Source organism: Eleutherodactylus coqui, chromosome 3 (genome assembly GCF_035609145.1).
Source record: "Eleutherodactylus coqui strain aEleCoq1 chromosome 3, aEleCoq1.hap1, whole genome shotgun sequence".
Taxonomy (NCBI): Eukaryota; Metazoa; Chordata; class Amphibia; order Anura; family Eleutherodactylidae; genus Eleutherodactylus; species Eleutherodactylus coqui.
Window position 1 is genome coordinate 106045313 of NC_089839.1, and position 288358 is coordinate 106333670.

A 288358-nucleotide genomic window follows, 5' to 3' on the forward strand; every position below is an offset into this window, starting at 1 on the left:
CTGGAGGGACATTATGGGCTTGGCATTTTTAGATCTTGTTACACCTGGGAAGGATCTTAAGGAGGCATATTCCCAGTGGTATAAACCCTCCCATCACATCTCCTGGATCAGTAACTTGAAACACTAGCCACTGCCCATCCTAACACACAAGGAAATGCATAACATGCAGAACAGGGCTATTCATACCACATTTTAATGTCTGACCATCTGTCCAGACGTTCAGAACAAATCACTGTTCACCCAAATACACTTGGTTTCTCAAACAGCATGATGGAGCACACAGCAGGGTGTTCGGAAACAAGCTTCCCCTTGTTAGAGTTACTGATAAACCTAGCCAGCTCAATTATCTACCACTTGTGACATTTTTTTTGTTCCTGGAACCTCATACAATTAAAAGTCCCAGCACTACCACCTAACCCCTCCCCTTTTCCTTGTACTACCTCTGGTCGCACCTAAGAAATGGGTGAAGCATCTATCAAGGGGGCAGTGACAAGGGCGGGTAGTCCTGCCTTTCTATACAGAATTCTACTGGGCAGTAACACAGTTCCTGCCCTGTTTTTTTCTGTTTTTCTCTTCTCTTTGTCTGGGGAATTTTCTCTTTCATTGGGTGTGGCCAAATTCCACTATTCTTAACCATTTTTATGCGACCCTGCTTTGCATATCTTAATACATAGCTTTTGATTTCTTACAGCGATTATACAACAGTGTGAATTTGGAAGTTATCAATATATGCATCTGCATGTAGAATTACTTTTTTAAATCAAAACTGCTGTTTAGTGGCCAAGTTGGTAATAGCTTCAGCCAATCTATTTCACACAAATATTTTAACCTTTTGTTGTCCAATTTCACATTACTAACTTTACAATACAGTTTACTGAAGTTTTCTTAGCATGCATTCAAGTGGTAATTTTGAGATCGCACTGCCCATACTTGGTTGGTACTATTTTCCCTATGCACTGAAAACAATTGTTGAGTTTGCAGTTTTTTTCCGCTGGACTGTTAACCACGGTATTTTTAACCACAACGCATCCTCCTTTCCAAAACCCAGGATAGACCATTTACCTGCAATTGTCTCAAACTAATCGCCAACATCTACTCAACAGGGCAAATCCTCTCACAATCGCAAAACATATTACTTCACAACTTCAAAATATATCTTAGAACTCGGGTTCTTAGCTTTTCAGCTGATTTCAAAACTTCCTAATATACCATTCAGTTCCATAGTCCCTTATGGGTTCTTTTTTTTCAATTGCCTTGAGAGTTCAGACAATCCAGTCTCCCCAAGCATTCTAAAGATCCCAGCAGATATCAGTTGGAAGGTTCCCCGTTTTGGTTCGGTCGGTGCCAGACTGACAGCCTTTACCAGCAAGGAATAGCAGATGCAAAAATGCAATCCATCAGAAATCCTGGAAAATGAGCCCCCATTTCATGTACGATCCAACTTCTGATGTATACCCAGGGCACATAGGAAATGAACAAAGATTTATTTTGTGTTGATACAATCTTTGAGCCTGAGGGAAACGTGTGTTCACAAATCTCAGACTACTTTATTACATCACACACAGAGCTTTATATACTGAGTAGGCAGGCTTATTAAAAGCTATCACTTATTAGTTCATCTAATCTTTTAACTGAGAAGAAAGCAGCAAGTATATTTTATTTTCACTTATGTAAATTATGTACAGACAGCTAGAGGAAGTCAAACAGAGTGAGACTGAGGGAGGTTAGGGGGTGAATTCCAGTACAGGCTCCTGGTATCTGGTTACACAGTATATCTCAGTTATATTACAGCTAGACGCCCTAGGCACTGGCTAATATGGCCCTGGTATGGTATGTAAAATCCACAGCCTTAAATAGGGCAATACATTGCTTATAGACCTAACAACTATACCTGGTTATGTAATAATGGATACAGAAGTGTACAGCTCCATGCAAGCTCTGATAACTGTAGCATGGGATCTGTATACCTGTGTGATTTTTCATGCGCCCAGGACAGATTTTTTTCATGTTGTGGAAGTAAATAATGAAGGTTTCCATTCAGCAAGCAGAGGTCTTAAGTATGCAAGGAAATTGCATGCTTCTTATGTTTCATTATACTGCACAATTAACGGGCAAATTTTATTAAAATGCTACCAAGTTGTATACAAAAGCACAAATGCTGTTAGTCCCATGGGTTTACCACACAAGCGATGCAAATAATAAATATCCAGGGAAGATTAATAGGCCTCCTACTGAAGGACTGAACATTCCATTACTCAAGAGCGACTCCGGAGTATTTTTTTTTTTTACAGTCAGAGCAATTATTGTAATTTCCCTTGTGAGTGCATAGACCATTGCAGCCAAGCACTGGGCAGACATCTGATAATTGATGTTTCTTTGCTTCCAAGTGTACTTCGTCCTTTGCAAGGTACTTTTTAGATTACTGTGGCAGGTGGACTTTGCATAAAAACTATGCCAATTTCTTATTACATTGCATGGACTGCAGGGTCAAATGGAGAACCATTTGAAAGCTCAGATCTGCGTAGAGTTGGGTGAAAGATGTAGGCAAGAAACCGCATTCGTAAAACAATTTGTTTTAGGACAGTTGACAGCAAATTTTGCAATGTAAGCCTCCTGAGACTTTGGGTGTATTGGTAAAAGAATGCACCAAAGCTATTTTTTTTTGCAAAGATGAAGTATAGTATATATGTGCAAAAAGCTTAGTCTATCAGTACCTTACACCTTGCAGGGAGGTCAAACTCATTTTCACTGAGGGCCACATGAGCCTTATGGTTGCCTTCAAAGGGCTGACTGTAATTGTAAGACTGTATAGTAACAGTGACCCCCATAGAGGCCCCAGTAGTAATAGGTTTCCCCAAAGTGACCACAGTAGTAATAGTGGCCCCAGTAGTAATAAATGTCCCCCATAGTAGTCCCAGTAGTATTGGCAACTCTCATATTGGCCTCTGGTCGGGCAGCATCCCTACAGGCATTATGGTAAGTCAACCTGCAGGCCCGCTCCAGCGACAGCAGCAGCTGCTGAGTCTTTGACTGCTGACCTCTCCTCTCGCAATCTGCATTGCATACAGGATGGCGCACGCATAAACTGAGAGTGGAGAGGTCAGAGGTCACAGATTCTGCACTGCCATCACCTGACTGCTGCTGCAGGCTGGGTGTGTTGAATGCCTGTTAGGTTGCTGCACGGACGGCGGGCCATATGAAATGAAGTGACGGGCCAGATTCGACCCACGAGCCATGTGTTTGACATGTATGATCTAGAGGTATAACTTGAAGCTCCTGGGCCCCACATACTTACGCCCACATACTTACCATGTCCCATTTATAATACTGGTGTCCTAATTTTTCATCAAAGAGGGGCCTTGGGTTCCCCTCAGACACCTGAACCTGTGTGTAACTGCTGCTTTTTGCACCACATATAGCTACACCCTTGCCTACATTAGTCCATGTGGAAGGTAATAAAAAGACAGCATTGCATGGAATCAGAAAAACATATTCACAGTATTCACTAGGTCAATATTTTAGACTGCAAAAGAAAATGTCCATAGAAGACTCAGGGTCTAGACTTTAAGGCCTTGTGAGACATGTAATTATGTAGATACAAAGTGGCCTGAAATCATATAATGTTCCTGCTGTACATCAGCACATGAAAACTTTAAATTGACCCTCGCGGTAGTGGAGTAATATTACCTGGCACTCTTTGTGCCTTTGTGCCATTGTCTACCGGTTCCTGTGGTCTCCCCCTTCTGTCTTTAAAGATGCCCCGCTCCAGCCCCATGAATGGCAGATGTGGAAGTGATTGTTTATTAGTATTAGGCACCTGATCTACCTCTTCCATATGGCATAGGCAATTCTGCATGCTGCCGTGAGTGGTTGTTTGCACCTGCTCTCGTAACTCTGGGTCAGTTGGCCTTTTTTAGTAATTTTTGACAACTTCAATAGAAACCTAATCCTGCATCAACAACCATGCCAAAAACTGCATTGCAACATTTTATGTTTTTAAAAACTTTCTTTAACCAATCAATCATTTTCTGATCATAGATTTGTTACGATAATAATCAGTAATCATCTATACAGAATGCTGCCAAAGGGGAATATGCAGTAACTAAAATGAAGGCAAGCTGAACACTGTAATATTCTATTTTAATAGGAGAAGGATATGATTATTACTTATGTTGTGAAATGGGAACATTTAGACCATTGCTATAGCTAAAAATTGAAATTTGAGCAATATGACCTTCACTCTCCTACGTACTTAGACTAGGAGATGCAGAAGTATTCTGCTTTGTAGAGTTGGTTCTGCTTGGTCAGTGCCTTAGGAAAAGAACACTCATATTTCACTTAAGAGGTGATGCAGTGAGATGGTGCAGTAATGCAGTAAATCTGTGAAGGCAAGGGTGGAGAAAAGGATAAAACTATACAATTAAATGCAGCGGGAGTAGTTTGCATAGAAAAAATAAAATCTCTTCTTTCTCAGACGTGATAGCTCTGCTATCGCACATCATTTTATACTCAATGTCTTGATGATAGTTTTTGTTATGTGGCCTCAGTTACAAAATAGCTATAAAAGTAAAGAGCTGGAATAATGTGTTACCATCAAGCGATATTGAGATGAGCCTGAAATGAGCAGAAAAGTGACATTATCTACAAGTGTGATGAACTGCAATAAAGATCTATTTTCCAACTATGAATTAATTGCGCATTAAAAATATACTCAACCTCATTTTTCTTAAATGATATTACCCAACCAGATCAAAAGGATCATGTGTGTAAAAAGAGCAGTTTTCATGTGTAACTCTTGACCCTTTATGTATTGACCCACTGAGGAGTGTGCAGTAATTATGATGGACATGATAACTTAAGGAATACTTTACTCCATAGGAGGCACAAAGTATAATGGTTATAGTGTCCATATACGGTACAATGCTCTGTGCTTGCAGCATAATAAAACAGTCTCTCAATGAGAACTGAACTTTCAATAATTATGGAGGGTAGTTATCGAGTTTTACAGTCGTACCGTTGGGATTCAGGGCAGAGAAGAGGGTTATTATCAGTCTTCCTGGCGGTCTATAACATAGAAGAGGTTAAAGGCCCAATTCATGGTGCTCTAGGGTAGTGATTGAGTCAATGTCAGCATTGCTGATGATAAATAAGGACAAAGATTGGGTTTATTCTCAGCATCCTTTGTCATCTAGGGCAGATGATTTTAGCACACTATACTGTATGTGATGGTCAAGGACACAGGCAGCTGCAGTCAATCATAGACCTCAGTGTTCAGTCAAAATAGCAAGTATTTATGATTTAGGGATTTAAATTGATGAGGGAATGCATGTAGCAATCTTAAACCATTTCCAATCCAATTTCTATCCTGGTTTTCCTAGGGGGCTTACTCTTTTTCTGCTGTTATACAACAGTGCTATATGCTGGCTAAGCCATTCCTCCATGAGGTAACACGTTGGATAGGCTCCGACAGCAGAGAGGCTGGCAATATACAGTAAGAGAACCCCGATGGACATCTTCTGACTTCGGAGCAGTACAGCTTTAAATCATAATGTCTTCAGAGGTCAGACAGTGGATTGGAAAGGGTTAAAGCGCCCCAAAATATACAAAGTGTGCCTTTCAACAGTTTGCTATGGTGCCTAGTGTAAGGAGCTTTCCCTAACAGGTGAATGAGTTGCCAATGTGATGGGCAGAGATGCAACAATTGTGTGACAATTTGTGCTAGGCATGCCAAGAAGGACTTTCAGGATTGGCAACTCCCCAGTTGATAAAAGGGAATTTTAGGGGTTGTTGAGGTGTAAAAAAACATGGCTGATTTCTTCCAAACATAACACCACCCTTGTCTGTGAGTATAACGTGCAGAGTGCAGGTGCATACCCTGCTGATGCGCTAGCTGAGAACTGGGTGTGATAGCATGCAGAAGGGGATAGCAGGCACAATGACTATGTAATAGTTGCAATGATCTGCAAGGCACCCAAAGACTACAGGAAGAGAGAGCGAAGCAGCTGCTGGAGGACCATCATCTGCACAGACAAAAGAAAGATCCAAAGGACTATAAGGGAACTGATGGAGCATCCAAATAGTTACAGGACAGCTGAAATCGGGAGTAATCCTGCATCGGGACTGTAAGTGAGGGTGGCCTCATTAAAGACTGGTTCCAGGACTGATGCTATTTCATTGGGACTAAGCATCCGGCTGTGTATTAGGGTGCGTTCACACGAGCGCATAAACGGTGCGTTTTTGCGACCAAACATATATACGTGACCATCTGAGGCAATGGTTTTGAATGTATTCGTTCACATGGGCGATTTTACGGCGCGCAAAAACGGCAACGCGCGTAAAAACGAACATACGCGACCGAAATACGTGCCGGCGAATATTCGATGGCCGAAAAGACCGTTTGAAAAGTAGGAACAAACGAAAATACGCTTTCTAGCTCTGGTCGTGATAGGCGAAAAACGTTCTTTCCGGCGATTATACGCTGTGCTCGTGCGAACGTAAATACGCCTACGCTCGTGTGAACGCACCCTTAGGACTGTGATTGCTAGCCAGAACTAGCCTGAGACCACAGGACATTTGCATTAAAGAATTCTGATAAAAATATGTCCTATGGAATCTGCCTGTTGAAAAACATGTTTCCTGATCTTTGGACTGAGAGTGTTATGCTCTAGTTTGTTATTCATTTTGCTGCTTATTACTGGTTGTGTAGTAATGTGTCCTTTTACATTAAGTGTGAATCACAGCTATTTTTCTTTTACACAAACAATCACTGTTGCTAGACTAAAGGCCCTTTTACATGGGACGGCAGTCTTTCAAATGACTGCAGGAGCGCTGACGTCACCACTAAGGATGTCAGCGCTCGTGCAGGGCATTTAAACTGAAAAACTTGCCGGCGGCTCGCAGGCTTCTCGTCCGCTTCTCGATGAGTCCTTCACCTTCTATGTGAAGAGCTGAGCGGGGAGGGTTTACACAGGATGAGAAGCCAGCAAGCCAACAATGTTTTTTAAGCTGACTGAAAAGCCAGCTCAAGGCCGCTTCCACACGGCGACTTTATCAACTTTGTAGCCCATGTTTCCCTATGGAGCGTTCCTTTCTGTTGCATCGCATCACACAAAAACGTGGTTTTCATGCGGTGAGATGCAACATTTACAGTAGGAAATTCTAAACTAAGCCCTATCTGCATAAAAAAAAATAATAATAATACATCACCTAAGAGGCGCTGTCATCTCCGGCGCGGGTCTCCTCTTCACCACCGGCACTCGTCTTTCATCAGTGAATGAATGAATGGCTGTGATTGGTTTATTGAGCGCTGACTTGATCCCTGGTGCTCGAGAACCAATCACTGCCAGCCCTTCCTGGAGTCAGGGATTTTGAACCTCCAATCAAGGAAGGGCTGGCAGAAGACGAAAGACGAGTGCCGAAGGTGAAGAGGAGTCCCGCGCTGAAGATGACAGCACCTCTTAGGTCATGTTTTTGTTTTTTTTACTGACATTAGGGCTTATTTTTGGGGCAGGGCTTATATTTTAAGCCCTCCCCACCCGAAAATCCTTGCATGTGGTGCTACAAAGTAATGCACTACAAAATCGTGATATCGCCGTGAGAAAACACAACAATATCGCACATAGGGTGAGTTAAACCACTTGTTACGTTTGTGCAGGGTTTATTCATCTGGCCTGCACAAACGTTACCAACAAGTCAAAACATGACGTGATAATTGTCCTTAATGGGCAATCACAGTCATGCATTTGTTAATGGGTATGACAAAGAAATGTATATTGCTTGTGCACAGATGATGATGACGACGACACTGTTTTAGGGCTTATTCAGACTGGCATAAGGTTTTCACACCTGACCAATATACACTGCGAGAGAGAGAGAGAGAGAGAGAGAGAGAAAGAGAGAGAGAGAGAGAGAGAGAGACCCCCAATGCGCGCTTCTACACACTGTAAGCAGTCCACCCGGACCACTGGTAAGAGGGGTGCGCACCCAAATGTGAAGTTAGCGTCAGTTAGGGATAGTTTTGGGACTATTGTTCTTTCAGTGTCCGTTCTGTGGAGGTGGACATAGCAAACGTGGAATATATTGTGAAGTCTAACTTGAATTGTTCCAACTATAGTGTGTATTTTGCTTGTCATTATTCCTGTTCTTTTACCATTAACTTGCCTTTATTAACCTGTAGTAAATACATTTTTCTTAACTTGACCACCCAGTGTGCATCCTTTCTGGTTGCGGAGCCCAAACCACCTGCCTTGCTCTCGGTTCACACACTTTTGTAACATTTTACACTTTTTACGCTATTTGCTCTCAATGAAGGAAGAGTGATTGCTGCCTTGGACGGGTCCCTGGTTCCCTAGACACCAGAGTAGATAAATAGAGGGCGGTTCTTGCCCTGTTGGTAGAGCACAGCGGTAGAGAAAGTGAAGGGAAAAGTGAGTGTACATGAACTAAGGTCAAGCCTTAGCAGGGAAGCTGTGGAGTTCAGAGAGGAAATAACAGAGGGCTACTGGAGCATGCAGGGGCGTAACTATAGAGGATGCAGGGGATGCGGTTGCACCCGGGCCCAGAAGCCTTAGGGCTCATGTCCACGGGCAAAAGAAGAATTAAAATCCGCAGCGGATTTTAACTCTTCTCCTGCCCGCGGATCCGCACCCCATAGGGATGCATTGACCACCCGCGGGGTAGATAAATACCCGCGGATGGTCAATAAAAGGGATTTTAAAAAAAATGGAGCATGAAAAAATCTGGACCATGCTCCATTTTCATGCGGGTCTCCCGCGGGGACGGCTCCCGCGGGCTTCTATTGAAGCCTATGGAAGCCGTCCGGATCCGCGGGAGACAAAATTCGGAATTTACTCACACGCTCCGTTTCTTCTCTTCGCCTCGGCGCCATCTTCTCTCCGTCGCGGCCGTATCTTTTTTCTTCGGGACGGCGCATGCGCGGGGCACGTCACGGACGTCATCATGCGCATCCGCCGAGCCGAAGAAAGTAGATCCGGCCGCGACGCAGAGAAGATGACGCCGCGGCGAAGAGAAGAAACGGAGCGGATGGGAGGTGAGTTTATTCTCATTTATTCTTATTTTCAGCCCTCATGTCCGCGGGGCAGGAGGGACCCGCTGCAGATTCTTCATGGAGAATCCGTAGCGGGCCTGATTTTCCCCGTGGACATGAGGCCTTAGGGGGCCCATAAGGCTTCTCTTGTCCAGTACTATGAGTAAAGCATTATAGTTGGGGGCCCTGTTACAAGTTTTGCATCGGGGCCCGGGAGCTTCAAGTTACGCCTCTGAGAGCATGTGTATGCTGAAGGGAGACTCTGCCTGTATGGTGCAGAAAAGTTGACTTATTTCTCGAGGAGGAGAGAGACCAGTGGAATTTCACAGGCTGTGCAGACATCTAATTCCCCAGAGCACTGAGAGAACCTGTGCCTTTGTTCAAATAAAGTTCCACATGTTGCAGGCATCATGGAGATCCGGGATTTATTTGAACTGTCAGAGAACTTGCACACCAGTCCTTTTGCACCACCCCCCTCCATCTGTACCTGTACTCGTACCCATACTTAAACCATGCTGCACAGGGGCATAATTTGAAGTTTCTGGGCCGCAATGCAAAATCTGTAACAGGGCCCCCAAATACAATGCTTTATTCATAGCACTGGGCTCCCTATATAGAGAAGAGAGGTCTTATGGGCCTCCTAATGCTGCTGGGCCTGGGTACAACTGCATCCCCTATAGTTACAACCCAGGTCCCAAGTACAAGAAGGACGAGCAAGGTAGGCCCCTGTCCCTGAGCCACAACATGGCCCCACTACACTTACCACCCACTGATCCTAAACCTACGTGCCTCACCCTTTACACATTTATCACCTAACACAAACCAAACACAGTAATGGGAGTACCCCACAACTTGTACCTACAGAGCCATCGTCTATCCCTAAATTACAAATGACAACACGAGACACAGTTACAGGACAGACAGGAGACCACTGCTAGACCAAATAAGGTGACCTCACACCAAGGAATGGAAGGGATTTATTCAGGTATCTGCACACCTACAGACAGAGGGAATTAGGACATAATTCCGACCAGATTAAGCTGTCAGACATCACTCATCTGACAGTGTGTATGTGTGTGGGATGGGGGGCGGTCAGATGAAACATGACTCAAATAGACTGCGCTTTGAACTGCATATATGTTCTAATAACCAGGCAAACTCCACAGCATCCAAGTAGACAGAGTTCAGGACAGCATGCAGACATCAGCAGAATAACTGGTGCCCATGACGGGGCGTGGCAGGTTTATATACACTTATGTTAATACTGATTGGTTGATCAGGGGAAACGCCTCCCTATTAACCAATCAGTCCATGCACTTCAGGATATATTAAAGCAGAGAGAAGGAAACCCTGAGGTATTCCCAACGGACAACACTTAAGAGCACTTTTACATTGACAAGAAAGAGGCAGACCTGTTGCGGATAGTTCACTGCAACACCGCTTTGAATGTATAGATCGGCCACTTTATCCCATCTGTCTAACTGTAGTGCTCCTCATTATAGCCAAAACTGAATATGATTTTACATAAAGCCTGGATCGTCTATGATCTGAAATTAGATTTTATACATACACTCTTTAAAAACACATTGTTTAGAATTTCCTTAGTCTGTTTCAATGAAGCAATCAGACACAAGGTCATAGTCTCAGCAATGGATGCCAGACATTGGCCATGGAGGACACAACACTACAGATGTGACCTGGATGCTGATAGCGCTAATTGGTGGCTACTTCCAGTTTCATACTGACCGTGGAGTACAGGAACAGATGTTGTCTGTGGGAAATAGCTATAAAGTCAGATGACCTTTCCTTTGGTAATCCATATAGCAGTTTTGATGGTTCAGTGAGGAAAAGTATAAATCAATGCTGACTCCTAATTAAATCTTTGCATTAACAATCCATGGCTCACAACGTGACCATCCGGCTCTTAAAAGCCTCTAATAAGGGTACATTTACAAGGGCGATTGCAATATCAGTCTAAGACACTTGCACCGATATCGCAGTTTCAAATCCGTGGGCTTTTATGTGAGTGATTTTTGCGAGAAACTCAAATCAAACTTGCATCACAGCACTTGCAATTTTCATGCGCGTGAAAATCTCCCATTATTCCTTGTGGAAGAAAAGTCACCTTGCTTCTACATGTAAGGATGATATGTTTTATTTTCCTCTTCACACATGGAAAAATGGGTGTTTCTTAAACAGAATCATTGAAGCACTGCAAGAGAAAAGTCGCATATGTAAAGGCATGCATTAAAAATGATGTCTAATTTCTTTGAATCTCACCTGGTGTAAAAAGTGACTTGTTCAGTGTATGTCTGAAGGTGTGCAGACACCTGGTGTGAACAGTGACTTGTTCAGTGTATGTCTGTAGGTGTGCAGACACCTGGTGTGAACAGTGACTTGTTCAGTGTATGTCTGTAGGTGTGCAGGCACCTGGTGTGAACGGTGACTTGTTCAGTGTCTGTCTGTAGGTGTGCAGGCACCTGGTGTGAACGGTGACTTGTTCAGTGTCTGTCTGTAGGTGTGCAGGCACCTGGTGTGAACGGTGACTTGTTCAGTGTCTGTCTGTAGGTGTGCAGGCACCTGGTGTGAACGGTGACTTGTTCAGTGTCTGTCTGTAGGTGTGCAGGCACCTGGTGTGAACGGTGACTTGTTCAGTGTCTGTCTGTAGGTGTGCAGGCACCTGGTTTGAACGGTGACTTGTTCAGTGTCTGTCTGTAGGATGGGAAGGCACCTGGTGTGAACGGTGACTTGTTCAGTGTCTGTCTGTAGGTGTGCAGGCACCTGGTGTGAACAAGAGATGAAAAGACCTGGAAAGAAAACAAAAATTATGAAGAAAAAAAAAATTCTATTTTTTTCCAGAACAATAGAAAAAAAAGTGTGTATGATATGTTCTTTTCCAATGATGAATAATATATCTATGACACTATATGACATGAAAAATGGCTTTGGAAAAAAATGGAAAAAACATTTTTTCCCCCAATTGTTCAGGTTTTTTTTCAGGCCTACCCATCTCTATTTGTTCAGTGTCTGTAGGTGTGCAGGCACCCTGTGTGAACAATGACTTGTTCAGTGTCTGTAAGTGTGCAGATACTAGTTGTGCATTATATCCTATGTTGGTGTTCCTGCCTATTTCTATCTAGGGCAAGACAGGTGGTCCCTAAGTTCCACTGTGGGGCGTCCTTATTGGGACAATCACCTCACTTGCAGGCAGGATTCCCTTTCCTGAATTTACTTTTTTTAAACATTTTCTTTTTATTGATTTTCCAAACATAACAGAGAAATTGCGAGTCTGGCCGCGCAGGGCCTATAATGGTACGCGAGCATGTTATGCAAATAAAGTGTCAAGTTTCTATACCTCTAGTAAGCGTATTATTACTCGTGAAGTATTAACTGTTGGGGGATGGGGGGATATAGGGGGTGGGGGTAGGGAGGAGGGGTTAAGGTAGGGAAAGGGGGGGGGGAGTGGGGGATACAAGAAGTAACAAAATAAACTTGGCGAGCACAATGTCTATCTGCTTAATGAGTGGAGCGAGGGGAGAGCACCTTACAGCATATGGAAATATCCATCTGTCATGTCTTGTTAAACGTTTAATTCGTTTCCGCTTCATGGAATCCGATCCATGGCGTCCAGAGGGCTGTAAACTCATCTCTTGTTCCAGTCTCCCAGGCTATCATTTCTTCTAAGCGAAATATTTGCGCTACTCTCTCTAGCCATTGGGATATCTGTGGGGTTTGTTTTTCCCTCCAATAAAGAGGGATGAGTAACTTGGCCGCTGCTAAAAGGGTAGTGGGTAGGCTTTTATTAGAGGGTCTGAATTTGTCATTGGGCAGCCAAAGCAGGACCTCTTCTGGTTTGAAGGAATATGACGTGTGGCAAATTTTATTAATATGGTCTGTAACCAGCTTCCAGAAGGGTCTAATTTCCTGGCAGTCCCACCATATGTGTAGTGCGTTTCTCTTCTCTTTTTCACATCTCCAACATTTATCCGACGTCTCAGGGTTTGTTTTAGATGTAGTGACCGGAGTTCTGTACCATCTGGCTAAAATTTTATGAGTTTTCCTGTATTCGCACGCAACTAGAGAAGCCGTGTGAGTTCTTCAATACCTGACGGGTCTCTTCCCTAGTTAGGTTCAGTCTCAGTTCCCTTTCCCATTCTCTGAGAAACCAAGGTTTCTCAGTTGATGTTTGTAGAAGGCCTTTATATAGTTGTGTGATCAGTTTCTTTGGGCGTGAGGGTAGCGAGGTGTATGTCTCGAACCATATTAGGTCTCTGAGTCTGCCGTAACTGGATCTCTGTAGTTTCAGCAAGGATTGATAGAGTCCTGCCCTTCCCAGGAAGTCCAGGTCAAGGTGGGCGAATTTCGCATCGAATTGAGCCTGGCTTGTGAGTTTGGGGCCATCGAGTAGGTCATGTATCGTGAGACCTTTAAGTTTGTCCCAGAATCCCTCTATTTTTTGTGTGTTGTTAGCCAGGATAACTGGGATTAAGGCTGCAGGGGTCATCGGGGGTAGTGTTCCTTTTTCTGCCATCTCCAGCCTTATTGACTGGAGGGTTTTAATTGTGCTTTTTGTAATGGGGTTTAAAGGGTGGCATTTAATTAGCAGAGGCCCGTCTGACCAGAGCAAGGTTTGGTTGACCGCACCTAGTATGCCTCTCTCAGCTTCCATGGTAGGAGAAGTCGTCTCCAAATCTATTAGGGAGATCCACCTGGCAATGTGAATCGCTTTGTGGTATGCTTTTAAGTTCGGTAGTCCCGATTCCTCCTTGGGGGCGTATTTGGACTAGGTAGGAGAATGCCAGGCGCGATTTGTGTTTATCCCAGATAAATTCTCTGAACAGTCTGTGTAATTGTGTGAAGAAAAAATTAGGGATACCTATGGGTACTGCATTTAGTACGTAGAATATTGATGGTAGTATGTATGTGGATATTAAGTTCTTCCTCCCCAGCCATGAAATTAATAGTGAGTTAAATTGTTTGAGCTGGGATTTAATTTTTGGAATCAAGGGAATGTAGTTAGCATTGAATAGGAGGCTAGGGATGGTGGTTAGTGATATGCCGAGGTATTTAATGTTCGAGGTTGGCCACCAGAATTCGAATTTCTTTTTTTAGGTAATTTATGTTGTGGAGAGGCGTGGAAATATTGAGGGCTTCTGATTTGTCATAGTTGATTTTGAAGTTGGACAGCCTGCCGAAGAGGTCAAAGGTCTCTAAGAGCGCGGGGAGCGCCTTTCTCGGGTTTGTCGTGAATACTAATAGATCGTCTGCGAAGGCCGCGGTGGTAATAATAATAATAATAAACTTTATTTGTATAGCGCCAACATATTCCGCAGCGCTTATGGAATCTCCTAGTCTAATGCCATTGATGTCTGGATTTTGTCAAATTTTTTGGAGTAGCGTTTCCATCACTAGAACGAATAGTTTGGGGGAGCGCGGGCAACCTTGTCTAGTGCCGTTTTATATAGTGAAGGGTTTTGATAGTGTGCCGTTGATCTGTATTCTCGCCGAGGGGTCAGAGTATAATGTGAGAATGGCTCTAATAAGGGTTGGAGGGAAAACAAATTTTGCAAGGGCATGTTCCATGAAATCCCAACTGACCCTGTCGAAGGCCTTCTCGGCGTCAGTGGATATCAGCATCAACGGAATGATGTTTATTTTGGCGTGGTGTAGGGCATGTATTGCTCGTGTGGTATTATGTTTCCCTTCCCTTCCTGTAACAAATCCCACTTGATTGGGGTCGATCAGTTTGGGTAGGTAGGGGGCTATTCTCTGGGCGATCAATTTCGCCCAAAGTTTTATGTCCATGTTTAGTAGAGAGATAGGGCGGTAGTTACTGCATAGGGGCGCATCTTTGGCTTCCTTGGGAATTAATGTGATATATGCCTCGAGGGATTGCTTGGGAAGAGATGCACCAGTGAGGAGGGAGTTACAGAGTTTAGTAAGGTAGGGAACAAGTGTTTTTGCGAACTTTTTGTAATACATAATTGGGATCCCATCTGGGCCTGGGCTTTTCCCATTGGGAATAGAGGTTAAAACTCTGGTGACCTCCTCCTCTGTGATTAGTAGCAGAATTGATGCGGCCTCGTCTTTGGATAGGCTCGGGAGTTTCAAGTGGTTTAGAAATGTTATGGTGGTGTAAGGAGTTGTGTTCGGGTCTGTCGGAAGGTTGTATAGTTTAGTGTAGTATGTTTCAAATTCTTTGGTCACTTCTTCATTAGAAGTCACTGCATTTCCTGAAGGGGTTTTTCTTTGCGAAATAAAGGCTTTTTCTTTCTGTTTTTTAATGAGCCTCATCATCGTTTTTGAGCCTCTGTCTCCGTGAATATATATTTTGTATTTGGATGTAAAAAGTGTTTTTGCTATTTTTATGTTTAGGACTTGTTTGAGTTTATCTCTTACGTCCCTTTGCTTTTTTAAGATGTCGTTGCTGGGTTTATCTTTATGTTGGGTTTCCAATTCAGTTATTTGGGATAGGAGTTTGTTGGTTTCCTCGTTTTTTTGCCGTTTGACTTTGGTCCCTAATGATATTAATTCTCCTCTAATGAAGGCTTTATGGGCCTCCCACAGTATGGGGGTAGATATCTCTTGTGAGTCATTAATTTTGAAATATTTCTCTAGTTTTTCTGTCAAGAGGGTACAATGTTCCCCACTGTTTATAATTCCAGTCGCTCCTCGGCAGGTTGTTCATTTTTTACTGTAGTAGAGATAGGGGCGTGGTCGGAGATAGTAATTGGACCTATGTCCGCTGCGCTAACTGCATGAATATGTTTGCCCGAGATCAGGATATAATCTATTCTATGGTATGTGGAGTGTATATGGGAGAAGTACGAGTACTCTCTCACTCCTGGATTTAGAATTCTCCAGGTGTCTTGTAAGTTTAGATCTGATAAAAGGCATCTCAATCTGCGCAGCTGTTTCCTAGGGAATGACTCAGAGCTCGAGGTAGTGTCTAGTGAGTGGTTTAGCGCCAGATTGAGGTCTCCGCCGATCACACACAGACCCACCACGAATTCGTTGAATTTGGTAAGGACATGTGTTAGCCATGGGATTTGGTTTTAGTTTGGTGCGTATAGGTTGGCGAAGGATATTTTGCTCTGTGCTACTGTGCCTTTAAAAAGATGTATCTACCTTGTGTGTCCAATTCTGTTTGCTCGAGGATAAAGGGTACATTTTTATCTATGGCAATTGATACCCCCTGGAAGCCGAGGAATGTGTGCTATGAAACCATTGGTTAAATTTGAACGTGGGGAGGTTGGGGATTCGATTATGGCGGAAGTGGGTTTCTTGAAGAAACACCACTTCTGTTTTTTTCAGTAATGCAAAGGATTGGGCTCTTTTTTGTGGGGTATTCCAGCCTCTTACGCCATGTTTCAGTTCCATGGGATTCTCTAATTTTTGCCGGGTCGCTCTCTCCCTTTCCAATTTGTTATATGTGCTCTTGCCTAATAAACATACATTAAAACATTTAAGAACAATTAACACCATGTAAAGTGGCAAAGCAAGGAAACTTGAATTGTACGGGGGGGTGAGGGGGCCATGCCTATAAAGGTCCTGCGCCCGTTCCTCGGTCGGGCCCAGGAGTGGGACAAAGTCCACATGGTTCCCCTCCCTCTCCGTATTGGTGGGGGGTGGTTGGGCACTCACTCTTGTAGGTGGGGACAACCACCGAGACCCCCATAATCGATATTGTTATAATTATTGCTGGAGCCACCGGAGTGGTCCCAATTCAGTATTTGAGTAAATTAGTAACGGACCAATCTAGAACCTGGTCCCTAGTAATAAGGGATCTGATAAACTAGTTCAATAACAGTGACAGCATCAACAACATCGAAGACAGTAACAGTTATATAAGAGAGGTGACCATATCGTGGGGTGGTATCGGGGTTAGACCCCGTTACCTGATCTTCTGGCCCCCGGGTGAGGTTTCTGTGGTCTCTCAATCTTGTCTTCGGTGAGCGCTACCTATCAAAGTGTCCCGTCAGCGATGAATAAAGGCAGTGACCATTGCAACAAGAAAAAGAGGTGACTATATTATAAGTTAGTATCGAACCTGGTATAAACTCAAGTCCCATGGGTGTGAGGTCCCCTAACCAGGTGTAAAGGCTGTTGCCTAAGCAGTGACCATTCGGTGTCCCTTTTGTAAGTCTCTGGGGGTGGGGAGCTTATATCTTGGAATGTGGGTGGAACAACAGTGGGAGGGGGGGGGGACTCCACAACCTGGTGTTGCTGAATGCGTACTTAAGCTCGAACTCAATCCCCAGGTGTGGGGTGTCACTGAAGCCGGTTCAATGGTGGAGACAGTAGTAGCAATAGGGTTGGTGGTCCCACTATGGTTCGGCACCTAACTGAATGTGGGTTCAAGTCCCGGCTGTGTGGGAGCGCCAAAGCACACAAGGTGACCCTTGCCTAGGTGGCAACAATCCTGTGTCTCTTTAACGAGTCCCTGTGAATATGGTGGTTTTAGGCTGGAGATGAGGGATAAACTGCAGTGGGGTGGGACCTCGTTACCTGGTCTTTAAGTCCTGGAGAGAGGTTTCCGTGGTCCCTCGGTCATCTTCTTGATGTCTGTCACCTGTCGAGGCGTCCCGCCAGTGGAGTCTGGAGTTTTATTTACCAACATCCTCGGAGGGAGGGCCAGAACAGGGGTGAAAGGAGGCAGAGTCACTCAGAGCGGCCTTCTACTTAGTAAGGAGGGAGCTGATTTCTATGCTTCTACCAATGGCCTTTTCTTGTGTCTCAGCGTTTTCGGGGTTCGTCCCAGTGTCCAGCTTTCAGGTTTTTTCAGCGGAGGTAGCTGGTGTTGGATCTGGACGGGTAGCCACGATGGTATATCTAAGGGGTCATCTCGAGTTTCTCCCATGCTTTCCCAAGATCTTCTGGGGTTCTAATAATTATCTGTAGGCCGTCTTTATATGTGGAAAGGCTGAATGGGAAGAGCCATCTCACCGGTAGCTTTTTCATGCGCAGAGCCTCGGTCAGTGGCTTCAGTAGTCGTCTTTTTGCCAGGGTGCTAGGTGAAATGTCTTGGAATAGAAGAATAGTGTTGCTCTCATAGATCACTTCTTTCATTTCTCTGGCATGTAGTAGGATAGCGGCAGTGTCTGTGTACCTTAGCAATCCGCATATTACGTCCCTGGGTGGTTCTGATGGCAAGGGTCTGGGCCGCAGGGCTCTGTGGATGCGTTCAATAACTATTTTGTCTGCTCTTTCTACCCTTAGTAGGGACTGGAAGATCTGTGTGGCCACTGAGTTTAACGCCTCAGTAGCGATGGATTCCGGTAAGCCTCAGAAGCGTATGTTCTTTCATCGGCTTCTGTTCTCCTGATCTTCTATTAAGCGCATAGCTTAATTCAGGTGATCTTGTTCTGCCCTCATGTTTGCCTGTAGGGTTAGGTTGTGTTGTATCAATTCCTGCTGCGTGCTCTCCAAGTCCTCCACTCTATGCCCAATTTGTTTTACTTCTGATTTAATGTCCGCTAGTTCCTTCATAACTGGTGAGATGGAGTGTGCTAGTAGCTTCTTGAGGAAGGCACGAGATATCTGACCTCTATCGGTATCCTCGTTGCGTTCTGAGGTGACTGAGGTGCTATCTATGTCAGAGTTCTCTGAGATTTGTTCGGTGAAGCTTTCTTGGTGCGCTCTCTGTTTTTGCGCTGCTGGTGAGCTATGTTTCGTCTTTAGGTATTTGTCCATTTCTGCCTGATTTTTGCTGGGTCTTGGTGTATCTACGTGCTCCCTGTTCTTGTCCTTTCCAATTTTCACCATTTTTCTATTGGATGCTTATGGTGTTCTGCCCCTGTGTTGTTATCTCTAAATAGTGCGATTTATCGTTGTCTCATCTGGTCCGTTGTTCTGTAGAAAGAGGGAACGGGGGTCTTGGTGCTTCCCGTTACATTTTATTTGATTAAATTTCCATCACAAGCTTCCCGCTCCTAGATTTCTTGTTGGATCATTACCATGTGTTTGGGCTTTTTTTTTTAGCTGGTGTGGTGCTGAGCTCTTTTCTGCCGGTTTTGGCAGCAGTTATTAGTTTGGATCTCCTCTTCAGGGGGTTCCGAAAAAATTAGAGCCAGGCTCTCTGTTTAATTCCCTTGCAGGCAATTTGGTGTGTGGATGAGGAGAGGGGGGGGGGGGGGGGGTTATGCCTCTCTGTGTTGCTCTGTTAGCCTTGGGGTTTGCGTGCTTGTAGTGGGCCCCCTGGGCTGATGTGGGGGTTTCCCCCTGTGCACAGGGAGATCTCAGTCTCCCAGCAGGGCTCTGTTGCTCTGTAAGCGCAGGCCCACCCCTCTCTGATGGCTCTCACCTCTCTCCTCCGACGCTTCTGCCTCCTCTCTTTGTCCTCCGTCTCCTGCAGATGAGCTCCGGTCACCGCTGTCTCCCGCCTGGGGATAGCTACAGGCTGGTGAGTAATCGAGCAGCCAGGTTCCACCGCGATCAGGCCGCCGCCGCTACTTCTGGTTGGCCGGGGCCGGCACTTTAGCCTGGGGATCCACCTGGTGGGGTAGGCCGTGGCGGTGTAGGTGCCGCTAGGAGGCTCGGACTGGTCTCTTTTTAAAGCTCTCCTTTCCGCAGTGCCAGCGGTGCTGTTTTTAGTCCCAGGTGGGGCCTCTAATTAGCGGGATCACTCTCTAAAGCGCTGCACACTCAGGAGCCTCTGAAAAGGGGCCCGCTCCTGCTGCTGGCTAGGCCACGCCCCCCATCCTGAATTTACTTATCTTGTTAGTGTAGATACTCTCAAGAAAATGAAGACCCTTGACATGGGCTTTTGAGCTTACGTACTTTGGCCAAAATTCTAACTAATACCTTGTACTTATTTGTAATGCCATTTAACGTTTGTCTTAGTACTATTTGTAAGTATTTGGCCCCCTAGTGTCGGTGTAGGGTCTATGTCTCTGTTTTCACTTTGTTGTTGGCATGTTCGGGTTATGTTTGGTGTGAACGGTGTCTGAATCGTGTGTGAATATCCTTTCATTCCTTTACCTACAGCTTTAAGTAGATTGCGTTCTTGGAGGCAAGTTGAAGAAGACCTGCGCGAATGTAACAGTCCTCTTAGGCCAGCGAGGAGTGGGTTCAAATTATGGAGGAGGTGCCAAGCTTTCTATTATACTATTTTTGTGTGTGTTCAACTTCTGGTTTTGGATACATAGAGGGTGTTCCGTTGATACCTCGCACATGTCAGTCAATCAATACGTTAAAATTATGGCAAATGATAGATTGTAATTAGCACTAGAAGCTCAAACCATTTTGGACTTCATTTATCAAGTAGGTCTAATAGTAAAGGCAACCAATCACAGCGCAGCTTTTATTTTACCAGAGCAGTATTAAAAAAAGGAGAAACTGTGCTGTGATTGGTTGATACGGGCAATAATTACCATTAGAACGGTTTGATAAATGAGGCCCTAAATAACTTGAGTCTTTCTAGTGTTACTTACAATCCATCTTAACTTTATCATATTGATTGATTGACACGTGAGCGGCCTGAACAAAACACACTTTATGTTGATGCAACATACTGATGAGAATATTGCTGTGTGAAAGGGGCCTTACCAACCAACGATGGCTTCTTCCTATGGCCCACTGATCGGGAAGGCTGTTCAGTCAGTGCAATAGGACCCAGGGATGGTTTTATTAGGGCATCTATTAGATATCATCATATAAAGAGACTTGTCTGTATGTGTATACTAAAGTAATGCCGTTTTCTAAGGGTGCGTTTACATATAGCGGAAATTTTAGCAGCATTTCCGCATCTAAAACAGAGTCAAAATCTGTACCGATGGTGCAGATTTTAGCTAGAAATCAACTGCTTATCCGCAGCTGATTTCAGAAGATATTGCGCTCACCTCACTTCCAAAGTCTTTGCATTAGCAGCACAGGCTTTTAACCTGTCAGCCTGTAGTGACCATGGCGCCGCTGGTCAGGTGAAGGCACTTTTGCATCACCTGACCAGTAGCGCTGCACTTAGGCTGCGCTGATAGCGAGAAGACTTCGCAGGTAAGAGGGGAGCGTGGTATCTCCTGAAATCAGATATGGGTACGCGGCTGAATTCCAATCAAAATCCTCATCAATGGTGTGAATTTTTTCTATGGTTTCAATGCGGAAATGCTGCGGAATATTCCGCTTCAGAAATTCTGCAGCATTTCCGCTACATGTCAACGTACCCTGTAGCAGTATTTTCTATGGCTTTTGTATTCTATCTTAGTTTACATTGTTACCTGTGATATATTTCTCACAGTTTGTATAACTGGAGATGTTAGAGAATGTTTCTGCAGATGTTCTATAGTTATTGACACTTTTTAAAAGATTTTTGAAGACCATTTCAGGTCAACATAAAAATGTTGCAGGATCGTACAAGTGTAAACTACATTTTAAATAATGAGTTGTTTATGCCATTGACTCCTGCGCACGACCAGATGACTGACAGTTTATGTACAAATTGTTTTTCTGCTATCTCAATTTTGTCCACTAGAGGGTGTAAACCAGTCTTAGCTGCTTGATTTTATTTGTAAGGGCTCACAAATACGCAAGTGAAAATAACTCATTAATATAAACAGGTTAGTTTAAAAGCGCGTATTTTGAGTTCGCAATTTCATCACACCCAAAAAAATACACAGCATGTTCTATCCTCCAGTGCATTTGCGCAGGGAAATAGAACATATGAACCTAACTAGGCTAATTAGCCACTTTAATGTACGGGCTATGACTGCTGGATTTTTTGCATGTGCAAATGCATTCAATTTGCACACAGAAATATTACCTTAAAAGGTTGTATGTGCAAATACACAACACCCAATGCCCAAAAATGCGGAGCAAATGAACGCCAAAATGTGCTCACTCCCGTGTTAAGGCGGCTATTAGGGCAGACTCCCACGGACGTATTTGCGTAGACAAAAATTGCACGTGCACTATGCAGAGAATAGAACCTATTGTTTTCAATGCGTGCATTTTCACTTTCGTGTGAATACAAAAAAATAATGCAACATACTCTATTTTGGTGTGCATACTCAATTTGCACTATAAGCCCCTGATACCTGTGTAATTGCGCAATATGCTGCGCAATTTCACAGCATATTGAAAACGCCTGGCACTAATTTGGCAGCGCCAAAAGCATAGTACAGTGCGGGATAGCATGAATTTTTGCACGTGAACATTGCGCTATCGTGTGCTTTTTGTACTTATGCTTGTATGAGGCCAGCCTAGGCCTTTTTCACATGACCGTATATACACAGCTATTGTAGCCGTGACCATCTAAAGCATTAGATTCCAATGTATTCATTCAGATGAACGATTTTTGGGTGCATAAAACAATTGCGCTGGCAATAGTAGTACATCAATGACCGAAAACGGAGAGCGATTTTATAGAATGCGTGAAAAGATAGGTTTTGCCCTATCTTTTGGCAATATACGCTGGAAGCTCCCATAGAGTTTAGCTGCATCCACAACTGGGAAAAGAAGACAGCTGGCTCTATTTAAACATTAGCAGTCATTCTGAGGATTTCCATACTGCAATATATTTTTTCGATGATACACCGCAGCCGCCGTGTAAATAGATGAGAAAACACTAATTAAGATCAGGACTTGATCTCGACAATCCTTATTCCATGCAAATCGCACAAATCTAGTGCGAATATGAACCCTATTCTTTTGAATGAGGTCATATACACAAGCGATGTCTTATCTTTTCATGTTCCTCAGAACTCATCACCTATTGATTTCAATGGGACTTTTAATCCATTGCATGGCTCTCGCATGCCGAGCGATGTGCATGCAATGGGGATACATGTCATGTCTTTTATGTGGATGCACTGTGCAGTGTCTTGTCTACTGTTACATATATTGGACAGCTGCAGCATGCAAGAGGTTAAAGGGGTTGTCTCGCGGCAGCAAGTGGGGTTATACACTTCTGTATGGCCATATTAATGCACTTTGTAATGTACATTGTGCATTAAATATGAGCCATACAGAAGTTATTCACTTACCTGCTCTGTTGCTAGCATCCCCGTCGCCATGGATCCGTCTAATTCTGATGTCTTCTTGCTTTTTTAGACGCGCTTGCGCTGTGCGGTCTTTTTCCTGGTGAATGGGGCCGCTCGTGCCGGAGAGCTGGTCCTCATAGCTCCGCCCCGTCACATGTGCCGATTCCAGCCAATCAGGAGGCTGGAATCGGCAATGGACCGCACAGAGCCCACGGTGCACCATGGGAGAAGACCCGCGGTGCATCGTGGGTGAAGATCCCGGCGGCCATCTTGGTAAAGGAAGAAGAAGGAAGAAAGAAGACGTCGCAGAGCGGGGATTCGGGTAAGTAATAAATTTATTTTTTTTAACACATCCTTTGGGGTTGTCCTGCGCCGAACGGGGGGGCCTATGGGAAAGAAAAAAACCCGTTTTGGCGCGAGACAACCCCTTTAATGTCTGAAAGTGGCTGGAATATGTCTGGGAAAGTAACAAGTTTGTCTAGTCACTTGGTGTCGGATGACTATAAGGCTGGGGTCACATGAGACAGAATTTCAGCAGAATTCTCGTGGAATGGCCGTACTAAAAACCATGAGAATTCCGCTGGAAAAGCACTGCTTCAAAACCTGCAGGTTTTGCGGCAGTTTCGCCATCGTCATTCCGCTGTGGCTTTCTCTCCTGATAGAGAAGAGAGAGGCCGCTGCGGAAAAGAGAAAATAATTGACATGCTGCAGAACTGAATTCCGCGCTGCATGTCAGTTTTCATTGGCTGCAGCGTGTGGACGAGATTTTTGCAAAAATCTTGTCCATTTTGCTGGTTAATCCTGATATTAGGAGCCGTGGGTGGAATTGCCATGCGGACTTTCTGCACGGAAATTCTGCGGCAATTTTGCCCCGTATCAACCCAGCCTAAGTATGAGAGGTTGAGAGTTAGGTGGGGTTCTATCATCTTTAACGGTTGAGAAAGGAGTGAGAGTGCTGGCCACTTGGGGGTACCTTCAACCCTCATGTGGTGAAGAGATGGAAGCTGAGGAAAGGTATTCTGAGGCCTACCATACCAGAATCCACCTCTGAGGAATGAAAGCTGAAGAAAGGAAAGGAGTCCGCCGTGCAAATGTAAATCTTAAATTCAAGTGAGTGTCTGCAGTGTGTTGTGTCCCCCTCCAGGGTTATTCTGCATCCTGGAGTGTGCGTGTCCGGAGCTGAGCATCACAGATAACGAGACTGTAGGCCCGATATCATCCTGTGTCCTCCTCCCTAATCGTCCACTACAGCTGTCTTTCCTGCACGAGCTAGTCAAGTTGTTTGCTACCGAATCAGAAGTAAAGTTCACCAGTCATTGCCCGTTCCCAGTGATTGATGTTCTCAAATTTAATCATGTGTGGGCTTTCTTTATTTCTACTGCCGAAGAATCATCGGTGAGAAGGAACGGTGGCATCACACGTGACAACTTCAAGTCCACTACACTTATACAGGTAACTGCTGTCCTAGCGTTGCCTGGAAGAGACCTAGCGGTGTCTCAGCCGAAGTTGCATGCATCTCTCCAGGGAGGAGTCTGGTAGAACCACCGTGACAAGTGCCATCTCTACCTCGCCAGCTCCTCAGCGTGGGCCTCGTGTCTCGGTCGCTGCACGTACTTAGAGGAAGATCCTGTATGTGTTCTAACTACCCAGTAGCAAAAGGGATGTTGCAATCAGACCTGGGGTCCCCTCTCTCCAAGAGCCCCAAAGCAATCACATGGACCTCCTCTATTGTACGTATGCCTTTGCCTCCAGCATTTTCCAGGACATTCTGTCTGGCGTTTTGTGTCACATCTGTGCCTGACGATCCCAACTGGATTTCCAACTGGGCATTTGGAACCACTTCATGAGGTGCGTTTTGGACATTGTTAGTTTTATAAATAAATAAACAAGCATATTAGCATAACTGTAAAGCCGACTTCACACCAGCATAAGCGAATTTGCACGTGCATGAGCGCCTTGTAATTGCAGAGTTAACTATGCTTTTTTGCACGTAGATTGGCACATATTTTGCTGTCTTTTCCGCACACAATGCATATGCATTTGCACACACCAAAATAATAGCACCAATCCTCACAGCTAGTGAAATGACTGATTAGTCTAATAACTTCTGGGTTCCTTCACCACTCATTGATTTCAATGGGTTCCCTCATATGGAGTGTTTTTGCGTGCACATATTTTTTCAGTCACATGAAAAAATATGCGACATGCACGGAACTGTGCGATTTTGCAACGAGGTTAACACCGGAAACTAACATGGCGCAGCGGTGTTGCGTGCTGATGTAAACAGCAAAGAAATGTACAGTAAGGAGCGTGGATCCACTCGCGAGAGGACATGATAGCACTCAATTCAGAGCGCAATTACATCATGCGGTCACGTGCAATATATGTCACGCTCATGTGAAGGAGCCCTCAAGATGTGTTCTTTTTTTCTTGCACAATTACGCAGTGCTTCACGTATCTCCTAGCGCATTGCACTCACATCTGCATGTCCTAATTGACTTCTAGGTGGACTTTTGTTGCGCAAATGCACAGAAAGCTAAAGTTCGCTGAGTTTTCTTTTTTTGTATGGCTGAAATGCACAGGAAAAATACATGCATGTGAATGAACGGCGTATTACATGTGCAAATTTTGGGCGACTCCACACGAGCGTACGTGCATATAGGCTCACCACAGCGAAGCGATTTGTGCTTTAATGAGGTTTGAAGAGAAACATAAACAGCGTGCTGACGTGCGGTATTACTGTAATTTTTGCGTGCACAGGGCCAGTTCACATGAGTGAATGACACTCCTTTTAACATGAAATTTAATGGTTAAACTTAATAAACTCCAGCTGTCTTCTTTTCCTGCATTTTGCGCAGTGTCACACCCTTCCCTCACGTACTTTCAAGCCTCCCATAGACTTCTATGGCAGTTTTGCTGCGCAAAACACAGGAAAAATAGAACAGGACCTATTTTTTTTGCACGTGCATTTGATGAGAACGCACCCATTAAAATCTTTGGGTTCTACTAAATCTATATTTTCACATTTGCATTGACTCAGCCTGCTGTAAATATAAGACAAGACGAGAATATACTTTAACATACGTGACTATCATCTGGTGGAAACGGCTTCCGCTGACTCATCGTCACACATCACATATGGGGGGATTAACTATACAACACATATAAATTAGTAACATTAGTTTAGTGCTGCGAGCGCTTCCATGTGTTCAGCCGGCTCCTCTCATTCTGTCCTTGATGGGATTAAACTGTTCTATGGCGCTGGCTTATGTTTCCATCTTCCCATCTGTCGTTAGCATGCCATGCTTCAGTTGTCTTGGGTTCAGCACCTGCTGTAGTGCGGACATTAGCAGTCAGCAGAGGACAGTCAGTAGGTAGGAGAGGCATCACCTTAGTAAATAGCTACGACAGCACTACAATCATATATTAGCTGGGATTCCACATTAGAAGAAATATGTTCACAAGCCCCCTAAAGGATTTATAACGATGCTTTAGAAGATAATACAGTACAATAAAAAGCATTATGTGGTTTCAGAAAGAGTAACGAAAGTTAAATATTTAACCCGTTAAAGACCGCAGTACACCTTTTTAATAACCTCACCAATGGGCTTAAGACCTGTTTTACATGGGTGACTCAATATTGCTGCAAGAAAATCGCAGCGATATTGTATCGGTGTTCCATGCGATAGGGCTGCGTTTTCTCGCTGCGATATCGCGATTTTGTGTCACTACAAAGTCGCAGGTGGTTAGAGATGAGTGAACGTACTCGTCCGAGCTTGATACTCGTTCGAGTATTAGCGTGTTCGAGATGCTCGTTACTCGTAACGAGTACCACGCGATGTTCGGGTTACTTTCACTTTCCTCTCTGAGACGTTAGCACGCTTTTCTGGCCAATTGAAAGACAGGGAAGGCATTACAACTTCCCCCTGCGACGTTCAAGCCCTATACCACCCCCCTGCAGTGAGTGGCTGGGGAGATCAGGTGTCACCCGAGTATAAAAATCGGCCCCTCCCGCGGCTCGCCTCAGATGCGTTGTGAGATAGCTGAGGGACAGTGGTATCGTGTTGGAGCTGCTGTAGGGAGAGTGTTAGGAGTTAGTGTAGGCTTCAAGAACCCCAACGGTCCTTCTTAGGGCCACATCTAACAGTGTGCAGTAGTGTGGAGGCTGCTTTTAGCAGTGTTGCACTTTTTTTTTTTTTTTGGTATATCGGCCGTGCAGAGCATTGCGCCCTGCAGTAATAGTCCAGGGACAGAAGTGTGAAGGCAGGGAGAGCGTTAGGAGTTAGTGTAGGCTTCAAGAACCCCAACGGTCCTTCTTAGGGCCACATCTAACCGTGTGCAGTAGTGTGGAGGCTGCTTTTAGCAGTGTTGCACATTTTTTTTTTTTGGTATATCGGCCGTGCAGAGCATTGCGCCCTGCAGTAATACTCCAGGGAGAGAATTGTGTAGGCAGGGCCAGAAGACATATATTATAGATTGAATATACGCAGTGGTCCTTTGGAAAAAAATCTTGAAAAAAAATCTATTTGGCCTGCCTGTCACTGTGCTCAGTGTTCTGGGTCCGTGTGTGCTGGGGACAGTAGTTCTCCAAATAAATACGCAGCCAGTTAAGTGTTACAGCAGGCTTGCGCCAAATTATTTCCTGGCTCTGAAATCACCGGTCTGTTGCAGTTAATAACAGTGCAACACTGCGGTTCCGTCACACAGTCCAGGGACAGAATTGTGTAGGCAGGGACAGAAGACATATATTATAGATTGAATATACGCAGTGGTCCTTTTGAAAAAAATCTTGAAAAAAAATCTATTTGGCCTGCCTGTCACTGTGCTCAGTGTTCTGGGTCTGTGTCTGCTGGGGGTAGTAGTTCTCCAAATAAATACGCAGCCAGCTAAGTGTTACAGCAGGCTTGCGCCAAATTATTTCCTGGCTCTGAAATCACCGGTCTGTTGCAGTTAATAACAGTGCAACACTGCAGTTCCGTGACACACACATCAGGGACAGAAGACATATATTATAGATTGAATATACGCAGTGGTCCTTTGGAAAAAAATCTTGAAAAAAATCTATTTGGCCTGCCTGTCACTGTGCTCAGTGTTCTGGGTCCGTGTGTGCTGGGGGTAGTAGTTCTCCAAATAAATACGCAGCCAGCTAAGTGTTACAGCAGGCTTGCGCCAAATTATTTCCTGGGGTTCCGTAAACGAAGTCAGCCTCTAATCACAGGCCAATAAGCGGCACATTTAATTACAGCGTTCTGTTTCTGCACTACTGCTAATACACCATGCTGAGGGGTAGGGGTAGGCCTATAGGACATGGACGCGGGCGAGGACGCGGAGGCCCAAGTCAGGGTGTGGGCACAGGCCGAGCCACTGCGGTGGCCAGGGGTAGAGGCAGGGCCAGACCGAATAATCCACCAACTGGTTCCCAAAGCGCCCCCTCGCGCCATGCCACCCTGCAGAGGTCAAGGTGCTCTACGGTGTGGCAATTCTTCACAGAGACGCCTGACGACCGACGAACAGTGGTGTGCAACCTTTGTCGCGCCAAGATCAGCTGGGGAGGCACCACCACCAGCATGCGCAGGCATATGATGGCCAAGCACCCCACAAGGTGGGACGATGCCCGTTCAGTGCCTCCGGTTTGCACCACTGCCTCTCCCCCTGTGCCCCAACCTGCCACTGAGATCCAACCCCCCTCTGAGGACACAGGCAGTACCGTCTCCTGGCCTGCACCCACACCCTCACCTCCGCTGTCCTCGGCCCCATCCAGCAATGTCTCTCAGCGTAGCGTCCAGACGTCGCAGTTTCAGCGCAAGCGCAAGTACGACGCCACGCACCCGCACGCTCATGCGTTAAACGTGCACATTGCAAAATTGATCAGCCTAGAGATGCTGCCGTATAGGCTTGTGGAAACGGAGGCTTTCAAAAGCATGATGGCGGCGGCGGCCCCGCGCTACTCGGTTCCCAGTCGCCACTACTTTTCCCGATGTGCTGTCCCAGCCCTGCACGACCACGTCTCTCGCAACATTGTACGCGCCCTCACCAACGCGGTTACTGCCAAGGTCCACTTAACAACAGACACGTGGACAAGCACAGGCGGGCAGGGCCACTATATCTCCCTGACGGCACATTGGGTGAATTTAGTGGAGGCTGGGACAGAGTCAGAGCCTGGGACCGCTCATGTCCTACCCACCCCCCGAATTGCGTGCCCCAGCTCGGTGGTGGTATCTGCGGGGGTGTATGCTTCCTCCACTAAACCCTCCTCCTCCTCCTCCTACGCAACCTCTGTCTCGCAATCAAGATGTGTCAGCAGCAGCACGTCGCCAGCAGTCGGTGTCACGCGGCGTGGCAGCACAGCGGTGGGCAAGCGTCAGCAGGCCGTGCTGAAACTACTCAGCTTAGGAGAGAAGAGCCACATGGCCCACGAACTGCTGCAGGGTCTGACAGAGCAGACCGACCGCTGGCTTGCGCCGCTGAGCCTCCAACCGGGCATGGTTGTGTGTGACAACGGCCGTAACCTGGTGGCGGCTCTGCAGCTCGGCAGCCTCACGCACGTGCCATGCCTGGCCCATGTCTTTAATTTGGTGGTTCAGCGCTTTCTGAAAAGCTACCCCCACTTGTCATACCTGCTCGGAAAGGTGGGCCAGCTCTGCGCACATTTCCGCAAATCCCACACGCACGCTGCCACCCTGCGGACCCTGCAACATCGGTTTAATCTGCCAGTGCACCGACTGCTGTGCGACGTGCCCACACAGTGGAACTCTACGCTCCACATGTTGGCCAGACTCTATGAGCAGCGTAGAGCTATAGTGGAATACCAACTCCAAATTGCGCGGCGCAGTGGGAGTCAGCCTCCTCAATTATTTACAGAAGAGTGGGCCTGGTTGGCAGCCATCTGCCAGGTCCTTGCAAAATTTGAGGAGTCTACCCAGATGGTGAGCGGGGATGCTGCAATCATTAGCGTCACCATTCCTCTGCTATGCCTCTTGAGAAGTTGCCTGCAAAGCATAAAGGCAGACGCTTTGGAATCAGAAACGGAGGCGGGGGAAGACAGTATGTCGCTGGATAGTCAGAGCAACCTCATGTCTATATCTCAGCGCGTTGAGGAGGAGGGGGAGGAGCATGAGGAGGAGGGGGAAGAGACAGCTTGGCCCACTGCTGAGGGGACAGATGCTGCTTGCCTGTCATCCTTTCAGCGTGTATGGCCAGAGGAGGAGGAGGAGGAGGAGGGGGAGGAGCATGAGGAGGAGGGGGAAGAGACAGCTTGGCCCACTGCTGAGGGTACAGATGCAGCTTGCCTGTCATCCTTTCAGCGTGTATGGCCTGAGGAGGAGGAGGAGGAGGAGGATCCTGAAAGTGATCTTCCGAGTGAGGACAGCCATGTGTTGCATACAGGTACCCTGGCACACATGGCTGACTTCATGTTAGGATGCCTTTCTTGTGACCCTCGCGTTACACGCATTCTGGCCACTACGGATTACTGGGTGTACACACTGCTCAATCCACGGTATAAGGAGAGCCTTTGCACTCTCATTCCCGAAGAGGAAAGGGGTTCAAGAATGATGCTATACCACAGGGCGCTGGTGGACAAACTGATGGTAAACTTCCCATCCGACAGCGCTAGTGGCCGAAGGCGCATTTCCGCGGCCCAGGTAGCAGGGGAGGCGCAGAGATCAGGCAGCATGTACAGCGCAGGCAGGGGAACACTCTCTAAGGCCTTTGACAGCTTTATGGCTCCCCAGCAAGACTGTGTCACCGGTCCCCAGTCAAGGCTGAGTTGGCGGGAGCACTGTAAAAGGATGGTGAGGGAGTACGTAGCCGATTGCAGCACCGTCCTCAGTGACGCCTCTGCCCCCTACAACTACTGGGTGTTGAAGCTGGATACGTGGCCTGAACTCGCGCTGTATGCCCTGGAGGTGCTTGCTTGTCCTGCGGCTAGCGTCTTGTCAGAGAGTGTGTTTAGTGTGGCTGGGGGAATCATCACGGATAAGCGTATCCACCTGTCAACCGACAGTGCTGACAGGCTTACACTCATCAAGATGAACAAAGCCTGGATTTCCCCAGACTTCTCTTCTCCACCAGCGGACAGCAGCGATACCTAAGCAATACGTAGGCTGCACCCGCGGATGGAAGCATCGTTCTCTATCACCATCCAAAACGGGGACCTTTTCGCTTCATCTATCTGTGTATAATATTCCTCCTCCTCCTCCTGCTCCTCCTCCTGAAACCTCACATAATCACGCCGAACGGGCAATTTTTCTTAGGCCCACAAGGCTCAGTCATATAATTTTTCTAAACAATTTTTATACGTTTCAATGCTCATTAAAGCGTTGAAACTTTCACCTGAACCAATTTTTATTTTAACTGGGCTGCCTCCAGGCCTAGTTACAAATTAAGCCACATTAACCAAAGCGATTAATGGGTTTCACCTGCCCTCTTGGTTGGGCATGGGCAATTTTTCAGGGGTACATTAGTACTGTTGATACAGCAATTTTTGTGGGCCCTCGCCTACAGTGTAATCAAATTAATTTTTAGCCCACCTGCATTAAAGCTGACATTACCTCAGCTGTGCTGGGCACTGCAATGGGATATATTTATGTACCGCCAGTGGGTTCCAGGGAGCCACCCATGCTGTCAGTCCACACGGAGTTGTAACTGCATGTGTCCACTTCTAAAGAACCCCAGTCTGACTGGGGCATGCAGTGTGGGCCGAAGCCCACCTGCATTAAGCACGACATTACTACCTCAGCTGTGTTGGGCAATGCAATGGGATATTTTTATGTACCGCCGGTGGCTTCCTGGCACCCATCCATGCTGTGGGTCCACAGGGAGTTGTAAATGCATCTGTTTCCACTTCTAAAGAACCCCAGTATGACTGGGGCATGCAGTGTGGGCCGAAGCCCACCTGCATTAAGCACGACAGTACTACCTCAGCTGTGTTGGGCAATGCAATGGGATATTTTTATGTACCGCCGGTGGGTTCCAGGGAGCCACCCATGCTGTCGGTCCACACGGAGTTGTAACTGCATGTGTCCACTTCTAAAGAACCCCAGTCAGACTGGGGCATGCAGTGTGGGCCGAAGCCCACCTGCATTAAGCACGACAGTACTACCTCAGCTGTGTTGGGCAATGCAATGGGATATTTTTATGTACCGCCAGTGGCTTCCTGGCACCCACCCATGCTGTGGGTCCACAGGGAGTTGTAAATGCATCTGTTTCCACTTCTAAAGAACCCCAGTCTGACTGGGGCATGCAGTGTGGGCCGAAGCCCACCTGCATTAAGCACGACATTACTACCTCAGCTGTGTTGGGCAATGCAATGGGATATTTTTATGTACCACCGGTGGCTTCCTGGCACCCACCCATGCTGTGGGTCCACAGGGAGTTGTAAATGCATCTGTTTCCACTTCTAAAGAACCCCAGTCTGACTGGGGCATGCAGTGTGGGCCGAAGCCCACCTGCATTAAACATGACAATACTACCTCAGCTGTGATGGGCAATGCAATGGGATATTTGTATGTACCGCCGGTGGGTTCCAGGGAGCCACCCATGCTGTGAGTGCACACAGAATTCCCATTGCGGAGTTGTACCTGCCTGTGACTATATATAAAAAAACGCGGTCTGACTGGGGCATGCAGACACCTTGACAGAATGAATAGTGTGTGGCACATAGGTTCCCCATTGCTATGCCCACGTGTGCAGCTCCAGATGGAGGTGGCACAGGATTGGATTTCTCATTGCTTCTGTACAGCATTGTGGGCTATCGCCCCGCCACTTTTAAAGAGGGTTGCTGCCTAGCCGTGCCAACCCTCTGCAGTGTGTGCGTGCTTTTCCTGTGGCAGACACACTTATAAATAGACATGAGGGTGGCGTGGCATGAGGGCAGCTGAAGGCTGGGCAGGGACAGTTTGTGCGCTGTGGACACTGCGTCGTGCGGGGGGGGTTGGTCAGCATGTAACCCAGGAGAAGTGGCAGCGGAGTGTCATGCAGGCAGTGATTGTGCTTTGTTGGAGGTAGTGTGGTACTTAGCTAAGGTATGCATTGCTAATGAGGGCTTTTCAGATGTAAAAGTTGTTGGGGGGGGGGCGCACTCTTGCCGCTATTGTGGCTTAATAGTGGGACCTGGGAACTTGAGATGCAGCCCAACATGTAGCCCCTCGCCTGCCCTATCCGTTGCTGTGTCGTTCCCATCACTTTCTTGAATTGCCACGATTTTCACAAATGAAAACCTTAGCGAGCATCGGCGATATACAAAAATGCTCGGGTCGCCCATTGACTTTAATCGGGTTCGTTACTCGAAACGAACCCTCGAGCATCGCGGAAAATTCGTCTCGAGTAACGAGCAGCCGAGCATTTTGGTGCTCGCTCATCTCTACAGGTGGTGCTTCAAAGTCATGCGACCTTTTAGTTCCACGTGCAAGGTTTTTTTTTTTGGGGGGGGGGGCTTGAAATATATGCTCTACTCCCAAAAATAAGCCCTAGCTGCCTAAAAAAAAACTGAATACATCACCTCTCAGCCGCTGTCAGCTACGGCGCATCTCCCCTGAAGCTCTCTGGCAGGCTTGCTTCAAGTCTTCTGCCAGCGCTTCCTGGATTGGACGTTCAAATTCTCTACCTCCAAGAAGCGCTGGCTGTGATTGGTTCAGCCAATCAGAGCCAGCGCTCGATGAACCAAGTCATAGCCATTCAATGCAACATAGGAGATGACAGCCCCTAAGAGGTGATGTATTCTTTTTTGTTTTTTTTCTGCAGCTGGGGTTTAGCTTAAGGCTTTTACAGTAGGATTTCTGATGCAAAAGAGAGGAAGGCTCCATAGGGTTACATGGGCTACAAAACATCATACGTCGCGGGTATCTCTAGCAACCTGCGATTTATTATTTTTTTTGTCTTGCAATGCAGCATGCTACAAAACATCGCTAATGTGAAGGAACCCATAGGAAAGCATGGGCTTCACATACATGCGATTTGTAGCACTGTTGCATTGCGAGAAAATCGCTCAATTTTGTTGCCCGTGTGAAACAGGCCTTACACCTGCACATACATCTTTTTAAGGCGGTGGTTTAACTGACTACTGACAGCCAGGGTCCTGCTCTAACAGCCAGAAACACCAAATCTGGGCAGTTTAACCCCTTACATGTCACAATCAAAACAATTGTAGCATGTAAGCAGATGAAAGGTTGAGGGGGATCCTTCTGTCACCCACTGGCACCCTGCAATGCTATCGCAAAGTATCAATGGGTTTTCATGGCAGCTTGAAGCCTGACAAATGCCTCCACGTCTACTGTGTAACTTAGCTTATTAGGCCCCGCCTCCTTTAGCGTCTAATAGGCTGCTGTCAGTGTACTGCTGTAGTGCAGTGTACTATTTTAACGATCAAAAAATCACATCTTCAGGTCCCTTCAGAACTAAAACATAGTGTAAAAATCATTCAATAAAGTTTAACTTAAAGGAAAACTTTTAAAAATCCAGTTTAAAAAAAGCATTTTCCCCAAAAAGAAACATTTTAAATGAATAGAATATCAAAAAAATATTTTAAAAAAGCAACACATAATGAAAATATTTTGTTATTTATCACACATTGTGAACTCCGTAAAAATTGTTTAAAAAAGTAATGCCGGAAATTGTAATGTGTCCTGCATATTATGTGCGTATTTTTTACATGTGTCAAATATGCACTACACATCAGTTACACATGTACACACACAGGGGTTAAGGAGCATACCCATCCTGGGTTCATGCTACCTGTTGGTTTGGACAGCATGAAAATGGTGACAAATTGTAAAGGCTACATTTGCGCAGTCCCAGTTTCACTTTGTCAGAAGTAAATGTATTCACTTCCATTGTAAGGGAAAAAATATCTGTCGAAGAGAATTGTATAAAACGGAGTCCGGATATGTTAAACAGTGTACAGATTGTAAACAGTTCCTCTTTGCAGTATGCACAAAAAAAAAAAGACGAAAATAAACACATTCCAAAATGTAATACATATTAACTTTTTTACCTACAATGGCACACATTTGCTTACAGATGTTTTTAACCCTTCTATAACTTACAAGTCAGGATTTTATTTAGGGGGATCAGGAGCCGATCCTGCTCCATACATGGCAGGTGTCAGCTGACCCCCACCCGCAACAGCCACGATCAGCATTCATCACAGCTGTTAACACTGTAAATGCCTCAGTGTTCGGAGGTCCTAAACGACCCCATGCGATGAAATTACGAGATGCCGTTCGATTGCCATAACAGCTTGGGGCCTTCTGAAGGCCTGCAAAGTTAAAGGGGTTGTCCCGCGCCGAAACGGGTTCGGCGCGAGACAACCCCGATGCAGGGACTTAAAAAAAAAAACTGCACAGCGCTTACCTGAATCCCCGCGCTCCGGTGACTTCTATACTTACCGGTTGAAGATGGCCGCCGGGATCCTCTCCCTCCGTGGACCGCAGCTCTTCTGTGCGGTCCATTGCCGATTCCAGCCTCCTGATTGGCTGGAATCGGCACGTGACGGGGCGGAGCTACACGGAGCCCCATTGAGAAGATAAGAAGACCCGGACTGCGCAAGCGCGTTTAATTTGGCCATTAGGGCGAAAATTAGACGGCAACCATGGAGACGAGGACGCCAGCAACGGAGCAGGTAAGTGAAAAACTTTTTATAACTTCTGTATGGCTCATAATTAATGCACAATGTACATTACAAAGTGCATTATTATGGCCATACAGAAGTGTATAGACCCACTTGCTGCCGCGGGACAACCCCTTTAACATCAGTGATTGCCTGTCTTGATGAAACAGAACAGTGTGAACAGACCCCATTGCAACGGTGATGAAACTAAACAGCATAGCAGTCCAGTGAGAGTCAGCGTTCGCGCTATTTCTTCATAGCTTCAAGCTGAGTGAAACTACTGGAGGAAAGTACCAGCTGACTGGACCCGCGTCCCATTCTATCCTCCAATGTCTGGTTGTCAGCAATGTAGTGGTGACACTAAGCGAGGCAGCTCTGCTCCCTACGTGGTTCTTCCAATGGACATTGTAACCTCAAGCAACACTGCACCACCTATGTCCCAGACACAGATAGTCACTCCTGTCATAGCTACTGATGAGGATCTCTTGGCTCATGTCACACAGATATAATAGAGGAGATCACAGCTCATCCTCTTAACTGTAAACTTATGGCATGCAACTTATTTAGAAGACTAGAGGAGCCAATAATAATAAACAATATAGCTGTGATGATCACGGAAAAATTTGTAAATGAAACCAAATTCTTTTAGCATTAAGATGGTGGCTGATAAGGGGGCTACATTGCAGGAAAGGGACTGCAATACACAAAGGAGACTTTCAGAGTGTGACAAGCAATCAGGTGAGGGGGAAGAGATGGAAAAATGTGTTTTCATCGGAGTGGCCCTTCGAAGTACAGGTCATTTGGTGTGGTGGTCCTATGGCCCCCCTGGCTTAGGGTCCTGGTCACAAGTGCGATCCTTGCAACACCTATAACTATGCCATTGGTGCCCCCTTAGCATCCCACAGTCACAGTGCCCTTCTTTGTGCCCCTCATAAAGTAACAATTTCCCCTTAATGCTTCTAATAAAGTATGCATTATGGAGTAATTCTATTATAATATGATAATATGAAATGGCTATCATGCCCAACTATAAATTAAGGTTGTTGTAGAACAGACCATAATTCCTGGCCGTGTGAGTAACGTGCAGCACATATTACAAATATCATCATTTCTCGTCACACTCGAATTAGCCAATAAATTGAAATTAAACACCCATCTAATTCGATCCACCCATGCTTGCCTCCAGGACTTCTCTAGAACAGCACCAGTCCTCTAGAATACACTACCCCAAAACATCGGGACAATCCCCGACACGTGGAACTTCCGACGCACCTTAAAGATGCACCTCTTCAGGGAGGAATACAAAATCTCCTGTTCCAATCCCCCACCCCCCACAACATACCCCCTGCCCCTCCCTTTGGCTCCCCACCCTTTCCACTTCGACTCACATATACATCTTCTGCCCCTGTACCTCCCTATCACCCCCCCAATTCTATTTCCTAATAATTAAATACCACATGTAATTTTCGTACTGTTTTGTGCTCCCCCATGCCTCATCTCCTGCCCCTGTATCTCCTCAACCACCACGACCCTGTTTCTCTACAAATATTTGTATACCACATGTAATTGTTGTATTGTCTGTGTTCCCCATGCTTGGAAAGCGTTGCAGAATAAGTTGACGCTATACAAATAAAGATTATTAAAGATTATTATTATTATTATTATTATTATTATTATTAAAGGGTGGAGACGGCCGCTTTACTTTACATTTACTGGTAATTGCACTTCCTCACGTCCATAATAGCATTATCATGAGCAATAGGGAAGTGAAGTGAATGTTGGCTGGCTATTAAGGGGTGGAAAAGGCCAAATTTTCTTTTTTATAGCAAATAACACTGTCAGTCTGTATGAGTAATGTTGTCTCTCAGCTTCCTTCTAATTCCATATAGGAGGTATAGGGGCGATGTGTGCTGGGTTTGTATGCAGCGGGCTCAGTAGCCAAGCCCGCTCTATACACAGCAGGTGTTGACATTATAATGAAACACTATAGTATTACAGCATATTGTAAAAGCAATTCAAAAGAAAAGTAAAAACAAGTGAAAGTTTTTTTTTAATTGAAAAAAGTTATTATTAAAAGTTAAAAATAACCTTTTTCCATAATTTAAATAAAAAATCAAACCAATAAAACATATTTGGTATCGCTGTATCAATAAAAATCTGATTGAATAAAAGAAGCATTATTTATACCAGAAGATGAACGTTACATTAGACTTTTTTGGCGCCTCCTTCTCCCAGGACAAATTTAATAAAAGTCAATTTAAAAAGTGATATATACCCCAAAACAGTGTGATTGGAAACCACAAGTCGCACAGCTGCTTTGACTGAAAAACCTGTTGGGAAACAGAAATTACCGTATGATGTTAATGTTATTATAGCAGCATTGTAGACAAAGGGCTGTGAGGCCGTATGATGGGCTAAGAGAAGGGATGTTAGCTTGATTTAGCTTTCTAATGTTACTAGACTCATTAGGTATCTTCCATAAAGTCTTTCTTGAGGACCTTAAATATCACATAAGAGACAACACTGGATCTGCATCCGAGAGGTCAGTAGCATTTATATGAGCCTGGTCAATAATACAGTATGTAATACATAACAAGAAGCTTCATCCCATTCTCTATGCATTCAATCATATCAACATTGCTTTGATCAGAATTAAAGCAAATTTGTCATCAATCATAAACTAAGTTGTGGTATTTATAGTTTAGGTAACGAGGAGTCTGGGGAGCTGACTCTTATAATCACCTGGTTTCCTGTGCATGCTGACTTCGACGGGGGACACTATGGGGATATCCCTTGGGGGTTTTCTCCAGAGCAGGATGAGAGAGCGGGGGCTATGGGTTAATCCCCCATAGCATGGGGCTATGGGGGATTAACCCATAGCAAGGAGAGACAGAGCAGACTATGAGGTAATCCCCCATAGGACTTCATTCTCTCTCCCTGCTATGGGGAAATCCCGAAGACCTGTAGGGCTTTATCTCTCTCTCCTCCTGGAGCAGCTGCGCATTCATGTGATTTTTAGAGCAATATCGGCACAACTTTTTTCACGCACCTAAACTGTGCTAATACCACGCTCATGTGCAAGAGACCTAATAAAGAGAGAAAGTGGAAGTGTTACTTCCACTATTCAACCCAGATGATCACGTGATCGCCAGGCGTTCCCTACCAGGGCAGAGCTGCAGGGTCTTAATAGAACCAAATAAACTGTCAGTGAATCCTGTCGCTATAGGGAAATGTTTTCCCATGTAACTGTAACTTCTATGGATGTGACTCCTATGGATGCCCCAGTTACAGTGGAAAAGTGTGAAATAAAAAAAAAAGACTTTGTGAATAACCCTCAGAGGTCTTATATGACTTTATGGAGGACATAGATGTTAAAAAATTGTTACAAAAATAGTTTAAAAAAATTACAGAATAGAATAATATATAAAAAAGAAATTGACCGACTGCCGATGGCAACCAAAACCGTCACCATTTGCGCCCTGTAATCTGAGGCTATACAAATTATTTAGCAAAATGTCTGATACAAAATGTGGAATCCATTTGCATACTTTATTTTAGCGCAACTATACTAATTTTAAAAATAAACAACTATAAACTTTAAAAATCTATTCTTTTTTTAGCTTTTTACCCCTGATAAAACTAAAAATGGGAAAACAAAACTGTAAAAAAAGGCATAAAAAAATAGTCCTATATGTCATGAAAAAAAAACTCAGCAAGAATAATTTTCATAGCTGAAGAAAAAAAATAGGATGGTAAAATCTCGAAAAAGTGTCTGGTCCATTAAAACCTCGTCCTTAAAAGGGTTGTCCCACGAAAGCAAGTGGGTCTATACACTTCTGTATGGCCATATTAATGCACTTTGTAATGTACATTGTGCATTAATTATGAGCCATACAGAAGTTATCAAAAGTTATTCACTTACCTGTTCCGTTGCTGGCGTCCTCGTCTCCATGGTTGCCGTCTAATTTTCGCCGTCTAATGGCCAAATTAGACGCGCTTGCGCAGTCCGGGTCTTCTTCTCTTCTCAATGGGGCTCCGTGTAGCTCCGTGTAGCTCCGCCCCATCACGTGCCGATTCCAGCCAATCAGGAGGCTGGAATCGGCAATGGACCGCACAGAAGCCCTGCGGTCCACCGAGGGAGAAGATCCCGGCGGCCATCTTCAGCAGGTCAGTAAGAAGTCACCGGAGCGCGGGGATTCAGGTAAGCGCTGTCCGGTGTTCTTTTTTAACCCCTGCATCGGGGTTGTCTCGCGCCGAACGGGGGGGGGGGGTTGAAAAAAAAAAAAACAACGTTTCGGCGCGGGACAACCCCTTTAAGGGGTTAAAAAAAAACCAATAGCGTCCATAGCCTTTTAAGTAATTATATTATTTGCACTCTGGCTGGGAATAACTAAGGGCTTATTCAGACTGGCGTATATTGGTTGGGTTTTCACACCTCGGCCAATATACACTGTTCTCTCTGCAAGGGGAGGAGGCAGGATCGGGCGGGAGCTAGTGCACTGAAGTCCCGCCCCCTCTCCACCCCTCGTCACTGTTTGCAATGGGAGGGCAGGACGGAGGCAGAGCGAAGTTCCGCCGCCCCTCTCATTGCAAACAGTGGCGAGGGGCGGAGAGGGGACGGGAGCTCGATGCACTAGTCCCTGGCCCATCCCACCTCCTTCCCTTGCAGAGAAGGGCAGCGTATATTGGTTAGGCGTGAAAACCCGCCCGATGTACGCCTGTCTGAAAAAGCCCTAAGAGCAAGGAAACGAGGAAAGGAGTAGGAAAGTCACCTCTTCAGACTTGGCAAACCTGTCTTCTGAGTCCATAACCTTAGTTTATGAGGCTCACAGGACATGATCGTTTCCCTTTAAGAGGTAACCATAAATTATGCAGAACAGAGATGAAATTATGATTCTAATTAGCAGCCGCTTACCGAGAAACCGGTGTCTTCTATTGATCCATCCTTAGAAAGCTTTTTTCATGCAGACTTGCAGCAAAGGACTTTTCAATGACTGGTTTATTGATTGTATTCCTGCAAATCTAATATGTTTTACCATTTAAACAATATCATTAATAAGTAATACTCTTGGCTGCAGAAGAGAGACTTAATCAATGGTGAGAATTACAGATGTGATACTTGGGGAACGGATGCAGTAAATATTCCTCAGTAAATTGACTTAGAGACCTATGAATATAGCTACAGTCCAATGATTTAGTGATACATTATAGGTATTAAATACAGCAGTGGGAAATGTCAAGACATAGCAAGAGCATACAAGCAACGCCAACTAGTGCATGACCTGCATATACTGTAGTACCGTAGCTATACTGCACTTCCACATCACATATTCATGTTTGTTTGGCCAGTTGGGCAAGACCTTCACTACGGCATGACTGTCGAGCGCCTAATACCCACCAGTCGTCTCATTGAATTATTCCTACACAGCAATGATCACCGCTTAGTGAATGAAAGCGGAGCGGACCGGGGATCCTTCAGTTTCCCATCTCCATTCACAGTAAACAGGCAGTTGTTTATAGAACTGCCTATTTAAATTAAACGTTGCAGACTAGAGGTGAGCCAGCATACTCGCTAAGGTAAACTACTCGATCGAGTTGTGCCTTTTGCGAGTACCTGCCCACTCGTTTTTAACTCCTTAATGGCGTGGCCCCTTTTTCTTTTTCCATTTTCGTTTTTTCCTCCCCCCTTCAAAAAAAGCGTAACTCCTTTATTTATCCATCGACGTCGCTGTATGAGGGCTTGTTTTTTGCGGGACGAGTTGCATTTTTCAATGGTGCTATTTAAAGTACCATATAATGTACTGAAAAACTTTTTAAAAATTCAAAGTGGAGTAAAAGGAAAAAAAAAATGACACTTCGCCATCTTTTAGTGCATATTGTTTCTACGGCGCACAAACGGCAACAAAAGCGACATGATAACTTTATTCTATGGGTCAGTACGATTGCTACGATACCAAACTTGTATACGTTTTTTTCTTACTGTACTACTCTTTTTTTTTTTTTCAAAGACATTTAATTTTTTTCAATTATTTTCTGTGGTCATTTTGTGCGCGCAATAACTTTTCTATTTTTCTGTCGACATAAATGAGCAAGGGCTCATTTTTTGCGGGATGCCCTGTAGTTTCCGATAGTACCAATTTGGAATACATATGACTTTTTGATCGCTTTTTATTGCGTTTTTTTCTGGGGGACAGGGTGACTAAAAAGTGCATTTCTGGCGTTCTTTATTTTTTTTTTGGACAACGTTTACCGTGTGGGGAAAATAATGCGCTACTTTGATAGATCCGACTTTTACGGACGAGACGATACCAAATACATATTTTTATTTTACGATTTATATTTTTTAATAGATATGGCAAAAGGGGGGTGATTTAAGCTTTTATAACTTTTTTTTTTTTTTACAATTAAAATAACTTTATTGATTTTTTAAGTTTTTTTTACTTTACTTTGAAGTCCCTCTGGGGGACTTTAACATGCGATGCTTTGATCGCTCCTGCAGTATGACGTAATGCTATAGCATTATGTCTTACTGCAATTAAACAGGCAGTCTATCCAGCCACCCCACGGCCCCCGGATGCCATGCCACCTGCACGGCTCCCCCAATCTCACCGCGGGGGATTTAAATGCCGCTGTCAGAATTGACAGCGGCAATTAAATGGTTAATAGCCGCGATCGGCCGAACGGCTATTAACCATAAACAGCTGAGGCCCCCACTGTATGAAGAGAGGTCGCCCAGCAACCTCTCTTCATACATACCCCGCCGTACCTATACGTCATGGAGCGGGAAGGGGTTAAAGATTCAGGTGCCGGCGGGGGGCAGCGATGAGTTGCGGAGTGAGCGGGGATATACATTTACTGTATATAGTGATATAGACCATACTGGTGTAACCTGTGTATCTCCTATATATAATTATGTATGTACAGCTGATATAACTTATACATCCTGTATATAGTGATATGGACCATGCTGGTGTAACCTGGTCCAGTTTATATCAACATGCTCCATATCATTATATACCGGATGTATAGTTTATACCAGCTGTACATGTATAATTATATACAGGAGACCTCCAGATTATACCAGCATGGGACATACCACTAAATTGTTTTGTATTGTTTGAATCCACGTGCGGTCTTTAATAGTGCACGCAGTTATGGATGTGATTTTAATTGTGGTTCAGAAATGCAACAAAATGAACACTGTCTTAGGACGGCTGCACACAACCGGGTCAGATTCTGCATGCAGGAGCCCGCAGCGGAATCCTACCCTGTGCCCCGCTGGCATCTGTGCGTACCTGTAATTTCTTTCTTTTTTTCTGTACTGCGGATGGTCCACAAGGCGAGCCGTCAGACCCGCGCAGTACAGTTTGTTTTTTTTTAATCACTGACTTTCCAGTGCCGTCGCTAGGAGATGACGCGGGTGCCTGTGACTTTTCCGCAATGTCAGGGCGACGGCTTGCATTAAGTTCAATGGAAGCCGTCCGTGCAGAATCTGCACTAAAATACAGCATGCCGTGATTTGTCCTCCGTGAGTGGAAAACCGCAATTGATTTCTGCTCGTGTAAAGGGAAATGCTATGGGCGCTACTTGCTGCGGAATCCATAGGCCGATGCCCACTCCATATTCCGCAATGCAAATCCAGCGGTGTACAGCTGGACCTAGGCTAATTTCACACGAGTGAGTCTGATATTGGGCCGTGAAACTATGCCCCCTATCACACTCGCCAACCTGTGCTGTGCACACGGATGTGAGGGGTTGTTGTGTTAAAACCAGCTCACATCACATCATCATATTCTCGTGCGATGCAGAGAAACAACAAAAAAAAATCGCTCCTGTGTATGATCGTATTCAAAAGAATGGGGTTCATATTCATGTGCGATTTGTGCGTCTTGCAACACACAAATCTCGCGCAATTTTTGCGGCCATGTGAAAACAGCCTAAGACATTACCAACAGGTTTTTACGTAGTCAAGGAAAGGAGTCGGATCAGAAGGCTTACGCCAAGGGGCTAGATCATGTTTTTAAATTAGCACGGTTTAGGTATAGGTACGGGTACAGATGGAGGGGGAGCCCAGCTGAACTTTTGCACCCTGGCCCCTTAGCCTTTAGGTACGCCCCTGATGCCGACCAAGGGAATTCTGGGCTACTGCGTATTTTTTCACTAATATGCCGCACCCAGCCATGTGAATAGACAAGAAAACGTTCATTTTAGCTGAAGGTAGGTATATGAAGGCATGGGAAAAAAATGAAAAATTGGGAAAAAACTTTTTTTTTCAAAGCTATTTTTTATGCTATATAGTTTGAATACCATATTATTTATCATTGAAAAGGAAAATTATTCAATGCATTTTTTCTTTCAAAACTTGTTTTTTCCCATTTTTTTTCAGGCCTTTCCATCCCTACCCAAGGGGTATAGTAGCCTCATCAATCAGGTATGCCTAATTATTTTTCGATGTATGGGAGAAGAGTACAATGAGAAACAAGGTATGTTTCCAAGCTATTTTGTTTTATTGTTGCAATCCAAGAGGTTAAATAGTGCGACCTCCCTCACAAAGTCAACAATTTAAAGTCCACAGCATGTCTGATACTTTTCTCTAAGGTCTCTTTCACAGCCCCAAAATCCCTTGGCCTCTAGAACGATCAAGGGAATCCCCGTGTGGATGAAGGGAATTCCTATGGTGAGGGATTCCCTCCATGCCCGCGGTGGAGGACTCCTTCCATGCCCATGTAGATGTTAAACTCCTCCCCCTCCCTTTACCGTCCAGCTTGCATAGACTCACATAGGAGACTATGGTGTTGCCAGCACTCTACCATCAAAAAATAGGACTTCAAAAAAAAATTGACACACGATTTTTTTTAGGCACGTCAAAAAAATCGTTTGTCTTAAACAACCCATAGGAAACCATAGGTTCTATAATAGACGCTATTTTTTTGACGTGCCTACTCTGCATCAACTCCTGTGTGAAAGAGCCCTTAGTAAAACATTACAAAGGTTAATTATGACAAAGCTGCCTGCTTGGCATCTAGGACCCTGTTAATCAAACTACAATATGTCTTTTGTACACGTAGTTCTTACTATGCACACGGCACAAACTGCATCAAATATAATTCAATGCTTTTACGCTATAAATTACTGCATTGGATTGGTATATGCATTTACATTGTATATCCAGCAAACAGCTTTTAAGTCTAATTATGCAATAATTGATTAACTAGCAGAAACATCACTTGGCCTTGTGGTTGCTTTACTGTGATTTAACTAAACTTGTATGCATCAGCTATTGATATGCCGCTGGATTAAGCAAAAAATACATCACACAACATATGCCGCAGCTGAGAAATGCAGATATCACATTTTTCTTTCTTTCAAAGTGCTGATTTAGTGCATCATATACAAGTACTGTTCTACTAAATATTAGAGGAAATGTAGCTTTCTAACCCAATGCTGTGAAAGTTCTAGAATATCGTTGGCAGCATTGTCTTATTCCATGCATTCATGTATACGCTTACAATTTATGCCTCCAAATATAGAACAGTAGAGAAAGCAACTATAAAAGTCTATGTAGGTGTTAATATATGTGCTCTATTTTCTGTATCTAGAGCATAGCAGGCCTCGGTATGGAGCTTTGCAGAAAGTTCACTTTCCCATACTTGTAGTCCGCTCCTTATATGCTAAAGTGTTTAGTATCAGATCATATAAAAAGACATTGTCTAATAAGAATATATGCAGAAAATATCTAGACCACTTACATTTCGCTCCTGGGAATGTGCAGAGATTACTACTGCTTATCTAGTGTAAAAACAGAGCTGTGGTTCATACATACAGTACATGTGGGGCGAGCAAAGATAAGATTAGGCTCCTGTCAGGTGCTGCTTTACATTCCCACACTTAAGGGGGATTCACCCGGATGTGTGCAAAATTTGCGTGCACAATATTCAAAGAATAGCACCCATTGATTGCAATGGTTTCATTCTCACCTCCTGTTTTTGCGTGTGCATTTTGCCTGCGCAAAAAAGACATAGCATGCTCTACTTCTGTGTGCATTTCCACACCAAAGGTCCCCATTGAAGTGCGTGGGGAGCACAAATGTGCAGATAATGTGCAACAGGATGCACAATACACTACACAATTCCACGAGAAAGAGGACACATCTGGAAATTATTATGCTAAATAGCCATTTAAATCGGGGTATACAAAAAGCACACGCACAAAAAAGTGAATTGTGAAACAAGCTACAACTATGGGCAAGGTTAAACTTGACACTGATGACTTTCTGCAACAAGATATCTTATCTTAAGCTATTTAAATACTATAGTCCCCTTATCTAAAGACCCATTCACACTCGATGAGTGTCGGACAAACGATGCCCGACACTCGTCCCTGTATCCCCGCACTCCTGCACGGGAGCTAGCACAGCTGTCTCGCACACGGAGTGGCCAGCTGGGTGGAGGGGGGGCAGTGCAGGGTATTTCTCTTCTCTCGCTCCCCCGCCCCTCTCCATTCACATAACGCAGCCGCATAAAAGATGAGCGATGAAGATCATCGCTCATAGTGCAGTTTAAACAGCTGCTGTTCAGTAGTGTTCGTAAATATGTGTTATGTGAATGGAGAGGGGCATGGGAGCAAGAGGAGTGCGGGGATACAGGGACGAGTGCCGGGCATCGTTTGCCTGGCACTCGTCCAGTGTAAATGGGCCTTTAACATAGTTAGGGCCTTTTCACAGGGGCCAATAAATTATTCAGATTTCTGCCTCCAGCGGGAATCTGAATGATTATCACTCAGTGTAAATGCAGCCCCAACTGAAGGACAAACCAGAATGTGTTTCCTACTCGTTCATCGTTCAGTTTTTGCATACAGAAAACTAAACACCGAATTGGCCGTGTAAGCAGACAGTGATTCACTTATGAACAACTGACTGCTTACTGTGAATGGAGGCTGATGGGCCTCTCCCCATCCCGCTCCGACTGCATTCACTAGGGATGATCGTTCCAGTGTAAAAGCACAGGAGTGATTATCACTGGAACTACCTGTTGGGCATCAGTGTCCGACAGATGATCCTGTAAAAGGGCCCTTACAGAATAACAAAGAATTTTAGACTGAAATAAGTCTATGTTCATCCAGTTCATACTATTACCCCCTTTCAATGTTGGTCTATAGCAGGCAAAAAAAACAAAACAATGAGGTATAAGTCAATTTTCCTCATTTTAGGAAAAAATTCCTTCTCAACTCTAATCTGGCAATCACCCACCCTTCTGAAGTAATCAGTGATATAACATGTAAGATTGTAACACTCAAGAAAGACATCCAGGCCCCACTTGTCCTGTTATATCTAATTCTCCATCACCACATCCTCAGGCAGAGAGACCCTAGTCTTCCTGTTCTTACAGTAAAGAACCCCCTTCTATGTCGGTGTAGAAACCTTCTTTCCTCTAGATGTAGAGGATGCCCCAATAGGGTACTAGAGTCTCCATGCCCACCTGTATCACATCTTGTATCCAAGCTAGAGGAGGTACAACATGGTACTAGAGCCTCCATGCCCGTCCATATCACATCTTGTATCCAAGCTAGAGGCGGTGCAACATGGCACTAGAGCCTCCATGCCTGCCCGTATCACATCTAGTATCCAAGCTAGAGGCGGTACAACAGCATTCTAGTTACTACCTACAAGGGGTCAGTTTTCTGCAGTAAATTCTTCTTTTACTCTGATATTGTAATCACTTACTTATATTAACGTTACAATCACACAGAGAAAGTTTCATTTGATTCCAACAACTCCTTCTAGGGGATAGACTGGCTTTTGACACTGAGTGTATATCATGTCTTTTATCTTTGATACTACAGGGTCATCTTCTAATCTACTATAGTTGCTTACCATCCATATCCATGGCAGTACGAGGGGGTGCTGATGAGTCTTTCGCTTTGTGTTCTTTTTTTGTTTCTATGGTAACGAATGTTACATCACATGAAAGCCTTATGTGTCTGATATATGTTTTCAAAATTTTGTGTTTGTAGCTTATGGCAATAGTGATCTAGGCAGTCGGGAAAACAAAATGGCGGAGTCTAAGGCGATATTCACAGCAATTGAGAGCAGAGGAGTGATAAAATTCCTGTTTCTGGAAGGAAAGTCCGCAAAGGATATTCATGGTGATATGTCGCAGACATTGAGGGATCAATGCCCTTCATATTCTACAATTAAGAACTGGGTTGCCAAATATAAAACGAGCCACTTCAGCACCAATGATGAGGAACGTCCTGGACGACCGAGAGAGGTTGTTGTTCTGGAGATCGTTGATGCTGTGCACAACCTCATACTGGAGAATCGGCGAATTTCAGCTAAAGGAATAGCAGACATTAGGGGGATTTCTCGAGAATGTGTTTGTGTTATTATCCATGAACATTCGAACATGAAGAAGCCATCTGCAAAGTGGGTCCCCAAATGTTTGACAACAGATCAGAAAAGCATGTGAGTGAAAACTTCCCGGTCCATTTATTAGCGTTTCCGGACTGATAAGAACTTCCTGGATCGACTGGTCACTATGGATGAGACCTGGATTTATTTGTATGACCCTGAAACCAAGGAGCAGTCAAAAGAGTAGCGGCACAGTGGTTCTCCTCACCCAAAGAAGTTCAAGGTGCACAAATCAGCCACTAAGGTGATGGTGTCTGTGTTCTGGGATAAGGAGGGCGTGCTGCTAGTGGACTACTTTGAAAATGGTTCCACCATCAATGCAAGGTATTACATTGAACTTTTGGACCAATTGAAGGCAGCTCTGAAGGCCAAAAGGCGCGGCAAGCTGTCCAAAGGAATCTTGTTCCTGCAAGACAAGCCTCCGCTCACACTGCACAAGCGACCAAGGCAAAACTGGTGGAGCTAGGCTTCCAACTGGTTGACCACCCACCTTATTCACCAGATCTAGCTCCCTCCGACTCTCATCTGTTTCCAAACCTGAAGAAACACCTCAAGGGGACCAAATTTCACACCATTTCTGATGCCATGGCTGCTATGGATGACTGGTTTGAGGCACAACAGAAATCCTTCTTTTTGCAAGGCTTACAGAACTTGGAATACCGATGTAAGAAGAGTGTTGATATCAGTGGAGAGTATGTGGAATAAATGTAAAGTTTCATCTTCCTATCGCTTTCTTTCTGGGTAAAGCCAAAGACTTATCAGCAGCCCCTCGTATATGGCAGAACAATGTAGTAGATATGTTTACTGATTAAGAGCGTACTCATATATTCATGTCAACTCTTAATACGATCTTACTGTGATATGTCCCATAACTATAGACGTATTTAGCCTTCTTTCTCCCATTCTGCCTAGCAGCAGTTACTATAAATTTCACAGATAATTTAGTGTATTTCGTGTATTATAGCTAATCCGTATTTTATCTACATAGCACAAGGAGCTTTGCAGCAGTTCAGTGGCAGGAATTCTTAGCAGAACCAAATAATAATGTCTCTTCACTATTCAGTAGTATTTGAGACTGTGTATAGAGATTGTAATTATTTCCAAGAAAATCCATATGCTTATTCCCTTCTTCAGAAGAGAAATAGGTCACCATTGTTTTACTTCTTATCTGCACAAGCAGGTGCAGTGCAATATGAGGCAAAGTGCTGCTATAAGTAACAGCAGGGTGCAGCTCTTTAAATAAAAGAACATTTATTGGATCAAATATCCAAGGATATGCATGGTGTAAAATACAGTTCTTCTATTAGAATTTTACTGGAGCACAGCATTTCCAAATTGCCTTCCAGTATAAATCACTGCACAATAATCAGATTAGATGTGATTATGAAACTGGCTAGTTAGGAAGTAGCAATGAGAAACAAGTATGTAACTTTCACAGCTCCCATAACTCCATTCTTATTGGATGTATATATTAAGAGGTTGGAGATACTACGTGGAAAAAGAGAAAACAGACACATTGTTACAGTAAAAAACATGAGGGTAACATATGGGATAAATACGCCTTTTTCGGCAGTACGGAGAAGTTGATGATGTTGTACAGTATTTTCACTTCCTTGAAAAAACTAACATTGGTTACTTAATGTCGGCATGTTAAGAAATCGCAACTACCTGAAGCATTGGATTACAATGTATCCATGCAGATGAGCGATTTTTAGGTGCATAAAATCATCGTGCTGGAAAAAAATAGGACATTGGCGACCGAAAACGGCAACAGATTTTTTACGTTCCGGCGAAGATAGGTCTTGCCCAATCTTTTTGCTGAGATACGCTGGAAGCTCCTATAGACGCCTCTGGGAACCAGAAAAAAGGGAGAAGGAGGGAGTTTAGCTGCGTCCAGCACTCGGAAAGGATTACAGCTGCCTCTATTTTTCCATTAGAAGTCATTCCGAGGGTTTATGCCGACCGAGGGATTTCTGGGCCGCAGCGTATATTTTTGCTAATATACCGCAGCCGCCTGTGTGAAAGGATAAATCGCCTAATTTCAAAGGACTCCAAAAACTATATGTATTAAAAAGGTTTTTGCTCACCCACTGCCTAGGTGTTTCCTCCTTTGGAAAGATTATGCATCAGCTTGGGATCTCTTTCAAACTGCTTCAACCGCTCCCTCCAGTTGCGCTACATAAAAGTGTAGACGTCTAACTGTTTTTATGTAGCATTTCATTTAATAAAGGCTTGTGGACACTATCCTTGTGAAGGCAGCATTTTTCTGCATCTACTTGACTCTAAAAACTACTCTTAGAAAGGGCATATAAGTTGTGACGGATTCCCGTAAAGTGTTTTTATTTTCTTCAGATTAATCATTAATGGCATTTCCACATAAAAAAGCTACAAATGTCCGATAGGTGGTGGTCCCACTTTGACTCTGCTGCGTTTTATAATCCCAGAAATGTAAAGAGAAAGAAGTATGCACACTCTTAGACACCTGTATATGCAATCTCCACGTGGATACTGTGGCTAGTAGCCCCTCACCTGGTGGAATGGGGCTGAGGGTAATTTAATTCCTCCCAAAATGTGAGGGTTTCAAAAGTGGGATTTATATATGCTTTGAATATGTCTTGCATATCTATGGGAAAAATCTCTTAAGCAATCAGCACTATTGTGTATAATATTATAGACCAAAGGAGTTTTTTGAAACTTTAATATTGCATAGGTAATAATTAGCTTTATTTATATAGGGCATACATATTGCACAGCACTTTACATCGGTAAATGTTATGGGTTCTGTCTAGAGATGAGCGAGCACGCTCGGTTAAGGCAGTTACTCGAGCGAGCATCGCTCTTCTCGAGTAACTGCATACTCGTCCAAGCAAATGCGGGGGTGGGGAGTGGTGGTGAGCGGGGGTGAGTCGGTGGGAGCGAGAGAGAGATCTCCCCCCCCTCCCCCTGCTCCTCTACGTTTCCCCCCCCCTCATTTGCTCGGACGAGTATGCAGGTACTGGAGAAGAACGATGCTCGCTCGAGTAACTGCCTTAACCGAGTGTGCTCGCTCTTCTCTAATTCTGTCCTCTTTGGGGCTCTCAATTTTTAAAATTCACCTGTTTGCATGTTTTTTGAATGTAGGAGGGAGCTGGAGTATCTGGAGGAAACACGTGCTGTTACACAGGAGTGAGTATCCCTGGCTCGCTCACAGAGCAGCCAGCAGGGAGAAATGCCATTCCTTTTCGGCTGCTGTATCAGCACCCCTCACAGCAGATCACACTTCTTGGTCTCTTACTGTGATGCAGTTACCAAGGATTTAAAGCTACATAAAATCCTGAATAATGATCGTTCAGTGTAAACAACAGCTGTTCAGCACTGCACAGCCGCTAACTACAGTGAATGGAAAGGAGCAGGGGGAGAGCGGGTAGAGAACTCTCCTCCAGCCGCCCCACTGGCCGCTCTGTGAGCAATCCACTGATACTCGCTCCTATGTAACAGCACGGGAGCGAGTACATGCGGGGACGAGTGTCAGGCATAATTTGCCTGACACTCGTCCGGTGTAAATAGGCCTTTACTTGCGCCTAATAATCTGTATTTTCCCTCATTAGTTTATGTAAACTCAGTAGCAGCTGGGTGTGTTTTTTCATGAGAGATTATTTGGCCAGATGATTCCATTGCCTTTCTCCCTTGCATACACAATGACTTCATTGTCCTTTCCTGTCATGAGTAAACACTGCGCTCATAGTATATGCAAAGCAACAAGTCTCTGAAAAGACTGAGAGAACTGCATTTAAATGGGACTAATTCTCAGCGGCTTAACAATTGTTTTTATGACAGCTAAAAACCGGGGCTGGAAGACAATTGAACGAGTTAATTTGGTACTGGTGTTTATGTGGTGTTCACACGGAAAATCTTATGAAGTCGTGGTTACTTTAGAGATACAGAGGAAAAAAATATGTTCGCCATTTTGCATGGTTCTTTGCGTTCCCCTGGAAACACCATGTGGAGGTAACCATGCGACGTTTCCTTTATATAAAATGAGTCGACATCAGGAAGTGAGAGAATTAGATTACGTACGTAAAATTTGGACGCTAATTTTTGTGTGCTTAGAATTGAATTATCGCGTTGGGACCCATTAACTATTCCTATTTATGACATAATCAATGCTCATGCCAGATTTCAAATTTCTATGACATCAGGAAGTGAGAATTAGATTCCGTACATAAAATTTGGACGCTAATTCTTTTGCGCTTAGATTTGAATAATCGAGTTGGGGCCCATTAACTTTTCCTATTTATGACATAATCAATGCTCGTGCCAAATTTCAAGTTTCTATGACATCGGGCAGTGAGAGAATTAAATTCCATACGTAAATTTGGACGCTAATTCTTTTGTGCTTAGAATTGAATAATTGAGTTGGGACCCATAAACCCTTCCTATATAAGACATAATCAATGCTCGTGCCAAATTTCAAGTTTCTATGACATTGGAAAGTGAGAGAATTAGATTGCGTACGTAAAATTTGGACGCTAATTCTTTTGTGCTTAGAATCGAATATTCGAGTTGGGACCCATTAACTTTTCCTATTTATGACAAAATGTTCAGCTTCCTGCTAACAGCACAATAATCCGCTCTCAGCGTCCTTCCTACTATAGCCATTGTTAGGCCTCTCTCCGCGACATGTGAGCAATGTCCCTTTTAGAAATAATAGCTGCAGCGTTCCTATATAGATTTGTGTAACAGGCCTGTTACACTGGCTCAGTCCCTATGAGTGCGCACGCCCACTATCTCTATGGATGTTGACCTCACTCATGGTTCATAGAGTACAAGAGGGAGAAAGCATTGTCCAGATATTCCCTAGTCGGATCTTTGTTTACACAGTCCACTATCACAGGGCCTGCCAGCTCCAGCAATTGTATGCCCGTCTGCAGGCTGTTTCACCTTCAATGCTCTTTGACACCACAAAGTTCCTCTCTCGCAAATTCGGACTTCCTCAATCGTTTGGGACAGTTTACCGAGCACTCTGCTTTTCGTCAGAAATCAGACTCAACACAGAAATGCCATTAGTTTTCGGATGTTGTATCGGCACCCCCCACAACAGATCACACGCCCTGGTCTCTTACTGTGATGCAGTTACCAAGTCTCTTATATCTTGAAGTGCTGCTAATGACTTTTTAGGATCTGTGGAGGGGGGGGGGGTTACACCTATCAACTATCTCCTACACCAAGGGGCTGACTCTTGGCTAGTGACATCATAGATTCTGTATCAACCCTTTGTGCGTAGCCCTTTACACTTTCACCTCTCCTGACATGTCTGTTATTGTAGATCCTTGCATTATTTAACCCCTTAGTGACCAAGCCTGTTTGCGCCTTAATGACCAGGCCAAATTTTGGAAATCTGACAAGTGTAACTTTAACATAGAATAACTCTGTAAGGGCTTTGCATATCCAAGTGATTCTGACTTTTTTTTGCCACATATTGTACTTCATTTAGGTGGTAAAAATAGACCTATAGAATTTGCGTATATTTATTGAAGGCACCAAAATTGGGGAAATTTGGAAGAAACTTAATTTTGTTTCAAATTTTCCATTGCAATATGTCAAATATGTGCAAACATACTGTACAAATTTTTGATGAGCTATATATTTCTATTTGTTTACTTTATTCTGGAAGCACATTTTTTAACCATTTAGTAGACATACAAATTTAACATTAATTATTAACATTTTGAAGAGGATTTTGTTTTTCTACACCAAGCCAGATTGCAAAAACTTATAGGTGTCAGAGTGATAGATACCCCCACAAATGACCCCATTTTAAAAAATGCACATCTTAATGTATTCACTAAGGGGTGTCATGAGCATTTTGACCCCACAGTGGATAACGCATGACCAGGGGTCAGATACTGTGGCCCCTCATGACAACTCCATTCTCTCGACTACCTCCTGTAGCCGATAGCAGGGAGCTGTCAGCCGCACAGACCCTGGGGCCTTACTCCACAGTGGGGCCGTCCATTGATGGCCATGTGGAATAAGGTCCAGCTGATGAGGCTGTCAAAAGGTGTATCTGTGGTTGTTAAGGGGTTAAGATAACAATTCTAAGATAATGTTACTTAGAACCCTGTGTTGTGACCTTTCTCTGTTATTCCTCCTGGAATTGTACAAATAAGGTCTGGCCTGCATACAGACATTTTGTAATGTAGCTAAGTGACTTTAACTGTAGATCTAACAGCTAGCATACAAAGTCATAAATTGAGTTGCATACAATCTTATGGACTGCAGCTGTCAATTTATAGTTATCACCAATCAGCAGTGCTACAGAAAGTCTCCATGCAGCCCAAATGGGTGTTATCCTTCTCATTTTCAAAGTCTGTTACTGTCAGTGGTGATTGGACGGTGTCAGATGATGTAGGGACGCACCCTGCTGGTAGTGGTAATGGTAACACCCAGCTGTCAATTTATTCATGCATTTACAGTAGGTATAACAGAGGAAGGACACAAATTGCAGAGTTCTAAGAAAAGATGCTCCAGAATTGTTGTTTCAAGGGTAATATATTTAGTAACATAGTAACAAAAGATTTTAGGCTAAAAAGAAGACATGTCAATCTATTTCAGCCTATGATGCGCAATGTTGATCCAAAGGAAGGTAAAAAAAATCCCAATGAGGTAAAAGTAAATTTTCATAATTTTACGGGGAAAAATTCTTTCTGCCTCCAATCTGGCAATCAGAATAATCCCCGGATCAACAATTTATGTAGTAATCAGTGACTATAACATAATATTCTAACGCTAAAGAAAGGCATCCAGGTTCCTCTTAAACTCTTCTATCAAGTTCGTCATCACCACGTCCTCAGGCAGAGAGTTCCATAGTCTTACTGCTCTTACAGTAAAGAACCCCCTTCTATGTCAGTGTAGAAACCTTCTACCTCTACACGTAGAGGGCGCCCCCTTGTTACAGTCCTGGGTATAAATAGATGATGGGAGAGATCTCTGTACTGATCCCTGATATATCCATACATTGTTATTAGAGTGCCCCCTTGTTACAGTCCTGGGTATAAATAAATAATCAAAGAGATCTCTGTATTGACCTCTGATATATTTATACATGGTTATTAGGTCACCCCTCAGATGTCATTTTTTAAACTAAATAGCCCCAATTTTGATAACCTCTCTGGGTATTGTGGTCCGCCCGTTCCATTTATTACTTTAGTTGCCGCTTTTGTACCCACTCAAGCTCTGATATGTCCTTCTTGAGTAGCGGTGCCCCAAACTGCTCACAAAATTCCATGTGTGGTCTGACCAGTGACTTGTAAAGAGGAAGAACAATGTTCTCGTCATGTGCCCCTATAGCTCTTCTGATTCACCACATGCTTTTATTTGCCTTGGCAGCAGCTGCCTGACACTGGTTGCTTCAGTTAAGTTTATAGTTAACTAAAACCCCCAAGTCCTTTTCTATGTCAGTATTACCCAGTGGTTTCCCATTTAGTGTGTAATGGTGACATGTATTTTCTCTGCTCATGTGCAGAACATTACATTTATCAAAGTTAAACCTCATTTGTCACTTTTCTGCCCCAACTTATCCAGACCCATTTGTTACTGCATTCTGTCCTCTCTTGTGTTAATTTTTTAATTAAAAGTATTTTTTTATTAAACTTTTCCACTTTTTTACATATCCTTGTAACATTTTAATATACAACTGGTTTCCCCCCCTCCCCTCCCCTCCCCCCCCCCCTTTAGATCTCTCTCTCAACTTTCAGTCCTTTAAATGTATTGTCTTTGTGCGTTCACAGTCCTTCAACATAAACGATAGTATCAGTTCCTACAGTGTACATGTATTCTTTAATCTCCATGTTGCTTGTCTTCTTTCTGTCTTCTTTTTGGTTCAGGGATAGTTGTTTTTGCTGCTTCCAAGGGGTAGCCATCTACCTTCTATCCATTGTCTGGTCTCTCTCTCTCTAATCCCTCCTGTCCCGTCCTACTGCATTAGACCTCTCCACTTTATTTTACAGCATAACAAACTTGTACTTAGCTCTGCATTGCTTAATAAACTTTATATGTACCAAATACGTGTTTCTTTATGATTTTTTAAATTTACACATCAAGTCCCCGGTTTACAGGTGCCTCCCCACACGGCTCACCATCCCACTCCCCGTGTGTCTGGTCCACCATCATTTGTTTGGCTCTGGGCATGTATCCATCTTAGCCATATATCCTGGTATTTTTGGCTGGTCTTGCGTTTAGTGTATATGCTCCTCTCCCACGGTAAAATTTGGTTGACCTTGTTTTTGAATTCTCCCAGCGTGAGTGGTTCTTCATCCGTCCACCGCTGTGCTATTGTTTTTCTAGCTATGTACAATAATCTGGATACCGCCAGTTTTTCATGGTTGTCTAACGGTAGGTCTTGTGTGTATCACAGAATGCACACGTATGGTGTAAAGTCCATACGTATGCCAAATGCTGCATTTATTGCGTTTCTTATTTTCACCCAATATCTATGCAATTTCGGACCCCTCCATAGCATGTGGATTAGGTCCGCCGTGTGGGTTTTGCACCTTGCACATATCGGAGAGGTTCTTTTTCCTATATTATACAAGAAGGCCGGGGTGCGGTACACTCTGTGTATTAGGAATGTTTGCGAGACTCTGTGTGACTCGCTCAGAGATAGTTTAGGTGTCATTTGTAGGATTTCCTCCCAGTGCAACTCCTCAATGGGCCCTATATCTGCTTCCCATTTTGCTTTTGTTAGTATCGGGTTGCGTGTGTTAACCGTGTCCTGTATGTGGGAGTATATTACAGATATTTTCCCCGCTGTGGTGGTGGCCATCCCTATTATGTCCGCTACTATATTCGTTGTCACTGTTATTTCTTCCGAGTTCTTTTCCGCTTGTATGGCGTGTCTGAGCTGCAGATATTTATAGAAGTCACTATTGGGGATGTCGTAGTTCTGTTTTAGTTGCTCAAGGGTTTTCAGCTCTCCCCCCTCCATTATCTGGACCATTCTCCTAACTCCCCTGTCCTTCCACCCTTGGAATCCTTGTAGTTTTTTGATTTCTGGTAGGTATGGGTTATTCCATATGGGGGTATATTGTGTGCAGCTTTTTATATCGAGCATATTTCTGGTCTTCCACCATATTTTGTGTATCAATAATAACGTGCGGGTGTTTTGACCGTTTTTTTTAAACGCTGCGCGTTCCAGAGTTTCGAACACATGCGACCCGGTGAAAATTTTTTTAAGGATTCTGAAACTGTCGTCTTGTGTCTCCTCTGTCTCCCATCCCCTGAGGTGTTGCAGCTGGGAGGCCATGAAGTATGAGAACGGGTTGGGCAGGGCTAGTCCGCCTTTTTCCTTTGGGTTGTATAGTAATTCCAGTTTTATCCTAGGTGCCTTCCCTCCCCATATGAGTTCTCTAAACAGTCTCTTGACCTTGTGGAAGAATTTTTGTGTTATCCAGTGTGGGGAGTTGTGTATTAAGTATAGCAGCTGTGGCATCCATATCATTTTTATGAGATTCACTCTTCCTATGATTGTCATGGGTAGTTTGCGCCATATGTGAAGTTTTTGTTTCCATTTTTCCATAAGCGGTTCTAGGTTTATTTTCCCGTACTCACTAACCTTTTTCGTAATTTTAACTCCCAGGTATTTGATTGTTGGGGTACATTTCAGGGCTACTTCTCTATTAGCGATTTGCATTTCTAAGATGTCTATTGGTAATAATTCGGATTTGGTCCAATTGATGGTGAGTCCCGAAAATGCTCCGAATTCTTTTATTACGTGCATCGTGGTTTTCAGAGATTTTTCCCCATCTCCCAGGAACAATAGCATGTCATCCGCGTACAATGCGATTTTTTTCCTCCATGTTTCCTCTGCGGAATCCCACTATCCCCTGGTATGATCGGATTTTACACGCCAGGGGCTCTATTGCTAGCGCAAACAGGAGTGGCGATAATGGGCATCCCTGCCTTGTTCCTCTATGTAGTGGGAATGCCTCCGAGGATCCCCCATTGATGGACACGTCCGCCTCCACTCTAGCATATAAAAGTTTTACCTGTCTCACAAATGCTGGGCCGCATCCCATTTTTTCTAATACCTTCCACAGGTATTGCCACTCAACGCTATCAAACGCCCTGGCCGCGTCTAATGAGCATATGATTCTACCTCCGGTGTTGTCTACGGGTATTTGTAAGTTTAAGAGTACCCTGCGAACTCTCTTGTGTTAATTACTTCACATCGTTACTTTACTGAAACAGACGTGTAGGGAATGATGACAGATGCTCTTAAGGCTGCTTTCACATGGGCTTCAAAATTGCGCGATCTTGTAGCAATGAGACAGTGCTACAAAACGCATGTATGAGAAGCCCATCGCAGCATGCTCTATACATATTTTTTTTGTAGCCAATGTTTCCCTATGGAGCCGTCCTTTGTGTTGCATCGTGTTGCATGAAAACGCAGTTTCCGCAACTTTGTACAGATACAAAATCGCGATAATGCAGCGATATCGCACATAACATAGATGCGATATTGCTGTGATTCTCTCACGGCAATAACGTGTCGCGAAAGCGGCCTTGTTGTGTGAAAGCGGCCTTAAATGTTATTTATTTCAAATCATTGTTAGTCAGTGTATATACAGTAGTTTACATATCCACAAGGTACTATATCATAACTTAGTACTGATTACACCTCTGAACAGGTGACACACAGGTGTATAACCACTCTGCTATTAAGGATCTGAAGCACATAAAACATGCAAGAAAATTTCACAAACGTGAACCTAGGATTTCCCTGAGAAGATGCACGTTAAGCTTTGATGTGTTCAAAATGACACATATAATTCCTGTCATTGTGAGAATAACGTCCGCATGATCAGTCAGCCGCGGGCAGAGGACACGTTCTTGAGGCACGGAAAATGTCTGTAGCACGAAAACTGGTAGTAATTCATATTCTCACTATGGTTCGTACATTCAGAACTGAACAGATGTAGGGAGGTGCAGTCCATTGTGCGCCTCAGTGCAACGTGTATGGGTATATGCGCTAATATACTTGCTGCTGCAGAGCATATTAGCTCATGAACCAGGGTTTTTGGGGGGGGGGGGGGGGGTGGACTAGTCAAACTCTGCACTTGTGCGCATGGGTTTGAAGAAAAAAAAGTGCGAAGAAAGGTCCTGCCCTATCTTTCTCGCATGTACTATTAATGTACGAGAATAATGAAAAGTGGTTTTCTCACTGCCTAAAATAGCTTTACTACCATTTTGATCATCCTGGTTGCTGTTTAACAGGACATGTGACTGCTGCTGCCAATCACAGACTATAGAAGGTCACTGCTGTGGCTAGTGATTGGCTGCAACAGTCACATGTCCTGGTCAGCAGCAACCAGAAAGGACAGATTGGTTGTGCAGCAATTTTAAATCATGGGAAAAGCCCTTTAGGAAAATGTGCACCATTCTAAAAACAGCACATATATTCTACATGATACTCAAAAAACCCTTATCCTGCTGCTTAACATTGACCCCACATTTAATATATTGTAAATAAGTCACTTATTAATAGCTTTGTTGTCCTAGATACATAAAGATTCCCATCCCACCTGTCACAAACGAATGCAAGCCAGACCGAGAACTGTATTCTGTCCATAGGGAAATACATTCTGAACATGTATTCTCCTAACTCACGGAAAGTGCTTTGCACATGGATAATATGTGCGCTGAAAACACCCAAGACATTTGCAAATGGGCCGCACTTTCCTAGGCACTCTCTAGATTAATAACACAGTTGATGACAGATGCTGCTTTTAAATTTGCTATGCGATGGCACATTTTGTATAATGAAAAGTTATAGCAACTTTGGAATATGCAGGGAGTTTAAATTTTAGGGTATTTTCATTATCTTTGCTTGTTGTCAGAGGAAGGAAACATTTTTTATTGACATTTAGAGACTGTTCGGACAGCTGATGGGCTTGCTGCAATCCATCAACACAGGCGATTCTATACAGCAGCACTAACCTCTCTCCTGTCCTAGAGCGCAGGCTGATTGATAGTAATTAAAGTGACAGGCTGTAATAAAACAACAAAAGCTCTTATACAGTTAAGTCCGGGTACACATCACCGTATGCTCTTCGCGTATTACCCATGCAGTTTTTGCACGCATAGTATGCAGTAGCAATCTCCCACACAATTTGTGTCACTCACACAAGCCGCATGAAATACACGCACAAAAAAATGGCGTCTATCTTGCTGCATATTATGCGCACATACATGCCAAGATAGTGTATAGGGATTTGCGGCATGACAAAGTGCAAATTGTTATTGAGTACTTGCTGTGTGGCACACCAAAAGTACGGTCGTGTAAGCCCAGCCTAATTCGTTGGCATGGAACTGAACTTATATTACTTTAGCGCAATATTAAATCTAGGGGTAGGCTCAGAGAGCAAAGGGTCTCTGTACAAAGAATTTGTCTGCCCACACATACAAAAATACAGCTGTTTCTTTTTATGTCAATGACGATGTTTCAACCTACATATGAAAATGATGATCATTATCACCTGTTCAGTATAATTGGTTATTCGTACATCTAAAATCCTATGAAAACCCTGACTTTGTGTGAGGCCTCTTTCACATGAGCGTTTTATCACAGCTATTTTGCCGCGTTAAAACGCTGCCCGAAAATTGCCATCCTGATGCATTGGAATCCAATGCATCCGTTCAGATGGGTGATTTTCTGTATTGTAAAATTGGCCAGCCGGAAAAGGTAGCGCATATGGTGCGCATTCCAAACGGCCACTTTTACACGCGGTCTGAAAAGATAGGACTTGTCCTATCTTTATGACGCAATAGGCAGACTATTCCCATAGACTGCTATGAGAGCCATCAGAAAAGGTAAGAGGGAGGGAGGTGGGAGGGAGTTTAGCAGCGTCTTGTGTTGCTTAAGTCCTCCCCCTTACCATATTGGCAGCTCCCATAGGCTGGGGAAGAAGGGGAGGGAAATTAGGATGGCAAGTGCTGCTAAAGACTCTACCCTTCCCTTTGCTGGCACCTCCCATAGGCTTCTATGGGAGCTTCTATGGCCGCAAGCAGTTGACAAAGGGAGGGGGAGTGAGGTGGAGAGGCTTTAGCAGCGCTAAGGTCTCTCCCCTTTGGCTCATGAAATTCCAGGCTGCGGCAAAATTCGCAACGCCCTGTAAAAGAGCCCTAAGTGTACGCAGAAGAATTAATGCAAAGGGCAGTTTCACCAAATATTGATGTGATTTAGATTTCTCTTTTGTCCAGTCACTTTGTATTTTGTTAAATGATAAAAATAAACTATTAACACTCCTATTTTTGAAAGCATTCTTACTTTGTAGCATTTTTCCACACCTGCATAAAGTTTTACACAGTATTGTATTCTGAAAAAGATCAAAGCACGGGAGTCGGTGGTGAAGAGAAAAGCTGTGAAAACAAATTGCTGCACTCTGCTATTGTCAAAAAATACCTAGGGGTTCTATTTCTGAGCATTCTTTTGTTCTTTGCAAAGTAAAACGGATGCATTTATATTGACTATGGACTTCTGATTTTGTCACTGTATAATTCATGGATTTGTATTTTTACAGAACTACAGGTGTAAAGATGAGCAAACCGTTCCACAATTTTTGAGTTTTTGAAATCTGGTTGGTCAAGAGATGAATGAAAGTTTTATGTTGTACTATAGCTGTCAGACAATCATAAGCAATATGAGTCAAACAGATAACTCAATTCAGGCCCTGTGCTGATGGAGCATTTAAAGGGACTTTGCCACCTAATTTTTGCCCTATAAGATAAGATTAGGATCTTAAAGTAGGTGACCCCACTGGGCCCAGAGATGTGTTATACTTACCTTTCCCCGTCATTCCCCCAGTCTTAGCGCTGGAAACCGTCGCTTAGTGCATTGAGTGGTGCTGCTATATAATCCGCCCATTATAAAATAAGAAAGGGCAGACTACTCAGCAGCGCCGCTCAATGCATTGAGTGGTGTCTTTCAGCACTGACAACGAGGGGACAACAGGGGAGAAAAGTATAACACTTACATCCTCAGCGGGCCACCTACTTTTAGCCCATAAACTTAGCAAATAGAGCTAAAAGTAGGTGACGGATGCCATTTAATACAGTATCGTTACACACTCACAGTTTAGGAAATGCACCCAGCGCTATACGATTGACTCACGCATGCTAGCGGTTTCTCTTTGTGTTCAGCATAGAGGCTTGGGTAGGTTAGACCTAGGACACACACAAAATCATCTCCACCTCTTCCATCTTCCCTGCACACAGACTAAAAGTTTCAGTGTGCAGACAGTTTCCTGAAGACAGACAAACTCTCTCACTGCACCTTGCAAACAAGGTCACATGACATACAAAAGATACATTTCCAGACATAACCCAGAGAGTAACCCATTCAGTACTGCAGCTATGCAATACAGATCATATTCACTCACATAGAAGACAATGACAATACACAAGCACAAGACAAACATATACCATTCAGAAACATCTAGAAACTTCTGTACATTGACTTCGGTACACTACAATAACATGCCATATCCACCTATGGAACCCCCATCTATCTGGAGAATGGGGTTCAGTTTTTGGTAATTTCCAGCTGCTATATACTTGACTGAGTTGAATGAGGTATCTACCCTTGTGTGTGACCCTTTCCATTGAATTGTATTACAGTTATAGAAAGAACAGAAAGTCAACGGCATCTATCGGCAACAAATGCCTAAGGTAAAAACTCCCCATTCACTTTTTAGGCTCTCCTGCTAAAAACAATCATACACAAAAAAACAATAAGTTATAAAGCTAATGAGAAACGTTTTGCTTGTCTCTACTGGTGAGCACGTTCTCAAATGTGAGCCAATACGTACAGATTTTCCCCATACCATAGGCGTACCGGCAGGTGGTGCCGGGGTCGCAAACGGCATCCTGGCCTTTGCGCTTGAGGGGGCCCAGAGGCCGCCCTTCAGCATATACAGCTACACTTTCACTTCGCACTATCGGCGGCCGTGTGCTAAGTTAGTGCGGTCCGGCCGACAGCATGAGCCAGAGAGGAGAGTAGGAGAAGGGAGGGGCGAGGACTTGGAGAGACGACAGAGGAAGAGGAGACTCACGGCACACGGACACAACACAGCAGGCATCGAGTGGAGCAGGGATGATGTCATCTCCCTGCTGCTTCCCTCCTGCTGACACTGTCTACAGCTGCTCTCCTCACCAGAGAAGTAGTCCAGGCACCAGGGTATGTATCTGTCTATCTGCCTGTCTGCCTGTCTGCATGTCTTTCTATGTGTCTGTCTATCTATCTTGCCTAGTCTCATATCTATCTAATCTATCTATCTCATATCCATCTATCTCATATCCATCTATCTATCCCATATCTATCTCTCTATCTATCTCGTATCTATCTATCTATCTATCTATCTATCTCATATCCATCCATCTCATATCTATCTATCTCATATCATCTATCTCGTATCTATCTCATATCTATCCATCGATCTCATATCTATCTAGCTATCTATGTATCTCACATCTATCTATCTAGCTATCTCATATTCATCTATCTCGTATCTAGCTATCTCGTATCTAGCTATCTCGTATCTAGCTATCTCATATCCATCTAGCTATCTCATATCTATCTATCTCATATCCATCTATCTCGTATCTAGCTATCTCATATCCATCTATCTATCTCATATCTATCTATCTAGCTATCTCATATCTATCTATCTATCTATCTCATATCTATCTATCTATGTATCTCACATCTATCTAGCTAGCTATCTCATATCCATCTATCTATCTCATATCCATCTATCTCATATTATCTATCTAGCTATCTATCTCATATCCATCTATCTCGTATCCATCTATCTCGTATCCATCTATCTCGTATCTAGCTATCTCGTATCTAGCTATCTCGTATCTAGCTATCTCGCTATCTCATATCCATCTATCTATCTCATATCTATCTATCTATCTCATATCCATCTATCTCGTATCTAGCTATCTCATATCCATCTATCTATCTCATATCTATCTATCTAGCTATCTCATATCTATCTATCTATCTATGTATCTCACATCTATCTAGCTAGCTATCTCATATCCATCTAGCTATCTCATATCCATCTATCTATCTCATATCCATCTATCTCATATTATCTATCTAGCTATCTATCTCATATCCATCTATCTCGTATCTATCTCATATCTATCTAGCTATCTATGTATCGCACATCTATCTATCTATCTAGCTATCTCATATCCATCTATCTCGTATCTAGCTATCTCGTATCTAGCTATCTAGCTATCCACCTATCTCATATCTAGCTATCCACCTAGCTATCTATCTAGCTATCCACCTAGCTATCTATCTAGCTATCCACCTATCTCGTATCTATCTATCTCGTATCTAGCTATCTATCTCATATCTATCTATCTATCTATCTATCTCATATCTAGCTATCTATCTCATATCTAGCTATCTATCTCATATCTAGCTATCCACCTATCTCATATCTAGCTATCCACCTATCTCATATCTAGCTATCCACCTAGCTATCTATCTAGCTATCCACCTATCTCATATCTATCTATCTCGTATCTATCTATCTCATATCTATCTATCTCATATCTATCTATCTATCTCATATCTATCTATCTATCTATCTCATATCTATCTATCTATCTCATATCTATCTATCTCATATCTATCTCATATCTATCTATCTCATATCTATCTATCTATCTCATATCTATATATCTATCTATCTATCTCATATCTATCTATCCACCTATCTCATATCTATCTATCCACCTATCTCATATCTATCTATCCACCTATCTCATATCTATCTATCCACCTATCTCATATCTAGCTATCCACCTAGCTATCCACCTAGCTATCTATCTAGCTATCCACCTAGCTATCCACCTAGCTATCCACCTAGCTATCCACCTAGCTATCCACCTAGCTATCCACCTAGCTATCCACCTAGCTATCCACCTAGCTATCCATCTAGCTATCCATCTAGCTATCCATCTAGCTATCCATCTAGCTATCCATCTAGCTATCCATCTAGCTATCCATCTAGCTATCCATCTAGCTATCCATCTAGCTATCCATCTAGCTATCCATCTAGCTATCCATCTAGCTATCCATCTAGCTATCCATCTAGCTATCCATCTAGCTATCCATCTAGCTATCCATCTAGCTATCCATCTAGCTATCCATCTAGCTATCCATCTAGCTATCCATCTAGCTATCCATCTAGCTATCCATCTAGCTATCCATCTAGCTATCCATCTAGCTATCCATCTAGCTATCCATCTAGCTATCCATCTAGCTATCCATCTAGCTATCCATCTAGCTATCCATCTAGCTATCCATCTAGCTATCCATCTAGCTATCTATCTAGCTATCTATCTAGCTATCTATCTAGCTATCTATCTAGCTATCTATCTAGCTATCTATCTAGCTATCCACCTAGCTGTCTATCTAGCTATCTATCTCTGAATCTCTCTCATATATATGTATGTATCTATCCATCTATCTCTCTCTCTCTCTCTCTCTCTCTCTCTCTCTCTCTTAGGCCTCATGCCTACTTGAACGCACGGATTTCACTGCTGAATCCCGCAGTGAAATCCGTACAGGCCCGCGGACATGGAGAGGGAAAATACACTATACTCACTTCTCTGGGCGCTGCGGGGCTCCCCTCTATGCAGGCTGGATCTCCTTTCTTCTGGTCGGCGGACGTGCTCGGCACGCCGGCAGCGTGCCACGTGCATGCGTACCAATATTTTTAAAAATCTCCTGTTCTCCCACGTATCCGCGGCACAGCACAAAAACAGCTGCAGCTGTGCCGCGGATACGAACAGCTTCCATAGGCTTCAATGGAAGCCGCGGGAGCCGTCCGTGTGGCAGATCCGCAGGAAAATAGAGCATGCTGAGATTTCTTCTTGTACGTGTGACCTTTGTACGTGTGACCTGCAAACCGGGAAGGAATCCCATCTGCATGCTTTTAGCTGTCCTACCGATGCCAATGCATTCCTATGGGCAGCAAGATGCACGGATCTCCCGTGCGGGGGCCACGTGTGGATTTTATAAATAAAATCCGCACGTGGACATTGGCCCTCAGGCATAGGTACAGGGCGAGGTGGAAAAAAGGCCCGGGGGGGGGGCCAAAATGAACCTTTGCACCCGGGCCCCTGAGCCTTTAGGTACATCCGTGCCCCATACCCTTTCTATAGAATCCAATTTCCACTGTGTGAAACAATGACGGCTGAAATATGGATCCACATTTTATCCTCCATTGTCGTAAAGAGTTTTGTAACAGGAGGTTCAATGATTGAGGAGCTGATGAAATTTTACCATTTCTCTTTTGGAGTTGTGACATTGCAAGAATAAAAAAGTTGATAAAATTCAGCTCTGCTACATCTGCATCACTGAGTAAATAAATGGTTATAGAAGTGTTTGTTCAGTCATCAGCACAAAATAGCGTACCAAGTCTGGGAAGTGAGAACCATGCATGATCAGTGGAGGGATCCTGACCAATAAACCAACGCAGCCAATACAAAGAGTAGTCCTAGAGCATCATATAGGTGCAAAAATGTTCACATCACATAGGATGCATCTTTATTAGATCCACAAAGAACAATGTTTCGACCGACCAGTGGATCTAATAAAGATGCATCCTATGTGATGCCAACATTTTTGCACTTATATGCTGCTCTAGGACTTCTCTTCATATTGAGTAAATGAATGGAGCATATATATTTTGCTTTAATAAGCATTACTTTGGAGCAAGCTTCATGCATACATCTTGATTTGCATTAACAAGTAGAGCTGTGTACAACATATGGCTAATTATTAATAATTGATATTCTAATAGATCATTTAATGATTACACTAAAAGACATGTTTTTTTATTAAATAATACATTTTTTGGAGCACTCAATAAAAATTGATGGGAGGTGCCACTTGAACAGCTGCTACCAAGCACTTGACCTAATTTTATACTAAAAAGACGAGATATGTGCGTTTATTGACACCCAAAGATTCATACTGGTCAGATCCTTCCTCTTAAGGGTGCCCACCCACTAGCGTTTTTTTACTGCGAAATTCGCAGCGTTTTTTTTTTTCTGCAGGGGTCTTTGGGCTATGGGACATGCAAAGCTAAAATCGCGATCGCGGTAAATCGCGATTTTGCGCGATCGCGATTTTTACATTACAAGTCCCATAGACCCCCTGCAGAAAAAAAAAACCTGCGAATTTCGCAGTGAAAAAAAACGCCAGTGGGTGGGCGCCCTAAGTCCCATTTTTTAATCAGACAGCACCAATATGTCTACATATAAGGCTTCTTTCACACGAGCGCATATCGGCCGGCTCCTATTTCCCCTCCCTCCTCATGGCAAGCTTACCTGTCTTCCTCCCCTTTCGTTCTGTGCAATGGGAGGGGGTGGGACAGGGGCGAGGCCAAGCCCCTATCCGCCCCGCCTCCTCCCATTGATGGCTATGGACAAGGGGCAGGGTGAGGGCGGGCACTTAACTCCGCCTCCATCCTGCTCCTCGTCCATCGCATCAATGGGAGGAGGCGGGGCAGACCAGTGTTTAGCTCCACCTCTGTCCCGCCCCCTCCCATTGCACAGAACGAAAGGGGAGGAAAACAGGTAAGCCTGCATGAGTGGGGGGGGAGAACAGAGGGAGGGAGTTTAGCAGCCACGCTGCTAAACTCCCTCCCACCTACGGCCGCTGCCATGGGCTCCAGCCCGTGCAGCGGCTGGACATATTCCGGCCAAAACATAGTTCCAGAACTATGTTTTGGCTGCGACGTAAAACACCCCGGCGCTATATTGGCTTTGCCGGGCATTTTTACGTCTCATTAATACGCCCATGTGATCTGATGCATTGGAATCCATTACATCAGATCACAGCGCATATCAGCCGGCCGTGAAAAAGCCAATAGTATATACGTGACCATCTGAGGCGTTGGTTTAGAATGTATTCGTTCACACGGGCGATTTTATGGGGCGTAAAAACGGCAACCCAAAAAAACCCGGAACATACGCGACCGAAATACGCGCCAACGCATATTCGATGGCCGAAAAGATAGTTTGCAAAGTAGGAACAAACAATAATACGCTTTCTAGTCATGATCGCCGAAAAACGTTCTTACCGGCGATTATACGCTGTGCACGTGCGAACGTAAATAGGCCTACGCTCGTGTGAATGCACCCTAAAGGTTAAAGCCCTCAATGATTGACTCACTCACTCGCCACTAATTTTCTAATTTCCTGGTGCCGTACAAACGTGAAATTTGGCACGAGCATTATTTAGGTCCAAAATAGGAAAAGTAAAGGGGTCACAACTTATTTAATGCTAATTGCAAAAGTAAGAGCACCCCTATGTTATGTACCTAATCTAATTCTCTAACTTCCCGGTGTCATACAAACTTGAAATTTGGCATGCTCATTCCTTAGGATTGAATAATCACGTTGTGACACCCTTTATTTATGTGCCCAAAATTGGGACATGTTGCATTGTTTCTCTTAGAGCGAAAAATTGCACATGTAAAATACACCCATTAAACACAATGGGTTCTTTTCCTCTGCAATTTCAGTGAATTTCACAACCCACAGAAATCATGCCGGAAAATCTCCCATGTAAATGCACCATCAAACAATATGGATTTTGCAGTGGATTTTGGTTTGGATTTTACATGAATTTCAGCTTTTGTTTTGCAAAAGGTGAAATGTGCTTTGAAATCAGCGGCAAACAATTAAAATGCTGCACATTTAAAATCTGCAGTGTATGTTTATTCCACTGCAAATTCCACATGGATATTTCAACACCAAGTGGATGTGATTTGTTGAAATGTCATCTACATGGCTTCTACTCCAAATGCTGCATGTTTTTCTGCAGAAAATCTGCAGCATCTATGCTATATGTGATCATACGCTAATAGAAAAGTGTCTGCTGAGTTTAGAGCCCAGTCCTTGTTTTGAATTACAAATGCTGATGCAGAACACTACTGGCGTGAGAAAATGGCCTTATGCAACAAAATGCCAAGATTTTTCTTTCAATGCACAAAAAAAGAAATGTACAGCCGCACTCAAAATAAAAACCCCACAGGGGGAGGTAAAAACAAAATGCCGGCCACTCCATTCCATATTTGGCCTTTTTCGGGCCAAAACGTAGCCTACTCTCTTTTATGGAATAATCATGGAACAATAAAGATCATATAGATTTTATTATACCCCTGCATGCTGCCACTTTTTCATTATTTTTGAGGACTTTTCTTTCAATGCAGTCACAAAATTGTCTACATTTCCAATATCAAGCGAGATGTGAGCTGACATATTCTCCAATTATCCTGACTGAGTTTCTGATTCAGTGGTCATATATTATCACTGATTAATTCTGAAAGCAGATGTACGTGTTCTCATATATGCTGAGAGAAATAACCAAGTCATCCTCTTGTTATTCTCATGCTCAAAGCTGTATTTTATATAGAAATGATGTGAAAATGTGTTGAAATCCAAATATTGTCTTTTTAATCTAGACCTGGAAATGATAGAAATAACATTTTACAGGATGAAATATCCCATAGACTGGATTTAAGTGAATGATGTGACATGGGTTGTATAAATGAAAGGAAGTTGTTTTCAATCCAGATTTTCCAATTACAAGGGTATTTACGGGTATATTGTGAAAAATATATCAATAAAACATATCAGACATGGTAAATGATCATAGACTACACCAGATTACAAAAGTAAATCATCTATATATCTATATTTTATGATTTGCTATTTTTTATTTATTGAATGTTTTTACAAGATAGAAAAAAAGCAATTGTGGTGAATATTCCAGTGATGGTCCTAAAGTGGCTTAAAGTAGATGTACAGATAGACAAATTGTATATAAGATTCACAATATTCTATCAGTTGGCATATAGATAATAAATAGAAAACAAACAAACCACAAGACTTCTGGAACAATGTCTTTTGAATAGTCGAGAGCAAAAGTGAGATGTTTGGCCATAATGCCCAGGACCAGATTTGGTGAAAACCTAACAAAGGGTATCAGCAAAAACATCTTATACCAACTGTTAAGCACTGTGGTGAAGGGGGGATGAGTTGGGCTGGTTTTGCAGTCACAGGACCTGGCAGTCATGGGGTCAACTATGAACTCTTCTGTATACCAAAGTATTCTAATGTGAAGCCATCTATCCAAAAGCTAAAGCTTGGCCAAAACTAGGTTATGCAACAGGACAATGATCCCAAGGACATCAGCAAATGTACACCAGAATGGCTGATAAAGAAAGAATCAAGATGTTGCAATGGGTCAAAGTCCAGACCTCAACCTAATGGAAATACTATGGTGAGACCTTAAGAGAGCTCCGCATAAGATGCTACATTGTAACATAGACTGTTAGGCTGAAAAAAGACAACTGTTCATCCTGTTTCCACTCCTCTTGTTAATCCAGAGGAAGCCCATATTTTTGGGGAATATGGCAGTCAGAATAATCCCTGGATCAACATTTGAAAAGTTCCTACCTGACTCCAAGACCATCAGTCGGAAGATACCCGGGTCATCAACCCTTCTAGTTATTTAATGTCTATATCCTGTAAGATCATAGTGCTCTAGAAAGACATCTAGTCCCCTCTTAAACTCCTCTTATGATTTTGCCATCACCACCACATCCTCAGGCAGAGAGTTCCACAGTCCCACTGCTCTTTACAGCTGTGTTGGTGATAAAACCTTCTTTCCTCTAAATGTAGAGGATGCCCTCTTGTTACCGTTGCAGTCCTGGGTGTAAACAGACCATGGGAGAGATCCTTGTATTGTGCCCTAATGTATTTATACATAGTTATTTGGTCATCCGTTAACCGTCTTTAGTCTAGCATGAATAATCCCATTTTTCATAGCCCCTCTGGGTATTCTAATCCATTCAATTTATTTAGTTGCCCATCTTTGAAACCCCTTAAGCACTGCAATGTCTTTCCTGAGCACCGGTCTCCAGAACTGTACACAGTATTCCATGTGAGGCCTGACAAGTGCTTTATATAGGAGAAGAATAATGTTTTCGTCCCTCGCCCCTATATTTCTGTTAATGCTTTCCAAAACTTTATTTGCCTTTGCCCCAGCTGACTGGCATTGATTGCTCCAGTTAAGTCTACAGTCAACCTAGGTCTTTTTGCATATCACTTTTCCCTAGCAGTACCCCATTTAGTGTGTATTGGTGACATCCATTTCTCCTACCCATGTGCATAACCTTGCATTTATCAATATTAAACTTCATTTGCCATTTTTTTGCCCAAGCCCCCAACTTATCTAGATCCATTTGCATCCGTACATCATCCTCTGTTGTATTAATTATCTTGTATAATTTCATATCGTCTGCAAATATTGATATTTTACTGTGCAGTCTTACTATCAGGTTGTTGATAAATATATGGAACAAAATGGGGTCCAATACTGACCCCTGTGGCACCCCACTATGACGGCGTCCATTCAGAGAATCGAACCATTAATTACCACCCTTTGCTTTCTATTTCAGAAGACAATTCTTTACCCAGCTACACACGTTTTCGCTCTGACCGAATTGTCTCATTTTATATGTTAACTTATGTGGCATGGTGTCAAATGCTTTAGAAAAATCTAAATATACGAGATCAATAGCCTCTCCTAGATCCAGCTTAGAACTTACTTCATTCTAGAAGCTGATCAAGTTGGTTTGACATGATCGACCCCTCAAGAACTCATGCTGATGAGGAGTTATATTATTGTTTTCCTCAAGGTATTCCAGGATGGATGCCTCAGAAACACCTCGAATATTTTTCCAATTATTGAAGTGAGACTTACTGGCCTGTAGTTACCAGGCTCTCCTCTCTTCTTCCCCCCCTTTTTGTATAGTGGGACCACATTGGCAATTCACCAATCCAGTAGTACAACCCCAATTTCTATAGAGTCCCTGAATATTAGAAATAAAAGCCTCTCTATCACGTCACTTAGTTCCCTTAGGTGTATTCCATCTGCGCCTGGCGATTTGTCGATTTAATCTTTTTAAGCCGTCTCTGCACTTCCTCCTGCATTAGGCAGGTGATATTTAGTGGGGGGTTAATTTTATCCCCTTGCGTCTTGTGTGACATTTCTTTTATCTCTTGTGAATATACTTGAGAAAAACTATTTAATAGATTCCCCTTCTTCCCCATCATCGACTATGAGTTCTCCTGCATTATTTGTTAAAGGGCCAGCACTTTCAGTGTAAATCCTTTTACCGTCTATATAATTGAAAAATAGTTTAGGGTTATTTTTGCTCTCTTTGGCAATCAGTCTCTCTGCCTCCTGCTTTGCAGTTTTTATCTTTTCTTTACATATTTTGGTTTATTCCCTGTATGTTTTTAGCGCTTCTTCGCTATCTTCTTGTTTTAGTAATTTAAATGCTTTCTTTTTTTCTGCTTTTTCTCCAGTTCCGCGTATGGCTCTGTTGGTTTAGTCCATGTTCTGTTAATCACTGCACACAGTGTTGATGTCTTCCCAGCATCCTATTCAAAGAGGAATCATCTGGCCAGGTTTTGCTTAACATTTGAGGCTCATCGTTTTCTAAGTCCTGTTTCTTTGCATTATTACTGCCTCCAGTGTTGATATAGATCCTGATGTCGGCTTTGTTTCTGACATCAGTCCTGCCTTTTCCCTTGGATTGTCTGCCCCTTACTTGTGGTTCTATTTCTGGCATTAACCCTTGTCTGCGATCCTAACTATGCTCCTGTCTTGTCCTTTGGCATGTTGAATGCTAACTATCTCTGTGATGACCCTCGGTTCTGTCCATGACCATTCTACAGCTCTATTAATGCTACCACTATCAAACCATTAATAGTCTCGGGACTGTTACATGGGAATCTTCCTGCAGCAAAGTCCACACCTCCAAGCAGGGTTTAAGGGTAAAGACCTGCGGATTCCTTTCACTCTGCATGCCAGTCTAGCCTGTGCCAAATGGCTTATGGCTTAGAGAATCTATCTTCCGGGATGTGATTGTAACACTTGTCCTCATCCATGACACTTATTCGCCCCTTCTATTGCAGGCGCATGACATATCCATTAGTACTTAGCAATACTATAATAACTAGGCCAAAGAATCAACTGAAGTAATCACATTGAAATGTGTTCATTAAATGTGCTATATCCTAGAAATAGTACAGACTTTTCAATGTTCAATAATAAAGTACATTATAAATAGATTTAATTGACAGAAAATAAATAAAGTCACCCGGCCTAAAGTAAATGATATTTGCTGCTTATTATGTTCGGAATAAGGAATGTATTATTTATCTTCTTGGGTATTGTTAAGTCTCATCATCTCTTTTTTTTAGCATAGGGAAAATGTAGAGGATGTGTTAAATGTCATTGCTATATCAGTGGCGGGGGTGGCATGTGTCGGCTGGTGATTGCAAAGGTGCAAAAAATGAGTGGGAAAAGTGTTTAATGTAGAGACATGGAACAAAAATTAGTAAAATTATCTCCTCACTGTACATAACAGCACATCAAAATCAATTACCTATTATCAGTCAGCACTCTCACTATTATCAGTTATATTACATATGTTTATTACTACTGTGTTTGCACAAAAATTAGACACTGTCTTATATTAATTTTTGCCCCAAAAGAGGCAGAGTGTCTTATTTTCAGGGAGAAATGGGGGGGTCGGTTGTGCTTATATTCACCTGACCGGCGGCATCTGACCCCCTCACGCTGGTCTCCAGTGCTGCGGCAAGCTACCATGCCCTCAGCATTGGCACAGCACTCTCTTTTTAGTGACGGGAATTTGAATACCCCACCTCCAGCAAGCAAGTGTTATGATTGGATCACAAGCGCCGCTGGCTCAGCCAATCAGAGCCGGCGCTCAATGAAATAATCACAGCTATTCAGTGGTGTCATTTACTGAATAGCTGTGAATCATCGAGCACCGTCCCTGATTGGCTGAGCCAGCAACACTTGATCCTGTCACAGCACTCGGTTGCTAGAGGCGGGGTATTCAAAGCCCTGTCACCATAAAGAGAGTGCTGTGTTAACACTGAGGACACGACAGCGCGCCGCAGTGCTGGAGATCGGCACGAGGGGCCAGACGCCACCGGTCAGGTGAGTATTGCTGTTTTTTTAATGCAGTTTAGCTAGGGCTTATTTTTGGGGAAGAGCTTATATTTCAAGCCCCCTCCCCCCCCCCCCCCCCAAAAAAAAACCAATCGGAGTAAGGCTTATTATTAAGATAGGGGTTATTTTCGGGAAAACGCGGTATAATGCATAGTCAGTTCATTTCTTTTCTTTTACTTTCAATCATTCCTCTATTGATTAAAGGGGTTTCGTCACATCAATTTTAATTTTGTAAGACCTGCATTTATTGTCAGCACCACAATAGGCATATTTCATAGTGCACATTTCATGTGTTATAGCCCTCTGTAGCAGTGGCGTAGCAAGGTCAGGTGGTACCCGGTGTGGAAATGTTTTTTGTCCCCCCCTCCTTAGTGATAGCACCCGGGGCGGCCTGCAATTGCTGCACACCCCTCCCCCCCCCCCACCTATGCCACTGCTCTAAGGCCCAATGTCCACGGGTAGGTTTGATTTGTACAATCCGTACGGGACACCCACACAGGAGATCGGCAAATCAAGCCGCCCATAGGGAAGCATGGGCATCCGCAAATTAATTTAAGCATGCAAATTTGTTTTGCGGACCTTTTGGTTGGGAAAATAAATTGCAGCATGCTTTATTTTTCTGCAAATCCCGCAGGGACGGCTTCCACTGAAGTCAATGGAATCCATCCGAATCGCGGGACACCCGCAGCTGACACTGCAGACGTGCCGCACATCCCGTGGGAAAGCAGGAGATTTTCTTTCTTTAAAAACTGTACTGTGCATGTCTGACGCCGAGCCGTGAGGACCATGTGCAGTACAGCAAACACGGAAGTGGAGGGATCTGCGCAGTCACCTCTGCCAGGGAAAACACGTAAATAGGACTCATTGGCTGCAGGCGGGACTGGATTCTGTGCAGGATTTCCTGCACGGAATCCGGCCTGCCCATGGACATTGGGTCTAATTCTTTCAGAGCTACAAGTCTCAGCCAAAAAGTAAATCAGCAAAATAATTCTCTCCACAAATATAAACATTAAATGTTTCAAAATAAAGTACTATCATGTATGTTTCACAAACGCGGGAAACGCACATTAAAAAAATATGCATTTTAAGCATACCTTTATCATTTTAAAGTTGTGTACACTTTGATTCATTTTTCATTGTAAAAATTTTTTTCTTAAAAACATTTGTAGTTCAGTACTTTTTTTTTCCTTGATAAAAAAAATAAGTAAATAAACGTGAATACATTAAGTGTATGGAAACATACAGCCATACGGTGTCCATTTACTGCAATGTTTGAAAAAAAGTAGTATACATTTCCATACTTTTTGGTGGATAGAAGAACATAGTAGACTTTTCAATCCCATCATAAAAACAAAAACGTATGCCTTGCTAGTCAAATGTATGCATTGTATGACTACGTTTAACCCACTAGAGTCTATAGGTCAGCTGAAAGCTATGTTTTTGTCTGTTTTGGGGAGTAAACGCATGGATGACCATATTGCAGTGTGGATGGGCCATAAGACATCAGACTTGTACACATGTGATCACCTACTGCAAATTCACGACTGCCACATTGAACACATCTTATAGTAAGTTACACGGCGATTCGCCAGACTGCCACTTACAGGTTCATTTAAATGATAGGAGCTTGGATGCATAGAGATAAAAGCTTTCTATTTATTCAGTATGTGCCCATCATAACAAGAAAAATACAAACGTCCCGAGGACGCGTTTCAACCTTCTCAGGTCTTGATCACCACTTACAGGACCTAACTTTATCAAGAGGTCAGTAAAACTTTAAAACTCAGATCTAAAAATTTTCAAACAAAAAGTTATAGATCAGATCTGGACTAAAACCAGAACCAGCAGTGAGAAGAGGACACACTGGATGAGGTCTACAGACAGCCACCAGCTGTCAGTTACAGCCATGAAGGAAGGAGATAAGTCAGGGTCATGGACAGCTCATGTAGCAGTAATGGAGGGAGTGGCTGCCATCCAGCAGGTGATCCCCGACACCCCTCCACTCACTGTCACTCCACATACAGCCATAGCGGTAACCACACCTCCTTAGCACATTCTCCTCTGGGCTCAGATGTGGCAACATGATGGACGTCAGGGACTGGCAGTCACCTTGATTATACTTGTTGCCGGGGATGAAGATGACATTGGGGGATTCCACAACCACCATCTTCAGGCACTGTGCGGCAGGCAGAGGAGAACAAGTCGGCATAACATTATACACTGAACTGAGTACAGAGGCCATTCATATCTACAAATGCATCACCCCCCCTATTGGACAAGACTAGTGATGTCACATGACATGCCCAGTTCATCTCTAAGGAGGAGAAGCCACAGAAAAGGATTCACTGCTGCCATGGGGGTGCGCCTTCCTCCTGTGCAGTGGCATAAACAAGGTCAGGTGGTACCCAGTGTGGAAATTTTTTTTGTCACCCCCCTTAGTGATAGCACCTGGGGCAGCCCGCACCTGCTGCACTCCACCTCCTACGCCACTGCTCTGTAGCTTACACTGTAGCTGTTCATCGGGATGAATCTTGTTTACATGCCCTATAACGACGCTGCAGGGCTTCCAGTCCGGCTAGCAGGGTCATTTCGCAGATAGAGTAGCAATGGCATCTTTAACTGCACTACTTCCGCCCTTCCTTTTATCTGCAGTGAGTAGCTCAATGCAGGTGCGGATGTTTCAGTGAACTCAGCATTAGTGAGTATCTCTTGGTACCGTGGATGTGCAGACAATCACAGGAAGCCAGGAGCACTGCCTTCTTGGCAAAGGCAGTGAACCTATGTCTTTATGAGCCACTGAGCACAGTTTGTGCTCCTCGACACTTCACATGTAGTCAACCAAACATAGACATAACACTTCAAAGTCAGCTCCCTTCTCAGCCCTAAATTGCAGCCCCCTGTGATGGATCGGTGTGGAAGAACTGGCTGCTTAATTCAAAAAGAAAATCGACAACATCCAGCAAGAAATAACTCCCAATCCCAGACTAGCCCCGACCCCAGTCTTGTCAGTACTAGCTCCTGCTCACTCTCCATACTTAAACCAATGACGGGGAAGAAGTCTCCAGATTGCTTTACTCTGCTTGCCCCACCACCTGCACTAGCGATCCTCTTCCCTCACACATCCACCAGTCCCTTTACACAGCTGTCATCTCCCATCTCCCCACTATACTATTCTCTAAACTCTGGCATTTTCTCCACCTCATTCAAACATGCTATCATATCCCCACTGCTAAAGAAACTGACTCTTGACTCGTCCTATGTTGCCAACTACCGACCTATCTCAAATCTCCCCTTCATCTCCAAACTATTAGAACGGCTGGTTTACTCCTGCCTTATAAGCTATCTCTCAGAAAACTCTCTTCTGACCTCCTACAGTCCAGCTTCCGCCCCCTACACTGGACAGAAACCGCCCTTACAAAAGTGTCAAACAACCTTCTGACAGTTAAATGGATTGGTGACTATTCCCTACTGATCCTCTGCGACCTCTCCGCAGCATTTGACACTGTTGACCACAAACTCCTCTTCAATATGCTTTGCTCCATTGGCCTAAAGGACGCTGCTCTTTTTTGGTTCTCCTCCTACCTATCTGACTGCTTCTTCAGTGTCTCCTTTGTAGGCTCTATCTCCTCTTCCCCTTGCTGTTGGGTTTCCCCAGGGCTCGGTCCTCGGTCCCCTCCTCATCTCCATTTACACAGCCCCTTTTGGACAAACCATCAGGAGATTTGGCTTTCAGTGCGATCTCTGTGCCGACAACATCCAGTTATACACCTATTCCCGTGACATCACAGCACCATTCCTTCTGAATGACACCGACTGTCTGTCAGCTGTCTCTAACACTATGTCCTATCTTAACCTAAAACTGAACCTCTCAAAAACTGACCTACTGGTGTTACCGCCCTCTTCTAACCGACCTCATCCTGACATCTCCATCTCAGTATGTGGCACCACCATAACTCCCAGATAGCATGCCCGCTGCCCTGGGGTTATATTTGACTCTGATCTCTCCTTTATCCCCTACATCCAATTTCTCGCCTGAACGTGTCACCTGCACCTCAAGAACATCACAAGAATCTGCCCTTTTCTCACCATGGACACACTAAAAATGCTCACTGTTGCCCTCATTCATTCTTGGCTCGAATATTACAACTCTTTGCTGATCAGTCTCCCCCATGCCAGACTCTCCCCACTCCAATCCATTCTAAATACGGCAACCAGGCTCATCTTCTTGTCCAGCCACTACTCGAACGCCTCTGTCCTGTGCCAGTCATTGCACTGGCTTCCTGTCACATACAGAATTCAATTGAATCTCACTACCTTCATCCACAAAGTTCTGCATAGCACCACGCTGCCTTATATTGCATCCCTCATCTCAATCCACCATCCAGCCTGCACCCCCTGCTCTGCTAACTAAATCAGATTAAGCACTTCTTTAACTTGAACCTCTCATTCCCGCTTCCAAGACTCCAGAGCAGCACCAGTGCTTTGGAACGCGCTACTCCAAACTATCCAGGCAATCCCTGACACGCAAAATTTCAGGCGTGCTCTAAAAACGCACCTCTTCAGGGAAGACATACCATATCTCCTAAACCAAAACCTTCTCTAGTCTGCCTGATAACATGCTCCTTGTCCTACTGATTACAATCCCTGCTGGCCATAATCAACCGCCCCATGCTGTCATACTGATTTGGCCACTAGAACGCCAAATGCAGACAGGTGGAAATTCCACGGCAGGATTTCCCGCAGAATTTCTGCCCATGCCCGCTGCCATAGGACTGCATTAGATAATGCAATCCTATGCAGACAGCCGTGATTTGACCACATGAAAACTCACGTGGTAAACAAATCGAGGCATGTCTTATTTCTGTGCGAGCCTCGCAGAGAACCAATCACAGCCATTCTTCGAGCACTGGCTGTGACTGGCTAAGCGGTGGCCAATCACAGCCAGCACTTCCAGTAGCCGGGGATTTTTCAATCCTCGGCCAGAAGATGAAGAAGAAGATCAGTGCTGGGACCTGGGGAGAAGCTGCGGCGGCGCCCTGGACAGCGCGGGAGAGGTGATGTATACTTTTTTTTTTTTTCTTTTTCCTTTAGTTACAGCCTATTTTCGGGGTAGGGCTTATATTTCAAGCCCCCTCCCCCCCCCAAAAAAAAATCCTCACATGCGATGCTACAAAGTTGCGCGACTTTGTAGCGCTACAAAATCCAGGTTATGCCGCGAGAAGACGCAGTGATGCGATATCTCTGCGATTTTCTTGCGGCGATGCCATGTCGCCCGTGTGAAGGAGGCCTTAAGGTCCATTTACATACACATATGATCCTTTAAAATTTGTCAGAAATTGACACTTTTGAGTGATCATTTTGCATTAGCTACTATTGGGTTAATCAGTTAACCATTAACTAGCTAACTAGCTTCATTTGCATGCATTTAGAGAACAGCATGTGGTCTTTTCTCTAAATACATCGCTATTGTTCTCCAGCTGGACAGCAGCTGAAAGAATGCTATCAGAGCTGCCAGCTAGGAATTCAGCATGCGGTCCCTCTTTTCAGGGACAATGGGTTTTAAGCTGAGCTGAACTCAGCGATGGACGCAAAGTGCACGGTAAGTGCACAATGGACACACATTTACACGCAATAATTATCGCTCAAAAGATTGTTTTTAGTTGTGTTAATGTACTTTAAGTTTTATTTCTTATGGGATGATTCATAAATTGTCTGTTAGACCTTATTGCTGATATGTCCTGTGTGTTCAATAATAACCACAAAGTTTATGATGTAGATGGACGTGTACATGCCCCGCGTATATGGAAGGTGGACCCTTAGAACAACATCCTATGGCAAGCTTAAGATCCAATGTTGATTCATAACTAACTGAAGTATTGATAACATATTCTAAAGACATAGATGATATTTAAAGAGGCTACTCTACTTATTCAAGTTTGTTTGACGTCACACCCTTTGATTATATTATGAATATAATCTATTATTCTTTGTCCCTTTGTGCTATCTCGTTACAAAATCCAATATCCCCTAAGTAACCCATTAATGTTAACATTTCTTGGCCAATTACCCAACAGTGCTTTATAAACACTAATTTTAAATGACTTAGTGCATAGATCAATTTGCTAATGGCCAGGCAATTTTGCTTAATGGTAAAGTAGTATAATTAAACTAGAATAATACCCCAAATCTAAATTGAAACCTCTGTGAGATGACCATCTAAGACTAAATTGAAAAAATGGTCATATAGAAGGGTGGTCCTCTCAAAAATGATGGCCAGTATGTATAGGATATGATGGAACTAAAGGCCCTTTTACACACAAAGATGATCGCTCAAAAGATGGCTTTTGAGCGATCATTTTGCACAAACTACTAATTGGTACTAATGACTATTAGTACCAATTAGTAGCTTAAGCAAAGCGTGTGAGCCTCTGGGAGCTATATTCAGAGAACAGCGGGTGGTCTGTTCTCTGAATACATTCCCCTTGTTCTGCAGCGGGACTGACAATGTAATCAGTACTCCCTGGGCAGAACACAGCATGCAGTCCTTCTTATCAGCTCTTCTGCTGAATAAAGGATTTCATGCTGAACTGAAAATCAACTGAAACATGAGCACATTTATACACAACGATTATCGCTCAAAAGATGGCTTTTGAGCGAATTTTGAGCGATAGGCCGCCTGCAGACGGGCGGAAATTCCGCGGCGGGATTTCCGCTGCTGGAAGCTTGCATAGGATTGCGTTAACAAACGCAATCCTATGCAGACAGCCGCGGTTTGGCTGCGCGAAATCTCGCGCGGCAAACAAACCGCGGCATGTTCACTCACCCGCCGGCTTCGGTCTGCGCATGCGCTGGCTGCCCGGCAGCCGGCACATGAAGGATCCGGAGCTGCGCGGCGCGGGTGAGTACGCACTGCTCTCTACCGGCACTCAGGTCGTGTCCCGCGGCGAGAATTCTCGCTGCCGGATCTGACCCGGCCGTCTGCAGGCGGCCATAATCGTTGTGTGTAAAAGGGCCTTAAAGCTCCTTCACAAAAAATTAGGTCTGGATCAAGGGGTTGTCTTCTCAAAGAGTTAGTTCTTTGCGGATGTTTCACTGTACAAAACATTTTCAGGGGGTGGACAAAAATATGGAAACACCATACAAAATGCATGACTTTGGTTACATGGAATTATAAGTGGAGGTGGTATTATTGTATCTTGATGCCGCAGGAAGCTAGGGGTTTGAATGGGCTCGGATGCAGGAATGCTCCTGTCACACCACTTGATTCCACTTGTGTCGATTATGCGAGGTCCTGAAAGCTGCGTGGCAACATACAATAATAGGCATACACCTCATCGCCACCGTCAAAACTGTCTTTTCCCCTATGCTGCGGGTCTGAGCACTGTGTTTGCCCCAACGGACGCTAGGAGCACAGACATTTGACGACTGCCGGGTGTCTGTGCTGCCTTGCATGAGGAGCACTGACAGCGGCCCAGCTACAAGGAGCGGAGGTGGGATGCTACCGCTGCTGGGTAAGAAGGCAGCAGCAGGTCACTGGCGCTCAGCAGCGCTGACCTGCGGGGAGCACGGGTCACTCAGCTGCCTTCTCCCACACCATCAGGAGCCGCACGGACGCTAGTAGTCTGACAGCGGCCCAGCTACAAGCAGCGGAGGTGGCATGCTACAGCTGGTGGGGAAGAAGAAGCAGCAGTGGGCAGGCCACAAAGCCAGCGAGACGGACCGGGACCCGTGACTGAAGATCTATATTCTCCTGCCAGCATGGTCCTTCAATAAGGGCCGGTAGCCGAGACAGGAGGCAGCACATAACAATCATAGTAGCCTGCCAGGACCTGTAGAGGAGCCTTCTGCGCAGCCAATGAGGTACAGGGGGCATCACCCCCCCCTGTCACTCTTGTCTGCACCAGACCTTCCTGGTTGCGTCAAGATACAATAATACCAGTGGAGGTAATATGACAAAGATGCTGCCGGGCAAAAGTGAATATCTGCCCGAGTAACAAGGTTCCATTGGTCAGGTGTTTGAGCCACTTAGCTGCTGTTACCAGCTGGCTCCCATAACCACCCAGAGCAGGGCAAGAGGTGGAGTAAATACAAATTTGACAGGAAAGCTCTCAGCCAAGCAGGGGTCAAAAGGGCAGCTCAGTGCTAATGAATAAAATGCCATGCATTTTGTACGATTTTTCATATTTTAGTTCACCTCCTGCATTTAACATCCCAAAACATGCAAAGGTTGCAATATATATTTTAAAAACCTAGTCATTCTTTGTATTTTATTAAATTTTCATATATGGCCATTGTTACATCATTACCAACTAATATTCTGTGCTGATGAGCCACAGAAGTGTGAAACAGATATTTGAACAAGTCAATGTTTTTTTATCAATTGGCTTGAATCATGCCTGAAATTTTAGCTGGTAAATTTGTTATTTTCAGTTTTTGGATGGATTTTACATTGCTGACCCCACTTGACACCAATCTTGCTCCTTTATAGTGCCAGCAGTTGCTTTCTGCATACACTGCTTAAGCTGTCTCTGGGGATATGTTTCGGCAGTCTGTGAGTGCTACTTCAGATAGGCTACGTACTTTTACTATCTACACCAAAGAGACACCTCATAATCCATAAGTGCCACATCAGAAAAGCAGGCATTGCTGACTGACATACTCTGCATCAAGTATCTCTACATTCCAACTGATTGGCCTTGCTAGAGCATGAGTGTTATGCCAGAATGCCAACTGTCTGTCACACTGCGCTCATGTCATCGTCTTCTTGGTTGTTGTATACTAATCTGCTCTCTTAGGTCCTGTGTCAACCCCTAAGAATACTGCATAAGCAGACAGGATTAGCACATAGGCACTTACACATATCTTCACATTTTTCAAGTTTCATGACAGTCATTGTGCTGTATATAAGGTGGTTATTTTACATGGAAAAAAATCAATGAATATTCTATTTTCATTATTTTTTGGACCTGGACATTCTAACCCTTGGACTTCTGCACAATTGAGTGGCTGACGAGAAACAAATGATAAGTAAAATGATACAGGGGTTGACAAAAAAAGAGAAACACCATACAAAATGCATAACATATTACATGGGATTATAAATCATATATCAATAGGACATGTAGAGACCGATTTTAAGTTTAGATAATATGACACACATGCTGCCGGGCAGAAGTAAACATCTTCCTGAGCAACGAGGCTCCATTGGTCAGGGGTTTGAGCCACCCAGCTGCTGTTACCAACTGGCTCCCAAAATCACCAAAAGCAGGGCAAGAGGTGAAGTAAACGCAAATTTGACAAAAAAGTTTTCAGCCAAGCAGGGATCAAAAGGGCAGCTCAGAGCTAGTGATTAAAATCCCATGAATTTTGTAGGTGTTTCCATATTTTTGTCCACTCCCTATATATTTGTCTGATCATCTCTACAAATGCAACGTCTTAAGTGTGTCAAGTAGAATGATGTCCATTTATTGGTTGTAACCATCTCGGCGCCAAAATATAAAAAATCGAGAGCATCTAAATTTAGATAGATTATTATTCGAAAGCTCAATGGCAGAAAGCTCAGCTGGAGGGGATGAGAAATCAGTCTCTCAAGTCTCTCTAAGGTTACCAGTACAGAATCAATGACTTGTCTCTAGACTAAAAGAACAATACACTTCTGGAATATTACAGTTCGGGGATTTCTACTATATGAAAAGCTAAAGAAAGGTATATAAAAAATATAAGTAACTAACTGTAAAACGTCTCTAATTTTAGTACCAAAGCATTTCAGTGTAATTTACATGTACCCTGCACTAATGTCTATTGTATTTGTGATGATATAGTAGCTGCAAAAGCATTGTGTGAGCTGGAAACTGAAATATTACACTTCATAGTATGAATTAGTTGAAGCAATTGCTGCCTTGGTACCTGCCATTGAGGTGACATTGAAAACTGTACTGTAAGTGAAATGTGATGGCACAATAGAAAATCCTACATGAAAACCTTCTGCTGATAATGAGTCGATATAACAGCATGGTAATGTTCAGTAGTACATTAAAGAGAAAAAGCTTAATTATATATATATAATTGATAATGGTACCCTGATACACACTTGTATATTAGGAAACTGTCTATGAATGTGATATACCACCCCCATCATGACATAAATAGAGGTGATAGATAGATAGATAGATAGATAGATAGATAGATAGATAGATAGATAGATAGATATGAGATAGATAGATAGACACCATACTTAAAGCCTGCTGCCTACAACTGCAAAACAAATTTATATACATGATCTAGCCCCTTGGCATGAGCCCCTTGGCCAAACATGGCTCATTTCCTGGACTACATGAAAATTTGTTTGTAGCCCCTGTAGGCTAATTTGACACGGGCAAGTGCGATATCGGACCGTGAGCCAGAGCCTGATATCATGCTCGCCAGCATGTGATTTCGACACACATGTATCAAAAATATCTCACATCACTCTAGGGAAGGAGCGATGCCCACCCATATCATATCTTGTATCCAAACTAGAGGCAGTACTACAGGATACTGGAGCCTCCATGCCTCCCGGAATCTCATCTTGTATCCAAACTAAAGGTGGTACAACAGGATACTAGAGCCTCCATGTCCGCTTGTATCACATCTTGTATCCAAGCTAGAGGTGGCACAACAGGGTACTATAGCCCCCATCCCCACCCATATCACATCTTGTATCCAAGCTAGAGGCGGTAGAACATGGTACTATAGCCTCCATGCCCGCCCGAATCACATCTTGCATGAGAGCTAGAGGCGGCACAACAGGGTACTATAGCCTCCATGCCCATCTGAATCACATCTTGTATGCAGGCTTGAGGCGGTACAACAGGGTACTAGAGCCTCCATGCCTGTGCGAATCACATCTTGTATGAGAGCTAGAGGCGGCACAACAGGATACTAGAGCCTCCATGCCTGCCTGTATCACATCTTGTATCCAAGTTAGAGGCGGTACAACAGGGAACTAGAACTTCCATGCTGCCCATATTACATTTGTATGCAAGCTAGAGTTGGTACAACAGGGTACTAGAGCCTCAATGCCTGCCCTATCACATCTTGAATCCTAGCTAGAGGAGGTACAACAAGGTACTAGAGCCTCCATGCCCACCCATATTACATCTTGTATCCAAGCTAGAGTTGGTACAACAGGGTACTAGAGCCTCCATGCCCACCCATATCACATTTTGAATCCTAGCTAGAGGCGGTACAACAGGGTACTAGAGCCTCCATGCCCACCCATATTACATCTTGTATCCAAGCTAGAGGCGGTACAACAGGGTACTAGAGCCTCCATGCCCGCCATTATAACATCTTTTATCCAAGCTAGAGGCAGTACAGCAAGGTACTATAGCCTCTATATCCACCCGTATCACATCTTGCATCCAAGCTAGAGGCAGTACAACACAGTATTAGAGTTTCCATGCCCGGTCATATCACATCTTGTATCCAAGCTAGAGCCAGAACAACAAGGTACTAGAGCCTCAATGCCTGCCCGTATCACATCTCGTAACCACCCAGCGCGCCATTACTGAGATGAGTGAGGGGAGGGCCTGTGCGGCAGCCATTTTAAATAGCGGCAAGCACCAGCACCATTACCAGCAGTATAATTCTATCTATCTTCTGTCATTCTATCTATCTTCTGTCATTGCGGCCCTAATGGAGAACCCAAAAAAATAAAAAAACAAGGTTAAGTAAAGGGAGTGGTAGTAGTAGCAGTAGCCGACCCTTTCAAGAGACGTGGACCGAGATGTATGGCATTATAGAAAAAAATGGCAGATCATTTTGCGTTCTATGTACTGAGTGCAGCTGTACCAAATGAAATGGAACCCTTGCATATAAAGTACCAGCATGTTTTAGGCTCGTTACTTGACCAGTTCAGTGATAGATTTAATCAATTTAGAAGCCTAGAACAGACCATGAAAATAATTAAGCATCCTGATGTAGTTATCTACAGTAGTTTGGAATTAAATGGTTTCCAATGGATGCAAATTAATGATTTGGAGATGCAGCTTGCAGAATTTCAAGACAGCATCTGGGCTCAGGTGTTTGTCGAATTGAGGTCATAGCTTGGGAACCTGGAAAGGTGCCGCTTGGAGAATCAAGAGGAGTGCCACTACGAACAGGAAATTTGGAGTGCCTGGAACCGATTATCAGACACTTTTAGCACACTGAAAAATATGGCAATGGCTTTACGCACAATTTTCCCCTCTACGTACTTTTGTGAGACCTTATTCTCAGCGTTAAATAATATCAACACCAACAAAAGAAACCAACTGACAGATGAATTTAGTAGCGTGGCCTGGGCTTGAAGTGTACAAAATATCAACCTTCAATGGAAGATTTAGCCAATGAAATTCAGCAACAAAAAAGTCACTAATAGGCAGGTTAGTTAAAGAATTCCGCCCGCCCGCACTTATCTCAGTTCACGGCACCCCACACAAGTTAAAGTTTAATATTGGACTGTTAAATAATATCAAATCCAACAAAAGAACCCGACTGACAGATGAACAAAGAAGTCACTAGTTATATGTTACAAGTATACATTTTTGTTATTTAAACTATAAATATCACAAATTTAGTTTTTTTTTCTCGAAGCGAAACACCACCCGAGTTGTGCTCGGTTTTTCGGCGAATTTTGACACACCAAGCCAAAAAGGTTGCCCATCACTGGCCTAGAAGATAGCTGATCACCATGAGTGCCACTCCTGCAACCTGCAGCAATGAAATGTTGGTTACAGCTACACATTCCCCCTGCAACGGCTGCTTCAAGGAAAATGTAATATTACATGATGTTCATTCAGATTCATGGCTCTCTGGCTGAGAGACTGGTCTTCTCATCATATGCATGTGCAAGGGGCCTCTGGATGAAAGGAGGGGCCACTGGTAGATTGGGTATGGAGGTCTGTGCATGTGAAAGGGGCCGCTGGAAGGAAGGAGGCGCCACTGGTAGGCTGGAGTATGGAGGCCTATGCAAGTAAAAGGGGCCCCTGGATGGAAGGAGGGGCCACTGGTAGATTGGGTATGGAGGTCTATGCATGTGAAAGGGGTCCCTGGAAGGAAGGAGGCGCCACTGGTAGGCTGGAGTATGGAGGCCTATGTAAGTAAAAGGGGCCCCTGGATGGAAGGAGGCGTCACTGGTAGCTTGTAGTATGGAGGCCTATGCACATGAAAGGGGCCCATGGATGGAAGGCGGGGCCACTGGTAGGTTGGGGTATGGAGGCCTATGCACGTGAAAGGGACTCTTAGATGAAAGGAGAGGGCCACTGGTAGGTTGGGGTATGGAGGCCTATGCACGTGAAATCGACCCCTGGATGGAAGGAGGAGCCACTTGTAGGACAGGGTATGGAGGCTTATGCACGTGAAAAGCGCCCCAGGAGGGAAGGAGGGGCCACTGGTAGGTTAAAGGGGTTGTCCCGCGAAACAAAGTTGGGGTATACACTTCTGTATGGCCATATTAATGCACTTTGTAATGTACATTGTGCATTAATTATGAGCCATACAGAAGTTATTCACTTACCTGCTCCGTTGCTGGCGTCCCCGTCTCCATGGTGCCGTCTAATTTTCAGCGTCTAATCGCCCGATTAGACGCGCTTGCGCAGTCCGGTCTTCTCCGTGTTGAATGGGGCTGCTCGTGCTGGAGAGCTGCTCCTCGTAGCTCCGCCCCGTCACGTGTGCCGATTCCAGCCAATCAGGAGGCTGGAATCGGCAATGGACCGCACAGAAGACCTGCGGTCCACCGAGGGTGAAGATCCCGGCGGCCATCTTCGCAAGGTAAGTAAGAAGTCACCGGAGCGTGGGGATTCGGGTAAGTACTATCCGTTTTTTTTTTTTTGCAACACATGCATCGGGTTTGTCTCGCGCCGAACGGGGGGGGCTATTGAAAAAAAAAAAACCCGTTTCGGCGCGGGACAACCCCTTTAAGGTATGGAGGTCAGTGTTCACCCATTCAGCATAATAGAACAGTCCACATCAGCACTTAACAGAGCTGTTACCGCACACCCCAGGCTTTCTATACATTTTTAATATAACCCCCTTACGCACATGCCAAGTGTAAATATATTGATAGATACATTACAGCCAAGACCTTTACAGTGCACACGAATGAACATATTCCAAGACTCATTGTGCCAGCTCCTGTGAACCCACAAGTTTCATTTAAGGAGGTCATGAAGCTGACAAATCCCTACTAATCCCCTCACGCTCCATGATCTACATGTACATGTGTACATATTGTAAGCTCAGTGGCTGAGCCTGCACTATCTGCAGTGTGAGCCAAATGTAAACAATAGCCTGTGTTCCACCGCAACAGCATAGCCCACCATTAACCCCTTACATGCCGCAATTACTGTTGCTTGCGGCATGTATAAGGTTAATCATGAATGGGTTGCTATGGCAATTGGACATCGGTCAATAGTGTCCAGGTCTACCATGCCTTATCCTAGACAGGAAGATTGATAATACACTGCAGTACAGAAGTACCGCTGTGTATTATCTGAGCAATCATGAGATTGCAGGTTCAAGTCCCCATCAGAATTTTGCACACTTTTCTCTTTAAGAAAAAAAGTTAATTACATGTTTGGTACAGATGTATTTTTTTTTAACTTGACTCAATGCGACATGATATTATGGTGTGCCCTGCACGCCGGACCCATTTTTCTGCAGTCGCAGGAACACTCTATGGCAGATAATATAGGTGAGGCAGAAGCAAGAAATAACCAGGGCCATGTTCGTAGGGGCTCAAAGCAAGAGAAGGAATAGATGAGCAAGAGAGAGTAAAGGGGATGCCCTGCTTACAGGCAGGTTTCCTGGGGTTAGATGTCTCATTGGAGTAGGGACCTGTAAGACAACGAGGACCTGTGATGTGGGCTTGTGGGATTAAGTGACTTGGCCAATCCACGAATTAATACCTTGTATGTTCGATAGTTATTGCAAAGTGTTATGTGTACAGATATGTATGGTGCGTTATTTGGTCATCAGGTCAGTCCTTATGTTATGTCTGTCCATGAGTCCAGTTCCCAGTACGCAGTTATTCCCTTTGGTGTTCCGTATGTGCATTTGCATGAGATCTGCAGGTGTCGGATCTAGAGTGCCGCATGGAAATGACAGTCAAGTTCTCCAGCTAGTGTGAAACGTGTTGTAGCCACTGTCTGCTCTGATTTATAACGGTTCTGATTGAGAATCCACTTTTGATAAAAGAGTTCTCAGGGACTATACTACTGATGATCTATCCTCAGATAGGTCATCAGTAGTTGATCGGAAGGGTCTACTTAGCTGGTGAGTTCTACACGGAATGAAGGTCTAGTTTGTTGTATTTTTTAGTATAAAAATATAAATCTTTAATATAAATTAAATAGAAAAATAAGTTAAAAAATAAATACATATCTACAAATATAAAAATATATACAAAATTCTAAATATAAAAATATAAATATATATCTGCTAATATAAAAATATATACAAAATTCTAAAAATAAGTAAAACAATAAATTTATATCTACAAATATAAAAATATATACAGAATTCCAAATATAAAAATAAATAAATAAATAAATATATATCTACAAATACAAAAATATATACAAAACTAAATATAAAAATAAGCAAAAAAATATATAATAAAAAATAAATGCAAAATTCTAAAACTATATAGAAAATAAAAAATATATAAAAACATTAAAAAAGGCTAATATAAATAGATGATTGGTTGGTGGTGTTTGGTCTTTCTTGTTGGATTCAGTTAGCTTCTGGTGTTTTTTATAACGGCAGGCTGTTTCTGGTCGTTTTTGGTGGCGGCAGTTGGTATCTGGTATTTATTGGTGCTGGCATTTGGTTTTCTGGTGTTGCTTTCTGGCGGCAGGTGGCTTGTGGTGTTCCTTGGTGATGTAGGTGGTCTTTGGTGTTTCTTGTTGGCTTCATGTAGCTTCTGGTGTTTTTTATGACGGCAGGCAGTTTCCTGTGGCTATTGGTGGCGACAGCTGGTATCTGGCACTACTTGGTGTCGGCAGGTGGCTTGTGATGTTCCTTGGTGATAGCAAGTTGTTTTGGGTATTTCTTGGTGTTTTTTTGCATGTCTGGTGGTAGCAGGTTGTTTTTGGTGGTGGCAGGTTGATGCAGGTGGTTTTTGGTGTTCTTAGGGCTCCCACACACTTGCGTTTTTTTAACGCTCCATCAACGCTGTGGTTTTTTTACGCGAATGTTAATGGGATTTTTTAAGTTTAAAAACACATTGCACATAAATTGCAAAGCACAATCAGTAGAAAGTCCCATTGACATTCGCGTGCAAAAAACGCAAGTGTGTGGGAGGCCAGAGTTTTTTTTTCTGGTATTTCTTGGTACTCTATTTCTTACATACTCCGTAATCTTGAATTACGGAGTGGATCGTCCTGAAAATTCGAACGATGAACACGCCTCTCTTCCACCACTTATTCTTCTTAATCTATAAAATAGAAATTTTAGCAATTTACCCTTACTAATGGAAACATTGTATATTCTTTACTGAAAGTTGAATATGAATGTTAATAAAGGGGCTGTTTGAAATTAGAAAAACATGACTCCTTTCTTCTACAAACAGTGCCACTCTTGACAATGGATTGTTTCTCAAATTTTGCAGCTCAGCCCCATTCAAGTTAAGGCTGCTAAGCTGAAATACCAGATGGAGCCCATTGACAAGAGTGTCTGTTTCTGGAAAGACGTCACAGCTGATGACAACTGACTGAATAACAGTTCAGATGTCATCTTACATCTATGGGCGCCAGTCCTGAACATGATGATGATCTGGAGTGTCCATATTACATTATCAGCAGTTACATCACTCTTCTTACCTTGTTAGTAAACCTCCAACATAAAATCATCCTGGGTAATCCATTTTCACTTTTTATTTTCATATTGATGTTTCTTTGTCTTCTTCTATGTCTAATGTTCTTTTTAGCTCTATTTCTCCTCTCCTTTCTTCCCGTCAACGCCTTCCTCTCTGTATTCATTATGTGTTGTATTGTAAAATAGAAATTTTAGGAATCACCCCTTATTAATGTAAAGTTTGTATAATCCTCACTGATTACTCAAGCACAACATGAGTGTTAAGAGGGTTGTATGAGCAGCACCACTCTTGACCATGAGTTGTTTCTGAAATTGCAGCTAAGCCCTAATCAAGTTAATGTTGCGGAGCTGCAATACCAGATACAGCCCATGGCCAATGGTGGCGCTGTTGTCAGTTGTACAGAAATCTTCTTACTTGATTGATCCACTATGACTTCTTTTAGTTCTTCTTCATTTATTTTTTTTCTTCTCCTATTAAAATGTGAAAAATAATTTCTAGTTAGATGCTGATGAATCCTAAACTGCTCAGATGTAGATTAAAATGATCAGTAAAGGGGAAACCCAGCAAAAAATGATAATCTGTAATAGACTAGATGGACTGTTCAGTAGATTACAATGGTGTGGGCAAAATCTGTAGTTGGACCCCTAACTAGCACATGCCATTGATAATACTGGTATATTCTTATGTGGCAGAGGGGTTTTTGGGTTTGGGTGTGACTGCTACCTCTGCGCCCCCTTAAACTTCATCCCTGGTGAGAACCAAAGCAAATAGTATTGAGAATTTATAACATTATTAAAGTATATTTATAGAATGATCATTGTAGTAACAGAAAAAAAGTTATGACTTATCTAATTATTGTCTTTAACTTACCGAACAAAGAAAATCCATACTAGAAGTCCCGCAATCGCAAGTATGGCTATTACGATCGATAGTATGATAATGATCAACATTTCTGTGTAGGAGAGACAGAACATTACAAATACTTAACAAACTTGTTATATCAATTAAAGGGGAAATTAATAATTTACTCTACATCCATGTAAACAACAGGGCTTATTGTAATCACATAGAACCTCAGTAAATGGTTGCCATGGCAACCCTGAGATGTCAACTGTCCAGGAATTCTTGAACAGTTTGTAAAAATAGAGCACTTTTTTTCCATTGTCTGTGGAGAAAAAAGTTGTGTCCGTATTTTTGGGGGGCTGTTAGTACTTAAACGGGTCATTACAAGTGTAATTAATGTCATTTTGCAGTTGAGATCAGTTTCTGACCTGTAAACATTTATCATTCAATGTGATTCAGATGTTGGCTGTCTGTGATTTTATAAGTTATCCAAAAAAAAGAAAAATACGCTGACCATCAGAAAGAATGCATTGCTTTGTATATACGCTCGTCTGAAGGCAGACCAAAACCGGGTGCAGACATCCTGTATGTGCAAGTTGCACCCATGTGCAACTCACATCCGGCAGCAAGCGGATACCTGATTTACACGGACACAGCACATAGGACATGCTAATAATGTCTGACTATTTCTCATCCGTGTTACAGACAGGAATAAGACATGCAATGACTTTTTCATTGGTCCATATGAAAAACCATCAATCTACATAGCCACATAAGTTAAAATGGGGATGTGTGCTGCCTGTGAACTAACATGGACAATGCACAGCCCTAGATACGCTAGTGTGCCGGAGGCCTATGGAGGTCACTGCTGCTCCAATAGTGAACATGAGAGCGGCCGTCCTTAGTCCTAATAAAATGTCAACTTAATAGAATGAGCATATAATATAATTCTGGTACTCACTGTACGTTCTGTCTCTCCTTCTCTATCCCTCAAAGGCTCAGGCGGTCGGTCAGAATCTTATATTTCCTGTGTGCAGCATTGTGATATTAGCTCTACTGTGATGGAATTCTGTGATGTCATGACCAGAACATTTCACACGATGATATCATCAGTAGAAATGTCAGTCAATGAACAGTTAAATATCATTTAATGGGAACATCATGAGGCTTTATGTCCCTGGTGACACTGCAATCTTTATTTTTTGTTTTTTTTCCCCTCTGCTTTCAAAAGACAAAAAAAAAAACGCAATAAAAGTGATCAAAAAAGTCCCCTAAAATAGTACCAATAGAAACACAAAAAAACCCTTCAGATTGCTCAATCAGTGGAAAAATAAAAACGTTATGGGTTTTTGAATATTTTCCAAATTAAAAAGGTTTTATTGTGTGAAAGTGTAAAAACCATAATTTTGGCATTATTATAATTGTACCGACCCACAGAAAGAACTTATTACCTGTTATCCCAAAAATAAGACAGGGTCTTAAATTATTATTTGCTCCAAAAGATTTTACTTTTTTACATGTGTAGCTGTCTGGACACTATTTAAATTGACTTTTTTTTTACTAACGCTAACTAGGGCTTATTTTGAAGTAGGGCTTATATTTTGAGCGTCCTTAAAAATCCTGAAAAATCATGCCTGGGGCTTATTTTCGGAGAAGCAGGGTATGTCATTTACACTACATTGTGAATGCATGCAAAAAAAAGGCAAATGACAGAATCGATCCTTTTTCTCCCTGCCCCACCCCTACAAAAGTAATACATGTTATACAATGCATTATATGCACCCCATAATTGGACTGAGAAAAACTACAGTTTGCCACACAAAGAGCATGCCCGCATATGGCCATGCTGATGACAGAATAAAGAACATTTATGGCTTTTGAAAAGTGGAGAAAATCTTAAAAAATCGTCATATCCCTAGGACCAAACTAGGCCACGTCCTTAGGAGGCCCACGACCCCTTCAGACAAACGCTGTTCTAGCGCTGATAACAGCGAGAAAATCTCGCTGCTATAGTGTCATAAAATATCGCATGAATGGGCTAGTTCAAGCTAGCCCGTTCACATGATCCGAGATGCGTGCTGCATGCTTTCAAGGCTCCCATAGGAACCCATGGAAAGCATGCAGCAAAGATAGGACATGTCCTATCTTTGCGCGCACTGACAAGCTAGTTTGCACTCGCATGTCCTATCTTTTGCTAGGTGCGCTGATTCAGCGCACCAAACAAGCGCTCATGTGAACGCTTCTATAGGAAACAATTGGCTTCTATAGAAATGCTCATTTCATGTGCCTCTCAAGCGCTTGTCTGAAGGGAGCCTAATGGGTTAAGACTTTCTAGTCTATGTTTGCACTGTGTGTTAGACAGTATTAGTACATCTGTATCATTGTGTGTAAACATAAGCTGAAAACGTAATAAAGCATTTGCTCCGTGTGCCGAGTCACAGTAAGAATTTAATAAAGTGTATCTGTGCAGTACAGTATATTAATATTTAAGGACTCGTGTATTTTCCTACTAGACACAATGCAATTGCTTTTTCCATTAGTCATTTTGCTGCAGGACACTCTTCAGAACAATATCTATGCAGCGTCCTACTATATTGTCCCCCGCTTATTTACTGCATAGCTTATTACTAATAGATAACACGAGGGGGAGTCAAACATGAGGCGCACTCCAGTTATACTAAAACTTCTATTGGTTGCACTGTCTTACCCATGCCTGCCATTGTAGCTCGCTGTCTCCACAGTCATTGCTGTGCAGGTTTGAATATGTTAGGTTGCCTTTAGATGATACATCGTTGGCCCATCGTTCAGTCTCTCACATTCACTGTATGAGGCTAACTTCACAGTGACAAGTGTGATATGAGTCCGTGAATCTCACCCCCCCCCCCATATCGCGCTCGCCACCATGTGAATTCCCCAAGGATTTGAGCCATTTTCATGATAAAACAGCCTCACTTTACTTCGGGAAGAAGCAATCCACGGCTGTCAGTTGCTGCAGGAGGATCTTGAAGTTTCTTCTATTACTTTCAATGGGAGACCTCGCGATGCTGAGGGCATGCATCAAGATAGAACATGCTGCAATTTGTTTCCTGCGTCACATCACATCGCGGTGTCATGCGGGAAAACATCGCTCATGCGTATGACCCCATTTAATGGGGTTCATATTTGTGCGTCTTGCAACACATAAATCACACGTGATTTTCACACCAGTGTGAAGGCAGCCTCATGTCCTATCTTTGGTTGCTTCCATAGAACACATTGCATCGCCCATTGTTTTCAAAACGATTCTTATTCGTCATTGGCTCGCATTTAGACTGAACGATTATCGTTCGCTTTCACTCGGTGGAACGTTTTTTTGAACGATAATTGTTCCGTCTAAAAGCAGCTTCACATCAATTAATTTGTGATTGCAGTGCAAGAAAACCTGTCTGCCCCACTTGTGATTTGCACGAAAGACGAGTAGCGTGCAGTGATTCATTTTTTAAGCATGAACGGCAGAGTTTGGGAACTCCTCAGTCACCGACCAAGAGTAAATTCAAAAGTCAACTATCAGCTGGAAAATGAATGCTGACAGTTTTCTGGGATTCCCATGGACCAGTATAAGAACATTATCAGGAAAAACTTAATTTTGAGGTGTTAAAGCATCCTCGCTAAAGTCCTGATCTTGCTCCATTAGACTTTCACCTGTTTTGTTCCCTAAAAGAAGGCCTAAGAGGATGAAAACTCATGTCTGATGAAGAGGTGAAGCCAGCAGTACATTTTTGATTCGCAGCTCAGCCACGTTTTCACACTGGTGAATATTATGATCATTTGAGGCATTGGATTCCAATGCATTCATTCACATAGGCGATTTTGCGGCACATAAAAATGTTTCACCGGAAAAAAAACCACATACATGACCAAAATCAGCAATTGCAATTACCCTGTTTCCCCGAAAATAAGACGCGTCTTATATTAATTTTTGCTCCCAAATATGCGCTACGTCTTATTTTCAGGGGGTGTCTTATTTTTCAATGAAGAAGAATTCACATTTATTGTTTAACAAAAAAAAATGAACATTTATTACCGTATATACTGCACAGTACGTAGTTGTCACCACAAACCAATATAGCTAGACAAACTGTGAAAACAAAGCAAAAATTACTCAATGACAGTCATGTCATCATTTTCTGGCACATCATCATAAACATCTGAACCCGGAATCTCCTGCTGAATTTCTTGACACTCCATTTCTTGTAAAATCTTCGGGCCAAAGCAGGAAGGTTTTTGCCCCAAGAATCTTCCACGATTCCTTTCTTGTACTCAACGGAATAGCTCTTTCTTTTTGCGCTCATGTCTAGGGGTAAAAATATACGGTAGCAACATTTTTTATTTCTTGTACTTTAGACTCTTCAGCAAAAAAGCAGACACCCTCTATTGAATCAAAATGACACACAAAAAATAAGAGCTGTAAAGTACCTGGCTCCCACACACTGTCTGGAGACTGTAATGCTCACCCCCTAAGGCTGAAAATACACTCTGTGAGAACCCAGCCTTAAGAATCACACATATGGTTGCCTGACTCACACACAGAGCCATAAAAAAAAGTAACGTACCTGCAGACAGAAGTTCCTGTACCACTTGTAAGCAGGGATGGTATTGCAGCTTCCGGCCACCCGGGGGAGCTCATCACAGCAGACGTGTGCAGCAGCAAGAGAACGATAGTATGGGGTTTTCCAGCCAGCAAGGGGAGCTTACAACAGCACACTCGTACAGCACAGGAGGAGGTAGGAGACAACGGGGATGGCAGCAGGGGACAGGTCTCTTGACTTGCCTGCACACTTTAGTATGCCTTATTATCGGGGTGTGCCTTATATTAGCGATTTCTGCAAATTTCTTAATGTGTCTTATTTTCGGGGGTGCCTTATTTTCAGGGAAACACGGTATATACCACGTGAAAAGATAGGTCTGGATCTATCTTTCAACCGATATATGCTGGAGGCTCCCATAAACTCCTATGGGAGCTGGAAAAAAAAGGGAGGCAGTTTAGCAGCATCCAACGCAGGGAAAAGATTACAGGTGCCTCTATTGAGGCATTTGAAGTCTTTCCGAAGATTTATGCCAAGCGAGGGATTTCCAGGCTGCGATGTATTTTTATCGATACGTTGCACCTGGCCGTGTGAATGGACGAGAAAATGCTAATTAAGCTTGGGACTTGATCACGTCTTTCCTTCACTCACGCAATTTAATGGCGCGCGCAAGCGACTGCAAAAACATATACACTTGTGTTAAGGAGCCCTAAAAAACATTTTTTAATAAGGGGATATGAAAGCTTGTTGATAGATGGACCAAGTATAATGAAAAGCAGGGAGATTATGTTGAAAAAGAATGTATTTGTCTTTTCTGAAAGTCGATTACAACTAATTCTACAGCCAGAGTGCGGATCATTTTTACCCACCGTCAGAGCATGTCGAGGGCAGCTAATGTCAACAACTAGGAAACCTATTTACAATTTAACATTCTTATATTTCACAATTAGTGCCTGGTGTAGAATATCTCGTCTATACGGTTTATCATGGTTCTATAAAGGGAATATGCATCTGTCTCAAAGACTTGCCCATTATGTCACTTTGGCTTTTCATTTGCCTTTTGAATACAAGCAGTCAGTAAGTTATGGACATGGATGGTAATTAGATGAATACTATTGTTGTCATCACTTGGACATTCCCATTTACATCATCAGTTTAATAGTTATTATTAACTAGAAAATGACAGAAAAAAAGGATCAAATAGATGTAAAAAAAAATCTGAAAGCAGCGATATACTTACTGATAAGTGCCTGTGCCGGCCAGCTTGCATAAGGTTCCAGTCAGACAATATGTGTTAACACCCATATAATAAGATTTGGCCGGCTGTCCTGCACCTTCTAAGTGATCCACACAAAGTACTGACACCCTGGGCTCCTCCAACACTTTAATGCTGGACTTCCTCCTGCAAAAGCAATAAGCACAAGATATTGGATATTATTCATGCCAAAATATACAAGCTCACATCCCATGTCATGGGGCCTTGCTATTCTTAGGGGTCCCTAACGCTAACATTACAATCAAATCACAGAATATTTATGCTGCGTATTTTCAGGGCAGATTCCACCTCTTCAAATGAGAGAGCGAAATCCAAACCAATTGGTGTGGATTTTGGTGGAAATTTCCTGTTGAAAACAAAAACTGCAGCAAATCCGCCACATGTAAACATGCCCTACATTGGTGGCGGTTGTGGATTTGTATGTTACCTATCCGTCTATCAGTATATCAGTAAGGCTAATGCCCCTTTTAAACGAGCCAATTCTCTTTTGAACGAGCGAACGATATCACCACTAACTTGTTCGCATTCGTTCAGGCCGTTTATACAGGCAGAGAATCATTCGCTCACATTCCTATGTGAAACACTGAACAATCAGTTTTTAAACGTAACGAGAAGTCAATGAGCTAATAATGATTTTTAGTCCTGCTGAAACTGAACGACAAACAAAAAGTGCACAATTTGAACTATCCTCTTTTGTTGTTCTGGTGGTTGGATCGTGTTTAAACTACAGGATTAGGCCTTATTGTTCACTTTCGCTTGTTTTTATGATTTTTTGAACGCTAACAGTTACATCTAAGCGCACCTTAAGTTCACATTAGTGTTGTTTCCGTCTAGCTGTTCGATGTGCGAACAGCCAAATGGTAAGAAAACGCTTCAGCTTTCGTGCCCATAGACATATATGCATTGCAAATGAAGACCTTCAGTTTCAATCCGTTTGTCAATTTTCCATCGGCATTACATTTTCAAAATCGTAGCAAAAGCTCTTTTGTTACCAGTTAAACACTTGGAACCAAAACGATTGCAACTTTTCCATTTGTTTAACATTATTGGCAAAGGAAAATGGAAAGTTATTCTTTTGCTTCCATTTTTCATATCTGTTTTCTGTTTAGTGGCTCCCACAATAGAACAGCTAGACGGAAACAAAAAACCGCAAGTACTTACTGCTATTCTTTACTGCAGGTTACCTTACAGCATTGTATAGCATTCAAAGTGTAAACTAGTCAAATAAATTAGTGCGAAGAAAAGGATCAATATTTTTATTTGTGCATGCATTAAATTCCTAAATGTCCCTGACATTGCATTGATTCTTAAACGTGAGGCGAATTATGTATCGTTAATTGAAAACAACTTTTAAATGATTTGCTTCAATTTAAAAATCAATATAATTTAGTTATCACACATATTAGGAACAAACATAAAAAAACTGAGAAGGTAATAAAAATGCAGATTTCTGTTATTGCCTTGGTCAAGCCCATAAATGCAGATGCCGTAAACCCTATTAGATCGGCACTCAAGAGTCCAGAATCCCACAAGGTTTATCATTAGTCAAAACACTAGATTAATTATGAAGTGCTTATTTAGTACATTTTGGAGGTAGGCAGACATTGCAGGCTAAGGCCCCCTGTCCGCGGCGGAATATCGCCAGCAATATTCCGCCACGGGGAATGAGGGGGAGAGCGCTGACAGGTCTCAGCGGTGAGCCTATCTAACAGATAGGAGAGTGGCTATGATTCTCCGCTTGTGGGCGCCGGCGCTGCGCTTTCCATAGCAACGCTATAGACAGCTTCACACAGCGTGATCCGCCGGCGATTTATCACTAGCGGACCATTGGCCATGGACATGCAGCCTTACACTGCTTTGGTTTGGAAGGAAGAATACAGGAGATAGACAAAAATATGGAAACACCTTAAAAATGCATGGGATTTTAATTAATAGCACTCAGCTGTCCTTTTGACTCCTTTTGACCGGCAGCATCTGTATCATATTACCTCCACTTAAAATCGGTCTCTACATGTCTTATTGAAATATGATTTATAACCCCATGTAACTTAAGTTATGCATTCCGTAAGGTGTTTCCAAATTTTTGGCTGGCGGGGAATGTGTGTGTTTGCTCCCACCAACACTGAGCCTTCATCTACCACACAGCTTCGCACCAGCACTGAGCCACTATCTACCACACAGCCTCACACCAGCACAATTCTATTATGATATAAAGCAGCTTGGAACCACTACTTCCTGAGTGCGGCTGCCATTTTAAATTAGTCCTCGCCGTAGCAATTTAGCAATTTCAACCAAACTTGGTACATATATAACTCATCCCATGGGGAGGGGGGGGGGAGTGCCAGAATTGCACTTGAACAGATGGTTTTTATTTAACAGTCTTACCTCCTCCACATCATACACTAATGTATTACACAGACGACCTCCTGCCCCTCAGATAATAATATCTTACACAGACAACTTCCTCCTCAAATACTAATATTACACAGACGACCTCCTCCTCATATACCAATATATTACACAGACGACCTCCTCCTCATGCTGTAAGATATTACACAGATGACCTCTTCCTCCTCATGCAGTAAGATATTACACACACCACCTCCTCCTCATATACCAATATATTACACAGGCAACCTCCTCACATACTAATATATTACACAGATGACCTCTTCCTCCTCATATACTAATATATTAAATCAGTACACACACACACGTGGTTGCAAACAATTCATACACAGTGTTGGAGTAATCACTTAACTTAGTTGATACTTAAAGGGTATCATAGCCTTATCAATCAGGTATGCCTAACTGTATATACAATGCATCAGAGAAGAATACACATGAATAGAGATGAGCGAGCGTACTCCCTAAGGCGAACTACTTGAGCGAGTAGTGCCTTATGCGAGTACCTGCCTGCTCGTCTCAAAAGATTTGGGTGCCGTCGGGGAAGAGCGGTGAGTTGCGGGAGTGAGCGGGGGGGGGGGGGGGGGGGGAGTGAGAGAGAGATTTCCCCCCTCGTTCCTCCCCGCTCTCCCTCCCCGCCCCCTGCCGGCACCCGAATCTTTTGAGACGAGCGGACAGGTACTCGCATAAGGCACTACTCGCTCGAGTAGTTTGCCTTAGCATGTACGCTCACTCATCTCTACACATGAAACAGACAAGATGATGTTTCTTCTCTTCTCTTACTCTGAAGCATATTTATAAAGGTCCTTTAACATGGGACGAACGTCAGGCAAACGATGTCCGACACTTATCCCTGTGTTTCCTCACTCCCGTGCTCCTGCACAGGAGCTGGTAGAGCTGGCTGGTTCATGGAGCGGCCAGCAGGGGGGCAGGGCAGTGCAGGAGATTTCTCTCCTCTCACTTCCTGCCCCTCTCCATTGAGATAACACAGCAGCCGTTCGCTACTAAACGGCGGCTGTTTAAACTGCACGATGAGCTTTATCACTGATCTTTTATGCAGCATAAAAGATCAGCGGTGAAGCTCATCACTCATCGTGCAGTTTAAACAGCCGCTGTTCAGTAGTGAACGACCGCCGTGTTATGTGAATGGAGGGGGGCAGGAAATGAGAGGAGAGGAATCTCCTGCACTGCCCTGCCCCCCTGCTGGCCACTCCATGAACCAGCCTGCTCTGCTAGCTCCTGTGCGTTAGCACGGGAGTGAGGAAGCACAGGGATGAGTGTCGGGCATCGTTTACTCGACATTTGTCCAGTGTAAAAGGACCTTAAAGTACATCTTCTATAGCAAACTTAGTACCTCAAGGAGCTGATCACGAGCTTGTTTTGCCCAATCAGCATCCAATCATAATACAATAAGCGTTCCATTGAGAATCATAGTCAAGTTATGGTTCATGCACATTTATGTATCTGTAGAATAAAAATAGGGAATTCATATTCAAGATGTTCTACTGCAAGGACTTGGAAATTACAGCCAGTACATAAGCTAGGAACAATGCCAAACTATCTGGAGGTATAATTACAAATACAAGGAGATTTGTTAAAAAGAACAATTCATTATAAGCTGTATTTTTGTTTATAAATGCTGGCCATCGCTTTGTGAACTGTAACCAGCTGAAGGAATGATATGCTTAAAACATTATTCTAGGTTACTTTCACAACAGGAACACCATTAAACATGTATAAGGCCAAAAGGTACCACATAAATGGGAAAGGCAATGGAAGATGAGTGTTCTCCTCAACACAGCACGCTGCACCCAATACTCAACTCTCTATTTCACATTTTCCACACAAAAAATGTGGATGCACCACAGAAGAAGAATCATGTTCCAAAGCCTCAAAGCCCAAACATAGATGGCTTTAATCAAAGACTGTATAATAAAATGCAACCTACACAAGCTAACTTTCAGAGGATATCTAGCAGAGGTGGGGCATCATGTAGACTTCTGTGAGAGAGGCAATCTGAAACAAGCCAGATTTTTTGGCAAAGCACGGACTTCAGTAGGTGAAAGCGTGGGGTCGGGAGAAAATATATCACCTGGTTCCCCTAACGGTACCATAACTTAGTTTATAGTGCTTCTGGGAGGTGACAAGTTCCTTTTAAATCCTGGCATGTTCAGTTCCTAATGCACAGACTTATTGGCTAAGAGGGAGTCTAGAAGACCTAGACTAGAGCTCAAATAAAATAATAAACCTGAAGACCTGCCATATTTGTCAAGATTCAAAGAATCTTTATAGGCAAAACTAAAAAAAACATCAGTGTTTCCAAAGCAAAAAGAAAATACAGAAAGGGGGATAGGTGTGGCAGATCGAGGCTGGGAATACACTCCTCAGTCTATGGCCGGCACTGACATAGTGTGCTACTGTGGCTGCTGTGTTTTCCCCTTTCCCCGGCAGGGTGTGGAGTTTCTCTTCTTGTTCAATGGAACTGAAGTCCAGGTGGATATCAGAGAGTGTCCTAAAGTGAACATCCTCCCCCATTGAGTATCTGGGATTTGGTAGAATTTCCAGAAATGGGACTAGTTAGTAGTCCCTCTGTGGCCTCTGACATATTGTCAATTTTCAGGATGTTCTTATGTCATTCCTCCAGTCACTGATATACTCATCTTGGCTCTCGCTTATCATTTTCTTAATTTTGGCTTCTGTAAGGCGGTGCTGGGTGGTGATTTGGTCCAGTTGGATTTGGTTGGGAGCCCTTTGATGTAGCATGGATTTGTGATTATAGGAACTTGGACTGTTACCCCTTGTAGGTGGGCCTGAACTGATGGTGACCTCTTCTGGATTGTAAAGTATAGAGGGAGACTGCCCAGCTCAACTCTACAAGCATTGTTTGAAGTACTATGATAAACTTGGAGAAGGTGCCTGCAGAATTCCATGTGGAATACTTCAGTTGGGCTGGGTATGTGTGTGTGGTCACAGACTTCACTGCCATACAGGAAGATTGGGGCAATGACGTTGTCAAAGATTTTGAGCCAGACCATTATTGGTGATTTGAGGTGGTAGAGTCGTCTTCCGAAAGCATAGAAGGTTCTGCATGCTGTTGCGGCTTGGCAGTCGCAACAGCATCGTGACATGGTGGTCTTGATGCTGACCAAGACCTGTTGCCTTGTTATGCAGGACAAGGGTTAATGCACTATGTGCAGAGACTGCTGGTTGCTGTCTCTTTATGCTGCATGGATGCATTCTCTAGTTGCTCTGCCAATCCTCAGGTTGGGAGAGCTTCATATTCTTACCCCTCCCTTTGCTCACCGCTGCTTATTTAGTTCCGTAGAGGTGTTGTTGGAGAGTGGTGCGCCACTGTGCTGGGTGTATTGCTACTTATCCAGATAAGTGCTGCGGTTTCCTATTCAGTTGTATTTCTGTTTTCATTTTTGTATTGCTTTACTGTGATGATTCATCTCTCCACAGGCTCCTATAGGGACAGTCAGGGCCCAGGAAGAAGACAGTGGTGCCGCCTTTATCGAGGCGATGACACCGCTTTTAGGCAGGGACCCTTCCCCTCCCCTGGAGTGGTGCTACTGATCAGCATATTGTGGTGTTCTACCATTTCCAGCAGTGCGTAAGTTATCCTACACTGTGCTAAGCATTGTGCTCTCGTGCCGCACAGGCTTTACATACTGGCTTTCCTATTTCTGGTGTGACGTGCACTGTTCTACAGTGCATAATGTAACAACTGCAGTAAGTGTGAACGTCACCCTGCATCCGTGCTGAGCGTGGTGCTCATGTGCCGCATGGACGTGACACATGCCTTGTTTTAGAGTTACAAGCAATATTTTCATGTTACTATGGCTTTAAAAATGTTTCCTTCTAATCACATAGCCTCCCACAAAAGAAATTATTCTGGCAGACATTACACTAAAATTTCATTCCAATTAAAGAATTACACTTGTCGACTATATGTCCTCATTCTTTGCCGTAGGCTGTTTCCATACAGTTTTCAAAGCTGCTGTTACAAAGCAATGGCATTTTTTAATAATTTGAATTAACAAGCATATCCTTTCCACTTTATCAAGCAAACAAGGCCGTCTTTCATAACTATTTGGCACACATACAGAAAATGAACAGAAAAATCACAGTTCTCTACATAGATATACGACATCTCATATTGTTCTGCCACATCTTTGTGAGCCTGTCGTAGCTTGATTAATGATGCATATAAAGCTCTCAGTACTTAAGTATTTGAACCTTTCCGCATTGGTTTTTTTAAGGAAAAATCAACCTGTGATGCAAACTATAAATTTATGCCGAGAGCATGTATAAAGAAAGAAAATCTCCTTCCGACAGGCAGCCTTGCCACTTCAGGGATTTCTTTTCACAAGTGATTGCAGCCCCAGCATACTGTTGGTATAGAAACCAGCCAAAGCTTCAACTTCTTTGCAAGTAAAAATCCTTGAATCTCAAATCCGCTTGTAAACTGTCAAGCAAATTACAGGTGTGACTCTAACCGGGAGTCGGATATTTCATTGTTTGGAATAAAATATTTAAAACACATAATACTATTTGCAATCACAGCTTTTCTGACAGGAGGTTTTAGGTTTAGCGGAAAAAGATGGAATCTAAATTTACCCAAACCAGCTCAGATATAGTCGCCATATATTGCTAGTGTATCGATAAAGGCATGGAAAGGGGACTTTGTAGCTCTTACACATGTCCTTTACTCCTAATTAGCTGATGAAATGCCAATAATTTAGCTCTAACACCTACAAATCACTCTTGCTATTCTTCAACATATATACTTAGAATTTTGGGCATCTGTTTCTGACACTAGCAATTCATCCTATAAAAGGGCTCCTATTCAGGTCAAAATAGACTGTATACAGTTGTAAAGAGATCAGTCCCTTAACCCCTTAGTGACGGAGCTTTTTTGCATTTTTCCATTTTAGTTTTTTCGTCCTCCCTTTTAAAAAATCGTAGCTCCTTTATTTCTCCATCGACGTTGCTGTATGAGGGCTTGTTTTTTGCGGGATGAGTTGTAGTTTTCAATGGTACAATTTTTCCTATCCCATATAATGTACTGAAAAAACTTTTAAAAAATTCTAAGTGGAGAGAAATGAAAAAAAAAACAAACAACATTCCACCATCTTTCGGTGGGTCCTGTTTCTACGGTGCACAAACTACAACAAAAATGACATCTTTATTCTATGGGTCACTACGATTACTACGATACCAAACTTGTATAGTTTTTGTTTGCTGTAGTACTTGTATTTTTTTTCTAAGATATTTAATTTTTTTAAATTATTTTTTGTGTCCATTTTCTGCGCACAATAACTTTTTCATTTTTCCTCATTGAGCACTGTGTACTAGAAAGTGACAGTCAAGTCTAACTTTCACTCTGGAAGTCAAGAGGTCATGTGACCGCGGGGGTACCGTGCTACAGCAGAGATGGAGGGTCATACTAGACCCTGGCCAGCTCTGCCAGTGACTAATGTCACTGCAGGGGTTGTTTTCCCCTGTAACTAGGACTCCTATGGATGCCCCAACTCCAGTAGGAAAGAGTCAAATAAAAAAAAAAACAAGTGAACCCCAGGAGGTCTTACATGACATCATGGGGGACATAGATAGTAAAAAAAACATAATTACATACATAAGTAAGACAAAATTACAGAATAAGACAACAATACATACATAAGAAAGAAAATAACAGAAAACCGATGCCAACCTAAAATGTCGCTATAAGCGCCCAAATGAAACATCAATACATACATAAGAAAGAAAATAACACAAAACCGACGCCAACCGAAAACGTCACTATAAGCGCCCTGTAATCCAAACCATACATACTATATATCAAAACATCTGGAACAAAATGAGGAATCCGTTCCCATACTTTATTTTAGTTATTAAAATAAAAAATAATTAAAAAAAAAACTAGAAATGTAAAAAAAAAAAAAACTAGAAATGTAAAAAAAAAAAATCACTTTTTTAGCATTTTACCACCAATAAAACTAATAAACAGAAAAAAGTCAGTAAAAAAGTTAATAAAAATCCCTGTATGTCACGGAAAAAAACACAGCAAAAGTTATTTTGATAGCCAAGTGAAAAAAATAGGGCAGTAAAACCACCACATGGGTAAAATCCTAAAAAGTGTCTGGTCCTTAGGGCTTATTCAGAAGACAGATATACGGCGTCCCTCTCTGCAGGGGGAGGAGGCTGGAAGATCCGGGAGCAGTGCACTGAGCTCCCACCCTCTCTCCGCCCCTCAGCACTATTTGTAATGGGATGGGGCGGAGCTAACTCCCAGAACTTAGCACCGCCCCCCACCTTACCTCCTCCCATTGCAAATAGTGCCAAGGGGCGGAGAGGGGGCGGAAGCTCAGACCACTGCTCCCAGCTCTTCCACCCTCCTCCCCCTGCAGAGAGGGACGTCGTATATCGGTCGGCGTGAATACCCGGCTGATATACGGTCGTCTGAATAAGCCGCTAAGGCACAAAACAGCTTGGTCCTTAAGAGGTTAATACCAATAATACTATTGCAGACTACAATATAATAAAAACCCCATCCACTTGTATTGTACTGTAAATAGCAGTGGATTTGTAGAATTTACACCACAAATGTTCAACTTACTTATGAGGTACAAACAAGTGAACTGTCATTTAAATATGACGTTTCTTGACATTATAGTTAGACAAGGTAAGGACCCTGTTACACATGATGATTATCGTTCTCCCGCGGGGTTTTGAAAGATAGTAGTCCTGTGTAACAGCTTGCAGAAAGCGAACGACTGGACGAGAAACATCCAGTAATTCACTTTCAAGCAGTTTAAAAGGTGGACGACTTTCGTTCAGTGTAAGTAGCAGCCCTTCAGTACTGAGCGGCCGCTGCTTAACAGTGAATGGAGAGGGGCAGGGGGAGAGCGCTCTCCTCCAGCCACTCCGCCTCCCTGCTGGTCGCTCTGTGAGCGATGCTCGCTCCTGTGCTGAGCTAGCATCACAGGGACGAGTGTCAGGCATCGTTTGCCCGACACTCAATGTAAGTAAGAGGCTTTATTCACACGAGCGTATATCAGCCACTGTTTTCACGGTTGGCCGATATACACTACAATGGATTCCAATGCATGAGATCAGATGGGCAATTTTCCACTGCGTAAGTGCCCAGCCGGCCAAGATAGCGCATTTCAGCTGTGTGCTTTTACGCTGAGCAGCAAAGATAGTCCTGGAACTATCTTCCTGGCCAGAATATGTCAGCCGCTGCATAGACTCCTATGGGAGCCTATGAGAGCAGCCAGAGAAGGTAGGTGAAAGGGAGTTTAGCAGCGTGACTGCTTAAAACCTTCCCCCTTCTCTCTGCCCCATGCAAGCTGTTTACAATGGAAGGGGTCAGGAAGGGGCAGGACCTAGTTGCTAAGCTCCCGCCCCACCCCACCCTTTCCCATTGCTGGCTGCAGACAAGGGGCGGAGAGGGAACGGAAGCTTATTACACAAGCTCCCGCCTCCGCCACTTGACGAGAGCCGGCGAGGGGACATGCAGTTTAGCAGAGCTAAGCTGTCTCCCGCCGACCGACAGCATTGCAGGCTTGGCGCAAATGGCAGATTTGTGCACCGTGCACACGTTTTTCAGCCGCACCGTGGCTGTCTGAAAATCGCCACGCTAGTGTGAAGGTAATTAGTTTGCTCCTTTAGGAAAGCCATCATAAAGTCTCTTTAAAACATGGGATACCTTAGAATGAGAAGTTCTTGTATCTCCCTCTATTATTTCAAACAAGATTATTGAAGCAACCCCTTTCCTTAAATTTTTTTCTCAAATCAAGTATTAAGGGTCTATAGTTTTGCGATGAATGATAATAGATAAGACTTCTTAAAAAGTCACGAGTCAAACGGACAGAGGATTTCACTATTTGGACCATTGGCACATATAACACCACTGCAAGGGAGGTGCGAAAAATGATGCATATCTTTTGGTTGATTTTAAAAACTGACCCAATAGGTGGTCTTTGGGGGGAGTAGAAGCCCAATATCACCTGCCAGGAGGGGTAGATATTTTTTGGTGATTTTTTTTTTTTTTTTGGGGGGGGGGGGGGGGGGGGTCACATTTGGTTTCCCTGATGAGTATTTAAAAGGCGAAACATATAGAACTTCTATTCCAGATATGGAGGAGTCATTGGTTGACTTTGTTGAATTATAATCCAGTTATAGTAGTGTCATTGCTTTGATTGGATCCAAGATTATTGATAAGAATGACTAAATCTTTGATTCCTATCCCTTCCCTTTATAACAGATTGCATTAGGGATAAGTTCCTATCAGAGTCACCCCTTTCTGGGCAGATTCCCTGTGATTCATAATAGGTTAGTATATAGGGATTATTAGATCATTGATAGGGCTCCCTCGGTTTTAAATAGATCAATACATCAATTACTATACATGCTGAAGTTATGGCAACAAGAAAGATACGGATTACTTACCGGTAGTCCCATTTCCAGGAGTCATCACGATGGCCCCATTACGTATGGAGGTTGCCCTCTGACCCAGGTAGGGACAGGAAGAGTTTAAAATCACCTCCCTTTCCACCATGCTTTAGTGACTTACAAATTATTACGGTGGACAATATTTACTAAACCAAATTTTACCTTTATGCGGTCATATTTACATTTGAAAAACATGAATTAAACTAAAAGGGAGGGAACTATGGGCCGTCGTGATGACTCCTGGAAATGGGACTACCGGTAAGTAATCCGTATCTTTCCAGAGCGTCATCCCAATGGCCCCATTACGTATGGAGTATACCAAATTATACGTGGCTCTAGGGGGGGGGGGGGGGGGGGACTACTGCCTGAAGGACTTTTCGTCCATAGCCTAGGTCTTTGTCCGACTGGACGTTAACCCTGTAGTGTCGGGTAAATGTATGTATGCTAGACCAGGTGGCTGCTTTGCAAATCTGCTCGGCAGATGCCTGGCCTTTTTCTGCCCAAGAGGAGGAGAGAGAGTGTCGAGTGGGCTCTAATTTTCCCCGGAGGATCGAGACCCCTGGCTTTATATGCCTCTTGGATGGCGGTTTTGATCCACCTCGCGATGGTGCTCTTAGATGCCGTCTTTCCTTTTGCCGGCCCCTGAAATTGGATAAAGAGGTGGTTATTTTTACGGAAAGAGCGGGTGGCCTCTAGGTACGCTAGAACAGCTCTCCTAACGTCTAGGCTATGAAATTCTCTTTCTTTTTCATTGCGGGGATTTTGACAGAAGGAGGGCAGAGTGATCGTCTGCTCCCTATGAAAATTTGACACTACCTTCGGTAGGAAGGCTGGGTCCAATTTGAAGGTAATCCTGTCGTCTTGTATTACCATGTATGGTTCAATACAGTATAACGCTTGTAATTCCCCTATTCTCCAAGCCGAAGTTATAGCGACTAAAAGGGTAACTTTTAGCGTGAGTAGTCTCAGGGAGAGTTGTGAGAGGGGTTCAAAGGGGGGTTGGCAGAAACTAGTTAGGACTATATTTAGGTCCCAGGTAGGGAAAGTTTCTCTAACAAAGGGTCGAAGCCGTTCTGCCCCTTTGAGAAACCTACGCACCCAGCGGTGTTCTGCCAAAGGGAAATCTAGGTAGGACCCTAGTGCTGCTGTATGAACTTTAAGGGTTCTAGGGCTAAGGCCTTTCTCTAGGCCTGCCTGTAAAAATTCCAGGATTACAGGTATGTCAATCCCTGGGATTTTCCCTGGCTCTATTTTACAGAAATCTGTGAATTTCCTCCATATCCTATCGTAGATGGCTGTCGTGATAGGTTTACGGCTTTTTGTCAGGGTAATAATTACATTATGGGAGAGTCCCTTCCCACGCAGTATCATGCTTTCAGCATCCATGCTGCTAGACTCAATTTTTCGACCCCCGGGTATATTAGCGGGCCCTGGAGCAGGAGATCTTCCACGGCTGCTAGTAGGAGTGGACCCCGAATAGTCAAGGCTTTTAGCAGGGCCTTTTGTCCCACATAGGGGCAACTAACACCCGGCTGGTTTGGATTTTCCTGAGGGTGCGGGAGATCAGTGGGAACAGGGGGAAGGCGTAGGCTAGGTCCATGTCCCAGCTTTGGGACAGGGCATCTACCCCGCACGGATTGTCTCTGGGATTCAGCGAGTAAAAGTCCCGGCACTTTGAATTTTTCTTCGTGGCGAACAGGTCTATCTGCGGTTCTCCCCACTGGCAGATTAGTTGGTCGAAGACTCGCTGGTTCAGTCCCCATTCTCCTGGAAGAGTGCTCTGTCTGCTCAGGAAGTCGGCAGCGACGTTTGTGGACCCTTTTAGATGGATTGCTGAGAGAGACAGCACGTTGGATTCCGGCCAGCGGAGTATCTTTGTCACCAGTTGTTGCAGGTGTGGGTGTCGCGTTCCCCCCTGGTGACGAACAAATGACAGAGCTGTCATATTATGGTTAGAATTTTGATATGCCTTCCTCTTATAAGGGGTTCTGCTGCCTGAAGGGCCTCCCAGATTGCCCTTTATTCTCTGAAATTGGATGAGCGCTTAGCTACTTGGGGGTCCCAGATTCCCTGCAGATTTAGGTTGGCTACTTGCGCTCCCCATCCCGTTTTGCTGGCATCTGTTGTGATGGGTACAGTAGGTTCTTGTGACCAGGAGGTACCTTTGCTTAGGTTCCTCTGCGAGGTCCACCAGCGTAGGGACTCTGACTCGGACGGACAGGCTCACCTTCTTATCCAGGGATGTCTGCCGTTTGTCCCAGTTGGCAAGGATAAATTCTTGTAGTTGTCGGGTATGGGCTTGTGCCCATGGGACTATCTGAATGCAGGCTGTCAGAATGCCCAGCACCTTCATTGTTTCTCTAATAGAAACCGTCGTAGCCTGACAGAGGGAGTTTACTCTTTGGATGAGGTCTTCCTTCCTAGATGATGGAAGCCGGGATTCCTGGATGTGGGAGTCTAGTAATACACCCAGGTATACCTTCTGTGTACCAGGGTTCAGGTCGGACTTCTGTTTGTTGACTATCCACCCTAAACTGTTTAGGGTAGACAAGACCATAGATAGGTCTATACGTATGGTCTTCTCTGTCCTTGACACTAACAAGAAGTCATCCAGATATGGAAATATACGGATCTGGTTCCGCCTGAAATAGGCTACCATCTCTATTATGATTTTTGTGAACACCCGAGGGGCGGTGGAGATTCCGAATGGAAGGGCCGTGAATTGATAATGTTGGATCTTGTCACCCTCCCGCAGAGCGACTCTCAGGTACTTGTGATGGGCTGCAGTTATTGGGACGTGGTAGTATGCATCTTTGAGATCTATGGTGCACATTACACTATCTCGGTCTATTAGTGAGATAATAGATCTTACTGTTTCCATCTTGAATTTTTTGTACAAAATAAATTTATTTAGGGCTTTAAGGTTAAAGATAGTCCTAATGGAACCGTTTGGTTTTTTGATTAGAAATAGGGGGGAATAGAATCCCTCACCCCTTTCGTGATCAGGGACTTGTGTAATGACCCCTAGGTCCTTGAGTTCCTGTACACCTTTTATGAGGTTCCCTTGTTCCTGTAGGGACCCAGGGGAGGTTATGAGGAATCTCCTGGGGATAGAGAGTGGAACTCAATTCGGTACCCTGCTTCGATTATTCGGAGTACCCAGGGGTTAGAGGTTATCCCCTGCCACTGGCTTAGATAGCCCGCTAATCTACCCCCTGTTTGTTCAGGGGAGGGTTCCTTACCCCGACCTCCCTTAGGGTACAACCATCTTCCAGTCTTCCCTTTCCCTTTAACTTCGAGAGGTGGCTGGCGTGTCCTCCATGGAAAGGATGGTTTCCTGAAAGGTTGTCTGTCGGGCAGGGTTTTACTCGTCGCCGACTTTCTCCAGGATTTTGTCCAGGACGGGCCCAAACATGTATTCCCCTTGAAAGGGGATGGCGCATAGTTTGTTTTTTGACGTTATATCTGCGGCCCATGTCTTCAGCCATAATGCCCTTCTCGCTGAATTGCTGAGGACTCCGGTTTTTGCACCGTATCTCACCGTCTCCGCTGATGCGTCAGCCAGGAAGGCGGTAGCCATTTTTAGGAGGGGGAGACAGCTGGCCAACTCCTCTCTGGGGGCCCGATCCTTGATGGAGGCATCTAGCCTGTTTAGCCATAGCACCATGGATCTGGCCACAGAAGTTGAGGCTATGTTAGCCTCAATGGTGAGGGATGTTGCCTCCCAGGCTTTCTTCATTAATCCGTCGATTTTCTTATCCATCGGGTCGGATAGCTGGGAAGTGTCCTCAAAGGGCAAGAGGGTCTTCTTGGCTACTTTTGCTATTTGGATGTCCACCTTAGGGGTCTCCCTGTACAGGCGGACGTCCTCGGTAGCGAACGCGAGCCGGTTTCGGATTTCTCTTGAAACAGTTATCCTTTTTTTCCGGCTCCTGCCATTCGTCTGCAATTACTTGTTGCAGGGTCTGATTGACCGGGAACATGGTCTTTCTCCTGGACCGGAGGCCGCCAAACATCTCATCTTGGATTGTCCTAGGCGGGTTATCCTCTTCTATTTGCATTGTTTCTCTCACCGCCTTGATGAGGTGCGCAATGTCGCTTGATGAGAAGTAATACTTTCTCTCATCTTCTATAGGAACTGGTGGGTCCTCTAATTCTCCTTCGGACGGGAGCTCCAGTGATTCACAGGAGATTGAGCTCGCCGATTCGGTCTGCCTTGGTCTTTTAGGGACCCGTGACGGACCTGGCTGAGCCTGGGGAAGGGACGCCATGGAAGCCTGCAGTTCTTCCCTGATCATGCAGCGGATATCAGATTTAAACGCCGCTTTTTCTTCTGCAAGTATTTTCCCCGTGCATTCCTCGCATAGGGGCTTTTTATAGCTCTCCTCGAGCCTTTTGTTGCAGAGGACGCATTTTTTCGGTTTTTTTCTCGGTTCCGTTTTCTTTGGACCTTCCTTATCCATCTACCCATGCAAAGTGGGGGAGAGGGGAGAGAAAAAGGGGAACATATATGCATCCGACTTGTACAAGTGATCATTTTGCGGATTTCTTTTGGCATATAGCCTACTTACAGTTGGTAGGGTATCAGTCTCTCCCTCACGTGCTGAGCTGTCGCAGGTAGACATACTCACATACACTGTCTGGCAGTCAGCAGGATCCTCCATGGCGTTTAGCCTGCTGATATGGGGAGGATTTTCAAATTTGGCACCATTTCCGGGTTCTCACCGGTAGCCACGCCCCCTACGTTGAGCGTGTGACGTCACCACGCCGGATGACGTCACTGCTTTGCGCGCCGAGGACCAGGGAGGCCCGAACCTGCGAACCGCGCGAGGGAGACCAGCGCTGCTGAGGCGACTTACGGCTCCGTCGGCGGCGCAGCTCAGGGATGCAGGGACTCGTGAGTGTGCGGCCCTGACCTCTACCCCTCCAGGGGGATCGCATAGCGTGCGTTAAGTTTTCTTCTGGTAAGTTTTCTTCTCCGCAGCTTGTTTGGAGCTGCTCCTCCGTCCCACCGTAGGGACAGGAAGACACTAAAGCATGGTGGAAAGGGAGGTGCTTTTAAACTCATGTCCCTACCTGGGTCAGAGGGCATCCTCCATATGTAATGGGGCCGTCAGGATGACGCTCTGGAAAGACTATTTTAGCGCCAAGGGTGTGATTGAGAGAACGCTAAAGGCTCGAATGGCGCGGATAGGCCTTTAAAAAAAATAAAATAGATAGATCTATATATCCATCTTACTCCTAGGCTCTAGTCTGTGTACTGCCTTTAAAAATCTACAGACTGAGGTAACTTATGAAAGTCTATCATAGCACACACTCAAGCCTCCCTCACACACATAGGTGTGTTTTCAACGCTGCGTTAACTGCGGTTTCAGCAGTGTTGGCATGCGTTTGGCAGTGTTTTTGAAAACGCAGCCAAGGAAGCGGAAAGCTTGCATTTAGCCTTTTCAGAAAATGCGGGGTTTTCAGCAGCACTGAAACCGCTGTCAATTCATTTCAATGGGCGACACAGCTGAAAACAGCCAAAAAAAATAGAACATCCATCACTTTTAAAGCACAGCGTTGTGAGCAGCCCCATTGAAATGAATGGAAGCGTTGTGCAGCACTAAACACTGTACAGAAATGCCTGTGGAAGGGAGGCCCAAGTGTTGCCACGTGAACCCTTAATGTACTAGGAGAGAGGGCCCCTGTCTAATCTGTCCTGAAGAAAATGAAGAATTAATGAGATTAGGTTATGAAGTTTGAAATTTAGTATCACCGCACCAGGATGCAAATTTGTTTCCATACTTCAAGGTAAATTACTAGCATCTTTTCTACTACATTGTAAGGTCTGTAACACATTTTGTGACATATCTTTCACCATGGATACTGAAAAATCCATGCTACTAAAGAAAAGTGAAGGTAGGATACGTTGATAGAAGGTCCCCAAGTAGATGTACTGGTTCCTGGATGCTCTTTTTTTTTTTTTAAATGGGAGAGAAAACCAGCTTCTCTTAGGCCAAAAATGGTACTATATGGATCAAGGTACACTTCTCATTAAGACACTTGGAGAACTTTGGGAATTAAGAGGACTCGAAGGAAAGACTTAAACCAGCTGGAAGCCCCAGTCATCTGTTAACACATCAACTGCAGTAGGATGATTCCATGGATTGAGAAAGAACTTGTCCACTTTGCACTTTTTCTTCAGCACACAAGTCTTTTTGGGGAGGTCCCTTCTGTTAATTAGGCTTTGAAATATTTTCTGAGAAAGACCATTCTGCTGCGTTTAATGTCTAGTGAGAAAATCTGTCTTATGTTCAGTGATCATTTTAGGTGTATTGCAGTAATGGATTGCTTTGCCACCCACTTGAATATTTTTTGAGCAAGGTTCTGTAGTGGAGTATTCTTTGTTTCCCCCTATGCTGACTAATGGCTACTGCTGTAATATTGTCTGAGAATACATTTTCATGCTGGTTATGTGAGCAGATTCTTGAAGAGCTTTCCATATCGCCTAAAGTTATCTGAAGTTGGAAGACTTGCCAGATGTTTTGTGACCAGATGCCCTAGTAACAAAGGTAGTCTGAGCTCCCCACCCATAAGAACTGGCGTCAGTCATGATTAGACTTCACCGAGTTCTGGAGCCAACTGACCCTTTGTTTTAGAATGTTGCTCAGACGCAATCAGCGTAGAGAATCTTTTACAGTTTTCCCCATCATCCTGTCTAGAGAAGTCCGTTTTGTTTTTTTTTGTCCCATGCTGGAGAATTTCAGGAAACTATCTGAGCAGCTACCTGCGTGCTCTACCTGAAGCTGAAGATTTTGCATTTCCTCTGTGAGAAGAACATTGTTTCTCTGAGTCCAGAATAATTCACCCCATTTTTTTTCCTGACTGGGAGTTGCTTCCGATTTTTTCCCAATTGATTATCCATGCTAGAGAGTCAAGAAGCCGAGTAGTAAATCAACAGAAGGGAATTTAAGAGCTGCTTTGTTTCAGCCATAAACTGAATATTGTGTAAATATAGAATTAGAATAAATATTTTCCTTAAAATTATTGCCAGTTTCACCATTACCGTCAAAAACATACAAGGAGCTGAAGATATCCTGAAAAGGGAGACACTTGAACTAAAAGTTTATTTCGTTCCCATTGGAACTCCGATCCAAAAGGATGCCTATTTTCATGTCCCAAGTCATCTGGATTCTCGATGCCTGATTCAATTATCCCCGTAATTAATTTAAAAAAACGTAAAAACATGTCACTGTTGAGTTTACAGACTCAGTTATGAACCTTCTGTACTTTAGCGATTTGTTCAGTGGCTTTAGGTCTATGTTAATCTGAAATTTTTCATTGGGCTTTATAATAAAGGAATCATTTGGAGCAATGTCTGTTCCCTCGCTCGGTTAAAGCCACAAGGCATATTGCTCCTAATTGTAACAGATCTCAAACTCTCTGTTGGATTAGAGTAAGCCGAGATAAGGGATAAGGGGTTATGAACTTTTGAGGCGGAAGAGAAATTAGCTCTATTTGATAACCTTTGGGCTTTGCTCTCCAAAAGAGCCTGGATAGTATTCTTCCAAAAAAGCCTGGGTTGAAGAGGAAATGCCTTCCCCTGCTACCTTTTACATAACTCTAGGATCCAGTTTAACCTTTACCTCTGGAGATTGGCTCAAACTATGAAAAACTTAGTTTTTTGATGCCATATCCAGAGCAGGACTACGTTTCAAGTGGTATTTGGAATCTCACATTCAACATTTTCAATAATATGCAATACAGTAACTGAAGAGGGGTTATTCTCTATACAACCAATACACAATATGCTACAAAACATTCTGCTGTCAAAATGTGTATGTCTTAGACCTTTTTCTGATGTGCGTATATCGGCTAGGTTTTCACACCCGGCTGATACATGCTGTCTCTCTCTGCAGGGGGAGAAGGCGGCCAGGCACAGTGTACTGAGCTCCTGCCCCCTCTCCGCCCTTTGCCACTATTTGCAATGGGACAGGGCAGAACTTTGCAATGGGAGGGGCAGAGCCAAGTATCGCTAGTCCCACCCCCTCCCATAACAAACAGTGGCGAGGGGAGGGGCAGAGAGGGAGCTCAGTGCACTGCTCGTGGCCTGCCTCCTCCCCCTGCAGCGAGGGACAGCGTATATCGGCCGGGTGTGAAAACCCAGCCGATATACGCACGTCGGAATAAGCCCTAAATGTGGAATTGCCAACAGATGTAAACCATTTGCAAATCTACATGTTAGATAAGCAGATTACTCCGCAGCATGTTGCAGAATATTCTGGTGTGTGAAAGCACCCTTAGGCCGTGATCACACAAATGTGATCAATAGGGCTCTATTGTGCGTAATACGCAGTATAATAGAACATGCGGCATACTTCGGTAATAAATAAATAAATATATATATATATATATATATATATATTATACACACACACACACACACAAGTATGAATGGATCAATAAAAACTAATGCACCTTAATGGTCTCCATTCACTGCGTATTACGCACAATTACAGTGTGCTTGCAATCTGCAATTTAAATGCACTCGTGTGAGCACAGCCTTCGATGAACTTGTTTTTCCATGTAAAGAGGCCAAAGCAGCACAGACAAGTGACACTTTGATATAGCCAGTATTTTATTTCCGCAAATATCTTGTAACTAAAATGAACATTACAAAATAAAACTTGCCAGTGAGGAACACTGGAAATGGATCCATTTGAGAAAAACATGTTAAGAGCACCATTTACATATAATGCTTTATCGGCATTGGCTTCTGTGCGATATTCCTATGCAAGGAAAAGAAAAAAAAACATATTGTACTACCATTGTATCACACACAGAAAAGAAAAAAAAGTTGCACTATGGGTCAACCTTGCAAATATTGCTATAAAATCATTCTAAACTTTGGCAGAACCATAGAAGCATTACAGAACAAGATCATTTTAAAACGCAGTGCTTTAAAAGCAGTTAAAGAGGGCGTATCAGCAATTCTGAGACAATGGAAGTTTCTAAAATGTATTTAGAGCTGTATTTTCTTACAACCTGGGAAAAAACACGATTGCCGTCATCTTAACCTCAGCATCTCTGTTGCACAGAATCTTTGCTACATCCTCTTAAACATCATTTCAAATATCTTCAATAAAGTGCTGGCAATAACCTTACCCTATATGAACAGATCAAATGAATTGTAAACCTGGAAGGTCCTTCTGATTCCGGATAGAAAGAGGTACCCCCTTTGGCAACATAAACGTCAGATAGAAATGGAAATTTTAAAGCTACATGAAAACATCCACACATAATAAAACCACTTATTTCTAAATTTTGAACACACTTGTATCTGTAACTAAAAGAAAAAATGGAAATGTTTAGGAGGTATTGGAATGGTAGTGAGCCCATTACTGTGCCTGGCCTTCACATCTATCTCCATGAAAGCAGAATAAAATTAGTCTAAAATATCCAATAAAAAACACTGATATGATGAGCCAGGATGGCAAAATCCACTACAGACAACACCCTAATTTGGACAGATTTTCAATGTAACAATTTTAATAATTTAATTCTGTAATGTCCAGACCACAAGAGGAAAGTCTGTATTGTTTAGATTTCTTACTGTGTATATGTGACCATTTTGCATAGAACTTAAATTTATAAAAAGCCTAATCTCAGTTAAGGTGCAAATCTTCTCTTGTTGTATTTGTTTGGGTTATTGCAGTCTGGTTGCAATTTTCATGCTACGCCAATACAAGTTTCAGAATGGAAAGAGTACATTAAAGAAAAAAAATGAATGTGCCAGCTCCCAGCTGGAAGTCTTGTATGGTGGCTGCTGCGTAGATTACATGAGGCATTCAGATAATATAGGCATTCATGTAATGCGTGAATTGCTTGAGACCCTCCCATTGAGCAGCTCTCTGCTCTGGTCATAGAAGGGGTTTCAAGTGTCATAGAAGGGGTTCCAAGTGAGGGCCCTCTCCTAAACCACATCCATATGCCTTAGTAGGTCCAATTGTGCGTTTATGGCAAGAATCTTGCCTTCAAAGAAACCCAAATACTCTGTCACATTTTACTGTTTACATGAACGAACATCCTGCTCAATATGAAAACCTATTAAACGGTAACTGAAGAGTTCAAACAGTACTTTAGGATCACTTCAAAACAGGATTTGAGATTTTCCTTACTATTCTAAATAAAGTAAAAAAAAATTAGAAATAAAAAAAAAAAAAAAAGTCATAAAAAACTTTATTAACTACCACAAAAAACAAGTATTCCGTTAAGAACTACATCCTAGCATATTCCCACCCTCCAGAAAACAGCAATATAGAGTCCTTTCAAGGAAAAATTTTTTTTTTGAAAGTCTTGTGGTCTTGATTCTCTTGCTGTATTGCGGCAGAGGTGGTCATGGCAAATTTATATATCCTTCTTTTGAGGTGGACTTAGTTTCCGCATTCCTTGTATCCGGGACAAAAGTTGGTTGATAAAATCCTACAGGAAAAAAAAAAAAAAGTATAAGAACGTCAATAACTTATTACTACCCATGTGTCAGCATCCTAATGTACAGTACATAATTAGAATTAAAGGGGTTGTCCGGGACTTTGCGTATTTTATTTTACTGATGAGCTATCCTAAGGATCGGTCATTAACAGATGATTGGCAAGGACCCTGAGTGTCGTACCCCTGCCAATCAGCAAACTCCAGGTGCAGTTGTCAACGCAGGAAGCAGATCACACTGTCTGCAGTACAGCAACCTGGGGATGGCTTTGCAAGCATAGTTGAAAACGGAATTCAGCTTGCAATACAAAAATCGGCCGCTGTAATGTCAGCGCTATCTGCTTCCAGCGCTGGCACACTGAAAGCAGGATCAGGAATTAGTCGATTGGCAGGGATCCCAAGTAGCAGAACCCTGCCGATGATCTATTGATGACCGGACGATAGCCCCTTTAAAAGGCATTCTTAGAGAACAAAGCTCAAATACCCAAAAGATAAGCTTTGACTACAGGATCTGAAATTTTTCAACTCTACCGAATTAGTCTGCCACTAGCTGTCACAAATGATAGTCTGCTTTTTGCAGCAGTTTACTCTCAAGTGTATGGACAAGCTTTAGACAAAATTCCTTTTTCAAAACAGACTATTGCAACTGGAAAGAGATTTACTGGCAGATGGAAATCTTATGTACCGAAGCGCAGAACAAAAATAACCTACTTGTCAAGACTCCAAATGGGCAAGCAAGAATTCAGAGAATCCCAAATACGAATCATGAACAGCTAAGACTAGATAGTCTACAGTTCGCAACCTGCCTCTATTTTCCACACAGTTTGGCCTAGCATAACCCAAAATGTACACCATGTTGACAGAAGTATTGGACTCCCACCAATTTCTGCGCTGTCAGATGTAGGGGATATGCAAATCAGACGTGTGAACATCAGGTATAAGGGTGTGCATCACAGAGGGATATCCTAGTACAGAAACCATCAGTATGCCACCAGGTGTAAAGCCAACAACTAGGTTTGGTGGTGGGGGATGTCACCAGCCAATCAGTACGAGAGCTCGCCACACTTTTGGACCTTGCAGAGTCCAATGCTAGCGATCCTATTCAGAAACAGAGACCATCTGGTGTGTGCAGTGCAGCCACATACAGGGAGACCTCGTAAACTGATATAACTTGGACAAAGCCTTATATGAGCTATAAAAGGCATTCCACATCTGTCGAAATACTTGCTAAGGTGGTTTCAGGCCGTTGGAACATCCAATAGCACCAGAACCATTTAAAAGAACTCAATGTGAAGAATTTGCATGGACGAGCAGCTGCACACACCATCGCAGCAGTGAATGCACAGAGGTGTCTACAATGGTGCTTGAAGTCGTTCTTGGACTGTAAATAAGTGGAGGTGTTGGACAGATAAAACACAGTACACCATCTTTCAAATCGGACGCCCGCACTTGGATGTGGCAGTTATCTGGAGAGCAGTTTCTACATGACTGCATTGTCCCAACAGTGACTTTTGGAGGAGGCTCTGTTATGTGTGGGGGGGGGGGGGGTTTTGCTGGGAAGGACTAGGGCCAATGCTTATGGTGAAGTCTGCCAACAATGGGTACTGAGATATTCTGGACAATGTGGCATTACCTACCCTGTGACAATACAGCTCCATGTCTCTACCAACATGACTGAGCACCATATCATAGAGCACGCAATGTTAAGGCTTGGTTTGAGGAACAGAACGTCCACAAACTTCATTGGCCAACCCAAAGTGCGAATCTCAATCCCATCGAGCATTTTTGGAACGAACTACAACGCCGTATCTGTGCACACCCATCCCCCCGCCATCACTATCTAAAGTTCTCTTCGAGGGATAGAGGAAGATTCCTTCACAAATCTATAGGAATATGGTGGAAAGCAGCCCAGGAGGGTTACTGCAGTCCTTGAGGCCAAAGGCAGCCCAACAGTATTGAAAGAGGTGACAGTCATCAAATTTCATCACCTCCTGTGTGTCCTAATACTTTTGTCAACTAGTGTATAATTATATGCTCTAGATCAGGGGTCCCCAACTCCAGTCCTCAAGGACCAACAGGTCATGTTTTCAGGATCTCCTATAGTAAGAACACCTGTGGCAATGTCTGAGGCACCGACAATAATTACATCACCTGTGCAACACTGAGGAAATCCTGAAAACATGACCTGTTGGCGGTCCCTGAGGACTGGAATTGGGGAACACTGCTCTAGATTCATTCTTGTGGTTACTTCATGAACTGGGGACAGAATTCCTTTAAGTATTAATGAAGTATGACTAAGGCCACTCTCACACATGCGCTTTTTCACGGTGTAACGCTCCCGTTGAATTCAAGGGGGCCCTCACAGATATGCTCTCGATCACGGGGAGTTTTCTAACCCCGCAATTTTTGAGCGCTGTCTGTTCGATTTTACTGCACCTCATCACCCGTCACAACGATGGGATGCGCTAAAACTCACTGTCGGAGACAGGAACCTGTGTCCGAAAGCTAAAGTAAAAACGCGGCGAAACAGCGTTCGAAATCGCTGCATTTTGCAAACGGCATGTGTGAGAGAATGGCCCAAGACCTGAGTTACAAGTCATGGAGGTGGCCTGTGCCGGCCCATTCCTGCCTGCAGCGAGACAGCTCTTTTTTATACACAAAAGGAAAACCGCATACTTGAAAAGTGTTCAAACAAAGGCTGGACCAATATCTGTCTGGGATGATTTAGTGAATCCTGCACTAAGCAGGGGGTTCTTACTCTACCATTCTATGGTTCTACAGATCCAGAAAACAAAATAAAGGGTGCTTTACTCCTGTGGAGAGCTGCAGCACATCGGAGAGGGAAAAAAAAAAAAAAGGGAGGTGGTTAAAAAATGATCTACAGCAGCAATAGCAAGTGAACCCTTTGAATTTACCTAGATTTCTGCATCGATTACTAACAAAATCTGGTCCGATTGTGTTTTTATCAGTCACTATTTATAGGCAATAAGTAAAACTATCACATAAAAATTGTACCGTTTATGTCTTGAGAGTACTGAGAAAACATCCAGTGTGCATGGTTGACAAAATTCTGCTCTAGGGACTTCTCCAAAAGCTAACTAGCTAAAAAGGTGTTTCAGAGAGGACACTGGAAGTTTGGGTTTAATAGACAATCATCCATTAACAGGCACACAGCCTGGTAACTGACAAATCTGTTCTGAAGAAAGATTGGCTTGTGTGAATCATGCCTTGATACAAGTAACTTTCAGAAGTGTTATAGACGCATGAAGCTGGAAAAAGCTACAAAATTATTGCTAAAGGCCTGGGAGTACATCAATCCAGTAAGACAAATGCAGACAACTCAGGTCTGTTGCTACTACCGTACTCTCCCTAGGAGCGGTCATCCTGCTAAGACCACACAAGAACGGAATGGGCAATCTGGAAAGTGCACACCAACACCAAACTTCTCTCTTAACTGTGAGGGCTCACTCACATGGGTGTACTGTCACTGTGTATTACATATGTATTTTTGACAATTGTAGATGTGGCGCTAAAAGCCCACCGATTTCTATGGAGACAGTCGCAGCATGTCATTTTGTAGCGTAATACGTACCAATATAGGCTATGGGGAGGAAGAAAAAAAAAACAAAACACAAAGCAGTCAGACTCACCAATGTACTGATACGAGAGGGTAGGTAAAAGCACCACATCCCTCAGAGGCTATGGGGATTTAACACTTTCCAATCCAATTTGTATCCTGGTTTTCTTAGGGGGCTTACTCTTTTTCTGTTGTACAACGGCGCTATATGCTGGCTAAAGCCAGTACTGCATGAGGTGACATGTTGGATAGGCTCCGACAGCAGAGAGGCTGGCAACATACAGCAAGAGAACCCCAACGGATGTCTTCCAACATCGGAGCTGTACAGCCTTAAATCATAATGTCTTCAGAGGTCAGACAGTGGATTGGAAAGGGTTAACATATGCAGCAAAATACTCATGTTACATGCATATTAGCTGTGTACTGCGTATAATGCTTGTGCATAATACAGTGACAATACACCCATGTGAGTGAGCATGGTGCAAGAAGAACCATTGTTGGAGGCTTCTTTGCGGCATCAGTTTCTGGAACTCTCCAGACCGAGACATCAATAAATGAAATAAAGCGATGTTGGGTGATACAACATAAACCACGCAAAGCACACAATCAATTATCTTGAAAATTAGGGTTTGTGGCCATGTCCAAGTCCTGATCCTAACTCTACCAGAATGCTCTGGCATAAGCTGAATAGTTGTACCTGCATGGCAATCTAGAAATATAATGAATTGAAACATTTGTAGGAAGGAATGATCCAAAATAAATTCCTCCTCAAATTGTGCAAATCTAATTTTAAGATACAGGAAATATTGGTAGCCGATTGCTACTGAAGGGGAATATCAAGGATATTAAACTCAAGGCTCACTTTTTTTTTTCCCCCAGCACTGTGCTCAATAAAAGTCAGGAACTATGAAATTATCTGAGGCCTCATGCACGCCTCCAGGTTCCGCAGCAATAACCCTCCATGGAATGCTGTGGAAAAATGATTCTTCAGGCACACGAGTGGAAACCAATTCCGGTTTCCACTCGCGGGTTAGAAAAAAATAAAACCGCATGCTTTATTTTCCTGCGGTTCCCACATGGATGGCTTCCACTGAAGTGGAACCCACAGGCAGTCGGCAATTGACATTGTGGATTGGCCACGGATTCCGCAGGAAAAGCAAGAGTTTAAAAAAACAAAAAAAAAAAAAGCTGTACTGTGTATGCCTGACGGCGAGCCATGTGGACCATCCACAATATAGAGAATCCAAAAGACAGGTCCGCACGGACGTCAGAAATACAGGTACACGCAGGGTCATCCGCCAGTCAGGGCCAGATTCCGTGCAGCATTCCAGAGCTGGAATCTGGACCTGCCGTGTGCATATGGCCTAAAACTCAGCCTTTAACAATCTAACATCACACAAATACAATCAGACTATTAGTAATCAATGCAGAAATCCAGTTAATTCTCAAAGGGCTCATTTCTTCTTGAAAAACTAACCTCTGCTGGCCGTAACACTCAAAAGCAAACGTGCAGCAAAAATACACGAGCTTTACTGCAGTTACTTTAAAAACGTATTTAAAGTGACAGTTTACAAGTATTCATATGGAATTTCCAGAATATGCAAAAATCATAGTAGAAATCTTTATTTTATGTGGAGCTAAAATAGTAGAAACCGAGAACAGATTGCCGACAACCCTGTGATTGTGTGAAGCTTCAAGATATGAACTACAAAAATACTAGGAAGTCAAAATATAAAAAAGGAGATGGTCACCAGGACAAGCTTTCTTAATATATCATTCAAACAGAAGATAAGCACACTGGAGCGCAGAACTTCTAAAAATCACATATATTTAGTACAAGAGTATGTTAAAAGGGAAAAACGGATTACCTCTGTTGGTTTGTAGCAGTCTACTAATGATTCCTGAAAAAGAAAAAAAATGATTAAAATGAAATCTATGTGAAGAAGAAAGTTATAGACCAGCAAAATATTAATTTCAGGCTCCGCTCATGTCCAACCTACATAGGTGTGCGTTACCTATTCAGCAAAAAATTATTGGTTGATTTAGCTTTCAGTACCATCTTTATAGTGACGAGACCCAATTTACACCACTTAATCTCTTCACTCCTACAGACCGCCAGTGCAGGTGTCTCCGCTATCCCCAACACCATGTCATCTCTCCACCTGAAACTAAATCTCACCAAGACGGAAATATCCGGATTAAAGGCCGAGCTCACACTGCTCGAAGCTTAAAACGCTGTGGATCTCCTGCAGTGCTTTACAACCATGAACCCGGCCACGACCGTGCGTACTGTAGTGAAGTTGTACTGCGCATCACCATGTATTCATGCAGGCGGTCATGCGCAGGGCACTGTTTATATTTCATGTGCCGTCACTTAGTGATGAACATGCTGCATTCTGTTATGCACTTGCGGATTAAACAATTCCGACAGACTAACGTGAAAGGAACTGCATAAGGCAATGTAATTGATTGCCTGCGACCTACTGCATATTTTCCCATTAAAAATAAAAGGAAACACTCGACAATCTTCTGCTGCTGCAGCTCGCTACTTCCTTGAAGGGATGCAGGGTGTTAACACACAAACGCTCCGCATACGCAGAGGCATCGTATGTTGGCAAGTGCGATGTTGGGCAGAGTTTCACAGCCAGATATTGCACTCACCCATGTGAAAGTAACCTTGTTGTTCTGATCCAGTCTCAGTCGATTACTGCAATTCACTGCCAATTGTTGTTCTTACTAAATTCTTCCCTTTCTAAGCCATTCTGAATGCAGCAGCTAGATTCCCCTTTTTGTCTAACCGCTTCAGTGATTGGCTCCACCTTGTGCCAATCTTTGCGCTCTTCCATAAAACTCTCCATGCCTCCTCTCTTATCTGTCTACTACCCTCCCCGTGCACCGTGTTCTGCGAACATCAAACTAAATTGCATCACAGTCCAAACCGCACACTTCCATCTCCAAGTGTTTTCCTGAGCTGCTCTAGTTCTCTGGAATCCATTACACTAGGAAATCAGGTGAATTCCCAAACCCGTAGTTTTAAGAGTGTCTTTAGGGAGGAATATCTTGTGCTTCTCCACCTATCCTGTTTCTATATTCTCAATCCAAACCTAGTCACAGTACCACCCTCGCTGCTTCTGTACATATGCAGATAGTGGTTGGTGACCGACTCACATAGCATTATTCATACTCACCATATAAGGCTGGATAATTGCTGAGAACAAGCACTTGTGCCTCGTGTGTCATTCCTTTCCCTCAGAATGTAAGCTCTTGTGGTTAGGAATCTTACTGTTCAGTTTTACATTACATGTAACGTCTGACTGTTTCTATATGCAACGCTGATGTGTAAAGCGATGTAGAATACGTTGACGCCATATAAGTATTAACAGTTCTCAAAAGCATGGCTCAACTCTGAAAGCACATGGGGCATAGATCATTGGTAGGGGTTGGGCAGATGCCACAAACTAGAGGACTGAACAAAGTAGCTCATCATGACCGCTTAAAGTGGCCTCCAAACAGTCTAGTAAACCGTATATTCTCGAGTATAAGCAGAGTTTTTCAGCACTTTTTTTGTGCTAAAAATTCCCCCTTGGCTTATACTCGAGTATATATAACCAGGGAAGGGTTTTAACAAAAAACAAAACATACTCACCTCCCAGCTGGCATCTGTGCGGCAAGCTGCTTGAATTCTCCCCGCTGTCATCCCCGCCGTCAGCGCTGTGTAAGTAAGCGCTGTGATTGGATCGAGCTCCGGCTGTGATTGACTGGCGCTCGATCCAATCACAATGCTCACTTACACAGCGCTGACAGATGTCAGAGCCAAGCAGAGAGGAATGCGGGGGATGACAGCTTGCCGCACAGACAGACGCCAGCTGGGAGAAGAGTATGAAGGTTTTGTTTTTTTTAACTCAGTATATACTTGAGTATAGCTCGGCTTATACTCGAGTCAAGGAGTTTTCCCAGTTTTTAGTGGTAAAACTTATTGACTCGACTTATGCTAGAGTAGAATAGTGGTCTGCATATCAAATCAGTAATGAGTTGTGAATCAATTCATATACACCACCCCTATACCACAGTTTTCTGGTGCACATGCTACACATACTGTACAGTGTTAACACATCCTATATTTGGGTGTGTAAAGTAACAAAGTTGTACCTGTAATTTAACAACACGTTCTTCTTCACTAGCTGCATCTAGAAGATCATCTATATCTATTTCGACTTCGGGCATTTCTTCTTCCTAAGAGTAAGCAAGCGAAGAAAAAAAAAAAGTGTTAGACTGCATACAACTCAGGGGCAGTGTTAGTATGTTAATGGTCATCATAGAATAAGCTCAGTGATCCACTTCTCACATGTAGCTTCCTGCTAACAGAAAGCGTGTTGTGCGTGTAAAGACACATTTACACGGCCCATGATCGCTCAAACAGTGTGAGTGACAGCTTTGAGCGATCATTTTGCATAAACTAAGCTACTCAGCTACTTAAGAGCAATTAAAGGCCTTTTTACACTGGATGAGTGACGGGCAAACACTAATACTATCCCCTTTTAGCGTTTATCGGCTTGTGTAAATGGGCCTTAAGGCAAGTACATAAGGGACTCGAACTAGATCTGCCCCCGGGTGGACAAGCATTTCTAAATCATATATGATCTAGAGCACAGGTGTCAAACACAAGGCCCGCGGGCCGAATCCGGCCCGCCGCCTCATTTTCTGTGGCCCGCAGGCTATGCAGTAAGTTCCCTCACTCCTCCGTGCTGCTGTCAGTAGGCAGTCTGCTCTCGGCTTGTTCTGTCTACTGCAGACAGTAATAGAGGAGTGCCGATAGCAGACTGACAACGGCCGCGGAGGAGGGAAGGGGGAGTGCAGAGAACATGATCTCTGCAGCAAGGAGAGCATCGCTGAGGAGGAGCAGCTGCAGGGTGAGAGCCCTGTGCGCGCGCAGAGTGGCGTGCGCCTGTGCGCGCGCAGAGTGGCGTGCGCCTGTGCGCGCGCAGAGTGGCGTGCGCCTGTGCGCGCGCAGAGTGGCGTGCGCCTGTGCGCGCGCAGAGTGGCGTGCGCGCGCGCAGAGTGGCGTGCGCGCGCGCGCGCAGAGTGGCGTGCGCGCGCGCGCGCAGAGTGGCGTGCGCGCGCGCGCGCAGAGTGGCGTGCGCGCGCGCGCGCGCAGAGTGGCGTGCGCGCGCAGAGTGGCGTGCGCGCGCAGAGTGGCGTGCGCGCGCAGAGTGGCGTGCGCGCGCAGAATGGCGTGCGCGCGCAGAATGGCGTGCGCGCGCAGAATGGCGTGCGCGCGCAGAATGGCGTGCGCGCGCAGAATGGCGTGCGCGCGCAGAATGGCGTGCGCGCGCAGAATGGCGTGCGCGCGCAGAATGGCGTGCGCGCGCAGAATGGCGTGCGCGCGCAGAATGGCGTGCGCGCGCAGAATGGCGTGCGCGCGCAGAATGGCGTGCGCGCGCAGAATGGCGTGCGCGCGCAGAATGGCGTGCGCCTGTGCGCGCGCAGAATGGCGTGCGCCTGTGCGCGCGCAGAATGGCGTGCGCCTGTGCGCGCGCAGAATGGCGTGCGCCTGTGCGCGCAGAATGGCGTGCGCCTGTGCGCGCAGAATGGCGTGCGCCTGTGCGCGCAGAATGGCGTGCGCCTGTATGCGCAGAATGGCGTGCGCCTGTATGCGCAGAATGGCGTGCGCCTGTATGCGCAGAATGGCGTGCGCCTGTATGCGCAGAATGGCGTGCGCCTGTATGCGCAGAATGGCGTGCGCCTGTATGCGCAGAATGGCGTGCGCCTGTATGCGCAGAATGGCGTGCGCCTGTATGCGCAGAATGGCGTGCGCCTGTATGCGCAGAATGGCGTGCGCGTGTATGCGCAGAATGGCGTGCGCGTGTATGCGCAGAATGGCGTGCGCGTGTATGCGCAGAATGGCGTGCGTCACTGGCCACTATGGGGAACCTTATTACCAATCGGGCCACTGTGGGGTTTACTTTTACTTTACTGTCTTACAATTAGAATCGGCCCTTTGAAGGTAGCCATAAGGCTGATGTGGCCCTCGGTGAAAATGAGTTTGACACCCCTGATCTAGAGGATGGCAGCAGTCAAGATAGAAAAGGTGAAATCACAGATTACAAACTCCGTAAGCAAATATGGAAAAGTGAACATCTCCATAAATCTGTGGGCCGCCGGATCTGTTACTTTAAACAAAAGTAACAAACTTTATTGCACACAGTACAAAACATGGGACAATTAGGAATAAACTATGTAATAATTTTTGCATCTATAGCATTTAAACTATTGCTGACTTAACCTGATAATAGGTCATCAATAGTATTTTTGACTGGAAACCCCCTTTAATGTAGATTTCACCATCCCTTTTTCAGTAAATACTACTAATCTGGAGCATCTTTTTTCATATGTGCTGTTCCACCTAGAAATTTAAGAATAAGCTGACACCCGGTGTATTTATACATTTCTAGGAGCAACAGAGGAACTGAGAATGCAAATACGTATTAACAGACATGTCAGTGAGGCTTTAAAGAGGACCAGTCACCAATCCTGTCACCCCGTTATCCCAACAGGAAGCCGAGGTGATCCTAGTAACCAACGGCAATAAATATAAAAAGTAGAAAGAAGAAATTTTTGTGCCTTTATATTTTCAGTCACTTAGGCTCAATGTTTATTTGTACGCACAGATTCCACTGCGAAATCATGCAGCAGAACCCAGCTGTGCCCGTGGACATTGGGAGAGGAGAAAAAGGAAAAAAATTGAAGGGAAGCCGTCCCTGCCGAATCCGCAGAGAAAATGAAGCGTGAAATCCGCACGCCGGGGGAAGAAACCAAACGAAAAACAAAAAACATCCGCATGCTTTAAATTGCCCTGCAGATGCTAATGCATCCCTACGGGCTTCTAAGAGCTGCGGATCTCCCGCATGGGAGACACAGATTTTATAGTTATAAATATACATTAGGGCCTTTATGTCTAGGATAAGTTTAAGCAGAGTTTTCACTGAGCCACGGACCCAATTAGCACAGTTCTGGTAGGCCACAAAATTAAAATACTAACATATGAACAATTGCATATCTATGTACAACAGATTCATTCTCTGGAATAAGCAGGAACCAGCGTGGTTGGAAAGGCCGAACAGAAGCAAATTCTCAAGTATGCCTACGTCAAAAAAGATCAGATACACAAGATCTGCTGCAGGGCAAAACTTATCCCATATCTGAAGAGGAAGAATAAAGCGCAAGACAGACAAAGGAATAATTCAGCCAACGGACTGAGTTTTGGGGGGGGGTTATAAAATCTGAATTTCGTACAATTCTTTTCCAAAAAAGGAAATTAACTACATTTTCTGAACGATACAGTGTGGAGCCATCAGCAGAGCTCTCCATTTCTAGGAGTGAGGTGCGACCCATGGCGGAGGCAATCTAAATGCAGAACATATAGGATAATAGGCGCTGCTTGATGCTGCAGGACAAAATAGGTTCACATGGCTTTGCATGGTTTAAAATGACAAGTGAGCGGCGAGTACGAGGACAACCACTTAGTTCCCCCGGAGAAGATTATAAATAGCAGCACGTGGAAGGTGCTTCCTACCAGCAGTGCCAGTGTGTGCCGCCGCTGTCATGCCAAGCACTCGCTAGTAGGTTTAGGGTCTATGCTGGGACATCAGCTGGTGGGGACAGTCACATAATTGCACAACTCAGAAGTAAATGTTATGAGGTTTCCTTACTGGACTTTGATCTGCCCAGTACAGAGAAGGTGACAACTCGTCAATGTCACATCTATAGAAGCAAGAACAGGGCAAAGTAGGGGGGGTGTAGTCTCCATTACTGACATTTTCTAATGAAGGGAAGAAAATGACAATCTTAACACTTCGTGCCAATACACCTTTTCACTGATCTCACACACACACACACACACACACACACACACACACACACACACACACACACACACACACACACACGACCGGGAGAGAAGAAACGTCAGATTCTGTTAGGTTAACCCCTTACATGCTGCAACTGCTATTGACTGACATGCAAGCAGATGGGGAAGGAGCTCTTTCATCCATCAGCACCCTGCAATTCGATCACAAGGTACCAATGATTTGCTATAGCAGCTGTAAGCCTGACAAAAGCCAGCTGCACAAACGATCCGCAGTATTCTGCACACAATGAAAGAATATAAAATTTCTATTTCCACTGATATGAGATGACAGCGATTTCCATGAGCAAATATGAAAAATCACAGCAGGTTCCATCTTTCGGTGGAATCTGCAAGTACAGCTTCCATTGAAGTCAATGGAAGCCATCCAACCTGCAGCCCATCTGCAATTGACATTGCACATAGGCTGCGGGTACCTGCGTAATCATGGGAATTCTTTTTTATACCTGAACTGCGCATATTCAACGGTGAGTGTCCGTGGTCATCTGCAATACAGGAGAAAGTAGGTACTCTGGGGTTGCCGGACGCAGTAAGAGCCGGATTCCACTGCGGACTCCCGTATGTGGAATCCGACCCAATCGTGTTTAACCGACCAGAGAACGTCATGTGTCTCGATTTATTAAACCTCACCTCCGGCAAAGTTTAATCGTCTATCACAGGCTTAGTAGAATGCACTACATAAGTAATGCAGTGTACTACCCTGGTGATCGAACAATCAGATCTTGAGGGATTGAATAGTGTCAAAAAGAGATCAAGTTTAAAAAAAACAAAAACACACTTATGGTAAAGAACACCCACGGGATTGTTCACACAACTATTTGGCACATATTACGCCCACGTGACACTGAATGTCAAAGTAAATGGACTTTCATTGATGCATTCACATAATTGTGTAAACACTGCGCGTAGATATGCGCGAGAAAAAGATCGCAGCATGCTCCATTTCTCCACATACCACGCAGCACAACACTGTCCATACGCAATACATTGCATATGGGCGATGTAGTATGCAACCCCACTATGAGACCGAGCGAGAAATTTAAAAAAGAAAAAAAAAAAAGTCACACTGCGTATGTCTATGTGCGTAGAATACACGGTCATGCGCGGTACATTTGCTGCCATATGCAGCCTCTGCCAGCATCACACCGATCATTAAACCGATACGGGACACCTGCAGCAGTTTACACATATGGTCGTGTGAATGAGACATAAATCTGTATTAGGCCTCATGTCCACGGGCAAAAGAAGAATTAAAATCCGCAGCAGATTTTAACTCTTCTCCTGCCCGCGGATCCGCGTCCCATAGGGATGCATTGACCACACGCGGGGTAGATAAATACCCGCGGATCGTCAATAAAAGGGATTTTTAAAAAAATGGGAGCATGAAAAAATCTGGACCATGCTCCATTTTCGTGCGGGTCTCCCGCAGGGACGGCTCCCGCGGGCGTCTATTGAAGCCTATGGAAGCTGTCCGGATCCGCGGGAGACCTAAAATAGGAATTTAAAAGAATTTACTCATCCGGAGCGGGCGGGGAAGGTCTTCTCTTCCTCACAGCCGGATCTTTCTTGCTTTGGCTCGGCGGATGTGCCCGGTGCATGCGCACGGCACGTCAGCGACGTGCCGCCGGCGTGACGAGTTCATCCGCCGGCTGAAAAAGAAGATCCGGCCGTGAGGAAGAGAAGACTTTCCCCGCCCGCTCCGGATGAGTAAATTCTTTTAAATTCCTATTTTCAGCGCTCATGTCCGCGGGACAGGAGGAACCCGCTGCAGATTCTCCATGTAGAATCCGTAACGGGCCTGATTTTCCCCGTGGACATGAGGCCTTAGCGTTTTTAACAACACAGAATGAAAATATTTGGTATTTATCATATTAGAGGATTTTTAAAATTAACTATTCTTTTGTTTGCCCGGCCCCTAAAATACAAAAAGCAACCCAAAAGTCACATGTAGCGCAAAATGGTATCAATAAAAACTACAACTCTTCCTGCAAAAATCAAGCCCTCAGTTTTGTTTAATTTTTTTTAAAATATTTTTTATAATTCTAGCAACAAAGCTATTAGAATGGGATGATGCAGTCTTCCGCACTTTTTTTTTTACAGAAATAAAAAACCGAAACGAAAACGGAGGCAAACTGAAAGCATTCAGGTTTTAAACCGATTACAAATTGAGAAAAGGAAAAAAAATAAACACTTTAGTTTTTAAAAAAACGGAACAGAAATCCAAGATGAAGATAAAAGAAAAGTATGAACAAGGCCTTAAAGGCAACCTGTGCAGGAAGAACGCTAAACCCTCTAGAGACGCAGAGCTTTAGCTCCACTTTGGTAATCGCAGTAAAGTAGGGGAAAATAATGGTCCGACTTCATAAAAGCAAAGAAACACACTGCAAAGTCCATCACCAGCTGGTACTCGGTTATAATATCTCCCATGTGTAATGCTTTGCACCCACTTGCATCAAGACTTCATTCTTGCGTGATAGAAGACACTTAGGCAATGTCCACACGTAGCAGAATATCACTGCAGTCACCAACATCCATGTGTAATGTATGAATTTTGCAGCAGATTTTGGTGCACGTTTCACCCCATCAAGTGAAGCAGCAAAAGCCAAAGCCAGAAGCGATATGCAGCAGACTTGAAATAAAATGCCATAGTGAACGTTTCTTGAAAATCTCATTTCAAACATCAATTAAAGGTAATCTCTGTATTTCCAAACATAAGCCAACAAGAAATTAGTGCTGCAGGCCAGACGCATTCAAGTCAAACTATTTTTCTTAAGTTGAAAATCATTTCAGGTACAAGTTTCAGCGCATTGTATTTCGCAAAGAAACAAAATATACATGCCAAAAAGGAATTAAAATCAGATCTAGCTCTGAAAGTAAATCTCATGCCTGAGTCACACGTGTATGCATATTTGAGCACGCATTCGGCGTCGCAGATTTGCACGCGCAAAACAAACAAAAAAAAAAAAAACCCGATGCTCTCAGCTATTAAAATGGCCAATCAGTTTCACGACTACAAAACGCAGTTTCCCTGTGAAAATGCGCGGAAAAATAAAACATGGTGTGCACCTTTTGGCTCAAATTGCACATGCAAAATGCATGTTTGTGAACAAACTCATTGAAATCAATGGTTTCTGTACATTGTGTATTGTAAATACGGCCGTGTGCATCCAACAGTAGCTCACTAGCTCTTGGAGTTATTTCAAGCCTTCATTTAAGCATATTCTGCACATTGAAATATTTGGAAAAGCAGCAAGCGTTTTAAAAAGGGTTTCCCCCACGACTGTGACCACTTCCACACAACTGAGAAAAATAGAGCGAGATTTATGCGTTGCTGTGAGACGCACGAATAAGAAGCCCATTCTTTTGAAAATTGCAGCATATTTTCTCTCATTAGGCTTTCCCTCGGGCAACCACAGGGACATCATATGTGCACAAGTGTGATATTGGGCAGTTTCACAGCTTGATATCACGCTCACCCATGTGAAATTAGCCTTAACCCCTTAGTGACCGCCCCATTGCCTTTTTACATCCTGGCTGGCTGGGCTTTAATCCACAGGGCCATAAAAACATGCTCTCTGAGGATCAAAGCCTTGTGGGCTGTGGATATGACAGCTCTAGGAGGTAGCTGATAACCTGGAGCGGTCATGGAGGTCGGTGGGGAGCGACCCCCGGGCATGCAATCGCCATTATCCAATGGATAACGGCGAATGCACAAAAGTAATTAGAACGTTAAAAAAGTTAGAGTTTCAGCTCCTCTGAAAGATCATATCCGTGAGGGGAGATGAAATTATGTACCCAAGGGCCTCGGATTAACCACGGACCTGACCCCCGGCTTCTGCACACACACCCGTCACCAAAATAGCGGACGCATGCGCAAAAGCTGCGGATTGCTAGGGTAATTTAACAAAGCCGAGAGCCTGGGGAACTCACGGGGGGAGGGGGTGGGGCTGCGGTATGCGGTCCTTGGTTACATGATCACCGGTTTCCAATGGAAAACAGCAATCACATAGGAGTAAAAAAAAAAAAAAGGGTAAAGTTTCACCTCCCGTCACGGATTCATGAGGGAGAGGTGAAATTCCTTACCTAAGGCCTCTGGTGATGTCCCTGACGGGATGTTTATCCACTAACCTTTCACTAGCTTCGGCACATGCGTCCGTCACCAAGATGGCAGACGCAAGCGCAGAAGCTGGGGAGGGTCGGTAAATTTAAAATCTCTTTGCTTCTGGCTACTAAAAGCAACAGAGCCTGGAGCAGTGACTGAGGGCCGCAGTGACTGGTCCCCGGTCACGGGATCGCCGCTACCCAATGGATAATGGCGATCACGTCAATGTTTAAAAACAGTTGAAGTTTGATGCTCCTTTTGGTTTGGACCATGTTGTGCATACGGACATAAGATTAAGGCCACAATGGGTCTGTTTCTGAACACGGGACAAAGAGGGGTATCTATCTTGGGGTGCCAGTCTTCATTCATATGTGCGCTATACAAAAAAAAAAAAAAAGTTTCAAAAGGATAATTGCCAACAAAAATAGTAATTTTTTTCCTTTTGCTTTGCTTAGATTCATTCAAAAATTGTGGGGTCAAAATATGCAATACACCCCTGGATGAATTCACAGCTGTGGGCACTAGGCCAAATAGAAACAGCATATATTGGGGTGTTCACTACATTTATAGTCCTCTATAATTATAATCTGTAACACTGGATTGATACCCTAATATAAATTTCAATGTTAGCAGTAACCAGTAATATTTCACAAGGATTTTTTCCACCAATCACCTCCGGATCCGCTGCTTGAAGTCCTGCATGACGCCCCGCCAGCTGCGTGACATGGTGCGGCCGGCAGTGGGCGGGGCCCGTATTCGCGCTATACTTCCGCTGTGCTACAGCAGAAATATAGCGTGACAGGCGGCTTCCATTGACTACAATGGAAGCCGTCCGAGTGTTTACACGCAGCAAATAGGACATGCTGCGGAATTCCACAGCATGTACATTGAGCTATTAGGTTCAATAGAACACTGACAATTCTACCATGTCTAAAGTCCTCCTAAACGCTCATCCTCATGACCCCATTACAAATTTGTGACACATGGATCTGTAATATGGTTCACATACCCCATGCTGTATCATGGACCTCCTGCATTACAGGGTCATGCCAATTCTGTTAGCCACACACAAGCACAAAGTAACCTGCAACATAAAACACTCCTTGTCAAGCCAAACCTTCTCAATATGGCATGAATACCATACTGTACTTGTAGATTCAGCTGTCTCACATCTACCTTCTAAGCCATTTACAAGGGTAAGCCTTTGTATAGTTACAGGGCAACTTCTGTAGCCCAGCAACCTATACACAGAGGCCGCTGAATAGTAGGTAGGAATTCTTAAATATTGACAAAATTAACTTGAAGAACTTGACACCTACATGCTGTCTGAACCACGAGCGGCATTAGCCTGGGACAGGCGTGTATAGTGCGGACAATTCTTATAGATCTTATAATAGGCTCACTACCATGAGGGCAGGGACTCTCGTCTCTCCCCACCCACATGACTCCTGGTTTATGTACAAGGAGAGCGTATTATTGTATCTTGATGCCACTGGAAGCTAGGGGGTTGACAGGAGGAACGCCCCTCTCACACCCCTAGCTCCTGATTGGCTAAATACTGCTGCTGCCAGTGTACTGTGTCACTAGCTTGTCCCCACCTGCTTACCCCGAAGCTACTGGCTGCTTTGTGTCCCTGTAGCTGTGCTGCCCTCATTCTGCAGCAAAGCTGCGCTTTTGTGCAGGCTATGTACGGCTGGCTTCCATTCAAGTCAATGGAAGCCGTCCGCCCCGCCATCATCAATGCAGAATGATGCGGCTGCCGCATCATCTCCATTGCAATGGTACGGAGTCCTCTGTACTGCGCTGGCTGTCACATCAGCAAAGGAGAAGATGGCGGAGAGGTAAGCTGGGGGTCACCAGACAGGCACTGGGTCGAACACCATGTGCAGGCAGCCTAAGTGTGTACTGAAAAAAAAATAAAAAATCAATAAACTACATATGAAGTTAATGTACAGGTTATCTGAAGAACATAATTACTACGTATTAATTGAAGATTACACAATCATGCACTGACCAGATGGCCTGACTAGTGAATCAATCGGAATCAGTCTTTCTAAATGGGCCTTTAGTTCAACAAAACTCACGTACTGTGATTGAAACGGTCATTAAGATCGATGACCCAAGGTTTCCATTTCCGCATGTGTCATAAAAGGCAGACAAGAGAATCTGAGAAAACAGGCTATGACACTGCAAAGAAAAAAGTGACTAACCTCACAGTAATCTTAATTCTTATGTGAAAAGTGTAAATAGGCATGAAGGCTTGAAGATTTAACTAAACATTGAAGATGAAGATTTTTAAATACAAAAACACAATTGTGCCAACCTACTGCCATGCCTGGAAAGGTAGGTATTTAAAAGGGACTTCTCCAGGACTATAAACTATTGATGACCTATCCTCAAAATAGATAATCAATAGTTGATCAGTGGGAGTCCAACGCTTGGGATATCTGTACGGACAATGCTGAAGCAGAGAGCACAGTTGTGGCCAAGTCTGGTATTGCAGACCGCTGTGCTTGTAGGGCCTCGGCAATGTTGCCGACCGTAGGGCTGGGGACCATAGAGGATCCCACGCAATGGACCCCTGCCGATCAACTATTGGCGACCTATCCTGAGACGTACCAATAGTTCAGTGTCCTAGAAAATCCCTTTAAGGCTGACGCAGTCCTAAATGCATTGGGATTATGCAATCACTTAAAGGGGTTGTCCTGCGGCAGCAAGTGGGGTTATACACTTCTGTATGGCCATATTAATGCACATTGTGCATTAAATATGAGCCATACAGAAGTTATTCACTTACCTGCTCCGTTTCCAGCGTCCCCGTCTCCATGGATCCGTCTAATTCCGATGTCTTCTTGCTTTTTTAGACGCGCTTGCGCAGTCCGTGCTTCTGCCTGGTGAATGGGGCCGCTCGTGCCGGAGAGCTGGTCACCGCGTCGTCATCGTAGCTCCGCCCCGTCACGTGTGCCGATTCCAGCCAATCAGGAGGCTGGAATCGGCAATGGACCGCACAGAGCCCATGGTGCACCATGGGAGAAGACCCGCGGTGCATCTCTAGGAAAGTACCGGCGGCCATCTTAGGGAGAAGATTTTTAAAACTTCATATTTCGTCAGATCGGTGAGTAGCTAGCGGTTTAAAAACCGCTTTAAAATGCTATTTTATGCCAGGGGGTGACAGGGGGAATGGGCTAATGTAAAATTTTGATGTTTGCCGCGAGATAACCCCTTTAAGTCTCACATCACCAGCTGTGCAAGGACATGAACTCACAGCTTAACCCCCTAGTGATAGCCCTATAGTGTTTTTATGTCCTGCCACTGCAGGATATGTATGAAGGGAGATCGCAGTTTCAACACCTGCAGTTTCTTACAGCCGACACCCAACGGCATATCAGCCCCGATAAGCAGTGCGGCTCATCGGGGTTAACCCTTTAAAGGCTGCTGTCAGTTCTGACAGTGTACAGCCAAAATGCAAACAAAGTTTTACTATTAAAAAAAAAAATAATAAAAGTTTAAACACCATTTACCCCACATGAACGTTATCAGGGAAAAAAAAAAAAATAAGACAAATGCATTTTTTGCCCCTTTGGAAACAGGGTGACCAGAAAAAAATAGAAAGGGATCAAACAAAGTCGTATGTATCCCAAAATGGTACCAACGGAAACTACAGGGGGTCCAGCAAAAAAATGAGCCCTCGCATAACTGTCAAATAAAACAAAACAACAACAAAAAAAAAAAACACTATGCAAGTTTGGTATCATAGTAGTCGTACTGACCCATAGAACAAAGTTACGTGATTTTTGATAGTTTGTGCGCCATAGAAACAAGACGCACTGAAGAATGGCAGAATTTTTTCTCCTTCCATTTCTCCCCACTTAACAGTTTTTCATTACAAAATAATACCATTGAAAAATACAACTCGTCGCGCAAAAAACAAGCCCTCATACAGTAACGTTGATAAAGAAGTTACAATTCTTTAAGGTGGGAGGGAGCTAGCACTGGCCAGCACGTGGGTGGGGGAGTGGGAGGGGGCGGGGCAGTGCAGGAGATTTTGCTCCTCACTCCCCCTCTGTTCGCTACAGAACAGCCACTGTTTAAACTACACAATGAGCTTGAAGCTCCTCGCTCCTCCTGCAGTTTAACCCCTTAGTGACTGAGCTTTTCTGCTTTTTTCCATTTTCCTCCCATTTAAAAAAATCGTAGCTCCTTTATTTATCCATCGACGTCACTGTATGAGGGCTTGTTTTTTGCGGAATGAGATGTATTTTTCAATGGTACTATTTATTGTATCATTTAATGTACTTAAACTTTTTAAAAATTCTAAGTGGAGAGAAATGAAAAAAAAAAAAAAAAGACATTCCACCATCTTTCGGTGTGTCTTGTTTCTACGGTGCACAAACGTCAACAAAAATAACCTTATAACTTTATTCTATGGGTCAGTACAATTACTATGATGTTAGTTTTTTTTTGCTGTACTATGTATTTTTTTTAAAGATTTGATTTAACATTTTTTGTGCCCATTTTCTGCGCACAATAACTTTATTTTTCTGCCGACAGTTATGTGAGGGCTCATTTTGTGCAGTATGTCCTGTTTCCATTGGTACCATTTTCGCATACAATTGACTTTTTGATTGCTTTTTATTACATTTTCTCCCTGAGATAGGGTGACTAAAAAAGTGCATTTCAGGTGTTTTTTTTTTTTGGACCACGTTCATTGTGCTGGGTAAATAATACATTACTTTGATAGATCGGACTTTTACGGACGCAGTGATACCAAACACGTATTTTTGGTTTATTATTTTGATTTGTTTAATTGAAATATGGCAAAAAGGGTTTTTTGTTTATTACTTTTTTTTTTTTTTTTAAATAATCACTAAAACTTTATTGCTTATTTTTACACTTTCTTTTAGTCCTCCTAGAGGACTACAACCAGTGATGCTTTGATCGCTCCTGCAGTATGACATAATGCTATAGCATTAGGTCATACTGTTTTTTGACAGGCAGTCTATCAAGCCAGCACAGGGATGGCTTGATAGGCAGTCTGCTAAAGCAGCCCTGGGGCTTTTCAGAAGGCCCCCGGCTGCCACGACACCTGCACGGCTCCCCCGATCTCACCTCGTTCGGGGGATTTAAATGCCGCTGTTAGAATTGACAGCGGCATCTAAAGGGTTAAAGCCGCAATCGGCCGAATGGCTGATTGCGGCTATTGCCCGCGGGTGTCAGCTGTAATAAACAGCTGACGCCCACACTGTATGGAGGGAGATAGCAGCGCTCTTTCTCTCCATACATGTCCTGCAATAGCAGGACGTAAAAACACTATAGGGCCGTCACTAAGGGGTTAAAACAGCAGCCTTTCAGTGGCGAACGGAGGGTGGCAGGGGAGCGAATGAAGAGAAATCTCCTGCACTGCCCCGCCCCCCTACTGGCCGCTCCGTGTACAAGCCAGCCCTACTATCTCCCATGCATGAGTACGGGAGCGCTGAGACACAGGGACATAACTTGCCCGACACTCGTCCTGTATAAATGGGCCTTAAGGGGTTACACCTGCACAATAGGGAATTTAATGGCATCATAGAATGCTAGTGTAAACAGTATAAAAAGCACAGGACTGCACTTACGTTCTAGGACAAGTTTATAGTGTTGCATTCTTCTTTTCAAAGCCAAAAATATACACCCAGTGGAGAACTGTACAATAGCACAAAGTTACCCATTGCTCTAATATACTTTAATGGTGGGAAAACCATTTAAACAGGGGTGGTGGATATGAAAGAAAATGTAAAATAAAAAAATAAGTTAGGGAGGTTTAACAAAAGACGTTCTACTTACCTCTCCAAACCACTGCAGCTCCTGCCAGGCTTTGTCTACACTAAGGGTGGGTTCACACAGGGCAGATTCCCGTCGGAAACCTCGCAGTTTGGCCGCAGCAAAAACCGCGAGATTTCCGCCGGGAGAACCGCCGCGGTTCAAGCCACGGCGGCTTTGAAGCGGCCCGGCCGCTTGCTTTTCCGTTGCGGCCGGCGCTCCATAGAGGAGAGCGCGGCCACGACGAAAACAAACAAAAAAGGAAAGGTAAATAGACATGCTGCATCTTCTGAAACCGCAGCCGGACTTACCACAGCGGATTGGCCGTCCCGTGTGGACGAGGTTTCTGAGAAATCTAGCCCACATGGCTGGCTAATCCCGAGATTAGCGGCCGCGGGCGGATTTGTCGCGGCCAAGCCGCCCTGTGTGAACCCAGCCTAAGGGTACATTCACACTGGTGATAAAATTGCGCAATTTTTGCACAACGCGAAAGTGAAAGTGCAGAATTTTGAAACCAATGGTTTTTAATGGTTTCTCCCTCATTTACGATATTCTCACTCATGCGATGTTGCAATAATAAAAAAAAACAAAACAAAACAAAAAAAAAAAAAACAACACAAAAGCAGTGTTTTGCGTCTGTCCGACTCTCTCCCTACACTAGTATCTCCTATTGACTTTTGCACAAGTCACGGGCGGCAGCAATGCGAGGTTATGCTTTGGAAAAAGCAATGCTGATGCTCAAAAAATATGGTAACAAAAATGCGACTTTGCTGTGATTTTTTTCATGGCAATTACACAATTTCTGAATAAAATTGCATAAAATTTGTTTTATATTTTAACCACAGGGCAATGCAATGCTCTTAGCACATATTTTGATCAAAACACTTGGGCCCATCCACCCTATCCCAGCAACCATTGCTTTTGAACAGGTTTCTGGCGTCCTGTATTGCCAATACCTATTATCGCTGTATGCCCTGCCATGCCTTATCACAGCGATTGGCAGTACCGTCGTCAAAGTCCCCCAGGGGGACTAAAGTTGTGTTAAAAAAAACAATTTGAAAAAATGAATTAAAAAAAAATTTGTAAAAAAAAAAAAAATTATAAAAAACCCCTTTTTAATGCTTTTTCTCATAGGAGCATAAACCCCCCCCCCCCCCACATATATTTGGTACTGTTGTGTCCGTAACGACGCGTACAATAAGCTGCACATGCTTTTGAGTGTGCACGGAAAGAAGCGTAAAAAACGCTAAAAACGCAATAAAAGTGATCAAAAAGCCGTATGTACCCCAAAATGGTACAAATAAAAACTATAGCTCGCCTGGCAAAAAATAAGCCCTCATAGAGCTCTGTACATAGAAAAATAAAAGAGTTACAGGATTTTGAATGCAGCGATTTAAAAAAAAAAAAAAAAAGGTTTTATTGCAGAAAAGGGGAAAAAAAACATGTAGGAATTTTGGTATCATAACTGTACCGGCCCGCAGAAAAAATGGATTGTGTCATTTATGCTGCATGATTAACGCTGTAAAAAAAAAAAAAAAATTACTATACTAAATGCTAGAATTGATGTTTTTTCTCTCCCTGCTAGCATAAAAAAAAAATTTACAATATAGTCAAATGTACCCAAAAGTGGCACTGATAAAAACGACAGTTTGCCACATCAAGCCCTCATACGGCCGCGTCGACGGAAAAATGAAAAAAAAAGTTATGACTTGATAAATGGAGAAGAAAATACGCTAAAAATCATTGCGTCCATAAGCCCAAAATAGGCCATGTCATTAAGGGGTTAAATATATGTATGAGGGCTTAAACACATGTTACTGTATTGTCACAGCTAGGTGTACTGCACCTGGCCATTTAATCCATTGGTTGGAAATGTTGACTGTTTCGTTTCCTGTGTTTTGTCTACATGGCTGCAGTCTGCATAATCCTAGTACCTCTGTAGTCACCTGCCTCAGCGGTATGCAATATAATCCACACCTTCATTGCTTATACAACCCTTCAGGTCACTGATGTTACAATGAAGTCTTTTCTGTTGCCATTTCAGGGATACATTTCTTTTTTGGTATATTGTTTTTTTCTTTCCTCTCACCACTCATTCTCTCAATGCCCTAAACTAAATCTTAGATTGTAGCCATTATGGGAAAGCTCAACAGGCATTTTTTTTTTTATATTTATGGCTTAATAAAAACTGTTTAAGAAAAAAAAAGGTTAACATGATTGCCATTGGCAGGGGCTAATGAGCAGGCAAACACAGCCTCACAACAGGTTATGTACTTGGAATCAAAAGTTTTATCTCAGGTTCCAGCCACTGCCTTGGGGTGATGGCTGTCAGGAACAACTGCTATGCCAGAAGTGTTGAAAGGTTGATAAATGCATGCTATTTTTGTCATTCACATGTGCATGTCATGGGACTCTAATGCTAGAAGTTTATTGACATGATCAGTAACAATACTGGTAATATGGGGCTTAATTCCACTGAGTAAACCTGGCCCACACTATTACACTAGCCTGAAGCAATAATAAGAGTCCATAGCTTCATATGAAGTTTAGGTTTGTTAGGGTAAGGTTTTCAGAAAATACATACCACTTAAAGGTTTACTGCAGGGGGGGTAACTATAGGGGATGCAGGGAACACGGTTGCACCCGGCCCCAGCAGCCTTAGGGGGCCAATAGGGCCGGCCTCTCCACTCCATATAGGGAGTCCAGTACTAGGATTAAGACATTACAGTTGGGGGCCCAGTTTCAAATTTTGCATTGGGGCCTAGAAGCTTCAAGTTACACCTCTGGTTTATTGTACTCCGAGTTTAGAGATCTAGAGTGAGCTGTACATTTACAACGCTTACAAAGCCATAACCAACATGACCAATCTGTTTTTGAAGGGCTCCAAAAGAAGCCAGATCAATCCCATCGACTGCTGAAACCACCGTTTCTGGCAGCTACAGGAAATGCATCGGTTGCTACAGAAACACTGATGTGAGCACATGGTTGGCTTCTAATAAAATGTACAGGATGAAAACAGCTTCTTAATATATCACAATGAGTCAACAGAAACCAAAGTATAATTATCATCCCAACGCCAGATATATGCAACGGCCTAAGGGCAACAAAGTCGGAAGCTGGAATGTGAAGTAACGTGTATGGAGTAACAATGCAATTCTCTTATGGAAAAACATGCCTCGACATCATGCGCAGGTTTCACTATTAAACCTATTGATCTTGCAAAAACAAGACACAATATCAAGGCCAAATGACTTCTTCACTTTGGTGTGAAACAAGGCAAATGCCTATAGTTACAAGTAAAGTAAGAGAACCCTTTAGAATTACCTGGTATTCTGCATGAATTAAATGTGGTCTATTATACAAATCCCAATTATGAACAAACAAGCCAAAGACCAATTCACACAGCCATGCAGCCCACAGAGCACAAACTGTCCCATTGTTACAGTCTATGAGCGAGTTATGAGCAGGTCTTTTCCTCGTCCGTATTCACAGCCAAGAAAGGGCATTCAGTGTGGATAGTCCGTGCATATCGGTTGGCTCTAGGACTGAGGTCTGGGCTGACCAATGGGATTGGTTTCCAAGTTTCTCATGTGCAATACGGGCATTTGTAAATCTAGCCTAAAAACTTAAAGGGGTTGTCCCGCGCCGAGACGGTTTTTTTTTTTCAATAGCCCCCCCCCCCCCCCCCGTTCATCGCGAGACAAACCCGATGCAGGGATTAAAAAAAACAAAACAAAACACAGATAGTACTTACCCGAATCCCCGCGGTCCGGCGTCTTCATACTTACCTTGTGAAGATGGCCACCGGGATCTTCACCCTCAGTGGACCGCAGGGCTTCTGTGCGGTCCATTGCCGATTCCAGCCTCCTGATTGGCTGGAATCGGCACGTGACGGGGCGGAGCTACACGGAGCCGCTCTCCGGCACGAGCGGCCCCATTCAGAAAAGAAGAAGACCGGACTGCGCAAGCGCGTCTAATCCGGCGATTAGACGCTGAAAATTAGACGGCACCATGGAGACGAGGACGCCAGCAATGGAACAGGTAAGTGAATAACTTCTGTATGGCTCATAATTAATGCACAATGTACATTACAAAGTGCATTAATATGGCCATACAGAAGTGTATACCCCCACTTTGTTTCGCGGGACAACCCCTTTAAAGGGAACCTAAGTTATGGTGCTGTTATGGGAGGTGGCAGGGAGTCAGGCAATTTACTTCTTTAGACTCACCAACTCCCTGGTTCTTGTGCTTTCACCCGCCAAAGATCGTGTGCCACACTGCAACACAACTCTTCTCAGATTGCCTTGCGCGCTACCCCATGCAAGCCTATGGGAGAGTGAATGCACTGCAATCTGAAGAGCCGTGCAGTGCGAGAGGTTAGTCAGATGATAAACGCAGGAACCAGAGAATGGGCAAGTGTAAGAAAATATAGAAATCACTCACTCAGCCCCATGCCACCTCCATTAACAAACGAACTGTTGGTCTCTATTTCACAAGATTCCTGTCCCAGTCGGTCTTTTTAGCTAGGTAGAAAGAAAAGTTTCCTCTGATTTTCTATCCACGTAAAGACTGGCAGGATAGAAACCTTGTGCCAAGATTCTTTCCATATGGAGTTTTCTGCATCAACGATGGAAAGCAGATGGAACCAGTATTGGATGTAAAAATTGTGATGTAAAACTAACCTAACACCCCTCGAGTTACAATATTTTTTGACATACACTGATGCTATTGGCTGAAAGACCTGACAATCAGCATGGTAATTCCCAGTAAGCCCCCCTGTATTACTGAAGTGCATGCACCGATTGGCCATCTAATGGCGTCCTTCTACAGTACTACAGGTTGAATGCTGCTCTTTACCTGTACCAGCGGCTGCTTTGGACACCAGGTGAGGGCGGCTACGTTTTATATGCTACTGGTACATTCGATCTAATAGATTTGACCTTGAACAGGACTTCTGTCCTCTACGTAGAAAAGGGATTCACAACAACCTTTTCTGAATTGTATACGATCTGGTAGGATTTGCTTCATGTATTAGTCATTTAAGAAGTCACAGTGGTATGAGAATCTATATATATTAATTTTAGAACCCTTCACAGATATAGATAAAATTTAATAATGTTTATTAGATACTTGTTAAAAGAACATGGGTTTACACTGACACACAAACAAAAATCAAAAAAACGAAACAGGAAAAACCAAAGAAGAAATCCTGGTTTGGAGATACATGGGGATTCAGCACTTTTGATAGTGCATAGAGGTGAGTATGTTCAACCCTTGTTGGATATATAGGGATAGCCCGGAGGAGTTTAATACAGACACCAATTCCTGAAGAATGGGTAGTAACGAACACGTTGGTTATGAATACACAATTTGTGTTCGAATCTATTCAGACAGAGTGTATGTATCCCATTGGGCAGTTAGAGACAGATCGCCAATGTCGACCTATAGTCGTATCCTAGAAACCCCAGTATACCACAATAATCATAAATTTGTTTTGACGGGGTCTGGTTTATTATCTAAATAGGTATTATCAACCAGAGCCCTCAGACGCAAGCTAATTGTGCCAGCGTAAGTCTACCAGGACAATGCCAGAGTTTGGCCCTGGCCTGCGGAAAAATAAAGATCTATAAGTTCACCGCTTGTCAGCATGCCATATCTAGGGTAGACTTATATTAAAAGATAGATTTATGCGGCCATTCACAGCTCCGCTCGCTACTAACTTGCCCACCATCACAGGGCTGGAAATATAAACTATAAGTAAGGGAATCGTTATAAGAATTCTAACTGAGGACACCAGCGCGGAAAGGACCGCCCTTTGAGGTCCCTGATAGGTCATGTAGCTCTCTCCCCTCCTTTCTGAAGGAGGAGCTACTACTTTAAAACCCCTGTCACTAGCCTCAATACCTCATAGCCGGCCGCTCACCACTAGAGCCGCAGGCACTACCTCTTGCTCTCTATCTTGACCACACACCCGGAGCCCCATCTGACTGTGGATGGGACCACTCTTTAGGGGTAGTGTGGTTCTCTTTGTCTAGGCTCCTTTTGCACTTTTGCTCTATTTGAGGAAAAAACTAACTGGGAATATCTCTTTCCTTTCTTTGAACCTCATAGAGCTATTACCGTGTGATATATGGAGTATCTACTCTCGTCTGAGGGCTCTGGTTGATAATACCTATTTAGATAATAAACCAGACCCCGTCAAAACAAATTTATGATTATTGTGGTATACTGGGGTTTCTAGGATACGACTATAGGTCGACATTGGCGATCTGTCTCTAACTGCCCAATGGGATACATACACTCTGTCTGAATAGATTCGAACACAAATTGTGTATTCATAACCAACGTGTTCGTTACTACCCATTCTTCAGGAATTGGTGTCTGTATTAAACTCCTCCGGGCTATCCCTATATATCCAACAAGGGTTGAACATACTCACCTCTATGCACTATCAAAAGTGCTGAATCCCCATGTATCTCCAAACCAGGGTTTCTTCTTTGGTTTTTCCTGTTTCGTTTTTTTGATTTTTGTTTGTGTGTCAGTGTAAACCCATGTTCTTTTAACAAGTATCTAATAAACATTATTAAATTTTATCTATATCTATGTATTAGTCATTTGGTTGACTTTTCATCTTCAGTTTCTTTTGAGTTGAAATATTAGAGGCTTAAGAATCAATTACTGGTTTTACAATATTGATTTGTTCTTGGACCACAAGCCCTTTAAGGCCGATTTCACTTTTGCATCGGAATCTTTGGCCGGAGCTTCTGTCTGGCTGCAAATACTAGAAGTGTTGCATGCAGCGCTTTTTCTTCTGTCCCCAAAACCGGGCAGCCCCCATTATTGTCAATAAGGTCTGCCTCCTTCTGTGGTTCAGTCCACAGGTGGAGCCGTTCGGCCGCGGGGAGTTCCCTATCCTGCTCCCTGAAGGGAGCAGGAAAGCAGAATCCCTAGCACAGATGTGAAAGATGCCCAAGATGGACTTAATTAAGTGACACAAATTATAGTTTAGAAGCCAATTTAAAGGACTTTTCCCACTAAATACTACTGTTCTCACCTACTCCTAGAAAAGACAAATTAATGACTGCTAAGACCAACCACGATCATGAGCAAGGCAGTTTCCAAGTCCCCCTAGTGAATGGAGTTGTAGTGTGCATGTGTGATAACTGTTCCATTCACCGTATATAAAGAATAGTCCAGTACAGCAGGCAGGCATCTCCGTCAGTCCCACAGAAGTTAAAGGGGTTGTCCCACGAAACAAAGTTGGGGTATACACTTCTGTATGGCCATATTAATGCACTTTGTAATGTACATTGTGCATTAATTATGAGCCATACAGAAGTTATTCACTTACCTGTTCCGTTGCTAGCGTCCTCGTCTCCATGGTGCCGTCTAATTTTCAGCGTCTAATCGCCCGATTAGACGCGCTTGCGCAGTCCGGTCTTCTCCATGTTGAATGGGGCTGCTCGTGCTGGAGAGCTGCTCCTCGTAGCTCCGCCCCGTCACGTGTGCCGATTCCAGCCAATCAGGAGGCTGGAATCGGCAATGGACCGCACAGAAGACCTGCGGTCCACCGAGGGTGAAGATCCCGGCGGCCATCTTCGCAAGGTAAGTAAGAAGTCACCGGAGCGCGGGGATTCGGGTAAGTACTATCCGTTTTTTTTTTCCAACACATGCATCGGGTTTGTCTCGCGCCGAACGGGGGGGGGGCTATTGAAAAAAAAAAAAACCCCGTTTCAGCGCGGGACAACCCCTTTAATGGAGCCAACGTTATGCATATTATGCACCAATGCTCTATTCACTAGGGGGACTCTGGGACAGTCGTTCTCTGAATCACCTAGTCAGTGCCTGCGGTGGGACTCCCAGTGATGAGTGTACAGGATTACTCTGAAATAAATAACTCAACATTTTCTAGAAACCAAGAGTATTACTGATCTAGGAAAATCCTTTTTAGGAATCACTTACACAGGTGTATGTGTCTTGCTCAAAATACATATAACATGCACATTTGCTGCGTATGTCAGATCACCATATCCTATATTAGTACATCATATGCAACAAGACAAGACATGCAGCTTTTTTCCTCACATGCGTTCTAAAAACCACAGGTGTGTTAGGCCCAATAGAAGTTAATGGGATTTTAGCGCCGTGCCATGATGTGCATAATATGGGGGACATACACACATTTGAGTAAACACAAAAGTGTCTTTAATTTTGTATGACCAAGTCACAAATATTCTACATGTCACCATTTGTTTTTCCTAGAACCTCACTTTGCATAGGCATTCAGAAATATGAAATTTCTTCCTCCGAGTGATGCTGACGTTCAGGAAAGCTGCAATCTCACACACCTTCATGCCAACTCCATGCTATTCTGCATATTGGTGCATTTACATGATTAATGGTTTTGGTTCTACTGTATGTTAAGTGACTTATCAGAAACCTGTATTTAGTGAGAGATTTTCTAGCTGTCCACACTTGCATATTTCAAGGTGCATTCAAAGAAGGGGGTGGGAGTGGGGAATTGTAAGGGCCCTGGTGTACAGGAGGACTATTGCACTGGGCAATCATCGCTCGGTAAATGTAGGCTCAGCGGGCGGGAGACATTACGAACGACTGCCTCATTCATAGAAGGATAGCATGTTAGCACAGGCAGATTGTCATTTGATCTATATGTCTGCATTATCTAAACGGCAAATTTTTAGTCGTTCTATCTTCAGATTCCCACGATTCAGTGAGAATCTGTGTGATAAGCGGTCAGTGTAAGCCCTGATGTCCACTTGAAAAATACAATCCACGCAGAATCTGCCGCGGATTCGCTTTAAATAGTTTTTTTTTTTTTGCATGCATATATCTGCACACATTGCTATCAATGTGATAGCAATGCTGCCGATCCGAGTGGAATCCACGGCAGAATGGAGCATGCTGCGTGTTTTTTCTCGCACGCGTAAAAAAGGCAATTCTTTTAAAATGCCATCCGCGGGTGCAAAAATCAATTTAATGGACCGTGGATGGCCAATGATTCCCTATGGGCAAAATCCACTGCGGATTCCGCAATTCCATTTAGTTAGTGGACATGAGGCCTAAAAGTGCCCCAATTCACTCCGACCCTGGCCATCAAACCAGAGACCCACCTTTGACAGTTTAGGCCCTCAGCTAGTGCCAGCCCCACGCAGGACGCTTATGGAGTTTTGCAGAAACGAGTTAGTTTGGACAACTGTTTACTACTAAAAATGGACCTCTGCTAGGTAATCCTCATTCTCCATTCACCCAAGGTAAATGCATACGGCAGATTTTCTATGCAGATTTCACATCAACAATCTGCAGCAAAGTACAGTATAATAGAAGTGAATCAGGATTGAATATCGCTGCAGCATGTGAACATGGCCTACCAAGTGTCGTCAGAACCTGCCAACCCAGTGGTTCGCCCAGGAAAAAAAAAAAAGGATTTGATTACACTGTGTGTAAAGAGGTTACCCAGGTTGACAGGTCTGTTGCCTGGGCCTCATGCTGATCATGTGTTTATAGGGCCAATGCACTAGTGCTGAATTGAATCCTGCAGGAAGCAGATGGCTCGGCTCCCTTCTTAAGGCCCATTTACAGAATGATTATTGCTCAAAAGCCGTCTTTTGGGTGATAATTGTTGTGTCTAACTGCACTGACATTGTGCAGTTCTTGTTAAGCCGTCACTCATTGTTGTCTTTCAGCATGCTGAAGCGGGGAACAGTTGGCTGCAGAACACAAGTGGCCCCACTTGTCTTCTGCATCCTCCGCTCGGAGCGCAAGGTGATCGCTCAACGTTTGAGCAATCACCTTGCACTGTAAGTGACAATGATTAAGCGCTCAAAAGACATATTTTGAGCGATAAACATTGTGTCTAAATGGGCCTTTACTGTAGTGACCAGGCTCTCTATTGCAGGCCAAGTTCTGAATGAAATTAATGGGAACTTTGCTTGCAATACTAAGCCTGGCCACTACAGTTTGAACACAGCAGTCTGCTTCCTGCAGAAATCAGTTTAATAGACAAGCACGCAGGCCTGGCAAACAGCTGATCAGCAGTGGGTCTGGGTAATGAACCCTTGCAATCTACTACTGATGACTTAAGGCCCATTTAGACAATGATTATCGCTCAAAATACATCTTTTGAGCGATAATCGCTGTGTGCATGTACACGGCAAGATGATCGCTCAAAATTCGCTCAAACGGCAGTCTGAGTGACAGTTATCAGTGTTTACAAACAGACAAGCCATTAAAAGCACACTCGAAAGTCATGAATATTCACATAGCACTACATAGCTAAAAACAGAGCATGTAGAAAACTACCTACAGACTGATAACAGGTTGTAATAGACAAAAGAAATCCACAGCGTTATCCTGTCATCTGAATGCTTATGAATATTCATGTACCTTTTACAGTCTGTTCTATTATAAGGCTCAGTAAGGAGTGCAAGAGTTGAAGAACAAAGCATATTCATAATCCCATGTAGTATCAAACACCCAGGTATTCTAGTATTCCTAACAGTTTGCTCAAGGATGGTCAGGCAACAGGTGAGCGCTTCGTGGACTGTCTATTGGTGACCTGAAGTTCTGACATTTAGGCCGCTTTCACATAGTTGAGAAATTGCTCATGTGTATAAAATGCAAAAGAACGGGGTTCATTTGCGTGAGATCTGTGCGTCTCGCAACTAGTCTCTTCAAAAAGCGCACACATTTTCTGGCTGTATTCACACAGCTGTACCCATAAACTTGGAGAGATGATACACATTTAGGGTCAAAGGCAGAGAATCCTCAAAGATAATGAGATCACAGAGTCTTTGGCACGAAATATGGCATTAGATCACAAAAATGTGGTGAAAAACCTATTTGATGTAAGCGCAAGAAGGACACCCAGCAGAGTACATCAAACATTACAAGCACCTAATGTATTTGTTTTTAGCCGTTAACACTTTGGGAACAATTGCATGGTTCGGTTTTTTTCCCCCATTTGTGTTTTTTCCTTACCATTCTTCAATGGTAGAATTTAACGTACTGAAAAACTTCCAAGGCCTCCCTCACACAGGCGCTTTTTTCCATGATTACCGGTGTATCATAGTATAACACTCCCATTGTTTTCAATGGAACCTCTCAGACAGGCCCTCAAACACAGCGCTTTCCAGCACCGTGATTATTAAGTCGAGCCTGTTCTATTCTTCGGCGTTTAGTGTACCTCAATGATGGGGAGTGCTAAAAGCCGGTGTCATAGGAGCTAGCTGACCAGTCGGAGGAGATCCCTAGGGCGAGTGATATGCTTGGGGGTGACGGACTCAAGACGCTGCGGGAGGTACTGAGGAAATCAGGGCCCCCAGCTGGAGCATGGTATCAGTATCTCCAATTGTGCCATCATGTTAGATCTTTGGAGGGAGCTTGGCAAGTGGGGACCTCCTCAACACCCTTTGAGAGTCATATCCGCAGTCCGGTGACCCAGGGCAGAATCTCCAACCTGTATCAGTTTTTGTTGGAGGAGGATAATGCCCTGGAGAGGGAATGGGAGAGGGAGCTGAACTACAAACAATAATTATTCGCTTATTGGCCGGCCGGCCTGTCAAGAAGACTATCTTGTCGCCACCCACGATTCCGGTGGCATCAAGATACACTAATACCCGATGAATGTTCAGCGAACAAACTATCATTTGACTGGCCATGTTTACACTGAATGATTGTTCAAATTTGAATGGTCCAGCGTTTTAATTTTTTTTCTTTAACGATAGTCGTTCCATGTAAAAGCACCTTAAAGAGGATGGCTTCCAAATAAAAAATGTCCTTCTCGGATAGAGCTCTAGAAATACAGTCAGTGAAGATATACTGAAAATGTCACAGTAACTTGGATGTGATGACTAGAAGGCTTGGGATGCCAGGCCGATGAGATGTAACCTACTGAGCAGGCCCAACAGCCACAGATGAGACGAAGGCCTCCCGAGGAGACTCCGGACACATTACACATGTCTGCTGCACTGACCTACGCAGATTCTCCAGAACTACTATATATAAATAAGCAGGACCACTGAACACACGTCTCTCCACATCACTTGGATTTTAAGAAAATCCCTCTACAATGCACATTTGGTCCGGCCTAGTATTTTCACATATTTACATCCCATATGAAACACTTCCAAACCTACCATGCTGGCCTCCCCCACCCACTGCATGCGGCGTGACAGCTCTCACAATTCACAAGCAGAGAGAAAGCTGTCAGTCTGCATGCTGTGGGTGGGGAGAAGCCTGCATGGCCTGTCACCCTGACTCGAAACTCAGCTGAGTCAAACATCAGAGTGTGCTTAATCTAAAACTCAGCAGCGTTTCAAAATAAAACCTCCATGGGAGGCAATGGGCATACTTGTCCAGAGTTCATGCTGCCCATGGTTTAATCAGGATGAACCGTAAAGAAAAAAAGCCCTTTAAAGTTTCCCCTCAACTAGGACAATTCATTTGTGGCTTGTATTCCAGCAGAAACCCTGTAAATCAAGGTTTCGTAACAAGAAGTAAATGAATATTAACGACTAAGAAAGGTGTTAAATCTCCCACATACACACACAAAGTTCCAAGTGTTTTTTTCCAGAAAAAGTAACGTCAGAAAAGAATAGGATTAGTATATAAATAGATCCATAGAAGTTCAGATTAGGTCAATTTATCCCCAAGTTTACTGCACAGGAAGTTACCAGTCATACAGATTTTAGAAGTCTGCAGTGAGAACTTCGGTATTACTGTATCTGGTCACCACCAGAAGAATGGGTGGAGACAAGGCGCATTTCCACCAAGCAATACCCCAATTTGAATGGCTGGCCATGATCTCCCCTCCTGCCTCGTTTCACTCACCCCTCGGATGACGCGTGGCCCTGGTCCCCTTCCGTGCTCCTCTCTGGCATGGTGACCCCACTGAACCACCGCGCGGCTGCTGTGCGTCTATGCTGCTGGCATCTCCCATGTCAGTCTGCTACTGTGGCCCCCACCTGCCTGTAATCCTCACCCGCTGGCTGTGCTCCCTGGCCTGCTGTTGGTAGTCTGTCTGCTGTGCCCTGGCATCCCCGCGGACCTGCTATCAGTGTTACCCTGCACCGTCCCATGTAAGGTATGCATGCTCGCTCACGGGCGGCCGCCGCTGTCCTGGCCCTCCTGAGGCTGCAGATTTTCAAAGCACATTTCATTTGTATCCACATAGAGGTGAAATCTCCTGTGAATATGCAGCAAAGTCTACATTTTACACATGTGGATTTCGGTGCAGAACTGTAGCAGATTTGAGGACCTACGCCTAGAGCATACTGGTGTATTAGGTCTCCACTGGATGTATGTTAGTGTTACTGTTAGTGACAGGGAACTCCCAGGCCACGACCCCCTCAGCTGCCGTGGTTGACACATCGTAGACCATTTATGTGTAAGTGCGCTGTATGGATTGCCAGTATGACGGGATCCTTCAATTATTGGGCACTGCAGTGGTAATGACAAGTGCGGCCGTTACACTATTGGCGGCTGGACGGAACTTCAGTGAAGCCGCATGTGGCATTTTGCTGCAGGGCAGAACAGTGGACCTCTACAGCCCCACAACTGAACATTTGTGGAGATGGTCGCCAGCTGCACACAGGATGTCCCTTCCTTGCGCAGTTATCTCCTTCCCCGCCGACACCGCATTCACGCAGAGGGGAGGCTTGAGCAGGGACCTCACAACAGGCTGAAGCGCCTTCCCTGCTGCCACTGCAGCACCAATGCCGCAGCGCCGTGGGACAGACACAGAAAGCCGCCCCACACATGCAGGAGGAGGAGATCAGGGAGCCCAGTGCACAGGCAGATGGACAGCAGGGAGGCCACAGATCCCTGTGACAGCTGGCGCCGCAATTACACCGCTGGAGAAGCACAGCAGGGAGCCCATACCACGCGGGGGAACACTGGCTACTTACATTGAGCCCAGTAGGACCTTCCAGGAGCTTCAGATCTGGCATCGATCAGGAGCTAGGGGTGTGACAGGGGTGTTCCTCAATGGAACCCTAGCTTCGGGTGGCGTCAAGATACACCAGTACCTGTGTCAGCTACCATGGCCATGTGGGTGTAAGCACAGAGGTGGAAACAGGGAGTCCACCGGTGACGTGTGTGTGAGCTGCCAGGCCCATTTTGGGAAGATGCAGGAGGCATGCCCTGGAAGTTCCCCATTAGTGACACCGACCAACCCGCCTGGCCTGGGAGTTTCCTGTCACTGACAGCGGCCAACCCATGCCTACACCCATACATCCGGCGGAGACTTAACGCAGCAGTACTGAGTGTACTTTTGTTATGCTCTTAAAACTTTGTACACTCAAAGCTTTGTTCACACAGCAATATGAAGGTCGAGTATCAGGAGCAAATTCAGTTCTAAAGGGAAAAAAAAAAAATTCTTCCTGTCCACTGACTAAATGTGATGTCATTATGTTACCCAGCATACATCTCACATGGACTGCTTAGAGAATCCTGTATAGCTTCAGAGGGGATCCCTTTTATGTGCCAGGCGTCCTCCCGTAAGCTTCTCTGGCAGACCCCGGGCATCAATGCATGGCTGGTTAGAACAGTTTATTCTCCACATTTGTCAAGAGTGACAACAGCAAAAGGCGGTCATTAATGATTGCTGCTTATCCTCAGACTTCTCAAAGTCACCCAGTCAGAGGAAAAAATAAAAATACAACTACTTTACCACACACTCCATGTACATCAATCATGGATGGGAAACACAAGGGAAGGCACTAAAGGTAAGCAGCCCAAAAGCAATCTCCTCCCTCACTAACCTCTGCCCTCTCCAATGTATCCTGAACAATAGGTATGATACAATTGGTTAGGCTGCTCCTTCTGTCCAACCACTACACCGATGTCCCAACCCTGTGCCGGTGACTGCCGGCGCTCGTAATTGCATCCTGGGGCCTTATTGAAATCAATGAAACCCCAGCCTGCAATGACAAGTGCAGCTCCCATTTATTTCAATGACAGCTGCACCTACAATTACAAGCGTAGGCCTCTACACAGGGTCAAAGCAGCGGCTTCCACTCTAACCCCAATGTATACCGGGTGCTGCCTGGAAAACTCTTTTAAGCTGATCACTCAACCATAAGGCTCTCCATAGTGTTGCACCACTACATTTTTATCGCTCATCTCTTTTACACACTACCCACACTCCGCGTACTGCTAATGACCTCAGACATAAGGGCCATTTACATACATGCGATTGGTGTCCCGTGTAAACGTGGGCCCGTCAGGCCAAGAGTGAGAATCATTCACTTGTCAAGAGTCGCATGGTCTTCAGCTCTTCTAAAAACCAAGCCACCGTCAGCCCGTGTGAACAGGCAGTCCGTCTAGGAATGGCTGCCTGTTCACTCTGCATGAAGCTAGAAGACATGTGATGGAAAATCCCTTCACAGATTAACACTAGATGGGAGGAGTGCTGTACACTCTGTAAACTAGTTAGGGTCCTTTTAGACGAGCCGATTCTTATTTGAACGAGCCGGTGACGTCACTGCTGGCTCGTTGGCTCTCGGGCAGCCCGTTTAGACAGCAGATACATTGTTGGCTCATTCAGTCTTTCACATTCGCTGTATAAGTGACTGAGAACGACTGAACAAGCGCCATTTAAAACCAACGATTTTCATGCCTACAAAAAAAAAAAAAAGGGGGGGGGGGGGGGGGGAGCGAAAAGCAAACGATCCTCATGCGTCATTCAGACCAAGTGATCATTCACTTTTGCTTGTTAAAATGATTTTCTTTTTATCTAAAAGTCCCCTTCCAGGGGAAAATGGGGGGGGGGGGGAATAGCAAACACCCACCACGATATTAGTGACCCGTAGGAGTAAACAAAAACAAAAAGGCAACATGGAAGAAAACGTAAGCGAAACCAGTGTAAGCATCTGATCTTCATCCAGTCACCATATAAACCACTGCTGATCGCTGGCTCCTCGCTCCGTGTAAAGGTTTCCCACTCAACGTAGAAGGTGAAGCGCTGAGCAAGAAGCCCGCGATCCAGCGATGCTTTGCATGAGCGCCAACCACCTCAGCGCATGTGCAGTCGTTAAGTAGATCATCCCGTCTATATGGGACACAAGTCATCCCATGTGCACGGGGTCACCGACAGGTCGGCCAGCGAGAAAAACCGCTCACTTATCGTCGCTTGGTCTCTCGCACACCTAAACCCCCAGGTTTCCGTCCGCGCAAACAGCCTACGAGCGCCTGCCGGTTGGCAGCTGGAGAGGCTCAGAACAGAGGCGGCGCGGTGACCGGACATCATCCTTGTGTATCACCCACACCTGTGGCAGAGCCGAGACAAGTGCCCAGTGGGGTGGCACCAAGTCCATCTATGTAGCCTCCAGCCCTCGTTTCCATAGTAATTGAGCACGGGGTTGGTTAATAAACCACTGACAGATGAGGCTTGTACCGCGCAGACAACACAGCTGTATTACATGAGGGTGACACTGGCATTATACGTACCCCCACAACTGCCAATCCCCGCCAGTCAGTGCCACAGAACCGTACAGCCCTATATACACCATATAGCTGACACCACTAGTGACCCGCCATCGAGGGCCCTCCGTATCACCGCCACCCTCCTGCTCCATCAGCCATTCCACTTCCAATATGGTGCCACACGAGGGTTAACCGATAAACCAGACCGCAGCCCAATTAGTCACTTATACCAGATACATTTTTTTTGGAACCCTTTTTATCCCCCCCACTATCTCCAGAGATGGCTGATAACAGGGAACCACAGTCTGCACTGCAGGTGACGTCAGCTGTATGGAGACATGATGGGAATGGATGCGCTCGGTACCTCACAGCCGTAGAGCTCGCTGAGCTGCTCCACGATCCACTCCTCCAGCACCAGCCGCTTCCTCAGCTCCTTCCTGTCGTATTTCACAGTCACTTTCCCCTGCTGCTGCCTCCGCTGTTGCTGCTGCTTGTGCTGCTGAGCCGACACCTGCGGGGAGTCTTCCCGGGCTCCAGGGGCGGCTAACGGGGTCTGGAAGAAGACCCTGCCCCCGGCTGCAGCGGCAGGGCTGGGCTCCGTGCCGCTCACCGCCGACATCTCCCTGAGTGAAGCCGAGCAGCGCGCAGTGATCCTGAGCCCCTTTAGCGGTGTGTGTGCTCCGGTGTGTGCGCGCTGGTCACCGCCGCGCTACTCCTTCATCACCTCAGCGCGTGTATTAGTCCGCCCGCTCCAATATCAGGCGGCCGTGATAGTCCCCGTGTCCTCCGCCGCCTGCTCACCTCACACCTGCGCTCCCTCCTCCCAAAGCTTCTGGTTCGCTCTTATCACAAGGGGAGGGGCTTCAGTTCCCAAAAAAATGCCAAGCGGGGAGGAGCCTGCGCCCGGCAGACGGGTTTTATCCCCGACCGCCAGTGCATGATGTACCGGTACCGGCATCACGTGACCAGTCCGGCTTCATGCCGGGAGGTAAATGTGTGACAAGGTGGTGACACACTTACCTTACGGTAAGTGTACAGGAATGGCGATTATACCGGTATAAGTCGCGATGAGTCGGCCCTGCACACGGCAGATCTGTGTGCATTAACATTTGTCCTCGCGATACGCAGGCAATATCGGGATCACGTGTCCGTATTTTACACATTTTGGTTACGCAAAATAAAAAGTCTGCTTGAGGGCTTCTACCGCCAGCGGTTTGTTTTTTAACGCTGTGATATCGCTGTTTTTCAATAGGACTTTCTAATGTTAAAAATCGCATCACCAAAAAAAAAACCGCGCTCCTGCGATTTTAACATTAGAAAGTCCCATTGAAAAAAAAACAGCGCTATCACAGCGTTAAAAAAACCCGCTAGTGGGTAGAAGCTGTAAGGCTAAGGTCACACAGGTGAGCGTGATATCGTGCGATTTCCTCGCAGATGTGAGGTCTTTGTGACAAAAACGTCTCCCATCACTTCAGGGAAGTAGCACTGCGGCGCGGCGTTCAGCGGCGTCAGATCGACATGTGTTTCCCCATTGTTTTCAATGGGAAACCCTGCATCGCATTCGCGTTCTCCTCGCACGGCCTGCGGGGTGTTTCTCGGCCCCATTGAAGACAATGGGGAGCGGCCAGAGGTAGGACATGCCGCCATTTTTTTCACGCACAGCCATGCGGGAGCAAATCTTTCATGTATATGACCCCTATTAAAGCATATTTGCGTGAGGTTTGTGCGTCTCGAAACGCACAAATCTCGCACGATTTTCTGGGCCGTGTGAAAGCAGCCTAAATTAGCCATTTCAAATGTGTTTGTCGCCTGCAAATGAGCATATCCTTCAGGCGGAGAAAGTACAGTAAATACGCCGATACGATGCAAAGAAGACTAATTTACTGTGCAAAAAAGTTGTGTGGAGGTGCACACAGATAGGCATACGCCCAGGTGAAGCAGCCCAAAGGGCTCAGTCACACGGGTGTACATACGCAGCATATTAAGCCCGCGTGTAATGCGCAGTAATAGAGGCCGTTGATTAAATTATCCTTATAACAGGCCATTAATAGATCAGCAGGGGTCAGCCATCTGAGACCCCCTCTAATCAGCTGGTGTGCTTGTGCACTGAGCTGATTTGTGCAGGAAGCAGACAGCTCCGTTCTTACTGCAGGGGGGAGGCATGGTATTACATGCATTCACTTCAATGGGCACTTTACCTTCTTGCTGAAATCAACTCAGTTACACAATCACACACGTCTGTAGAACAGCTGATTGGTGGGGGTCTGGGGTGGCAGACCACCACCGACTTACTGATGACCTATCCTGTAGATACACCATTAACAGTTGGAGAACTCCTTTTACCCCTTGACGCCACAGGACATACATTTAGGTCCTGGAGGTTTGGGATTTGTATAGAAAGGGATTGGGGGGGGGGGGGGGGTTGATATCCCTCTATACAATGTGGGTGCCAGCAGTTTCTTACAGCCGACACCCGCCTGCAACAGCTCCGATAAGCAGCGGTGCGATGGCTTGATAATATTGCGATCTGTGAGGCAATCTATGTAATACTATGGTATTACATCAGGATTGCAGGAGCGATCCAACCATCACAATGTCATGTCCCCTGTAAATATTAGTTTTAAAAAGGGTTATTAAAAAAAAATAAGGTATAAAACTTTAAGAAAACCATATTTATAATTAAATAATCTAAATAAGTAAACCCCAAAACATACTTGGTATTGCTGTGTCTGGAAAAGTCTGATCTATCAAAGTACTGCATTATTTACCCTTCATGGTGAACGTCGTCAGAGAAAAACCCACCAGAATTGCGCTTTTGGTCACTCAGACTCCAAGAAAAAAATGTATTAAAAAGTGATCAAAAAGTCGTATGTACTCCAAAATAGTACCAACTGAAACTACAAGATGTCCTGCTGCAAACAAGCCCTCGCACAACTAGGTCAACAGAAAAATGAAAACGTTATGGCTGTCAGAAGATGGCGGCAGAAAAAAAAAAAAAATACACACATTTGGAAAAAAATAAAGGGAAAAACAGCAAAAAAACCCCCTATAAATTTGTTATCGTTATATTCGAACTGACCATAGAATAAAGTTTTCGTGTCCCTTTGCTGCAGTGTGTACGCCATAGAAACAGGACCCCCCCCCCCCCCCCAAGATGGCAAAATTTCGTTTTTTCCCCATTTCACTCCACTTACAAATTTTAATGTTTTGTAGTACATTATATAATATTACTGAAAAATATAACTTGTCCCACAAAAAACAAGCCCTCAGACAGCTTCCTTGATGGGTAAATAAAAGATGTGATTTTTTAAAAAGGGGGGGGGGGGGGGGGGGGGAGGAAAGGAAAAACTGAAAATGGAAAAAAAAAGTGGCATCCTTAGGGGTTAATGAAAACATAATCGGTGGTCTAGAAAAGTGAATTAGATAATGGTCACATCTCTAGTGGTCTAGGTAAGAGACTGGGTTAATGGGGCACATCCTTGGTCATTTAGGACAGCAAAAGGGTTCATGGGCTTATCTCTAGTAGCTTGGAGTTGTGAAGGGTTATGGGCACTACCCTGGTGCTCTAGGATTTCTATGACCCCCACAAAAAATAATAGGTTTGGGCAGTTTGTAGTTTTCTAAATGAATGAAGGTTAAAGCTTATAGACTCCACCCAAATCTTTTTCCATGTCATTCGTGGAGTCCACCTTAAAAGAAAACCTCCAGCTTGGAGACAAAGTTGTCCACTTTCACTGAAATGCCCTTTACTGAGAACATGCTACTTAAAAAAAAAAAAAAAAAAATAGCCCCCCCCCCCCCCCCAAAAAAAAATAATCAAGAACCCAGTGCTGTGTACTAGACGCCATCTTTTTTCACCTAGAAGCCAAGAGCAAAAGTTTGAGTAGCATATATAAATATGTTCCATGAGCCCTTCTCAATATGACTGATGGAGCTAGATCTCTATAAGTATGGAGATTCAAAATAGCGCCCCCATTTTTTTGTTGTGAAGCAGTAGCCCAACAGTATTAAGGTAATTGCTATATAACATATACACTAATATTCTTTGTGGACTCTGAAAGGTTATCTGCTGAAGGAAACCTATTCTATTCTATTCTATTCTATAACTGTCTGTAAGCAGTTCATCCAGATGGGGAACCTCTTCTAATTTCATGGGTCTAGAGACCAGCTGCTTGACTAGAGTCCCAGGGCAGTAATGGCACCATAGGGTATTATTGGGTAACGTGTGTAGTACCATTGCAATAGAGCTAAACCAAGGGCAGGACAGCTTTGAGCTGCAAAGATATGTTGATGGAAAAATCGGCCAAACACTTGTCAAAGCGTTGTTTCATGTAAATTTGCACAATACTGTGTTATGTATGAGCACATGAGGAATAGCACACTTTTTGGCCATTATATGACATGTGTACTGCACTTTTCACCAGATTTCCCGTTCTGTGGGGATGGTCTCTATCAGTTTACCCTGAATTGTTAGGTGGAGGCTAGTTAATATGATGTCTCCATGCTCCCCTAACTCTCTCTAGCACATCCTCAGAAGCAACAGCGTGAAGGACATTATACAGCAGTACTGAGCAGTGTAGATGCAATTCTAGAAATAGGGTGAGACAGTAGAATACTTACTACGGGAAGCTGCAACTTTGTGTATCTAGGTGTCTGCAGCTGCTGGCTTCCTTCTCCCTTTTACCTTTCCATAGATTATTATTGGCAGTGACTGTAACCTAATCCATCAGTAAAGCTTCTCTTTGCCTTGTGGGAGGGCAGCTCGGTAGAGTGCAGGTTTGCAGGGTGTTCGGCAGTCAGAGACAGAGACATGTTTAATGTCCAAGTACAGGCATGACCTGTGTTTATTTTTCAGTCCAAGAAATCAAAGAAAATACAGCCTTGGCTTCCGGCATGAAAACAGTCCAGCTTCTCCAGCATTAGTTTCAGACAGTCCCTGCCTGTACAGGTCACTTGCTGCAGGTGCACAAAACAACAAGGCTTTTACCTCCAGTAGGTATATCAGGCTGCCTGGGTCCAGCAGCCATCCAGTCTGAAAACTGCCACTTATATACACCTCTTCCTGGCCCACCCTCAGCACCTGTGCTGATTAACCTTGCCCTTTAAGCCGGAGTGGAGGAAATGGAATGGATCCCCCCACTACCAACCTGCCACCCATTCCAAAAATCCAGGCCCAAAGACTTTTAATGAAAACAACTCCAGCAACTTCTTGCTGGAGATTACATTGCAATCCTGGACTTTCATGTCTCACACAGTGGGACATGAACTTCCTCCAGCCCTACTAGGCATAATAGCGGAACATAGAGGCAACGTAGCGACCATCCACTATCACGCCCCTCAGTACCTTACATACCCTCCCCCTCTGCTCGAACCCATAGGGGCGAACATTTTAAAGGGGTTGTCCCGCGCCGAAACGGGGTTTTTTTTTTTTCAACCATCCCCCCCGTTCGGTGCGAGACAACCCCGATGCAGGGGTTAAAAAAGAACACCGGACAGCGCTTACCTTAATCCCCGCGCTCCGGTGACTTCTTACTTACCCGGTGAAGATGGCCGCCGGGATCTTCTACCTCCGTGGACCGCAGCTCTTCTGTGCGGTCCATTGCCGATTCCAGCCTCCTGATTGGCTGGAATCGGCACGTGACGGGGCGGAGCTACACCGAGCCCCATTGAGAAGAGCAGAAGACCCGGACTGCGCAAGCGCATCTAATTTGGCCATTAGACGGCGAAAATTAGACGGCAACCATGGAGACGAGGACGCCAGCAACGGAGCAGGTAAGTGAATAACTTTTGATAACTTCTGTATGGCTCATAATTAATGCACAATGTACATTACGAAGTGCATTAATATGGCCATACAGAAGTGTATAGACCCACTTGCTGCCGCGGGACAACCCCTTTAAGTAACCAAGCAGTGGGTTCGGGATAACACATTGGCATTTCCTTGTAACTTCCCCGCCCTGTGCTCTACAACAAACTTAAAGTTTTGTAAAGTAAGGAACCACCTCGGCACTCGAGCGTTTCGCTCTTTGGCCTGACTCATCCAGGTGAGAGGGGAGTGGACTGTCACCAATCTGAAGTGTCGTCCTAGCAAACAATACCGTAGGGACTCTAAAGCCCACTTTATCGCCAGACACTCTCGTTCCATGATGCTGTAAATTCTCTCTGCGGGGGTAAGTTTCCTACTAAGATAAGTGACTGGGTGCTCCTCGCCTTTAAACTCTTGGGAAAGGACAGCCCCCACACCTACATTAGAAGCATCTGTATTGACTAATTCCATCAGTGAGTTATGAGTGGGTGATCAATAAAAGAGGCTAGGCAGAAGGAAATCCTATAAATGGAGAAAGGCATTTTTTCTGTGTTAAAGGGGATGTCTCGCGGCAGCAAGTGGGTCTATACACTTCTGTATGGCCATATTAATGCACTTTGTAATGTACATCGTGCATTAAATATGAGCCATACAGAAGTTATTCACTTACCTGCTCCGTTGCTAGCGTCCTCGTCTCCATGGTTCCGTCTAAAATCGCCGGCGGCTTGCTTTTTTAGACGCGCTTGCGCAGTCCTTTCTTCTGGTCTGAGCACGAGCCGCTTCAGCGTGCTCGCTGCTACAGCTCTTCTGCGCATGCGCAGACGAGCTGTAACTTCTCGGGAGCGCGCTGGAGCGGCCATTCTGTACCATCCTCTGTTAGAGGAAGGTGCAGAGCCGCCCAGCTGTCCGGAGAAGCCGCCCAGCTGTCCCGCCGTCCAGCTGTCCCACCGTCCTGGTAAGTGATGGACCGGGGGGGCTGCCGCTGCGCCGGGGCGGGCTGCGCCGGGGGGCTGTCGCTGTGATGGGGGGGCTGTTGCTGCGATGGGGGGGCTGCGCCGGTTACCTGCTGCCTGGCGGTGGGTGACTGGTCGGCCGTGTTCACCCCAGGGCGTCTGGTTGTCAGGGAGACACAGCTGGTAGCGTCTCGGGAGCGCGCACGTCGGGCTACAGCAAGCGACGGGAAAAGAGCTGGCGGCCATCTTGGGAAAATTTTTATAAGTTGCTGAAACGCTGGAACTGTAAGTACAAACCAGCTAGAAGAGTCATTTACAGGGGGGCTTAGTAATGTATGCTTAATTAGGGCGACTGGGCAAAAAAAAAAAAATCCACTCCTGCCTCGAGACATCTCCTTTAAGATATATTACTTTTGATTTATGTAAAGTTGCTTAGAGTTGGAGGTTCAGTATTCATTATCACCATTCTCACTGCAGCCGTTCATTGCAGCACTTTATTGGAGCCTAAGAAGATCATATGAAAAAAAGGTGCTTATATATTGCAATCTAAAGTGCATTAGTGAAGATAAGCTATAATACAAGCCAACACCGAAAGCCACACTATCAGATCACCATGTACCAAGTATAGCATATGCCATATACAGCACAACATTTCATAGCCTTGGTCTGCTCTCACACAGGACACTTTTTACCACGATGTATTTCTAACTCCGTGATTTTCAGGCGATGACTGCTCTATTTTCATGCATTGGGGCACGTAAAAAAAACACTGTCAAATGCTGTAACATGCTTTTGAAAACGTTGCACAAAATCACTGTAAATTGCTGCGGTTTCGTGTGGCGCTTTCTGGACACGTATGAGAGCAGCCTTAGGCCGCGTTCACGAGGGTGAGAAAATTGTGTAAGATTTCTGCGTTGCAAGACACACAAATCTCGCACGAAGATGAATCCCATGTTCTAACATTTTGCGTTCTGTGCAACGCATTGCCCATGGCTCTCGCATGCTGTGCGATGTACAATAAGAGGTTTCCTATTGAAATCAATGGGAAACACTTCCGATCCTCTATCATGTGCGAAACTCGTGCAAGAAGATTGGAGCTTCACCAATGCGAGGCGTTTTTACCTGAAAACCACGGGTACATCACACGTTCACAAGAGCGATATCGGGCTGTATTGCACGCCCCAATATTGCGCTCATCCCTGTGTAGATAGCCTTAGGGAGAATTAGCAGGAAGGTAAGCAGAGCACAGGTAATGCTCCTTGGTTGAAAAAAAAAAAAAGGAATCATTCTCCATTAAAAAGAAGGAAAACACCTTTTCAAATGCCAAAAAGTAGCGTATTTGGGGCCGTTAATTCACAGACCGGACATAGCCCAACTATATGCCTAGTAAGTATAACAAGTAGGTTATCAGCAGCACTCAATTCCAGCACCCTTACCAGGGAAGGCAGTATCTCTGCAAAGCCGCTGCAGGGACCATGGACAATAAATCCCCATATAGCAATCCAAGACAACAAACTTCAGTGGCAGCAGTAGTATGGTTCAAAAAATATAAAAAGACCTTTATTCTTCCATGATACAATGTGATGTTTCGACCACCATGTGGTCTTTTTCAAGCATGAAAAAGATCGCATGGCGGTTGAAACATCGCATTTTATCATGGAAGAATAAAGGTCTTTATATATTTTTTGCACCATACTACATGGGGGTAACTATAGGGGATGCAGAGAATGCGGTTGCATTCGGGCCCAGGAGCCTTATGGGTTCCATAAGCATTATAGTTGGGGTCCCTGATACATATTTTGCATTGGGGCCCAGCAGCTTCAAGTTTCACCTCTGGGTACAGGTGTGGGGCCCAAGCTGAACTTTTGCACCTGAGCCACTGAGCCTTTAGTTGCGCCCCTGCCTAGGAGACTATGCACAATGGCTTTTTTTCACCAAATCTCAGCGCACGTTCCTATGCCTGTCCATGGCACAGATGAAAAATAGGACATGTTAATGCATGTAAATACGCTGTGTCCATGTACATCACACGGCCAGGTGGTCTGTCTGATGCAAGTGCATCGAGCCTCAGGCTGCAAGCAAATGTAGCACGCCAGTAATCTTAGAACATGACTATGGCATTAGCTAATCACGCCAACCCATCTGTGGACAGAAGCTTCAGCCTCTTGAGCCTTGTCAGCACAACTATAGTCTTATCCATGTTCTAATAAATGTTAGAGGAAAGCTAGCAGTATAATTTCCCAGCAAGCATTGCCTGGAGTCTTCTTAGTGCACCTTTCTGGTAATTCTTCCTAGTCTAAACAGCACATAACATAAATTGCTGTACGGCACAAAAGTCTAATACTTATTTCTTCACAGACAAAATATCTAATTTATCAATCCCAACGTCACTAAGTGAAATAAGTGTTCTAAAACACTTATTAATTAGCATGTATCACTTTGGGCTCATCAGCCTAACAGAACATCCATGTGTTCTTGTGGAATAATGCCACAGGCAGCGTTTTCTACCTCCTTCAACAATGTATGAGTAAGGGGGGTCTCACACGAACAGATTTTAATTGCGGAATCCACAAACGCCATCCACACGGATGAAAGGTATGTATTTTGGATTTTTTTGTCACATACGCGGGTACGAATTGTGTATTCCGCGAGCAGAAGAATCTCAGCATGCTCTATTTTAGCACGGATTCCACACAGGCGGCCCCCATTGAAGTGAATTGATGTGAGTGTCCCTTCGCCCATATGCAATTAACATTGCGTATGAGCGCTGGAAATGCTTGCAACTTTAAAGGAAAAGCCAGAATGCCAGCTAAAGGGGAGAGAGAGATCACTCTTCCGCTCTGACAATACGCTGTGCATAGCGTACATCCATGTGGAAAAATACTCGCATCCTTGATCGTTCGCATTTACTTTCCTTAAATGATCTCCGGTCTTCTGTTGCAGAAATCCGCATGCGGAATCCAACCCATTTGCGTGAGTTTTCACGCCCAGCCGATATACAGCATCTCTCTTTTCAGGGGGAGGAGGCTGGAAGAGCTGGGAGCAGTGCTCTGAGCTCCTGCCCCCTCTCTGCCTCCTCTCCACCCCCCCTGCACTATTTTCAATGAGGAGAGGTGGGACAGGGGTGGAGCTAATTCCTGGAACTTAGCCCCACCCCTTTCCCACCTCCTCTCGCTGCAAATAGTGCAGGGCGGTGGAGAGGAGGCAGAGCGGGGGAGGGAGCTCAGAGCACTGCTCCCGACTCTTCGAGCCTCCTCCCCCTGTAGAGAGAGGCACCGTATATTGGCTGGGCGTGAAAACCCAGCCGATATACGGTCGTCTGAATGCACCCTTAGGCTGGATTCACACGAACGTATATCGGCTCGGTTTTCACGCCGTCCTCATCTGCAGGGGGGGGGGGGGAGGATGGAAGAGCCAGGAGCAGGAACTGAGCTCCCGCCTCCTCTCTGCCTCCTCTCCGCCCCCTCTCTGCCTCCTCTCCGCCCCCTCTCTGCCTCCTCTCCGCCCCCTCTCTGCCTCCTCTCCGCCCCTCTGCACTATTTGCAATGAGAGGAGGTGGGATGGGGCAGGGCTAAGTTGTGAGTATTGGCCCGCCCCCATTCCACCTCTCCCCATTGCAAATAGTGCAAAGGGGTGGAGAGGAGGCAGAGAGGAGGCGGGAGCTCAGTTCCTGCTCCTGGCTCTTCCATCCTCCCCCCCTCCCCCTGCAGATGAGGACGACGTATATCGGCTCGGCGTGAAAACCAAGCCGATATACGTTCGTGGGAATGCACCCTTATGCTGCATGCACACAGCAATTTTGTGTACAGGGAGGCATATGGCAGCACAGTGTAAGACAATGTAGTCACTCCAGAATGTAGCCGGTGTTGGAGGATGCCAAGAGGTACAGTGTGCCCCCACAGCAAGATATGGGTAGGATTGAGCAATTAATTCTGGATGCCCCCAGATCTAACAACATTAAGATAGTGTGAGATATAATATAGATCACTGGTATTCTAGAAACACCGTGGCATGTGGAACCACACGCAGAAACCAAATTGGTTTTGCACAGTGGTTAGTGGGGAAGCACAAAGAAAAGGGCAAATGCTGTACTTATGCTTGTTAGGAGTGCCTCGTGGTCAGGTACAGGAGCCACAATGATGTGAAAGTATTCAGCAGAACGCATCCTGCAGCAACAGTGAGGGAAGGTAGACGATCATATGCAAGTTAACGTGCCCAAATACCGCTGCGTAATTGTGCTTGTGGAGCAAATTGTAACGTTGCTGAAACACAACATATAAGCAGTTTTTTTCTGCATGTTTCTGCAGCAGAATTTAACATAGATGTAATCTAGAAGAAGATAGTAACACGGAAGAAAATCTGTATAAATGAACGCAAATTAAAATCGCACTAAAATCTGCACTGATAAAACGTGCCATTAGCCGAGAAAACCGCCACTACAATATGCAGCAAATAGCAACTTTATGTCTTGCGCATTTCAGGACAATTTATCAACTGCCCTGCGGAAATTCCGGAGAGTATCCGTCCCGTGTGAACACAGTCTAAAACTCTGCAGTTGATTTGCAAATGAAAACCATAGACACTTAGCAATTGCTCACATACTCGCTATACGGCTCCTTCACACAAATGTATTTGGGCGTGCAAAACACAGAGAATAGAACCCATTGATTTAAATGGGTTCATTCTCATTTCCCTTTTTTTCACACGTGCATTTCTCGTGTGCGCCAAAAAAATAGAAACTGCTCTGTTGTGTGTGCATTTGTGCACCAAAGGGACACATAGAAGTCTATTAGGGTTGCGCAAATGCACATGCAATATGCAAAAAACAGCACAAAACCATGGGGGAAAAAACACATCTGGACCTCATCAGGCTAAATAGCCTTTTAGCATGTGAAAAAAATACTGTAAAACGCACCTATACATGTTCAAAAAGCCTCATATGTAGGACAAATATGTTGCACTGAGGCACACGCAATTGCGCATACACCCGTGTGAAGCCACCTTTAATCTGTGTGCTATCAGCAGAAGTCAGGACACATCGCTTCCTAATAAGATCACTTTTGCATACCAGTTTTACTTGCCATAAGCAGTAATGATGACTGGTACAACAAGGACACTTGTCTCCAGACGGTGGGAACAATATGTAACAAACAATACTAATAGGAGATTACTTTTGCCCCGGTGATACAGATGTCACTGCCGTAGTAGTTATTTGGGGGGTGGGGGTGGGGTAATGTTAATGAGTCATCTTGACTTCATTTGTGATGCAGCCCTGTCATTTCAGATCCTTTCCAGTTAAAAGAGAGCAAACCCCTTTATGTGGTGGAGAGGTCCTCCAAGGTAAGGAGAATGGAATGTAGATGAGAATCTATAACTAAATGTAAATAAATACAGAACTGCAGAACACTCAAGAAGTACTCTGATAGAAGTTATAGAAAAGTTTTAGAGCAAACACAAGTTCAACTTGTACCAATGTCAATACCGGTTTCCACATGTAAAGCTACTTCACAGATTTCCCTAAAACAATGTGTGTGTGGGTTGCAGGTATCTCAAGGACTGTATGAATCCATTTTTACATATACTCTTCTTACTTGCATTCACTCCGTACTCCTATGAATATGCTTTTATAAAGCATTCCTCTCTGCCGAGTATGACAAGCTCACCAGCTGCGTGGAGAGACGATTTCTATTACAGCAAGGGCAGAATGATTATCAAATACAGATTATTATACCACAAGTGACAAATCGGTGGCCATCACATATACTAAGACGAACAAGTCTTAGGGCACTATTACATGAGCGCCGTTAATTAACACTCAGATAATAGCATGAATAGTTGGGGTGCATCTTTGCTTCAGCCTGGCAATTGTCAGGAAAATGCGAGCAGCAACTGCTCACACTCATATAATAGCACCGTTAATTGTGAGAAGTCTGAAAAGCTACTTTAGCATTTTTATTCAGCCTCCCATTCATTATGTCTGTACCCAGGAAAGCTGTGTGACTAGAAATCCGGCCACTATTATAGCTCTTACATGGGTTGGCACCCACTTTTCCTAGAGTCCATAACAGTAACTCTGCTTGGGTATGCGGGGGTGGACAGATAGCATTTGATTTTAGGGGAAAATGCATTATTATCCAATGGTATGTTGTGAGCATCCACTGTCCTTGGTAAAATAGTGTTTATTACTCTTAGGGGGTATTAGTGTATCTTGAAGCCACCAGGAAGTCCTGGTGGAGACAAAATTGACAGGTAGGGTGACGCCCCCTTGTCCCTGATTGACTGACCAGCTGGCAAGTCTGTAGGTCCTGGAAGGCCACTGAAGCGTTGGTGAAAAGGCATACATTGTCTGCGTCTGCAGCCCCCGGCGACAAAGGAGTGAGGAGAATGAGAGGTGAAGCACCTTCTCTTGCAGTCCACAAGCGCCCCTCCCCTGTTGTAATTTTCAGATGTGTGCCGCAGCTTGGAAAGCCACTGTTACAGGCTGGCTGGACACACAGTGCAGGCCGACAGCAGGGATGGCAGAGCGGCGCCGAACAGTTGCACGATAGTCAGCGTCCGCGGCGGCATATGGCCATTAGCTGTGTGTGGGGGACACGCCATAAGGCAGCACTGAATTTCTGTCATGGTGGCAGCAGGCAGGCGGCTACCGAAACGGAAGACACAGCCAGCGGCCGTCAAATCACAGCTCATCCTCCATTCGGCGAGGGGGCATTGCAGAGAAGCAGCATGCCCCAGCACTGTTTACAGTCCCACGTGCAGCCTGTACATTGCTTTTTGCCGTCCCTGGTGGCTTAGGGTGAGGGTTGCTCTTATTCTTACAGCTCACAATGTAAGGCTACATAAAAAAGTTACTCTCGCCTTTGGTTCCAGGGACGACAACAAGCAATGCACACATTGCTGCTAGGACCTTTAAAGCTTGACCCTATTAGGAGATGGGGGTGTGACAGGGGCGTCCCCCTGTGAAACCCCTAGCTTCCTGGTGGCGTCAAGATACACTAATAACCTCTTAGGGCTTATTCACATGGACACGTATTGGCTGGGTATTCACTGCTCCTCTCTGCAAGGGGAGGAGGTGGGGCGGGAGCTAGTGTGCTGAGCTCCTGCCCCCTTCTCCCCACTTCACCACTGCTTGCAATGCGATGGGCGGTATGGGGCGGAGCTGATTTCCTCCCTTTCCATTGCAAACTTTGACAGGAGGCGGGAGCTCAGCACACCAGCTCCTGCCCCGTCCTGCCTTCTCCTCGTGCAGAGAGGGCAGCATACATCAGTCGGGTGTGAAAACCCAGCCAATATACGTCCATTTGACTAAGCCCTTAGATTTGCATGTCTTCCATATTTTGGACCCACTCCTGGTTTTGGTTCACAAAAAACAGAACATAAAAACTCTCGTGTGAACGCACCCTTAAGCTGCTTTCACACAGCCAAGTAAATCGCGCATGATTTGTACTTTGCGATCCGCACACATCTTGCACGACTATAAATCCCATTCAAAATAAAATTATAGCATGTCCTATCTTTGGGCATTCCCTCGAAAGCTTCCCCCATTGTTTAAAATGGAGCTGGAAAAAACACTGCATGGCGGGCGAGGTGCACACTAACAATGGGAAACACTTGCAGATCCTCCAGCACAGCTGAAGGTGATGGTTTTGCCACAAAAACACTTCACATCCGAGGGGACATCGCACGTTCCTGAGTGAGATGAGTTTCACAGCCTAGTATCGCACTCGCCTGTGAGAAATTGGCTTTAGACTGATCTCACAGGGCTGAGAAACTTGTGCGAGATTTGTGCCTTGGCGAGAAACTTGGCCTGACATAGCACTTGCCAACGTGCTTTTTTCACTTCTGTGAAATCGCGATAGTCAGGCACATGTTTCAGGTATGCTAGAGGATCGCCAGTGTATCCCATTGATTTCAATGGGAAACATCACATCACACGGCCTGGGAGCGCCATGTGATGGTTTTAAAGGTCCCATTGAAAACAATAGTTGATGTGTTCTAAGCGAATGCCAAAAGATAGAACATGCAGTAATTTTTAACCTCACAGCATCGCTGCAAGGGAAAAATATCGCTCACGTGAATAAGTCCATTCAAAAGAATGAAGCTCATATTTGTGTGAGTTTTGTCCATCTTGCAATGCAGAAAACTCAAGTGAGATTCTCGCTTCTGTGCATGTAGCTTTAGGGACCTTTCACAGAATTCTCCACACACAAGTCACAGTAGATTCTGCACCAAAATCCCCACAGATTTTGATGCTGAAAGAAAATGGCTTAAATCAGCCCGCAATTCCACATCAAAATCCACAGTAAACCCTATAGATTTTGGTGCGGAATTCCGCAGTAGCAAATTAAACTGCATCCCGGAGGAAATATTCCTCCCGTGTGAAGGGTCTCTAAGCTGTTGCTTCACATTATATTGAGCACGTTTTATAAATCCTGGTGAAAAAGGCTTAGTGACTCATGAAGAAGCTGCTCACAGCCAGACCTGCAGGCTAGAAAACATGTAAACCCCACTCTATAAAATATCATTCACTGAGTTTCATTAATGCAGTAACACTGACCTCGGAGAAACAACAATAACCCAGACTGTACTGGATTTAATTAAAGCTCTGATATCGCAGCTGACACTTTCTTATGAGAAAATAGGCACCGTCTGCTGGATAACATCACGTGACTTAAATCCACTGAAGTGACACTAACGTGACATACAGGTCACCTGGCTCAGCGTCAAGATCACAGATTAAAGGGATTATACGAATAAAGGCAATTTTAGCCTTTTAAGTGCATGTAAGCAGATGGATTTACAAAATATAGGACATACTGGGTAGCCATGCTAATTATAACAATTACTAGGACATTCGGTTTACAGTAATATCATCAGGAGTAATGTCTAATATAAGAGGTTAAACAGTTCCATGAGGTCAAAGTTGGTGGAAAAAGTGATGGTGGGAACAAACAAATAACCAAAGCCAGAATGTCGTCACAGCCGGTAGTCAGAACCTACTTCACTAATTCACTTACACTGCTTGTAAATACAAAGATATGGAAGTTTGACGGTTTAGTGGTCTTGGGCTCAATGAAGGATCTCAAGTGGGGAATGCCTCTCTAAGACGTCCATCTGCCCTAATGCGTCCATATGCCTCTGACATTTAAAAAAAAATAAAAATCCTTTGGAGTGGATCACAATTTAATGGATCTAAAGGCTTTAATATTCAGAGAAATGTTTTCCCACGGGTATATCCAGCTTCTTTGTTGTGTGTCGTCCTGAGCTGTAGTGGGAGGAAAATCGTCTGCTCTCTCAGATACTTTGCTAAATCTACCTGTATTCTGTGAGGGCTATGGGGAGGTTATAATCTGCCAGAGACCTCTGCTGACACTTGTCTATGGCAAAAAAACCTAAATCTGTCCAGATAGTTTTTTCTCTAAAGATACATCTGAAATGGTCTGACATCCTCCAAAAACATCTCCTAATCAGACAATTCAGCAGAAAGTCACGGAATCTGTTGAAAACCTGGGGTCTATGGGTAATTTATGTGGGGCCAGGAAATGCGTACACAAGACAGAGCCGTAAACGGAAGAGATTATATAATATTTTTGTAACTAGTCTTTGAAAAAGCTTTGTCAGAAAAAGTGAGCAATATTTCACAGTTGGGTGGTTTCACACCTCTGTTGTGGATTCCGCTTCCCTGCTTGGTTCAGGGAGCAGGAGAGGGAAATCCCCGTGGCGAAACGATTCCGTCTCTGGACACAACTGAACAGCATTGGACGGACCACATTGGCTATAATTGGGTCAGTTCTCTTTCCACCCAGCTGAACGGCTTCAGATGGAAGAAAAAGCGCAGCATGCAGTGCTTTTTTTCCCCGGTATTTTCAGCTGGATCTGTGATGGAACCTCTGATCAGAGCGTCCAACGCAAATGTGGAACCAGACGTAAATAGAGTGCAAACATTTACTGACAAACTCTTAACACTTTTTAAACAATAAAGGTCTGGCTTGACTTTGGGGAAAGGTAGGATTACATGCTGGCTATTCAAATAAATGGACAACCTTGTAATGCATGGATGGGCTGGGTTTGCCAGAGCATTAGCTGCTATCTATTACATAGTGGCTATCCATTTTGGCTTATAAAAGGGGATCCTGAGCAAGGACGTACTCTATGATACTCATAGGCCATAATAAAGCAAGCACTTTAATTACCGCTCAACCAACACACACTGGATCTGGAAGCCATAGTACAGTAGTATCAAGACCATAAATGAGGATGTGTCATATATGGGTGATATGTGTTATGACTGCTAGTCATGGCCAACCGCATTTGCCTGCAAATACATTCTTTCAAATCTGGGCCCAGATATCTGGGCCCGTTCCAAGTGTTGAAGCAACTGTGTCCTACAAACTACCACTTCCTTCCTCTTGGCATATTTCCCAGCTCCTTGAAACCATTGATCCTAAATCGTTTTTCCAAGACTTCTGCCCAAAATCTTGCAGATACTGTTCCAAAGGAGGAGTTTCAGGTAAAAAGAATTGAAGTTAGGGGGATAAGAGGGAGACTATTTTATCTGGTAGGTTTGGTCCAGAAATGGGATCTTCTGAGACTATTAAACCCCTGGCCCTGCTAATGAAATTTCACTAGCAGTCTGGTCCTATGGAGAGGGGGCCTAAAGGGGAGGGGGGTGCTGTTATGGCCAGCAGGGTCCCCTACCTCCTCCTGCAGTTGGTCATGGTCAATGCCATGTTCCCTTTGTTGTCTCTGCCACATGCTGTCAGTATACTGAGCCACATAGGGTGCATGCATGCAACTAGCCCACCTCTTAAAAGGCCAGCGTGCGCACCCAGCTTTCCCTTCCCTGGTCAATCCAGCGAGGTTCCTATTTAAGGCACTGCTAGCAGATGCCTGAGCAGGCAGCTTCTGTACTGTGTAAGGCCCCCTGTCTGCGGCCAAGACAGAATATTGCTAGCGATATTCCACCGCAGGGGAGGAGGGGGGAGCACTAACAGGTCTCCGAGATTAGCTTATCTAAGAGATAAGGCTCTCAATGGAGAATCGTAGCAATCGCAGCATACTGCGATTTAAATCCCACGAGTGGAGAATCGCTATGATTCTCCGCTCGTGGACGCCGGAGTTGCGCTTTCCATAGCAACCCTATGGAAAGCTTTACAGAACGGATCTTTGCGCGTGGACAGGCAATCAAAAGTGTAAGAGTGTTTGTCTGATCTGATAATCAATCCATGCCCGAACTACTGAGCTTTCCTGACTTCTCCTATTCCCACTTTGGCGCTTTATTTGACTACAATTTCCTTTGCCTGCTGCTTTTCTTGATCTTTGGCCTGGTCTCCTGGTTACACAAGAATTCTACCTCTCCTAACCTTAGCTGAGTTAAACAACTATGTCTCTGTCTGTACCCTACAGAAATCCTCCTGGCCAGGCCTTGGCTCAGTTATATCACTATGTCTCTGTCCTCCCCATGTAGTGCCATGCTATGGTAACTTGAGCAAGTTGCATCAGCTGCCTCTTAACCAAGACTGTTTTAGGAGTAACATTCTTGAGTTCCCCACAGCGCAGACTAGATCCCGATTGGTGGGGTTAAAGGGTGAAAAACGAGCCCCCTTCATGTAAAACCCTCAGATCTAGCATTTACTGCAGTGACAGTGTGGATACTAGAGGTAAAACACATATGGTGAAGAATAGTTCTATATTTGTGTTAACAAGGCCATACACATTAGATAGAAGTAGGTTGATGGATTATCACCTGATGAACAATTGTTTTAGACCTAATAAGTACGATAACTCATAATCTAATGAAGGAATAATTTACATGTTAGAAATTTGTAAAGAATGCAGATCTTCAAAAACTGACCTATTATAGCACCATAACTGATCCTAAAAGTGTGGTCTAAGCCGTCGTGGTGGAGATGGTTTCTACTTGATTAGACTTCAACTGCCTGAGAAATGTAGATAAGCTCAGCTCCCGCCTGTCTAATTATCAAGAATTTGCAGGTTTTTTTTCTCTGTGGATTATATTTTCCTCTCACATGTAAATATTTAAATACTTCTCCTTTAAATACTGTTTGGAGAGAAGAGAGGAAATTTAATTATAAGGTTTTGAATATCAACGTTTTTTTCCTCTTTTGTTTGGGAGCGGTAGTTGTCCTATTGTTTTAAAATAGGGACGTGATAACATGAAGGGTGCTTATATGTCCTTGGGTTTTTGATCTTCATTTGTCTTCACATCAATGAAAGTTGTGTCATTTGAAAGCTCAGTCTTTGCAATAGTGTGTGAGCAAATTTTGGCAGGACGTCATGTTATACATGTCTGAAGACAACATGATGGAGTCTGCAGTAGGTTTTACTGCAAAGGAGAGCAGAGCAGTGATGAAGTTCCTATTTCTGAAAGGGATGTTGGCTGAAGACATTAACGGTGACACGGTGCCCTTCGTACTTCACAGTGAAAAATAGGGGTTGCCAAATTTAAAACTGGTCACTTCAACATCAATGCTGAAGAACGATCATTGCAAGAGACCTTCAGTTGTGACCATTACATAAACCATAGATGCCATTCATGACATGAATCTGGAAGAGTGGCAAATTTCTGCTAAGAAAATAGGCGAGGATATGAACATTTGCAAAGAAAGAGTTGTGTATAATTCACGATCAAATGGACATAAAGAAGGTGTCTGCCATGGGGGTTCCAAAATGTTTGTCATCGGACCAAAAGGGTGCCCTCCTGCAAGCCCCGGGGAATTCTGCAACATTTTTGGCAGAATGCTGATGCTTTCCTGTCTTGACTGATGACAATGGATGAGACATGGATTTTTATGTATGATCCTGAATCAAAAAAGGAATCAAAAGAATGGGTGGGTGGGTGGGTCCCGGGTGGGTGGGTCCCCGTGTCCAATGATGTTCAGAGTGCTGAAGTCTGTCTTCTGGGATAAAGATGGGATACGGTTAGTAGACTGCTTTCTAAGAGGGTCTAATATCACAGCTGTGTAATACACAACACTTCTGTATAAAATTGAGGAGGTTCTGGAGTCTTAAAGCTGACCAATGGTGTTGTGGTCTTGCAGGACAATGACTTGTCCCACATAACGACCACCACTGAGAGCAAACTGGCTGACCTGAGCTTCGAGGTGCTGGATCGTCCTCCTTATTTGCCTGATCTGGCACTCTTGAAGCATCATCCTTTTTTATAATCTGAAGAAACACCTCAAGGGAGTCAATTTTGCTTCCATTTCAGATACAATTGAAGCTGTTGAAGCGTGGTTTGTCGCCCAACCAAAGGTTGAAGGAATTTCAACACCACAGTCAGAAGTGCATTGATATCTGAGGCAATTATGTAGAATGACTGTGAAATTTCATTGATCTATGTCAATTTTTAGTGGTCAAAGCCGAGGACTTCTGAACACCCCCCCTTGTGGTAATATATTAAAGTAAATACATTTTCTAATGTAAAAACAAACCAGAACGACAGTCCAATTAATAGTTACGTGGACACACAATGTAAACACGCTAAATAGGGTCTCTAGCACATGAGAAATACATTTGTCAAAATGTACATCAACAGTGAGAAAGAGTTCCCACAAAACATGCATATGATGGCAATTGCATGGCCACAGAAACTGTAACAACCAAGATTGAAGACAACTCAGATCATGACCATTTAAGCCCTTACAGGTTGCAGTGAATGTTGACATATTTATAGAGGGAGGGGGTTCCCTCCTTCACCCCATTGGACCCAAGATTGTGATGGTTGTTTTGGCAGTCAGGGGCCTAACAATGGCACCAAGTATAGGTGTAGATAGCACTCCAAACAATGAAAAACAATATTACACTCAAAGATATACACTACCGTTCAAAAGTTTGGGGTCACATTGAAATGTCCTTATTTTTGAAGGAAAAGCACTGTACTTTTCAATGAAGATAACTTTAAACTAGTCCTAACTTTAAACAAATGCACTCTATACATTGCTAATGTGGTAAATGACTATTCTAGCTGCAAATGCCTGTTTTTTTGTGCAAAATCTACAAAGGTGAATAGAGGCCCATTTCCAGCAACTATCACTCCAGTGTTCTAATGGTACAATGTGTTTGCTCATTGGCTCAGAAGGCTGAATGATGATTAGAAAACCCTTGTGCAATCATGTTCACACATCTGAAAACAGTCTAGCTCGTTACAGAAGCTACAAAACTGACCTTCCTGTGAGCAGATTGAGTTTCTGGAGCATCACATTTGTGGGGTCAATTAAACGCTCAAAATGGCCAGAAAAAGAGAACTTTCATCTGAAACTCGACAGTCTATTCTTGTTCTTAGAAATGAAGGCTATTCCATGCGAGAAATTGCTAAGAAATTGAAGATTTCCTACAACGGTGTGTACTACTCCCTTCAGAGGACAGCACAAACAGGCTCTAACCAGAGTAGAAAAAGAAGTGGGAGGCCGCGTTGCACAACTAAGCAAGAAGAGAAGCACATTAGAGTCTCTAGTTTGAGAAACAGACGCCTCACAGGTACCCAACTGGCATCTTCATTAAATAGTACCCGCAAAACACCAGTGTCAACATCTACAGTGAAGAGGCGGCCGCGGGATTTTGGGCTTCAGGGCAGAGTAGCAAAGAAAAAGCCATATCTGAGACTGGCCAATAAAAGAAAAAGATTAAGATGGGCAAAAGAACACAGACATTGGACAGAGGAAGACTGGAAAAAAGTGTTGTGGACGGATGAATCCAAGTTTGAGGTGTTTGGATCACAAAGAAGAACGTTTGTGAGATGCAGAACAAATGAAAAGATGCTGGAAGAATGCCTGACGCCACCTGTTAAGCATGGTGGAGGTAATGTGATTCTCTGGGGTTGCTTTGGTGCTGGTAAGGTGGGAGATTTGTACAGGGTAAAAGGGATTCTGAATAAGGAAGGCTATCACTCCATTTTGCAACGCCATGCCATACCCAGTGGACAGCGCTTGATTGGAACCAATTTCATCCTACAACAGGACAATGACCCTAAGCACACCTCCAAATTGTGCAAGAACTATTTACAGCAGAAGCAGGCAGCTGGTATTCTATTGGTAATGGAGTGGCCAGCGCAGTCACCAGATCTGAACCCCATTGAGCTGTTGTGGGAGCAGCTTGACCGTATGGTACGCCAGAAGTGCCCATCCAACCAATCCAACTTGTGGGAGATGCTTCTAGAAGCGTGGGGTGCAATTTCACAAGCTTACCTCAACAAATTAACAGCTAGAATGTCAAAGGTGTGCAATGCTGTAATTGCTGCAAAAGGAGGATTCTTTGACGAAAGCAAAGTTTGATGTAAAAACAATGTTATTTCAAATACAAATCATTATTTCTAACCTTGTCAATGTCTTGACTCTATTTTCTATTCATTTCACAACGCATGGTGGTGAATAAGTGTGACTTTTCATGGAAAACACAAAATTGTTTGGGTGACCCCAAACTTTTGAACGGTAGTGTATATATGAATGTACTCACCTGGTGTGGAATGCCCATCAGTTGACACACTCACACCGCTGGTCCATGGGTGCCTTCATTATAATCGTAGGTCCAATCTACCAACAAGAAAAAAATCCCACACTCCAGGTGGATATGTAAGAAGCAAAATGACAGACCAATATTGATAGAGAGTATAACAATACTTACTTCGTAGAGGTGTCCATTTAGCCCCGGAGAACTCCTCTATTACCCTGGTCAGCGCTGAATATTCCCAAGGGTTAGCGCCAAGTCCTGAGATGGTTATTATAAAAATACAGGAACACAAAATGAAATTAAACTTACAAAAAATAAAAATGTACGGAGAAGTAATATATACTGCAATGTGTTTCAGAGGTCAGAGAACCTCCTTTATCAAGCATCAAAACTATGAGCTGTTTCCCTTAACATTGGGCACAGCAAGGGAACGTAGCAACAAAGGCCACATGTGTACAACTATGCAAATGTTAGTATACGGCAAAAGTATGCCCAAACAGAGAAATTTGCAGGATATGCGTTTGTTGCCTCATGATTTGATGATTCTCCATGGAAGAAAAAAAGTCACAACTTCTGCAAAAGGTATTTGTGACCTATTTTTGCTCAAAAGGAACAATGTGACTTTATGTGGACTTCAAGTTTCCATCTAGGCAGAGCCTGCAAAAGGCCTCAGCAGCTAAAGTACAAGTTATGGAGGCTTCACACAAGCGTAATTCGCTGCATGCCACCCGCAGGAGACAGTCACGCAGCAAGTACACAATGACACGGTGCACTGGCTGCATGCCACCGATCGTCATGCACTATTTCGGCGTGTATGCTTGTGGAATATGTGCCAACATAGAACGTGCTGCAATCTTCACTGCCCATGTATTTCACACAGTATATTTGAGGGCCAACATGGAGCCTATGGCAGATTGGTACAGCGAATCATGCGCGCAAAAACTGCACGCGTAATACGATGTAACCATACGTTTGTATGAAGGCGCCCTGTGTTACAGTGGGGGAATTTATTGTAGTCACCAAGAGCAGACCTTACCGGGTGAGGGAGACAGCAGGGTTTAGAAGATGGCTGTCACGGGTGGCTCTGCTGCTCCGCTCCGTAGATCGGCTGCGGCCTGGTTCAGATACTCGCTGATTGCAAATAAACTTAAATGACAGTTCATGACACTAATACTCTTTAAGTTAATCAAGTTGATGAAGATAATTGAAGACAGTCCAGACATCAGAAGTTATGGTAAACCAAGGGTATAAAGTTTACTCAACTCTTGAACACAGTCTATCAGCAGTTGTTATGATAACAAGTTTAAACGTTGGTTATTCAATAGACATCAGAATTAGGCCGATTTCTCTCAGACGCTCTATACTTAAGGGAGATGTCTCGAGGCAGGAGTGGATTTTTTTTTATTGCCCAGTCCCCCTAATTAACCATACATTACTAAGCCCCCCTGTAAATGACTTTTCTAGCTGGTTTGTACTTACCGTTCCAGCGTTTCAGCAACTTATAAAAATTTTCCCAAGATGGCCGCCGGCTCTTTTCCCGTCGCTTGCTGTAGCCCGACGTGCGCGCTCCCGAGACGCTACCAGCTGTGTCTCCCTGACAACCAGACGCCCCGCAGCCGCCGACCGGACCCCTGGAGTGAACACGGCCGACCAGTCACCCACCGCCAGGCAGCAGGTAACCGGCGCAGCCCCCCCCCCCGACACAGCGGCAGCCCCCCATCGTAGCGGCAGCCCCCCATCGCAGCGACAGCCCCCCCCATCGCAGCGACATCCGCCCCATCGCAGCGACAGCCCCCCCCATCGCAGCGGCAGCCCCCCCATCGCAGCGACAGCCCCCCCATCACAGCGGCAGCCCCCCCCCCTCCATCGCAGCGACAGCCCCCCCCCGGCGCAGCCCCCCCCCCGCGCAGCGGCAGCCCCCCCCCTGGCGCAGCCCGCCCCCGGCGCAGCGGCAGCCCCCCCGGCCCATCACTTACCTGGGCGGCAGGACGGCGGGACAGCTGGGCGGCTTCTTGGGACAGCTCGGCAGCTCTGCACCTTCCTCTAACAGAGGATGGTACAGAATGGCCGCTCCAGTGCGCTCCCGAGCAGTGACAGCTCGTCTGCGCATGCGCAGAAGAGCTGTAGCGGGGAGCACAATGAAGCGGCTCGTACTGAAAGGAGAAGACCGGACTGCGCAAGCGCGTCTAAAAAAGCAAGCTGCCAGCGAATTTAGACGGAACCATGGAGACGAGGACGCTAGCAACGGAGCAGGTAAGTGAATAACTTCTGTATGGCTCATAATTAATGCACGATGTATATTACAAAGTGCATTAATATGGCCATACAGAAGTGCTTAACTCCACTTGATTTCGCGAGACAACCCCTTTAAGTGAAGCTGTGTAATGTTATTTGTGGAGGAATGAAGGGAACTTAAACTGGCACTCCTGTGGTTCCTATCCTGCTGCTCTTCAGCGATAACTCTACTCACGGTTGACAATGGCCGCTTGACTGTTGCTCCCGGGACTCGTGAGGTCTTGTCCACAGTGGGTATGCTCCTTCCAGTGGGACAGAAATAGACTCTCCGGTTACCGAGGCTCTCCTTCTCTGTCCACTATTCTTAGTCTAGGCTTAAACTAGGCTCAACACTAGGTTACTGCTCTTACTTTCTTTCTCTTCCTCATTCTGCCATTCCTTGACTGCTTCTCCTTCTTTCTCTCTTTTTCTTCCTCTCTTATTATTACTCTCTCTCTTCTCCACCCCTGTTTATAAGCTCCCCTCCAGCTAACCCTGGGGGATTCTGGGTCAAGCCCTCTACCCAATCCCAGGACTGCATTTGGGGGTGACATACATGACACATCGGTGACTCACATACAGACATCTACAAGTTAGATGGACACAACACCAGACATTTGACCTAACAAAGACTCTACACAATACACAAAACCATCTCCTGTCTCCTCCATTATACAAGACAGACATATGAAAAAAAAGTTTGGTACAGTGTTAGCCAGTAGAGTAAAGTGTGATTGTTCTCAGTAAGAGAAACCAAGTAATCTTGTAGATATGATACCCTCTAGGTTGTGCTTTTGGGACTTGTAGTACTTTGGGTTCCAGGAGCACATCTGCACAGGTGAGGGTTAATTGAGCTGGCTTGGTGTGGCTGTTCTGGTCAGCCAATCCCCTGGGTTAGGGGGTAAATATATACCCCAGCCCCTCTGCAAGAGGAAGCTGTATTTCCTCAGTCTTGTCTGCTGTGTGAGTAGTGTTTGGCCAGCTTGCTGTGTGAGTAGTGTGTGGTCAGCTTGCAGCTTGCTGTGCGTGTAGTGTCAGGTCAGGTCAGCTTGCTGCTGGCTGGGTGTTTTGTGTCCCATGCTGCCTGTTTAGTGTGTTGCTAGAGTAAGGACTGCAAGACACAAGAAGCCTTGTCACGGCCTTGCAGCTTAGGTTCATTGGCCAATGTACGAACTAATCCCTCGCTTTTATATTCAGCTTTACCATCTGCTTCAGTGTGTGAGGTTGTGTGGTAAGTGAGTTTGTGCATTTTGTCAGTTCTGCCTGGTTGTGAGTATCACTCTTTCAGGGAGAGCAGGCCTGAGGTTCGATCGTAAGCCCGCCTTTATAGAGGCGTTCGCCCCGCTTTGTAGGTAGGGCCCTGTCATCTTCCCTGCAGCACAGGGTTACCTTCGTGTGGGCCCGATGCTTAATTGCCCACACGAACGTAACAATACCTTTTAATGGCTAACAAAAATACATGATGTTACAGCAAGCTTTCGGGATATCACCCCCTTCGTCAGGCTAATGAATGAAACTCGTTTGAATGGCACAAAATATAACATACAGATGCAGAGAAGATGTGAGACACCCCTCTTGATCTAAATAAATGTTCACACACAGAAATTTGAGACTTAAAAAAACACAAGACTGTCTGAGCAGAGAGATAAATGCTAAATCAGTCCACTGAGCTGAGGAATGTGACAGTTTTAGGATGTCTCTTATCTCTAATGCACATAGAAGAAGAAGATAGAAATACTACCTCAGCAGCACCACCGATTGGATTGAAACATTCTTATAATTTCTGAATTTTTATGAAAAAAAACAAAAAAATAAAAATGATTGAGGAGTCTGAAGAAACTGGCACAACTGGACAGCAACATTTTCTTTTTAACCAGATGCAAGAAGGAGCATTTAATTCCCAAAGGACTTTGCCTTAGAAATCCCATTCTGCACACCTATATCACCCCTTATGCATAACGTCTTTGCTACAGGACTCCTGAGAGACTGCGGAACCACCTTACTCACGTCTTCTACAGCAACAAGGAAAAGGCCCGTGTGCAGACACAATCTTTAAGGAACACACAGAGGACTTGAAACTGAAATTGCAACACTATTACACAACACTACGATGTTGCCTGATTAAGAACAAGGAAAAGAAACTCGAGACTTCAACTCAGAGCAGACCTGTACCCAATCACTGATCAGGAACACCCCGAGTCCAGAGCAGACCTGTACCCAAACATAGATCAGGAACACCCCAAGTTCAGCATGATGGAACAAAACCCCCAACAGGACACAGACAAAGGTAGAACAAGGTGTGTTATCAATCTGTCGTCTCACAACCCCACTAATGTGGAGCTCAGTGTACTCTCCAGGGTACTTTCATTCTGTCCTACCAAAACGCTTAACAAAACAAAACTCTGCAGTGACATGGAAGAATATTTCAGGAGAGTAAGACTGAGAGAGTTCTTCCATGATAAAGAGGACACAGGACTTCCAAGCACTCAAACACAGGAGAAGCTAGGGTCCAGGAAAAATTCTGAGTGGACACCCCCCCTGACCGAAATCCCACTTTGGATAAATATATAGACTCCTTTAGACATGAGGTGCAATCTACTATACTGGACAAGCAGAACAGAGAAGCATTCAATATCAATATGCAGGAAAGGGCCATCTATGCACTCAAAAACAACAAGGAAATCACCATTAAGCCTGCGGATAAGAGTGGTGCTATAGTCCTCATGAATACATCTGACTACAAGAAAGAAGCAGACAGACGGCTGATGGACACCAGATACTACACTAAACTGAATAAAAACCTGACTCCGAAATATGTGAGGGAATTGAGAAGGGTCATCAGAAGCCTGTCTGTGGGCTGCACAAGACTCTTGGACTTGATACTGCAGAACCCCAGGGTTGGAATATTCTATATGCTTCCCAAACTACACAAAGCTGGCAACCCAGGGAGGCCAATTATCTCAGGTGTGGGAACCCTCATTGAAAAAATCTTAGGATGGGTGGAAGATGTCCTCAAACCACTGGTGAGGAACACAACTAGCTACTTGCAGGAAACCACGGACCTACTGAACAAACTGTCAACCATAGGTCCCCTCCCAGATGATGCAATCCTGGCCACCATGGATGTGAAGTCCTTATGCTCCAACATCCCACACGAAGATGAACTGACCGCCTGCCAGGCGCACCTTGAGTACAATGGGGTCGCCTCTGAATCTATGTTACAACTCACAAGGTACATCCTCACACACAATTATTTCTCATTTGGCAAAACGATATTCCTGCAATTCACCAGTACCATGGACAGTAAAATGACACCGCAATATGCCAACCTTTTCATGGCAAAACTGGAGAGTGACTTTCTGGCCTCTTGCCCCAACAAACCATTGGCCTACTTCTGCTACATTGATGACATCATAATCATTTGGACCAACACTGAACAAGAACTAATAAAATTCCATGAGAGATTCAATGTATTTCACCCCACCATAAACCTGACATTAAGGTACTTGTATACAGAAATCAACTTTTTGGACACCACCATAAATATTTTAAACAACTCAATACAGACATCCCTATACCGCAAACCAATCGATCGACCCATATACCTTAGATGGGACAGTTACCATCCTAAGCACATCAAAAAGTCCGCCATCTACAGCCAGGCCATCAGATATAACCGGATCTGCTCTAACCCAACAGAGAGGAACATTTACACAAACTTAAAAATATATGTTTAAATCAGGGCTACTATCCCATCTCAATTGATGACCAAATCACCAGAGCCAGCAGGATACCCAGAAATCAACTACTACAATACAAGGAGAAAGAAAACAGTGGACATGTGCTTCTAGTAGTGACCTACAATTCATAGCCAGCGGTACTAAGGAAGACTGCAAGGAAACTCCATCATACCCTACACAAGGATGACCATCTGAAAACCACATTCCCGGACCGTCCCCTCCTATGTTACAGGCAACCTCCTAATTTGAGGAACTTTATAATCAGGAGAGCATTACCCTCGGACATACAAAAAGGAACGTATCTCTGTAATGTGCGGAACTGCAAGACTTGCTCACATATACTGACCGCGGACAGGATACGGATCTCCAACACACAGCAGGACTGTAAGATCCCGGGAACATTCACATGTTCCACGTTCAATGTTGTTTACTTGGTTCGGTGCAGTAAGTGTCCTGTTGGGGGGCTTTACATTGGGGAAACCGGACAAAAACAGAGCCAGGATGAGATGGCATCACCACTTAATTGGAGAGGAAAAGACGGAATTACCTGTGGCAAAACATTTTTGTGGTCACGGACATAGCATAGAGCAGATGAGTTATCATACTGAAGAGCAACGTCAAGACACAGCGTTACAGACGTATTTGGGAGTATAAGTTTATGGCCATGTTTGACACCCTCAAGAATGGAATGAACCTCAGCCAGGGATTCTTGCATAGGTGGGGAATATGAAAGGTCTGAAGGAGGTCAAGACAGGTGTCCTCTTCCGAATCATTGTTTGTCTTTTGTTTTTCTCATAAAAATTCAGAAATTGATTGTAGATTGGCTTCTTATTTACTACAGAGGGACAGTGCAGCTTGTTATTCATTACTCGGGGTTCTGTGAGTTGCAATGTTATACAATATTAAGGGGAAACCATACGAGGCACTATTTAAAGTCTATATAGGAATTATGGATATGAGAAGCAAAGAACCAAAGACATCTGTTTGGCAACCCCTGAAGATACAACTTGTGTCCAGGAGAAATTGTCATATCGGTCTGGACTGGATGGAAAAGAAAACGACAATGCTATTTAGAGATGACGTCACGTGTAAGGGTGCAATGTCATTGTTTATTCTGCCACTGGCTGCCTCTAATCAGTCCCTGTATGGTCTGTAGAGGGATGATGTGTAGTAGCATTCTAGTTTGCGAACTGACAACTGCCATCATATTTTAACATTATTCAGGTTGTATTAGGAAGTACAAACTTAAATAGCAGGGGCTGATTTGACTTTACAGTTTATCCTTTTATTGATCTTGATTCTGATGCTGTATTTATGTACTAAGCCTGGTTGTGATGCTGTATTTATTTCGGAGATTGGTTCTGGGGCTGTATTTATGTAACTAAGTTTTAATCACCACAATAATATATATTTGGAGTACTGTAATTGCTTTATTGAATTATTAGTTTTAAGGGGTTGTCCCGTGAAATCAAGTGGAGTTATGCACTTCTATATGGCCATAATAATGCACTTTGTAATGTACATCTTGCATTAAATATGAGCCATACAGAAGTTATACACTTACCCACTCCGTTGCTGGCGTCCCCGTCTCCATGGCTCCGACTAATTTCTGCATCTTCTGGCTTCTTTAGCCGCGCTTGTGCTGTCTGGTCTTCTGCTGTGTTGACTGGGGCCGCTCTGGCGTGCTCGCGCCGGAGAGCTGGTCTGCGCATCGTCATCGTAGCTCCACCTCCATCACGTGGTGCCAATCAGCCAATTAGGTGGCTGTAATCGGCAGTGGAACGCAAGACATCCACGGTGCACCATGGGAGAAGACCCGCGGTGCACCATGGGAGAAAACCGCGGTGCATCCTTGGGAAAGGACCGGCGGCCATCTTTAAAAGAAGAAAAGAAGAAACTGCCCGAACGGGGATGCAGGTAAGCGATTTTTTTTATTTTTTTTTTAAATAACAAAGGGATTGTTTTTAACGGGGCACAATGTGGGGGTATGTTGGAAAAAAAATTTTTGGATTTCGCCGCGGAACAACCCCTTTAAGGATAATCATATATACACATTTTTTCTTTTGACATCAGTGAAGTAATGCTTTCTGTTTTTGGGGTGTACAGGAGGAGAGGTGCCATTTTGATTTTTGCCTCAGGCAGCAGAAAGGCTAGGGGCGCCTCTGCCTAGAGGTAAAACCTTTTATATTCAAATAGGCAAGGTTAGCTAATGCATATTAAACAATCTGACTAAAGGATCACAGGTGAAAAAAAGAGATGAAATTTAAAAAAAGTTCCACTTCAAACTTAAAGGGGTTGTCCCGCGAAAGCAAGTGGGGTTCAGCACTTCTGTATAGCCATATTAATGCACTTTGTAATGTACATTGTGCATTAATTATGAGCCATACAGAAGTTATTCACTTACCTGCTCCGTTGCTAGCGTCCCCGTCTCCATGGTGCCGTCTAATTTCAGCGTCTAATCGCCCGATTAGACGCGCTTGCGCAGTCCGGTCTTCTCCCTTCTGAATGGGGCCGCTCGTGCCGGAGAGCTGCTCCTCGTAGCTCCGCCCCGTCACGTGTGCCGATTCCAGCCAATCAGGAGGCTGGAATCGGCAATGGAATGCACAGAGCCCACGGTGCACCATGGGAGAAGACCTGCGGTCCACCGTGGGTGAAGATCCCGGCGGCCATCTTTGCAAGGTAAGTAAGAAGTCACCGGAGCGCGGGGATTCGGGTAAGTACTATCCGTTTTTTTTTTTTTTTTAAACCCCTGCATCGGGTTTGTCTCGCGCCGAACGGGGGGGCTATTGAAAAAAAAAAAACCCGTTTCAGCGCGGGACAACCCCTTTAACTATCACCTAATCATCAACCCTTCAAAAGTTTCTAAAGAGATTGAAATATTTGTAAACCTAATACGTAAACCTAAACATAATAAGTACATGATGGACAAAACGCCACAAATGGGAAATCCCGCTACTGGTAAAATGTCGCCATCTAGTGGTAATCTCTGGAATTTATTAGATTTATGTATCTACATAGCAGGGAATTTATTTCTTATGTGAATTCTATGACGATAATGGAAGGTTTGATATAAGGCAAGACTTATTGCTTGTAAGTGTAAATTCTTCACATTAGCTAACATTTTCTGTGTTCAATAAATAGTCTAGTGTTATAATGCAGTGTAGCATATTTAATCCATAGTATACAACAGTGGTTTTCTTTGTTGTGTTTTTTTTTGAACTCCAAGAACCATAACATTTTTCCTTTTCGATTGACTGGCCACAAGAAGGCTTATTTTTTTTGCTATGCTATTCTTTTAATGCAACAAACAGCAACCCCACCATTCTGTTCGCCATGCAGTGTAAATGGCATGGTAAATGTATTCTGTGAGTCAATACAAGGATACCAAATAATATTTTTGTGTGTGTCTTTTACTGCTTTTGTACAATAAGGACACCAAAAAAAGTGAGTATTTTTTGCAGGACGACCTGTCGTTTTGGGCTACATACAACCTTTTGAACACATTTGTGCTTTTGTAAGGCAGGATGGACATGAAAAACCAATTCTGGCATATTTTATGGCATTTAAAATGTGGGATATATAATGTCAGTTTTATAGTGTGGTTCATTATGAATGCAACAAACTGTAAAGGTTTCTGCTCTTTTCTTCTTCTAATAAACTTTTTTTTATTGTAAGTGTATATATATATATATATATATATATATATATATATATTTGTTGTTTTTTTTGCACCCCATGACAGTGAGAAGAAACGTGAATGGAGCGGCAGCTGAGCTTGCACACTGTGCTCCATTAAACCCTATGGGACTACCGGAGTGCTTGTATCTTGCTATCTTTGGCAGTCCTATTAAAATGAGTGGAATGGGAACTTACATGCTCAGTCACTACCTTATTCAAGCTCCTCCATGCAGTCTAACTGCAGTAAGGAGGAAAAGAAGTTACGGGACTGCTGTTCTTGTGACTGGTGGGCGCCTCAGCGGTGAGACCAATACCGAACAGGCATTTCAGTGGGAACTTTGCCTGTAATACAAAGCTTGGCCACTGCAGTAGGAACAGGAGCTCTCTGCTTCCTGCAGAAATCGGCTCAGTGCACAAAAACACTGGCCCAGTGAAAAACTGATCAGCAAACCTCACTAATCTATTATGGCGGTTAGGCCATCAATAGTTTACAACTGAACAACCCCTTCACCCCCTGGTAGTTATCTCTCTTCACACATCGCGGGCTGTTTCTTACAGCCGACATCCAGCGGCAACAGCTCCGATGGGCAGCTGTTAACCCTTTAAATGCCACTGTTAATTCTGACAGCGGCATTTAAATCCCCCAACATCGATTAAATCGTGGGGAGCCGTGCAGGTGTCATGACAACTGGGGGCCTTCTGAAAGGCCCCAGTGCTGTCATGGCAGAATGCATATCAACCATGCCTGTGCGGTGGCTTGATAGACTGTCTGCCTGATAGCAGTACAATCTAATGCTATGGCTTTACATCATACTGCAGGAGCGATCAAAGCAGCACAAGTCCTTGTCCTTCTGGGAACTTAAAAAAAAAAAGTAAAAATAAGAACAATAAAGTTTTACTAATTATTAAAAAAAAGTAATAAAAGTAAGAAAAAAACATCTTTTGAGATATTTATAATAGAAGAATCTAAACAATAAAACAAAAATACATATTCGGTATTGCTGCATCTGTAATATCAAAGTAATGCATTATTTACCCCGCATGATGAATGTCGTCAGAAAAAAAAAAGAATAAAGACCCCCCCGAAATGCACATTTTTGGTCACCCTGTCTCCAAGAATAAATGCAATAAAAAATGAATGTATTTTAAAATGGTACTATCGAAACTAGAGGACGTCCTGCAAAAAAATGAGCCTTCGCACAACTATGTCAATGGGGAAAAAAAAGCTATTGCGCACAGAAAATGGCAGCAGAAAATAATTATAATGATATAAAATTTCTTTGAAAAACAATACAAGTTTGGTATTTTAGTAATCATACTGACCCATAGAATAAAGTTATCATGTTATTTTTGTTGCAGTTGGTGCGCTGTAGAAACAAGATGCACTAAAGGATGGCGGAATTTCATTTTTTTCCCGTTTCTCTCCACTTTTTAAACGTTTTTCAGTACATTTTATGGTATATTAAATAGTACCATTAAAAAATACAACTCGTCCCGCAAAAACAAGCCTTCATACAGCTACGTTAATGGATAAATAAAGGAGTTATGATTTTTTTTTTAAAAGGGGGAGAAAAAAACGAAAATAGAAAAACAAAAAAAACTTGGTCACTTAGGGGTTAAACACTGATGGACCATCCTGTAGGTTCATCCATACAGCTGGCTGGTACTGGATCTGAATAGGACTGTGCTGCAGCACTATGTATATATAAACAGCTATGCCTGTGTAAATAAGATGTGTTACCCCATTAATTCGTCTGATCAGTGGGCATCAGACCCCCCAGTGATCAAACATTAATGCTTTATTTTGAAGATAAGCCAATAATGTATGTCATGTAAAATTCTTCCTTAAGGGTACATGCACACAAACTGTTAAAAAGTTGCGCCTGAGTTCCTTGGCACATTGACACATTCCATTTTCGTACAACAATCAAACTAAAATTGGACATGCTGCAATTTATTTTACTTAGACTATTCATCGGAATAACAACAAAAAACCCTTAGGAAATTAGGCCGTGTGCATGTACCCTAAGGCCGCTCTCATGCGACAGGATTTGTATTGCGGATTCCGTGACCGCATTCCGCGTGGACAATCTGCGGTAAAATGTAGGCAGTGAAAGGCAGAAACTTTAGATTTTTCCTTCACAATTGCGGATATGAAGTGCGTATTCTGCAAGCGGAAGAAAAATTGCAGCATGCTCTATTCTGCCGCAGAATCTGCACGGACGGCCTCCATTTAAGTCAATACGTATGGGCTGTGGGTACCCACATCATCACTAGGTGGCGACATTGGAAATACAAACAAAGAAAACAAAAAACTATATTGCGCATGTCCGCTAGAAAGCCTCCGCGGTCATCCGCAGTACAGTTAATGGAGGTGCGCAGGGTCACACATGCAGAATCTGACCAGTTCATGTGAGATATGATTTAATAGATAGGTAAATCTAGTTACATCTCTGCTCTTGGAATTAGAAGAGACTGCCATTTAGTTTGGAAGGGACTCAACTTTTCTAGTTCAAGAACAAGCCATTAAAGGGGCGTCATTGTTTCAGAAAATAAATGTAATCTTTAAATGTATAAGGAACAGTTGTACAATTTCCTAATATAATGTCTGAATCAATTCCTCCTGGTTTTCAAGATCCCTGCTTACTGACATTGAATATGGAGCTTCATTGATTTGACATTGTTCACACTCGCTTTTCGCTTTCCGTTGGAGATATACTTTACAAGGATATAAAGAAATAGAATAAATGTATAAGGAATCTGTATAAAGCAACTTTGCAAATACTTACCTTCTACTGATCCAGAGTTAGGCCTCATGTCCACTAGAAAAATACAATCCGCGCAGAATCTGCTGCAGATTTCCGCAGCAGATTTGCTTTAAATGTTTTTTTTTTTTTTGCATGCGGATATCCACACCTAAAGATAGCAATGTGGCCGATCCGTTCGGAACCCACGGTAAAATGGAGCATGCTGCGTTTTTTCCCCCGCGCGTGAAAAACGCAAATTGATTAAAATGCCATCCACGGGTGCAAAATTCAATTTAATTGACTGCGGATGGCCAATGATTTCTTATGGGCAAAATTGAATGCAGATTTCACCCGCGGAATCCGCTGCGGGACATGAGGCCTTAGTCTGTACGGTATTATCACCAGCGAGTTCACCACAGCTTCCAGCAGTAACCAGCAGAATCCTGCATGCAGATCAGAACAATGATTATTTAGTTGCTCAAATTCAAATGGGAGGATTGAACAATACCTCTGCAGCGCCACCTATGGGAAGGCAATATTCCTGCAAGTCAATGTTAGACTTTTTACACAAGCTTTATATAATGTCTGTGTATGTTTTTTTTCTGTCTTTGCTTTACAATTCGTAGTCATTGTTACAAGGCTTGTTTATAAAGTCTGACATTGACTGGCAGGAATGCTGCCGTCCAATAGGTGGCGCTGTAGAGGTATTGTTCCAGCTTCCATTTGCATATTTCCCAGAGAAGCATAGATGGCCTTATAAGTCTCCTCACTTACCTTTTAGGTGCTCTCCTTAAGGCCGCCTGCAGACGAGCGGGTCGGATCCGGCAGCGAGAATTCTCGCCGCGCGATCCGACCCGAGCGCCTGCAGGGACGAGCGCGCGCTCACCCGCGCCTGGCGGCCCCGGCTCTTTCATGTGCCGGCTGCCGCGCAGCCGGCGCATGCGCAGACCGGAGCCGGCGGCCGGGTGAGTGCGTGCCCCGCAGAAAATTAGGAGATTTCGCGCGGCCAAACCGCGGCCGTCTGCACAGGAGTGCGTATTTTAATGCACTCCTATGCAAACTTTCAGCGGCGGAAATCCCGCGGGAAATCCCGCGGCGGGATTTCCGCTCGTGTGCAGGCGGCCTAAGGAGAAACAATAACTTTCCTGACCGTTGCTCAAATTTACATGCAGATACATTTGCTTTTAAGTGAAGTTCAAAGGTGAAGCTATATGATAAAGCAAAGTCTAATGGGAAAAAAGAAAACAGGAAATGACACGTACAAGATGTCTTGGTTTACAAAGCTGAAGTAAAGTACCTTTAAAAACAAGTCATCCAGTCTTTACTAACTTTTGGCACAGTGGCTATACAATGTGGAGGTAGAAGGAGAAAGGTCGGAGAGATTCCAGGTCATAAAACAAAACTCATGTCATCTACTGAGGTTTCATCCAAGAATACGAGTAATTATGTCCCTGTTAGGAAAGATGCATCTTAAGACATGGAAATATAATTCTTTCATACAAGGTCAGAGGAAGGAAATGTCTGATGGTTACAGGAAAGTCAAATATGATACAAGGACTTCAGCACATATTAATAGTTGACAATCCCATCATAAATACAACTTGAAGCTTGTTACTTATAACACAGTATCTGACATTAAGTCCTTCCTCGATTATAGGAGGGGCCAAGATTCACTTGGTAGAGTTTCTGTTTACTTATAAGTGCGACATAAAGTCAGAATGCTATGGCAATTTTTGGTACCTTTAAGAGGATTTCCTACCAAAATGTACAAAATGACTACATAGCAGTTAATCAGAAGTTAGAGCAGGGCTAAAGTTGGGCACTGATGTTCATTTTACCCTCGGAGAACAGGTAATCAGTTTTCCATGAAGCCCATGATAGAGGCCGCTTCCCATTCAGTCAGGAAACAATAGAAAACAAACATTTTATGTGGAATGATACTGCTTTAGAACAAGCTAAAAACAGAGGTTTTAGCTTGAGGCAAAAATTGAAAAAATAAGATTTGTGCAGATAGATTGTCACGTAAGGCCTCCCAACAGAAGTCAGAGTAGCAAAAACGGATCTTAGTGACCAGGATTCTAATGGAAAAAAAGGAAAACTTGGTGGGAGCCTTAAAGGGGTTGTCCCGCGCCGAAACTGGTTTTTTTTTTTTTCAATAGCCCCCCCGTTCGGCGCGAGACAAACCTGATGCAGGGGTTAAAAAAGAAAACCGGATAGTGCTTACCTGAATCCCTGCGCTCCGGTGACTTCTTACTTACCTGGTGAAGATGGTCGCCGGGATCTTCACCCTCGGTGGACCGCAGGTCTTCTGTGCGGTCCATTGCCGATTCCAGCCTCCTGATTGGCTGGAATCGGCACGTGACGGGGCGGAGCTACGAGGAGCCGCTCTCCGGCACGAGCGGCCCCATTCAGAAAAGAAGAAGACCGGACTGCGCAAGCGCGTCTAATCCGGCGATTAGACGCTGAAAATTAGACGGCACCATGGAAACGAGGACGCTAGCAACGGAAGAGGTAAGTGAAAAATTTCTGATAACTTCTGTATGGCTCATAATTAATGCACAATGTACATTACAAAGTGCATTAATATGGCCGTACAGAAGTGTATACCCCCACTTGCTTTCGCGGGACAACCCCTTTAAGGAACAGAGTAATGTCCACAGAAAAAACATTGGGTAGGAAAAAATGGGATCAGACCTAAATGGACCAGAACTTTTCATACAACGTCATCTAAAAGCTGGGATTAGGAGCTTTAAAAATATTACATATAGGATAGCAAGAAGTCCCAATTGTAAAGGAAGGCATATACCCCACATTGGCATGTTTAAAGGATCGATCTTACAGATGTTTCATATGTACTGTGTTCAACATACGACAACTGTGGTGACTGGTAGCCAACGCAATGCATGATAGAACCACGGGCGTCCCAAGCATGTCCCAAGATGAGCCTCCTGCCTTGGGTGGCACCTACTGTGGGGAAAAGTCTGGAGATAGCAAACAGGAGAAATGAAGAGGTTAAGGAGCTGGCATGGCATAATGTCACGATGGACAAAAATAAGCAGTAGATACTAGGCTGTATGCTAGAACTAAAGGACCTGGGATGATGTCACGAGGGGTGGTGGAGAGTGAAGGACCTGTGAGGATGAGTTTTGGGTGAGCATTATTAGCCAGGAAGATACTGGGAGTTATCGTTATTTCCTCTTAAAAACCATCCGTTGTCCACATTTAAAGGAACCCATCAACGTTCTACTTCCACTCTCATTCTCAACCTCTCAGGAAGGGGCTACGAGATTTGTGAGGGTTGTGGCCCTCCTAAAAGTAACCTGTGGTGTTTTCTCTAAAGCTTTTCCCAGAATAGAATCATTAAGTAGCATCAGCCAATTAGGCTTCAGTATTTAACCTTCGCTTGTAAACTATTATAAGGTGTAAGATATCTTACAAGTGGAGAATCCTCATCCTGATCTCCCCTCAGTTGGTTAGAAGGTAATTGTAAGCAAGTAACTTGGGTTTCTTTACTGATTATCATTTTGGAATCTGCAATTACCTTTCTGATGTAGTCCTTTTGTTAAAATGAGGGAACCCAAGGAATTGAAGTGTTCTTTAGTCACAAAAATCAGTTTGTTGTGGAATATATTGTGGACTCAAATCCAGCATTCATATCTCTTTGGTCTATTGGTCACTGACTGTGCGTGGATTTACAGTGTAGTACCATTGGGTGTTACACCTCTGGTAGGTCGTTTTCCTGATTTCCCCATTTTTGCTGGAGGTTGATGTTAATCGTGTGTTGGTTGGTGACATTGGGATTATTTTTTTATCTAACTACATATTTTAATTTGGCTTTCAGTGTAGATTTTGATGCCAACCTCCTCAAATCGGCCACATGTAAATATAGTCTGAAAAGGCTTGTCCACTAGTATTAAAAACAAAAAAGAACTAAAACAGCATGCACCTCCTCAGCCTCCCTCCAGTGCAGATGCTTGGGTGGCTGCCAGCGCTGATGACATGCTATAACAGTAGTCCTAGGTCTAGATGTTCATTGCACATAATGGGGATGTTTTTGAGTTTTGTTTTACAGAGTTCACCATTCAGCAAAAGTAACATCATTCTTATCTGTAACAGTACAATTACTGCGGCACCAAGTTCATATAGTTTTATTCTTTACTACTTTTGCACAATAAAATACGTTTTTAAAGAAAAACAATTGAAACTGCATCACCACAATCTAAGACCCATAGGATTTTTTTAGTTTTCCGGCAGCCGAGCTCTGTGAGGGCTTGTTTTTTGTTTTTTTTTTGGTCTTTTTTAAATGGGACTTTTCGATTGCTTTTTATTACATTTTTTTTAGAAGTGAACTTTTGTAAATAATAATAAAAATAATAACTTTTATAAAATAGAAATTCTGGAATTATTTATTTAATTAAAGTATTTTTACAGTGTTCACATGTGCAATAAATAAAATATTTTTGTCTGAGTTGCTATGAATGCAATAATACCCATTGTGTACTGCTTTAAAAAAAAAAACCACAAAACTAGCTAGATTTGTGGGGGAAAATGTTTTTTTTTTTGTTTTTTTTTTAAACTAGATTTTTTTTCAATAAACATTATTTGCAAATTTTTTTTAGTCCCTCAAGGGAACTTGAATATGTGATCATTTGACCGCTAGGACATTACCTATGTAGTGTATTAGACTCTGCCAGAGGTGGGGTCTGATAGACAGTTACATGGCAGACGTGGAGGCCTTTGTCCCAGCTGCCATGGGAACACAATGGTACCTTGCAATTGCATTATAGGATGCCTATGGATGACAGAAAAAGTCCTTCCACCCCGTCATCAGCTTACATGCTGCGGATGCTATCGATTGTGGCATGTAAGGTGTTAACCTGCCAGGATCTGGGATTTCTCCTCTCCTGCCAGTTAGAGCAGGAGCCCGCCTGTCAGTAGTCACACCAAAAGAGGTATGTGCGGTTATAAGGCCTACTTCAGACGGGCTACAAAAATCGAAGATTTGTAGCGACGTAACGGCTACAAAAACGCATGTATGTGAAGCCCCTGGTTTCCAATGAAATCTTTCACATGAGAGATGTTTTGTAGCCTGAAAGATCCCATTGGGAACCATGAGCTTCACATACATGCAATTTTGTAGCCCTTGTGAAAGAGGCCTAAAGCCCATTAATGAGGTCAGTAAAAAGGATTATTGGCTGTCATTAAGGATGCCTTCACACTGGCGAGAAAATCATGCGATTTTCCTATGATAAGCGAGTGAAAACGCATGATTATGAAACCAATGATTTTCAATGGTTTCATTCTAATTTGCGATGTTTTCTCTCTTACAATGCTGCATGAAAAAAAAAAAAAATTCCAGCATGCCCTTTCTTTTTGCGATATCGCCCATTGTTTTCAATGGGGCCGGCCCCATTAAAAGCAGTGGGAGAACTCAGCAGTCCTCTGCCGCGGCTATGAAATGGAAAATCCCTTTCAGCTGCTGCTGGAGGGATTCCCCGCAGTGATTCAAGGCTGTTTTCACATGAAAATGACTTGCATACAGGGGTTTCACATGGATTGCGAAGGGGATATCACTAGAGTTGAGCGAACATACTTTGCCGAGCTTGATGCTTGTTCGAGTATTAGCGTAGTCGATGGTGCTCATTACTCGAACGAGCATCAAAAAGTGTTCGACCCCACCCCAGTTTTTGGCTCCTCCCCGCTGTGCCCCCCCCCCCATGCTCGAGGCTCCCATTGTAGTTAATGGGGTTTGTTACTCGAGTAGAGCTCTCGAATTTTACAAAAAACTCGACTCGAATAACGGGGGTCCGAGCATTTGGGTGCTCGCTCATCTCTAGATATCACCCTTGCTAGTGTGCGGGAGCACTAAGGGGGTTAAAACCATATACCTAATATTGGTCCTCCTCATGCCACAAAATGTCTCTAGATGGACTACACAACACCTCTGAAGGTGTCCTGTGGTTTCTCGCAGCATAATTTGGCAGCTGCTCCCTTAACCCCTTGAGTGGCGGGTTTCTTACCACCCTGTCAGACCCCCCCCCCTCCCCCAGGGCAAGTTTTTTCAACTAATTTTCCAGTCGTGGTCCAAGAGCCATAACTTTTTCATTTTTCCATTGACACGGCCATATGAGGGCTTGTTTTTTGCGGGACAAGTTGTACTTTTTGATGGCATCATTTTTGGGTATGTATAATGTATTGCATAACTTTTGTAAAAAAAATTTGTAGGGAGATTGGGAAAAAAAAAAGTTCTGCCGTTTTTTTGGGATTTCATTTTTACGGTGTTCAGCATGCAGAATAAATAATGTGATATCATTATTCTCTGAGTCAGGGCGATACCAAGATTATACAGTTTTTATGTTTTGCTATTTTTGTACATTTAAAACATTTTTCTTAAAGGTTTGTTTTTGTGTCGCCACATTCCAAGAGCCGTATTATGTTTTTTTTTACCATTGCCAGACCTCTAGGCGGCCTCGTTTTTTGCAGGATGAACTCTAGTCTTCATTTATCTAATTTTTAGGAACATGAAAAATTTTGATCGCTTATAATTCCATTTTTTCTATGGGCAAGATTAACAAAATCTGTAATTCTGGCATGTTTGTTTTTATTTTTCACTGCATTCTCTGAGCAGTATAAATAATATATAAGCTCTCCATCCCAGGACATCTACACCCCATATAACTTCCTTAAACTCCCCTGGTAAGGGTCAGTTACATTCCACCGCTGACATACTGGAGTGTTTCAGATCGTACTACCACGATCTATACAACCTATCGGAAAGTCAGGGTACAGAATCCCAGCGAAACCCCTCTACCATAGAAGACTACCTTGATAGACACGCGCCAGGAACTATACCAAGGGAGGGCACAGAAGGGCTTGAGGAAAGCTTCACAGAGGGTGAAATCCAAGAGAATCAAAGAGCTTAAATTAGGCAAAAGCCCAGGACCAGACGGGTTCACCCCCCCGATTCTATAAAGCATATGGGAGTCTACTGATTCCCCTCTTATTAAAATCCTTCAACTCCATCTCGGAATCCTGCCCATTCCCACACCAAGCTTTACAAGCCATAATAACAGTCATCCCTAAACCAGGGAAAGACCATTCATCCTGCAGCAATTACCGCCCTATTTCATTAATAAACATAGACACCAAAATATTTGCTAAAATATTGGCAACCCGTCTGAAACCGCTTATCCCAGCCCTAATTAATAAAGAACAGACAGGCTTTGTTCCTGGAAGGGAGGCGAAAGACAATACGATCCGCTCAATCTCCCTGATCTCTAGGGCCCGTCTTGCGGGGAGCCCCCTGTGCCTCTTGTCAGTAGATGCAAAAAAGGCGTTCGACAGAGTGCACTGGGGGTTCTTGGAAGCGACCCTCCGGAAAATTGGAGTGGGACCCAGGTGTCTATCCTGGATCATGGCACTATATAGTCATCCCACAGCGTACATCAGAGTTAACGGATCTCTTTCCTCCTCTCTAAAAATCAATAATGGAACAAGACAAGGGTGCCCTTTATCCCCTTTCTTATATGTCCTGGTGATGGAATCCCTGGCCAACGCCCTTAGACGCAACCCCGACATTCAAGGCTATAGAACAAATGCATCTGAGCACAAACTTGCTTTGTTCGCAGATGATCTGCTGATGTACCTCACCAACCCGAGAGTTGCCTTACCAGTAGCCCTATCAGAGCTTAGGCGCTTTGGACGGGTTAGCAACTTTAAAATTAATGCACACAAATCCGAGATCCTAAACATAACAATACCACCGGACGAGGCTTCGAGCCTGAAGACTTCCTTTAATCTAAAGTGGAAAGACGATCACATTAATTACCTTGGGATTGCACTAGCTAGCGACCCAAACAATCTTTTCAACTTAAATTATAAGCCAATGCTGACAAAACTAGGGAGGAACCTTAAAAAATGGCGCCCCCTTACCATTTCATGGTTCGGGAGAATTAACGTTTTTAAAAAGGACTCCCTCCCTAAACTTTTATATCTTTTCACAACCCTTCCACTAAAATTGCCTAAATCCTATTTCGACAAGATTTGCCAGATATCACGGGACTTTGTATGGGGTGGCTCTAGACCTCGGGTGAGACTTAAGACTCTTATACGCCAAAAGAGAAATGGAGGAATGGGCCTCCCAAGCTTCGCTTTATACCATAAGGCATCCATTTGCAACTGCGTCCTAGACATTATACACAATAGATCATCCAAGCTCTGGGTCGAACTTGAGCATGAGAGCATCCCCTCACAAATAATGGGTCTATTCTGGCTCCCGCTAGCCTCAGCTCGCAGGATCCCATCAATACCACCTTTGACGAGTCGGCTTCTGGACATCTGGAACAGCTTCACGACCCGCCTTGGACTGATATCCAGACCGGGCCCTCTCACTCTATCTGGAAACCCAGATTTCCCCCTGCTAAATGAGAATTTCTCCCGATCATCAGAGGAGACTCCTCCTCCTTTGCGGATCAGAGATGTCATCTCCACGTCAGGGGTTCGGCCTATGAGGGAGATCTTGGGGGAGGGGGCCTCCAAACCTGGAGCGTGGTTACGATATCTCCAAATAAGACACTTTATCCAGACCCAGAGCCCCATGGAAGCTCTCAGATCTCCTCTTTCCCAATTTGAACGACTTTGCATATCTCCCACGCCGGTTAAATCCGCGGTCTCAGTAATATACCATCTTCTTGTGTCAGCAGAGACTCACAATGACGTTGTCGGGTACATAGGGAAATGGGAGAGAGAGCTGGGGAAAACTTTTACAGACGAAGAGTGGCTCAAGTTCTTTACTTTAACTCACACCCTAACAACATCGTCCAAGCACGAAGAAACTAATTACAAGCTACTCTCGCAATGGTACAGAACACCCGCAATTCTGGCCAGGATATATCCCCAGACCCCAGATACCTGCTGGCGTTGTTCCCGGGAAAGAGGCAGCCTCCTCCATATTTGGTGGGAGTGCCCCTTGGTCTCCCCCCGCTGGAGTGATATAATAAACCTCTATAATGCAATCTTTAGGGACTCGGTAGACCTCACACCAGAAGCGGCACTACTTTCTATACTCCCTGGCTCCATAGCTAAAAACAAAGAAAGCCCATTTAGATTCTTCCTAATAGCTATGAGACAAATAATTCCGAGGCTCTGGAAATCCTCCTCACCTCCCCCAAGAATCCAATGGCTGGAAGCTGTGGACCATATAGCCCAAATGGAGGAAATAACGGCTCACGACGAGAACAAAAGGGAGAGGTACTATTCAACCTGGTCAGCATGGATACTATTCCGCAACTCCAAGGCCCTGAAGATCTGGCTCCAATCGGGAGTTGTCCCAACTTGACTCCGCTATTCCCACGGTTCATTTTGCTCAAATACAAGATACCCTGGTGGGACCACTAGTACTCCCAACCCCCCTCCCCCACCGACCCCTTCTATCTGCTCTCTATTCTACTCTAAACTCTCTACTAGAGATGAGCGAACGTGTTCTTAACGAGGACTTACGCACCCGGACACCGGCTTTTCCGAGGACTTCAGTGTTCGCGCGTAAAGATTCGGGGGGCGGGGAGAGGCGCAGCGGCGCGGGCGGCAGCAGCGGGGAACAGGGGGGAGCCCTCTCTCTCTCCCTCTCCCCCCCCCCCACTGCCACGGCGACCCCCGAACTTTTTCCGCCCGAGCACGGAAGTCCTCGCAAAGTTCGGTGTTCGGGCGAAAAGGGGCGGGGCGGAACACGTTCGCTCATCTCTACTCTCTACCTTTTGCTCTCTTATCTCTACTAATCGTCACAAAGTTAATTATTTCACTCCGTACTTTCTTTCTTTAAAAATTTCATATGAATTGTTTTTTTATTTTTTTGAATGACATTTTATGACAAAATGTTCAAGAACATATGAAGCAATATATATGTCAAGTTATACTCTTGTAAACCCAATAAAAATATTTTGAACAATAAATAATATATAAAAGTAATTCTACAGGCCAGTACGATTATGCCAATACTAAATTGTAATAGTTTTTCTTTTTTCGAGCCTTTTTACAGTTTTAAAAAAAAGTAATAAAACTTTAAATCACTCTCCTTTTGTCATATCTATAATAAAAAAGCTAAATAATAAAAGAAAAATACATATTTGGTATTGCCGCCTCCGTCAAAGTCCGATCTATTAAAGTATTGCATTTCTAACCCCACACGGTAAACATAGTCCGAAAAAAAAAAAGAAAAAACGGCAGAAATGCACTTTCAGTCACCCTGTCTCCCAGAAAAAAAAAAATGCAATAAAAAGCTATCAAAAAGTCGTATGTATTCTGAATTAGTACGAATGTAAACTGCAGGACATCCTGCAAAAAATGAACCCTTGCTCAAGTAAGTTGATGGAAAAATAAAAAAGTTATTGTGCGCAAAAGATGCAGCAGAACATAATTAAAAAAATTAAATGTCTGAAAAAAAAATACAAGTACTACCGCAAAAAAGCAAACAAAAAAAAAAAATACCAAAAAGTTTGGTATTGTAGTAATCATACCGACCCATAGAATAAAGTTATCGGGTCATTTTTGTTGCAGTTTGTGCGCCGCAGAAACAAAACGCACTGAAAGATGGCGGAATGTCATTTTTTTTTCATTTTACTCCACTTAGAATTTTGTAAAAGAAAAGGAGCCGTGTCATTAAGGGGTTAAATAATGTACTAACTTCCTCCTCTGAGTCATTATGACGCAGGGATACCACATGTGTAATTTTGTTTTTTAATTTTTTACAAAGTAAAGTGAGAAAAGTGTACTTTAATTTTTTTTTTTACTTTTTAAAAGTATGGGTCTCTGTGGAAGTCCCCTAAAGCAAAGTTCCCCAACTCCAGTCCTCAGGGACCACCAACAGGTCATGTTTTCAGGATATCCTATGGTAAAAACATATGTGAGAAACTTTGAGGCACTGACTATAATTACATCGCCTGTACAATACTGAGGAAATCCTGAGAACATGACCTGTTGGCGGTCCCTGAGGACTGGAGTTGGGGAACTTTGCTTTAGGGGACTTCCACAGAGACCCATCAGAACCTCCTGATCACATTCCGGGGGTCTGATGGTGACAGCCCTTTACATGCTGCAGTCGCATAGACCACAGCATTTAAAGGGTTAACAGCAGATATTGGAGGTTTTCCTCCATTCTCTGCTGTGTAAGAGCTGATGCCCGTCTATCCTCTGACCGAGGGAGCCCCCTCCCTGTCAGCCCTTTACATGTTGTGGTCGCATAGACCGCGTCATGTAAAAGGTTAACATAGCAGAGATCGGAGGTGTTCTCCGATCTTTGCTGTAAGAGCTGGTGCCTGGCTATCCTCTGACAGCCAAGCACTAGCTCTCTCTGCCACAGAGACCATTGGCTGGCTTCTGACAAGATGATGGTCTCCATTGCAACCTGTAAACAAAGCAGTGTAGAGTTTGAAAAAAGAAGCAGGAAGATATAATTGGTCTGCTGGCAACTTCCTGCTTCTGTTTTCAAAGTGCTGCACTGCTCTGTGTGGGTCTGTGCAGGCAGAGCACACTGCCATAGCTTAGGGCAAAGTGCTCTACAGGTCCCATAGTGAAACATAGCGATATAGCCCGGAAGATTTCCCGGCTATCAGCAGTGGCGCTCCTCCCAGAAAATTTTCGGTCGTGCCACTCAAGAGGTTAAATGGGTTGTGCCAAAAATGATTGGGTCTAGTCAAATCCTGCTCATAAGTATAAACATTTTCGCATTTACCCCTTTAAAAAAAAAAAGTTTCAATCTTCAGATATTCCAGGACTAATGCTACTATAGCGCCACCTGCTGTTTCTATTGTGTGTCCACCTCACCAATTGTTCCACCTGCTCAGTCTTGCTGCTCCCTCTGCTCCGCTGGGCACATGGAGGGATCTCTGGTGTGGTGAGCGGCAGCTTCTGAAGTTGCTGCATTGTCTCTGATGTCAGATGTGAGGCTGAGTAAGTGATAAGGGAGGAGACGCTGTTCCTGCAGAGAAGCAAGAATGACTAGGTGTGTCCATCTTGGAACATTTACTGAGGTGGCCTGGACAGAAAAAGACTTGTCTATTTAAAGAGCAGGTGACGCTATTCTAACATTAGTCTTGGATTGTTTGCGGATAAAATTTTTATTCTAATTGTACATACAAAAAAAATGTAATCACAAGCTGTATTTAATTATATTCATTATTATTTTTGTGAGGCAACCATGTATCAGACTTGTTTTTCCAGCACACTCCACAAATACTCCATTGGAATGAGACCTGGGGACTATGGAAGCAGTCAACACCTTGACCTTTCTTGGTATTTTACAAAATAATTTTTGTACTGTGGTTGGATACATTACCCTGCTGAAAGAGGTCACTACCATTAGAAAATCCTAATGCTATGAAAGAGTGTACAGGGGAATTATTGCATCTTGAAGCCACTGGAAGGTGCTAAACGCCATTTCTGCCTGAAGCGCCGTGCCATATGAGTGAGCAGTCCTCCGTGTGAGCTAGCCGGCGCTCTGCTCCAGCGCCCCCCGGCCCTGTGGCCTCTCTGCTGTCTTCAGCTGCTGTCTGTAACTCAAGAGTCAATAGGGAAATCAATAGGGAAGAACAAACGTTTCATTCAGTTTCATTTGTTTCTCTGCTCCAAAAACGCAACAGAAGAACGGAAATCGCTTAGGGCCCTTTTACACAGGATGCCTGACAGATTGTCCAGCAATGATTGTTCCTGTGCTTTTACGCAGGAACAATCTTCACTTAGTGAATGGATACAGATTGCACTGGGGCTCATTCATAGTAAACAGGTAGTCGTTCATAGATGAGCCTGTTTATACAGGCAGATTCATCGTTCAGTTCTTAAGCCTACATAAATTTGACAAAGCATTCAACGTTCAGTCTGCACGTTTTTACACTGAATGACAACCATTCAGATTCTCATTGATCGCAGGAATCGGAATAGTTTGTAAAAACGCTCTAACTATAGTCTGAGCAAGCCATTATATATATATATATATATATATTTTTTTTTTTATTAATTAGCCCTCAACAAATTCTGCATAAAGCAGAATCCTTGTAACACCTTGGAGGGAAAAAAAAAAAAAATCTTTCTCCACTTATCAGGATCCTTTTCTTCTTTCCTCTTAAGCTACTCTCTCCCTCTAAAATACTGCTAAAATCACTCTTGTCTAACTGCCCCTGGAAGCAGACACACAAAGATGGTACTGCAGCTAGTCATGAGTTGTACCATCTCACAGGTACACTGTTCAGTACTTCTGTAGAATGTGCCCCATCTTGCTGCTGCTCTGTATATTAGTACCAGTGTTTCTGGTGGCGCAATACACCACTTGCTAATATAATATAGTGAAAGGGATTAGAGTTTGGCACAGATCCTAAACCAGTAGAGCCGGACAGCAGCAATGTACTTACAAGACTTGCGAAGATGTCACATGTGATCAGTCACCAGGGCTGTGATCGCATGACGCAGACATCACAGGTCTTGTAAGCAGATGGCTGCTGTCAGGCTCTGCATGTTTTAGGACCTGTGATCTCACAGTCATGTGATCAGGGGCAGAGCTCAGAGCCCCAGTGACTGATCACATGACAGTGATCTCATCACATTTAACTCAGTCACTTACTGACAGGCGGTCCTTAGTATTTTGATGACAGATAGTGTGCGCGGTGGGTGAAAGACATAGCAGCCATTCTCTACCTACTAGCTCGGGAAATACTAAATGAAAGTGCAGAACAGAAGTCATACTAGTCAGCAATATTGTTATTCTTTGTGCACACAAACAGGTTAATCTGAAAAAGGCATGTGAAACTTCAGAAACACTTCAAATAAAATGTTCAAAAAATTTGAAGCAAAAAAACCTGTACAACATCCTACAGTATAATATGTAAAAAAAAAAAAAACCTTAAAAAAACAAGCAAAAAACCACAATTAATATCACTGTAGCCATATGTTGTATAAGTAACATGTTCCTTTTATCTCACCGCGAACCCTGCTTATTAAAACAAAATATATATATATATATATATATATATATATATTTTTTTTTTTTACAGTTCATCCCGCCAAAAAAGAAGCCTTACAAAGATGCATTAATGGGTATATATGGTTCGGAGAATGTGTTGCCACGGGTGTTAAAAGAAGTTTTCTAGATGCTGTCGGTGCTCTGTTATATCGGGGTCAGAGTGGAAGCCGCTGCTCCACCCATGTAGGAGCTGGCGCTCATAGTTATTTCAACAACAGCTGAGCCCATAAACAGGAACTGCACTTGTAATTGCAGGCTGTGGTCCTAATAAATTAAATGAGCTACACCTGCAATTACGAGTGCCAGTCACTACATTGGGGTCGGAGCAGCGGCTTCCGGTCCGACCTCGCTGTATTCTGGCTATGATCGCAGACAACGCCTGAAAAAACGGTTTACGGGGCTTTGACTTTTTTCCTCCTCAATGCTTACTTTTGGCAAAAACATTGTGGTCAGGTGTTAGATCAACAAATACATTTTTCCCTCCCTTTCGTTCGCGAGTTCATCGCAGTTTTTCCCCAAAACAGTACAGGTTCCAGGGGTGGCTTTTTCAGGCATTATCCCTAGAGACTTCTTTGATAACTAATTGCAGAATTACTGTTCAAGCACCCCCAAAGAGATTTTTTTTTCTATTCGTTACTTAGTACATTTGTGCCCTAACGGGGAGGCATTAAAAAAAATGCAACTTGTCCTGCAAAAAACAAGCCATCATATGGATGTATCAATGGAAAAAAAAAATGTAAACAGTTATGGCTCTCGAAAGAAAAAAAAAATTTGCTGTGTCTTTAAGGGTTAAATTCTTCCCTGTGCTATCCCTACATAGAAAAAGCACTTCCGATGACAATGGTTCTTCATAAGTAGTTTTGTGCCAATTGTGCATAAAACGACCAGAAAAAGAATACGACGACATTTTATCAAAGTGTATATATTTCAAAAACCAGGATGGCGTATAATCATCTACAGATCAATCCATTCATCCCTTTATTAAGGTTGGAAATGAAAAATTACCATGGCAAGTTGACCCAGCACTCATCCATATTTATTTCAATTCACATAACCAAATACTCATAGAATCAGAAAAAAGGAGGTTTGGAACAAAATGTGATTTTTTTTTGGATTCCACGCAGTCCTATTGTAAATCTAGTTTCAATGCTTTCAAAAGTGTCTACAGTCCAAATATAATTTTATATATATATGTACACATTCACAAAATAATGGTGAACATGCAAAGTCTCAGATACCGCATGTTCTAGAAGGAAAACAAAAAATATGTGCAGTTTACGTCAACTAAAGTGGATGCCCTCACTTGAGCATACAGCCTCAACTTCCAGTTCCTTGGAGAAGTCATGGACACCGGAACGTAGATGACTTGTTTCTCTAGGACTGTGTTAATTCTTGGTTTTACATACATGATCAGTAGGTTACTTTTGCCATAAGGCTCTATTAAAAAGGCACCTTCTATCATCTTTGATTACCCCTATAATTAACCTACGACAGATGGCAATGTGGTATCTTTTTTTGTTTTTTTTCTATATCTTGCTTGAGTTTAAAATAGCCGTTTTTTTTTTTAACTTACATTCAGGTTTTAATCAACTAAATGTTACAGTCAGTAAAACAAGCATGCCAACTTAAGATGTATGTACATCAATTGAAACAGCTGTAAATTGTATATACTATGTAACAGCAAAATACTCAATGTCATACCCATACCATTATCTTTGTGTACACTTAGAACTCAATACAAAAAGAAATAAAAATTAAAATGCACCCCTTGAGTCATCCCATACTCAACACATTTAATATATGTTTACAATATATATATATTTATATATAATATACATAGCTTTTTTAGAATTTTTCAAATAAATCTTTGTAATTACTTAGTCTAAAAAGAAAGTAAGAAAAAAAAAATGAACAGAAAAGTCAAATACACAAATAATCCACAATTTCAATGTCTAAGTAAAAAGCCACATAAGTTCACTTTTTTTCCTTTAAACAAACCGAAGATATTAAAAATCATTGTGTTAATTCGGTGGCATTTCATTTTTTTTTTTACATTTGCAGCCATTTAAATATATTTAGCAAAAATACCACTTTTACAAAAAGGCTAAGGCTGGGTTCACACGGGCCGCAACTCCCGCAGAAGGTCCACAGCAAGACTGTGCAGACATTCCACAAGATTTCTACAGAGGAAAGCCAGCTTCAAAACCCACGTCGCTCAGCACGGGTTTGAAGCGGCCTGTCCGCCTATATTCTGCTGCGGGAATCTCTCCCTATAGAGAGAAGAGAGCCCGCTGTGGAAACAGCGGCACAATTGACATGCCGTGGATTTGAATTCTGCACCACATGTCAGTTTCCACGCGACTTGGCCGCAGCGGACTGCCAGCAGCGTATGGATGAGATTTTTGCAAATCTCATCCACTTTGCTGCTTAGGCTCGGGTTTAAGATTGCAGGCAGAATTTCAGTGCGGAAAGTCCACACAGAAATTCCGTCGCAATTCCGCCCCGTGTGAGCCCAGCCTAAGTTTTCCCAAGCCACTTTGAGAAAGACTCTGTAACAACCAAAGATCAGTGTATAAGTCCAGGCGGATTACTAGAAGAGGGCGACATCTATGTTGTGTAGTTTCAGAATGATTACATCAGTCACTAAAAAAAAGGAGCAGCGGGAATATGGTGGTGGTGGGGGGTACATACTTTTTTTTTAAAGATAGAAGATTTAATAGTTCTGCATTAAATCTATGTAACACACACGTGCATAAATATTTCTCTTTTCAGAGCTGAGCCAACATGGTCTAGTACTAGAATGGTTGAACAGTTAGTATTTTAATAAATATATTCTTTGAAGACTCTACTAAAAAAAAGGGTTGTCTTTGATTAGAAAAAAAAAAAAAAGTTGTTTTTTTTAAGCCCCAGCAACCGCACCACCCTTATCCATGGCCTGTGAATACAATTCAGCCCCAATAAAAGCAACCATCCATGCCTGGACAAACCAAGATAGTCCGTAAAGCAGTTTGGCTATCTGATGCACACTGTGTATTAGTGTGCACGTAGTATAAAGGGTGAACCACGTTGCTCATTCAAAGCAGGTGCAGTGTTTTAATGTTTTAAGGTCCATTTGCAAGGGATGATTATTGATCAAATTTCATTCAAATGAACGAAATTGAGCGGTAATCATCCTGTGAAAATGCAAAAAATTGTTTACTATTCGTCCACTTTTAGTTATTGGTGACTTTGTTTTTTTTTATGTTGGCAAAGCAAAAACATTGCTGGTTCATAGGATTTTCGCTGAGTATAAGGCCTCTTTCACAGGGGTGACAGCGATATATCCACAAGAAAAATCACAGTGATATTGCATCAGAGCGATATTTCTTAGCAGTGCTCTTTTGCTTGGATTTTCTGGGGGAGCTTGAAATAGAAGCCCTACCCTGAGAAAAATCCCTAGATGCATAACCCCCCCCCCCCCCCAAAAAAAAAAAAAACACCATACAATACATCACCTAAAAGGCACTATCTGCTCCGCAGGTCCCCAGCAATTGTTTGAAGTCTTCAGATAGCACTTCCTGGAATAGAGGTTCAAAAACCCCACCTCCTTGAAGTGCTGGCTATGATTGGTTCTCCACCGCCACGGCTCAGCCAAGCACTGCAGCACTCTATGAACCAGTCACAGCCATCATATAGAATGGTTGTGATTGCTTCATCAAGTGCTGCAGAGATTGGCTGAGCCGCAGTGCTCAAGAACCAAATCAGAGCCAGGGTTTTTTGAACCTCCAATCCAGGATGTGCTGTCTGAAGACTTCAAACAATTGCTGGGGACCTGTGGAGGAGAAGTGCGGCGGAGCGGAAAATGCCTGTTAGGTGATGTAATGTGTTTTTTTTAATGCAGCTAGGGGGTTTTTTTAGAGGAAAGTTGCATCGCACAAAAACTGTATTTTCGTGCGATGCAACACAAAGGAAGGCTCCATAGGGAAACATGGGCTACAAAACATTGCGTCATGCTAAATATTGCCAGATATTTTTTTTTTTACCTCGCAATGTAGCCGCCTACAAAACATCGCTTATGTGAAAAAAACCCTTTGGAAAGTATGGGCTTCACATACATGGGATATGTAACACTGTCACATCGTGAGAAAATCACGTGATTTTCTCAGCCATGTGAAAACGGCCTAAATGCTCCCTGCTTCACATAGAATGTGAAACACTGAGCGAGAAGGCCGCAATCCAGCGCTCTAAACGCTCTGTACGAGTGCCAACGACCTTAACAGTGACGTCAGCGCTCGTGCGGTTGTTTAAATGTCTAAATGGGTCATTAGACTAATGATGCATACTAATTACACAGTGTACATCAGATAGTCAGAGAAGCTGGTGCAGCCATCTTTTTTTATCCAAGTCATGAATGGGGTTAAAAATGCTTTCAGATGCAATGATTATCATTCAAAAAATAAATAATTGAAACAAGCGAAAGTGAATGATAATCGTTTGGTCTAAACGTAAGCCAACGACTCAATGCGGAACAAGAATAATTTACTTTTCGTTTGCAGGCATAAAAACCATCGTCGACGCGTTCAGTTAACTCCAATCGTTCCGTCCCTCTCAGTCGCTTATACAGCGAACGTAAAAGACTGAAGATTCTTGTTTGAACGAGCCAACGATGTTATCTGCCTGTATAAGCAGGCTGCATGAGAGAGAACGAGCTAGTGGTAACGTCACTTGCTCATTGAAGCGATAGTTGGCCCCTCTGAATGGACCCGAAGCTGGGGGGAAAAAAACGTTGAAGTTTGAGCACTTATTTGGTAGCAATACATTTTCAAGGTGTCTGTATTTTTACAGGACTAACAGATAAACAATGCAGCTGTACGATGTGACCAACGCTTACATATACAGCACATGTACTACAGTCCACTGATAATCTAAACGGGGCAATTTATGTGCCTTGTGACATTATTAAACACTGGTCTGTGTGCGTGTTACGCAGAACTTGCACTGAACAGCCTCCAGGACATCATCCGTGTGCAGCTGAATCTCCACAGACCTTGCACATTGTATGTCCTAACCCCATCGATGAAAAACAGAGCAGAACGTTTTTCCCCTCCACACGGAGACCGCTGGTCCTTGTGAGAAAAAAAAAAAATCAGCCATCTGAATCGCCTCAGAGGCCGTCATGGACTGTAGAATATACGGCTGTGAATGAGCCCTGAAGAAAGCCTTTAACTACATGAAAAAGGATGCAAAAACTGCTCAGGATGTTAATACAAGGGCATCAATACATAAATGTAACAAGATAAAAATACTTAAAAACCATGAAGACAAGTGTGAAATTGCTGCTCTGATAAATCTCCCCATTAAAGATAACAGTACATTTAACCATTATGTTGGCAAGAAGACTCCCGTTCTACTAATGGCAGCAGCTGCATTTCATATCCAAAATGGACCTTTGATGTATTCAACACATTGAACCCCTTTTAGAAATTTATTTTGATATTTTTACCTAGAAGTACATTCAAAGAACACAACAAATACTAAACAAAAGCAGTTGGAATAAAAGTGTGTTCTTTTGTCTTGTTTTTACACTGATTTCACTTGTTACAATCGACCCAAACGGGCTGGGAAACGCTTACTTCCTTTCTCAATCAACAGCTCCACTTTGAGAAGAATGCACAATGAGAACGGCCAAGTCAGAGGTCCATGGTCTCCACCAAATAACGCCTGCAGGAGCTGTAAGTGAGAAAGGCAAGTACTTGCCCACTGTGTTTCCTATATTGTAGTTATTTGCCATTCCACTGGCAGGGTTTTGTTTTTTCTTTGTCCCATTTGTTACAACCGCAGAATCACGCCAGACGTTGGAAACTATAGTTTGATCCAGGCCTGCCTGGTCAAATGTGCACTCTTAAAAATGAAATGCTGCTACTGTAGCTCAGAGGTCATTTGAAAGACAGAATCCTGGCTCCAAGCACAAGTCAAGTTCACAGCACCCTGAACAAACCATTAGTTTAGAAAACAGCACCCCGCAAAACTAAGCCCACAACTTTTGTTTTTTGCATCTTATCCCGATTATCGAACACAAGAAAAGAAAGGCCGGTTAAATCAAATCTTCGGTCGTTAGTAGCATGTCTCTGGCTTCATGTGGCTGCTTCAGTAAATTAAAAACTACAGGAAAGCATGGTGTCATACAAAAACTTTGGCAAGAGCATCTGCGCCCGCACTGGCTATGTAGCATTTGGAAGGGTGGAATGCCACATCGTGAATAGATTCATCCGATTTCTTGCGGTGGGCGGTGAATTCCTGTATGCAGGTCTTGCTTTCTAAGTTCCATAGACGTATTGAACAGTCATGACCTGTTAAAAAAAAAATAAGGAACGCACATTAATGGACTAAAAGCAGCAATAAGGTGCATATAAAGATACATCATAACAGACTGTTGTAACAACTGTACATTTATCCAGCACACTTCCACCAAAAATGGTCGACCTCTCAAAACTATGATAACCGTGACGCTTTTGCCCATGGGATTTTTGTGATATTACAGCTTACTATATCCTTTGATTAAGGATTCAACTTCCTTAGTGATCAAATTCTTTAGTGATCAACGCGTGAACGGGTGCACAAACCAATATTTGTGCGCCCGTTCAGACGGCACGGGCCCCGGAGCATACACGCCAAGCCAACAATGCCGTTGGGCCTCCCCTCCCTCCCCCTCGGTGGTTCTACTCTCTCTTCCCAACCAGCGGTGTGCAATGGGAGGGGGTGGGACGGTGGCTGCCAACAGGTTAGCTCCACCCCCTCCCAACACAAACAGCCAGAGAGGAAGAGGAAAGAGGGAGGGAATTTAGCAGTCACGCTGCTAAACTCCCACCCACCTCCCTTCTCCGGCTGCCGTCATTGGCTCCCATAGGAGCCCATGCAGCGGCTGACGTATTCCGGACAGAAGGATAGTTCCAGGACAAGCTTTGTGGGCCAGCGTGAAAGTGCTTGGCGCTACATTGGCCCAGCTGGGTGCTTTCATGCCGCTGGAATACGGCCATGTGATCTGATGCATTGGAATCCAATGCTGTGAAAACGGCGGGCGATATATGCTTGTGTGAAAGAGGCCTGAAAAGGGGGAAGGCCAGGTTGTAAATTAAAAATAGGAAGGGGATAAGATCTATAATTTTTTTTAACCAGGAAAAGATAGGGAGAGGCAGGTCAGGTTGCCCTTTTTAGGCAGTTACTCCCCTTGTTCATCCAGGTATTAAAGTTTGGGACATTATAGGGTGCAGTTATAGTAATCAAATGTCTATAAAAAAAACCTAATAATTTTAATCAAAGGATACAGCACACTTTTCTGTGAATTACTAAAAACATTTTTGTGGCCAGCCATGACTATTTTGGCGTAAGAGGGAGGGGGGGGGGGGGGGGTCAATTATTCCTGATAGTCTGTGAGCATTACAGAATCACTGCAACAATGGTTACAGCTCATAGACAAGAGCAGTACCATTTAGCTAGAAAATGGAAGGTGGTGTCCTTAACCTGGAGAACCCATTGCCATGCAGCACTTCCACCCTGAGCCTTGGGGCAGCTGTTTGCAACTTATGAAGGCTGTAAGGTGCAGGACATGCAGCAGCATTAGAGCAGAGCCAGTCAGTCACACTAGCTCTCTCCCAATCAGCGGTGTCAGAACTTCTGTTAGAAATCTGATGGGGATTTTTCCAAGCAGATTCCGCCTCTAACACCAGTGACAGAAATCCGTAGCAGAGTATTAAAATGTTTTAATGGAGTGTTCATTAGCGTTGAAATCCATAGTAGCAATACTCACTGCCAGACATCAGGTACAAGCCATTCGGATCCACAGCTAAACTTGTTACTGCATCTAAATGTGCAACCATTGAATGGATGAGTTTCCCTAAAAAGAGGGGTGGAAAAAAAATGTTACAATTAACAAAAATGGGATGTGTGGAAAGAGCTGCATTTACACGGCTGTCTTTCAATCAAAACAGACGTGTCTGTGGGGCACAGTTGATATCTGACATACAAGTACAGCAACGTGTCATCCGTTTCATCATATCAACGACCACATATAGATACAAGCGTTGATCTGACTATCTAATGTTTCTGGCTACTATTCTTCACATGCACAGTGCAGACATTGTGCCGCATCTCACAATACCTGGAAGTAGTAGGCATGCAGACAAGAAAAACTAAAAAGGAGGCCACCAGAAAGGGTCGGCTCTACAGACGTGTTATAAAGAGGCTATAAATGAAGCTGTAAAGCTCCCTACAACTGCTTCCTAAGAACTTTTGAAAACAGCAAAAGTGACATTGGATTTAGTGGAAAATTATTAAAAGTTGTTTTCCAGGCAGCATCGGCTGTCAGTGCCAGGAAACACCGGGGTAAGAGTGGAAGCCGCAAGCGCAGCTCACACTGAAATCAATGGGAGCTACCTTGCAACTGCAGGCTGGGGTCCCACTGATTTCAATAAGAGCTGTACCTGCAATTACAAGCACCGGCCACTACGCGGCGCTCACAGCAGCAGCTTGCGCTCTGACAGCCGCCACTGCCTGGAAAACCGCTTTAATGCTAGTTCATATTTTCTGTACCTGCATAATGAGTAATGTGTGGGCTGTATGCATTACTGTAATTACAACAGTAGCAGGTCTTTCAGTTATCACTTTTATGGAATGCTATCCATCTCTTTCAAGGTATAAGGTATCTCAGAATGCAGCCGCCATTCTCAGTATTCTGATACTAGGTAAACCATTTCAATCTAATCCATACCTGTATTGTTGTCATAAAACTTGATGTGACGATCTTCATGAGCAGTAATGGTAATTGGAAGAGTAGGATGGCTAATTACCCGGTTTATCTGGCAGCTTGAAGCTACAGGAGACAAGTCGCACACATTAGTCTCCATAGATACACAGCATACACCTAGCAGTACAAAATCTATTTAGCTTCCATTTAGAAACTCTAAACCTTTCTCTTCGTTACCCTTCCTGCATATACAGACCATTGCTAAGGAGAATTCTAGTTTGTCTTCTTACAATTTGCTCATGCAGGGTTGGTGGCCACATTAAACAGAAACCACAAGACACCCTAATTCTTAGGGTAGATAGACACGGGCAAGGGATATGGATGGAACTCACACTTGTTAATAGCACATTCATTTCAATAAATTGAAGTAAAAGCAGAAGGAAAGGTTGCAGCCCGTTGTCTGCTCTCCCGACAGTCTTCAGTGGCCCTCAGAGTGTGGTACAGGCATTTTTGTTCATGCCATAACCTTCCCTCCACAAATCAGAGTACATCTGCCCTCCGACTGGCACATGTAGGCACTGGGGGATAGTAGAGGAGCTTCTGATCATCCTCTACACCCCGTCACGCTATTTGCTGACTTCATAAAACTGTCTCTGTAAGATTGGTGCCCTACGCTGCAGCTTTTTGAGCCAAAGCCAGCAAAAGCCTTATACTTCATTCTCCTGCTGGATCCACTTCTGGCTTTGGCTCAAGACTGCATCAAAAACTGCAGTGAGTTTCCAAACACTGTGTGTGACACCACCCCTAAGCGTTTACCGGCATCTGGATCACAGATCCTCTCCATCTCTTCAGTTCTGACACTTTTGTGAAATTCTGTGCATTTACATACAAGTGGCATGTATGAACTCTGCACATATGCAACTTTTACTTTGACGCACAATATCTTTCTAAAAAGGCTCGGCTTGGGTCTGATTTGCAGTCATAACTACAGCCAAACACACAACGCAAAAAAGGGGTGTTAAAGTGCTGATAATATAATACATACCAGTTTCTATACAAGACTCTAATGTTAAAACTTTCTGCCGTGTCTCCATATTGAAAATACTTGTGTGCCCGCTATCAAATGATGCAACCATGTGAGCTGGGTCACTGCTTACTAGGTCCACAGAGGAAGGGATGCCTAATTCTGAAGGAAATAAATGGAGTTAGTTCACCAGAACATACACAATAAGTTGTTGACAAGCAAACAAAACCTACATGAACTAGTATATAGCAGTCTGTGAAACAGTCCTGGACATCGGAGCTCTCCTCTGCATACTGTAAGATTCATGTGGGCACTGCAGTACGACTGGGATTTTCTTGTTGTGGACACCATACTGTGTCAACAGCGCTACCATTACTACTACTGGCACTGCTACTCTGCTTACAGTACTTCATGGATCCAAAGGTGGGTAAAACTGCAAGGTAGGCCATGTGGCCTTGTGTGGGCATTACTGCATCTATCTGGCCACCTTTGCTATACTGAATATGTTCGATACTTTCTAGTGAATATTCAGAGTAATGCGCTACATAGAGGTTTTGGCAGCAATGATGCAGGTTTATGAGACTTCTCTGATAAAAGCACAGATCTACATGTGGAAATAATTGGAAAAAAGCATTTCCCAAAATAAAATACGCAATATGCAGCTTTCAACTTGCACACAGATATGTCCAAAGGCTACAACGAAATGCGGAGTCACCAATTTGTGCATTAATATGGTAATTCCATTACCTTGGTTATCATTAAATATACTTAATGCAGGGGCGGCTTCTAATGCATTCCATACTCTAATCGTGCCATCTGCTGCAGCGGACAACAAACGCTGATGAGCTGTGCTATACACCAAGCCCCATATAGCGTCGGTGTGGCCTTCAAACGCACCTCGTAGAACCGAAGGATCTGTTTGGAGAGAAGGAGAGAGGGGTTATCACTAGGAAATTCACTTCAATAAACTTAGCAGGAAGTTGTGCGGCGCTGCAAATCAGCAATCTGTCCATAATATCCAGACAATTTAAGTAACTGGTAGGAAGTGCGATCGCATATATGTGCACAATTGTTTGCAGTAGAGTAAGCCCAGCAATGCAAACTCAAAGGTCATTTTACACCACACCAACAGAGGCCAATGTGCAGTAAACTGGTGATTAATGTGCAGCATGGATATGGAGGAGAAATGTATTAGGCCGACTGACTGTATTAGTAAGACTGACCAGTTTTAACTACTACTGCACAGGAGAAAGAAGCCCCAAAGTCATTAAAATCTGCAAGTCTTCTAACCAATCTAGCGCATCTTTTGGCTGTTCGTACGACAGAAATTCAAAGATATGAGCTGGTATACACATTTGTGCCATAATTTAAACCAAATTAGGCATAAACTACAGTAAATCTGTCAGACTGTGGAAGCCCAACCACATTTTCAAGGTTCCCCTTCTTGTTGACGGCACAGAACTCTATGATGACCTGCATTGTACGACACGCAGTATTATCTTTATTGTAATTGTAAATCAATGTAGGAAGCAATATCTGACCACATATGAAACTTTTAATAGGTAATACAGGAATCTGATAGGTTGGCCCTTCTCAGTAGAAATAATGTATTTGCAAAAGTTACTTTATCTAGCTCCTGAACAAAGCTGATTTACACAGAACGATAAGTGTTCCGATTACCGCAATCCAGTTAGAATATGAAGATTATCGTTCAATGTAAATGCGTGCATCGACTAAACAACGAATGAGAAATAAAAGAACTTCTCGTTCTTCATTCAGTTTCTGCATGTATTTACACTAAACAACGTATCGGTCCATGTCATCAGGCAGTATCACTTATGAACGACTGCCTGTTTACTGTGAATGGAGGCGGGCGGGAATAAGCCCCGTCCCCACTGCACCTCCATTCACTGAGCGATGCTCGTTGCCATGTAAAATCACAGGAATGATTATCGCTGTGACGGCCTGTCGGGCATCATGATCAGATCATCCTGCGTAAAAGCGCTTTAAATGATTAATAGAGTGTAAACACCATAATAGCACCAATACTGCTCACCAGTCAAAACATTGTTAGATGTCACAGCATGGCTTCTGTAAGACACTGAGGCCTTGACAGAGTGTAACAAGACAGCACCTGGCTGTAGATCAGATCTCCTTCCACTTCCTGTGATATTGATTTTGCCAAAAAGAAATAGGTTCCGCTTCTTGGCAAGTGCTGCGTAGTTTGCCATCTACGACACTATACAGCTGGGATCTGCTTCACGCAATCAACCTTTTGCAGCATGAACTTACATAAAGTTCTTGAGATCCAGATGGAGCAGCGGCTCTCCTTACCTCTACTCATAGCTTAAATAACTACAAAGTAATATATTTATCCCAGATGGCCATACCATAAGAATCATATGGATCCACATTAGGATTCGGTGTGTTCCAGCTCTGGATGAGCCCATCTGTTCCTCCGCTGTAACATTGCTCCCCATTATTACTCATTACTACACATAGAACTGGACCCCTGAAAAACAAGAATTATAGGCATTATTATTCCACAGTGCTTACAAAGACGGGAAATACAGAGACAAAAGTACAAACATTACAGAACCACGGTTACATGTAGTAATCAGTTGATGGAAACAATAGGGGTGAGGGTCCTGCTCCAACGAGCTTACATACTACAAGTAATGGGGTGATACAGAAGGTAAAGGCCTGGAGATGTGCACGGTATGGCGGGGTGGAGATGGGCACGGTATGGCAAGGTGGAGAGTGAGGGATGCTATACACAGACAAGGGTCAGACATTAAGTGGTGTGACTGCAGGGGGCAGTTAATAGTGGCTAGCAGGGATTGCAGTCAATAGGTCAGGGAACATGTTATCAGGTGGCATACAGAGGAGTTTGGTTAGGAGATATGGTATGCCTCCCTGAAGAGGTGCGTTTTTAGAGCACGCCTGAAGTTTTGTGAGTTATGGATTGCCCAGATAGCCTTTGTTAGTGCGTTCCAGAGGACTGGTGCTGCTCTGGAGAAGTCTTGGAGGTGGGAAAGAGGTTCGAATGGAAGGGGCACTCAGTCTGGTTTCATTAGCGGAGCGTAGAGCCCGGGCTGGGTGATGGATTGAGATGAAGGAGGCAATGTAGGGCATCGCTGCGCTGTTGAGGGCTTAATGAATGAAGGTAGGGAGTTTAAATTGAATTCTGTATTTAACAGGCAGCCAGTGCAGTGACCGGCACAGGGAAAGGCTTCCGAGTAGCGGCTGGACAGGAAGATGAGCCTGGCTGCCACATTCAGGATGGATTGGACGGGGTAAAGTCTGGCGCGGGGAGGCCTATCAGCAAGGAGTTGCAATAAATCGAGTCCAGAGTGGATGAGGGCAACAGTGTTTTTAGCGTGTCCATGGTACGAAAAGTGTGGATTAAAAGCTGCTGCTACCATTCCTCCCTACTGCAGCCATTTGCCTATCCGAGAAATGGCCCGTCTCAGTCTAGGCTATACACAGGAAGTCTAAGACACGCCTCCCCACGCCTTTCAGATGGCACCGATGACAGATCCATGACTGTCAGGAGGCTGGATAGTGGCTGTCAACATTTACACTACGTGGTGCATGCCATACAAATAAAAAATTGCAGTTTTTGCATGCCCCAAAATTGAATATTAAAATCGAATTAGATGCACTTCCAAAACCTGGTGCTAATTATAAACAAATAAAGACAACTCTTCCTATAGAAATTTAAACCCTCACACAGCTTTTGGCTAGGTGCCGTCTGTGTTATTTCACGGAGAGCACACAGCCCCATTTCAGCGCTATGAGGCTATGCACATTGATTTTTCGAATGTATTGAATGACTACGTGAAAAAGTCATGACATATCCTATTCCCGCCCAATTCCTGCATGAGAAATAGAAAAACCCAATGCACCTCAATATGTATTGTCCATGTAAACAGACACAGACTGGTGTACATGTACTGCCCAAGTCTCTTTAGCTTAACTCACAGCTAGCCTTATTAATAGGGAAAAAATGTAAAGAAAGTTATAGCTCTTGGAATGAGCAAAAATTGAAAATTGCTTGATCTCAAAGGCCCAAGTTAAGAAGAGCTTTAAAAAAAGTGTTTATTACAAAGTGTTAGCACTTCATAAGTCAACACCTTTACCTAGATAAGTACTGACCCCCTTTATTTCCGTCTCCGGATTTGGCATGTACTACACCATGAATTTGCTAAAAGCCGATTCCTATCAATATTTGGTTTCAAACACACTGAAAATAATTAGTTTACAGACTGATAGAAATAGAAGGATATGCTGATACTATGAATGTAGTAATTGCTGTATTATGCATAGCAGCTCTTGACTTCTAGGTAAAAGTAACAGTGATTGTGGTAATCCCCACCCAATACCGGTTCTTAATCTAATAATGTTTGCGAACCACAAATGAAAACTGATTTTTCATATGCAGGTGGGGAAAAGACTGCTGTGGTGCCATCTCTGTGACTCGGAGCTCCGTTCCGGCTGCATCTTAAAAGTGTCTGTTTTCAAACACCTCAGGATTTCAGAATAAAACATACATGGGCACAATGTGCCTACCTCTCCCAGGGTCATGCTGCCCATAATTTGGGCAGTATGAACCTGGCAATAGGTACCCTTTAAAAGCTATAGTTTTTTTTTTGTCTTAAACTATTGGCAACAAAATATTATGTAGCAGATGAATTTAAGAGAAAGTGATGGAATCGCCATGCTAATCTCCGGTCACTCTTTGAAAAACTTAAAGGGCAAACGCTTCACCTTTCAATTGAACTAAATTGGTTAAGGCGCCTCACAAAACACGACTCCCAATGTAAAAGGGAAATGAGCTGTCAACAGTGATGAAGTTATTGCAGATGAAGGACCGTACTAACATACAAATGTCGCTGGCCTGTATAATTCTGGTGTTGAGCAGCCCTGATCTTTGGTTGTGCTCACATTACCAGTGTAGCCGGTCTGGGACTGGTTGTCTCACAGCATCATTGCTTCCATTACAAACAATGACACCAGTGTGAACAGCCTAACACATGTCAAAGCTATTTATTTAATATTGGATTTACCAGGAGCGCTGGCGATGTACGAGCGGTTATAATGGTCAATGTTTCATAGAAATCATTCACACGGCTGTATGCGTAAAACATTGCGTGTATCACCGCTGTGTGAGCCGGTGGTCAAGTGGCTATTTCTGCACAGGGCAGTGATTGTGCACTGTGCATGACAGCGTATCACACACATGCTGTCCTGGTTTGTTTTAATTCCCTGCTCTGTTGCTTTGCGGCGCTGCATATTAAACGCCGCACATACGCAATGTATCGCTATGTACAGCATTTAAAACACCACCCATAGAAATCAATAAGGCTGTATGAGCATTACTGCGGTAAAATAAAACCTGCTGCGGTTTTTTACGCTCGTATTATACGCAATAACTACAGCTAGTGTGAGTTGGACAATGAAAATCAATATAAAGTACTTTCATTGACTACATTTACCATGTATTATGCACATGTACATTGCGCGCGTGTAATCCGTGGTGAAATTAAGTTCTTGTGAATAAGCCCTAAGGTTGCATTACCACAGCTGATAAGTAGATGTGCCCCAGGTTCTTGGGCACTAATGGCATTGCACAGAAAGAAACACCCTGTCCGTGTGCTGTGCAAGGCACTACATATTGCAATCCCGATTCGCACATTGAATCGCACAAAAATTGGACCTGTATAAATTAACCCAATGGAAACAATAGGTTAATACCGCGTTTCCTAGATAATAAGCCCTACTCTGATTTTCAGAGGGGGCTTGAAATATAAGCCCTAGCTAAACTACATAAAAAAAAACAAAAAACAAACAAACAAAAAAAAAACTCCGCAATCTTCACCTAGCTGGTGGCGTCTTGGTCCCTCGCACTGTGCTCGATCATTCACAGCCTTTCAGTGAATGACATCACTCAATGGCTGTGACTGGATTATGAGCACCGTTGCTCAGCCAATCACAGCACTCTCTTGCTGGAGGCTAGGTATTCAAAGCCCTATTACCAGGAAGAGAATGCTATGTCAATGCTGAGCAATACAGAGCAGCCAGACGCAGCGCCAGGGATCAGTGCGAGGGACCCAGACTCCACCAGCTAGGAGAGTATAAGCCACTCCCCAAAAATAAAACACTGCCTCATTTGGGGCAAAATTAATATAAGACAGTGTCTTATTTTCAGGGAAACACGATAGATGGCGAGTGTTCTGTGCATCGCGCAAATGCTCTGAACTTGCACCATTTTCTCTGCCATGTAAATACGACCTTAAGAGTGCATGTGGGCATCCACAAGTGGTGCCTTCACCGTATGCACTAGCCACCGGGGTGTGATTATGACAGTAGGGCTTAACATTGTTTAAGTGCTCCTGTAGAAGCTGACCCAAGGTGAAAGATTATGAAATACTGAGCATGAAGTTAAAACCCACAAGTGATTGATGTTTTATTACCTGTGTGCTCTGAAGGTGTATATTGGTTCCACATCAAGAGAAGTGCTCCTAAGATGGAAAAGTAAAACTTTAGGAAAAGCTCATACATAAATATAGCAATAGATACACAATAGATACACAATGATTTAGAATGAAGAATTAAACAGTTCTTATATTTTAGTTTAGCACATAAACTGCGGAACTAAAATACATTAAATACACAGTTCACCTGTGCAGCCACTTCCAGTACAGAACCAAAAGGTTAACTCTAAATTACTAGGATTTATGCACAGATTACTAATAGTGTGTTAGGGCTTAAAAGGCTACTGGTAAAAATACAATCTACTGCAATACTGAAGAATTGTAGTATATATTTGTACATATGATCAACAATCGCAAGTACTCTAAGGGGGCAAAGTAAACAACAGGTTTAATAAAAAATGTAAATATCAAAAGAAAAAAAAAAATAATTAAAAAGTTCAAAAACCCCGTTCCTAATACATTAAGCCTGGGTTCACACGGGGCGGATTTGCCGCGGAAATTCCGTGCGGAATTTCGCCGCGGCAAATCTGCATGCGGCTGCTAACCCGGGATTAGTCAGCCATGTGAACGAGATTTCTGAGAAATCTCGTCCACACGGACGGCAAATTCGCTGTGGCTAAGCCGGCAGAAGCCGCTGCTGTGGCGCGGATTTGCCGTCTGCAGCATGTCCATTTTTTCCCCTCGCTGCGTCTGCTCTCTTCTCTATGGGAGCGAAGGCAGCAGTGGAAGAGCGAGCGGCCAGGCCGCTTTAAAGCCGCCGTGGGTTTTGCAGCGGCGGTTCTCCGGCGGAAATTTCGCGTTTTTCCACTGCGGCCAAACCGCAAAATTTCCACCAAGAATCCGCCCTGTGAGAACCCAGCCTAAAATTATAATTGACACAACTGTAACACTTCAAAATATAAAAATAAATACCACACACAGTAGACAACATAGGAAATATACTAACTATATATATATATAAAAAAAAAAAAAAAAATTACACACACACACACACACACACACACACACACACACACACACACACACACACGTTATTCTGCCACTGAAAAAAACTGAAGTGATCAAAAAGTTGTACCCCACATTGGTACCAATAAGAAAGTACAGCTTGCCCCGCAAAAAACAAGTGCTCACACAGCCACATCCATGAACAATAAAGTAATAGGGGGGAGGGGGGGGGGGGGGGGGGGGTCATAATGTGGCCAAAAAAATAAAAGCATGCAACTGGTGTTTGGGGAGCTGGCAGGATGCATTTTTTATTCTCACCCACTCCTGCGTTGTCAGACGGAAGAGGAATTGCATGGCAATTTGAAGAGAGTCAGATTTTTGTGCCACATGCAGACTTCACCAGATGACAACCCCGGATTGGAAGAGTGGGCGACTATTTAAGAAAAAAAAACAAAAACACTAACACCCCTCCCCCCTGCTCTCCACTGGCTCCCCAAATAGCACCGTTATTTAGCTATGGCACTGCTCAGAAATAACAGGTTTCCTTTAACAGTTAGTAACATGAATGACTTGTCACCGGAAGAGTTGCCAAAGCCACTGTCACTCAGCAGCAAGATGTGCTACTACACTTCATGTGTACCTAGCTTTTCAGATAACTTCAGAAAACATTGCCATGTGTACAGATATATGGCTATATGGGACTTGCATCCTATATTTTCCCTCTCTTCGGGGTACATATCTGATTATCAGTCCTCTCGGAACTGGTTGGAGCAGCCTGCCTGCTGTACTATTTTCTACAGACTGTACACCAAGAACTGCAGAGATACTAGTCTCGAAATGCCCAACACACATACAGACCTAAAATTATCAGTGTACAGCTAGAGTGAGCAGTGGAGATGTGATTTCTGTAGCTAAAACAAGGTACAACAGTCACATTCGCCGCAGACAGTTTGTGAGAGTCTCTCCTTCCTTCTGCCCTTTACATTTCAATGACGCATCCCCCTTCCACACCTATTCTAATGTCTATCATTAGACAGCCAGCAGTGGACAACCAGCTAGGAGGAAAGGTGATTTTTCAGCACAAAAATATCATTTAAGATAAACAGCAGATTTGCTAACTATCCTATTGGCTATCAAGTTGTTAGAAAAGTTAGTGACCATTTCCATCCAAAGTGCTTTATTTCAATAGGAGAGTACAAGCTTAGAACAGCCCTTGACTGACATCACTATCCAAGCAGTCAGGATTAGAAGACCTATGCAATCGATGCTTGCACCATATTGCTTTTACATATTTAACAAGACCTAAACAGCTTCTAGGCTCTGGCTGCCATTGGTTTACAATAGTAGACAGAATTAAACTTTGAGGCTTTTTCTTAAGATCAGCATAATCAATGCCTGGAAGTATTTTACGTGACTTGCTGGTCATAATATCCATTAACATCCATTAAAAAGACTATTTTAGTCAATTCTATTGACTTTCTAATCAAGCCTCAGTGACAATGTGGAGCATGCTGTTAGATACTGCAGCCAAGTAGAGGCGAGGCCTTTAATGTTAATAAACCGAGGGCTACCAGAAATTCAGTTACAGAGAGTAATGACATAATTGATGCCAACACTATAAAAGCACATTGGACCAATTTCTAAGCCATGGATAATTGTTCAGTTACTGTGACATTTGCTTCCTACAGTTTGAAGGGGTTCTGTTCATTCAAAATCAAATGGCAGAACAGGAAAGCTGAAAACTCGAAGCCTTCGTTTCACCATCTGCAGATTTAGTCTGTTCAATGCCAGCCTGTGATTGCTGCCTCCATGGCGCGGATTCAAGGTACCCGGAGTGTCAGCTTACAGTTTTGCAATTTTGGGTGCTTTCACATCTGCAGTGAGGATTCAGTTATCCTGCGTCATTCAGATCCCGTCTGAACTGGTACGTCTTATGACGGAACCGAACAGCACCAAATTAATAATGGAGTCTATTCGGTACCTGGCATTTTACTGGAAGAAAAAGCACTGCATGCTGATATTTTGTGCCGGATCTGTGATGGAACCCCTGACCAAAGGGTCCAGCGCAGAGGTGAAGCCACCATTATGGTATGGTTTCTGTAGCTCCCAGCAATCAGCCATTACTGGGAGTCATTCATTTCTCCACTATTCCAATCAATGGCTCACCACAGTGCATGGACAAGTCTTGTCCTCCAGAGCGTTTCTGCGTTCTGGCACATAGATAGGGGACCCCACCAAGTTCCTTAAAAGGGTATGTGGAGAGGGTTGGATTCCTAAAGCGTCCATACAGTCAGAGGAGGGCTCCATTAAGCCAGATCACTTTACTTCCAGTGGTAGTCATGGAGACATAGGACACTTTAAGACTATAGTTTCTCCAACGGGAAGAAGCCATAGTCTAAAACTGCTACCAGAGATGCAATTCCCATTACTACACAACAATTGTCTCCTCTATTAACCCCTTAACGCCACAGGACGTAAGGTTACGTCATGGCAGGATGGTACTTAATGTCATGTAACCTTACGTCATGTGGATGTCACGGGATCTGAAGAGATCCTGTAGCATCCGGCAGCAGGAACCAGCTGTTACTGATAACCAGCCTCCCGCTGCAACAGCAGGGGTGCATCGGGACAGCGACCCCCGGAGTTAACCCCCGTACATGCTGAAATCTATATGCTTAGGTCATTCCCCTCTGATGTAATCTGAGAGGGCCGACGGGTTGCCATGCCAACGGGATGCTAGATACAGGCATCCTGCTTTGCCATTGCCTACGATCGCTATAACAAGTGATAAGGCATTGCAGTATAGAAGTCCTGCAATAAGGCATGCGGTAAGGCATTGCAGTATAGAAGTCCTGCAATGCCTTACCATAGCTGGTATGGATCAGGTTAAAAAAAAAAATGTCAAAAAACACAAAAACAAAACAAAATAGTGTAAAAAGGAAAAACAAACACACCTGCCCTTTTATTGTGCAAAAGTGGAAAAATCTAAAAAAAAATTACAATAGTTGTGGTATCATTCTAATCATATTGACTTGCAGAAAAAATGTATTGTGTCATTCATGCTCTTTGACGCTGTTAAAAAAAAATAAAAACAATGGCAGAATTGATGTAATACCTGCTCTTACAAAAAAAAAAACCCAAAAAACCAAAACAATATGCACCCAAAAATGGTACCAATAAAAAATAGTTTACCATGCAAAAAACAAGCCCTTATACAGCCGTGTCGATGGAAAAAAAAAAAAAAGTTATGTCTCTTGAAAAGTGGAAATTAACATACCCCCCAAAAATCGTTGGGTCCTTAAGCCCAAAATAGGCCATGTCCTTAATGCGTTTAGGGAGGGGGCGGCATTCACCGATCCTCCCTGCTAACATGATCACATCTGGAAGACGCGTGTTGGGTAACAGAAGTTATTTGTGGAAAAGTCAACATCTATGTTTAAGAAGAGCTATAAATTCTATCTAAACCAATGAAAGCCATACTTTTTTGCAGGGGCAGTTTTTTGCAGGTTCCACATCTTTAATGTATGATCTTCTGATGCTGTTATAAGGACTGGCTCTGTTGGGTGGAATGCAAGTCCCCGAATTCCATCAAAGTGACTTCTAAGAGTAAACTTCGGATTCCATGTTTTTCTAAGAGCATCCTTGTTGTTTGCAATCTGTGTAGAAAATGTAAAGTAGTCAAACGTACATTACACACAAGCCAAAAAAAACAAAAAAACGTTTTGGCGCGGGACAACCCCTTTAAGTAGAGATGGACTGTGCAACTTAAACATATCTTTATAAAGTGTATTGTACTCAATATTTATTTGCATGGGGTAAGAATGGAAGTGAAAGGAGGAACCCTTGAAGTCCACGTGAATATTTCAGAAAGAAAGTTCCCATCTTGAACCCCAATACTTACATCATACGTCAAAGAGTCCGCCTCATTAGCCACTGTGAGTCCTGCCAATTCTCCTAATCCTAGTTCATTCTCTAATGCTTCATCTGCTCCCATGATAAAAGACTTTCCGGATGATGGTGGAAACGTTAATGCTTCGACTGCAGGAAACACAATTTAAATAACATTTATATACTTATATTAATTAATAGGAAACAAGACCATTCGGTGACTTTGCCTGTGACACAGACCACGCTGCCAAAGACTGTAGTGCAACCTTGCAACGTCACAAAGAAATGGAAGTCAATGCAATTGTGTTGCAGGCAGCAAGTTACTGTGACCTGAAAGTCCCAAAACAAAGTTTACAGCCTATGTTGCAGTCAAATTCACCGGGTACCTAAAACCTAAATGCCTCCCTTCCCCCCTCAAATACGATGTAAAGGGATCAGGACATGCAATATATACTATGTTACAAAATTGACCCTTTTTTCTTTCTTAAAACTCATTTTACCTTTTCGTTTCATGCAAATCTAGGACAGCCTTTAAAACATCAATTTCTAACACATAAACAGGTGAACAATTGTCAAGGTGAACAGAGAGTGATGGGAGCGGCATAATATGGCTGACAGGAAGGAAATGTCAAATGGCCATTTCCTGTGTCAGAAAAGGAGGGAGAAGTGTTGGAGCTTGCAAGAGAGATTGCACAGTTCCTGCACGCTCCGCAGCAAGATACAAATCTCCACTGCCGGGAGGAACACCTCAATTCTAGTACTTGTTCACTCCTAAATCATATCTTCTGTACACGAGGACGGGGTCACGGATACAAGATGCTCACGTTGTACGCTTGTATTTTCCAGCAGGCTGTCAATGTAATAAGATGCTTGTCACAATCTGCAACGTCTTAAGACATTAACAGGTTCCGTATGAGCAAACGCTCCTATAGGTGTCTTTTTTCAAACAGCTTGACAAAGATGCTATAATATAGTGACAGTCACAACAAAATGTGACAGATGCTTCGTTTAAGATGAGAAGAGAAGGAAAACGTATGGAGGGTCGTTGCTTAGAAACCGGCTTCCTGCAACGTGTGGAGGAGTCCGATGAATCACGAGTGCAGATCTGCCGCAAGCACCAACAGCTCATACCTCCTACTAGTCAACCCATCATGCCTGCAGCCTACGGCATTTTATTAGTAGAAATTACTATTATTGCTGTATGCAGCTGTAGTTAGGGATTCTCATCTGCTAGTTCACTGGAGAGTCAACAAATGGAAGGCCAGAACTTTCTACTCCTCCAGCTTACATGTCTGCAGAGGTCACTTTTACACTCAGCTCTAAAGGGTCCATTCAGACAGGAGAATTTTCAGTCTGTGTGCTATCCGTGTATTGTATCTTAATAGACTTTGCCTACATGCAGAGCAGTGCATGAAACATCCATATATTGTAACCCAGGACATCAGGGTGACCATGCTGCATTCAGGAATGATGAAGGGGGTTCCATTGTTTCTAAAGAAATCAAGCTAAATTTCCAATACAGTGCTGTGTGATTTCAGCTATGAAAATAGGCAATTATTGTTTTCCCATTTATGAAACCTTTAAAGCTTACAAATTCTACCACGTACAGGACAATCCATCCAGTTCTTCCTTTAACAGTGCCACCGGTATAGTTATATGAACTGGCAACCCCACTAACAAACAGGCTGCAGGGCACTTACTGGGATTGTCGCATAAAATTAATTGCACTGCAGCCAATTTGCGGTGAACCTGGTCATCATTGGGATCCGACCACTGGGACCCACACCGAATGGGAGAAGGGGGGTCCAGAGTGTCTACAAGGGAAAGAAGGGATTGTCGCACATGCTGCTCCAATCATGTCAATAGGACTGTCCGATATAGCCAAGCACCTGAACTCTGCTCTCTCCAATAGTCCCACAGAAATAAATGGAGCGGTGGAGCACATGTGACCATAGCTTAATTCAGGAACTCTCCAGACCCCCATTTTCTTCAAACGACAGGGGGTGAGACCCTTTATCAAATGGAAATCTCCTATTCTGTCGATAGGGTAAGAGACATTCATTGTCTTTTTTTATTTCATACTTTTCCCATCCATGGAAGCCCCAAGTTACAGGTAAAAACACCCCTCTGTAGTGACAGCAGTCACTAACAGATGATCTAGGTCTGCTAGGACCGTGAAGCTCTTTTGTGACAGAGGACACCCGACAGTCATGTGATTTCCGGGTTGCATAGTGGAAGTAATACTTCCAGTTTCACTCTTTAGTATATAACACTTGTTGAGTGCTATGTAGCCTGGAGAGAAGGGAGAAGCAGTTAAAAACTGTCTGACAGCTGAGGATCAGACCTGCTCGATTGCAGGAGCTTTAATCCAGCGCCGTACTTCTGCTATCAGCCAATATTAAAGCCCAGGACCAAGCACCGTATATTTATAAGACTTGGCCCTTAAGGGGTTAATATATACTACTCATAATACAGTTCCTCCATAAAATCATTGTGGTGGCTACAAGTGGGAATTTCACTTTAATGTTTCCAGAAATGGCCCTTATGTAATAGTGATGGTCTTGTCCATCTTAATTAGAAGCAAACTAACCTTCATCTGTTCGGTTCACTTCCTGCTCGGTAAGTCTTGAGCTCGCAGGTCTTGAAGACGACACCACCGAGGGCTGTAATGATGGCAGCTCATCAACATCTCGAAGATTCGCCAACATATCCTGAAGCTTAGATCGGTTTGGCCCTAAGCACAGCAAAAAAAAATAAAAATAAAAACAACAACAAGAATAGAAAATATTTAAGAGGCGTATACTACTTAAATCATTAAATCATGAGAACAAGTGTCGCCTCAAAGCCAAGACTCCAGTGGAGCAAAATAATTCTAAGCTTGTGGAGCTTTGAAATTTAAAAAGGAAATAAAATAAAAAAACAAAACAAAAAAAACCCAAAAAAACATGAGATGTTTTCATTCCAAGGCAAAAACTTTTCAGGGAACCAATACAAGCCAAAGTAAATGCAATTCCATGTCATACATAATGAAAAACATTAATGGCAGCCAGTCAGAATGGAGGCATAATTCCATCATCTACGTCCTCGTACCCGGGTTGGCACTTACCTGCACTTTTCTCCAACATGCTCCCACATCCCTGTTTTGATTGTTTTATGTGGGACACAGGCTGAGACATTTCTTCTGAGGTTTTTCCTGTTATAAGTTTAGGGACAAAACGTTCTTTAAGAAACGGAAAGGTCTGACCACTGGTCCAAGACATTTCCTAGATCAACAAATGTGCTTTACTCTACAGGATCTTAGTCATTACTACGGGTACTAAATAAGCCATTTCATCATATTATGTCATTGCTAGCAGAGATTTTGTTTACAGATTTAGGAAATGTGCAAAAAAGGTGAAAAAACACAGTATTACTTGTCTACAACAAGGCCCTGAATGTAAGTACTGGTTGAAGCCTTCTAATGTGCGGAGCCACAGGGGCAGCATATGTAGAAGTCAATCCGAGCTTTCCATCCATTAACTATAAGAATGTGAACAGTCCAGTCACGTAAAGGGGTTTAAAATAGAGATATAAAAGGCTTTTAACGCTGACAAACCAAATACTGACAACTTCTGTATCACAGATCTATAAACCCATAAACTCAGCCAAAGCTCTGGTCACATTAGCATGGGAGGCATACCATGTGTTTACAGCATAGCCAAATTCAGATGGAGCCTACTGATTGCGCTTATTCCTGCCATCAATAATGTGAAAACCCTCAGGTGTAAGCAGAGCCTAAAACATCTAATTATTTCAGTTCATGAAAGGCCGGCTTCACATCTACGTTGGAGCCTGCGACAGTTTTTTTTCCGTCCAAAAGCTGGGTAGCTGAGCAGACCTCATTATAGTCAATGGGTCCATTTGGAGTTGTTCGGCTCCGGACTAGAGACGGAGCCGTTCGTCCGCAGGGATTCCCTTTTCCTGCTCCCTGAACAGAGAAGAAAGGCTGAATCTCAAGTGCAGATATGTAAGCACCGCAAAATAATTAGACCTAGGCAGACACAGGAAATCTCACAAACAAGACAATATAAGGAGCAATTATCCCAACAGATTGTTACCTTGTATCCCCCACCCCAGTGAACACACAGCCGCCCAAAGGACAACTTGTATTAAACACTGCTATTAAACACTTTTAAACCCCTTTAAAAGCACTAGGGCGGGCCCATTCCTCACACTCCATGACCACAGTCCTGGTTAGAGCAAATTGACATCTTGAGGGGAATACCTAGTCAACCAGGTAACACCAAACTGCACAGAAAAGTCTGTATGCCGCCAGCTACCCTGAGTAAGAACTACTGGTGCAGCCAGACGCCCACAACCAGCTCATTAGTATGGATTCACATGTGGTGTCATTTTATACCGTGAACAAATTTACCAGAAATCCATGTCTTCCATGTGTGTTAAGGCCATTTCACATGGGGCGATCTGTCGGACACACACACGACAGTAGTCCCAGCGCTTTTATACAGGAATGATCGTGGCTAGTGAATGAAGGCAGATCAGCCGGGGAGCATTCCAGCCTCTCCGCCTCCATTCACAGTAAGCAGGCAGTCATTCATAAGGGAACTGCTGCCTGTTTAGACGGGCCGATTCAGTCAGCCAGTTTTTTTAAAGCAGAAACTGAACGAACGAGAAGCGAAAGAAGTCTCATCCGTCGCTCAGGTGGGGCGTTTACATTGAATGATACTCAGTAGCTGGATCACAGCAATCGGAACAATTTATCTGCCCATGTAAAACGGCCCTTAGTTCTAGAATTCACCCTTCAAAAGTCAGCAGCAACTCCACAGCGATATTGGACTACGGCACAACTTTAGGCCACCTGTGAATCCACCCTAAAGGAAACTGCCACAGGAAAGGAGATCTTACCTAGGTGGATAAAGCTAGTACACGGTTCAGCTGTAGAGAAGTGTCCGATAATGAACTTTTAAAGCCTAAATAACACATTACACCAGCTCTATAGGGATGTGATAGGCACCTTATACCCTTATGTTCACCAGCAGCCAAATACATTTTAGAAAAAGTTTATATTTGTTCGCCAACAACCTGCACTTAAACTACAATGGTAATTTTCTGAGAGAGATATGGAAATCATTAACTTTTGTCATTTAGCTCAATGGCCCTTAACACACAAATGTTAACTCACTTTTGTTGGCAACTTTCATAGGAACTATCTGCTAAATAACCCCCAAACTGCAGCACAAGACTGAAAAGCACCCGTCAACCTCAAATTTGAATTACATGATTACCAAGAAATCTGAAGTGTGCAATAAACTTTATGCATACTGTTGCTTTTTACAGTCATCCTTGACAACTCTTGAAGAAAAGTTGGCAATAAATGCCATTAAATGATAATGGAGTAAAAACCCATGGGGTGCATTTGTGATATTAAGCCAAGTACTTGTGTAATCACACCTGGACAGATAGCCTTCCTGATCAGTCACTGAAAAGGTCTGCATCATTTAATTAACAAAGATATGACTTATTAAATAACTTTCAAAAGAGAAACAGGCGATGCGGTCATGGGACAAAGACTCACCGCTCAGGGAGCCCGTATCTTAAACTGCTGAAAAGTCATTTCAGGAATAAGTTTTGTTATTTTAACCTCCATTTTTAAAAAACTTAAAAAGGTATTCTGTCACCAAGTTCTTGCTGCCTGACCCCCAATCAGCGTGAGTCCAGGACATGTACACATAGTGCCCCCGTGTAGGTTGTACAATGGTTGTGCAATGCTGTGAGGTTTCAGTATAAGCACACTTTGAAGTTAGACTCAGCTGAGTTTCGAGTCAGGGAGGTGGGCCATGTGGGGCTTCTCCCCACCTACAGCATGCAGACTGACAGCTCTCTCCCCTTTCGTGTATAGGGAGAGAGCTGTCAGTCTGCAGAGGCTGATGCGGTCCACCTCCGTGACTCAGAGCTTAGCCGAGTCAAACTTCAACGTGTGCTTATACTGAAACACTGCAGCGTTGCAGAATCCAACATACAGAAGATAATGAGCTTACCAGTCCCAGGTTCATGCTGCCTGCGGTTCAGGAAGCATGACTCTGGTGACAGAATCCCTTTAAAGGGTATCATGTATGTAATCTTGCCATTTTCTACTCATCCACTATCCAATGCTGTAAGCAATCATTTGCATCAACCATTTCAGAAGAACGGTATGCAGAGAATACAGAAATGTATTTAAAAAAAGTTGAAAGATTAAAATAAATAAAAAAAAAAAAAGAAAAAGCTTAGTAATACTAGCAAATGGCATAACTAGCGCACTTTATCACACTTTGCCAGAGTGAACAGTGCAAACACATTTTTATACCGCTAACTGATCAGTATTTCTTCAGCCAACTTCTCCATAATTTTACCCTACATCTATAAAGCTGTATGCCATAAAAGTATGCAGATATTCACCAATCAGTTATACTAAATGTCAAATAAGGTGCAGGTCCCTCATGCTGCCAAAACGGCTCTGACCTGTCAGGGCGTAGAGTTCACAAGACCTCTGAAGGTGTCCTATGGGATCTGCCAAAAAGCAGTTAGCAGCAAATCCTTTAACTCCGGGAGGTTACGTGATGCCAAGGACCTGACTAGTTTTTTTAAGCACATCCCACAATTACTCTACAGAGTTGAGATCTGGGAAATTTGGAGGCCAAGTCAACACCTTGAAACTTATCATTTTCCTTAATTACTGAATAACTGTAGCAGTGTGGCGGGGGGCATTATACTGCTGAAAGAGGCCACTGCCGCTATGGATTAGCATCGCCATGTAGGGAGGTACTTTGACATGTGCCATCTATATTCTTGCAGACCAAAGTAACATCCATACAGATGGCAGGACTCAGGATTTCTCAGCTGAGCACTGGCTACAGCATCAGACTGCCTCCACAGGCCATCCTGCCATTTCTTACCCAGGTAGCAACGCATACACGTCCAGCTACCCAGATATAGATGAAAAAGTGACTCATCTGACCAATTCACCTTCAACCATTGCTCCAGAATTCATTTCTGATGTTCATTGTAGGCATTTATAGGGTGTTATGCCAGGTTAAATAAACATAGCTGTTTTCTTCCAAACACAACGCCACCCTTGTCCGTGGGTGGTGTCTGGTAATTCAGCTTAGCTCCCATTCAACCAATGTTGATGAGCTGCAATACCATACATGATCTTATGGACAAGGGTGGTGCTGCTTTTGGAAGAAAGCTTTTCTAACACTGGACAGACCCTTTAAGGTGGTAGGGTACTCAAGATGACCCCAGTCTGACCAGTCTTCAGCTATGAAGCCCCATATACAATAAGCTATGATGTAGTGTGTGTTCTCACACCATCTCACTGTCAGCATTAACTTTTTCATCAATCTGTGTTACAGTCCTCTCTTCTGAAGGACCAGAGCAGGCAGGCTCTCCTTCACTCCCCACGAGCATAAAAGTGAGCCTTGGGAGTTGCTGGTTCACCCATTTTCCTTCCATTCACCACGTTTGGCAACTACTAATCACTGCATACATGGACCATCCCACAAGACCTGTCACTTTGGAGATGCTCTGATCTGGTCGTTGGCCATCACAGTTTGACCCTTGTCAAAGTTGCTTAGATCCTAACACTCAATTTTTTTTCTGCATCCAAAACAACTTCAAAAACAGAGTGTTGACTTGCAGCCTAATACATACCACCCCCTATCACAAGATCGCATGCTATTCACTTATCAGTGGTTGTAGTATTATAGCTGATCAGTGCATACTGAAACGTGTCTGGTGATAATGCAGTCAAGGTCAGGCATACAACTGTGTAAGCATACAAGTTGCATAGGTTTGCATCTCTTGACAGTGTGTTTCTTGAGTACATCCACTGTACGGCCAGAACAATTTTGGAAAACTACGCATATACATTTTAGCAATTTGCAAGTTAACCAGCTGAACAAGCCCGCTTTATGTTCTGTACTTTGCATGTAAAACTAGTATTACTGACACAGGACTTTCTCTAGCACTTCAAATAGTCAGCAATGATGAATTATTCTCAGAGTGTAGATCAGATGAAAGATCCCTTACTCCTTACTAGCTGAAGTCTACATGTCAATTTACTAGCTACTGGCATATACTACCTGTACAGGAGACATTAGCAAAAGAGGTTTACAGGTAAAATTCAAAGTACTGTACAAAAACGTACACTCTGCAATATTATGATGCAATGTAATGCTTGGGACTGGATGATCATACAGATTGACTGGCATGGTCAACTGGTCTCTGCGCAGCATGAGGACTGCAATGATCTTAAAACATAATGCATATTCAATGCACAATGCAAAATTCACTTGTCTTTTCCCGGGCAGAAAGAGCTCCATGACTTTTATACCAATCACTAAAAATTCTTATTCCAGCATCAGTGTGTGCACAAATACATTAGTGAATGTAAAGTGAACCTTATACGTCAGTTCGAAATCAAAAGTCTACATTAAACATTGTGGTTGACAGATTAGGACAGAGGTGCCATTGCCAATTTATAAATGAGAGCGTTCAATATTAAGAGCAAACAAGGATCACAAGGGTTATGTTTTAAAAGGTATCAAGAATTGTTTGCTTTGTACACTTAATGGAACACAAGTATGCGGCTTTTAAAGTGAAACCAAACTCAAATCGTAGACCCTATCCTCAACCTTAGAAGACGTAGTGAGGCACAGAGTGGCGTCTCCACTAGTCAAGCACCTACCTGTGACATGGAGAGACCAAATCAACTTATTCAGCATCGCTTTCAGGTAATTCTTTTTTATTTATTACCCCCCCACCAAGCTGGTAAAATGACACCACCGAGGTCATTTTACCGACCTCAGAAGGATGGAAGGCCGAGTCGACCTTGAGCCGGCTACCTGAACCAGCGGGGATTGAACTTGCAAGCTTCAGATCGTGAGCGAGAGTTTATACTCTCCGCCACACGAGGCTTTCTCTAATGAACGATTTTGCTTCATATGTACTTATTTCCTCAAAAACCAGGTTCCCCAATATAGAAAGACAAGCAAGCTGACACTCACCTCTTCTGGCTCCCCACATCTCCAGCGCCAAGAGCTCTGGGTCTTCCCAGTTTACGGGAGGTCACAGGCGGCCAATCACATACCTTAGCGCTTGCATGCTGAAGTCTGCGATTGGCTGCAGCACCACGACACGCCTCATGCACAGGCTGACTATACCCTATAAACAAAGCCGGACACAGAGGACTGAGCGGCAGCGCAGCAAATGGGAGGAGCCAAGAGAAGAAAGTGCAAGCTTGCTTGTTATTTTCACCATTTTTAAATGTGTCTTGGACAATCCATTTAAAATTAAACAAGGAGCTTCTGATGGGGCATAAAAAGCAACTGTCTAGCGAATGGGCTATGGCAACATAAGATCTTAAGGCACTTTAAACGGTTTTAGCCATTTGCCACTTTTAGATGTCACATTCTAAATTTCATCTATGTGCACGGATTTCCTGGCAATCCTCCTGCAGCCTCTAGGCCCAACTGTTAAACCCGCAAAATGCAACTGCTAGAAGTTTACTATGATTTCACTTCTACAAAGAAAAAAAAAAAATCTAAAAAGATATTTGCTTTAATGTCTTGATTAGTCCCAAAAACAAATATGAGAAGAGAAAAAAAAGTATATCAGTAATGCATATGATGTATCCCAAAAAGTTGTCCACAGTTATAGCGCATAACAATGTTCAATAGCAGAAAGGTCCTGAATGAGACTGAACAAATTTTGCTTCCATGGCACTTTTCAAGAGTCTTTAAAAAGTTTGTTGCTGTCCAGTTTGCAGGTCATGAAACCAGCGGTGCTGGCTGATGGCCGGACATATTGCCGTGCATGAGAACTGCTGCAGGGACATTGGCCACTTTGTATTCAGGAGCAGTATGGGCTTGGAGAGCAGACCTCGCCAATCACATTGTTAGGGCATATCAGTAGGTAATGCCATAACTTTATCATGGGAATATGCCTTCAGAGAAAACTGAGTTTAGTTCCACTTTAAAGCAACAGATATCACACACCAAGCACGATAACCATATTACTTCTATAGAGGGTCTCACTTGTCTAAAAGATGACAGAGCTCTAATGCCCGTTAAAAGGTGAACAGCAGGAAAAAGAGGAGGAGCAGCAAAGTAAAAAGAGTAAGTGGTTCAGGAAAACATTGAAAGAAAAATGAAAAAATAGCTTTGTAAGGAAGGGAGGATATGAGAGAGGTGGGATTGATGATTTGGAAGTGCAATGTTTTCCACTTACTCTTCACCCCTTTTTTCCCCTTGCGCTCCTTTTTGTATTGCTCCTTGAGTTTGGTTATTACTCCCTGATCGATATTCCAGGACTCCGGTATGGGACACTGGTCTTCCTTTTCTAAATAGTGAAAGAAATCAAACACATTCCTCTTCAATAAAAGTGGTTTAAACCAATAACGGAATGAAGGAGACGCCTGCATATTTTTTTTCTTTCTTTTTTGCCAAGAAGGGGCAAGCACTAGTCACATGAACACAAACATTATATATGTACTTTCCCCAGGTTTCTACACGATTTTAATGCTTGTCAACTTTAAAAAAGTCAAAACTACAGCAAAAAGCAACAATACAGAAAAAAGGTATAAACGTATATTCTGACTTCAGGTAATCTTAGGAAGCCTTAATGAAGACAGCTAGTAGTCAGCACCATGGGAATTTAGCTGATGGGACGACTGTCAGCTAAACGACTGCTGACTAGTTGCTTCTCGCTCTGCGCGTCACATTTACATGAAGCGCTGAGCGGGAAGAGTTTACGCGCAGCGAGAAGTCAGCGAACCAGCGATGCTTTGTATTGTGGTTGAAAGTGAGCGACAAATGAAAAGAAAACGAATGCTAAACTATGCCTGCGCATTTAGACTTGACAATTACACTGGCCAACAAACTTTTTGTCCAAGTTTGTTTCAGGTGAACTAAATAGTTTGTGTGCCGATTACAAATCTGTTCTCAGTTTGTTTGTAGCACAACTAGTTTTTGTGATGAGATCTATTGTTTCAGTATTGGTTGTAATATGAGTATTATGTAATCAATATTATTTCTCATTTCAGATTGGATTTCCCTTGTCATAAGTTTGTTGGCATGCCTAGAAAATGCAAAAATCAGCCAGACATGTTTTGCCATTTCTGTGCTTCATTTACAGGTTCAGGGCAGCGGCGTAAAATTACTGCACATCTTTCAAAAATGGACAAATTGTACTTGGGGTGTGACCTAGGTGATCAGGATAAATCATGGGGTCCACACATTTGCTCAGTATGTTCCATTGGATTGCGTGATTGGCTTCATGGGCGCAGGGCTTCACTTCCATTTGCAACACTTATGATATGGAGGGAGCCAAAGCATCATAAGGATCGCTACTTCTGCAGCATTACTACAATTGGCTTTTAGGGGAAAAAAAAACAGGCATAAAATCATTTATCCAAATTAGACGAGTTCCTCATGATGCCTCACTACCAATTCCAGTACCTCCAGTGAATGGATAGGATTCCATTGAGGAAGAAACTGAATTTGATATGCATGCCCCTACTGGTGAAGATCCTGCAGATTAAGACTTAAAGTCTGATGTTGAAGAGTCAGAAAACATTTAAATGCTCATTTACATGCAACAATTATTGCTCAAAATGTGTTAAAACAATGGCACATGAGCGATAATCGTTGCGTGTAAATGCTACCATCATGTACTTTTCATCTTAACAATGATTTTTAGTCGATTTTTTAAAAACCATTGTTCAGACCGCAGGTTGTTCTCTCCACAGGAGCTAGAGAGAACATGGTTTTCTCTTAGCAGCCTATGCCAGAACAATAGAGCTAATTGCAGAGCTCAGACCACCTGTTTAGTTATGAAACAGCTCCAGGAGGCTCATTTGCATGCAAATGAAGCAGATAAAGTACTAATGGGCATTAGTGTCCATTAGTACTTTATGCAAAACGATCGCTAAAACGTTCAATCGTTTGAAATGGGCCTTTACCCAGGAAGAGCTGAGTGATTTGATTAAGGACTTATCTCTCTCAAAAGATAAGGCCCAGCTTTTGGCATAAAGACTTACCTTTTTTTTTTTTTTTACTCTTGATGGCCCATTGTGTTATTGCCACGATATTATTGGACTTCAGAGAAATTTCCAAAGATCAGTGTAGCAAAATTGAAGGAAGGCATTTTTGTCAGTACCCAAATTTGAGAGGTTTTGATATAAAATTCAAAATATAGGTGGGTTTTTGAAAACTTTCTGGGAAATGTTACGTCTTGTGTTAATGAAGCTGGTGCTCAAAAAGTCACTCTATGCATTTCAGAAAATGGGATGTCCTAGGTCATTGAAAAGGCATTTTTTGCATCCCACCTCAACTTTTTTCGCCAAAACCTTTGGAGCAGTGAGTGATGAGCAAGGCGAGTGGTTTCACCAAGGTATTCAAACAGATAGAAAATTGCTACCAAGGATTCAGGAATGAAAGCATGATGTAGATGTGTAGGTTACTGCCGGATGTTGAATCGTGAGGATTCAGAAAAATCATAAAATCGCATCGATTTTAATGTTTTGTTTGGTAAAAAGTATAATCTGAATTAAAATTGACTGAATTGATAAGTGTGCAGGATGCTACTTTAGGTGCATTATGGAATATTCTGAAATTTACATAAAATCCCTAAAAATCATAGATTGTCATATTTCAAAAGCTGAATGTGATAGAAGAAAACAAAGCATATTTGCAATCAGCATGAAAGTTTGGTCCAGAGAAATGTATTTTTGTTTATGATGACAAAAAAAAAAAAAGTTTTATTTTGTTGACCAGCGTTATCGTGCATTTCTGTTAGTTTGAAAGAATTCTGCACAATAATTGTTCCGTGTAAACAGCCTTTTACCGCTAGACAAAGGTGACTACACTGAATCTGATTGGGTGTGGCTAGATTCAGCCCGATGACCTTTGTACACCACTGTGGTCACATACACTAATGCGCCGGAATGTTGCCATTAAGCCCTAGCCAAAAAACTCAATATGGTAGATTTAAGAAAAGTAATGGAAAGAAAAGTGTCTGTTCTGCCTGTTCTTCAGAGAACTTACAGCACAATTGGTTCCTATAAATAGTTTATTTATCTCACTAAGATTTTAACATTTTTCTAACCAGCTAATAAAAAAAAAAAATCTAGTTATACAACAAAGAGCACTAAAAACAAACATTAAAAACGAAACTAAAATGGAAAACTAAATGTTAAAATAGACGTTTGGCGCTAATGGAAAACTAGACTAATGTGTGAAATGGGTATTAAAAGCAGCGCTTACATTTGTACAATATGAAGCCAGATCCTTACACTGAAAAAGTGTCACTTGAAAAAAAAATTGAGTTCAAGTAATCAATGTGGCATTCTTGTAGTCTTAACTTGTAAAATATGACTGCAAATGTGGACAATAAGAACCTAAGTTCAATTGACAAGTTTCTTTTGTATTTCTTTATTCCAAGGATACTGTAGTATTAAAGGGGTTATCCAGTTGTAAACTGCTAATAGGACCATCCCTAGGATATGGCAAGCAATAGTCAATTAGTGGGTGTCCGGTGTCCACTGTCCGAGTCCTCTGCACTCTGGGTAGGTGCGCTTGTGCATTGAGTATATTTCTGCAGAAAGCAGACAGCTCTGTTCCCACTCCAGTGGCCAGACTTTGTATTACAGGCAAAATACCAATTTACTTCAATGAAAACATTGCCTGTAACATCAAGCCAGGCCACTGCAGTGAGAAGGAAGTTGCAGCTTCATGCAGAAATCAGCTACATGTAGGAAAACACCAGCCCAGCAAACAGACGATTGACAGCTCGCTAGGTGGGTAGACCTTTGTTGTTAGCAGTTTAGTTGTTCATGACCCTCGGCAACCCTAAAGGCAAGCTCACTCCATGTTTTTCGGTTTTGAGCTGCTTCTTTGAGTTGTGCAATATCCATACCAGTATGAGCTTTGACAGAATCAGCCATCGTGTTCGGCTAAGTCTTCTTTCTCCACCGATCTGTCCAAGCATTCTATTTTTTTTCTAGCGACTCTGCTGGCTTTACATGGCCAAAATACGTGAGTCTGAGCCTGGTCATCCTGCCCTTCAGTGATATACCGAGTCTTATATGATTCAGGACTTCTGTTTGTTGCTTTCGCCGTCCATGGTATACGCAGCAGCTTTTGGCCACTCACCACGTTAGTGAATACAGTAGGGGCCACGGCTCCCCTGCCAGTATTCACTCAGCTGCACTCATCCCGGTGCACACTGACGTCAGTGTGCAGCCGGGATCCTCCTCCCATCTCCCGACGTCTCCTCTTAGTTTTCGCGAGAACAGGTGAGGAGGCCTCTGGCAGCTCACTGACGTCACAGCGTGCACCTGGGATCAGCTGCAGCAGAGGGTAAGTATATAGGTCTCAAGAGGTCCCCATTACCACTGGGGGCCGCTGTGGGAGGTCCCCATTACCACTGGGGGCCACTATGGGAGGGGGGGGGGGGGGAGGGGGGGTCACTATTACCGCTAGGCAGAGCTGTTTCAAAATAGGTAGCATGCAGATTTTGACTGCTCTTTGGATGCAGAAATGCTGTAAAATTTGCCACAGAAATTTCCGCTGAGGGCATTCTGCAGCATTTCCGCATCCAAAAAGAAGTCAAAATCTGCACCCTGTCTACTTTGAAAGAACCATGTCCTTTTTAGTACAACGATAAAAATCATACGTCGTGATAAGCCCCGCCCCCTGAAGTGTTGGCACTTTGCAATAAATAAGTGGGTTTTTGGTTGCAGTTTGGGCACTCAGTCTCTAAAAGGTTCGCCCTCACTGGACTAGAGTGATAATTCTGCAGTTGCAGAGTTGAAAACCATGTGCTGTATATTTATTTTGTACAAATGAAGTTATGTAACCTGGGACTCGTGCATTACTGTTCTACCACCGCTGACCGTGCTCCTGAGTTAATGCTGTCACTTAGTGAAATCCTTTCAGCCATCGATGCATGCAGAGAAGGTGTACATTAACATTACAACATTACTAGACTCACTCATACTTCTGCAGTTAGATGGTCATCTACTATAGAGTATTTGTTCTGTGACGTACTAGAGTCTAAAGGTAACCCATACATCAATGAATGTCGCCAGAACCCAGCACTTTCAGAAGACCTGGCCAACCATGGCATTGGAGGAACGGAGAGGCTAGTGATGTGGGGTCCAGGAAAAATGAATCCGAAAATTCAGAAACTCTAAATTGAAGGCAAAAAAGTAATACATTTTGTATTATCGGAAATCTACTTTGGGCATGGCTGTCAGTGTAGACTCACTATTGGAAAATATATACTGTCAGGGACTGCATAAACAGCAATACCCTAAATAAATATCCATTAGGGCTTATTTACATGGGCGTATGTGTGCGGCACCCCATAAACTCAAGCGCAAGACGTATCACACAGTGCTTAAACACCAGTCCATGTGCCTTCCGATCAGCACAGCCTATGCACACTGCATGTCCTATTCTGGTCTCTGAAAACTGGAGAATAGGGCATACAGAGATTGGTCATGTGAAAAAAAGAAAGAAAAAAAACCCCAAAACAAGTGAATAGCATCTGAGGCTATTATGTGGACATGTGCTAATATTGGAAAACACAGAGCACACGGCCTGATTATACGCATGTGTGAATAAACCTTAAGAATACGTTTTTTTTCTATTAATAGGAGTGTATTTATAGTGGAGAAGTAGCATGAAGGCTGAGGGTGGGGGAGTAGGAGTCATTTAAAACATTTTACAGGCAGAATTTTTTTTATATATATATATATATATACATAAACAAAAGTGGTAAAATTTAGGCCTAAATTTTTTTTTTTTAAAGTAATGATTTCATTTGGGAGCAGGGGCATGTAAAAGGTTAACTTCTCTAATCACATCTCAAAGAGGGAAAAAGAAGGCTCTAAAAACAAAGCCTATATTATAGACTATTACTAATGTTTGCATGTAAACTCTCTACAATGGGGGACATCACATAAGCGTACAAATGTTGCTTACATCAGGAAAAGGGTGGCAGGGGCAAGATAGTGGTGGGGACATAATTTCATAAATTACTGATTGGTGGCAGTGTATCGATAAATCCAGCCCATTACCTTTACTTTTTTGCAGTGCATTACTAATGTTAGATAAAAAGTTTAGCATCTAAAAAAGCATCTATAAAACCCAACAAAGAAAGGTGTCTGACTTCAGTCTTCAATGGAAAGGATTGACGAGACAACAGGTAGCAGAAAGGCCAACCAGCAGAAAGTTTAATTTTCTGCACACTAAAAATGGAGCATACAAACCAAAAAGAGAGTGGAGGTTACGGACTACATTTAATACAAAATATAATGCAAGAAAAAAATTGAACATTTTCAATATGGGAGCTGCGCCTGCAATTACAAATTCCAGCAACTCCACAGGGGTGGGAGCAGCGGCTTCCACTCCGACCCCGGTGTATCCTGGCTGTGACAGCGGGTGCTACCCGGAAAACCCTTCTAAAGAAAGAAATAAAGTGACATACAGAGAAGTGCTATTACACTATACTACAAGCACATGTGAGAAAAATACACAACCTTACCCCATTCAGTGCCATCACCGGCACTCCTGGATTCTCCACCATCAGTATCATCTGACACCAAGAAGTCAAACTCTTTTAAAGCCTCCTCGGTGTCCCTGTCTTCATTGGGATCAGGTATAATTCGTCTTCTCACAATCTTTACATTGAAGAAAGAAAATGGTGCATACAGGAAGGTTAATGCAGGCTAACAAGTATCAGGTGTCCAGTAAAAAATTTCATTTAAAGAACACATCGGAGTTCATGCATAAAAATGTGAAAAATGTTAACAATATAAAAAATATGACCATGTTAAAATATAGGGCACAGCTAAATTTGTCTTATTCACACCGCATCTCTCCCCAGCGCCAAACATACAGTTTTGGATACAGCTGGTTATATTGTGCAAGAATAGGAAAATATGGCGCAAACCTAAGAGTAAAACAGGTCGTTTCCAGCTTATTCTGTAACATGACGGCAGCACAATATAGGCAGAAAACATCTTGAATTTTATTTTAATATCATGTGCAACAATCATGGATGAAAAGGACTAGGGCTAAAGGGCTTTTCAGTCATGCAGTGCTCCTGCCTGGTGGATGCTGACCCCTGTGAGGATCATCAGAGCAAAAGTTGTCAAAAAGTGCAGCGCATTTCAGTCACGTAAAAAATAAAAACATGCAGCATTCTTTACTTTTCTGCGCACCAGATGTCCCCATAGAGGTCAATGGAAAGTGCTCAAATGTGCACACAATGCGCAAGATGTGTAATGTGCTGCATAATTCTGCTGGAAAAATAAAAAGTTGTGCGTCTTGTTTGCCGCGCAGAAATGAACATGCCCCGTAGGTGGAAAAAGTACAGAAAAACATGCAGATGTGTAAAAAGCATCACTAATTCTGCAAAAACACAGCGCTGAGGCACGCGCAAATAAATGCATGCACTTGTGTGGATGATATCCCTGCATAGTTCATGTTTAACACGTTTCATGGAAGAAAAGTGCATTTCTAGACTGCCGGTTCTGATTGGTCATGGGGGCATGCAGACATAGTAGCTCTAAAATGGAGGTATAAAAAGTAGTAAATATATTGGACAATGAATGCTTAAAGGGGTTGTCCCGCGAAAGCAAGTGGGGTTCAGCACTTCTGTATGGCCATATTAATGCACTTTGTAATGGAAAAAAAAAAAACGTTTCGGCGCGGGACAACCCCTTTAAGTTGTGTAGCAGGCCTAATAGTGGTCAACCCCTTTAATTAGGGTAAGCAGAAGGTGAAAAATTTCCAATTTTTTTGTATTCATATATGCACCCATTCACATGGGTGAATTTTTGTTTCAGAATCCATGCTGTGTCTCCCCACTGCAGATCCACAGCAAATACAGCATGCTATAGTAAATAGATTCTTCCTACACAAGAGCGGAAATCAATTGCAGTTTTCACTGGCGGAGGGAAAAAAAAATAAATCGCAGCATGCTTTATTTTTGCACAGATTCTACGCAGACGGCTTTCATTGAAGTCAATGGAAGCCATCTGACCTGCAGCCCCAAACACAATTAACATTGCAGACAGATTGTGAATTACACATCATTCCCTAGCGACGGAGCAGGGTAAGAAAAAAAAAATTTTGAAGATAAAAAAATCTGTACGCCGCACGTCCGATGGCGACCTGCAGTACAGATTAAAAACAGCAATGACAGTATGCTCGGACGGACGACGCTGCTGTCAGGGTTGGATTCAGCTGGCGTTTGCAGGCAGCTTTAAGAAGAGGACTTGTCATGTCCTGCTGACTCCAAACCCAAAGCTATACAGCTGGCCGATATGAGAATCTTACAAGTCCTCATTAATGTGATGCAGGTAATGCAAAGTAAAAGTCATCTGACCTACAAGCACCTTCTTCATGCTTCCATTTATGGTACTATTAGCTAAAAGTGACCCTTTAGTTGACGTTTCATTTCTAATGAGCAGAATACAAGCAGCGTCTAAAGATTTACCGTTGCAGAATCTATAATGGTTTTATCTCTGCCGTCAGTCTCATCTTCATCCTCTTCATCACTGAACTCCGCAGCAGCATTTTCCAGAAATTTAAAGGTTTCGAGAACGGAGGCCGAGTCGGTCATGTCTGGTTTCCTATTGTTAAATGAAGAAGAAACAGATCAATTATGTAAACTGATTTACTGAATGGCAGCAGACAGGACACTGACAGATCGGCTTGAACACGGCTACATTGGCGGTTTCCTTAAAGGGGTAGATGTCACAATACAGAGATTCATTGGGAGCGCAATAAAATCCAGAAAACTGAAGAACTTAAAAAGAATTATATAAGAATGTGAAATTCCAGTTTTCTGAGCCCAAAAAAGGCAGATGTCATTCAAACAACCTGGTAATTAGAGCTTGTCACGTCTCCTACACAAAACCCATCGCTTTCACTCCACGTTCCTCCAGGCAGTTCTTTTGTACTAAATATTAAAATCAACAGCCATGTATGTTGTGCATACTGAATTGAGAGTAACTTGGGCTGTGCTCACATCAGTGTCATGGCTTCTCTAGTAGTGACCATCACGTAGAGACATCATATAGCAATAGACCCCATTAGCTTATAATTGGGTCCGACCATCCCATCATGGGGTTAGTTTTAACTGGAAAACTAGCAGTGTGTGCAGGCAGAATCTGCAACGGTAGTTTCTGGCAGTCTTTAACCTTTTCAACTCCAATTTTCTTGCTACTTGCACACTCCCCAACTCTTATTTCGGATGGTAGAGCAGGTTGTGTTTCAATCCGCACTCCTCTCCTGATTTCCTATCACACCCAGGAGGTCTAATCTGTATATTGCAGTCACTTTCATGCAGTGCAGCCTCCTGTCTGATTCTTATCAAGCACCATCTCAATGATGAGACTTCTCCCCGTTTTCTTTCACTGTTCTGTGCTATCAATGAGCAGCTAGAGCCTGTACTATCTCTACTCTAAATCATCAACTTCTATAATCATCTAAATAAGCTGCAGACCATAAGTTTACAGTCAGAAGGATGAGCTGTGACCTCCTTCATTATAATTATGTGACAGGAGCCTCTAATCCTCACGGTAGAAACTGCTTGTGTCCCCCTCTAAAGAGCTTGTGTGGTACAGTCCACCTAATATATCACTCAGGAATTATGATGATTGTGCTGACTTTTTTGAAAGAACAAAGCGAAGGTGGTCACATGATCATCTAAGCAAAAGGACTCCATGAACTTTCAAATAGAAAGCAATAACTAAACAAGGTAATACCAGCCAACATACACATTGGGGGGACTAGTTACATGCGGAATAAAAAATGGGTCGGAGTACTTTTACTACATTAAAAGCAGTTTAATTTTTCTGTCCTTCTAGGGTCCCCTTGTGAATAAAAAAACAAATTATTTTTTCCTATAATGTTCACAGGCAATCAGATACTGGTACACTGCACCAATATGCTATTATAGGGGTCAGTACAATGCAGCAAGTGTCTTATACAAGTGCTTCCTCCATACTGTCACTGCATGAAAGCAGCAGTCCAAAGTCATATTGACATTGGTCGCCAAGAATACCGCTGAGATCTCAGTAGCGGCCAAGTGCTGCTTCCATCATCTTATTTAGGAAGAAATTGTAAGGCTGAATAGTAAGGTCATAAAAAATAATGATTACACAAGACAGACTCCTTAATGACTAATCAAAAACACTTCAGAAAATTTACTTTTTGAAATAATTATTTTTAAAACTTTCTTATTGTGCCAGTTAATGCCAGCGTCATCCATAATGGTAGAGTGTATGTAGACGGGCTCACAATGGACATTGAGGCCAGGTAGAAATTTGGTCACAGAAGAATCCACCAGTAAGGCAATTTACTGTAATCATCAAATCAAAGTGGCTACAGCTTAAATCAGCTGTGATGTGTTGAACTGTGCACAAGTCAAAAGATGTTTTCAGCTTTCCGAGCAACTGGATCAACATAAACAGATAATCATGTGGACCAACTCGTTCGTCCGAGATGCGTGAACCTGTAATCATTCCACATTGTAGGTAGGATTTTATACCATACGCTTTTATAGGTATATTTAAAGGAATTTTCCAGGGTTTAAAATTGGTAGTCTATCTAGGATACGTCACTAATTGGTGATCACAGTCAACAAACCTTTGGAATATCATTCAGCAGAAAAACAGATTACTGGAAGCCCCTATAACTCATTAACGCTCCAGAACGTACAGCTACGTCACGGAGGGTTGGTGTTTTATGGAGGGGGATCAGCAGCAGTCTTTTGTCACAGCTGACACTTGGTAGCAACAGCCACGATCAGCGCTCACCCTGATTGCGACTGGAAACCCTTTAAATGCGGCTGTGAATTCTGAAAGCAGCATTTAAATGCACTGATCAAAGCCCTTCCCACAATGAGATTGCATGCTGTCATTAGGTTACCATGGCAGCTGCGGACCCTGCAAGAGTCTGAGGCTGCCATACACTGCCTGTCAGATTGAAGTATAATAATACTATGGTATCATATCCTACTGCAGGAGTGATCAATGCATCGTATATGTTCCAAGCCCCCTATGGAAGCTTAAAAAAAAAAAAAGTGCAAAAATCAGTTTAAAGAAAAAAAAAAAAAAGGGGGGGGGGGATAATACGTTTGAAACCCCTCTCTTTACAATATTCATAATAAAAAAATAAAAAAAACACAGAAAAACTATATAAATTTGGTATCGTAGTAATCGTACTGACCCAAAGAGTAAAGAAAGTTATCATGCCATTTCTGCTACAGTGTGAACACAGCAAAAACAAGACACACCCCCAGACATGGCAAAATTGCATTTCTTCCCATTTCACCACACTAAGATTTTTTTAACGTTTCTCAGTACACTATATGGTACATTAAATACCACCATTAAAAAATAAAATCTGTCCCGAAAAAGAACGGTGCCTTAGAAATCTATATTGATGGATAAATAAGAGTTATGATTTTTTTTTTTTTTTAAGGAGGAAAAACTGAACTTTAATACCGTCACAAGTTGTTGGAAACAGGGTAAACTCAATGTTATAGAGCAATTTATTTCCATTAGGTAGTCACCATCCAAAACTGGCAATCCTCTAGCTTCCATAACGGAGCATAAAGTTGTTAAATGCTAACTCTTGTGACAGAAAATAGGTTTAAACATGAAGAAACACTTTAGTTTGCATTTCTCTCTGACTACTAAAGCTATATAGCTGCCTTGTTCCCAAGAGCATGAAACAGGCCCGATAAGTGTTCAATAAGAGAAACATTTAGTCATACACATCTACCGAAGGATATACAACAAAGCACTATACAAATCCTAGCTCCTTCACATGAAAGATCTAATGTTACTGTCATTCATCTACTTGCTATCACAATTGAAAAAAGCCAAAATGAAACGTACCCAATAACCAGTGGGTTGGGAAGCTCGGTCTCTGTGCCATTTACCATGGAGTCCTGATTTGTATCCGTGAGTCGGTCTGAAGAATCAGCAGAAATCCCTAATAATGCACGCACCCGTTTTGATTTCACTTCTAATATGGTGTCTGTGTAGCCGACCTCTTGCAGATACCTAGAGGAAAAATGGCAGTATTCATATCATCAGTATAATTTGGGAATATATAAAACAGCATATACCCCTCCAACGGCACGGCAGCACTTACACAATGGCACCCAGTGCAGCGTACCGCTAGTAAATCAACTGGTACCAGCTGCAAGGATTGTCTCTACCAGCCTCTACAGTCACACAGTCGCCCCTGGTACAATGCACTATTCATTACAATGCAGGAATAGAATGCTACAGAAGCAATGCAAAGAGAAGTACAGTAGAGGCCTGCAGAGAAAACCGATCATGAAAACACCGACCCCCAAAATATCTCCGCATGATCAACCCCATACTTGTAGCTTACGATATGCCATACGATGAGTCACTTACTGTCGTAGTAATTGTCGGCTCTGTTTCCATATAAACTGGCTGTTCTGCGGTTGTGGCTGGACGTCCGTCTCGTTTGTTTCATCTAATAGAAAAAGAAAATTAATGATAACTGATGAAAGAAAGACAAAGTTACTAGAAACGGTGTAAAAATGATGAATAGAAAAAATAACATACAGCCCCCCCCCCCCCAGTTTCATCTGTCAATAATGCACAGATGACCACAAAGTCACCTGCAAACTATAAGATTAGCCCTGACCACATACAGAGACAAAGCAGAGATTCATTCCTTAACTCCATTATATATATATATATATATATATATATATATATATATATAGCTGATGTACACAAGTATGGGGTGGGCCCAGGAGCTGAGCCCACTGTAACGCCCCTTGTCCACGGCCGAGGCGAAATATCGCCAGCGATATTCCACCGCCGGGGATGAGCTGACAGGCTCACCGCGGAGACTCGTAGTATGCCGCAATTTAAATCACACAAGCAGAGAATCGCTATGATTCCCCGCTTGTGGACACCGGCGATGCGCTTTCCATAGCAATGTTCTTGAAAGCTTCACACAGCATCATCCGCCGGCGATTTATTTTGTGTGTGTGTTTCTTCAAAACATTGAAGAAATTACAGGTTTTTATTTTTATATTTTTTTTAGCTACAATATATGGTACATTAAATGGTCCCATTAAATACAAATCTCCTTAAAAAAAGGCTCTCGAAGGGTGAGAGTGCAGAGCTCATGACAATGAAGGCTCGCAGCATCCATAAGGGGTCAATTTAAATCATGGAACTGCTGCTCTTTTTAGAGTAATGTGGTGCATCTCGCCTATTGTTAGGCTACAATCACACGGGTGACCGAGATCGGGCCAAGATATGGCACCTGCCAACATGAATTTTTCAGCTACACCTTGCATCGCTTCTGTGAATTTGCGATCCTCAGGCGCTTGTTTCACATGCAGAGGATCGCAAGGGATTCCCATTGTTTTCAATGTGAAACATGACATTTCACTTGATATGCACATCGCACAGTGTGTCAGTGCCATGCAAGGTCTTTTAAGGTCCTACTGAATACAACGTGTATTGTGGGAGCGCCAAAAGATAGAGCTTGCTGCGATTTTTAACCTTGCAGCGAGGATAATTATGTACTTGTAATTAAGGAATATACACAAGTATATTTTTCATGAAGGTACAGTACATGTGTAAACTGTATTACAGCGTCATATTCACATTTCTACAATGCAGTAAATTATGGGTAGAAAATATTAAAACTGGACTATGCAAAGGAATTTTCCCTTAAGCGTTATGAACAAGGTATCTTACCGGAATCATAATTTGGTGGTTTCATATCTCCCTGATTTAACTCGGTGCCGTACTTCAGCTTGTGATATTTCGCTCTAGCGGTAGAAAAGAGAATAATGCGAGATATTTTTGGCATACACAACACACACGCAGGCATCCTGATATGCTCTCATTATTACAGAGAAGTCAGGAAAGGACGCCATTGTCCCCACAGGCACATTATTGCTCCGCCGGCTAACAATTGCCATTGTCAGTTAAGAAGTCTTATCTCTTCATACAGCCAGCATTCCAGCAGCAGATCATCCCCACATGGGAATAGCAAGGGTTTTATTATTTACCTCCTATCTGAAAAGGGAGAAATCATCGCGTCATAGTTGAGTTAAGGCCTAAGCAAATCAGAAGCATTGCTAAATGTAAGCTTTTCACAGTATGATAATATAGGGCAGAAGATACCAATAAATACTTGTGAAAATAAAGGGGTGGTTGGAAAAGTAAAGATCCTGTTTGGAGCATTTACCAGACAAGTCCCCTCTCCTGGCATGTTCTTATACAAGTGTCTCGAGACCACAGATCGCCCGGTAGTCCTGAGACTTGGAACACATACTGAGATGAATGATTCATAGTGCAAGTTGCAACTCATCACGACCGCCAGTCTTGGGTTGCAAAACGTCTGAGGCTGAACTTTGCGACCCTTGCCGTGGCCAAGTGTTGTCTGAGCCTTAGTAAATACCTTATTTCCTCATTAAGTAATGCCCCATTCACACGGGAGGACTGTCGTGCTCTATAGCTTTGCGTTTAGACGTAACGATTAACACTCACTTTTGTTCGTTTGAACCAATTTTGTGCGACAATCGTTATGTGCAATAGGCCCTTAAAGGGGTTGTCCCGCGGCAGCAAGTGGGTCTATACACTTCTGTATGGCCATATTAATGCACTTTGTAATGTACATTATGCATTAATTATGAGCCATACAGAAGTTATCAAAAGTTATTCACTTACCTGTTCCGTTGCTGGCGTCCTCGTCTCCATGGTTGCCGTCTAATTTTCGCCGTCTAATGGCCAAATTAGCTGCGCTTGCGCAGTCCGGGTCTTCTGCTTTTCTGAATGGGGCTCCGTGCAGCTCCGCCCCGTCACGTGCCGATTCCAGCCAATCAGGAGGCTGGAATCAGCAATGGACCGCACAGAAGCCCTGCGGTCCACCGAGGGAGAAGATGCCGGCGGCCATCTTGACCGGGTAAGTAAGAAGTCACCGGAGCGCGGGGATTCAGGTAAGCGCTGTCCGGTGTTCTTTTTTAACCCCTGCATCGGTGTTGTCTCGCGCCTAACGGAGGGGGGGGGGGGGGGGGGGGGGGGGAGAAACACGTTTCGGCGCGGGACAACCCCTTTAATTCTGAAGCATCTTTTCTCATAACTTGTGCTTCCTCTGCCATTTCTATTTAGGACTAAATGGACAAGTAGGCGTTACATTTCCCTGGTCGAAGGGGTGTGTCCCTACATAGTCTGATACTGGTAGAACCAATTGGACACTGCTAGACTGTATGGACACCTCCAACAGGTAACACCCAGTCTACAATTTCTTCATATATTTCTAGGAGGAAAAGCAGGAGAACGGCCCGATAGAGGGGGAATTCATCAATGCATTGACTCCAATGTTTAGTGTCAACTGCAACACAAAATTGTTGCAATCAATGCAAAGTGTGCATATACGTTCTTGTGAGCAGAGCCTCCACTTATTCTTCAAACTGCGTCTTAGTTAAATATTGTATGTAAAGTCTGCACATACAGCCTCGGATTTGTAAAGTGCTGCTAAATATGTCTGTGCAATTCTAATTTTGCACTACCTTTGCCAAATCTGGAAGTGACGTGGCCTAAAGTTTATGACAGATTCAACACTAAAGACAGAAAACTGCAGGACGGAGAGCTGGATGCGCACCGTACATGTACAGGGCTCGTCAGGAAGGGGCTAAATATGAAGGCCCTTTTACAGAGCTCAATTTTAGCACAGATTAACAATTAAATCAATTAGTGCTTCTTAGATGGCCTTCACAAACACTGATGCAAACAGCATCGGGGCAAACGATCCCACTTGCTTCCCATTCGCTTTCTTTGCTGTCCATAGCATAGCCCATTTACACAGGGCGATGTGCCGCTGCAAACATTTTTTCAGCCGCATAAAAGATGCAATCAGCCGGTATTATCTGATCGCTACCCCATTTACATGAAATAATAGTCAATGAGCGTGTGGATGAAAGTTTGTGCAGCTAATTATCCACTTCGAGTCACACAAGCGGGATGGATTCCACATGCGGGAGGCCCACAGCAGATTCTATCCGGTGACCCTGCCTACGGCACTAATGTGTATTCCTGATGACCGCAAAGGCTTGCAGGTGATCGCGCGCAGTAGAAGGTGTTTGTCTTTCCTACGATGACGCAGGTACCCACAGGGACATAAATGGAGGCCGTCCTCGCGGCATCCACAGTTAACTAGAGCATTGCTGCGATTTTTCTACTGCTTGCGGAAGGCGCAATTCGTATCTGCGAGTATGAAGGAGAAATAAAACAAAGGTTTGATACTATTGCAGTATTCCTTTTACGTGCAAACCAATCACATCCATGTCTGTGCCTTGTCATAAGTACGTGTGTATAAATATGCAGGCCTCTTCGGATCTATTCCATTTTAGCCTGACGAAGAGCCCGGGAGGTTCGCAAGCTCTCTATTACACCATGTATTTTTGTTAGCCAATAAAAGGTATCATATCTACAAGCTTACGAGGTTTCTTTTGCTGGGAGAAATAAAAGAATACATGCGTTTTGATGCCTGCATTTTACCACGGAGATTCCACGTGGAATCCACAAATCAAATCTGCTCGAGTGAGCCCAGCCTTAAAGGGGTTGTCTCGTGAAAGCAAGTGGGGTTCAGTACTTCTGTATGGCCATATTAATGCACTTTGTAATATACATCGTGCATTAAATATGAGCCATACAGAAGTTATTCACTTACCTTCTCTGCGCTGGCGTCCCTGTCTCCATGGCTCCGTCTAACGTCAGCGTCTAATCGCCCGATTAGACGCGCTTGCGCAGAAGGGTCTTCTGCCTTCGGCTCGGCAGCAGCGGCGTTATGGCTCCGCCCCCTTCTACACGTCATCGCGTAGCTCCGCCCCATGACGTGTGCCGATTCCAGCCTCCTGATTGGCTGGAATCGGCACACGTGACGGGGCGGATCTACGCGATGACGCGTAGAAGGGGGCGGAGCCAGAACGCCGCTGCTGCCGAGCCGAAGGCAGAAGACCCTTCTGCGCAAGCGCGTCTAATCGGGCGATTAGACGCTGAAGTTAGACGGAGCCATAGAGACGGGGACGCCAGCGCAGGGAAGGTAAGTGAATAACTTCTGTATGGCTCATATTTAATGCACGATGTATATTACAAAGTGCATTAATATGGCCATACAGAAGTGCTTAACCCCACTTGCTTTCGCGAGACAACCCCTTTAAAGAGACTGTCACCATGTTTTTGCACACCTCTAAGGGCAGCATAGGGTGGTGCCTGTCACACTGATTACAGTGATATGTCTGCTGTGGCTGTGTGATCTGTGCCAGAGTTTTGGAGAAACTTGCATTTTATCAGTGGTAGCAAATCAGGTGTATAGAGAACTACTTGAAGCCAATAATTGACAGCTCTCTGCCTATTACGGTGCATAGACAGATGCCAATCATTGGGTGGATGGCGGAGTGGGTGTGGCCAGCCTGCAGCTCATAAATATGCAGGACTACTTCTGTGTCTGGCTGATACTAATAAAATGCAAGTTTCTCCAAAACTACTCCACAGATTCACACAGCAGACATATCACTGTAATCAGTGTGACAGGTACTACATTAGGGCAAAGCTGCAAAAACATGGTGACAAATTCCCTTTAAGATCATGTCTTTTAATCCCATTACAACTATATTCATATGGTATTTTATATTATTCCATTAAACCATTATACAAGATTGCAATTCTCAAAGCTCCACCCGGACTGCAGCTTCTCCCAAAGTCACAGGTGAGCATGTAATTGTCCATAACAAACCAGTTGTACAAGACAAAAGACAAGTTTGACAACGACTGCCGGAATAAACATTGCTCAGAACCAGAGTCATGCATTGTGGAGCTACACCCAGAGACGTACCTCTCCTGCTTTAGAGCATACTCCAACATCTTTATTCTTCTGACTAAGTCTTTCTTTAAATTCTCTTGTCCTTTTCTTTCTCCTTGAAGGAAAGCTATCTGAGCCTGTAAGACACATAAAACGTCAGGAAGGTACAAGGCAGATGGGTGAAATAAATGATATTTCATAGTTCACTCCTACCAGAAACGTAAAGAGAAAATCTAAAAACCAAAATGTATATTTTCCATACAGCCTGTAATAATTGATACTCCTTTAATTCAGCTGGAGTTGCTTTATGCCCATGCCGGATACAACCGATGGTGTGTGTACCGATCCAGCACCCACAGTAAGCAAACAGCATCTTAGGTGTAGAGGAGACGTCCAGTGATACAACGGATGCCAGAACTATTCCCATAGTTATGGATTACAACAAAAAAAATGTATGTATATATGGGAACGAGGCCCAATTACGCTTAACACAACATAGAAAAAGCATTGCTTCGAAATGCGTTGTGTTTAGGCTGGTTTTACTGAATCAAAACGGTGTATGCCCATTTAAGGGTTGCGCCTTAGTCCCAGCCTTTTGGTTTATACCATTCTGTACAGTAGTATTTGTGAATATGTTACCGATATTCTTACATAGGAGTCCATGCAAGGAGCTGTAAGAGCCAAGATACAACCGCACCAAGTCCGACCTCCACCTGTAGCGGCAGACAACTAACAGGATAGAAAATGTAAGTACTACCCAAACCTAATCTCTGGAACACCGACACATACCGTTTCCCTGAAAATAAGACATACCCAGAAAATAAGACACAGCATGATTTTCCAGAATTTGTGAGGATGCAAAATGATTTTTCAGGCTTTGAGGAGGCTTGTAATATAAGCCCTACTCCAAAATTAAGCCCTGCTAACAGTTTATTAAAAAGGTCAATTTAAATAGTGCCCAGGCAGCTATATATGTAAAAAAGTTAAACCTTTTTGAACAAAAATTAATGTAAGACACTGTCTTATTTTCGTGGAAACACGGTACATAGGCCTTACTAAGTGGGACGCCTTCCTCCAAATGTCTCAATAATAATAATCAACAGATTTAAAACTCGGGACGTGAACAATCCAAGACAGAAGTACTGAAAGTAAATTAGGTCTCATTTCCTTTAAGGCCTCATGTCCACGGGGACATTCAGATCCGCTGCGGATTTGTAACGCGGATTTGGGCTGCGGATGCAGTGCGGATGCTCTGTAATGGTCTTTTATTTTTCATGTGGGAGATCAATTGAGCTATGTGTTCTATGAGCTTCCGCACGCGTGATCCGCACTAAAATGGAGCATGTCCATTTTTTTTCATGCTATAGAAATTTTTTAATTCACTTTTATTGACCATTCGTTGGTATTTATCTACCTGCGGGTGGTCAATGCATTCCTATGGGGCACGGATCTGCGTGCGTGAAAAACGTTGTGGATTTTAATTCTTAATTTGCCTGTGGACAAGGCAAAACTAATTTTCACTGTGGGGCCACATCAGCCTTATGGTTGCCTTCAAAGGGCCGATTGTAATTTTAAGATTGAGCAGTGATGGGGTAGCCCACGGCGGGTCTGGCAGCGATTGGGGGTTTCCCCTTATTGGACTGGCCAGCCAGCATCCCTTACAGGCATTTTATGTCTGAAGCTTTGGCCCGGTGGCAGACGCTTCTGAGTCTGACCACTGACCTCTTGCCTCGGAATCTGCACTACATGCAGAATCTGGCGGGAGAGGTTAGTGGTCACAGATTCTGCACTGTTGCCGCCAGATCACCGCTGCAGGCTGCTTGAGTGAAAGGTCTGTTAGTTTGCTGCACGGCTGATGGGCCACATAAAATGAGGTGGTGGGCCGGATTCAGCTTTGTGTTTGACGTGTGCTTTATACAATTCTGACATCGTTAGGCATGGTTGACATGAGCACGTCAGATTTTGGTGTTAAAAAACAAACCCACAAAGAAAAAAAAAAAAGAAAAGAAAAACACAACCTAAAATTTTAATGCACACATCGTATGACAAATGGCATGTTTCCTTTTATTATGTCCGTGTGTGATCTGTGTGCAGTCGGCCTTTCTTTTTTTTCTCGTGTGCAAAAAACTAAAGGATACCCAATTTTTTTTTCTCTAGTTGCTTAGCAATGATCAGTAAAAAAACAAAAACACACAGAGTGCCCACTGATGTCCTCCATGCACGCTCGTTTTTGCACCCATCGACGTGAATGGGTCACTGTAATCCAAAAATTTGGGGCAGGACAAGCTGCAAAATTTTTTTATTATCTATATATTTCAGTGTTAAAAAAATTTAAAAAAAAAAAAAGGTATTTAATATGACCACTATGAAGATCCAGATAGGTGCAGAATAATAATAAAAAAAAAAAGGCATGCAGCAGTCGCATTTCAATAAGTACTTGCAGTTTTTGCAAGCTGAAAGAGAATGATGAGCCTCATCAGTGCCGCACGCCGAGTTCTCAGCGGCATACCCGATACTAATGTTTCACCGGTATCCCGCTCGGAGAACACAGCAGAATTATGCAAAAGACAGCGCTCCAGCTGTGTTCTGTATACCCCGCTTGGAGTGCTCAGCTGTATACCAGCTGAGCGCTCCGAGAAGACTAGAGTTGTATGCAGAAAATAGTGGTCTCGCTTGTCTTCTGCATAAGCATGAGCCTTCATTTACACACTTATGCAAAAGTGAACCCTCAAAAAGGTCACTCAGACTGCCGTTTGAGCGAATTGTTAGCGATAATCGTGTCTAAATGGGCCTTTACACGTGATTATCGCTCAAAATTCATCCAAACGGGCTTTTGAGCAATCATCCATGTGTAAAGGTGTACCCCATCATGCACTTACTGTGCACTTTTCGTCCATCGCCAAGTTCAGCTCAGCATACAAGCCATGTCCCTGATAAGAGGGACTGCTTGCCGACTTCTCAGTGGGCAGAGCTGATAACAGTTATTAGCTGGAAGCCCTGAGGCAGAACAATGGACATGTACTTAAAGAACAGACGAACAGACCACATGGTGTTCTGTAAATAAATCTCCTGGGAGCTGATTAACATGCAAATGAGGTTAATCATTTAATAATGAGCACCATTTGAGGGTGAAGGTTCAGGTTTAGTTTTGCAGCCCATAATAAAGATGAAAGGGGAAATAAGAAGGTGGGCTCTCGCTGCACCACTGCTGCACAACACGAGGCCCGGTGGGCTCTCGCTGCACCACTGCTGCACAACACGAGGCCCGGTGGGCTCTCGCTGCACCACTGCTGCACAACACGAGGCCCGGTGGGCTCTCGCTGCACCACTGCTGCACAACACGAGGCCCGGTGGGCTCTCGCTGCAATACTGCTGTACAACACGAGATCCGGTGGGCTCTCGCTGCAATACTGCTGTACAACATGAGATCCGGATTGATACATGGGCTCTTTACAGGGAAACTTCAAGCTACATTACAATAAGCACTTGAGGAGTGTCCTTGTATCAGCACTCCCAGCATTCCACGCATAGCTTCACCTCCCATGATCTATTACATTTTATTGCTTCCACAGTACAGGATCCTAAGTCCTTGACATGCAAACTTTACTCCAGCCATGTCCAGCAGGAAATGGCTATGAAACGTGTGAGCGTCACATTAGGTCATGCTTCCACTTCTTGCCAGATAGTTGCTCTAATTTTAAGCGCAGACTTGGATGCAGCAGCTTTGTGTGATTACACAGGCCCCATTCAAGCTGCATTCCTCACATACTTGGCCAGTGCAGTAGATAACTAATGAGATAGTTCCTTTGATTTGTGCAAAGTTCCAGCTGAAATCATCCTTAAAAGGGGACGCCGCCACTAGAAATTAAAACTAAAACCAAAGAAGCGATTAAAGACTGGTAACGATCCACAATATATTCCTAGGTATCAAGTATAACTGCATACATGAAACCGCTCACCTTTTCTACAATGAAATGAATTGTCTCTTTAAAAGGGGGGGTTGTACCAGGATCACAAGTAATACAACAGGATAGGGGATAACTTGCTGATCGTGGGGGGTCTCTGCTTCCCCGTCGCCCCACACTGCACCCCCCGCAGTGATAAGGAAGCTGCAGGGAGTGCTGCTTGCGCAAGCGCGCTGACAATTCTTTTTCAATGGGTCTGGAGAGATAGCTGACGGCAAGGACTCTGCTAATTTCTGTCAATCCCTCTGAAATGAATGGAGAGCTGACCGCGCATGCTTAGCCAGCGCTCCTGTCATTCTGACATCACTACGGGGGAAGAAGCATCCTCACCGTGACAGGCAGAGGGGAACGCGGGCCCCCTGTTTTCGGGATTAGTGGGGGTCTAAGCAGCAAGATCCCCGCAAATCAGCACGTTCTCCCTTACTCTATGGGATACTTCCAGACAGTAAGACCGGGTTCAAATGGGTGGATTGAATTCCGCATGGGGGTGACCAGCAGTGGATTCCGACTGTGGGCCTTGGCCGGTGACCCTGTGTACAACACTTATCTATATTGTGTATGACGGCTGAGGCTCACAGGCCATCAATGGAGGCTGTCCGTGGCAAAATAGAGCACGTTGCAATTTTTCTTCCACTCGTAGAATATGCAATTTCTATCCGCAAGTGTGAACCAAAAAGCAAAAATGCATGCCTTTCTATGGTCGCATTTTACCAGCGATCGTCTGTGCAGACGGCGATCACAGAACCTGCAATACAAATCCGCCAGAGACACCCACAGAGACACCCACAGAGACACCCACAGAGACACCCACAGAGACACCCACAGAGACACCCACAGAGACACCCACAGAGACACCCACAGAGACACCCACAGAGACACCCACAGAGACACCCACAGAGACACCCACAGAGACACCCACAGAGACACCCACAGAGACACCCACAGAGACACCCACAGAGACACCCACAGAGACACCCACAGAGACACCCACAGAGACACCCACAGAGACACCCACAGAGACACCCACAGAGACACCCACAAAATTCTCTGCTCTGGTGATGGAGCATTTGTGGAACACTGCTGGTTTAGGGCCCTCTGACACCAGCACTTCCCGCAGGGAGCGCGCAGCGGTATATAATGCATTGCATACTGCTGCATGCTGTCAAATCTCCATAAACTATTTTGTCATGTACGGGTGCATAATACGAGCCAAGGTGGAGCACGTTACGTTTTTTTTGTACATGAATTTCACGCAATGTGAGGTACCATTGAAAGTAATGTAAACTTTATTACTGCGTATTACGCATGCAAAACCCGAAATTGTAATACAGTACATTGTAAGAGACACTCAGGTGAGCCCTTACAAGCAGCCAGCGGTGATGGCTCATACTGCTAGCCACTGCAGACCAGGCATTACGGTTCCCATCAGAAGGGATGCCAGTAGTAGGGCACACAGTCCGCACAGAGAAACAGCAGAGGATTGCTGGACCACTGGGACAGAGCACAGACCAGTAGTGGGCTTTACTGTTTTATCACATTTTTTTACTTTTTCCCCTCAAAACCAGATAACCCCTGAAATAAAAGCTGCATGGGATGTGGCTGGAAGCAGAACCCTGAACGCCGCGCCGGAGAAGATCATTTACAGGTCACACAAGTGAAATGATTAGAACTCATTCCCCTTATGACAAGGTTAATAGAGGAACGATCTAGGGCTTCAAAAATGTGGGCACAGGTCTCAGCATGTAACATATTTGTAGCACCTGATAACAGTAATAGATTAGGTAAGGCACCCCAGAGCAGTGTGACAAGTCTGTGCACATGGGACGCATGACTACATCACTCTCATACTTTGGGGTTTGAGAGCTTTCAATAAACACCTGCATTCACCTTCAGAATGAAACCTGCCAGGACATTACGTATTCAGAAACATGCTTTCACACAGTGCATCCATTGGGGTTTAAAGAGCACCAATCATCGAATCATCGAGATCGGCGCTTGCTTACCTCGCCTCCAGGGTGCGGTTATAGGAGTGCTAGTAAGCACCCATGTGAATGTTGCCCAAGTCCCGTCGATCAGACTATTGGGGGTAGATCATGGTTTTTTCCAGCCATGAAAAGCAGAACTGGAATTAAAAAAAATTAAAGCCTAAAAATAGTAGTCACAGGCATCCCCATTGTTATACACAAGCAACGGTGTCACTTGGGAACTGAACCCAGAATGAAAGCTCAAGCAGTACTGGTCTTAGGCACAATGTTATTCTTAAGGCTCATTCAACCTTGGCAAAACATTTAAATGGCTTTATTCACATTTTTCCAATTTGCAGCATGTTCCAAAATATGTGAGCAACATTTTCAGATCATAGAAGCCAATGCGCTGAATTTAAATATACCTGTCTGTTTGCATAATTCCAAAAAAATTCACAGAAACAGCATAAAAACCACAACAAAAACCTGAACACAAATGAAGTGGCCAAGGTAAATAGAATATAGAAACAGGGGGATACTGTGCACCCGTATCATTATACACAAGTGTCAGTAAGGCCGTTGTCACATCTGCACCAGAGCCTTCAGCCACAGGCTGCAAACACTGGAAGAAAAAGCATTACATGCAGCAAAATGGGGCAGCTGGACAGAAAGCTGGAAGTCCTGATTAGTCAATGGGGTCCTGCCAGCGCTGTTCGGTTCTGTCCATAAACGTAACCGTTCAGCCGCGGGGATTCCCCTTTCCTGCTCCCTGAATGGAGCAGGAAAAGGGAATCCCTGCCGCAGATGTGACACCACTCTACCCAAATATTAACCAGACAACTTAGAATGAGAATCTGAGAAAGACCCTGCGACACGAAAGTCACTGCGCCAGGTAAAAACCCTCCAGAAAAGGGTTACCTCCTATTTCTAAAATCATTCCCAATGCCAAGAGGATTTTTTTGTGTAAGGAGTCCACGGAGGAAGGAAGCTCCAGGGGTTAGGGGTTGCTTCACAGCAAGAGAGATGGTCTTTACTGTTGACAAAAATGTGTAGAATCTACAATACTACCAGTCATCCTGTATTACCCCCTCACCGCTGTGCCATCACTACTACCAGTCATCCTGTATTACCCCCTCACCGCTGTGCCATCACTACTGCCAGTCATCCTGTATTACCCCCTCACCGCTGTGCCATCAATACTGCCAGTCATCCTGTATTACCCCCTCACCGCTGTGCCATCAATACTGCCAGTCATCCTGTATTACCCCCTCACCAATGTGCCATCAATACTACCAGTCATCCTGTATTACCCCCTCACCGCTGTGCCATCAATACTGCCAGTCATCCTGTATTACCCCCTCACCGCTGTGCCATCAATACCGCCAGTCATCCTGTATTACCCCCTCACCGCTGTGCCATCAATACTACCAGTCATCCTGTATTACCCCCCTCACCGCTGTGCCATCAATACTACCAGTTATCCTGTATTACCCCCCTCACCGCTGTGCCATCAATACTACCAGTTATCCTGTATTACCCCCCTCACTGCTGTGCCATCAATACTACCAGTCATCCTTTATTACCCCCCTCACCGCTGTGCCAGCAATACTACCAGTCAACCTGTATTACCCCTCACCGCTGTGCCATCAATACCGCCAGTCATCCTGTATTACCCCCTCACCGCTGTGCCATCAATACCGCCAGTCATCCTGTATTACCCCCTCACCGCTGTGCCATCAATACTACCAGTCATCCTGTATTACCCCCCTCACTGCTGTGCCATCAATACTACCAGTCATCCTGTATTACCCCCTCACTGCTGTGCCATCAATACTACCAGTCATCCTGTATTACCCCCTCACCGCTGTGCCATCAATACCGCCAGTCATCCTGTATTACCCCCTCACCGCTGTGCCATCAATACTGCCAGTCATCCTGTATTACCCCCTCACCGCTGTGCCATCAATACTGCCAGTCATCCTGTATTACCCCTCACCGCTGTGCCATCAATACCGCCAGTCATCCTGTATTACCCCCTCACCGCTGTGCCATCAATACTACCAGTTATCCTGTATTACCCCCCTCACTGCTGTGCCATCAATACTACCAGTCATCCTGTATTACCCCCCTCACTGCTGTGCCATCAATACTACCAGTCATCCTGTATTACCCCTCACCGCTGTGCCATCAATACCGCCAGTCATCCTGTATTACCCCCTCACCGCTGTGCCATCAATACTACCAGTTATCCTGTATTACCCCCCTCACTGCTGTGCCATCAATACTACCAGTCATCCTGTATTACCCCCTCACCGCTGTGCCATCAATACCGCCAGTCATCCTGTATTACCCCCTCACCGCTGTGCCATCAATACCGCCAGTCATCCTGTATTACCCCCTCACCGCTGTGCCATCAATACCGCCAGTCATCCTGTATTACCCCTCACCGCTGTGCCATCAATACCGCCAGTCATCCTGTATTACCCCCTCACCGCTGTGCCATCAATACTACCAGTTATCCTGTATTACCCCCCTCACTGCTGTGCCATCAATACTACCAGTCATCCTGTATTACCCCCTCATCGCTGTGCCATCAATACAGCCAGTCATCCTGTATTACCCCCTCATCGCTGTGCCATCAATACCGCCAGTCATCCTGTATTACCCCCTCATCGCTGTGCCATCAATACAGCCAGTCATCCTGTATTACCCCCTCACCGCTGTGCCATCAATACTACCAGTCATCCTGTATTACCCCGTCACCGCTGTGCCATCAATACTACCAGTCATCCTGTATTACCCCCTCACCGCTGTGCCATCCGATTCCTTTACACACCTCAATTTAGTCTATCTGGGTTTACTAAACCACTGCAACCACTGGGAGTTATACAGGACCCTGCTGTCCTCTCAGAGACCAATGGGACTACAGAAGCCTCAGCGTCAGATGACTAGGAAAGAAAGTGGACAAGTACTAGTTCTACACTAGATGGACATAGTATGTAAGGCCGAATGAAGACAATGTTACTATGTTACACTTGAAGCGAGATCTATACTTTGTAAAAAATAAAAATCCCAACCCTAGAAGTTGTTGTTTTGCTGCAAAACTCGCCCGGCAGTTCCATCTCAGGCAGATATGTAAATGATAAGAGTTGTGGTGGGATTAGATGAACGGCCTTAACACCGTTAAATGGTTCCCCCCTTGGCCTATAAAAGGCTCTCAGAGGCTCCTTGTGTGTAGTGACCTCTTCCTCTTGTGTGGAGCTTGTTGATCACTAGACACCTCTACGATGGAGAAGAGATTTCACTCAGGTACCAAAGTCTGAGAGGGGGGCATTATTGGGATGTGAGAAGCTGGATGGTCATATCAACGAATTGCCGACACCTGGACTGTTCTGACCAGACCGTTAGGAGGTGTTGCGACCAGTGGATGTGTGATGGCACACAAGGTGACCGGGCTCAGGACGCCCAGGACAGACCACCAGTAGACAGCATCATATGATCATCCAACAGGCATGAGCAGCTCCAAATGTTTCATTGTTCACCATGAAGAGAAAGGTGGCACCATTGCTACAGACCCCTTAATCTGTTGGAACGGTTTCCAGGCACTTGGCTGAAGGACATTTGGTCTCACAGCACCTATTAAGTGTACTGCCATTGACAATCACCATCACCTCCACTTACAGTGAAGTCGTGAAGGACTAAAAGCTGGACTGTTAGAGTTGAACTGGCCGTGTTAGTGTCTGGAGACCGCGGGGTGAGCGCCTCAATCCTACCTTTGCTATGGAGTGGCAAACTGCCCCCTGCTGGTCTGGGAGGACATCACATATGACAGTCGGTCGACCCTAGTGGTGGTACGAGGGACAATGACAGCTCAGTGATATGTTCAGGACATCCTGTAACCACATGTGTTTCTCTCATGGCGGCCTCCAAGAGGCATTTTCCAGCAGGTTAATGCTTGGCCGCACACACAAAGGGAGGGGGGGGGGGGGGGCACAGGAACGTCTCCAACAGTGTCACACATCCATGGTAGTCTGATCACCAGATTTTTCACCAATAGAACATGTATGAGACCGTCTGGGACACTGACTTTGATTGCCTACAAATTTGCACGATCTAGAGCAGACCTGGGCAAAGCACGGCCCGCGGGCCACATCCGGCCCGCTGAATAGCTCGGACCGGCCTGCAAAGAGTGTCCTGGTGACTCACCAATGAGTCCGGTGTCAGCAACGGGAAGCAGCGAAACTATGCACTCCGAAGCCTTGTCCATTTTGTTCACTTCTGTGCTGTGCTAATAGTTATTCAGGCCTTACTTATTCAAGCACCTCTACCAATGACGTAGGCTTGAATAACTTTATTAAACAGCACATAAGTTAACAAAATGGACAAGGCTTCGGAGTTGGTTGAAGTTAAGGGCTCATGCACACTGCTGTAGTTTCGCCCGGGCCGTAACCCAGGCAAAACTACGGCGTGCTGCTGCGGAGAGGAGATGGGAGTGCTCCTTACAGCTCCCCTCTCCATTGGCAGACACGGGGGCCGCGCCGTAAAACGGGGTGAAACACCGGGTGTTCACCGCGCCGTATTACAGCGCCATTCATTTTCAATGGCGGACGTATTCTGGCCGCAAATCGGGCGGCTGGAATACGGCCCCATTAAGGCAATGTGCATGGAGCCTTCGTATGTTGGTCTGGCCCTCTAAAACCATTCCAATTTCTCATGTGGCCCCATGGGAAAATTAATTGCCCACCCCTGATCTAGAGGCTCAATTACAGCAAATATGGAGCGATAGGTGGAACATCTTTTATCCAAGCTAGACACAGCCCAACAGGGTACTAGAGCTTACATGCTTCCCTGTATCACATCTTGTATCCAAGCCAGAGGTGGTACAACAGGGTATTAGAGCTTCCATGCCTGCCCCTATCACATCTTGTATCCAAAGAGGAGGCGGTAAAACAGGGTAATAAAGCCTCTCCTTAAGGGGTCAGTTTTCCATAATAAATTATCCGCTACCAGGTGGTGGTCTGGCATTGACGTTCTCCCCTTACTACACATGTACGTTCGGCTGTGTATCTTTGGAGGGCACGAAATGGTTATCTGTCAGATGAGGGTTCAGCCAACAGCTCTCAAGTGTACAAGTAGATTTTAGAGTCCATGCGGCCATTGTACAAGTGATGTTGCCAATAAAACGTGGAGACAGCTACATTGTTTAATATCTTTTTACGATTACTATTTCAAACCCCTCAAAAATTTTCAAACCGCTAAGGCTTCATGTCCACTAGCCAAATGGATTTAACAAATCCGCACAGGTGTCCCGCACGCATGATCCGCGCCCCATAGGGATGCATTGGACACCCACAGGTAATTAAATACCTGCGGATGTCATTTTTCCCTGCCACGCGAATTGCATGTGCGCGAAAACACCCACAGCATGCTCCATTTTGTGCGGGTCTCCTGCGCGGACGGCTCCCGCGGCTTCCATGGTAGCCTATGGGAGCCGTCCGGTCCCACGGCACACCCGCAGCTGTATTTCTGCTGTGCCGTGGGAGAGCAGGAGTTCAAAAAAAGAAAGATGTGCCCGGCACATCCGCCAGGCCGAAGAGCACATCCGCCAGGCCGAAGTAAGAAGATCCGGCCGCAACAGAGGGCAGATCCGCAGAGTTTGGACAGGTAAGTAAATCTTATTTTCAGGCCTCATGTTTGCGGGAAAGGAGGGACCCGCTGCGGGATTCTGCATGAAGAGTCCGTGCGGGTCTGAAAATCCCAGTGGACATGAGGTTTAAGAGTAGTTTCACACCTGCGATCGAAGGTTCCAGTTTATTGCTCCATTCAGGGAGCAAAAAAGGGGAATCCCTGTGCCCAAGTGGCTCCGTCTCAGAACGGAATTGAAGAACATCTAACTGCCCCCAGTGACTATAGTCGGGTCTGGCGATTTTCTGCCCAGCTTTTGGACGGAAGAACGAGCGCTGCATGCAGCGGTTTTTCTTCCGATATTTTCAGCCACGTCTGTGATAGGACCTCCTGCCGGATGTTCCATCGCAGATGTGAAGCCGGCCTCAGATTCGACAATGCTTATTATAACAAATAAACGGTAACCTTTGGTTCCTCTGTATGAATCAGTACTCTGTGGCAGGATAGACAAGTACAAACTTGTGACCATATAAACACCCTAGCATGAGAAACCTTTAGTAACCAGAATGACAAACCATCCATTTACCACACTGCATATTACACAACATGATACTATCCCACAGAATCACATCATCATCTGATAGACTAGCATTCCAGAACTGGAACCATTGTGTAAGGGGTCCTTTACACAGGCTTATTCTCGGCCCGATGTAGCGAGCGCCGACTGACGAGGCACAGACAATGCTCTTTTAGATTTCTTTTACGCAGGCCCCAAATTGTTGGTATGGGGATGAATGATCGTTCGTACCCATAAAGCCAAGTTCACATCTAGATCATATACAGCCGACCAGCAAGCAATCTAATGCTTTAAAAGTAACAAATCAGCTGAACAAGCACTGTTGGTTCACTGGATGATAGTGGTCTCTTTACACGGCCCGATGATGGGGAAAACCGGTCAGGGCCTTTATACTTTACTTCCTGCTCTCACACACTAAAACATAACGCAGCACGTGCCCAGCTTACTTTCAACCTGTGTGCCGACTCCTGACCCTACTGCCTGGCAGAGGGTATGCAACAAGTAGTTCTAGATGAAGCAGCACCACAGGACTTTTACTGTAAAGTGACAAATTATATTACATTTTACGGGAGAATCAAGAATTCAAACCATGCTGTAGTACAGTTTTAGATTTGGTTGTCTTTATAGCTTACTGGGGTCAACCGTGGCAAGCACAAGCTCCAGGTGTATAACCCAGCTCGGCCCCGAGAAGCTTGAAGTACCATCAAGTCTGAGGTCACAACACGTCCGCATCCATAAGGCTCCTATTTCAATTAATATAAAAAAAAATAATTTCTTACTTCGCACTAAATAATCCTGAGGTGCTGCTTCATCTAGAGTAGGGGTGCACAACATGCGGCCCGCAGTGCCATATTGTGCAGCTCCAGTCATCTGGACACATATAGCTATATGTGGCTGCTCACATGTAGTCTCCAAGTCATGATGAAGAGCAGTGGCACATAGCAGGGCAACAGGAACGGATGAGTATTAGGGGGGCCCTGTGTAGCCATGTCTGGGTCCCCTATACAGTATATTAGTAGAATAAAGTCTCTTGACCCATGTGGCACTCAAGAAAGGAGTATATGAATTAGAGGCATTGTATATACAGACAGCTCTCTCCATTGTAGTTTATTTGTATGAAATGCAAGAGAGCCAGAGGCATAGTCCCCTCCTGCCTGGAGTGCTAATTGGGAGGATGGTTACCCCCATTCTCCCAATAGGTGGTAGTCCTTAATGTGTAACTTACTGCAATTTATTATGGTATATACTAAGGAAATATCATAAATGTCCCAGATGGGAATACTCTTGCAGCCCTTGCAAATGGTTCAGTACAGTAATGTGGCCCTCAGACCAGAAAAGGTTGTGCACCCCTGATCTAGAGTTACAAGCCCATACATTTTAGATAGCAGTCAGCCAAAGGCAGATTTAGTCAACATCTATCTTGCCCTACACCTCCATACACATGCATGCGCGAATGTACAGAAGGAGTGAGTCACTGATACCTCTGGCAGCGGCTCATCTCCCAAGAACAAAAGGTTTTGGGTAGCTAAAATCCAACATCCTGACCCACATTTCTCCTGACATTAGGGAAAAAGCCCCCTGCCAATACACATTAGATGATGATCAGCTATCCGGTCCTGCTGAAAACAGTGGGCTCCGACGAGCTACACTTATTATGTATGGCCAGAGTTACACTGCAGCCATGTCACAGGAACCTTCACTTTGAGGAGTTGTTTCCCCCAGAATAATACTGTGTTTATGCAACTTTTAACCTCCCTGGTTTGCTTGAATCAAAATTGGATCCCTATAGAAGGCTATGTTGAGCCAAGCTCTATTTAGGCTGCCTGTCCACGGGCGTTTTTGCATTGCGTTATCCACGGCGATAATCCGGCCAAAGCGTTGCTATGGAAAGTGCAGCCCTGCTGTCCAGGAGCGGACAGTCATACCGATTCTCTGCTTGTGCGATTCAAATCACAGCATACTGTGATTTGCCACAATTCTTCGCGGTGAGCCCGTCAGCTGTCTCCTGCACCACGGCGGCTCCCGCGGCGAACATCTGACACGGGATATCGCTACGCCCATGGACAGGCAGCCTTAGGCACACCTCATGGAATCGGAGTCTAAAGGCCCATTTGCACAGGACAAGCGTCGGGCAAACGATGCCCGACACTTCCCTGTATCCCCGCGCTCTTGTGCTCCTGCACGGGAGCTAGCAGAGCTGGCTCGCACACAGAACGGCCAGCAGGGGGGCGGGGCAGTGTAGGGGATTTCTCTCCTCTCGTTCCCCACCCCTCTCCATTCACATTCTCTACTGAACGCCTGCTGTTTAAACTGCATAAAAGATCAGTGATGAAGCTCATCATGCAGTTTAAACAGCGGCCGTTCAGTAGTGAACAGCCACTGTGTATCTCAATGGAGAGGGGTGTGGGAGCGAGAGAAATCTCCTGCACTGCCCCGCCCCCTGCTGGCCACTCCGTGAACCAGCCAGCTCTGCTAGTTCCTGTGCAGGAGCACACAGACACAGGGACGAGTGTCGGGCATCGTTTGCCCGACACTCGTCCTGTGTAAATGGGCCTTTACAGCCATAAGGCTTCAATCCGGCCCTAAAAGTGAACCTATTACCTAAACTTCCATATCCATTTTACAACTCTAATAATTCATTGGGACTTAAAAACATAAGAACTCTCCATACGCTTCAGAAAAAAAGTTAACCAACCACTTTGGAGTTCGTCAACCCAGCAAACCCTCTGCCATCAGGCAGCGTCATAATTTTAGATATTGCAAGTTATCACTAAATCTTGTGTTATTCCCTCAAAGTCTGGGATTCCATAAAGTACTGAGAAGTTAGGGTCCATTTAGATGGGACGAGTGTCAGACAAATGATGCCCAACACTCGTCCCTGTGTGTCGTCGCTCCTGTGCTCCTGCACGGGAGATAGTACCACTGAGTCGCTCAAAGAGTGGCCAGAAGGGGACTGGGGTGGCTGGAGTAGATTTCTCTCCTCGCAGTCCCCCGCCCCTCTCCATTGACATGACATAGCAGCTGTTCAATACTGAATGGTTGCTCTTTACACTGAATGATAAGCGATCAGCCTCCAGCCTCCCCGCTAAGAGCTAATGATACTAGCGGGTACATGGGAGCTAGCATGTGCGAGGAAGAGTGTCGGGCATAGTTTGCCCAACATTCGTCCTACTTAAAAGGGCCTTTACTCACCTCTGTGAAGTCAGCACCCCATCTTTCAAAAAAGTTATTTTTTTTATGAGTTCTGGATGCACCCCAAAGAGTTCTAGAGTTCCCTATTAATTTTTAAAATAGTTCTAGCGAATTAGGCAAAAAAAATCAACAAATGTATCTCTGCGGTGCTAACTTCCAAAAATGATATTAATAAATCAGCGAGAACTTTGTAAATATGGGTATTAGAGCTTCGAGCATTCAGAGTTTTCTTCAGAACTCTTGAGGTGCTACCCAGAACTCTTATAAAATCGCAGGATTTCCCCCAAAATTATTTACACATAACTGTAATATTTGGAGCCGGCATCTAAAAATCAGCGAGAACTTTGTAAATATTGGTTCTAGAGCTTCGAGCATTAAGAGTTTTCTTCAGATCTCTTGAGGTGCTGCCCAGAACTCTTATAAAATAGCAGGATTTCCCCAAAAATTATTTACACATAATAACTGTAATATTTGGAGCCGGCATCTAAAAATCAGTGAGAACTTTGTAAATACTGGTTCTAGAGCTTGAAGCATTCAGAGTTTTCTTCAGAACTCTTGAGGTGCTACCCAGAACTCTTATAAAATCGCAGGATTTCCCCCAAAATTATTTACACATAATAACTGAAATTTTTGGAGACGGCATCTAAAAATCAGCGAGAACTTTGTAAATATTGGTTCTACAGCTACGAGCATTCAGAGTTTTCTTCAGAACTCTTGAGGTGCTACCCAGAACTCTTATAAAATCGCGTGATTTCCCCAAAATTTTTTACACATAACTGAAATTTTTGGATCCAGCATTTGAAAATCAGCGAGAACTTTGTAAATATTGGTTCTAGAGTTTCGAGCATTAAGAGTTTTCTTCAGAACTCTTGAGGTGCTACCCAGAACTCTTATAAAATCGCAGGATTTCCCAAAAAATTATTTACACATAATAACTGAAATTTTTGGATCCGGCATCTAAAAATCAGCGAGAACTTTGTAAATATTGGTTCTAGAGCTTCGAGCATTAAGAGTTTTCTTCAGAACTCTTGAGGTGCTACCCAGAACTCTTATAAAATCGCAGGATTTCCCAAAAATTTTTTTTTTTTTTACACATAACTGAAATTTTTCTGATCCGGCATCTAAAAGTCAGTGAGAACTTTATAAATATTGGTTCTAGAGCTTCAAGCATTAAGAGTTTTCTTCAGAACTCTTGAGGTGCTACCCAGAACTCTTATAAAATCGCAGGATTTCCCAAAAAATTATTTACACATAATAACTGAAATTTTTGGATCCGGCATCTAAAAATCAGCGAGAACTTTGTAAATATTGGTTCTAGAGCTTCGAGCATTAAGAGTTTTCTTCAGAACTCTTGAGGTGCTACCCAGAACTCTTATAAAATCGCAGGATTTCCCCCAAATTTTTTTTTTTTTACACATAACTGAAATTTTTCTGATCCGGCATCTAAAAGTCAGTGAGAACTTTATAAATATTGGTTCTAGAGCTTCGAGCATTAAGAGTTTTCTTCAGAACTCTTGAGGTGCTACCCAGAACTCTTATAAAATCGCAGGATTTCCCCAAAAATGTATTTAGACATAACTGAAATTTTTTTTGATCCGGCATCTAAAAATCAGCGAGAACTTTGTAAATATTGGTTCTATTGGTTCGGAAATCTTGCGGTTTGGCCGCAGCGAAAAACCGCAAGATTTCCGCCAGAAGTACCGCCGCTGCAAAACCCGCGGCGGCTTTGAAGCGGCCCGGCCGCCCGCTCTTCCGCTGAGGCCAGCGCTCCCATAGAGGAGAGCGCGCCCGCAGCGGGGAAAAAAAAATGAACATGCCGCGGTCGGCAAATCCGCGCTGGCTTAGCCGCAGCAGATTTGACGTCCCGTGTGGACGAGATTTCTGAGAAATCTCGTCCACAAGGCTGGCTAATCCCGGGATTAGCGGCCGCATGCGGATTTGCCGCGGCGAAATTCTGCACAGAATTTCCGCGGCAAATCCGCCCCGTGTGAACCCAGCCTTAGAAAACTGATTATATCAAGCAAACATGCAGTGGGCATAGAAGTGAAATAAGATGAGAGAGAAGGAGAAAAGAAAGAAATGAAACCATGTGGTTAGGTCCGGAGAAAATCAAAACTGGTTCCAGATCATCCAGATAGAGGCACATTTCTCATGTCCTAGTTCGTCTCTGGCACTGAGCTCTTCCATATCTTTCAGGTGATCTAAAGCTTCCCACCACATTATTCTAGAGGGAGGTGTCGTAGATTACCATATTCTGGGGATTATCTGTTGCATGGCCAGTATAAAAAATCTGAGTAGGGAGCTTTTCAAATGTGCCACTGATCCTGGGAACATAGACAGTACTACTATTTCTGGCGTAAACTGGACCTGAGTTCTGCATACTGTGGAGTAAAGAGTGTTGATCTCCTGCCAGAATGGGCGCATCAGAGGACATGACCACCAGAGGTGAACAAATGACCCTCTTTCCGATTGGCATCTCCAACATTTATCCGGATACTGGGGGAATATCCTGGCTAGTTTCACTGGGGTCTGGTACCATCTTGTTAGTATTTTGTAGTTTAACTCCTGCACCTTGCTAGAAACCGACATTTTATGTGACAGGATGTATGATTTTTTTTCCAAGACTCCTCTGGGGGCGCCACCTAGTTCTCGCTCCCAATTCCTTTCAATGTCTTTCCCGCAATTGCGCGTGTCCTCCTCAACCAACATCTGATATAAAGTCGATATTGTTTTTCAAATGCCGCGATTTTATAAGAGTTCTGGGTAGCACCTCAACAGTTCTGAAGAAAACTCCTAATGCTCGAAGCTCTAGAACCCATATTTACAAAGTTCTCGCCGATTTTCAGATGCCGGATCAAAAAAAAATTCAGTTATTATGTGTAAATAATTTTTTGGGAAATCCTGCGATTTTATAAGAGTTCTGGGTAGCACCTCCAGAGTTCTGAAGAAAACTCTTAATGCTCGAAGCTCTAGAACCAATATTTATAAAGTTCTCACTGACTTTTAGATGCCGGATCAGAAAAATTTCAGTTATGTGTAAAAAAAAAATTTTGGGGAAATCCTGCGATTTTCTAAGAGTTCTGGGTAGCACCTCAAGAGTTCTGAAGAAAACTCTGAATGCTCGAAGCTCTAGAACCAATATTTACAAAGTTCTCGCTGATTTTCAAATGCCGGATCAAAAAAATTTCAGTTATTATGTGTAAATATTTTTGGGGGAAATCCTGCGATTTTATAAGAGTTCTGGGTAGCACCTCAAGAGTTCTGAAGAAAACTCTTAATGCTCAAAACTCTAGAACCAATATTTACAAAGTTCTCGCTGATTTTCAAATGCTGGATCCAAAAATTTCAGTTATGTGTAAAAAATTTTGGGGAAATCACGCGATTTTATAAGAGTTCTGGGTAGCACCTCCAGAGTTCTGAAGAAAACTCTTACTGCTCGAAGCTCTAGAACCAATATTTACAAAGTTCTCGCTTATTTTCAAATGCCGGCTCCAAATATTACAGTTATTATGTGTAAATAATTTTTTGGGAAATCCCGCGATTTTATAAGAGTTCTGGGTAGCACCTCAAGAGTTCTGAAGAAAACTCTTAATGCTCGAAGCTCTAGAACCAATATTTACAAAGTTCTCGCTGATTTTCAAATGCCGGATCAAAAAAATTTCAGTTATTATGTGTAAATATTTTTTTGGGAAATCCTGCGATTTTATAAGAGTTCTGGGTAGCACCTCCAGAGTTCTGAAGAAAACTCCTAATGCTCAAAGCTCTAGAACCAATATTTACCAAGTTCTCGCTGATTTTTAGATGCCGGATCCAAAAATTTCAGTTATTATGTGTAAATAATTTTTGGGGAAATCCTGCGATTTTATAAGAGTTCTGGGTAGCACCTCAAGAGTTCTGAAGAAAACTCTTAATGCTCGAAGCTCTAGAACCAATATTTACAAAGTTCTCGCTGATTTTCAAATGCCGGATCAAAAAAATTTCAGTTATTATGTGTAAATATTTTTGGGGGAAATCCTGCGATTTTATAAGAGTTCTGGGTAGCACCTCAAGAGTTCTGAAGAAAACTCTGAATGCTCGAAGCTGTAGAACCAATATTTACAAAGTTCTTTCTGATTTTTAGATGCCGTCTCAATGCTCGAAGCTCTAGAACCAATATTTACAAAGTTCTCGCTGATTTTCAAATGCCGGATCAAAAAAATTTCAGTTATGTGTAAATATTTTTTGGGGAAATCCCACAATTTTATAAGAGTTCTGGGTAGCACCTCAAGAGTTCTGAAGAAAACTCTTAATGCTCGAAGCTGTAGAACCAATATTTACAAAGTTCTCGATGATTTTTAAATGCCGGATCAGAAAAATTTCAGTTATTATGTGTAAAAAAAAATTGGGGGAAATCCCGCGATTTTATAAGAGTTCTGGGTAGCACCTCAAGAGTTCTGAAGAAAACTCTGAATGCTCGAAGCTCTAGAACCAATATTTATAGAGTTCTCGCTGATTTTTAGATGCCGGATCAAAAAAATTTCAGTTATTATGTGTAAAAAAAAATTCGGGGAAATCCCGCGATTTTATAAGAGTTCTGGGTAGCACCTCAAGAGTTCTGAAGAAAACTCTTAATGCTCGAAGCTCTAATACCCATATTTACAAAGTTCTCGCTGATTTATTAATATCATTTTTGGAAGTTAGCACCGCAGAGATACATTTGTTGTTTTTTTTGCCTAATTCGCTAGAACTATTTTAAAAATTAATAGGGAACTCTAGAACTCTTTGGGGTGCATCCAGAACTCATAAAAAAAATAACTTTTTTGAAAGATGGGGTGCTGACTTCACAGAGGTCCTTTACTCTCCCTTCACCTACCCCTCCTGCATAACTCCTTATTCTCACCAAGACTTGACTCCCCTCTTTCCTTTGAGAATTGGCCAAGCAGATGAATCTCCAAAATACACCACTTACTCTCATTAGACGGTACGATTGCATTCCCTGCCCTTCAGGATAGGTTTTGCCTACCATCTTCTGAAATATTCCTTTATCTACAGCTTAAGAATTTTATATTGTCCATTTTCCAAAACACAAACTCCCCATTTAAAAAAAAATCACCACATTTGAAAGAGTCTGTCTCAAACACCCACAAGCAAAGGGCCTTATCTCACAAATACTCGGGCCTGGTACATTCCTCGTACCGTTCACAACTACCATATGTAGCAAAATGGGAACAAATCTAGCTACGTATTTAATAAATACACATGATCAAATGGGAGGGAAGGAACATTATCTAGTGCAAATTCACCATGTTCCAGCACTCCCATGTGATCATGTGTATTAAATACTGTACGCTGTTACATTTGTTCCATTATTGCCTGAGGTAGGATCCGATGGGGTCTGAAAGCTCGCATTATCATCGTGTCTTTAAGCCATTAAAAGGTATCATATCTACAAGAACACTTGATTTCTCTTACGGAGAACAAATCACATTATAATTGTGATAAAACCCCCTTTATAGAAGTTAAAACTAAAATGAAGCCTGTAGTTTATATCAAGATTATCCCTACAACTGTATAATACATTGACTATGTAGGATTACATTTGTCACTTAGCACAAATATTTCAGGCCAATTAATAAATCAAACATTCAAAATCCATATGAATGAAAAAAAAGCAAGCTCAGAAAGTACAGTATTGGTCATTAGCAGCAGTTTGTGAGGTCCTAAAGGCAGAAATGTTCCGAAAAAGAACCAAAATTAACCTTTCAGTTCAAAGACAAACAGCTCCTGAAGCGCTCTTTACAGATCTTTCATTTTCACTCTAAACAGGGTCAAGTGAGCAAGTCCTATCTATGGAAATCATCTGGAGAGGCAATGCATGGCAGGCTGGGTTCATACTGCGCTTCAGTGCGTCCCAGCCCTTCACCAGGTTCCTGTTCATTACAATATCATTTAGGGACAGGATAGCTTAGTCTAATGCTCCGGGTACTGCATTCTTCCCAAAAACGGAAATGCACAAAGAAGACACTTCAAATAGTTTTTTGTTTTTTTTTTAAAGCAAAAGTTTGCAAACTGTTAAAAAAACAAACAAACAAAACAAAAACAAAAACAGACTGAAGTGGGCCGGCAACAACTAAAGAAATAATGTCCTTAAGTCCGGGCTCAAACAACTGTAGATCAGGCATGCTGCCCACAAGACACACAGGCACGGCATAAGCTGTACCGACATGGTCGTGTGAACCCAGCCTCACCAGGTATGGAATTTTTTGTTTTTTTTAATACTGCAAATTATGCCATGACTTCACGACATATACAGTGATGCTTTTAAGTTTGTGAACCCTCCAGAATTTTCCATATTTCTGTTTATGTTTGACCTAAATCACACAAGTCCTAAAAGCAGATAAATAGAACCGAATCATACAAATATTAGATTTGGTCATTTATTGAGGAAAATGGTTCAAAAATCACCCTGCAATTACAAGCATAGCTCTCACTGATTTCAATGAGTTGCGCTTGCAATTACGAACTCCAGTCACTACACCGGGGTCAGAACACCGGCTTCTGCTCTGACTCGTGTATCCCGGCCCTGACAGCAGGCACTGCCTGGAATACTCCTTTAAGCTCCATCTTGTTCTCATCCATCCACAAACATTGTTCCAGTAGTCTTCTGGCTTCTCCAGGTAATCTTTAGAAAACTGCAGACTGACAGCAATGTTCTTTTTGGAGAGCAGCGGCTTTCTCCTTGCAATCCTGCCACGCACACCATTGTTGTTCAGTGTCCTCCTGATGATGGACACGAACATTAATGTGAGAAAGGCTTTCAGGTGCTTAGAGGTTACCTTGGGTTCCTTTGTGACCCAGAGCACTAGGATACATCTTGCTCTTGACATGATCTTTATTGGTCAACCACTCCTGGGGAAGGTAATAATGGTCTTAAATGTCCTCCATTTGTACACAATCTGACTGGATTGAGTCCAAACTCTACAAGGATCCTTTAACTTTTTACATCCAGAGGAGCATCACTAAATCATCTTCTGATGTCCTCAGAAATCTGCTTTGTTCGTGTTATGATAGACTTCAGAAACGTTTTGTGAAGATCAGACTTTGATAGATCCTTGTTCTTTAAACAGGACCCCCGCTTGCACCCAGTTGTCATCCCAACTGATTGAAAGCACACAACTGCTCACATACTTTTTCCACACAGACATGTGATACTGAATCATTTTTCTCAATAAATAAATGACCGAGTCTAATATTTTATGACATATGACTCATTTGTTTGATTTGTTTATCTACTTTTAGGACTTGTGTGAAGATCTGATGTAGTTTTAGTTAATATAAGCAGAAATATGGAAAATTCTTAAAGTTTCAAGCAGCACTTTATAAGAGATGCTAGTATGCCTTACACCTGCGGTCTAAGCTGTGCCTCGAAATATAACAGTAGCACGGTGCGAGTAATAGCCTGAAAGCCACAAAAAGGGTCTGCTGAACTAAATGTAATTTTAGAACATTTAAATAAAATTTAAACTAACATCAATCCTGGAATCCAAAACCCTCATTAGACTTGAGGCCCATTTACAGTGGATGAACGTCAGGCATCGTCCCGGTGTATACTCGCTCCTGTGCTGCAGAAACTCCTGAACGATGATCGTTCAGTGTCAAAAGCAGGCTTCAGTACTGAACGGCCGCTGTGTTAAGTGAATGGAGAAGCGCGGGGGAGCGCGAGGAGTGAAATATCCTCCAGCCGCCCCAGTCCCCTGCTGGCCGTTCTGCGAGTGAGCTAGCGATACCAGATCCTGTGTAACAGCACGGTAACGAGTACACACAGTGATGAGTGTCGGGCATCGTTTGCCCGACATTTGTGCCATGTAAATGGGCCTTTAGGCTCCATTCAGATGGAAGTATATGGTCGGTATATTGCATCAGCATTTGCAAACCAAAAGTAGGAGTGGGCCAAAATACAGAAGAGACTTTTTCATTCTGCTTCTCTGTAGGTGCCATTCTTTGTTTTGGCTTACAAATACTAAGTTCTGCCATCTGATCGGGACCTTATGTCCTGCTGAGCAGCAATCACATCATGCAGGTTTATTATCAGATAAGTCACGTCCTGCCATTTGTCAAGGCGTAACTTCTATTCTCTAAATTAAAGTTATAAAATACATTTATGGTCATATTAGTTGGCTTCCACGTATCTGCATAATCTATTACAATGCAGTAAATTAGCCCATCAGTGAGATGCCAAGAAAAATCACCAATCTTTAAGCCCCAGTTAAACGCAACGATCATCGCTCAAAATTCGTTAAGTGTCGAAAGTGAGCAATGGTTTTGCTTTTAAAGACGTTTAAACATAATGATTATCGTTGAAAATTGGACAATAAACCATAATTGAGCGATAGTTTGTTTGAATGGCGTCAGTGAAGATAAAAAAATGAGGTAAAAATCATTACACGACTGAACAATTTTCATTTAAACCAAACGATAAGCGAACTACCAAACAATGGATTTTAGGCGGACTGAAAGACAAATTACTGACGTAAAGTGCACGATTGGCGCATGTTTACATATATTATCGCTCAATTGCGACACTTAATGGATTTTGAGTGATCGTTGCATCTAAATAGATCTTTATACGCAAAGATGATCACTCAAAATTCGTTCAAAAGACAGAGCGAATGACAGTTTGAGCGATCATTTTTCATAAGCTGCCAATAGGCATTAATGCCTATTAGCAGCTTATTACCTTCATTTGCATGTAAATTAGCCTCCAGAGCTTTATGTAGAGAACAGCAGGTGGGCTTTTCTCTGCATACAGTTCCTTTGTTCTGCCATGGGGCTGCAAGCTGAATACAATGTAATCAGCGCTCCCCCTTAAGGAACACAGCATGCAGTCTCTGGCTAAACAATGGATTTTATGCTCCCCTAAAAATCATCGATCAGCCGAAGAGTGAAAGATGGGAGCACTTCTACACAATGATTATCGCTCAAACGATGGCCTTTGAGCGAATTTTGAGCTAATTTTGAATGATAATCCTTGTGTGTAAATCAGGCTTTAGTTTGGAAGTCTGAAAGAGGCAAAGTCAATTCGGTTTCAGCCAAAGTGGCTCCAAAATTTAACAGCCTATAGTGGGAAGACCAAAACGGCACAGACTGAGCTCCATCTCTATACAAACCACCCTACCACAACCGTTAACCAAGATGTATTGTTGCATAGTGGAAAATTTTTTAAATATAAAAATGCAAAAAAAAAAAAAGCCCCCACAAGACATTAGTGTTACGGTCCACAGTTTTCATAATGTATATAATAAGCCATCAGGGATATCCTATATTTTACACACCCACATGCCAAAAGTCATGGGACAGAAACTATTATCATGCAGGACCCCCTTTAGCCCAGCAAAGTACAGCAAATTGCTGTGGCATCGATTCCACAAGTGGATGGAACAATTCTCAGGGGGGTGTTGAGCCAAGCCATCTATATAGCCACCCCCAGCTGCGTTGTATTTTTAAGTGCAGGATCTCGGGTGCAACTTGATTGGGCTCATATTTGTGTGGCCAAAACGTTCACACATTCGTAGGAATCCTCTAGAATTCTCTTCAACTCATTTCTGAAAATGTGGGTCTGATGGCATGGTGCATTATCCTGCTGGAATATCCCATCATTGTGGGGGTACATATAGCCCATAAAGAGACGCAAACAGTCACCAAGAAGTGAAACTGGCAGGCACAGGTCAAGGACATGTTTAGGTGGGCCAGTGGACCCAACTCCTGCCATGAGAACACACCCCACACCAGTATGGAACCACCACCTGCCTGCACATTGCCTTACTGACAACTAGGATCCATGACTATTGAGATTGCGCCATACATGAACCCTACCATCAGCCTGAAGTGGTGCCGCCATTCACTGGACCATGCCACGTGTTGACAGCCTTCTAGGGTTCAGTTAGCAACCTCACTCTGGTGGGCCTTCTGCTCCTATAGCCCATAAATGCTAAAGAACGCTGCAATGACCTGTGGGATATAAGTGTTAGGCCTCCTGCATTCAATGTGGATGTAATTTCTGCTGGAGTCTCTTGCCTGTTCACTAGTTGCAATCATTAAGCACCCGCGGGCATCCACTGTGGGTGGTAATTTCTTCAATGTTGTACTCCCAGTAAACATGTAACACTGTGGATTGAGGATGTTAAATTCTCATGCAACTTCAGAAATGGCATGTCCCATCCACCTGGCACCCGCTATCAAGCCTCGTTCGGACGCCGATAATTCACGTTGCCTCGACATTAGCACATTGGTAAGTGTTAAACCTCACAACACAGGTGCGGGCGTCCTCAAGCAGGCTCAGGGAGATAAGGCCTCTCTCACACAGGCGTTGCTGAAATCACCACAATTAAAATCGCAGCACTTGGCCGCATTTTACTTTTGGCCAGCTTTTAGCACTCTTCACCATTGATGAGGAGCGTTCAACGCCCTAAAATAGAACAGACACCGCGATCAAGCTAAACGCTGAAAAAAGGGAGGCCCAACGCCACTTCATGACCAATTTACATACCGCTATCTCATGACTTGACGCGTCAGTGTACACAAACTAAAGTTTAACGCTTGCTTAATGAACGTTAGTGGCCAATATCCAACAGCTTCCAGAAAAGGCTTTCCCAGAGAAATAGTGCGATTTTAAAGCTGTGGAAATTCTGCAGCGTTTTCCGTACAAGCCGTGTGGAGGGGATTTAAAAAGAAAAAAGCTCCTTCATATAGTACGGATATTTTCTGCAACAAATCTGCAGTATTTTTGAAAAACTTTTTCATTTTAGGGTTTCTTTATAAAGATAAGAACAATTTTAAATACTTTTCAATGGCCAGATTTAGGCCTCCTTCCCACGAACGGCTTTCCGCCGCGTAATTCGCGGCGAAAATCCGCTGCGTTGCCCCCTGCTATTAGGTTCTATTGAACCTAATAGCTCAGGGCACACGGTGCGGAATTCCATCGCGGAATTCCGCACCGTGAAATCTCCCGTTCTCACCCGCGGCATGCTCTATTTGCCGCGGGCGTACGCGCTGACGGTTTCCATTGCAGTCAATGGAAGCCGTCCGTTCACGCCATCTTCCGCTGTAACACAGCGGAAGATAGCTTGAAAACGCTTTCCCGCCAACCGCCGCGTCATATGACGCGGCCGGCGCGTCACGTGATGTGGCTGGCGTGTCATGTGATGCGGCGGTGGTGGGCGGGGAAGCGTCATGCGGGAGCGAAGACGCTGGATACGCTGGTAAGTATGGGGTCTCTGGGGGGCGCCGTGACGGGCTTCGCCGCAGAATACTCCGCGACGGAGCCCGTCACGCTCGTGTGCAGCCGGCCTAAGATTGTGGAATCCACAATGGTCACCCGTGCGGATGATCCGCAGTATTCCGCATGCATTAGCAAAGATAGAACATTCATGAGCAGACCGAGCAATTGCATTTTCCGCTCACGGGAGTAGGGATGTGGGACAGGACCGCAGCATGTTCTATTTTTGCACGGATTCCGTGCGGACAGCTTCCATTGAAGTCAATGGAAGCTGTGCAACCAGCAACCTTTCTGCAATTGACACCGCAGAAAGGTTGCAGATTCCACGTCATCGCCTAGCGACGGCGTGGGAAAAAGCAAACATTTAAAAACAAAGCAAAAAACAAACTGTATTGCGAATGACAGACAGCAGCTTGCCGCAGCCATCCGCATTACAGATGAAGAAAAGCGACAGGTACGCATGGACAGCGTCTGCAGTCAGGGCCGAATTCCGCTGCGGGCTCCCGCATGCGGAATCCAAAGGGTTTGTGTGCAGCCGGCCTAAGCAGGATATGCCATTATCCAGAATGCACTACCGATGCAAAGTCTGAGGCAGATAGTACTTATTATATGGCCATATCTGCCCTGGTCCTGAAAGCAAGCAGGATTGGTATACTGAAAGGTAAAAACAAATTCATTACGTTCCTATAGTAACAATATTTACAGCTCAGCTATTCTTAGTTTATAAGACATTTTCACTCATTCCAATAACATATGGTCACATTAGTAGCCAAATTACTAATAAAAGGGCACTATTTAAAGAGAGAACGGCTCTCAGAATATATTAAACAGGTTATCCAGCCTTGCAAAGAAAATAAAAATAAATAAAAATTGGATGGCCTTTCCTCAGGTGGGGAAGGTGGGTAGGAGGTATTCCACTCAGGCTCCCAGCTGAGGCGCTGATTGAAGGGGTCAAGGCGTTTCATGCAAGAGTCAGAGCCTCTTCAATTTTACATGTGAGCATATCATTAATAGCAGCTGTTCCGAGTACTACTTCCACTCACTTCAATGGGACTAGCTTGTAGTACTCAGAACAGCCACTAGAAATAATGCGGCAATTTGACCCGACAAGTTTGTGCTCCGTTGTAAACACAGGAGGCGGCTGTGACACTCGCAGGAGCACCGCAGCACCTTCCGTCAGCTGATTGGCGGGGATCCCGAGCGGCCGATCAGATATTGATGGCCTATCCTGAGAACAGACCATCAATATTTAAACGCTTACTTTTTTCATTTCGGTTTTAACTAAATAACTTCTTTATCCACCAATGTCGCCAAGTGCTTGTTTTATGTGGGACGAGTTGTATTTTTCAATGATACTAAGTAACGTATCATGTAATGTACTAATGTACTGAAAGAATTCTAAGAGAAGTGTGATGGGGGGGGGAACAAAAAAACAAAACAAAAAAAAAAAAAAAAACAATTCCACCACCCTGGCGGGGAAGTGGGGGGTTTTGGAGGTCTTGTTGATACGGTGTTTACACTGCAGCAGACAACTTTATTCTATGGGACAGTACAGTTACTACAATACCAAGTTTGTACAGTTTCTTGCTGTACTACTATTAAAAAAACTACATTTTCTGCGGCCATCTTTTGACAGCCATAACTTTATTTTTCATAGACATCGTTGTGCGATGGCTCATTTCTTGCGGGACGTCCTGTAGTTTGTATTGGTACCATGTTGGAGTACATTTGACGGACTGAGCACAAAAAAAAGAAAATTAAAAAAAAAAAAGCACACACACAATTCTAACGACAACGTTTACCACGCGGGGTAAATAATGCATTTCTTTGAATTGACTTTTATGGACGCAGCAATACCAAATAGGTTATCGGTTTTTTTCTATTTAGGTTTTTTTTAAATTCTAAATATAGCAAAAGGGTTTTGTTTTTGTTTTTTTACTTTTATTACCTTTCATTTAATTTTTAAAACCGATTTTTACAGTATTTTTAGTCCTCATAGTGGACCATAACTTGTAAAGGTTTGATACTAGCATGGCTTGATAGACAATCTGCCATGGCTCTCAGAAGGTCCCCAGCTTCAATGGCGATTGTACGGCCCCTGACGATCGTCTCGTTGGGTATCATTCAGGGCATTTAAGGGGTTAACAGCTCTGATCAGCGGCACTCCTGATCGGAGCAGCTCTTAGAAACAGCCGACACCCGCATTGCATGGAGCTATGATTTCTGATTCCCCCGCCATACAAACCCCGAACCTCCTGACATAGCTGTCTGTCTTGCAGGGTTAAAGGACAAGTTCTTTAAGGAAAGAAAGAAAAACATATTGCAAATAAACCCTTTTGGCCGAAACCCACATAAATAGGCATTTGAGTGAAGATGCTTACAACTTCCCAACATACATCTACTTCTTGGCAGTGTTACAACAACCCAACAAACATCAGTGGCCCAAGTTCAATCAGTGCGGTTGAACTGCAAGCTCTGAGAACACGTCATATTTTATTTTTTTCTGTGATGACTTCAACGCTGCGCCAACGATCAGGTACAAGTGTTCATTTGCCCCGTCATCGGGCCATACGACTATGCCTGCGATCCGCCGACGATGTGCTCCCGATGAATGCAATCTGTATAGGGTGAATAATACTACCGCTCCTCTACTGCAGGGTTAATCAACATGCTGCGATGTTGGCTGGCGCTTAGGCAGGAAAATCAGCCCTTGTAAAAGGGGGTTTAACCCTTTGTAAAGTTGACTAATTTTCACATTGTGGCATGAGGACTTGAAAACAAAGATGCCCGTGCAGATCTACTAGACCGGAGCTCAGAAGCTTCAGTGATACATATACCTATGTAGGCATCTTACAACCAGTAGTTCCTCCATCACAGAAGACTACCGGACTCTAGAATAGCTTTACCGCAAATGTGATTCAGGCCTTTGCAAGCGTCTGCTACGGAGGTAGGTTAGCAAGAGGCGTTAACACCCTTTTACATGGGCCAATAAATCGTTCAGATTCCAGCAGAAATCCGCACAACTATGGGGTAGTGTAAAGGCAGCCCGTCTGGACGATAAACGAGAACGTTTGCATCTCGTTCAGTTTCTGTGGGCTCACATGACCGAGTCAGATTCTGCATTCAGGAGGCCGCAGCGGATTGACCCTGCGTATGGCATTAACCTGTATTGCAGATCACTGCGGAGGCTCGCAGGCAGTCACACGCAGAACAGTTTTTTTTAGTTTGCCTCTCCCGCACTGTCGCTCAACGATGACGCGGGCACCTGTAGCCCATATGCAATTCATATTCGTGAGTGTGAAGGAAAATTGGAGAATATATGCCTTTCAATGCCCACGTTTTACCGCGGATCATCTGTGCAGATGCCAATCGCGGAGTCAGCAAATCAAATCTGGTTGTGTGAGACTGGCCTTAAGGTTGGTTTCACACATTGTTTTAGGGGAGAAAAAAAAAGAAACAAAACATGTTTTTGTAGTGTTCTTCGCACCAATAAACACCGTGGCCAGATGCCAGCTGCGGGTGAATGGTAAATTGTGAAACACATTACAAACATTGTATATATTTGTGGTGCTTTTCCTCACTTTGGAAGGGTTTCCGGGGTCTATGGAGACTCCCCCAAATGCAGCATGCTTGAGACATTTTATTTTTTCAATGTTTCCATTTTGGACATTAAAAAAAATCCCGTTTGTATTAAAGAAAAGTCACTAAACATTTGTATGAAATTCATGGCATTTCCCCCCCTCTTTTACAAGACGCAAAAAGTGGCACAAAATTACTCTGTGGGAAGCATGGGGTAACTTACAGGGGAAACAACAGATTTATTCAAGTCTGGCCACGATTGTTGGAACTTCAGACGCTTTTGTTAACATAATAAAAATAAACTTTTAAATAAAGTGATAAACCATTATGTGCCTATTGAGGAGCTGAAAGCTGGGAATCGTTTCACTTGGTTTCGAGATACTTGAGTACTAAGTAACGTGGCTAAAATAAGAAAATGCCAAAACCACAACCATGTCACAGAAACAACAAAAAAAAAAACCAACACTGTTCTACTCTGCTAGTATCCTTCTGTAACAGTAAAGCATGGGAGAAATGGCAAGAAACTAGCATGAATGTTGCAGGCAATATACATGTCTACATGGAACACTTTACTGATCATGGCTCCAATTAACGCTTCTTAAGAGAAGTTAAAACAAATAAGACAGAAACATTAACGAAAACAGAGTTGCGAGCACCAGGAGAGCCCAATGCATAGCCCTAAAGTAGGGCTCAGCAAGTGATCAAATTAATTCTGTTGGGGCGCGATTCTAACTTTTGTCACAACAGTTAGAGATTAGCCATGTCCCCTTTGGGTGCATTTAAATGGAGTTGTCAGAATAGACTGCTGCATTCAAAGGGTTAACAGCTGTGACCAGCGGCACCAATTGGAGCCATTACGAGATGTGTCAGCTGTAAGAAACAGCCGTCACCCGAATGGTATGGAGCATAGTAGGGATTGACCCCCGATGTCCCTCCATACAAAACCTGGACGACTTTGATGTAAATGTAAGTCCTGGAGTGTTAAAGGGGTTGTCTCGCGAAAGCAAGTGGGTCTATACACTTCTGTATGGCCATATTAATGCACTTTGTAATATACATCGTGCATTAAATATGAGCCATACAGAAGTTATTCACTTACCTGCTCCGTTGCTAGCGTCCCCGTTGCCATGGTTCCGCCTAACTTCGGTGTCTTCTTGCTTTTTTAGACGCGCTTGCGCAGATGCATCTTCTCCCTTCGGCTGGTCTTGGAAGCATCGGCGTTTTGGCTCCGCCCCCTTGTACGCATCATCGCGTAGCTCCGCCCCATGACGTGTGCCGGTTCCAGCCTCCTGATTGGCTGGGATCGGCACATGACGGGGGCGGAGCTACGCGATGACGCGAAAAGGGGGCGGAGCCAAAACGCCGATGCTTCCAAGACCAGCCGAAGGGAGAAGATCCATCTGCGCAAGCGCGTCTAAAAAAGCAAGAAGACACCGAAGTTAGACGGAACCATGGCAACGGGGACGCTAGCAACGGAGCAGGTAAGTGAATAACTTCTGTATGGCTCATATTTAATGCACGATGTATATTACAAAGTGCATTAATATGGCCATACAGAAGTGTATAACCCCACTTGCTGCCGCGAGACAACCCCTTTAAAGGGTTAAAGAAAAAAAAACTTGGTGGTCAATAAAAGCAAAATAAAATGTTAACGCTGCTCCTGAAAGGATTCACTTAAAAGTCTACAATATTTGGCGAACCCTGCTGAGGACAGGCGACATATACTTAAAGGCCACGGACACCTTTGTGCAGTTTTTTTCTTTTAAATTGGTGCATTTCCACAAAAGTAGTTTTTGCTATTAGAATTTGAAACATAATTTGGAGGACCAAATTTCTCACAAAATCCGTCAGTCTGACTCATTCTACAGTTTGGTAGGGGTACAAAAATCAATGTTCCAGGACGGACCCAGCTCACATCACTGACCGCAACCAGCCCACAGTGGCCAGCGCCCGTAACTGCAAGTGAAAGATAGTGCTGTCCACCTGGTAACCTGAACCGAATTATATAATAAAAGTATTAGTGATGTGGCTGACTGGCAGGTTTTACAAGAAATTGTAATTCAGTGCTGCGGCTTCTACTGTACAGCTGCAAGCTACACTCTACAACTCTACAAGCGTAGGAGGAAAACAATTAAACACGTCTAATAAACAAGAATTGCGTAAACATACATCTGCTAAAAATTACATGAAGGTGTCCCTGGCCTTTAATACCATTTGTAGGAAAGGAAGAAAAAAAAAAGAAAAGGCAACAATGTAACAACATGTTATTTGTTACATTCCATTTTGGCAAATTAGTCACTAGCAGCTCATATAAAGAGGAGGTCTTTCTATAAAGAGGAGGTCTTTCATGTATCTTACTGTTGTAAGACTAACCCTAACACATTACATAAGGAATGGGGTCCAAAACGTCTTATAATATGGACTTACTACCCCAGGGAATAAAGAATTGGTACAGACCGAGCGTGGATTCCATCCTGAAGGCATTTACAGCACGATACATGTGGATGGGGTATTAGCAGTATGCATGTAGCAGGAAAAATAGAAACACACATGTAACTGAGATTGTGCTGCAGAATTTGTAGTCGATGGCCTCCTGCACACGGCAGAGCCGGATTCCGCATGCGAAATCCGGCTTTGGCAGTGGCGGTGTACCTGCTCTGTCTATTCTGTACTGCGGATGGACCCAGCAACTCACAGTCGCACATGTGCAGTAGAGGATTTTTTCAGATTTTTTTTGTCCTGCACCATCGCTAAACGATGACATGGAATTTGTGACCTGTCACAGTATTCATTGTGGAAGGACCGCGGCTCGGATGGCTTCCACTGACTTCAATGGAAACAGTCTGTGCGGAGCACGCATGAAAATGGAGCATGCTGTGATTTTTCCTCCATGAGCGGAAATTGTTATTGATTTCCGCTCATGTGTAGGAAGCAGCGGACCTCCATAGGAAGTAATGGGTGGCATTTGTAGGTGCCGACCGCTGATTCAGCATCAACTATCTGTCCGTGTGCAGGAGGCTGACAGTGTACCGAAAATCCAACACTTATTAAAGGGGCTGTCCCAGAATTAACTTTTCACCTATCCACAGGTGGTAGAAATCTGATCCCCCTCTTTTAGTCACACTGGGGATGCTTCTCCCACCTATAGCAACGTCAATATTAAATGGAGCATTGATTTTAACGGTGGTGTTGGAAATATACGAGGGCTTGTACTCAGCTATGTATGGTAATGCCACTAAAAATAAAGAGAGCGGCACCTCATATGCACAGCCATCGCTCTTGTTTAATCTGCACCTCACTGCAAGGGGTGCAGTCAGATTGCAGTGAGAAGGAGGGGGAAAACAAGACCCTATTCTCAGGATCAGTATGGGTCTTAAGGCCCATTTACACGGAATGATGAGCGCTCAAAAATTGCTAAAAAGCTATAGTTTGAGCGCTAATCGTTGCGTCTAAACACACGGCCATCATGCACTGCTAGCTGATCGTTAAATTCAATCCAAGCTAAAAATCATTGTTCAGCCTTATCAGCAGTTGTGGTAGTACGGGTAGTGCCGATAGCATTGTTTCCCATCAGAGAACAAAGGAACTGAAAGCAGATAATAGCCCTGGGGCTATTCACTGCATTCATCTAAAGGCTTCATTTGCGCGCCAATAAGCTATT

At 43.8% G+C, this 288358-nt stretch overlaps 2 protein-coding genes and 1 long non-coding RNA gene across 5 annotated transcripts in view; 1 reads left to right on the plus strand and 2 right to left on the minus strand.

The window, feature by feature from the left end:
- Positions 1-24435: 24435 nt before the first annotated feature.
- LOC136620882 (uncharacterized) lies at positions 24436-129922 on the plus strand. Its single transcript, XR_010791184.1, has 4 exons — positions 24436-24867; positions 44013-44109; positions 129050-129160; positions 129266-129922. It is a non-coding gene; the product is annotated as an uncharacterized lncRNA (long non-coding RNA).
- Positions 118755-157707, minus strand: PPP1R14C (protein phosphatase 1 regulatory inhibitor subunit 14C). Its single transcript, XM_066595931.1, has 4 exons — positions 157227-157707; positions 126747-126830; positions 124466-124498; positions 118755-119014 (listed from the first exon to the last, which is right to left on the minus strand). The coding sequence occupies exons 1-4, from the start codon at positions 157479-157481 to the stop codon at positions 118940-118942; spliced, it is 447 nt and encodes a 148-aa protein (XP_066452028.1). The 5' UTR covers positions 157482-157707; the 3' UTR covers positions 118755-118939.
- Positions 157708-208992: 51285 nt separating this feature from the next.
- The window catches only part of STRN (striatin), an 85218-nt gene continuing 5852 nt past the window's right edge, over positions 208993-288358 (minus strand). Inside the window, exons 2-19 of one of the 3 annotated variants that reach the window (XM_066595933.1) lie at positions 254575-254678; positions 250431-250504; positions 249102-249183; positions 248571-248738; positions 245159-245294; positions 243200-243335; positions 236879-236989; positions 229716-229802; positions 229200-229343; positions 226623-226759; positions 226202-226377; positions 221756-221803; positions 217670-217791; positions 216027-216194; positions 215301-215441; positions 214280-214381; positions 213320-213406; positions 208993-211862 (exon numbers count right to left, since the gene is read on the minus strand). In XM_066595933.1, coding sequence (XP_066452030.1) covers positions 211693-211862; positions 213320-213406; positions 214280-214381; positions 215301-215441; positions 216027-216194; positions 217670-217791; positions 221756-221803; positions 226202-226377; positions 226623-226759; positions 229200-229343; positions 229716-229802; positions 236879-236989; positions 243200-243335; positions 245159-245294; positions 248571-248738; positions 249102-249183; positions 250431-250504; positions 254575-254678 — 2193 coding nt within the window. In that variant the 3' untranslated portion in view covers positions 208993-211692. The remainder of the gene's footprint in view (positions 211863-213319; positions 213407-214279; positions 214382-215300; positions 215442-216026; positions 216195-217669; positions 217792-221755; positions 221804-226201; positions 226378-226622; positions 226760-229199; positions 229344-229715; positions 229803-236878; positions 236990-243199; positions 243336-245158; positions 245295-248570; positions 248739-249101; positions 249184-250430; positions 250505-254574; positions 254679-288358) is intronic. The other 2 variants (XM_066595934.1, XM_066595935.1) reach the window with 2 other exon arrangements.

Excerpts from the sequence above, each read along its gene's own strand:
- PPP1R14C (XM_066595931.1), bottom strand. The coding sequence starts at position 157,481 with ATGTCGGCGGTGAGCGGCACGGAGCCCAGCCCTGCCGCTGCAGCCGGG. Across the intron at positions 126,831-157,226 it reads GCGAGCTCTACGGCTGTGAG|GAAGAAGAAATGCCCGAAGT; the intron begins GTACCGAGCGCA and ends GCTTACTCTTAG. Across the intron at positions 119,015-124,465 it reads ACTGCTACAAACCAACAGAG|GATTTTATCAACCAACTTTT; the intron begins GTAATCCGTTTT and ends TTTTTCCTGTAG.